Source organism: Arachis ipaensis, chromosome B5 (assembly GCF_059453495.1).
Source record: "Arachis ipaensis isolate K30076 ecotype BB chromosome B5, ASM5945349v1, whole genome shotgun sequence".
Lineage (NCBI taxonomy): Eukaryota > Viridiplantae > Streptophyta > Magnoliopsida > Fabales > Fabaceae > Arachis > Arachis ipaensis.
The window spans coordinates 65,500,056-65,788,413 of record NC_142440.1 but is presented as its reverse complement, the minus strand read 5'-3'; the positions used below and the strand labels follow the sequence as shown (position 1 = coordinate 65,788,413).

The 288,358-nt window shown below is 39.4% G+C and overlaps 1 protein-coding gene, 5 non-coding genes and 1 pseudogene across 6 annotated transcripts; 1 reads left to right on the top strand and 6 right to left on the bottom strand.

The window, feature by feature from the left end:
* The first annotated feature begins 131,580 nt into the window (after positions 1–131,580).
* Positions 131,581–131,687, top strand: LOC148564488 (small nucleolar RNA R71). The gene has a single exon (XR_015885619.1). It is a non-coding gene; the product is annotated as a small nucleolar RNA R71 (small nucleolar RNA).
* A 14,413-nt stretch (positions 131,688–146,100) lies between these two features.
* On the bottom strand, positions 146,101–146,208 carry LOC148564487 (small nucleolar RNA R71). The gene has a single exon (XR_015884723.1). It is a non-coding gene; the product is annotated as a small nucleolar RNA R71 (small nucleolar RNA).
* Positions 146,209–155,706: 9,498 nt separating this feature from the next.
* Positions 155,707–155,814, bottom strand: LOC148564486 (small nucleolar RNA R71). Its single transcript, XR_015884722.1, has one exon. It is a non-coding gene; the product is annotated as a small nucleolar RNA R71 (small nucleolar RNA).
* A 6,812-nt stretch (positions 155,815–162,626) lies between these two features.
* LOC107640610 (uncharacterized) lies at positions 162,627–163,427 on the bottom strand. Its single transcript, XM_016344119.1, has one exon. It carries the CDS (start codon positions 163,425–163,427, stop codon positions 162,627–162,629), a length of 801 nt encoding a protein of 266 aa, XP_016199605.1.
* A 1,549-nt stretch (positions 163,428–164,976) lies between these two features.
* Positions 164,977–275,050, bottom strand: LOC148564483 (uncharacterized; annotated as a pseudogene).
* Positions 221,386–221,492, bottom strand: LOC148564485 (small nucleolar RNA R71). Its single transcript, XR_015885136.1, has one exon. It is a non-coding gene; the product is annotated as a small nucleolar RNA R71 (small nucleolar RNA).
* LOC148564484 (small nucleolar RNA R71) lies at positions 247,266–247,372 on the bottom strand. The gene has a single exon (XR_015884052.1). It is a non-coding gene; the product is annotated as a small nucleolar RNA R71 (small nucleolar RNA).
* Positions 275,051–288,358: the final 13,308 nt, after the last annotated feature.

Below are 288,358 nucleotides of genomic sequence, written 5' to 3'. Positions count from 1 at the left end.
TCAGAATAAAATATTGACTCAGCAAGTCAATATGATCTCTCAGAGTCTGCATGGAATGCAAGCTGCATCCAACAGTACTCAAGAGGCTTCTTCTGAAGAAGAAGCTTATGATCCTGAGAACCCTGCAATAGCAGAGGTAAATTACTTAGGTGAACCTTATGGAAACACCTATAACTCAACATGGAGAAATCATCCAAATTTCTCATGGAAGGATCAAAAGCCTCAACAAGGCTTTAATAATGGTGGAAGAAACAGGTTTAGCAATAGCAAGCCTTTTCCATCATCAACTCAGCAACAGACAGAGAACTCTGAACAAAATGCTTCTAATTTAGCAAATCTAGTCTCTGATCTATCTAAGGCCACTGTAAGTTTCATGAATGAAACAAGGTCTTCCATTAGAAATCTGGAAGCACAAGTGGGCCAGCTGAGTAAAAGGATCACTGAAATCCCTCCTAGTACTCTCCCAAGCAATACAGAAGAGAATCCAAAAGGAGAGTGCAAGGCCATTGACATAAGCGCCATGGCCGAACCTGTGAGGAGAGGAGAGGACGTGAATCCCAAGGAGGAAGACCTCCTGGGACGTCCAGTGGTCAATAAGGAGCTTCCCTCTGAGGAACCAAAGGACTCTGGGGCCCATCTAGAGACCATAGAGATTCCATTGACCCTCCTTATGCCCTTCATGAGCTCTGATGAGTATTCCTCTTCTGAAGAGAATGAGGATGTCACTGAAGAGCAAACTGCCAAGTTTCTTGGTGCAATCATGAAGCTGAATGCCAAATTGTTTGGCATTGATACTTGGGAAGTTGAACCTCCCTTGTTCGTCAATGAACTAAGTGATCTGGATCAACTGACATTGCCTCAGAAGAGACAGGATCCTGGAAAGTTCATAATACCCTGTACCATAGGCACCATGATCTTTAAGGCTCTGTGTGACCTTGGTTCAGGAATAAACCTCATGCCCCTCTCTGTAATAGAGAAACTGGGAATCTATGGGGTGCAAGCTGCTAAAATCTCATTAGAGATGGCAGACAGCTCAAGAAGACAGGCTTATGGACAAGTAGAAGATGTATTAGTAAAGGTTGAGGGCCTTTACATACCTACTGATTTCATAGTCCTGGATACTGGAAAGGAAGAGGATGAATCCATCATCCTAGGAAGACCTTTCCTGGCCACAGCAAGAGCTGTGATTGATGTTGACAGAGGTGAAATAGTCCTTCAATGGAATGAGAACTCCCTTGTATTCAAAACTCAAGGATCTCCCTCTGCAACCATGGAGAGGAAGCTTGAAAAGCTTCTCTCAAAGCAGAGTCAACCAGAGCCCCCACAGTCAAACTCTAAGTTTGGTGTTGGGAGGCCACAACCAAACTCTAAGTTTGGTGTTGAACTCCCATATCCAAACTCTAAGTTTGGTGTTGGAGAGTCTCAACAAAGCTCTGCACATCTGTGAGGCTCCATGAGAGCCCACTGTCAAGCTATTGACATTAAAGAAGCGCTTGTTGGGAGGCAACCCAATGTTTATCTAATTCTTATTTTTATTATTTTTCATGTTTTCTTAGGTTCATGATCATGTGGAGTCACAAAATAAATAGAAAAATTGAAAACGGAATCAAAAACAGCAGAAGAAAAATCACACCCTGGAGGAGCATCTGTCTGGCGTTCAGCGCCAGAACAGAGCATGGTTCTGGTGCTGAACGCCCAAAATGGGCAGCTTCTGGGCGCTGAACGCCAGAACAGGCATGGTTCTGGCGTTCAACGCCAGAAATGGCACACAAATGGGCGTTGAACGCCCAAAATGGCCACCAACCTGGCGCTGAACGCCCAGAGTTGGGTACAAAGGCATTTTTACATGCCTAATGGGTGCAGGGATGTAAATCCTTGAAAACCTCAGGATCTGTGGACCCCACAGGATCCCCACTTACCTCCACTCACTTCTTCTCACCACTCTCTTTCACACAACCCCATAAACACTCTTACCCAAAAACCCTTCACCAATCACCTCAAACTCTCTTCCCCATCACCTCTTCACCACTCACATCCATCCACTCTTCCCCATAAACCTACCTCATAAACTCCACCTACCTTCAAAATTCAAAACCAATTTCCCACCCAAACCCACCCATATGGCCGAACCTTAACCCCCCCTCCCTTCCCTATATAAAGACCTCCATTCTTCTTCAAATTCACACAACACACCCCTCTACACTTCTCTTGGCCGAAACCACATCTCCCTCTCCCTCTCCATATTTCTTCTTCTTCTTCTTCTATTCTTTTGTTTATTGCTCGAGGGCGAGCAATATTCTAAGTTTGGTGTGGTAAAAGCATTGCTTTTTTGTTTTTCCATTACCATTGATGGCACCCAAGACCGGAGAATCCTCTAGAAGAGGGAAAGGGAAGACAAGAGCTTCCACATCCGAGTCATGGGAGATGGAAAGGTTCATCTCCAAAGCCCATCAAGACCACTTCTATGATGTTGTGGCCAAGAAGAAGGTGATCCCTGAGGTCCCTTTTAAACTCAAAAGAAATGAGTATCCGGAGATCCGACATGAAATTCAAAGAAGAGGTTAGGAAGTTCTAACAAATCCCATCCAACAAGTCGGCATCCTAATGGTTCAAGAGTTCTATGCCAATGCATGGATCACCAAGAACCATGATCAAAGTAAGAACCCGGATCCAAAGAACTATGTTACAATGGTTCGGGGGAAATACTTAGATTTTAGTCCGGAAAATGTGAGGTTGGCGTTCAACTTGCCATACATGGAAGAGAACGCACGCCCCTACACAAGGAGAGTCAACCTTGATCAAAGGTTGGACCAAGTCCTTATGGACATATCTGTAGAAGGAGCTCAATGGAAGATTGACTCCAAAGGCATGCCGGTTCAACTAAGAAGATTGGACCTCAAGCCTATAGCTAGAGGATGGTTGGAGTTTATTCAATGCTCAATCATTCCCACTAGCAACCGGTCTGAAGTTACCATAGACTGGGCCATCATGATCCATAGCATCATGATTGGAGAAGAGGTGGAAGTTCATGAGATTATACCTCAAGAACTCTACAAGGTGGCTGACAAGTCCTCCACCATGGCAAGGTTAGCCTTTCCTCACCTCATTTGCCACCTATGCAATTCAGCTGGAATTGACATACAGGGAGATATCCTCATTAAAGAGGAATAGCCCATCACTAAGAAAAAGATGGAGCAAGCAAGAGAGCCCACTCATGGATCTCAAGAGGCGTATGAAGCTCATCACCATGAGATTCCGGAAATGCCTCAAATGCACTTTCCTCCACAAAACTATTGGGAGCACATCAACACCTCCCTAGAAGAATTGAGTTCCAATATGGGACAACTAAGGGTGGAACATCAAGAGCACTCCATCATGCTTCATGAAATAAGAGAAGATCAAAAAGCAATGAGGGAGGAGCAACAAAGACAAGGAAGAGACATAGAAGAGCTCAAGGACATCATTGGTTCCTCAAGAAGGAAACGCCACCATCACTAAGGTGGATTCATTCCTTGTTTTTGCTTTTTCTGTTTTTCGTTTTCTATGTTATGTGCTTATCTATGTTTGTGCCTTCATTACATGATCATTAGTAGTTAGTAACTTTGTCTTAAAGATATGAATGTCCTATGAATCCATCACCTCTCTTAAATGAAAAAATGTTTTAATTCAAAAGAACAAGAAGTACATGAGTTTCGAATTTATCCTTGAACTTAGTTTAATTATATTGATGTGGTGACAAAGCTTCTTGTTTTCTGAATGTATGCTTGAACAGTGCATATGTCTTTTGAAGTTGTTGTTTAAGAATGTTAAATATGTTGGCTCTTGAAAGAATGATGACTAGGAGACATGTTATTTGATAATCTGAAAAATCATAAAAATGATTCTTGAAGCAAGAAAAAGCAGCAAAGAACAAAGCTTGCAGAAAAAAAAAAAATAGGCGAAAAAAAAATAGAAAGAAAAAGAAAAAGCAAGCAGAAAAAGCCAATAACCCTTAAAACCAAAAGGCAAGGGCAAATAAAAAGGATCCCAAGGCTTTGAGCATCAGTGGATAGGAGGGCCTAAAGGAATAAAATCCTGGTCTAAGCGGCTAAACCAAGCTGTCCCTAACCATGTGCTTGTGGCGTGTAGGTATCAAGTGAAAACTTGAGACTGAGCGGTTAAAGTCAAGGTCCAAAGCAAAAAAAAAAAAAAAGAGTGTGCTTAAGAACCCTGGACACCTCTAATTGGGGACTTTAGCAAAGCTGAGTCACAATCTGAAAAGGTTCACCCAATTATGTGTCTGTGGCATTTATGTATCCGGTGGTAATACTGGAAGACAACGTGCTTAGGGCCACGGCCAAGACTCATAAAGAAGCTGTATTCAAGAATCATCATACTGAACTAGGAGAGTCAATAACACTATTCGAAATCTGAAGTTCCTATAGATGCCAATCATTCTGAACCTCAATGGATAAAGTGAGATGCCAAAACTATTCAAGAGGCAAAAAGCTATAAGTCCCGCTCATTTGATTGGAGCTATGTTTCATTGATAGTTTGGAATTTATAGTATATTCTCTTCTTTTTATCCTATTTGATTTTCAGTTGCTTGGGGACAAGCAACAATTTAAGTTTGGTGTTGTGATGAGCGGATAATTTATACGCTTTTTGGCATTGTTTTTAGTATGTTTTTAGTAGGATCTAGTTACTTTTAGGGATGTTTTCATTAGTTTTTATGTTAAATTCACATTTCTGGACTCTACTATGAGTTTGTGTGTTTTTCTGTGATTTCAGGTATTTTCTGGCTGAAATTCAGGGACTTGAGCAAAAATCAGATTCAGAGGTTGAAAAAGGACTGCTGATGCTGTTGGATTCTGACCTCTCTGAACTCAAAGTGAATTTTCTGGAGCTACAGAACTCGAAATGGCGCGCTTCCAATTGCGTTGGAAAGTAGACATCCAGGGCTTTCCAGCAATATATAATAGTCTATACTTTGGCCAAAAATAGATGACGTAAACTGGCGTTCAACGCCAGCCTTCTGCCCAAATCTGGCGTCCAGCGCCAGAAAAGGATCCAAAACCAGAGTTGAACGCCCAAACTGGCACAGAAACTGGCGTTCAACTCCACAAATGGCCTCTGCACGTGGAACACTTAAGCTCAGCCCAAACACACACCAAGTGGGCCCCGGAAGTGGATTTATACATCAAATACTTACTCATGTAAACCCTAGTAGCTAGTTTATTATAAATAGGACCTCTTACTATTGTATTAGGCATCTTTGGTCTCAGTTTTAATCCATTGTTCATCTTAAGAGACTATTGATCTCGTTTAGGGGGCTGGCCATCTCGGCCATGCCTGGACCGTCACTTATGTATTTTCATACGGTAGAGTTTCTACACTCCATATATTAAGGTGTGGAGCTCTGCTGTCCCTCAAAGATTAATGCAAAGTACTACTGTTTTTTATTCAATTCTTCTTATTTCTCTTCTAAGATATCCATTCGCACCCAAGAACGTGATGAAGGCGATGATTATGTGTGACGCTCATCATCCTTCTCCCTTATGAACGCGTGCCTGACAAACACTTCTGTTCTACATGAAATAAGCTAGAATGAGTATCTCTTAGATCTCCTAACCAGAATCTTCGTGGCGTAAGCTAGAATGATGGCGGCATTCAAGAGAATCCGGAAGGTCTAAACCTTGTCTGTGGTATTCTGAGTAGGATTCAATGATTGAATGACTGTGACGAGCTTCAAACTCGCGAGTGCTGGGCGTTAGTGACAGACGCAAAAGGAGGGTGAATCCTATTCCAGCATGATCGGGAACCGACAGATGAATAGCCGTGCCGTGACAGGGTGCGTGAGCATATTATTCACTGAGAGGAGGGGATGTAGCCACTGACAACGGTGATGCCCTTGCATAAAGCTAGCCATGGAAAGGAGTAAGACTGATTGGATGAAGATAGCAGGAAAGCAGAGGTTCAGAGGAACGAAAAGCATCTCCATTCGCTTATCTGAAATTCTTACCAATGATTTACATAAGTATTTCTATCCCTATTTTATTATATTAAATTCGAAAACACCATTATCACTTTATATCTGCCTGACTGAGATTTACAAGGTGACCATAGCTTGCTTCATACCAACAATCTCCGTGGGATTCGACCCTTACTCACGTGAGGTATTACTTGGACGACCCAGTGCACTTGCTGGTTAGTTGTATCGAAGTTGTGACAATTATGTATTGAGATCAGAGCACCAAGCTTTGGAGCCATTACCAGGGATTGTTTGAGCCTGGACATCACAATTTCGTGCACCAGTATGGATGAATATATCCCAGTTGAACGCCCAATCACCAAAAAGGTGATGGATGGAACTCAAGTTCAAGACAACCCCATCAAGAGGAGAGCGCTTGAGCTCCTCCTAGAAATTTCTCAATTTGAATTCTCGGCCCGCTTAGAAGCTTTTGTCACCAAGCTGCAAGAAGCTACGGATCAACTCGAAGAAGAGCAACAAAATCAAAACAGCATGCTTTGCAAACTGCTCAAGGAACAGGAGAAGCAGGGGCATGATCTACAGGAGCTGAAGTGCCAGAAGCTGTCCCCTGAAGCGCCAGATGTCCCACAGATAGAATGAGCCAACACCCTTCAAAGCTAAAGGTTGTTTAGTCCTAACTCTGTGATAACTTTTATTGAACCTATTGCAAGAGATATATGACGCATTAGTATTAGAGTAGTTTATTTTTATGTCTTTAATTATTATTCCATAAGTATTAGTAGTATTTAAATTTCCATTTTAATTCTCCGTTATTTTAATTAATAAAATCCGAATTGCATGGGTAGTATTTTATTTTTATTTTCCAAATTGGCTATAATTTATTCCTCTTATCATCATTAAACATGAATAAAATAGTAGACTTTTAGGAATAAGGGTGCAACCATTTTGAGTATCTATAACAATATATAATGGCAAAACCTGTTTTGGTGTCCAAAACTTTTTTTCCATTTCTATCCTTCTTAATAACCTACCCCACGTCAGTTATTCGGCATTACAAAATCTTCATTCACGTTTTCTCTTATTTTATAAATCCCCGTAACTTCTATAATAATTATCTATTTCTTCCCTTATTCTCTCTCACTTCACGTTGCTGTTACTAGAAAAACTTCTTTCATTTATCATCCATCTTTTCATGCATCTTTCTCACTTCATCTAATATAATTTATTTTTTGTCGTTAAATAAAAATGTGAAACTATGTTTATATGTTTTGTTTGATTAATTACCGTTGAGAGGATACCAATGGAAGTGGTCAACCGACTTGGCAAGACTATGCCTGTCGACGAAGACAAAACATGAGCGAAGAACAGAGGCAGCAATACCTCGCCAGAAGGCGTGCCAGTTAAGTTATACATCACATTAATAAATTTATGTAGTTAGTATATCATTTAATATGAATTATCTTTTACAATATATTTTCATGCTAATAACAAATTTTTTAAATATGCAGATACTAATAATAACAGTGTAGTTGGTCCAAGTAATAGACCGAATGATCTAAATATAGGTAAAAATTCTGTATATTTATTTAATTAATAATAATTTATTTTTTCTTAAGTTTTGATTCGATAAACCTTCCATAATTGTCCTAAATAATATTGTATAGATATTATTATAATATCTTATTGTACTTTAAATTAAATATCTATAACAATATATAAAGGGAACAAGGGAGTTTAGTGTCCAATTTTCACTTTTCTATCTTAATCTTATTGATAAATAGTTTTAATATAATTTTCGTCTTAAAATTTGGTCAAAAATGTAATTATTAGTTAATTTTTCATTATTCTTTGTACAGTTACTTTTTTATTCTACACATAACTTCTACCCACGTTGTCTTTTTCTTTGTTCTATGGAGTACATGTAGTAATCTCTCCCTATCTTTATTTCACTTAATTAAAAAAAATAATAATAAATATGTGTATGGAGAATAATAAAAAATAATAAAAATAAAAATAAAATTTTTTTAAAAAATAATGAAAAAAAAAAGATAATTTAACATATTGAATATAAAATAAAAAAAAGCAATTAAAATTATGCGAGAAAAGGAGTTCTTTAAATTTAAATTTTTATATCTGTTTCAAATTAAATAAGATTGAAAAAATAAATAAATTTATAAATATTTATAAATCTTTATCTTAATTGTTACATATAAAAATAACATAATAATTTTAGTATCATACTTAAATTAATTTAAATTTTATTATTCTATACATTAAAAAATAAATAACTTATAAAATTTTTATTTTTATTTTTATTTTTATTTATTAATAATTTATTATTCATTAAAATTTTTATTTTTTATCTCAAATTTATAATTTAAAAAACATAAAAATTAATTTCCTAAAAATATTTTTAAAAAATAAAAATATAAAAATTACAATTTTGTTTTGAAATTAAATAAAATTTTAAGAAAATCTTAATAATTTTATTAGTTAGAGACATAGAAGTTAACATATTATATCTATAGAAATATTAAGAATTATTACAAATAAGTGTTAAGAATAGGAAAGATATTCACCAATAATATAATATTTTTATATTCAATTATATATGTTAATAGCAGCTAAAGTAGTAGTATCCATATAATATTACTCTTTTAAGAAGGTATAAAATATTTGATATTATTTTTTTATAATTGTTGGTAAATTTTATAATTTGATTAACAAAAAATCTGAATACTTGATATCTTAAATTTTGTATGAAAATAATCCAAATATGACTTAACAAGTAAGTCTGAAAAATAACAAGGATCTATATAATAGGTATACATCTAGATATCTAAATCCAAGAAGAAGAAGAAAAAATCCCTTTAGCAAATTTTTAATAACTCAAAAGTTAACACAATGGTAGTTATGGATCAAAGTGATAAACAAAAATGAGAGTTGGAATAATAGTATGGGGATAATTAATTACGATTGGGATGAATAAAAGAAGAAGAAAAAAAAAATAAAACAAGGCAGCATCTATAATCTATAACAATATATAATGCCAAAACATGGAGGTTTGGTGTCCAATTTTCTATTTCCTATTTTAACCCTACTAACATAATTGAAAAATATTATACAGTTACTTATTTCACTAACAGTTATCATGTAACTTCTATTCAATTCTTTACTCCCACAATCTCTCTTTTTTTTATTTTTTTTATTTTATTCTGATTCTTCTTTATCTTATAAACTCTTCTCTGTACCGCACAATTATTTAAAGGAGTTTTTTTGACATCTTAAACTAGGTAAAGATGATGTCAAAAGATTTATTTTCGTGGCCATATATGAAATGAAAAAAAAAATTAGAAGCCAACAAGTGTTTAACCAATAGTGATAAATAGTTTTTTTTGTATAGATCTTATTATATTCGGAAGTATTCATTTAAATTATGTTTTGTTTAATTTTATATTGGTCTTTGTTTGTATAGTGTTGTTTTAAGTATATCTGTGAGTACTGTACTCTGATGGTCTGTCCAGTAGTTTAGCCTCATTCTAATTATTCTATTAGAATTTTTTTTATAATCATAAAAAATATATCTTTTTTATTTTTTTTTATAATTTCATCTATTTTACTGGTTCTTTTTTTACCTCCTAATACACGTTGTTATATTTTTCTTGCTGCCATTATTTTTTTACCTTCAACGCTATCGATTTCATCACATCCATCGTTACAAATTTTATTTAATTTTATTGCAGTTACTACGTTCACGTATAACTTCTACCTATATTTTTTTTTCTCTTTAATTTACTTATCCAATTAATATTTTCATGGTTCTTTTATTTTTTTTTAATTTGTTTCCAATATTTTACGTACAAAAGATAATGTTCTATCTTTTTCTTTTACCAAGGAAGAACTAATTTTTTTCATATTATATGTATTTTTTTTAAATATGTCTGTACTTATCAATGACGAATTGAAAAAGTCTAATATTTTGTTAAATTCATTTTTTTTTCTTTTTAAATTTACTTCATATGTGATAATATTATTTTTTTAATTTTAAATTATTAATTATACAGAGTATTATATTTAAAATTTGAGTACATGAATATTTATTTTTAAATTAAACTAAAATAAATGAATTATATTATAAAAATATAATTTATTTTGACTTCTATAATATCATTTGTTTGGTATATGGCACTGGTTATTTGATTAACATATAAAAGATGTAACATATAAATAGTGATAATTAATTACGGTGGGTGAAGAGAAGGTGGAAAGAGAAAAAAAAAACGAGAAAGAACAAAGTAATATAATAACAGTTATTAGACAATGATAGGTATGTGTATAGAGAATAATAATAATAAGAGAAAGAATAATGTTTGATATAGTAAGGGGATATAATAAAAATTATAAATTAATAATTTAGAAAAATAATGAAATTAAAAAAATTTTAAAAATTAAATATAAAATTAAATGCTTTATGTCTTACTTTTTTTAGCGAAACTTCAACAACTCATAAAAGTTAACGGAATAGATGGTTATAAATCAAAGTGATAGACAAGATTAAAATTTGCGATAATAATACTTGGTGATAATTAATTACAGACGTTCGGGTGAAGAGAAGATGGAAGGAAAAAGAAAAAATGAGAAAGGAGAACAAGGTAATATATAATAATAATAACGGTGATGAGACAATGACATACATGTATGTGTATAGAAAATAATAACAAGAGAAAGAATAGTGTTTGATATAGTAAGAGATATAATAAAAATATAAATTAATAATTTTAAAAAATAATAAAATTAAAGATAATTAAAAAAATTAAATATAAAATTATAAAATAAAATATTTTTAACCATTGAAATTATGCATGAAGATAGAGAGTGTTTTGAATATAAATTTTTATCTCGGCTTCAAATTAAATACGAATTAAAAATAAATAATTAAACTTAATAACGTTTATAAATAGTTAATTTGTAAATAATATTCCTAAATTTTTATTTTGATTTTATTACACATCATTTTTAATTGAATAATCTTGAAGGGTTTATATATTTATTTTTATGGTCAATAAATCTGACAGTTTTTTAAGACTAAAAAAGTTATTAATAAGAAGATGTACATGAATTAAGAAGGATTTTGTTCAGATACACAATTTTTATAATTTTCTATTTTATTTATTAATTATTCTTATATTTTGATATTTAAAACGAAAAAAATAAGCATTCTTATTTATTTTATTTTTTCACTATTTATAAAAAAATAAAGAACTCTTTGTATTTAGATTTATATTTTGGCTTAATACTTAAAAAAGATGAAGACAAATATGAATATCCATGATATTTAAATAAAAATTATCTTTTATAAATAACTAACATGTATTTTGATTTATATATATTTTTTTGAATCAGAATAATGTTATCATCATTATTTTTTGAATGATATTTTAGTTTATAATAATTTTAATTTTAATAAAATATAATATAAATAAAGTCACATCAATATTAAAATTAAAAAAATACTTATCTAATAAATTTGAAAAATGAATAATATATTAACAAAAAGATAATATTAATTTCTTAAAAACAATATAAAAGCGGCTGAACAGGCACGTTAGTGCCTGTTGAGCCGCTAGTATTAATAAAAAAAATTCAAATTATTTATATGTGGTGGCATTACTTTAGCTCTCTGAATGAATGCATGAACAGAGCATGTTTTGATACTAAAGATGTAAGTAAGTATTGGCTCTTGAAGGAATGACGAAAAAGAGACATGTTATTGAGAATCTAAAAAATCATAAAATTGATTATTGAAGCAAGAAAAAGCAGTGAAAAAGAAAGCTTATTAAAAAAAAAAAGCCAGTAACCCTTTAAACTAAAAGGCAAGGGTAAAGAGGATCCAAGGCTTTGAGCATCAGTGGATAGGAGGGCCCAAAAGGAATAAAATCCTGGCCTAAGCGGCTAAATCAAGCTGTCCCTAACTATGTGCTTGTGTCATGAAGGTCCAAGTGAAAAGCTTGGGACTGAGTGGTTAAAGTCATGATCCAAAGCAAAAGAGTGTGATTAAGAACTCTGGGCACCTCTAACTGGGGACTCTAGCAAAGCTTAGTCACAATCTGAAAAGGTTTACATACCCAGTTATGTGTCCGTGGCATTTATGTATCCGGTGGTAATACTGGAAAACAAAATGCTTAGGGTCACGGCCAAAACTCATAAAGTAGCTGTATTCAAGAATCAACAAAACTAAAACTAGGAGAGTCAATAACACTATCTGAATTCTGAATTCCTAAAGAATCCAATCATTCTGAGCATTAGAGGATAATTAAGATGCCAAGACTGTTCAGAAGCAAAAGCTATAAGCCCCGCTCATTTAATTTGAATTGTGAGCTTTATTGTAGACTCTGAGATGTTATTGCATCATTATCTTCTTTTTATCCTATTTTATTTATCTAGTTGCTTGGAGACAAGTAACAGTTTAAGTTTGGTGTTGTGATGAGCGGATATTTTATACGTTTTTTGGTGGTGTTTTCATGTAGTTTTTAGCATGTTTTATTCACTTTTTATTATATTTTTATTAGTTTTTATGAAAAAATTATAATCTTGGGTTCTACTATGAGTTTGTGTATTTTTCTATAATTTCAGATATTTTCTGGCTAAAATTGAAGGATCTGAGCAAAAGTCTGATTCAGAGGCTGAGAAAGGACTGCAGATGCTGTTGGATTCTGACCTCCCTGCATTCAAACACGTTTTTCTGGAGCTACAAAAATGCAATCGGCGCGTTATCAATTGGGCTAGAAAGCTAACATCTTGGGCTTTCCAGTAATGTATAATAGTCTATCCTTTGCCCGAGATTTGATAGCCCAAACTGGCGTTAAACGCCAGCCAGAAACCCTTTTCTGGCGTAAAACGCCAGAATTGGCCCACTTCTTGGCGTTAAACGCCCATTTTGACACCCAGGGTGGCGTTTAACTCCAATTTGAGGCACATGCATGTGGAAGCTTGAAAGCTCAGCCCAAACACTCACAAAGTGGGCCCCAGAAGTGGATTTCTGCACTATCTATACCTAGCTACTCATTTTCTGAAAACCTAAGTTACTAGACTAGTATAAGAACTACTTTTAGAGATTTATTTTGGCGACTTATGACATTTTACATCTTATATTGTATCTTCTATGGCATGAGTCTCTAAACCCCATAGGTGGGGGTGAGGAGCTCTGCTGTTTTTCAAAGGATTAATGCAATTACTATTGTTTTTTATTCAATCACGCTTGCTTCTGTTCTAAGATACTCACTCGTACTTCAATATGAAGAATGTGATGATCCGTGACACTCATCATCATTCTCAAATTTATGAACGTGTGCTTGACAACTGATAAATCCTGATTTCATGGTTTATCTTGTGCTTATTTTAGGGGATTTATTCACCTTTTCCCACATTTAATCAATGAAATAGCATGTTTTTGTAATTTTGCCTTAATTTATGGTTAAATGTAAAAACATGCTTTTTAGGCCCTTAAATTCGTGATTTTAATTCACCTTAATTCCATTCGATGCCTTGATGTGTTTGTTGATTGAATTCAGGTTCATAAGGAAGTATTGGATGGAAGAAATGAGAAGAAAAGCATACAAAGAGGAGAATGCATGAGGAAACAAAGATTGGGAATGCATCAATGGGCGCGCACGCGTACAAGGCGCGCACGCGCAGAAGTGGTTTCGCATAGAGACGCGCACACGTACATGACGCGTCCGCGCAGATGAAGAATTTGCCAATCGACGCGCATGCGCACATGGAACGTACGCGCTGATACTCTCACGTTACCCATTAAAGGCAAAATGCTGGGGGCAATTTCTGAGCTGCCCAGGCCCAAATCCAACTTGTTTCTGAGTGTATTTCATACAGAATTGAAGTCCAAGCAAGGGGGAGTAATTAGTTGTAGGATTAGCATCATGTAGTGTAGTTTCTAGAGAGAGAAGCTCCCTCTTCTCTCTAGAATTAGGGTAGATTAGGTCAATTTCATCTTAGATCTAGTTCCATTTTCATGTTCTCATCTTGTTTTCTCTATAATTTCATGTTCCTATTCTTGATTCCTCTTAGTTTCCATGTTAATTCCCCTTTTTATTACCTTTTGTGATGATGACTCTTGTTGGATGTGGATCTTTTCTTTAATGCAAGTTGATATTTAGGTTTCCTTTTCTTGATGAATTGAGTTGTGATCTTACTTTCCTTGCAATTGGTAGTTGATAGATTTTATTATTCTTGCAATTTATGATGTTTACTTTTATTGCATTCTACATGTTTGATGAAATGTTTTCCTTAGTTTTTGAGTAGTCTCCTTGCTCTTGGCCTAGGCTAAAAGAATTGGGTGACCTTGAGTCATTGGGTCTCAATGATTTGATGATTTGAGAGTCCTTGGTGATCCATTTGATACTCATTGATACCAACCCACTACTAATCTAATTAGTAGATAGGTTGGGACTTATGGGATGATGTGATCAAAGCCATTTGACGTACTTCAAGTCTAGGAGTAGATATCACGTACTTAAGACTTTCGGAGGTAGACTTAATGCGGTTGGTTCCTCATAATTATCAATGTATGGTTTGTTGACAAGGATGGTGATCTTAATTCCTATGCTTAGCCAAGAGTTGTTTACCATTTCTTTATTAGCCCTTGTCACTTTACCTTCTTGCCATTTACTTTTCTTGCCCCTCTTATAAGTCAAAACCCCCCTTTGCCCCCTTTATAGCCAATAATTGACCACTTCATTGTAATCCTAGGGAGACGACCCAGAGTCTAAATACTTCGGTAAATTTTTATTTGGGGTTTGTTCTTTGTGAGAAAACCAAACTTTTGATTGGGAGGATTGTTTGTTGGTGTAGAACTATAACTGCAACGAGAATTCATTCATTTGAGGAAATTCTATACCATCAAGGAATTCGCTTAATCAAAATGGCACCGCTGCCGGGGATCACAATGGTGCTATGTTATTGGCTATTGTATATATTCTGAATAGCTTGATTTTTGGTTTGCTTGTTGGTTTTTGCTAGTTGTAGGACTTAGTTTTCTTTATTTGTTGTTAGCTTTTGTTTTTATTTTCTCTTATCACTATGAATTCTCATTCTTTTGGCTATGAGTGTAGTTCAAACTATGTTGTAGGAAATGAAAGCTCAAATGAGGATGTGCATCAAGGATTTGGAAATCAAGGATGTGAGGAACCCCAAGCTCAAGAACAACCTTCTTGGAAACAACTTCCTCCGAACTCATATGGGTATAATCCTGATCCTAATGCATACCAATCCAATATGTGTGATGACCCTTATTGTGATTGTCAACCCAAACCACCACATGCATATGAACCTCCTCCGCAACATAATTTTGAACCACCCTACTCACAAGCCTACACCACCATTTACCTCCATATGACCATAATCCATACCCACCATATCAACCACCATATGAATCACATCTAGAGCCAACACCATCCCAATTGTAACGACCCAACTTCCAATACGTCATGATCGTACCAAAAGTAAGGCGTTACTGACCTGTTTTCCTTATTAACTATTTACTATTAAGCCTTTGGTTCGATATCGCGATTCAATTTTAGTAAAAATACCAGAAATTTTTGTTTTTATTAATTAAAATCATATAGCAAACATCACCAAGTAATAATAATCACATAATTATTAATAATAGTAATATTATACAAAAGAATTTAAATAAAATTCAGGTACAACTCCTATCCCTCTGCATAAAATAAAACCTTAAGCAGTAAGGGCGAGGGAATTCTATGAAAGAAACTCAAGTCATAAACTTAACTCGTAAGTAAATTCTAAAATCGCCTGCAGCTTCAAACTGAATCTTCAAACCTGTGTCACTGAAAGGGTGGAAGATTTTGGGGTGAGAACAAACCACACGTTCTCATTAGGGAATGGGAATGACGTAAAAGTAATGATTAACATGCAAATAATTAACTTTGCTTAATAAACATTCTTTGTCAACCCATTGAAATACTTTTTAATCTTACTTTAGATAAATAGTTACTTTCTTTAGATTCCTAAACCCAAAACAGATCTCAATCTCAAAATTTGACATATTAAATATCTTTCAGCCACATAATTGAATCTCAGTCACAATTGATTCTCAGTCACAACAAACAGTTATTAATCAGTTCTATATATTCACAGACTACTAGCACAAGTAAGAAACTCAATTCAACAGACAAACAAATCACAATAAAACAAACAACACAATCGCAGAGAAGTAATACAAGCAAACACAACCAAAAGTAAATGCACAACCAATATGATGCATGTCTGTCCTAAGCAGGCCATGAGCTCACGTGTCGGTTTACACCCTACAGCCTGACATTACCTAGGAACAAGTCCCAGATATGGCTTCCCTTTGTGTCCTTAGTGCATATGTGTCGGTGGTAAGAATACCACTCCTTCGTGACTACCGGCAGTCGGCGCAAAGCCCGACCCCATAATATACGCACAAGGGGAAACAGTGATCCTCCGTTCGTGGGCGTCCCCGAGATCATTTCACAAACAAAACAGAGATCTTCAGTTCGTGGGTTATACCCGAGATCAATACACAATAACATTGCGATCTTCAGTTCGTGGGTTATACCCGAGATCAACATACAACAATTCATGGGTTATTCACGTAATCAATGATTATCAGTCCGTGGGTTTTTCCCACATATAAAACAAATAACAATCTATAGGTTTTCCCCGAGATCAATGATCATTCAGTTCGTGGGTACTTCCCGAATTTTACCAATTATCAATTCATGGGTTTTCCCCGTAGTTAAACAACTAACAGTTCGTGGGGTTTTTCCGTATTTTATCACTTTTCATTTTCCTTTCTAAAACTCAACAATCCATATATCAGTTCCCCATTCTCTTTTCCCTTTGAATCCTTAGCATATTTTCTTAAACCTTTCTTAACTTTCTCAAGCATTTGTTCGCAAAAATCTCAATCATCAATTCAGTTCATAATCTCTGCTTTAGCAACCTTGAGTCAAGCCAACTTTAAAACTATTTTTCAGTTTAGTCCTCTATCAAAAGACTCAAGAAAATCATTTATTTTAATTTCATTAAACACCTTTCAAAACATAACCTCTCATTAGAAGTAATCAAATAAAACTTAAATAATCATTTTTCAAATCCAAATCTTCTAAAATAACTTCTCAAATAAAACCTCAAATTTTATAAAATTTCGCCAGCACCTCCCCTAAAACTCGAACTTAGCCACCCTTACGGGTTCCCTCTTTCTCAACAAGTCTCCCCCTTTCCTCAACAACTACCAAATAAGAGGTTCTCAAATCAGTCAAAAAATTCACAATTTACAATAGCCAACAGTTCGGTCATAACCCACAATTCCCATATAACCCATCAATTCAACTTTCACCTCATCAATTCGTAACTAACTTTCACTTATCATAGGATTCTTTCAAAATTAAACTCAATAAACTAGTATTCCAAGAAACTTGGTATTGAGGTAATTTGGTCACAATAAAAACTTGTACCATCTCTCTTAAAATTCTGTTATTGTTTCCTAAGAAAATGCAGAAAAACAGCAGCAAGTAGTAAGTTTGATAAATTCCTTAAAGATCCAGTTTTCACCCAATGCCTTTCAATATTCACGACCTCAAACAAGACTCTTTTAGCTTTTTATTGAATCAAATTCCAGATTAATACCATGTCATATGAAAAAGTTATGAAGTGAGAAACACAGCCAGGCCTTTTAGAATTCGGTTTCCAAAATCCAGTGAGTTATCCATACTCTTTTCAACATATCTACTTGGTTAAATAGGATATTGACATGAAATTTACAATGAAGATTGTGGACACAGGAAGCTTGAAAATGCCGGTGGTTTCAGCTCAAATACTTACCAGAATTGAAAGTTAAGTGAGTTGGAAGTTGGTGCTTCTGCAGTAAAGAAACAGAATTTTCTACAGAAACCATCAATCTTCAAAAATTCATTTCTCCCAAAATACTCATCAATAAATTCTAAATTTTTTATGAGATGCTCAAAACACAGTAAAGTTTCATGCAAAAATAGTTTCATTCAAGTATATGACCTGGGATGCTACCAGAAATTGATTCTTTCTATTGTCATGTATGCAGAAATTCTGCCTTAAGCATTTTCAACAACCTTACTTATCAAAAACCACATTTGAACTTATAACCCTTCCAAAATCACACGTTTAACCTCTTTCCACTTATTCAAAATTGTCTTCATTGCCAACACAGCCCAAGAACCCAGAATCAATAATTCACACGATGTCAAGTACTTAAGCATCATCAAACCTTTTCTTTTCTACACTATACCAAGCATAATTTTCCATATACACTCATCATCATTCAAACACACAATAACTCATCAATTCACACCAGCAAGCTCAGCAAGAAAAGTAACACCATTTATTCTATCCCTTACAACATTCAATACGCACAATCATCAAATCAATCACCAACTACAGTTATAATTCAACTCAATTCTATCCATATCAGAGAAAACAATATCAATTACAACTTCAAACACTCACAACAAAGCCCAAAGACATTCACAGCCTTAACCTGAATTCAATAATCCAATTGAAGTACTAAAACATCATCAAACTTACTCCAAATTTCACAACCTCAAACCAAGCTTATTTCTATCAATTAGTCTCTCATAACAACAAAACTAATTATATTCACAGCAATAATCAAAACTCAATTCATGAGTTATCCATACCACAGCTTTTCAATAATTAACTCGGCATATTGCAATTTAATAAACTATACTAAATTAATCATTATTCACAACAGCATCTAAATTCAATCACAGCTCAGAATAATCACAACAACTAACTAATTTCAAATGCATTTCAAATCATTCATATCAATTAAGAAATTCTTAACCATTTGCACTTATCCAAATAACTTTGTAGGCATTCTAAATTAAAAACGTTAAATCCCCTACCTCAAAGTCGAAACTCGCGGAAATCACTAAACCCAGCAGCTCCATTGGCAGTTCTAACATCCGTTCTGCTCTTTTAGCAGCTACCATGATGATTCTGGACAGCTCCAGTGATGGTGAAAGGTCTCAGCTTCAGCCAAACAGCAGCAGCAGTAGCCTCACTTCTTCTGGGGCAGCAACAACAATGACAATCGCGCCTATCCCAATCATCTCTATAGCGGTGACATCAGTGGTTCCGGATAAGGACGATAATACAAAACAGAGACATTAACATATACTATTGTAATCAAAACAAAATATGGTAGAGAAATAGATTCGGGAAACAGAGCATGAGCAAGAGTGTTACAGTTTCAAGAATGGAATTGGGAACACAAGGGAAGCTGCTGTCGGGCAATAGTAGTGGGGCTTCCCTTCAGGCTTGATGGTAACTGAACTGTGACGGCGAGGTTTCCTTCGACGGCAATGGTGACAATGGCGTGCGGCATTGGCGTCGATGATTCCAGTGCAGCGACGGAAATGAAGCTTCTTCTTGGTCAGTGGCTCACAGCTCGCAGTTCCCTCTCAACGTCTCTCTCTCATCTCTGTTCCACAGCAGCGACCTCAACTGGCGCCGGTGGCGGACTTCACCCACGGCGATGGGGATGGCTCGGACAACAGCGACGGCACACGACGGCGCGCAACAACAACAGCAAATCCCTCTCTGCGCGACGTTGAATCTATGCCTCCCCCTTTCTTCGACTCGGACCTGACGACGGACTCCAAGGCGGTGGCAAGAAGCGCGACGGCGTTTGGTCTCCATAGTGACGGCGATGAGACGCCGGTGATGGCGAGCTAGACAGCGGCTGGGTGCGACGATGGAGTCTCCTTCAACGGCAAGCACGGGCTTTCTCTCTCTCCAGCGGTAGTGGCTCCGACCACACCAGCGGCGGCGACGCAGGGGTTAACGACGACGGCTCCATGGAACGGTGGTGATGGCACAGGCAAGATGCGACGGTGGCGGCAAACTGGACGGCGTAGAGTGCGGCTCCCCCTTCTCCGATTCCAAGCCCTTTGTTCTCCCTTTCCATTTTTCTGAGTTCCTTTCTTTTGTTTGTGTTAGTGTTTAGGATGGAAGGGGGTGGGGTTCGGCGGCTGAAGGGAGAAGAAAATGGGTAGGTTAGGATTTCTGATTAGGAACTTAGGGTTTCCAGTTTGGAAAATTAGGGTTTCTGACTTTGATTTGGGAATTAGGGTTAGAAATCAGGGATTTTATAAAGTAATATGGATATATATGAATAGATATTTTGATAAAATTGGAGGATAGGATAATTTTAAAATCAAATGTACTCTATTAAAAATATTTAGAAACATTATTTATCAACATATTGCTAAGTTCAATCAATTATTTCTAATTTAAATTATAAAATGAACAAGTTAATTACATTTTGTAAAGTACAATTTAAATTCAAATATCAATTTTCTAGATTAAATCATACAAATCTCTATTATTTTTCTATCTTCGAAACTTTAATTTCAATTTATAAAATAATTAATTATAATAAAAATTGTACATAAATATTAATTGACTTAAACTTAAAGTATTTATAAATATCAATCTAATCATTTATAATAAAATAATTTTTAGGAGTTCAAATTAATAACATAATTCATTCAAAATAGAATTTATTTAAATTAAATTATACAATTCTTCTATTTTTTTTTCAATTATCAAAATTATAATTTCAATTATACCAAATATCTAATAAAAATTATATAAAAATTCTAATTAATTTAAACTTCAATTATCATGAAATTCTATTTAATTACTTTTAGTAAAATAATTTTCTTAAAATAAAGTTATCAACAAATATAATAAATCACAAATAACTAATTATTTGAATTTCAAAAACTAGGGTTGTTACACCAATACCAATGCTTCCAAGAACCACAAATTCCACACACACCACCTCAAGAATTCCACCAATATGAACCACCTTCCAATTACAACAATCTTCCCTCAACCAATGAACCCTCTCCTCCACCACCACCTCCCGATGAAGCCTTCATGTTAGAACTGAGAGACCTTGAATCTCGTATCTTAAGGTGATAAGAGGAGGATGAAACTAAGTTTAAGGAGCTAAGAGCAAGGATGGCTGGCATAGTAGATGCCGTGAGTCACCTAACATCCCACCTAAGCTCATACATCATAAGTACTCCAATTGGTGAACATAGAGAAACGATCAAGGAGCCTAGTGAGGGAGTGAACTTGAAGCTCCATGTTGAGGAAGAAGAGTTGAAGCAAGAAGTGCAACAAGAGGAGAAGGTTGAGATTAGCGAACAAAAGGAAGTAGTGGGTGGATGTTTAGGATATGTTGAGGACGTAAAGGAATATCAAGTTGAAGAGCCCTCTTCTAAGAAGTTTGGAGGGGATATTAAAGAGAAAAGTAATATTGCAGAAGTAGACAAAGAGTCGAAGGAAATTGATCAAGAAGTGGGTTTCATCACTAGTGATTTTTTGTCCACATTGATCAATCCCCTTGACGATCTTGTTGAACCTTATCCTAGTAGGCTAGGAAGTAATGTTGAAGAGGATGCGCAACCTCCGAGGCAATTGGTGAATGAAGAAGTGGAAGTGTCCCAAGCAACAAGCTCTTCTATCTATGATGATTCCGAATCAACATGTGATCCTTTTGAACTTGAAGAGTCCTTCCCCAATATGCTTAGACTTGATGAGGGGGTAGATTTCACTAGACCTCCTATCTATGATGAGAGTGATGGGGAAGAGATAGAAGAAATTGGTGAAGAAGAATGTGAACTTGAGGAAACTTAGCTAGAGGAAGAACTTGAAAAACCTTGCCAAGTGGTGGAAGCCTCTAGAAGAGGATGGATGGGAGTAGAGCGTGCTTTATCAAGATCTTTGGGAACTCCTCCACCTAGGTTGCCATCCAGTCCTTTGCTTGAGTGGGTAAAACTTCTAACTCTTAGTTTTATTATCCCACTTGAGTATGGTTTGCTTGAGACGGATGGCCAACTTAGGGCGCTTTGCGGAATTAAGCGAAAGAGGAGGATGTTTAGTGGTTGGCGTTGTAGGTCTAGGCTCATTATGGTTGGAAGCTCAAAACTGAAGAGCATGGATTGGTGTGATGCTCAATTAAATGGGTCTAGGAAGATAGTTTGGTGCTTTTATGAGAATTCAACTTTCTTGTCACCCGGACGGAATCAAGGCGATCAATTAGAAGACGGGTGCGAAGATAAGATATGGGATCCTGGATCACACTACGGAAGTTAATTTTGGGAGCTCATATCTTGGAGAGAACCTCACCAATGCTTGGTGAAGATGGTTGGAACTTCTGACAACCGATTGAAGGACAAGCACTCTTGGAGGTTCAAGGATGGATACAAGCGTAAGCCACCTTGACAAGGAGCCTCCCAAATGTCCAACTTAAGGACTTAAACTAAAAGTGTTTGGTGGGAGACACCCCACCATGGTAAACTCTTTCCATTCTCTTGTAGATATAATGAATGAATGAATTGGGTTCCATTGTATATAATTTCTTTACTTCTTAGTATATTTTGCTTTGCTTGCTAAGGTGTTTATACATTCTATGCTTTAATTAGGGATAATTCTTTGAATTTGAGTTTTTGCTTGGATTGCAAGTTTTCTCAATTTGTTTGAAGAATGCCCAATATTTCAAAATGTGTTTAATTTTGCATGTTAGCTAGTTCTAGAGTCTTAGGGAAGGATGGGAAGCGTAAGCGCACAGTGCGCGCGCGCGTCGATGCGTTTTTACATCACCCAGGCCAAAGGACCCGAGAGTTGTGCCAACTCTGGGCCCCTTTTGTGCCTCTGGCCCAGCGCACTGTACGCGTCCGCGCCGATTTCCAATTTTCCCATCTACGCGCAAGCACAGATGGCGCTTCCACGCCCCCCTCCTTATTCCCTCACCCAGGTGGACGCGCATGGTGCGCGCGCGCGTGGATTCAAATTCCCACTTACCCCAGGGACGCGAAGCCCTAGCGCATTCGCGCAGCCATCCACTCTCCTTCTCAAACGTCTCTCCCTCTTCTTTTCTCCCTAACCAGCGCTGCAACCACCTCCGGCGACACCATCGCCACCGCCAGCGCCCTCATCTCTCTTCTTTCCTCTCTTTCTCACTCTCACTGCTCCGCCCCTGCCCTGTCTTCCCTCGCCCCCTCTTTCTCACAGCGCCTCAGCGTCGCCACAAGCACCGCCGCAACCTCCATTGTTGCCAGCGCACATTCCACTGTATCACCAGGTCGCCGCTCCTACTCTGGCCGGTTCACTCTCCTTCCTCCACCCTCTTTTCCCTTTGTCTGCTCTGTTCAGTTTTTGTTTCCCAGGTCTCTGCTTTCCCCTGTTCTATTTCCTTTACTGTTGTATTAATTCTATAATTAGCTTAGTTAATTAGAAATGCATGTTAGTTTAATTAGGTGGTTAGAGAATCTGGGCTGAGTAGTGGATTTAGGCTTGTTTGAATTTATGCCACTGTTTGGAATTGTTCTGTTTCATTGATTTGCTCTGTGCTCATTTGATTTGTTGATGCTTCTTCCTGGTTATTTGCTTTTGCTGGTTGCTGAATTCCTATTTTACTTTGTTCATGAGGCTGTTCTGGTGCTGTGCTGAAAGCCAGTATTTTGTGCATTGTTTAAAGAAAGAATACTGTTTGTAGCTGGCTGGTTTGTATGAATTGCTTTCTAATGTTTGCTGCTGAAAGATTGGCTATTTGTCAATTCATATGAACTCACATATGGTTTTTGTGCTTTTGATTTTTAATGAATTCATATGAAATTGATTTGACTGTTTGAATTTAGGAAATAGCCAATTTACTGCTGAAATGATGCTGGATTTTTCCTAACCACATCTCATGAGTGATATTGCTTTATTTGGTGCAGCAAGCTTCTATTTGACAAAATTTTGCGTCAATAGGATCTTGTTTGCTAAATGGTTTTGGAAACTTCTCAAGGACATGTTTACAAGTTTTGATCATGCTTATATTTGACATGCTTATAGATTTGATAAACCCCGATTTCATGGTTTATCTTGTGCTTATTTTAGGGGATTTTTTCACCTTTTCCCACATTTATTCAATGAAATAGCATGGTTTTGTCATTCTCCCTTAATTTATGCTTAAATGTAAAAACATGCTTTTTAGGCCCTTAAATTCGTGATTTTAATTCACCTTAATTCCATTCGATGCCTTGATGTGTTTGTTGAGTGAATTCAGGTTCATAAGGCAAGTATTGGATGGAAGAAATGAGGAGAAAAGCATACAAAGAGGAGAATGCATGAAGAAACAAAGATTGGGAATGCATCAATGGGCACGCACGCGTACAAGGCGCGCACGCGCAGAAGTGGTTTCACATAGAGACGCGCACGCGTACATGACGCGTCCGCGCAGATGAAGAATTTGCCAATCGACGCGCATGCACACATGGCGCGTACGCACCGATACTCTCACGTGACCCACTTAAAGGCAAAATACTGGGGGCGATTTCTGAGCTGCCCAGGCCCAAATCCAACTTGTTTCTGAGTGTATTTTATGCAGAATTGAAGTCCAAGCAAGGGGGAGCAATTAGTTGTAGGATTAGCATCATGTAGTGTAGTTTCTAGAGAGAGAAGCTCCCTCTTCTCTCTAGAATTAGGGTAGATTAGGTCAATTTCATCTTAGATCTAGTTCCAATTTCATGTTTTCATCTTGTTTTCTCTATAATTTCATGTTCCTATTCTTGATTCCTCTTAGTTTCCATGTTAATTCCCCTTTTTGTTACCTTTTGTGATGATGACTCTTGTTGGATGTGGATCTTTTCTTTAATGCAAGTTGATGTTGAGGTTTCCTTTTCTTGATGAATTGAGTTGTGATCTTACTTTCTTTGCAATTGGTAGTTGATAGATTTTATTATTCTTGCAATTTATGATGTTTACTTTTATTGCATTCTACATGTTTGATGAATTTTTTTCTTAGTTTTTGAGTAGTCTCCTTGCTCTTGGCCTAGGCTAAAAGAATTGGGTGACCTTAAGTCATTGGGTCTCAATGATATGGTGATTTGAGAGCCCTTGGTGATCCATTTGATACTCATTGATACCAACCCACTACTAATCTAATTAGTAGATAGGTTAGGACTTATGGATTGATGTGATCAAAGCCATTTGACATAATTCAAGTCTAGGAGTAGATATCACGTACTTAAGACTTTCGGAGGTAGACTTAATGCGCTTGGTTCCTCATAATTATCAATGTATGGTTTGTTGACAAGGATGGTGATCTTAATTCCTATGCTTAGCCAAGAGTTGTTTACCATTTCATTATTAGCCCTTGTCACTTTACCTTCTTGCCATTTACTTTTCTTGCCCCTCTTATAAATCAAAACCCCTCTTTGCCCCTTTATAGCCAATAATTGACCACTTCATTGTAATCCTAGGGAGACGTGATTTAAGAAAATTGTCGTGTTGGTATAGAATTTCACACAAAATGAATTCTCATTGCAAGTATAGTTCTACACCAACAAACAATCCTCCCAATAAAAAATTTGAGTCGTCACAAGTAACAAACCCCTAAATTTATAAACTGAAGTATTTGGACTCCGGGTCTTCTCCCTAGGAAACAATGTAGTGCTCAATTATTGGCTATGGAGGGGTAAAGGGGGGTTTTGGTTCATGAGATGGCAAGAAAGTAAATTAAGTAAGTAAGTAAAGAAAGCAAGATAAAGAACTCTTGGCTAAGACTTAGGTAATTGAGATCACGATCCTTGTCAACAAACCAAATATTGATAATTATGAGAGGCCAACCTATTAATTCTACTTCCCAAAAGCTTTAAGTACGTAACATTTACTCCTAAGCTTGAAGTACGTCAAATAGGTTTGATCACATCAACCCTTAAGTCCTAACCTACCAACTAACTAACTTAGTAGTGGGTTAGCGTCAATGGGTATCAAATTGATCACCATGGGTTCTCAAATCACCAAACCCATCATACCCAATAACTCAAGTTTACCCAATTCCCTTGGCTTAGACCAAGAGTTGACAAAACTACTCAAAAACTAAGGAGAACATTTCATCAAACACATGGAGTGCAATAAAAGTAAACATCATAAATTGCAAGAATAATAAAATCTAACAACTACTAAGTGCAAGAAAAGTAAGATCATAACTCAATTCAACAATTAAAGAAACATCAACATCAAAATTGCATTAAATATAAACCAAATCTAACATGAGTTCATCATCACAAAAGAGAGCAAAATGAGAAATTACCATAAAAAATAAGGGGATCAAGATGTAGAAATGAGAAATTATAAAAGAAACAAGATGAGATCAAGTGATTAAACATGAATCTAAGATAATCTAACCTAATCCTAACCTAATTCTAGAGAGAAGAGGGAGCTTCTCTCTCTAGAAAACTAACTAAAGTCTCATGTTGGCTAAACTAATTGCTCCCCCTTTGCTTGGACTTCAATTCTGCATGAAATACACTCAGAAACAAGTTGGATTTGGGCCTGGGCAACTCAGAAATCGCCCTCAGCGTTTTGCCTTTAAGTGGGCCATGTGAGAGTACCGGCACGTGCGCGCCATGTGCTCGGGCGCGTCGATTGACAAATTCTCCATCCGCGCAGACGCGGCGTGTACGCGTGCGCATCTATAGGCGAGACCACTTTTGCGCGTGCGCACCTTGTGCGCGTGCACGTCCTTTGATGCATTCCCAATCTTTGTTTCTTTATGCATTCTCCCCTTTGTATGCTTTTCTACTTATTTCTTCCATCCAATACTTGCCTTATAAACCTGAAATCACTCAACACACACATCAAGGCATCGAATGGAATTAAAGTGGATCAAAATTACCAATTTAAGACCTAAAAAGCATGTTTTTATACTTAAGCAAAATTCAAGGGAGAATTACAAAACCATGCTATTTCATTGAATAAATGTGGAAAAAGGTGGTAAAATTCCCCAAAATAAGCACAAGATAAATCACGAAATCGGGGTTTATCAAATCTCCCCACACTTAAACTAAGCATGTCCTCATGCTAAAATCAAGAAGAAGCAAAGGGTTTTAACATTTATTCAATGCAACTAACTAAATGCAATCTATCTATATGTAATCTGTTTACATGATGCAATGGCTTAGTCAAAATAAATCAATTTTCAAGAATACACATGTAAGCGCAAGGGCTAAGGTATTAGCAATCAAAGCAAACCACAATTGGATTGAATCATTGAAAGAGTTCACAAACTTGCAAGAAAGGATGATCATGGGTGGAAACATGTAATTGAGCGATTGAAACCTCACCGGATGTGTATCCGCTCTAGGCACTCAAGTGTATGGGGTTGATTCACTCAATTCTCCTTTAATCATGCTTTCCAAGATTTGTTTTTCATCTAATAGTCAACAATTACTTTATACATGCATACAAATATCAAGAGAACTTTCCATAGGTTGTAATGGGGTTAGGGTCAAGGTAGGATGCATATGGTCAAGGGGGCTTGAGATTTGAATCTTTGATTAACTTAAACTTCTCACCTAACCTATGACAACCATTACAATTCTAAACAAACCTAACTACCCATTCTTCACTTTTCACACATTCATGCATTTCCTTTTTAATCACCACCCAGATGTATTGACTTTTATTAAACTTCAAACTTTGGGACATTTTGTTCCCTTCTTGTTACATTGTAAATTTTGAAATTTTTTTTTTGAGCTGAAATATATACAAGAGCATCAATGCATATGGTTTACAGATGATTAATACATGAGTATGTATACAATTCCTAAAAAAATTTTTTTCAACAAAAACATATACACTTTTATCTCTACCCAATGTTCCCAACTTTTCCATTTTCTAATGATGAACACTCTCACTAGCCTAAGCTAATTAAAGATCCAAACAAGGGAAATTTATTGTTTTTCATTTAAGTTTGTAATGTGCTACAATTATGAACAAATGGGTTAAGCATAGGCTCAAGATTGGTTAACAATGGAAGATAAAAGGTAGGTTATTTGGGTAAGTGAGCTAATTGAACAATGGCCTCAATCATATAAATGCATGTATACACAAAATAATGGACATAAAGAATCAAACAAATCAAAAGTTACACTCATAGGAAGAGAATAATGCACACAAGAATGAAAGTAAGTGGTCATAGGATGTAACCACATAATTAGGCTCAAATCTCACATGCTTGTGTTCTTTGCTCAAAACATGATCCATAAGTGTATAATTCAAGCAAGTTCTAAAAAAATTTTTTTTTTCAACCAATTGGGTGGTACCCTAAAAATGAATTTCTTGGAAATTTTCATCATATTGACTAAGCTTATTCCAATGCAATGTTACGATTTATAAAATTTTAAAAATTTTCCTAGTTTACCCCTTTTTCAATCAAAACACAATTCTTATATAAAAAGGGTTAACTAGATTTTTTTTACAATCCAGAATATTTTTCCTAATCACAATAAAAAAAAAAGATGCAAAATATATATATACTAAAAGTTTGCAACTACTAAAATGAAGGTATCCACAATAGCAAATATGTACAGTAATCCTACAAAATGATATGAAAGATAAAGTGCAAAATAAAATAAAGTAGCAGTGAACAGGAATAGATGTCTGAAAGTTCACCACATAAATATAAACACCGGTCACGAGCGGTGACCTCCCCACACTTTAGAATCAAACATCGTCTTTGATGCTATTGCTAAAGCTCGGGATGGGGTCAACAATCGCGCCGGGCTATGGCTCAGGCTGTAGCTGTGAGACTAGGACTGGCTGTGGCTCTGGCTGTGGCTGTGGATCCTCAGGGGGCTGCTGGACCTCGGTAGTGGCCTATGTCTCTAGAGGTGCATTCTGATGAGTCGGGTCCTCAGCCAACTCCTCCTCCTGATCCTGCTCATCGGAAACGGGAGAGTCTGGGAGTGGCAGTAACTCGATGCCCTGCGATACAAATACCTAGTCGATGCGGTCGAGATGTCGCATGACACGACGCTCGAAGCGCTCCATGAAGTGAAGCAGGTGCTGCACCAACAGATAAGTCGGCTTAGGTGCTGGTGGTGGTGGTGGTAAGGATGTTGTGGTTGTTGAGGAGGAGGCGGGTCCTCCTGTCGTGGAGGATGAGGGTCTAGCTGCCTCAACCACCGCTCTCGCTCGAGAATGGTGGCTGGTTGGGGGCTTCTCGTGCATCCATCCACCCCGTGGAATGGTAACCTCCTTGTCGCCGTCCTCTAGGGGTGGTGGTGTCACATCGTCGTCCTCCTACGGGACATCAGCCAGCTCAACCAAACTAGTGACCAGTGTAGGAAATGGTAGCAAGCCGCGAATATGAGCTCTCCACATGCTATGCCTGATCAGCCAGGGGAAATACACCTCTTTCCCCACCATGACACACCCAATCAGAACTAGCATCTCCATTGGAATCTCTGAGAAGTGAGTGGTAGGCAAGGCATAGTGGGCAAATATCTGCTGCCAGGTCCTAGCCTCCTTAGCCAGATATATGGATAGCATCCCCTTGGGCTTCTTGTTGTTCGAATCCATCACCCAGGGGGCGTCCGGTGTGGCAATCATGCGCTTAAGCGCCTCATAGTCAAAAGTCATGGAGAGGAGAGCTACCACTGCCTGCTGGTAGGCACAAGTGTCAGGAGTACCAACTCTGCAAAGTAGTGCATCCCCTATGGCAGCCTCAGTGACCATAATCTCTCTACCCCTTAAGTGCACTGAATCCAAGCCTGCTCGGAAGAAGTTATAATAAAACTCCTTAACCCATGAGATGTTAATCCTTCCCAAGTTCCTATCAACAAAATCTAATCCCAACTCTGAGATGCGGGTGTTTATGGCACGCCTCACTTCATTGGGAAGGTTCAGCTTCTTCTCAATGTTCAGATTTTTCTTCTTATAACTGGAGAAGCGTAGCTCGCTGTAGAGGTTTGGGAATTTGATCGGGTCAGTGGATAGCAGCAGCTGATTTTCCTTATCCTCTTCGTTTAGCGGATTCTTAGCATAGTTAGCATATGGTGAGGGGGTAGAGGTCTTAGAGTGCTTTTTCTTTTTGGAGGTAGTGGCTATGGCCTTTTCTTTGTCTGACATCCTGAAAAATAGAGATGATATAATATAAGCAAATAGCCAAACAGATACAAAGCACTTAAAGCAAAGCATATTCATGAAGTGAATAAAGTAAAGGGATTTCTTGGAATGCAAGCAACATAATTCAGAATTCAAACCAAACTTCAAACCAAGAATTCAAACCACTTTTTCACATTACTCGTTTATTAAGCCTAGGAAACACCATATCCAAAATAATGATCAAAAGAGTTAGGTTGAAAACCAAAAGAAGTTAGTTGGTTAAACAGATTAAAGTTAGAAATCAGTTTGAAAATTAGTGATATGGTGGTTACTAGCTCTATTCAAAAGGGAATGCACAAAATAGGAATGTAAGCATGTTCACAATCATGAAATGCATCAAGTCATTGATGATGAAATATGGCATAGCTAAAAAGCAACTAATATGAAACAGACCATCAATCAATGCAAGGATTGCTAGAGTTATATGAATTGGTATTGGTGAAAGCAAAACCTTGAGAAACAAGTAATTTAAGCACATTTAACACCAATTCCAGCAATGCATGCAAGTCATAAAGATTGAGGTGAGATTTGAAAAATTAATGCACCATGTGACCAAGGGCATAGAGGAATTGAATCACAATGGCCACATAGGTAGAAGAAACCATCAATCTTGTAAAAGCAAGCAAGTTGGGCTTAACTCTAAATGAAAACCAAGTTTATGGTCAATCTGAGAATTTACTCATTCATGCAATGCATATAGCAAATTAGCACTGCAAGCAAGTAAAGAGTATTAGAAGCATAACCAAAAACCTATAAACATGCCCACGAGGATTTTCCAAAACCATTTAGGTAACAAAATTCTATTTGACACAGAAATCATCAACTAGAGCTTCTTACACCAATTAAAGCATTGTTAATTCGTGAAACATGGTTAGGAAAAATCTGGCAGCATTTCAGCAGTAAATTGGCTATTTTCCAAGTTCAAACAGTCAAATTAGATTCCATATGAGTTCATCAATACTCAAAAACACAAAGCCATATATATTAATTCACATGCATGTAACAAATAGCCAATAATTCAGCAGCAAAGTAAATTAAACAGCATAAAGAACAGCAACAGTTCCTTTCATCAATCAAACACAAGCAAGCAGCATCAACAAATTAAATGAACACATAATAATTCAAGAAAACAGAGCAATTTCACACAGCAGCAAAAATTCAGATAAACCTAAATCTACTACTCAGCCCAGATTCACTAACCACCAAAGTAAACTAAACTAACTAACTAAGCTAACTAATTAATAAAATCATCATAAAGAAGTAACGGGAAGCAGAACAGGGGAGGTTAGAAACCTGGGAGACAGAGACTGAATGGGGCAAACGAAGGGAAGGGAGAGCGGAGGGATGAACCGGCCAGAGCAGAATGGTGGTCTGGTGGCACGGGGGAGCTTGTGCCGGCGACAATGGAGTCACAGCTGTGCTCATGGTGGAGCAGTGGCTGGCTGCAAGAGAGAACAGAGAAGAGAGGGTTGAATGAGAGAGAGGGAGTGAGGAAGAGAGGGCTGGGGCGCGTGCGGTGACGGCGGCGGTGGTGTGCCGGAGTGCTCGCTGGAGTGTTGGTTGTGGAGGGAGAAGGGAAAAGAGACGTTGGGTGAGGGAGGGAGAGGGAGAAGAGACGTTAGGTGAGGGATGAAGGGAATTTGCGCGACTGTGCTAGGGCTTCGCGTCCCTGAGGTAAGTAAAAATTTGAATCCACATGTGCGCACACCTCTAAAGAGTGTGCTTAAGAGCTCTGGACACCTCTAAATGGGGACTCTAGCAAAGCTGAGTCACAATCTGAAAAGGTTCATCCAGTTATGTGTCTGTGGCATTTATATATCTGGTGGTAATACTGGAAAACAAAATACTTAGGGTCACGGCCAAGACTCATAAAGTAGCTGTGTTCAAGAATCAACATACTGAACTAGGAGAATCAATAACACTATCTGAATTATGAGTTCCTATAGATGCCAATCATTCTGAACTTCAAGGGATAAAGTGAGATGCAAAAACTGTTCAGAGGCAAAAAGCCACTAGTCCCGCTCATCTAATTGGAGCTAAGTTTCATTAATATTTTAGAATTTATAGTATATTCTCTTATTTTTATCCTATTTGATTTTCAGTTGCTTGAGGACAAGCAATAATTTAACTTTGGTGTTGTGATGAGCGGATAATTTATACACTTTTTGGCATTGTTTTTAGTATGTTTTTAGTATATTTTAGTTAGTTTTTATTATGTTTTTATTAGTTTTTAAATAAAAATCACATTTCTAGAATTTACTATGAGTTTGTGTGTTTTTCTGTGATTTCAGGTATTTTCTGGCTGAAATTGATGGACTTGAGCAAAAATCTTATTCAGAGGCTGAAAAATGACTGCAGATGTTGTTGGATTCTGACCTCCCTGCACTCGAAGTGGATTTTCTGGAGCTACAGAAACCCAATTGGTGCGGTCTTAATTGCGGTGGAAAGTAGACATCCTGGGCTTTCTAGCAATATATAATAGTCTATACTTTTCTCGAGATTTGATGGCCTAAACCGGCGTTCCAAGTCAGCATAGAAATTCTGGCGTCAAAACGCCAGAACTGGCATAAAAGCTGGAGTTAAACGCCCAAACTGGCACAAAAGCTGGCGTTTAACTCCAAGAGAAGTCTCTACACATAAAAGCTTCAATGCTCAGCCCAAGCACACACCAAGTGGGCCCAGAAGTGGATTTCTACATTAATTACTTATTTCTGTAACCCTAGGCTACTAGTTATCTATAAATAGGACCTTTTACTATTGTATTTTCATCTTTGGACGTTTAGTCCTTAGACCTTTGAGGCTGGCCATTCGGCCATGCTTAGACTATTTTCACTTTTGTATTTTCAACGGTGGAGTTTCAACACACCATAGATTAAGGTGTGGAGCTCTGCTGTTCCTCATGAATTAATGCAAAGTACTATTGTTTTTCTATTCAATTCACGCCTACTTCTTCTCTAAGATATACACTCGTTCTTCAACCTGAAGAAGGTGATGATCCGTGACACTCATCATCATTCTTACCTATGAACGCGTGCCTGATAATCACTTCCGTTCTACTTGCAATAGCTTGAATGTGTATCTCTTGGGTTTCTAATCTAAGATTAGAACCTTCGTGGTATAGGCTAGAATCAATTGGCGGCCATTCCTGAGATCCGGAAAGTCTAAACCTTGTCTGTGGTATTCCGAGTAGGATCAGGGAAGGGATGACTGTGACGAGCTTCAAACTCGCGAGTGTTGGGCGTAGTGACAGACGCAAAAGGATCAATGGATCCTATTCCAACATGATCGAGAACCAACAGCTGATTAGCTGTGAGGTGACAGCGCATTTGGAACATTTTCACTAAGAGGACGGGAGGTAGCCATTGACAACGGTGAAACCCAACATACAGCTTGCTATGGAAAGGAGTATGAATGATTGGAAGAAGGCAATAGGAAAGCAGAGGTTCAGAAGGAACAAAGTATCTCTATCCTATTTTATGTTTTATTCATATTTTTATTATCAATTCTCCATAACCATTTGAATCCGCCTGACTAATATTTACAAGATGACCATAGCTTTCTTCAAGCCGACAATCTCCATAGGATCGACCCTTACTCACGTAACGTTTATTACTTGGACAACCCAGTGCACTTGCTGGTTAGTTGTGCGGAGTTGTGACAAAAAATTGAGATTACAATTGTGCGTACCAAGATGTTGGCGCCATTGATGATCACAATTTCGTGCACCAAGTTTTTGGCGCCGTTGCCGGGGATTGTTCAAGTTTGGACAACTGACGGTTCATCTTGTTGCTTAGATTAGGTAATTTTATTTTATGTTTAAGCTTTTTACTTTTTATTTTCGAAAAAAATTTTTCAAAAATACAAAAAAACTTTCTATTCTGTTCTTCAGAGTTTTTAAGAATGAATTCTAGAGTTTTATGATGATTTGTTGAACTCTGGCTGCCTGAGAAGCCATGTCTAAAATTTTGGACCGAGGTTTCAACTTATCATCACAAAGAGCTTGTTGATTTCTATCAATCTTGCTGTTAAAAGTAATGATCTGCTAAAGCTTGGCTGGCCGTTGGCCATGTCTAGTGTTTTAAGAAAGGATCAAATTTTAATTATAGAATCATATCTTTTAATTTCCTGTTTGTCAAGTAATCAACTTTAATTTTAAAAAAAAAATTTCTCTTTTTAATTTGATTCTCAATCATATCTTCTCAATCATATCTTTTCAATCACATCTTTTTCAAAATTAATTTTCAATCATATCTTTTTTATTTCTAATTTCAAAATCTTTTCCAAAAATCACTTAATTTCTTTTCCAATCTTAGTTTTCGAAAATCATTTACCAAATTTTCAAAATTTCTTTTAATTATTTCAAAATCTTTTTACTTTAATTTCGAAAATTCTTCCCCTCTTCTCAAATCCTTCTATTTAAAGGACTAACACTTCTCCATTATCAGCAATTCGAACTCTGTCCCTCTTGATAAGTTCGAATTCTCTCTTCTCTACCTCATCCTTCTATTTTTATTTTCCTCTGACACCTCAAGGAATCTCTATACTGTGACATAGAGGATTCCATATTTTCTTCTCTTCTTTTTTCATATGAGCAGGAGCAAGGAAAAGGGCATTCTTCTTGAAGCTGATCCTGAACCTGAAAGGACCTTGAAGAGAAAGCTAAAAGAAGCTAAAGTACAACTCTCTATAGAGGACCTAACAGAAACTTTCAAACAAGAAGAAGACATGGCAGCCGCAAACAACAACAATACCAAGAATGCAAGGAAGGTGCTTGGTGACTTTACTGCACCTACTCCCGACTTCTATGGGAGAAGCATCTCAATCCCTACCATTGGAGCAAACAACTTTGAGCTTAAGCCTCAATTAGTTTCTCTGATGCAACAGAATTGCAAGTTTCATGGACTTCCATTGGAAGATCCTCATCAGTTCTTAGCTGAATTCTTGAAAATCTGTGACACTGTCAAGACCAATGGGGTTGATCTCGAGGTCTATAAGCTTATGCTCTTTCCCTTTTGCTGTAAGAGATAAAGCTAGGATATGGTTGGATTCACAACCTAAAGAAAGCTTGAACTCTTGTGAAAAGCTAGTCAATGCCTTCTTGGCAGAGTTCTTTCCACCTCAAAAATTGAGCAAGCTTAGAGTGGAAGTCCAAACCTTCAGACAGAAGGAAGGTGAATCCCTCTATGAAGCTTGGGAAAGATACAAGCAATTGATCAGAAGGTGTGATAAACCCATATTTCATGAGTTATTTTGTGCTTAGTTTGAGTGATTTATTCAATCCTTCACCCACTTATTCATATTAATTGCATGGTTTTACTTTCCCTTCCTTATTACGTGATGTATGTGAAAAACATGTTTCCTAAGCTTTAAAATCAATTATTTTAATTACCTTTACTTCCATTCGATGCCGTGATTAGTGTGTTGAGTAGTTTCAGATTTTCTAACGCAGAATGGCTTAAAGGATTTAAAAGGAAACGTACAAAAATGGAAGGAAAAGTGCGAAACGGAGTTTTGAAGAAACTGGTATCCACGTGATCGCATGGACGACGCGATCGCGTGCCAGAAGCGAAGAAGCAGCGATGCGGCCGCATGACTGACGCGACCGCGCGCCTTATGTAGAACGCATACGATGCGGACGCGTGACTGACGCGACCGCGTGGCAAGGAAATGCTCCGAATGACGGGACCACGTGACCCACGCGGACGCGTGACAGAGGCTACGTATCAAAATTTACAGAATACACGCCCAGCGATTTCTGAAGCCCTTTTGGCCCAGATCCAAGTACAGAACACACAGACTAGAGGCAATAAAGTGGGGGAATGCATCCATTCAAAGAGAGCTCGCATTTTTTTTACTATTTTCCATGATTTAGATTTAGTTTGAGAGGGAGATCCTCTCCTCTCTCTCTTAGGATTAGGATTTAGGACTTCTCTTAGTTTTTAAGAGTGACTCTCGATCCAGGTTTTATGTTTCTTTGTTTTAAGCTTTCCTTTTCACTTTTATTTATTTATTCCTGCACTTGAGTTGATCAATTACCTTTCTAATTGAATTTATGAATTATTCCATGTTACAGATTATTATTTGAATTAATGATTATTTGAGGTATTTCAGTTATTGATTGCTTTCTCTTTAATTTGCGTTACCATTGCTTTCCATCTAAGGACATTTTTATTCCAGCAATTTTACTTTTTCCCCTTTTGATCTTGGTTAAGAAATCAGTAACTCAACATTATCAAACTCAACATAATTGATAATCGCTATCTTGCTAATTGAACTGGACTTCAATAATCCCAACTTTTTCTTAGGAATTAAATAGGATTCGAAGGTCAAACTAATTAGTCCCTTGACTTTCCTTTGCTTTAGTAAAGGTTGACTAAGTGGAATTTAGATTCAACTTTCATTATTGTTGAGAGAGATAATTAAGTTGGACTTTCAAATTCTCTTACCTTGCCAAAAGTTGCTTTACAGTATTTATTTATTTTAATTGCCATTTACTTTACTTGTTATTCAAATCACTTGCTTCTCACCTTCTAAACCCCGATTACAACCTTTATAGCCAATAATAAGAACATACTTCCTTGCAGTTCCTTGAGAAGACGACCCAAGGTTTGAATACTCAGTTAACAATTTTTAAGAGGTTTGTTACTTGTGACAACCAAAACGTTTGTACGAAAGGGATTTCTGTTGGTTTAGAGACTATATCTACAACGCGACTGTTTTTATGAACTTCTTTACTGGCAAAAATCCCCAACGTCAAAATGGCGCTATTTCCCGGGGATCTGCTAACGTGTGCCTTATTATTGGTTATTGTAAATATTTTTCTTTTGCTTGTTTATTTATTTTTGTTTTTCCCTTTTTATCTCTATTTGCTACCATGAACTCTCACCCCTCTCGCTTTGAGTTTGGTTCTAACTTTGTTGAAGGAAATAGAAGTTACAGCAGGAATATGCATCAAGGTCAGACCAATCAAGGATGGATGGAGCCAATACGATCTAATCAAACCTTTAGGCAGCAACACCCTCCGAGATATCCTGGACAAAGACCGTTCTACCGTGCATACCCAGCTGAAAGATATGGTGGACAGCCTTGTAACTACCAACAAGCCCCACCCCATGCATACAAACCATCCTTTCAACATGACCTCAAACCACCACACTCACAAGCTTCTCTTCACCATTCGCCACCATATGATCCTTCCTTACCCCAGTACCAATCCAATCACTCCCAATCACCACCATTTTCCTATGTATCATACCCAAGTCCGCCAACCCGAGAAGCAGAGGTTCACCTAAAGAAAACAGTAAATAAATTTCAAACAACCATTCGACAACTGGAGCAAGTAGTAATTCAATGGGTTTCTAGGTGCTCAAATACACAAGGATCAACCACAGCCCCTTGTGAATAGTCTAACGAAGAGTGTAGCATGAGGGAGATACCAGAAACTCCAGTGGACGAGACAGAGAATGAATTCGTACTAGAACAGATAGAAGAAGCTGTCATTGTTCAAGAAGAAGAGTTGGTTGAAGATCTAGGAGATGCTAAACCTCTATGGGAATCCAGAACTGAAGAGAACTCTGTCAAAGACACTACAGTTGATGCTAAGGAGGATATTGTACAAACTCCAAGGCAAGTTGTTTATGAAGAATCAGACGGAATAACCCAGGACACAAATTCCCTTGATGATGATAGTCACAAGTCAAATTCTCTTAGTAATGAATTTGCATCTGCAAGTGAATTCTCTGAGATCGAAGAATCTTCCCCAAGTGAATATGAAGACAATGCGGAGGTAGATTTCTCTCAACCTCCAATCTATGACTCAAGTGATGAGGAAGACATAGAAGACTTTGACCAGGACACAGATATAATTGTAGAACCTTGCAAGGAAGTGGAGGAATTCACAGATGAGCACAAGGGAGTAGAACTTACAAAACCACCAGAAACACCGATCCCAAGGCCATTACCACCTAATACAAGCTTCAAGTGGGTACAATCCTTAACCTATAACTTTACTTATTCACTTGAATATGGTTTGCTTGAAACAGATGGCCAGCTTAGAGCTCTTTGCGGCTTTAAGAGTAAGAGGGAAATGGCTCGTAATCAGAGTTGGTGCAAAAGGTTCAATAAGGTTCCACGCTTCACCTCGAAGTACACGGATTGGTATCATGCTCAATTGCATGGATCACGGAAAACGTTTGGTTACCATGGTGAGATTCTACTCTTTAAACCGCCCGGATGGAAACATATAGATCAAGACGGAGGCGGATTTAATAGCAAGGCTTGGGATACTGGATTCTATTCTGACATTCGTCACCCCGGGAGCCTGAAAATCTGTTTGAAGCTGCTCAGAAGCTTTACAAGCCTAGTTTGGGACACTGGAGGCTATTGGCATTCCAAGCACTGGTGGAGATTTTTGGATGAATTTAAACATAAGCCGCCATAGCAGGAAGCTCCTCCAATGTCCAACTTAAGGACTTTAACTAAAAGTGCTAGGTGGAAGACAACCCACCATGGTATGGTCGCTTCTTTTTCAATTTAATCCTTGTTAATTGCTTTCATTTTTTTTAAACCTGGAATCATGCATAGTATTCATATTAATCATTGCATTCTGCATTTATCTTACATACAAAAAAAAGGGGATGCACGACGCGACCGCATGCCCCATGCGATCGCGTCATATGGAGAAAACACTATCCATGCGACTGCGTCATCCACGCGGCCGCGTGACCTGGAGATCGGCGTAAATATCCAACGTCCAGAAAGTTAGGCTGGAATCGTGCGGCCCTTGTGCGTTTTGCACAAATTGGCCCACGCGATCGCATGCCCCATGCAATCGCGTCACTTGCACAATACCAATCCCACGCGACCGCGTGAGCGACGCGATCGCGTCGCATGGATTGTACATCAGCCCAGAAGGAGACAGAGAGTTGCGCTAAAACGGTGCTGGAGTCGTGCGTTTAGCACAATTTCCAGCGACGCGATCGCGCGAGCCACGCGATCGCGTCACCCCCTCTCCTACCCCTCTCACGCGATCGCGCGACCTACGCGATCGTGTCACCCCCATTTTCACCCCCCACCACGCGACCGCGTGCCCCACGCGGCCGCGTGGATTCCAATTTAAACCCCCCCAGATCACGCGAACCCTATTCTCGCGCCACCACCCCCCTGAACCCCAACCCCTTCTTTTCCCCTCCTCCAAACCCCAGCCACCACTGCACCACCACCCAACCACCATCTCCGACCCCCGTCGACGCCGTCAATCGCCCAGACACCGCCGCCGTACCACCCCCACCCCTTCTCTCTTCCTCTTTCTCCTTCTTCCTCTTTCTCCCTCTTCCTCCGCCACTGCCCACCTCACACCGCCGCACCCAACCCAGTCGCGCCCCCTCCGCCACCCACACGCAACCCCCCTTCCTTCCTCTATCAATTACCCTAAACCCTATCCCTATTACCCCCTTCTCCACTGCCCCCTCAGCCGCCACCGCGCCGCCGTACCCCTCCACCGCGCCGGACGCCGTCGCAGCCACCACCCAGCCGCTTTCTTACCCCGTTCTACTCCTCACGCCTACCAGGTTCCGATGAACGCCGCCTTTCTGTCCTTCGCAGTTATTTTACAATTTTTTTCTATTTCTGTTCATAATTAGGATAGATAAATATGCATGCTGTAGTGGATTTTTAGATTGTTAGGTAGCTTAGGCTGTGGTTAGTGGATCTAGGTCTGTTTACTTGCACTATTCATGCTTCTATTTTATCAAAACTGCAATTTTGCTGTTCCTGTGACCTTGTTCATATGCTGTGATTTCCTGCATTTGCTGCTTGTTACTCTGAATTTTCCTGTTTCTATTAATTATAGGTAACTGCAGAAAGTTTTTTTAATTCATATGAACTGCCTTGTTTGCTGTTTATTTTCCGGAACAATCCATCTTTAGCCGGAATGCTGCCCAAATTTTTTGTGAATTATTTTCATTCATGTTTTGGTTTGGCAATCTAAACTCTGTTGTCCTCTGCTTTACCCAAACCACTTCATGAATGCTATGGCAGACTTTTTTATCCTCTTTGATTTCCTGGTTTATAAACTGCATCTGTGATATTCTGATTGCAATTCTTGCTTTCTTTATATCTATTAGAATCAACATCACCCTGTTTTCCTTGTTCAGTTATGAGTTATTTCTAGTCATAATTATGAATCCTTGTTACATGGACTATTTTCTTTATGCCACTTACTTTAACCCGCATTTTACTGACTCACTAATTTTAATTTACTAACTTCTTTTTCAAATTCTAACCATACTAACCTTTTAGAATCTCTTTTCTGATTTTTCACTTTCCTCTAACTTTCTAACCATGGCATAATGACAATTTTTTCTATTTAACTTGGATTCTGATACATTTTGGATTGTAAATTCTTCCTTTCAAACTTTTAAACTACTATACAATCCTTAATATACCATTACTTAACTCATTTACCTATTTCCCATTCTCCTTTGCCACTTTGAGTTTTCTTTGTTTAAATTGCCTATTTGCTTCCCTATTTTTATCCATATCCTGGTTTCCCATTTTTCAGGATGTCTGCCTCGCAGAGGAAAGGAAAAGGCAAGGCTACTGGCAAGCGCAAGAGAGGAGATTCCTCCCAGTCCATCATTGACCTAATGCATGATTCCTCATGGCGCGAGAAGAACTTTACACAGCAGGAAAAAGCTGACCAGCTGCTTCCTGCAAATGATCCAATAAAATTTGCAAACCGGTACTGTGAGCTGAAGTATACGGCATTTGAAAACTCCAGGAATCTATACCTAGAGAGAACTCTGAGGATTCCAGAAGCATTCCAGCAGTACACCACTGAGCAAATCAAGCAAAGAGGCTAGTTCTTTCTGGAGAGAGCACTGACAGAGGTCAATGCATCTTGGGTCCGGGAATTCTACTACAACTACTACATCACCACCCTCGATGCAGTAAACCTGAGAGGAAAACAAATTCTAGTCACTGAGGAGGCCTTAGAGGACATTCTCCGGCTCCCAGCCAAGTCCGATCAGCCTGATGGTTATCAAAAGGCTGAGGAGGACATGCGCCTGATGCAGTTTGATAGGGATACTGTGAAGGTACGGATATCTCTTGACCCGACTGTTCCTTGGGAGATGGGTCAGGACACCACCATGCCTAGAAGGATCAAGAGGGCGTACTTAAATGATGAGGCTCGGTTATGGCACCAGATCTTGAGCAATTATGTGATGCCGAGTACTCATGAGACGGAGATCCCAGCTGCTATGATCGCCCTCCTATGGTGTGTGATGGAGGGTAAGGACCTTTATCTGCCACGCTTTATCCGGCATTGTATGGCCAGGGTCCACGTTTGAGGCACCCTCCCTTTTCCATACCTGGTTACACAGCTAGGCCGTCGAGCTGACGTGCCATGGGAGGATGCCGATGAGAGACCACCAGCGACGGAATGCAGGAAGATCATTCCTCACAGTAGGAACTTCCTAGCTTTGGGCTACAGACCACCACCCTTCACTGCTACTGATGAGACAGCCCCACTGTCTGCTGGACCCTCTTCATCCACGGCTGCCTATGCTACCCCTGCTGCCACCACTGCACCTCCACCTGCCTCTGAGCCCATCTACCGCCTCGTGCACTGCCTATTCCGACAGCTTGATCAGATGGAGCGCCGTAACCAGCGCCGGTATGAGAGATTGGAGCGTCGCAGCCAGCGACGCTATTCACATCTGAAGCTGATGATCCGATAAGGTGGTGACATCCCCTCCGAGCCCAACACACCATCAGAGCCTTCGGAGGAGGAGGAGGATGAGCCCCAGGAGGAGACCCATCAGCAGGCAGACACCGAGCAGGCTGCCCCACATCAGGAGGTTACGCATCAGATCAAGGCTGCAGATCCGGAGATCCCGATCCAGTCAGCACCGCCTCTACAACAGCCAGACCCTCAGCCCACCACCACCACAGAGCCTCCAGCTACCATCTCTACAAGTGATGACACCCCTTCACACCCGGCTTGACTGAGCATCAGAGACGATGCTTCATTTTAAGTGTGGGGAGGTCGCCATCTCTGGCGTTTTATTTTGGTGAACCACTACATCTCTTTTTTCTTTTACTTTGGATATTTTTCTGTATTTTTCATTTTACTGTTATTTTCTGAGTACTTATACATTGCTGCTTTTATGTATTTTTACTCTATTTCCGCATTTTGCATTTTTAGTTCATATTTTTAGTTATTTAGTTTAGTTTGCAATTCTGACTTATTAGTGGATTAATTAGTATAGTTTACCCTTTTTAGCATAAGATAGCATAGTTAAATTGAAAAATATAAAAGGGAAGTAAGCTAGGAAATTGAACATAACAGATTTAAATCCATAAACCTTGTATATACAGCATTACATCATATAGTTAAGTTGACAACATTTCATCAAGAAGGAACATCAAAACTTTAAAGGCTACCCTAAATAATTTTTTTATGAGAATAATGGGAAATTTTAACTAAACCTGCATAACATATATGAATGATATATGATGCTTGAGTTAGAGAACACACAGCCTGTGAGTCTTGAGCATAATTGTGTGGTTGCATTCAAACCATAATTTCATTTTTGTGTGTTTCACTTCTTTTTATTCTGATGTTCTTTACTTTGCTTTAATCTATATGTCCAATTATAGAATATAGAATATAGGATATAGATAAATACCAAAAGAATGATTGAGGCCATCAATTGATTTTAGCTCACTTACCCCAAAATAACCTACCTTTCACATCACCCTTGTTAGCCCCCTTGAGCCTTTAAAATCCCTTTTATTTTATTTAGCCACACTACTAGCCTTAAGCTGAAAAACAAAATAAAATCCCAAGTTGAATCCTTGGTTAGCTTAAGATAGAAAATTATGAATAGATTTAAATGTGGGAAACTTATTGGGAACATGGATGATAGAAACAAAAGGTAGAAAAGTTGAAAGAAATAAAATAACTCAAAAAAAAATTTGGGAAGCATGCTCATGAGAAATCAAAGTGATTCAATGACCATGTGCATTAAAAAAAAAGTTATTTTTCAGCATTTAATAAAAGGGGATACAAAAGAATTCCCCAATGCAAAATAAAAGCAATACACATGGGATAAAAATATAATTAAAACATGAGCATGTAACAAAAAGTGGGATAATATGGGAAAATTGGTAAAGAAGCTTATTCTACTAAATATGTATGTTAGGTGAGATCTTAGTCTAATTAAGGATTCACTTATTAGCTCACTTAGCCTTATACATATATCCTTACCTTTACCTTGGCCCCATTACAACCTTAATTAAAGACCTCATAATTTTTGGTATGACTGTACTCTATAATTGTTGATTGGTTAGATGAAGAACAAAGTTATAGAAAGTAGGAATAAAAAGAAAAGTAGAGAGAATAAACCCAATAAACACTGAGTGGCTAGAGGGTAAACACAAAATCCAGTGAGGGTTCAATAACTCATCAACATATATCTGTGCTTAATTTACCAATTGTTTTGCAAGTTTATATTTTTATTTCCCATCTCATTTGCTAAAATGCTTTATTATTTAAGGGTTGGCTATATATATATATATATATATATATATATATATATATATATATATATATATATATATATATATATATATATATATATATATATATATGACTCCTTGAGAATGTAAATTAATTTGACCACATGTAAGCTTTATATATGAGTGGAGAAATTGGAATTGCATGACTCATTTAGGTAGATGCATTTAGAATAGATTGTATTGCATAACATTCCACCACTTTAACCTTACCTTATTCTCTACCTTGGATTTAGCATGAGGACATGCTATTGTTTAAGTGTGGGGAGGTTGATAAACCCATATTTCAAGAGTTATTTTGTGCTTGGTTTGAGTGATTTATTCAATCCTTCACCCACTTATTCATATTAATTGCATGGTTTTACTTTCCCTTCCTTATTACGTGATGTATGTGAAAAACATGTTTCCTAAGCTTTAAAATCAATTATTTTAATTACCTTTACTTCCATTCGATGCCGTGATTAGTGTGTTGAGTAGTTTCAGATTTTCTAAGGCAGAATGGCTTAAAGGATGGAAAAGGAAACGTACAAAAATGGAAGGAAAAGTGCGAAAAGGAGTTTTGAAGAAACTGGTATCCACGTGATCGCATGGACGACGCGATCGCGTGCCAGAAGCGAAGAAGCAGCGATGCGGCCGCATGACTGACGCGACCACGCGCCTTAAGTAGAACGCATACGACGCGGACGCGTGACTGACGCGACTGCGTGGCAAGGAGATGCTCCGAATGACGCGACCGCGTGACCCACGTGGACGCGTGACAGAGGCCACGTATCAGAATTTATAGAATACGCCCCCAGCAATTTCTGAAGCCCTTTTGGCCCAGATCCAAGTACAGAACACACAGACTAGAGGCTATAAAGTGGGGGAATGCATCCATTCAAAGAGAGCTCGCATTTTTTTTACTATTTTCCATGATTTAGATTTAGTTTGAGAGGGAGATCCTCTCCTCTCTCTCTTAGGATTATGATTTAGGACTTCTCTTAGTTTTTAAGAGTGACTCTCGATCCAGGTTTTATGTTTCTTTATTTTAAGCTTCCCTTTTCACTTTTATTTATTTATTCCAGCACTTGAGTTGATCAATTACCTTTCTAATTGAATTTATGAATTATTCCATGTTACAGATTATTATTTGAATTAATGATTATTTGAGGTATTTAAGTTATTAATTGCTTTCTCTTTAATTTGCGTTACCATTGCTTTCCATCTAAGGACATTTTTATTCCAGCAATTTTACTTTTTCCCCTTTTGATCTTGGTTAAGAAATCAGTAACTCAACATTATCAAACTCAACATAATTGATAATCGCTATCTTGCTAATTGAACTGGACTTCAATAATCCCAACTTTTTCTTAGGAATTAAATAGGATTCGAAGGTCAAACTAATTAGTTCCTTGACTTTCCTTTGCTTTAGTAAAGGTTGACTAAGTGGAATTTAGATTCAACTTTCATTATTGTTGAGAGAGATAATTAAGTTGGACTTCCAATTTCTCTTACCTTGCCAAAAGTTGCTTTATAGTATTTATTTATTTTAATTGCCATTTACTTTACTTGTTATTCAAATCACTTACTTCTCACCTTCTAAACCCCGATTACAACCTTTATAGCCAATAATAAGAAAATACTTCTTTGTAGTTCCTTGAGAAGACGACCCGAGGTTTGAATACTCGGTTAACAATTTTTAAGGGGTTTGTTACTTGTGACAACCAAAACGTTTGTACGAAAGGGATTTCTGTTGGTTTAGAGACTATATCTACAACGCGACTGTTTTTATGAACTTCTTTACTGGCAAAAATCCCCAACGTCAAGGTGTCCTTCTGGCATGCTTTCAGAATGGAGCATCATAGGTATCTTCTATGATGGTCTGTCTGAACTGTCCAAGATGTCATTGGATAGCTCTGCTGGAGGATATCTTCATCTGAAGAAGATGCCTGCAGAAGCTCAGAAACTCATTAAAATGGTTGCAAATAACCAATTCATGTACACCTCTGAAAGGAATCCTGTGAATATGGGACAAGTTAGAAGAAAGGAGTTCTTGAGATTGATACTCTGAATGCCATATTGGCTCAGAACAAAATATTGACTTAGCAAGTAAATATGATTTCTCAGAGTCTGTCTGGAATGCAAGCAGCAACAGTCAGTACCAAAGAAGCTTCATCTGAGGAAGAAGCTTATGATCCTGAGAACCCAGCAATGGAAGAGGTGAATTACATGGGAGAATCCTATGGAAACACTGATAAACGAAATTTATCATGCCGATATCGAATTCAATAATGGATATAATCGTGAGTATAGTCAAATCGACATTCAAACTTCGCATCAAACAATCCTACAATCTATAACCGAGAGTACTAGTCCCCCGAGTCGTCCTACCTTGGAATTGCTAGAGCATGCATCTTATCGATTAAGAAGCCTTGTTGTGGTTCTTTTGAAGGTTTAGCAAAATAAATGGCAAACAAGCAATCAATTTTTAGAAGACTTGGCCTAGGGTCGGCATTAGAAATTCTATCCTTATAGTCCCGTCAATGATGACAACAATTAGGCCTTGCTTCATTTAGTTAACCCCTAGGTATAGAGGAAAGTCAAATGAGAGTAACTAACTTAAGTCACAAGTCCTAGTTTTCACCTTAGGGAAATCTAGCTTTAGTGCACTCCAAGTCAATTAGCAATTTCTAATTCCAAATCAACAATTGACATAAACTATTCAACTCTTTCTAATGACTCAAACCCTATGCCAAGTAAGAAACTTTTACTCCATAACTAATGTTGGCATTTTATCAAACAATTGATGAGCAAGGAAAAAAAAGCATAGTAAAAAAATGAGAAGGATGTAGAATTGAAAGTGCTTCAACACAAGGAACTAACAACAATTAACAAAGAACAACAATGGAAATGAGCTTCTCAAGAAATTGAAAAAAATCCAAAACTACAAAGTTGAATCTAGGATCTATGAGGATTGAGCAATTACAAGCACTAATTGAGATTGGAGAAGAAGATCTATAACATGAACAAATAAATTGAGAATTGCAATGGATCTCACCAAAGTGTGATTGGAAATTCAGAAAATGGATGAAAATGAACCCTAATGAGAGCTTGGAATCTTCCTCTCTCTCTCTACCCAAGAGTGTAACTAACAATAGCCAAAAAAATCTAGAACCATCTAAAAATGAGCCAAAAGTCCTTAACCCTTCAACCCTTGGTCTTCTTAAGCTTTTCCCGCCAAGGCACTTCCCCCAAGATGAGATCTCCAACTGTCTCCACGCCCAGGTCACGTGACTTCTAAAAAAAATCATGTTCGAGCATTGGCGCGCACGCGCAAAGCACGCGTGCGCGCCACTGGGGCATCTTGCAATGTGAGCGGAGGCGCAGCGTACGCGTGCGCTCCCATGGGGGTTATGGCCTAGCCGCTACACAAGCCGGCTCGTGGCTTGGCTTCTGGCTTTGACTTCTAGCTGCACAATCCACGCGGGCGCGCCAAGTACGCACACGCGCCCTTGGTGAAGTTTCCAAAGCTCAATTTCTCATGCTCCTTTCCTTCGCGCCCATTCTCCTTCTCTCTTCCGGTTCATCCCTGCCCTATATTCTGAAACCACTTAACACACAGGTCACGGCATCGAACGGCATCAAGAGAAGATTAGAAATGTATCTAATTTAGTGCAAAATAAGCATGTTTTCATCCATGAGGCAAAAGTTAGGAAAGGAACACAAAGTCTTGTATTTTCATATGAAAAGCGTGTGGAATCATTGATAAAACCCCTGAAATCGATACAAGATAAACCCTCAAAATGGGGTTTATCAACCTCCCCACACTTAGATTCTAGCATGTCCTCATGCTTAGAGAAACGCAAAAGACCGAAGGATCATGGAGGTATAAGACTCATGAGGTGCAACCTAATTACGTGAATGCAACTACGACTAGTGCTACCATCTACTTGGTTAGGAACAAATCAACCTTCCTAAGATATATGCAAGCATATAGGGCACGATGGCGGTCAATATATGGGATTCACCAATTTTTTCGAGCATCAAGTGCAATATATGCAACTTGGCATGAAGCATGCTCGTGAGAGCCGGGAATCATGAATTAGAGCCTTCGAACCCTCACCGGAAGTGTTTACACTCTATTCGCTCGAGTGTCTAGGGTTGATTCTCTCAATTTTCTCCTAATCATGCTTTCCAAGATTTGTTCCTCATCTAATCAATCAACATATATTTCCTGCATGCATACATCTATCATGAGGTCTTTCTTTGGTTGTAATGGGGCTAGGGTTAAGGTAGGATGCATATATGGTTAAGTGAGCTTGAAATTTGAATCTTTGATAAGCTTTAAACTTTCTACCTAACCTATGACATCCTATACAATTGAGTTCTAATCTAACTACCCATTCTTCACTTTTTCACATACTCATGTATTTTCTTTTTTTTCATTTCACAACACTTATGCATTGATCTTATTAAGCTGCACCTTGCTTTAGGGCATTTTGTCCCCTTTTTATTCCTTTCTTCTCTCTTTTTTTTTCTTTCTTATTTCTATTTTTTCTTTCTTTTCATATTATTTTTTTCTATTTTCTTTTTCATTTGTTTTTCTCATTTTATCAATGCATAAGGTTTTACATCTGGCCAATACATGAGTATGTACCCAATTCCCAATATTTTCAATAACAATACAAAACTGCCCCTTTTATTCCCCCAATGTCCCAAGGTTCCCACGCTTGAATGATACTCACACACACACTAGCCTAAGCTAATCAAAGATCCAAATGAGGACAATTATGGTTTTCCGCTTTAGGCTTGTAATGTGCTAATTTAAAGAACAAGTGGGTTAAGCGTAGGCTCAATTCTTGGCTAACAAGTGAATATAGAGGGTAAGGCTATTTGGTAGGTGGGCTAACGAAGTGATGGCCTCAATCATATAAATGCATGAATACAAGGAATAATGGACATATAGACTCAAAAAAAGCAAGGATTACACTCATAGAGAGAAAACAATTGCACACAAGAAAGAGAATAAGTGACTATAAGATGTAGCCACAAAACAAGGCTCAAAGCTCACTAGCTTGTGTTCTTAACTCAAAATTCATGTTCCAAAATACAGTTCTTCAAGCAAGTTTGGCATCAAGATATTCAAAATTGGCAATGTCAAGGTTGCCCCAAAGTATTAGTTTCCTAAGAGAGAGTTTCATTGTTCCAACCAAGTAAACTTATCATGCAAATGATATCAAAGAAAACCTAATCATGCAACCTATCCTACTACAAAGGAGTTCAGAAAACAAAAATTTATTTGGGTGTTACCTACGGAGATCGGTCGGCCGACCTCCCCACACTTAAAACTTAGCACGGTCTTCCGTGCTAGAGGTGATGCGCAATGGTGGCAATGGCCGAGTCCCGAGTGTCCTTCATCTCCGTTATCATCAGTACTTCCGCTTAAAGTTGCGGTGGATGTGGAGATATCTGGTTCCTCCATGGGTGGGGTGACAATGCTTAGAAGTTTCTTCACGTGAGCATATCGGCGTTGGTTACGCCTTTCATAACGGTCCAACTTCTTGTGAAGGTCTTCAAGGCGTTGGGTGGCTGATTTTTGTGGCATGGATGATGTAGTGGTGTTGCGAGTTGGTGTGGGCAGTCCAATGTCCTTGGTGACTTCCGGAGGCTTGAGGCACCTCTTGGTTGGAATAACATCGCCCTCGACCGGGATTGAGGTCCTCCTATCCTTAGTCTCTCGGTGGACGCCGGCTGCCGCCACTAATTCGGTCACCATAGCGGGGAATGGTAGATTTCCCTTGGCATGAATGCGCCCCATGGATTGGCGAATGGCATGCGAAATGTCGACCGATTTCTCGGTTAAGATGCACCATACCAATAAGGCAAGCTCGGCGGTAATGGATGACCCATGGGTACTTGGGAGCACGTAGTGAGCTAGAATTTGGGCCCATGCCGTGGCTTCTTGAGTGAGGAAGTGTGCATCTAAACCTTTTGGTCTTTGCTTTATGGTCCCCCGAATCCAACATGCTTTGGGTGAGGCAATTACGCTGAGGACTGCGTTCCAATCGAACTCACAGTTGTCGCATGCTGTCAAGACTTCTTGATAGGCGTCATATCCATCCGCTAACGGCCCAATCCCAAGGACTCCTCGGATGGCTTCCACTGTGATTGACACTTGCTTCCGGCGCACAAAGATTGATGTGAGAAGGGGTGAGTGGTAGTTGGTGTAGAATTCCACTACCCATGATAAATTGACCTCCTTGGGTTGCCTCAAGAGGAACCTCCATTGCCTCCGGTCAATGTGTGGCATCACTATCGGAGTGAGGTGGGCCGGGAGGACTAGAAGAGGCTCTGGGTGATAATTCCTTTCAATCATCCTTGAGTAAACAAGTTCGCAGTAGCGGTTAAGGAACTTGTTTGGATCCTTCGGAGGGTTGTCCTTCTCTAGAACATCAACGGGGCCCTTAGCCTTCTTTAGGAGTGGCTTGGCCGTTAGTTCCTGGCATGCTGTATTGGATGCTGGCTTCTTCGGGGCTTTCCCGTTGCTCTTTTTGATGACCATCCTATGAGAGTAAAGAAAGGAGATAACATCAAACCCAAAGAAGCATAATTGAATATGATTATGCAAATGAGAAATTGTGCCGTAAGAATATGGGTATCCTTATTACATGACAGCTGCAACATGTAACGAAGATAACATGTGATGGGCAAGGCAAATCATTGGCATGTGGTATAGGGGTAGTGTAGGCATGCAAGGAAAAGGCATGAGAAGCATACACCCTCAAATACCAAAAGTGGGAAGCAATTTATGAAATGGTGAGTGGGTAGATTGTAGAATGTGAAGGTGCACCCAAAAGTGACTAGTTAAGAAGCAAGAGTCACAATGAGTTCAAAAAGTATCATGTATGCATTTCTTCAAACACTTGGGGTGCATCCTTTTGTAGTATGTAAATAGATGGGGGGAAATGTAACATTCCACAAACCAACATTAATCACTACAATGCACAGTGGTTATAAGAAAATCATGCAACACATCTCATCCATCAATGCAAGAGAAGTTATGACCCAAGTGCCTATGAAGAGTTAAATGGAAAAGGAGCTAAAAACACACCCCAAGGAAGTGAGGGGCTCAAAAGTGGGGGGGAAAAAGAAAGAGACTACCTAAAAGAGAATGAAATTAACTGACTAAGAAGCAAAAGAGAGAAGTAGAGCAAGAGGGGAGCCTAGTATAGTACCTTGAGAGAGATGGAAAAGGGTATGGGGGAGGAAGTTGTGGGTTGGAATGATGGAGAATGGAGGGGCCAATGTAGGGGCCACCAGAGGTGGGTGGTCGCCGGAGGTGATGGTAGGGGGTGGTTGTTTGAGAGGAGAAATAGTAGTAGGTAAATGGGTAGTAGAGGAGGTATGAAGAAAAAGGGAGAAGAAGAATGAAGGGAGCAAGTGTGCTCCCTATTATGTTTACGTCGGTCACCCACGCGTGCGCGCACGGGGCGCGCAAGCGCAAGGAAGCGGGGTGGAGTGATGGCGCGCACGCGCACGGTGCGCGCACGCGGCAATGTGATTATGCCCCAGGCTTGAGATGGGCTTGGGGTTGGCTTAACTCTCTGGAATATGTACCAGGATTGCACAGGAGCAAGGGACGCGTGCGCGGCATGGGCGCGTGCGCGTGCCTCGCGTTGCGGGGATGTGGGCGCGTTGGCGCCTAGTGCGCGCACGCGGCAGAGGTGGTGGGCTGGTGGCTTAGTGCAAGCGCGAGAGTGGCCTAACTATCTGGAATATGTACCAGGAGTGCACAGGGGCGATCGGCGCGCGCGCGCGAGGTGTGCTAGCGCGTCGATCTGAGGATTTGTCAAGGAGTGCGTACGCGCCCTGTGCGCGCACGCGTGAGCGGCCTGTGCCTCAGGCATGGTGCGGGCGTGAGAGTGGCCTAACTCTCTGGAATATGTATGGAGGGGTACTTCTTGCAATCCACGCGTCCGCGCACATCGCGCGTCCGCGTGGATGGTCGGAAATGCTTCATGGGCGCGTGCGCGTTAGGTGCGCGCACGCGCGGAAGGGTGCCTTTTTCAAAGTTGCAAGTTCTCGCACCACTTTCAGCATTCCAACCCTCCAAACAACCACTTTAGGTACTATAGAAGGATGTTTTGACATGATAAAGTACCAAATGAACTCAACAAATGAAACAAAATTTGAAACGAAATCTAGCTACAACTTCATCGATCACCTAGCTACCAAACATGAAGTCAAGTAGTAAGCAAGTATCAATCAAAGAAGAATTCAATGGCTATGTACAAATGGTAGATCTTACCATGGTGGGGTGTCTCCCACCTAGCACTTTTGTTTACCGTCCTTAAGTTGGACGTCCACTAGCTCAAAGCTTTTGTTCAAGAGATGCATCCCTCAAGAAGAACACTTCAAATTCCTTGGAGTTCTTTCTTTGCTCACCATGGTACAATTTGAGACAGTGCCCATTCACCTTGAAAATGTCCGGACTTGATGAGTGGCGCAAGTGATAGACCCCGTAAGGTTCTACTTTCTCTACTTGGTAAGGTCCATCCCATCTTGATCTAAGCTTTTCGGGTAGTAATCTCAACCTTGAGTTGTAAAGGAGCACTAGGTCACCGGGTCTAAATTCCCTTCTCCTAATGTTCTTGTCATGAATGGCTTTCATCTTTTCCTTGTAGAGTCTAGAATTGTCATAGGCTTCTAATCTCAAGCACTCCAGTTCCGCCAATTGAAGCTTTCTCTCTACTCCGGCTCCACCCAAACTCATATTGCATTCCTTTATGGCCCAATAAGCTTTGTGTTCGATTTCTACCAGGAGATGGCATGCTTTACCATATACATGTCTAAAAGGGCTTATGCCAATGGGTGTTTTGTAAGCCGTTCGATATGCCCAAAGTGCATCGGAGAGTTTAGCGCTCCAATCTTTCCTATTCAGCTTCACAATCCTTTCCAACACATGTTTAATTTCCCGGTTAGACACCTCGGCTTGGCCGTTTGTCTGAGGGTGGTAGGCCGTGGCGACTGTGTATGATTGATGAGTATTTTGGAGGAAAAGTGAATTTCTCCCAAAACACACAAATCTAACCGGCAAGTGTACCGGGTCGCATCAAGTAATAAAAACTCACGGGAGTGAGGTCGATCCCACAGGGATTGAAGGATTGAGCAATTTTAGTTTAGTGGTTGATTTAGTCAAGCGAATTGAGTGTTGGTTGGGTGATTTGTGATTTGCAGAATGTAAATTGCATGAAAGTAAAGAGAGCAGGAAATTAAATTGCCGAATCTTAAGGAACAAGAAATTAAATGGCAGAAACTTAGAGTGCAAGAAATGTAAATTACAGAATCTTAAAGTGCAAGGAATGTAAATTGCTTGACATGTAAAGGGGATTGGGACGTGGGTTTGCAAAAATTAAACAAGGAAAAGTTAAATTGCATCAAACAGAAGAGTAAAAGGGAATTGGGATTGGATCGGATCTTATAGCAGAAAAGTAAATAAACATGGAAAGCAAGAAACAGAATGTAAATTGGAGATTTGGATCTCAGGACCCAGAGACTAGAAAACTAAGTCTAGATCTCAATGCCTTCCTAGATCCAATAAGAGCAATTGCAAGGGAATTGTAAATTGCAAAGAGAATAGATGAAGAGCAATTAACCGGAAATGAAATTCAATTAACAGTAAAGAAACAGAGAGATCCAAGATTGAGATTGAAACAGAATTTCTTCAATTCTCCAATCCAAGATCCAAGACAAGTGTAAATGAAATTGAAAGCAATGAAAACAAAGAAATTAAAGTTCACTCAATAACAAAAGCTCTCCGAAAACTATTATGAAAATTCCAAAAAGAAAGCTCTCCGAAGAACTTGAATTCTATCCTATTTATACACTTTCTTCAAATGATCTTCAAGCCTTGAGTTGGGCCTTTGCTCTTGGTGGAATTGGGTTGAAAGAGGCCTTGGTTGATTGCTCTTGAAGTTTGGAGAAGAACCGAAGTGAACCAATTGAACCGGTTTTGAGGTTAGCAAAAGTTGGACCAAAAGTTTGAGCCAAAGTTAGGGGTCTAACTTTGGCTCCAACTTTTCATATCAGCTAGCACATTTTGCTGATATCAACGTTGGTGCCAACGTTAGGGGTCTAACTTTGACCCTAACGTTGGCCTTGCCTAGTGTGCTTGTGGCGCCAACGTTAGCCACCAAGTTAGGGGGCTAACGTTGGCGCAAACTTTTGCTCCTTCCCCATTGAATTTTCATGTGCCAACGTTAGCCTCCAAGTTAGGGGTCTAACGTTGGCGCAAACGTTGGTGCCCAGGGGAGAAATTCATGTGCCAACGTTAGCCTCAAAGTTAGGGGGCTAACGTTGGCGCAAACTTTTGGTGCCCAGGGGAGAAATTCATGTGCCAACGTTAGCCTCAAAGTTAGGGGGCTAACGTTGGCGCAAACTTTTGGAGCCCAGGGGAGAATTTTCAAGTTCCAACGTTAGCCTCCAAGTTAGGGGGCTAACGTTGGGGCTAACTTTTCAACCAAAAGTTTGTGCAAAAGTTTGATACTAACTTTAGGTCCAGCTTCTTGCTTCCTGGTTCAATTTCACTTATTCCATTGTCCTCTCTTCACTCCTAGCCATTCCTTCTTGCTTCAACCTTTTTCCAAGCTTTCTTCACCTATCATTAATCAACCAAACTCATCAAAGCTATGCTCAAAATCATGAGATATTCATTCTTTCATAATATGCAACAAATATAGCATAAAACCTCATGAAATGGCATGAATTCATATATGGTTGGTTCAATCAAGGGAAACATGAAAATCTACTCAATTAGCTTGCTTGTAGCTCAAGAAAGTGCATAATTCTAATGAAAACAAAAGAAAAAGACTAGTTAAAATAGGCTAGGATGACTTGTCATCAATGATGCCATACTTTCTCATGAGGCCGTCCATTTTTTTGTTGCAAAAATGGGATCCTTGATCACTTATGATTGCTCTTGGGGAGCCAAAACGACAAATGATATCATTCCTCACAAAAGAATAAACAACATGGGCATCATCCGTCCGGGTGGGGATTGCCTCCACCCATTTTGACACATAATCGACGGCTAACAAGATGTAGAGAAAGCCATTGGAATTTGGAAATGGTCCCATGAAGTCGATTCTCCATACATCAAAGATTTCACAAAAAAGTATATTTTGTTGGGGGATTTCGTCCTTCTTAGAAATATTTCCAAACCGAATGCATTGGGGACAAGATTTGCAATAGAGGGAAGAATCTTTGAGAAGGATTGGCCACCAAAATCCACAATCAAGGACCTTTCTTGCCATTTTTTGGGGGCCGTAGTGGCCACCTCCTTCGGAAGAATGGCAAGCGTCCAAGATTGCTTGGAATTCGGTTTGAGGTATGCACCGTCGCACTATTTGGTCCGCTCCACACCTCCACAAATAGGGATCGTCCCAAACATAGTATTTGGATTCGCTTTTCAGCTTATCCTTTTGATGTTTGTTGAGATTGGGAGGGAAGGTGCGTGAAACCAAGTAGTTTGCTATTGGGGCATACCAAGGAACTACTTCCGAGATTGCGTGCAAACTATCTAGAGGAAAGGAGTCATTGATAGGAGTGGTGTCGTCGTTTGTGTGTTCGAGGCGACTTAGATGGTCCGCCACTAAGTTTTGGGAACCACTCCTATCCTTGATCTCCAAGTCAAATTCTTGTAACAAAAGCACCCAACGAATTAATCTCGGTTTTGATTCCTTTTTGGCCAACAAATACTTTAGTGCCGCGTGATCCGAGAACACTACTACCTTGGAACCAAGAAGATAGGCTCAGAACTTGTCCAAAGCAAAAACAATAGCTAGGAGTTCTTTCTCGGTAGTAATGTAGTTGGATTGGGCTCCGTCTAGTGTCTTTGAAGCATAAGCTATGACATAGGGAATCTTACCCTCGCATTGTGCTAACGCGGCTCCTATCGTATAATTCGAAGCATCACACATGATTTCAAATGGTTGAGCCCAATTCGGTCCTCGCACAATAGGAGCTTGTGTCAATGCCACTTTAAGTTTGTCATATGGTTCCATACATTCCTTGCTTAGCTCAAATTCAGTGTCCTTTTGCAGTAGTCGAGAGAGAGGTAGGGCTACCTTGCTAAAGTCTTTGATGAATCTCCGGTAGAATCCTGCATGTCCAAGAAAAGAGCGGACTTCCCTCTCGGAGGAGGGGTAAGGCAAACTAGATATGACATTTATTTTGGCTGGATCTACGGAGATGCCTTCTTTTGAAACTATGTGCCCCAAAACAATGCCTTGTTTGACCATGAAATGACACTTTTCAAAATTTAAGACAAGGTTTGTTTTGGTGCATCTCTCTAAGACTTTTTCAAGGTTACCTAAGCAATAATCAAATGAATCACCGTACACGCTAAAGTCGTCCATGAAGACTTCCATACATTGCTCTAGAAAGTCCGCAAATAGGCTCATCATGCATCTTTGAAATGTTGCCGGTGCGTTGCATAGGCCAAATGGCATATGTTTGTAAGCATACGTTCCAAAGGGGCAAGTAAATGTTGTTTTTTCTTGGTCCTCTAGAGCAATGTGTATTTGGAAGTATCCGGAGTAACCATCAAGAAAGCAATAATATGATTTACCGGCTAGTCGATCAAGCATTTGATCGATGAACGGTAGTGGGAAGTGGTCTTTTCTTGTGGCCGCATTCAACCTTCGGTAGTCTATGCATACTCTCCAAGAATTTTGCACTCTTGTTGCTATAAGTTCACCGCTTTCATTTTTGATTGTGGTCACTCCGGATTTCTTTGGCACCACTTGGACCGGGCTTACCCACTCGCTATCCGAGATAGGATAGATGATGTCCGCTTCAAGTAGCCGAGTGACCTCTTTTTTCACCACCTCAAGAATGGTTGGATTAAGTCTCCTTTGAGGTTGTCGGACCGGTCTTGCTCCTTTTTCAAGGAATATGCAGTGCTCGCATACTTGGGGGCTTATTCCCACTAGATCCGCCAAACTCCACCCGATTGCCCTTTTATTTTTTCTCAATACCTCTAGCAACTTTTCTTCTTGTTGAGGAGTTAGCTCTTGTGCGATTATCACGAGGAGCCTTTGGGCTTCATCAAGATATGAGTACCTTAGGTGGGGAGGTAGTGGCTTTAATTCCATCTTTTTGTCATGATTTGATGTTTGGGTTTCCGGATGGTTTGTATGGTGTGTGGTGTTTAATTTGCTTGGATCTTCATTTGCCTCTTCAATCATGTACTTCTCATCTAACTTTGCAAGGTGCACTTCAGCGACAATGTTGTCAATTGGGTCACACCGGAATAGAGAGTGATTTTCCGGTGGATGCTTTATTGCTTCTTCTAGGCTAAAACTCACGACTCTCCCATCTATCTCAAATGAGTATGTTCCCGAGTAAGCATCTAGCTTAAATCTAGAAGTTCTCAAAAATGGTCTTCCAAGTAGGATGGATGATGCTCTCTAGGTTTCACTTGATGGCATTTCAAGGACATAGAAGTCAATCGGAAATACCAACCCTTTGATATTCACCAATACATCTTCCGCAACAGCCGTCACGGTTATTATGCTTTTATCCGCTAGGGCAAATCTCGCCGTCGACCTTTTTAGTGGTGGTAACTTTAATACCCGGTAGACGGAGAGAGGCATGATGCTAACACATGCTCCGAGGTCACACATACAATCTACGAATTGAACTCCATTGACGGTGCAAGTGACCATACAAGGGCCCGGATCATCACACTTCTCGGGCAATGCTCCTATTAAAGCGGAAATAGAACTCCCCAATGGGATGGTTTCCAATTCAAGAATTCTATCCTTGTTCATGCATAGATTTTTAAGGAATTTTGCATATCTAGGAACTTGATGGATAGCATCAAAGAGGGGGATGGTTACCTCAACTTTCTTGAACATTTCTACCATTTTGGGGTCGAGTTCTATGCGCTTCCTAGCTTTCTTTGCAAGTGTTGGAAATGGGAGTGGTTGAGCAATTTCTTCTTCCAAGATTCTCTTGGTCTTGGGGGTCTCTTTTGTTGATTGAGTTTCATCCTCAACTATGACTTGTGGTGTCTCCTTTTCCACTACCTCTTCTATATCTATTCTCTCCTCCTCCTGAGTGATTGTGATGGAATTTGAATCCTTTGCTTCCTTCTCTTTTAATTGTGTTCCGGATCTCAGGGTGATGGCATTGATGCCCCCTTAGGATTGGGTTGAGGTTGAGAGGGAATGACGCTTTGGATTGGGGGTTGAAGAGTGGGATTTGATGATGTGTCCATTCGTGCAAGAAGAGCTTGTAGTGTAGAGGTGAGGCCGGTGAGACTGGAAGCAAGTGTGTTTTGTAGTTCCTTTTGGCCTTGGATGATGGTCCGGAGTGTTTCATCTTGGTTGGAGGGGGCGGTTGGATATGTGAGTTGAGGAGCTTGTGATTGGTTGGGTGGTGGTCTTTGATGTGGTGGTTGATATGTTTGGTAGTTTCTTTGTTGGTTTTGTTGATTGTATGGTGGGTTGTTTTGGTTGTATGGTGGCCGGTTTTGTGAATTGTTGTTCCATCTTTGACCTCCTCCATTGTTGTTGTTGTCCCTATTTCCTTGTTGATGATTGTCTCTCCAATTTTGATTGTGGTACCCACTCCCTTGATTGTAGCTTCCTCCTTGATTTGGGCGGTCATAGAAATTGTGGGTAGCCGCCAAAGTGTTGTCCTCTTGAAGGCTTGGGCACTCATCCGTGTAGTGGGAATAGCAAGAACAAATGCCACACACTTTTTGAGGGACCAATTGTTGATTGTGTTGTTGAGGGGGTGGAGAGTGTTGTTGATATGGTTGAGGTTGAGGTTGAGGTTGAGGTTGTTGTGGTTGTTGTTGGCTCAATTGGAGTTGCCTCAAGACGGATGTCATTTCACTCAAGGATTTGGTTAGAGCGGTGGTTTCACTACTAGTGGATACCTCATTCACGGTTCTTGGGCGGTTGACTCTTCGTCTCATATGTTGATTGGATTCGGCTAAGTCAATGATAAGTTGCCATGCCTCCTCCGCTGTTTTATATTTAGACAAAGAAGCATTGCTAGAGGTGTCCAAGAGGGTTCTATCTTGTTCTCGCATCCCTTGACATATGTATCCAAGCAATACTTGAGTGTCAAGCATGTAATTAGGTCATGTGTCTAATAGCTTACGAAACCGTTCCCAATACTCGTACAGTGGTTCCGTTTCACCTTGTACAATACAAGACATTTCCTTCCTTAGCCTATCCATCTTCTCCGGGGGCAAGAATTTATCCAAGAATCCTCGTCTAAGCAAGTCCCAATCGGAGGTGACTTCACTAGATAAAGTGTAGAACTATTCTTTAGCCTTGTCCTCAAGAGAGAAAGGGAAAGCAAACAACCATATAGCAACCTCATCAGATCCTTCCCGTTTTGTTGTTGAGCATATACGATGAAATTCCTTGAGATGTCGAATAGGGTCTTGTGCGGGAAGCCCATGAAATTTGGGTAGGAGGTTGATCAAAGCGGTCTTGAGTTCAAAGTTTGCATTCAAATTGGGGTGAGTTACATGAAGGGGTTGAAGGATGTAATTCGGTGCACCCGCTTCCTTGATAGTAACTCTCCTCGGAGCATCCATGGCGTTAGTACCTAAAACAAGAAAAGAATTGTTAGTGATTTTGATGGGAGAATGATTATTGCCTTCGTTGAGTGACGGTTCAATGTTCACTTTTAGTGAGGTGGTTGAGGTGGTGAAAACCTCTTCACTTTGTCCAAACCTTAACCGCTTCCGAGCTTGTCTAATATGAAACAAAGTTCGTTCTGTTTCCGGATCAAAGGGGACTAAGCTCGGATTCGGTTGTGAACGTGTCATGCAATGAAGGGGAAGTGAAATTCATGGTAACGATGAGGGGTTAGTCACTTGGACAAAGAATCACAAAAAAATGCAACTATATGCATGCACACATAACTACTCTAAGTAAAAACATGGCACACTAAGCAATATCCCCGGCAACGGCGCCATTTTGATAAACGAAATTTATCATGCCGATATAGAATTCAATAATGGATATAATCGTGAGTATAGTCTAATCGACATTCAAACTTCGCATCAAACAATCCTACAATCTATAACCGAGAGTACTAGTCCCCCGAGTCGTCCTCCCTTGGAATTGCTAGAGCATGCATCTTATCGATTAGGAAGCCTTGTTGTGGTTCTTTTGAAGGTTTAGCAAAATAAATGGCAAACATGCAATCAATTTTTAGAAGACTTGGCCTAGGGTTGGCATTAGAAATTCTATCCTTATAGTCCCGTCAATGATGACAACAATTAGGCCTTGCTTCATTTAGTTAACCCCTAGGTATAGAGGAAAGTCAAATGAGAGTAACTAACTTGAGTCACAAGTCCTAGTTTTCACCTTAGGGAAATCTAGCTTTAGTGCACTCCAAGTCAATTAGCAATTTCTAATTCCAAATCAACAATTGACATAAACTATTCAACTCTTTCTAATGACTCAAACCCTATGCCAAGTAAGAAACTTTTACTCCATAACTAATGTTGGCATTTTATCAAACAATTGATGAGCAAGGAAAAAAAAGCATAGTAAAAAAATGAGAAGGAAGTAGAATTGAAAGTGCTTCAACACAAGGAACTAACAACAATTAACAAAGAACAATAATGGAAATGAGCTTCTCAAGAAATTGAAAAAAATCCAAAACTACAAAGTTGAATCTAGGATCTTTGAGGATTGAGCAATTACAAGCACTAATTGAGATTGGAGAAGAAGATCTATAACATGAACAAATGAATTGAGAATTGCAATGGATCTCACCAAAGTGTGATTGGAAATTCAGAAAATGGATGAAGATGAACCCTAATGAGAGCTTAGAATCTCCCTCTCTCTCTCTACCCAAGAGTGTAACAAACAATAGCCAAAAAAATCTAGAACCATCTAAAAATGAGCCAAAAGTCCTTAACCCTTCAACCCTTGGTCTTCTTAAGCTCTTCTCGCCAAGGCACTTCCCCCAAGATGAGATCTCCAACTGTCTCCACGCCCAGGTCACGTGACTTCTAAAAAAAATCATGTTCGAGCATCGGCGCGCACGCGCAAAGCACGCGTGCGCGCCACTGGGGCATCTTGCAATGTGAGCGGAGGCGCAGCGTACGCGTGCGCGCCCATGGGGGTTATGGCCTTGCCGCTAGACAAGCCGGCTCGTGGCTTGGCTTCTGGCTTTGACTTCTAGCTGCGCAATCCACGCGGGCGTGCCAAGTACGCGCACGCGCCCTTGCTGAAGTTTCCAAAGCTCAATTTCTCATGCTCCTTTCCTTCGCGCCCATTCTCCTTCTCTCTTCCGGTTCATCCCTGCCCTATATTCTGAAACCACTTAACACACAGGTCACGGCATCGAACGACATCAAGAGAAGATTAGAAATGTATCTAATTTAGTGCAAAATAAGCATGTTTTCATCCATGAGGCAAAAGTTAGGAAAGGAACACAAAGTCTTATATTTTCATATGAAAAGCGTGTGGAATCATTGATAAAACCCCTGAAATCGATACAAGATAAACCCTCAAAATGGGGTTTATCAAACACCTATAATCCTTCATGGAGAAATCATCCAAACCTCTCATGGAAGGATCAACAGAGGCCTCAACAAGGCTTCAACAACAATAATGGTTGAAAAAATAGGTTTAGCAATGGCAAACCTTTTCCATCATCTTCTCAGCAACAAACAGAGAATTCTAAGCAGAACCACTCTGAATTAGCAACTGTAGTCTCTGATTTAATTAAAATCACTCAAAGTTTCATGACTGAAACAAGGTCTTCCATTAGAAATTTAGAGGCACAATTGGGTCAGCTGAGTAAGAAAGTTACTGAACTCCCTCCTAGTACTCTTCCAAGCAATACAGAAGAGAATCCAAAAGGAGAGTGCAAGGCCATCAACATAACCCACACGAGCGAACCTGGAAAGGAGGAAGAGGCAGTGATCTCCACTGAGGAAGAGCTCAATGGACGTCTATTGGCCCCCATGGGAATCTGAGGCTCACACTGAGACCATAGAGATTCCATTGAATTTACTTTTTCCATTCATGAGTTCTGATGAGTATTCTTCCTCTGAAGAGGATGAAGATGTTACTGAAGAACAAGTTGCTAAGTACCTTGGAGCAATCATGAAGCTAAATGCCAAGCTATTTGGTAATGAGACTTGGGAGGATGAATCCCCCTTGCTCACTAAAGAACTGGATGATTTTACTAGGCAGAAATTACCTCTGAAGAGACAAGATCCTGGAAAGTTCTCAATACCTTGTACCATAGGCACCATAACCTTTGAGAAGGCTCTGTGTGACCTAGGGTCAAGCATAAACCTCATGCCTCTCTCTTTAATGGAGAAGCTAGGGATCTTTGAGGTACAAGCTGCAAGAATCTCACTAGAGATGGCAGACAATTCAAGGAAACAAGCTTATGGACTTGTAGAGGATGTCTTGGTAAAGGTTGAAGACCACTACATCCCTGCTGATTTCATAATCCTAGATACTAGGAAGTGTATGGATGAATCCATCATCCTTGGCAAACCCTTCCTAGCCACAGCAAAAGCTGTGATTGATGTTGACAGAGGAGAATTGGGCCTTCAAGTGAATGAGGACTCCCTTGTGTTTAAAGCTCAAGGATCTCCCTCTGTAACCTTGGAGAAGAAGCATGAAAAGCTTCTCTCAATACAGAGTCAAACAAAACCCACACATTCAAACTCCAAGTTTGGTGTTGGGAGGCCACAACCAAACTCTAAGTTTGGTGTTAAAAGGCCATCATCATGCTCTGAGTATCTGTGAGGCTCTATGAGAGCCCACTGTCAAGCTATTGACATTAAAGAAGCGCTTGTTTGGAGGCAACCCAATTTTATTTACTCATATCTATTTATTTTCCATTGTTATTTTATGTGAAGTTACAAAAACAATTAAAAAACATAATGGTGTTTAAAAAACATAAAGCGCTTGATGATCATGTGAAGTCACAAAAACAATTAAAAAAAGCAAAAATAAACTGAAAAACATAATGAAAAATAGCACACCCTGGAGGAGAAGCCTACTGGTGTTTAAATGCCAGTAAGGGCACCAGACTGGCGTTTAACGCCAGAAAAGGGCAAGAAGCTAGCGTTAAACGCCAGAAATGGGCAGCAACCTGGCGTTTAACGCCAGGATTGGTAGCAAAGGGCATTTTGCAAGCCTAATTGGTGCAGGGATGAGAAATCCTTGACACCTCAGGATCTGTGGACCCCACAGGATCCTAACCAACCTCAACTCACTCTCTCCCTTCTTCACACCTTTTCATTATACTCTTCCCCAAATACCCTTCACCAATCACCTCAATACCTCTTCCCCAAAAACCCCTCACCTATCAAATCCTACCCTCTTCTCCATAAACCCTTCACTAATCCACATCCATCCATCATAAATCCCACCTACCTCACCATTCAAATTCAAACCATTTTCCCTCCCAAACCTACCCCTACATGGCCGAACCTTACCCTCTCCCCACTCCTATATAAACCCATCTTCACCCCTTTATTTTTACACATCTTAAACACTACTTCTCCCCCTTGGCCGAAACACTAACCCCCTCCATCTCCTCTATTTTTTCTTCCTCTACTCTCTTCCTTCTTCTTTTCCTCTATTTTTAATTGTTGGGAGGCCACAACCAAACTCTAAGTTTGGTGTTAAAAGGCCATCATCATGCTCTGAGTATCTGTGAGGCTCTATGAGAGCCCACTGTCAAGCTATTGACATTAAAGAAGCGCTTGTTGGGAGGCAACCCAATTTTATTTACTCATATCTATTTATTTTCCATTGTTATTTTATGTGAAGTTACAAAAACAATTAAAAAAACATAATGGTGTTTAAAAAACATTAAGCACTTGATGATCATGTGAAGTCACAAAAACAATTAAAAAAAGCAAAAATAAACTGAAAAACATAATGAAAAATAGCACACCCTGGAAGAGAAGCCTACTGGTGTTTAAATGCCAGTAAGGGCACCAGACTGGCGTTTAACGCCAGAAAAGGGCAAGAAGCTAGCGTTAAACTCCAGAAATGGGCAGCAACCTGGCGTTTAACGCCAGGATTGGTAGCAAAGGGCATTTTGCAAGCCTAATTGGTGCAGGGATGAGAAATCCTTGACACCTCAGGATCTGTGGACCCCACAGGATCCTAACCAACCTCAACTCACTCTCTCCCTTCTTCACACCTTTTCATTATACTCTTCCCCAAATACCCTTCACCAATCACCTCAATATCTCTTCCCCAAAAACCCCTCACCTATCAAATCCTACCCTCTTCTCCATAAACCCTTCACTAATCCACATCCATCCATCATAAACCCCACCTACCTCACCATTCAAATTCAAACCATTTTCCCTCCCAAACCTACCCCTACATGGCCGAACCTTACCCTCTCCCCACTCCTATATAAACCCATCTTCACCCCTTTATTTTTACACATCTTAAACACTACTTCTCCCCCTTGGCCGAAACACTAACCCCCTCCATTTCCTCTATTTTTTCTTCCTCTACTCTCTTCCTTCTTCTTTTCCTCTATTTTTAATTATTGGGAGGCCACAACCAAACTCTAAGTTTGGTGTTAAAAGGCCATCATCATGCTCTGAGTATCTGTGAGGCTCTATGAGAGCCCACTGTCAAGCTATTGACATTAAAGAAGCGCTTGTTGGGAGGCAACCCAATTTTATTTACTCATATCTATTTATTTTCCATTGTTATTTTATGTGAAGTTACAAAAACAATTAAAAAAACATAATGGTGTTTAAAAAACATAAAGCGCTTGATGATCATGTGAAGTCACAAAAACAATTAAAAAAAGCAAAAATAAACTGAAAAACATAATGAAAAATAGCACACCCTGGAGGAGAAGCCTACTGGTGTTTAAATGCCAGTAAGGGCACCAGACTGGCGTTTAACGCCAGAAAAGGGCAAGAAGCTAGCGTTAAACGCCAGAAATGGGCAGCAACCTGGCGTTTAACGCCAGGATTGGTAGCAAAGGGCATTTTGCAAGCCTAATTGGTGCAGGGATGAGAAATCCTTGACACCTCAGGATCTGTGGACCCCACAGGATCCTAACCAACCTCAACTCACTCTCTCCCTTCTTCACACCTTTTCATTATACTCTTCCCCAAATACCCTTCACCAATCACCTCAATACCTCTTCCCCAAAAACCCCTCACCTATCAAATCCTACCCTCTTCTCCATAAACCCTTCACTAATCCACATCCATCCATCATAAACCCCACCTACCTCACCATTCAAATTCAAACCATTTTCCCTCCCAAACCTACCCCTACATGGCCGAACCTTACCCTCTCCCCACTCCTATATAAACCCATCTTCACCCCTTTATTTTTACACATCTTAAACACTACTTCTCCCCCTTGGCCGAAACACTAACCCCCTCCATTTCCTATATTTTTTCTTCCTCTACTCTCTTCCTTCTTCTTTTCCTCTATTTTTAATTGTTGGGAGGCCACAACCAAACTCTAAGTTTGGTGTTAAAAGGCCATCATCATGCTCTGAGTATCTGTGAGGCTCTATGAGAGCCCACTGTCAAGCTATTGACATTAAAGAAGCGCTTGTTGGGAGGCAACCCAATTTTATTTACTCATATCTATTTATTTTCCATTGTTATTTTATGTGAAGTTACAAAAACAATTAAAAAAACATAATGGTGTTTAAAAAACATTAAGCACTTGATGATCATGTGAAGTCACAAAAACAATTAAAAAAAGCAAAAATAAACTGAAAAACATAATGAAAAATAGCACACCCTGGAAGAGAAGCCTACTGGTGTTTAAATGCCAGTAAGGGCACCAGACTGGCGTTTAACGCCAGAAAAGGGCAAGAAGCTAGCGTTAAACTCCAGAAATGGGCAGCAACCTGGCGTTTAACGCCAGGATTGGTAGCAAAGGGCATTTTGCAAGCCTAATTGGTGCAGGGATGAGAAATCCTTGACACCTCAGGATCTGTGGACCCCACAGGATCCTAACCAACCTCAACTCACTCTCTCCCTTCTTCACACCTTTTCATTATACTCTTCCCCAAATACCCTTCACCAATCACCTCAATACCTCTTCCCCAAAAACCCCTCACCTATCAAATCCTACCCTCTTCTCCATAAACCCTTCACTAATCCACATCCATCCATCATAAACCCCACCTACCTCACCATTCAAATTCAAACCATTTTCCCTCCCAAACCTACCCCTACATGGCCGAACCTTACCCTCTCCCCACTCCTATATAAACCCATCTTCACCCCTTTATTTTTACACATCTTAAACACTACTTCTCCCCCTTGGCCGAAACACTAACCCCCTCCATTTCCTCTATTTTTTCTTCCTCTACTCTCTTCCTTCTTCTTTTCCTCTATTTTTAATTGTTGGGAGGCCACAACCAAACTCTAAGTTTGGTGTTAAAAGGCCATCATCATGCTCTGAGTATCTGTGAGGCTCTATGAGAGCCCACTGTCAAGCTATTGACATTAAAGAAGCGCTTGTTGGGAGGCAACCCAATTTTATTTACTCATATCTATTTATTTTCCATTGTTATTTTATGTGAAGTTACAAAAACAATTAAAAAAACATAATGGTGTTTAAAAAACATAAAGCGCTTGATGATCATGTGAAGTCACAAAAACAATTAAAAAAAGCAAAAATAAACTGAAAAACATAATGAAAAATAGCACACCCTGGAGGAGAAGCCTACTGGTGTTTAAATGCCAGTAAGGGCACCAGACTGGCGTTTAACGCCAGAAAAGGGCAAGAAGCTAGCGTTAAACGCCAGAAATGGGCAGCAACCTGGCGTTTAACGCCAGGATCGGTAGCAAAGGGCATTTTGCAAGCCTAATTGGTGCAGGGATGAGAAATCCTTGACACCTCAGGATCTGTGGACCCCACAGGATCCTAACCAACCTCAACTCACTCTCTCCCTTCTTCACACCTTTTCATTATACTCTTCCCCAAATACCCTTCACCAATCACCTCAATACCTCTTCCCCAAAAACCCCTCACCTATCAAATCCTACCCTCTTCTCCATAAACCCTTCACTAATCCACATCCATCCATCATAAACCCCACCTACCTCACCATTCAAATTCAAACCATTTTCCCTCCCAAACCTACCCCTACATGGCCGAACCTTACCCTCTCCCCACTCCTATATAAACCCATCTTCACCCCTTTATTTTTACACATCTTAAACACTACTTCTCCCCCTTGGCCGAAACACTAACCCCCTCCATCTCCTCTATTTTTTCTTCCTCTACTCTCTTCCTTCTTCTTTTGCTCGAGGATGAGTAAACCTTCTATGTTTGGTGTGGTGAAAGCGTTGCTTTTTGTTTTTCCATAACCATTTATGGCACCTAAGGCCGGAGAAACCTCTAGAAAGAGGAAAGGAATGGCAAAAGCTTCCACCTCCGAGTCATGGGAGATGGAGAGATTCATCTCAAGGGATGCATTTTTCTCCACAAAATTATTTGGAGCAAATTAGCACCTCCTTAGGAGAATTAAGTTCCAATATGGGACAGCTATGGGTGGAACACCAGGAGCATTCTATCTTCCTTCATGAAATTAGAGAAGATCAAAGAATCATGAAAGAGGAGTAACAAAGGCAAGGAAGAGACATTGAGGAGCTCAAGCACTCCATAAGATCTTCAAGAGGAAGAACTAGCCGCCATCACTAAGGTGGACCCGTTCTTTAATTTTCTTGTTCTTTATTTTCTGTTTTTCGAATTTTTATGCTTTATGTTTATCTATGTTTGTATCTTTATTACATGATCACTAGTGTCTTAGTGTCTATGTCTTAAAGCTATGAATGTCCTATGAATCCATTACCTTTCTTAAAAGAAAAATGTTTTAATCATAAAAGAACAAGAAGTACATGATTTCGAATTCATCCTTGAAACTAGTTTAATTATTTTGATGTGGTGACAATACTTTTTGTTTTCTGAATGAATGTTTGAATAGTGCATATTTTTGAATTTGTTGTTTATGAATGTTAAAATTGTTGGCTCTTGAAAGAATAATGAAAAAGGAGAAATGTTATTGATAATCTGAAAAATAATAAAATTGATTCTTGAAGCAAGAAAAAGCAGTGAGAAGCTTGCAGAAAAAAATGGCAAAAAAAATAAAAGAAACAAAGAAAAAAAAGCAAGCAGAAAAAGCCAATAGCCCTATAAACCAAAAGGCAAGGGTAAAATAAAAAGGATCCAAGGTTTTGAGCATCAGTGGATAGGAGGGCCTAAAGGAATAAAATCCTGGCCTAAGCGGCTAAACCAAGCTGTCCCTAACCATGTGATTGTGGCGTGAAGGTGTCAAGTAAAAACTTGAGACTGAGCGGTTAAAGTCGTGGTCCAAAGCAAAAAGATTATGCTTGAGAGCTCTGGACACCTCTAAATGGGGACTCTAGCAAAGCTGAGTCACAATCTGAAAAAGGTTCACCCAGTTATGTGTCTGTGGCATTTACGTATCCGGTGGTAATACTAAAAAACAAAATGCTTAGGGTCATGGCCAAGACACATAAAGTAGCTGTGTTCAAGAATCAACATACTAAACTAGGAGAATCAATAACACTATCTGAATTCTGAGTTCCTATAGATGCCAATCATTCTGAACTTCAAGGGATAAAGTGAGTTGCCAAAACTTTTCAGAGGCAAAAAGCCACTAGTCCCGCTCATCTAATTGGAGCTAAGTTTCATTGATATTTTGGAATTTATAGTATATTCTCTTCTTTTTATCCTATTTGATTTTTAGTTGCTTGGGGACAAGCAAAAATTTAAGTTTGGTGTTGCGATGAGCGGATAATTTATACGTTTTTTGGCATTGTTTTTAGTATGTTTTTAGTATATTTTAGTTAGTTTTTATCATGTTTTTATTAGTTTTTAAATAAAAATCACATTTCTGGACTTTACTATGAGTTTGTGTGTTTTTGGCACTGCAGATGTTGTTAGATTCTGACCTCTCTGCACTCGAAGTGGATTTTCTAGAGCTATAGAAGCTCGATTGGCACGCTCTTAATTGAGTTGAAAAGTAGACATCCTGGGCTTTCCAGCAATATATAATAGTTCATACTTTGCTCGAGATTTGATGGCCCAAACCGGCGTTCCAAATCAGCATAGAAATTCTGGCGTCAAAACGCCAGAACTGGCATAAAAGCTGGAGTTAAACGCCCAAACTGGCACAAAAGCTGGCGTTTAACTCCAAGAAAAGTCTCTACACATGAAAACTTCAATGCTCAGCCCAAGCACACACCAAGTGGGCCCGAAAGTGGATTTCTGCATTAATTACTTATTTCTGTAACCCTAGGCTACTAGTTATCTATAAATAGGACCTTTTACTATTGTATTTTCATCTTTGGACGTTTAGTCCTTAGACCTTTGAGGCTGGCCATTCGGCCATGCTTAGACTATTTTCACTTTTGTATTTTCAACGGTGGAGTTTCTACACACCATAGATTAAGGTGTGGAGCTCTGCTGTTCCTCATGAATTAATGCAAAGTACTATTGTTTTTCTATTCAATTCACGCCTACTTCTTCTCTAAGATATACACTCGTTCTTCAACCTGAAGAAGGTGATGATCCGTGACACTCATCATCATTCTTACCTATGAACGCGTGCCTGACAACCACTTCCGTTCTACTTGCAATAGCTTGAATGTGTGTCTCTTGGGTTTCTAATCTAAGATTAGAACCTTCGTGGTATAGGCTAGAATCAATTGGCGGCCATTCCTGAGATCCGGAAAGTCTAAACCTTGTCTGTGGTATTCTGAGTAGGATCAGGGAAGGGATGACTGTGACGAGCTTCAAACTCGCGAGTGTTGGGCGTAGTGACAGACGCAAAAGGATCAATGGATCCTATTCCAACATGATCGAGAACCAACAGCTGATTAGCCGTGAGGTGACAGCGCATTTGGAACATTTTCACTGAGAGGACGGGAGGTAGCCATTGACAACGGTGAAACCCAACATACATCTTGCCATGGAAAGGAGTATGAATGATTGGAAGAAGGCATTAGGAAAGCAGAGGTTCAGAAGGAACAAAGCATCTTCATACGCTTATCTGAAATTCTCACCAATGAATTACATAAGTATCTCTATCCTATTTTATGTTTTATTCATATTTTTATTATCAATTCTCCATAACCATTTGAATCTGCCTGACTGATATTTACAAGATGACCATAGCTTTCTTCAAGCCGACAATCTCCATAGGATCGACCCTTACTCACGTAAGGTTTATTACTTGGACGACCCAGTGCACTTGCTGGTTAGTTGTGCGGAGTTGTGACAAAGAATTGAGATTACAATTGTGTGTACCAAGATGTTGGCGCCATTGATGATCACAATTTCGTGCACCACCTCCCCATCACTCTCATCATAGATAGGAGGTCTAGTGAAGTCTACCTCATCATCAAGTCTAAGAATTTTGGGGAAGGACTCTTCAAACTCGAAAGGATCATATGTTGATGCGGAATCATCATAGATGGGAGGGCTTGTTGCTTGGAACACTTCTTCCAGTTCTTCACTTACAATGGGTTTTGGAGGTGGTGCATCTTCCTCAACCTCGCATTCTAGTCCACCGGGAGAAGGCTTAACAAGGTTGTCAAGGGGATTGATCAATGTGGGCAAAAAATTACTGGTGATGGAGTCCACTTCTTGATCAATTTCCTTCAACTCTCTGTCTACTTTTGCAACTTTACTCTCCTCTTTAACATTTCTTCCATGCTCCATGGAGAACAGTTCTTCAACTCGGGATTCCTTAATGTGTTCAACATACCCTAAACATCCATCCACTACTTTCCTTTGTTCGCTAATCTCCATCTTCTCCTCTTGTTGCACTTCTTGCTTCAACTCTTCTTCCTCACTGTGAAGCTTCAAGTTCATTCCTCCACTAAGCTCCTTGATTATTTCTCCGTATTCAACAATGGGGGTACTTAAGGTGCATGACCTTAGGTGGAATGTCAGGTGATTCACGGCTTCTACCATGCTAGCTGTCCTTGCTCTTAGCTCTTTAAATTTAGTTTCATCCTCCTCTTGTCACCTTAAGATACGAGATTCAAGATCTCTCAATTCTAATATGAAAGCTTCATCGGGAGGTAGTGGTGGAAAGTTTGGTTCATTGTTTGAGGGAAGATTTTTGATGTTGAAAGGTGGTTCATATTGGTGGAATTCTTGAGGTGATATATGTGGAATTTGTGGTTCTTGGGAGTATTGGTGTTTGAATAGTGGTTGTTCTAGATATGGTTCATATGGTGGTTGATATGGTGTGTATGAGTTGTGGTCGTATGGAGTTGAATGGTGGTGTGAGGCTTGTGAGTATGGTGTATGGCTATATTGAAGAATGGGATTACAAGCATATAATGATTGTGGTTGACAACCATAATGAGGATCATCACACACTTTGGATTGATACACATTAGGATCAGGATTATACCCATAAGAGTTCGTAGGAGGTTGTTGCCATGAAGGTTGTTCATAAGCTTGAGGTTCCTCCCATTCTTGATTTCCAAATCCTTGATGTATATCCTCATTGGAGTTTTCATTTTCTACAACATAGTTTGAACTACACTCATAGCCAAAAGGATGAGAATTCATAGTGAAAGAGAAAATAAAAACAAATATTAATAAGAAACAAAGAAGATAAAATCCTAAACTAGCAAAAACTAGCAAACAAACTGAAATTCAAGGTATTCACAATATATACAATAGCCAATAACATAGCACCATTATATCCCCGGCAACGGCGCCATTTTGATTTAAGAAAATTGTCGTGTCGGTATAGAATTTCACACAAAATGAATTCTTGTTGCAAGTATAGTTCTACACCAACAAACAATCCTCCCAATCAAAAATTTGAGTTGTCACAAGTAACAAACCCCCTAAATTTATAAACCAAAGTATTTGGACTCCGGGTCGTCTTCCTAGAAAATAATGTAGTGCTCAATTATTGGCTATGGAGGGGTAAAGGGGGGTTTTGGTTCATGAGATGGCAAGAAAGTAAATTAAGTACGTAAGTAAAGAAAGCAAGATAAGGAACTCTTGGCTAAGACTTAGGTAATTGAGATCACCATCCTTGTCAACAAACCAAATATTGATAATTATGAGAGGCCAACTTATTAAGTCTACTTCCCAAAAGCTTTAAGTACGTAACATTTACTCCTAAGCTTGAAGTACGTCAAATAGGTTTGATCACATCAACCTTAAGTCCTAACCTACCTACTAATTAACTTAGTAGTGGGTTAGCATCAATGGGTATCAAATTGATCACCATGGGTTCTCAAATCACCAAACCCATCATACCCAATAACTCAAGTTTACCCAATTCCCTTGGCTTAGACCAAGAGTTGACAAAACTACTCAAAAACTAAGGAGAATATTTCATTAAACACATAGAGTGCAATAAAAGTAAACATCATAAATTGCAAAAATAATAAAATCTAACAACTAATAAGTGCAAGAAAAGTAAGATCACAACTCAATTCAACAATTAAAGAAACATCAACATCAAAATTGCATTAAATGTAAACCAAATCCAACATGAGTTCATCATCACAAAAGAGAGCAAAATGAGAAATTACCACACAAATAAGGGGATCAAGATGTAGAAATGAAAAATTATAAAAGAAACAAGATGAGATCAAGTGATTAAACATGAATCTAAGATAATCTAACCTAATCCTAACCTAATTCTAGAGAGAAGAGGGAGCTTCTCTATCTAGAAAACTAACTAAAGGCTCATGTTGGCTAAACTAATTGCTCCTCCTTTGCTTGGACTTCAATTCTACATGAAATACACTCAGAAACAAGTTGGATTTGGGCATGGACAACTCAGAAATCGCCCCCAATGTTTTGCCTTTAAGTGGGCCATATGAGAGTACCGGCGCGTGCGCGCCATGTGCACGTGCGCATCGATTGGCAAATTCTCCATCCTTTGATGCATTTCCAATCTTTGTTTCTTTATGCATTCTCCCCTTTGTATGCTTTTCTACTTATTTCTTCCATCCAATACTTGCCTTATAAACCTGAAATCACTCAACACACACATCAAGGCATCGAATAGAATTAAAGTGGATCAAAATTACCAATTTAAGGCCTAAAAAGCATGTTTTTACACTTAAGCAAAATTCAAGGGAGAATTACAAAACCATGCTATTTCATTGAATAAATGTGGAAAAAAGTGGTAAAATCCCCCAAAATAAGCACAAGATAAATCACAAAATTGGGGTTTATCAAGATGACCCAAAGCCTAAATACTTCGGTAAATTTTCATTTTAGGTTTGTTCTTTGTGACAAAACCAAACTTTTGATTGGGAGGATTGTTTGTTGGTGTAGAACTATAACTGCAACGAGAATTCATTCATTTGAGGAAATTCTATACCATCAAGGAATTCGCTTAATCAACAACCACTTCCGTTCTATCCGAGCTCAACGTAGTCATTGGGTGACAGCTTGAGTGCATATCTCTTGGGTTTCTAATCCACAAGTTTGACATGCATCTCCTGACAACAGAGCATTCAAACTCGTGAGATCAGAACCTTCGTGGTAGAGGTTAGAACTAATTGGCAGCATTCCTGAGATCCGGAAAGTCTAAACCTTATCTGTGGTATTCCGAGTAGGATCTGGGACGGGATGACTGTGACGAGCTTCAAAATCACGAATGTTGGGTGCAGTGACAGTGTCCAAAAGGATAGAGAGATCCTATTCCGACACAAGTGAGAACCGACAGATGATTAGCTGTGCGGTAGCTGTGCCTGGTATTTTTCATCCGAGACAAGAGATCCGACAGTTGATTAGCCGTACAGAAACCGTACCTGGTCCATTTTCACTGAGAGGACGGATGGTAGCCATTGACAACGGTGATCCACCATTATACAGCTTGCCATGGAAGGAAGCCATGCGTGTTTGGAGAAGAAGACAATAGGAAAGCAGATATTCAGACGACAGAGCATCTCCGAAACCTCAACATGTTCCTCATTACTGAATCACAAGTATCATTCATTTCATGTTATTTACTTTTCATGAACAAAATCATCTTTATCACTAATCTCCTGACTAAGAGTTACAGGATAACCATAGCTTGCTTCAAGCCGGCAATCTCCGTGGGATCGACCCTTACTCGCGTAAGGAATTATTACTTGGACGACCCAGTGCACTTGCTGGTTAGTTGTACCGGAGTTGTGAAAAGTTTTATCACAATTTCATGCACCAGTAGCCATGAATTCTAGTGTCTTCCTTTGAGTTTCACGTTGCTCATGAAGTAATGAAGCGAGAAAATCATCTATTGGGGCTTGGGGTGGATGGGAAGGTTCATTGGTTGGAAAAAAGGGCTCATAATAGGAAGGTGGTTCATCTTGATAAGGATATAGAGATGGTGTATATGGAGGTGATGGTTCTTGGGAGTAATTATGTTGGAATTGGGGAGGTTCTATAAATGGTTCATATGGCTCAAAAGGTGGTTGGTATGATGGATATGGGTTAGGGTCATATGGAAGTGTTTGATTGTAGAGAGCTTGTGAGTATGGTGGTTCAAAACTATATTGAAGAGGGGGTTCATAAGCATATGGTGGTGGTTGTTGGTATTCACAAGAAGGTCCATGAAGAACGGATGATTGACGGTTTAGAATTCAGAATAAATTCTCGTTGCAAGTATAGTTTCTAAACCAAGCAATCAACCTTTCTTACAAAAGTTTTGGTTGTCACAAGTAACAAACCCCTTTAAAATTTATAACCGAAGTATTCAAACCTCGGGTGGTCTTCTCAAGGAATTGCAGGGACGTATGTTCTTATTATTAGTTATGAGTTTTGTAAATTGGGGGTTTTTGAAATAAGGAGAAAATAATTTAAATGACAAGAAAAATAAATTAATAATAATAAAATCTCTTGGCAAGGTATAAGAATTTGGAAGTCCTGTCCTAGTTATCCTTATCAGATGTGATGAGAATTGGGTTTTAATCCCACTTATTTAAGTCAAGTGGACTAATTAGCTTGATCCTCAAGTCCTAGTCAATCCTTGTGGGAAGACTAGCTTTAGAGCGATCTAGATCAATTAGTAATCTGCCAATTTCAACCACTGCTGAGTTTAACAACTCAAGTATTACCAATTACTTAACCAAAGCCAAAAGAAAGAAAATATCTAAATTAAATTAAAAGCATTCATAAATAGAATAAAACAATCATAAACTGAAATACCTCAAATAATATTAATTAAGAAAATCATAACATGAATGTAGTATAAGCCAAATTGAAAAGATAAATAATAATTAAAGTAATAAATAAAAATAGAAAATAAATTAAAGGAATATTAAACCTGTACTTGAAGAGAAGTAATCCTAAAATTAAGAGAAATCCTAATCCTAAATCCTAAGAGAGAGGAGAGAACCTCTCTCTCTAAAAACTACATCTAAAAACCTGAAATTGTGAATTATGAGAGCATGTTCATGAATGGATGCATTTCCCCACTTTATAGCCTCTAATCTGTGTGTTCTGGGCTGAAAACTGGGTCAAAAACAGCCCAAAAATTGCCCCCAGCGATTTCTAGTACGTTTAGGTCGCCGGAAAGTGACGCGGAAGCGTCGTTTACGCGTTAGCGTGGATTGGAGTTTTGCCAAGTCACTCATCCGCGTGATCCACGCGTTCACGTTGCCTGGCTTTGGGGAAGCTATGGCAAATTATATATCGTTGCGAAGCCCCGAACGTTAGCTTTCCAACGCAACTATAACCGCATCATTTGGACCTTTATAGCTCAAGTTATGGTTGTTTGAGTGCCAGGAGGTCAGGCTGGACAGCTTTAGCAGTTCCTTCAGTTTCCTGTATTCCTTCCACTTTTGCATGCTTCCTTTCCATCCTCTAAGCCATTCCTGCCCTGTAATCTCTGAAAACAATTAACACACATATCAAAGCAGCGAATGGTGATAAGAGGGAATTAATTTTTGGTAATTAAAAGGCTCGGGAAGCAAGTTTCCAATTATAGAATAAAATTAGGAAGGAAAATATAAAACCATGCAAATAGTATGAATAAGTGGGTAAAGAGTTGATAAAAACCACTCAAATTAGCACAAGATAAACTATAAAATAGTGGTTTATCAACCTCTCTACACTTAAACACTAGCATGTCCTCATGCTAAGCTCAAGAGAAGCTATAAAGGAGTGAAGAGGAATGGTAGAATGTATGAAATGCAACCTATCTATATGAATGCAACTACATGCAAAATGTTTCTACCTACTTGGTTTAAAAGTAAATAAATTCTTCAAGAATAAATATGAACTGGATTTCAGTAATTCAAATCATAAAAATGAAGTACAAATAGGCTTGTAGAAGAAAATAGCTCATGAAAGCCGGGAACAAAGAATCGAGCATCGAACCCTCACTGGGAGTGTATGCACTCTAATCACTTAAGTGTTTTAGGTTCGATTCTCTCAATTCTCTACTAACCTTGCTTTCTAAGGATTGCTCTTCTTCTAACAATCAACATAAATTTAATGCACAAAATACACATATCAAGAGGTCTTTTAAGGGTTGTAATGGGGTCAGGGTCAAGGTAGGATTGTATTTGGCCAAGTGGACTAAAATCTGAATCCTTAATTAATTTAAACTTTCCACCTAACTTTAGACAATCCATGTAATTATAATACCATATCTAACTATCCATTAACCATGTTTTCCACATATTCATGCATTCTAATTTCAAGTACAGTACATATGCATTGCTTTCACCACTTACTTTGGGGCATTTTGTCCCCTTTTAGCTTAATTGCTCTTTTTTCTTTTCTTTTTCTCACTTTTTTTTATTTTATATATATTTTCTCAATGCATATGATTAAATTATTGGATGCATGAATCATGTCCTAAACATTTTTTTTTACATTTTCAGAAAATTCTAACATACTCAATTCTCAAACCAAATGTTTCCAAATTCAACTTTCCCCATACTTAATTCATGAGCACTCTCACTAGTCTAAGCTAACCAAGGATTCAAATTAAGGACATTATTATTTTCCGCTTAGAGTTAATGATGTGCTAAAGTAAAGAACAAAGGGGTATAATAGGCTCAACATTGGTTTGCAAAGAATAATGAAAGGGTAAGGCCATATGGGTATGTAAGCTCAGTGAAACAAAGGCCTCAATCATATAAGTGCATGCATACATTAAACAATGGAAATATAGAATCAAGCAAGACAAAGATCACAATTTTAGAGAGAAAAATACACATCAAAAATAAATTATTGGTTGATAAGATGCAACCAATCAAGTAGCTCAATATCTCACAGGTTTTGTGTGTTCGAACTCTAAAACCATGTTCCAAAAGAAAATTTCTTCAAACAAGTTTAACAAAAAGTTTTAATTTAAATTAGTGAAATACTCTAAAAAGTTTCTTGAAAAAGAAAATATTACTTTAACCAAGTGGTGGTAAAATATGCACAAAATCAAACATGCAAATGCAACAACTAATAAGGAAGATAAACCATTGGTGTTGAGATAGAAGAGTAACTAACCCATGGAGATCGGTATCGACCTCCCCACACTTAAAGATTGCACCGTCCTCGGTGCATGCTAAGATGCACAAGTGGACGGGCTGCTCCAACTGATGTCTTTCTCTATAGATTGTGCAGATTGACTTGCCTGTCTCCCCAGTTAGAAGCTTTCCCTTTTTCTTCCTCGGTGGCCTTCCTGAAAGAAGAGAAAAAGAAGGAAAGTAACCCAGAAATAAAGATAAGAACATAAATAAAATATGGGTGTTAATGCCAAATAATAAAGGTTTCAATTACATGGTAGCTACATGATGAGCGGATATTTTATACGCTTTTTGGGGTTAATTTCATGTAGTTTTTAGGATGTTTTAGTTAAGTTTTTAGTATATTTTCATTAGTTTCTAGGAAAAATTCATATTTCTGGACTTTACTATGAGTTTGTGTGCTTTTCTATAATTTCAGGTATTTTCTGGCTGAAATTGAGGGAGCTGAGCAAAAATCTGATTCGGGCTGAAAAAGGATTGTTGATGCTGTTGGATTCTGACCTCTCTGCACTCGGAATGGATTTTCTAGAGCTACAAGAGTCCAATTGGCGCGCTTCCAATTGCGTTGGAAAGTAGATATCCAGCGCTTTCCAGCAATATATAATAGTCTATACTTTGCTCAAGGATAGACGACGTAAACTGGCATTCAACGCCAGTTCCATGTTGCAGTCTGGCGTCCAGCGCCAGAAACAGGTTACTAGTTGGAGTTCAACGCCAGAAACAGGTTATAACCTGGCGTTGAATGCCCAAAACAGCCTAGGCACGTGAGAAGCTTTAGTCTCAGCCCCAGCACACACCAAGTGGGCCCCAGAAGTGGATTTCTGCACTATCTATCATAGTTTACTCATTTTCTGTAAACCTAGGTTACTAGTTTAGTATTTAAACAACTTTTAGAGATTTATTTTGGATCTCATGACATTTTAGATCTAAACTTTGTAATCTTTGACGACATGAGTCTCTAAACTCCATTGTTGGGGGTGAGGAGCTCTGCTGTGTTTCGATGAATTAATGCAACTATTTCTGTTTTCCATTCAAACATGCGTGTTCCTATCTAAGATATTCATTCGCGCTTAATTATAGAGAAGGTGATGATCCGTGACACTCATCACCATTCTCAACCTATGAACGTATACCTGACAACCACTTCCGTTCTACATTAGATTGAATGAGTATCTCTTAGATTCCTCAATCAGAATCTCCGTGGTATAAGCTAGAATCTATTGGCGGCATCCTTGAGAATCCGGAAAGTCTAAACCTTGTGCCAAACTTTAAGTTTGGTGTTTTCTTGTTAATCTTTCTATAATTTTCGAAAATTTTAGTTTGGTTTGCTAAAAATTTTAATTTTGGTGTTCTACCTTCATGTTCTTGTGGTTCTTGTGATTCTTCAAAGTGTTCTTAAGTTTTCCTTGTGTCTTGATCTTAAAATTTTTAAGTTTGGTGTTTCTTGGTGTTTTTCCTCCAAAATTTTCGAAAACAAGGAGCATTAGATCAAAAAAATTTTAAGTCTTGTGCTATTTTATTGTTTTTCTCTTTCCATATTAAATTCAAAAACATATCTTTTCTAACTATTTTTAAGCTAATATTTCGAAAATCCTCATAAAATATTTTCAATTTTTTTTATTATAGTTTTTATTTTATTTTATTTTATTATTTCGAATTTTTTTATATAATAAAATAAATAAAATAAAGCCACATCATCTCCCTTTCTTCATCATGGATCTAAGTGGAAATGAACAGTCCAGAAGGACTCTAGGATCATATGCTAACCCCACTACTACTTCATATGAGAGTAGTATCTGTATACCCTCCATCGGAGTCAGTAGCTTTGAGTTGAATCCTCAGCTCATTATCATGGTGCAGCAAAGTTGCCAGTATTCCGGTCTTCCACAGGAAGAACCTACAGAGTTTTTGGCACAGTTTTTACAAATTGCTGACATAGTACATGATAAGGAAGTAGATCAGGATGTCTACAGATTATTACTGTTTTCATTTGCTGTAAAAGATCAAGCTAAGAGGTGGTTAAATAACCAACCTAAGGCTAGCATAAGGACATGGAAACAGCTGTCAAAAAAATTTCTGAATCAATACTTTCCTCCAAAACGGATGGCACAGCTAAGGCTGGACATCCAAGGCTTTAAACAAGGAGATAATGAATCTCTTTATGATGCCTGGGAGAGATACAGAGAGATGCTAAGAAAATGCCCCTCTGAAATGTTTTCAGAGTGGGTTCAGCTAGACATCTTCTATTATGGGCTTACAGAAAGAGCTTAGATCTCTCTGGATTACTCAGCTGGTGGATCTATCCACATGAGAAAGAAAATTGAAGAAGCTCAAGAGCTCATTGCTACAGTTTCCAGAAATCAGCATCTGTACCTAAGCAGTGAACCTTCCATGAAAGAAGAGGCTAGAACAGTAACTGCTGAACTCAGTCCTGTAGAACAAGCTACTGAATTCAATCAGCAATTGGATTTTCTAACAAAACAGTTAGTCGAATTCAAGGAGAGACTACAAGAGACAAGAATGGCTAATATAAATATGGAAGTATAATTAAAGCAAACAAAGCAGCAGCTGTCAAAACAAATAACAGAAGAATGCCAAGCAGTTCAATTAAGAAGTGGAAAAACATTAAATACCCCACCTCAAGGCAGCAGGAAGCCAAGAAATGAGCAAACTACCCAAATTCCATCTGAGGACAGTAAGAGCCCGGGGAAAAATATTTCTGGCGCTAAAACGCCAGAAATTGGGTGGAAGGCTGGCGCTGAACGCCCAAACCATGCTCAAGACTGGCGTTCAACACCAGAAACAAGCAAGGAACTGGCGTTGAACGTCCAAAGGAAGCACAGTTCTGGCGTTCAAACGCCAGGAACAGATGAAGAGTTGGCGTCTAACGTCACTCCAGCTTCCAACCCTGGCACTCAATTGCCAGTGAGGGATCATACACACACAAGTGCTGATGACAACCCCTCTAAAAGGGCTTCTTCAACCACTTCTATAGGAAATAAACCTGCAGCAACCAAAGTTGAGGAATATAAAGCCAAGATACCTTATCCTCAAAAACTCCGCCAAGAGGAGCAGGATAAGCAATTTGCTCGCTTTGCAGATTATCTCAGGACTCTTGAAATAAGGATTCCGTTTGCAGAAGCACTTGAGCAAATACCTTCTTATGCCAAGTTCATGAAAGAGATCTTATCTTAAGTCATAAGAAGGATTGGAGAGAAACTGAAAAAGTTCTCCTCACTGAAGAATGCAGTGCAGTCATTCTGAAAAGCTTCCCTGAAAAGCTTAAAGATCCCGGAAGCTTTCTGATACCATGCATATTAGAGGGTAATTGTACCAAGACAGCCTTATGTGATCTTGGGGCAAGCATCAACCTAATACCTGCATCCACTATCAGAAAGCTTGGTTTAACTGAAGAAGTTAAACCAACCCGGATATGTCTCCAACTTGCTGATGGCTCCATTAAAAACCCATCAGGCGTGATTGAGGACATGATTATCAGGGTTAGGCCATTCGCCTTTCCCACTGACTTCGTAGTGCTGGAGATGGAAGAGCACAAGAGTGCTACTCTCATTCTAGGAAGACCTTTCCTAGCAACTGGACGAACTCTCATTGATGTTCAAAAGGGGGAAGTCACCCTGAGAGTCAATGAGGATGAGTTTAAGTTGAATGCGGTCAATGCCATGCAGCATCCATACACACCAAAAGACTGTATGAAAGTTGATCTTATTGACTCTTTGGTGGAGGAGATCAACATGGCTGAGAGTCTCGAATCAGAGCTGGAAAACATCTTTAAAGATGTTCCGCCTGATCTAGAGGATTCAGAGGAATTGAAAGAGTCTCTGAAATTTCCTCAGGAAGAGGAAAAACCTCCTAAACCTGAGCTCAAACCATTACCACCATCCCTGAAATATGCATTTCTGGGAGAAGGTGATACTTTTCCAGTGATCATAAGCTCTGCTTTAAATCCACAGGAAGAGGAAGCACTAATTCAAGTGCTAAGGACACACAAGACAGCTCTTGGGTGGTCCATAAATGACCATAAAGGCATAAGCCCAGCTAGATGCATGCACAAGATCTTATTGGAGGACAATGCTAAGTCAGTGGTTCAACCACAGAGGCGACTAAACCCTACAATGAAGGAAGTGGTGCAGAAAGAGGTCACCAAATTACTGGAGGCTGGAATTATTTATCCTATTTCTGATAGCCCCTGGGTGAGCCCTGTTCAAGTTGTCCCCAAAAAGGGAGGCATGACAGTGGTTCATAATGAGAAAAATGAACTGGTTCCTACAAGAACAGTTACAGGGTGGCGCATGTGTATTGACTACAGAAGGCTCAATACAGCCACCAGGAAGGATCATTTTCCTTTACCATTCATAGACCAGATGCTAGAGAGACTAGCAGGTCATGATCATTACTGCTTTTTGGACGGCTATTCAGGCTACAACCAAATTGCAGTAGATCCCCAGGATCAAGAGAAAACAGCATTCACATGTCCATCTGGAGTATTTGCTTACAGAAGGATGCCATTTGGGCTGTGTAATGCAGCTGCAACCTTTCAGAGATGCATGCTCTCTATTTTCTCTGATATGGTGGAAAAATTTCTGGAAGTCTTCATGGATGACTTCTCAGTATATGAAGACTCATTCAGCTCCTGTCTTGATCACCTGACACTGGTTTTGAAAAGATGCCAAGAGACCAACCTGGTTTTAAACTGGGAAAAATGTCACTTTATGGTGACTGAAGGGATTGTCCTTGGGCATAAAATTTCAAACAAGGGAATAGAGGTGGATCAAGCTAAAATAGAGGTAATTGAAAAATTACCACCACCTGCCAATGTTAAGGCAATCAGAAGCTTTCTGGGGCATGCAGGATTCTATAGGAGGTTTATAAAGGATTTTTCAAAAATTGCAAAACCTCTAAGCAACCTGCTAGCTGCTGACACGCCATTTTTGTTTGACACAGAATGACTGCAGGCGTTTGAAACTCTGAAAGCTAAGCTGGTCACAGCACTAGTTATCTCTGCACCAGACTGGATATTACCATTCGAATTAATGTGTGATGCCAGTGATCACGCCATTGGTGCAGTACTGGGGCAGAGGCATGACAAACTTATGCATGTCATTTATTATGCTAGCCGTGTTTTAAATGATGCCCAGAAAAATTACACAACCACAGAAAAGAAATTGCTTGCAGTGGTCTATGCCATTGACAAGTTTAGATCATACTAAGTAGGATTAAAAGTGATTGTGTACACTGACCATGCTGCTCTTAAATATCTACTTACAAAGCAGGATTCAAAACCCAGGCTTATAAGATGGGTATTGCTTCTGCAAGAGTTTGATATAGAAATAAGAGACAGAAAAGGGACAGAAAACCAAGTGGCTGATCATCTATCCCGAATAGAGCCAGTAGAAGGGGCACCCTCTCCCTCTATTGAGATCTCTGAAACCTTTCCGGATGAGCATTTGTTCACCATTCAGGAAACACCATGGTTTGCAGACATTGTAAACTATAAAGCTGCAAGGTTCATACCCAAGGCGTACAGCAGGCAACAAAAGAAAAAATTAATTTCTGATGCAAAGTACTACTTGTGGGATGAACCCTATCTCTTTAAGAGATGTGTAGACGGAATAATTCGTAGGTGTGTGACTAGAGAAGAAGCACAGAGCATCTTATGGCATTGCCATGGGTCACAATATGGAGGTCATTTCAGAGGTGAGCGAACAGCCACCAAGGTCCTCCAATGTGGTTTCTACTAGCCTACACTCTACAGAGACTCCCGAGAGTTTGTACGTAACTGTGACAGTTGCCAGAGAGCTGGTAATTTGCCTCATAGTTACGCCATGCCTCAACAAGGAATCTTGGAGATTGAGTTGTTTGATGTATGGGAAATTGATTTCATGGGGCCTTTCCCACCATCATACTCAAACACTTATATTCTGGTGGCAGTTGACTATGTATCAAAATGGGTAGAGGCCATTGCCACACCCACCAATGATACTAAAACAATGCTGAAGTTCCTCCAGAAACATATATTCAGCAGGTTTGGTGTCCCTAGGGTACTAATCAGTGATGGGGGCACTCACTTCTGCAACAAACAGCTTTACTCTGCCATGGTCCGGTATAGGATTCGCCACAAGGTGGCGACTCTATATCATCCACAGACAAATGGGCAAGCTGAAGTTTCTAACAGAGAACTGAAAAGAATCCTAGAACGGACTGTAACTACCCGTAGAAAGGATTGGGCACGAAGCTTGGATGATGCTCTGTGGGCTTACAGAACAGCATTCAAGACTCTTATAGGGACCTCTCCGTACCAACTTGTGTATGGTAAGGCTTGTCACCTGCTCGTGGAACTTGAACATAAGGCCTACTGGGCAACCAGATTCCTAAACTTTGATGCCAAATTAGCTGGAGAAAAAAGATTGCTCCAGCTGAATGAGCTAGAGGAATTCAGATTCACTGCTTTCGAAAATGCCAAGCTTTATAAAGAGAAATCTAAAAGGTGGCATGACAGAAAGCTGTCATCTAGAATCTTTGAACCAGGACAAAAGGTTCTGTTGTTTAACTCTAGGCTCAGGCTATTCCCAGGGAAACAAAAATCCCGGTGGAGGGGACCATATATGATTACTAGTGTATCACCATATGGTTATGTGGAGCTTCAAGACATTGATTCTGATAAGAAGTTCATTGTTAATCGACAGAGAATCAAGCATTATCTTGAAGGAAATGTTGAGCAAGAGTGCTCAAGGTTGAAGCTAGATTAAAAGCTTAGCAAGGTCCAGCTAAAGACAATAAAGAAGCGCTTGCTGGGAGGCAACCCAGCCATTGGGAAGACTTTTTCTGTTATTTTGCCCTATTCTTGATTTTATTTGTTTATATAAAGTTCATTGCTACTAAGGTAAAGAGTCAATTGTATAAGTTCACAGGGTTATAGAAGGATTTAGCACACAAAACAGAGAAAGAGAGCTCACTGGCAAGAAAACGCCAGTAAAAGTCTGTTTTGGGCGTTCAACGCCCAAAAGAAGCATCCACTGGGCGTTGAACGCCAGTAAGGATAGCTATCTGGGTGTTAAACGCCAGAAAGAAGCATCTTCTGGGCGTTGAACGCCAGAAAGAAGCTTTTTTTGGGCATTTAACGCCAGATTTACAGAGTCCTGGGCGTTCAGAAAAAAACGTCCAGTGATAAAGGAGTTCTTGGCGTTCAACGCCAGAAAGAAGCAACAGCTGGGCGTTGAACGCCCAGGAGAAGCAGCAATTGGGCGTTAAACGCCCAAAACATGCAGTGTTTGGGCGTTTAACGCCAGGATGGTGGGGAGGAGGTAAATTCGTTTGTACTTCATATTTTTCATTTTAATTTTAATTTTCATGTTTCAATTCATGATTTCTTGCATAAACATGTTACAAACCCTGATTTCTAAAATCCCTAATTTCTAAAAACCCTACTTTAAAAATATCAAATGTATCTTAATCCACAAACACAAATTCTTTTTCAATCCAATCCAACTCTTTTTCAAAATTTCCAAAACAAATCTATCTCTTTTCCTTCTAAAATCCTTTCAACTCATCAATATCTTTTTCAAAATCCAAATCTATCTTTTTCAAATATCTTTCATATCTTTTCAATTTTAAATCACATCTTTTCATATCATACTTATTTTTTTTAAATAAATCATATCTTCTATCTTATCTTTTTTTTAAATTTTCGAAAACCCACCCCCTCCCTTTTAAATCCACATTCGGCCTCCCTCCTCTCATCCACCATTCGACACTAGCTCTCCTTCTGTCCCTCTCCTTTCTTTTCTTTTGCTTGAGGACAAGCAAACCTCTAAGTTTGGTATGTTTATCCGTGATCACTAAATTATACCCACTAAGATCATGGCTCCTAAAGGAAAACAAACCACTCCAAGAGGCAAGAAAGAGAGTATTCCAAAACCACTTTGGAATCAAGAAAAGTTCTTAACCAAAGAACATTCAGACCATTACTACAAAATAATGGGTCTAAGATCAGTGATCCCGGAAGTCAAGTTTGATCTGAAGGAAGATGAATATCCGGAGATCCAAGAGTAGATTCGAAACAGGAACTGGAAAGTCCTAGCTAATTCTGAAACAAAAGTGGGAAGGAATATGGTTCATGAGTTCTACGCTAATCTGTGGCAAACAGACAGGCAGAGAATATCTGGAACTGCCCTCTATGACTATCGAACTATGGTCAGAGGAAAGATTGTTCACATCCACCCTGACAAAATCAGGGAGATCTTTAAGCTACCTCAGCTGAAAGATGACCCAGACTCCTTCAATAGGAGAATGATGAGAATAAACAAGGGCCTGGATAAGATTCTAGAGGATATATGCATCCCTGGAGCTAGGTGGACCACCAGCAGCAAGGGTGTCCCAAATCAACTCAAGAGAGAAGATCTCAAACCAGTCGCCAGAGGATGGCTGGAATTCATTGGGCGTTCTATATTGCCCACTAGCAACCGTTCTGAAGTCACCGTCAAAGGAGCAGTGACGATCCATTGCATTATGTTGGGAAAAGAAGTGGAAGTTTATTAACTGATTCCATCTGAATTTTACATACTTGCAAACAAGAACTCCGAAGATGCCAGGTTGGCTTATCCAAGCCTAATCTCTATGCTTTGCAAAGATGCTGGAGTAAGGATGGGAATAACGGAGTACATCTCAGTAGAGCAACCAATCACTAAAACCACAATGGAAAAACAACAAATGCAGGATGACCCCATCAAGAGGAGGGCGCAAGAATTCCTCCCGGAAGTCCCTCAATTTGAATATTAGGAACAGCTTGAAGCATCTGTCACCAAGTTGCAAGAATCTATGGACCAAATAAAGGAAGAACAGCAAAATCAAAACAGTATGCTCTGTAAACTGCTCAGGGAACAAGAAGAGCAAGGGCGTAACTTAAAGGAACTGAAGCGTCAGAAGTTATCTCTTGAAGGACCAAGCACTCCACAGACTAGAGGAACATCCACATCCCAAACTCAAGGTTGTTGAGCTCTAATCTTAACATTAACTCTGTGATAATTGTTCTTATTTGAGTTTTACCTTAGAAGTTATAGTAGTAATTAGTAGTTATTTTATCTCCAATTAAGCTATAATTTATTTTTTTCATCATCATTAAACATGAATAAAATAGAAGATTTTCTTTAGAATAAGGAGGCAATATTTTTCGAATTGTTAATAAAACAAATTCTAATTGTTTACATGTGGTGGCAATGCTTTCTGCCTTCTGAATGAATGCCTGAACAGAGCATATGTCTTTGGAATTTGATGTTCTTGAATTTTAAATATGTTGGCTCTTGAAAGGATAACGAACATGAGACATGTTATTGATAATCTGAAAAATCATAAAAATGATTCTTGAAGCAAGAAAAAGCAGTGAATACAAAGCTTGCCAAAAAAAAAAGCAAGCAGAAAAAGCCAATAGCCCTTAAAACCAAAAGGCAAGGGTAGTAAAAAGGATCCAAGGCTTTGAGCATCAGTAGATAGGAGGGCCTAAGGGAATCAAATCCTGGTCTAAGCGGCTAAACCAAGCTGTCCCTAACCATGTGCTTGTGGCGTGAAGGTGTCAAGTGAAAACTTGAGACTGAGCGGTTAAAGTCAAGGTCCAAAGCAAAAAGAAGAGTGTGCCTAAGAACCCTTGACACCTCTAATTGGGGACTTTAGCAAAGCTGAGTCACAATCTGAAAAGGTTCACCCAATTATGTGTCTGTGGCATTTATGTATCCGGTGGTAATACTGGAAAACAAAGTGCTTAGGGCCACGGCCAAGACTCATAAAAGTAGCTGTGTTCAAGAATCAACATACTGAACTAGGAGAATCAATAACACTATCTGAATTCTAAGTTCCTATAGATGCCAATCATTCTAAGCTTCAATGGATAAAGCGAGATGCCAAAACTGTTCGGAAAAAACTCTGAGATATTATTTCTTCGTGACTTATTTGTATTCTATTTTATTTGTCTAGTTTCTTGGGGACAAGCAACAATTTAAGTTTGGTGTTTTGATGAGCGGATATTTTATACGCTTTTTAGGGTTAATTTCATGTAGTTTTTAGGATGTTTTAGTTAAGTTTTTAGTATATTTTCATTAGTTTCTAGGAAAATTCATATTTCTGGACTTTACTATGAGTTTGTGTGCTTTTCTGTAATTTTAGGTATTTTCTGGCTGAAATTGAGGGAGCTGAGCAAAAATCTAATTCGGGCGGAAAAAGGATTGCTGATGCTGTTGGATTCTGACCTCTCTACACTCGGAATGAATTTTTTGGAGCTACAGAAGTTCAATTGGCGCGCTTCCAATTGCGTTGGACAGTAGACATCCAGGGTTTCCAGCAATATATAATAGTCCATACTTTGCTCAAGGATAAACGACGTAAACTGGCGTTCAACACCAGATCCATGTTGTAGTCTGGCGTCCAGCGCCAGAAATAGGTTACTAGTTGGAGTTCAATGCCAGAAATAGGTTACAACCTGGTGTTGAACGCCCAAAACAGCCCAGGCACGTGAGAAGCTTTAGTCTCAGCCCCAGCACATACCATGTGGGCCCCAGAAGTGGATTTCTGCACTATCTATTATAGTTTACTCATTTTCTGTAAATCTAGGTTACTAGTTTAGTATTTAAACAACTTTTAAAGATTTATTTTGGATCTCATGACATTTTAGATCTGTAAATCTTTGACGGCATGAATCTCTAAACTCCATTGTTGGGGGTGAGGAGCTCTGCTGTGTTTCGATGAATTAATGCAACTATTTCTGTTTTCCATTCAAACATGCGTGTTCCTATCTAAGATATTCATTCGCGCTTAATTATAGAAAAGGTGATGATCCTTGACACTCATCACCATTCTCAACCTATAAACGTGTGCCTGACAACCACTTCCGTTCTACATTAGATTGAATGAGTATCTCTTAGATTCCTCAATCAGAATCTCCGTGGTATAAGCTAGAATCTATTGGCGGCATCCTTGAGAATCCGGAAAGTCTAAACCTTGTTTGTGGTATTCTGAGTAGGATTCTGGGATTGGATCACTATGACGAGCTTCAAACTCGCGAGTGCTTGGCATAGTGACAGACGCAAAAGGATAGTAAATCCTATTCCGGTATGACCGAGAACCTACAGATGATTAGCCGTGTGGTGACAGCGCACCTGGACCATTTTCACTGAGAGGAAGGATGGTAGCCATTGACAACGGTGATCCAACAATACACAGCTTGCCATAGGAGGGACGTGCGTGCGTGAAGAAGAAGACAGGGAGAAAGCAGAGATTCAAAAGACAAAGCATCTCCAAAACTCCAACATATTCTCTATTACTGCATAACAAGTATTTATTTCATGCTCTTTTATTCCTCGCAATTCAATTTGATAAGTGAATTGTTTTCCTGACTAAGAGCTACAAGGTAACCACAGATTGCTTCAAGCCAACAATCTCTGTGGGATTCGACCCTTACTCACGTAAGGTATTACTTGGACGACCCAGTGCACTTGCTGGTTAATGGTACGAGTTGTGAAAAGTGTGATTCACAATTCGTGCACCACTACAACATGCAAGTGAGAAAATAGTAGAAGCAAATGGCATACCAGTGGTGCAAAAGTTGCAACAAATGAGGGAGAAGTGTGGGTAATGAAAGACAATATTAATTCATGTCAATGCCAAAGTAATGCCAGTATTATAAAAATTAGCATTGAAATATAATTGATAATACCCAATCAGAATAAAACAAGTCATGAAGCACCAGAATAATTCAAGAAAAGATGTAACAGTTGAATAAGAAAATTTAATACCAATGGAAAAATGAATTTAGAAAAGAAAAATAAAAATATGCACTAAAGTAAAATGCAATGAATGAAAGTATGCAAATAAATTAAATAAAATAAGATGAAAGTGAAAAAGGATGAGAAGTTAAAAAGATGAAGAAAAAGAAAGTAAGAAAGGAGAGAGAAAGAAGAAAAGATAGAAGAAATTACGGTTAGAAAAGAAAAGATAAGATAATTGGCGCTGATCTGGATGAGTTGTGCGGCGCAGGTGACGCAGACGCGTGAGTGACGCGGTCGCGTGGTGCGCGATAAGGTCAGGTGACACGGACGCGTGGGTCACGCGATCGCGTGGCCTGATTTGTGTGATTGGCGCGAGTGCAGCCTTGCGTTCGCGCAACTCTCTATTCGAAACTCTTTTCGCCAAATTTTTGGGTGACGCGGTCGCGTGGTTGACGCGATCGCGTGGATGGCCATACTTTGAAAAACGATGCGGACGCGTGGGGCACGCGTTTGCGTGCTGGGGCTTGTGCTTCTAGCGTGGTTCCAGCCCCATTCCAGCCTAACTTGCTGCCAAACACCCTTTTTACGTCGATTTTCAGGGCACCCGTTCGCGTGGGTGACGCGGACGCGTGGAAGGCATTTTTTCGCAAATGACGCGGACGCGTCAGCAACGCGGTCACGTGGATCAATTTGTGCCAAAGGCACTCCTCTAGCCACGCTCTCGCGTGACTTTCTGTTCAATTTTCTTTTCTTCCCAATGCATTGGTGACGCGGACGCGTCAGCGATGCTTCCGCGTCGCGTGCGTGCTTTTTTTTTATGCAGGATGCAAAATGCAATGATAATATGGATGCTATGAATAATTCCAGGTTCAATGAAAATAGAATAAAATAAAACTCAAAAATAAACAAAATGAAATAAAATCAAAATTGAAGAAAAATGAACGATCATACCATGGTGGGTTGTCTCCCACCTAGCACTTTTAGTTAAAGTCCTTAAGTTGGACACTTGGTGAGCTCTCTATTATGGTGGCTTGTGCTTGAACTCATCCAGGAATCTCCACCAATGTTTGTAATTCCAATGGCCTTCGGGATCCCAAATCTTGTTTCTACACCCGTCTTCAAATTGATTATCATGATTCCATTCGGGTGGTTCAGCTTTAGAATTCTCAGTGAATCGTCCAAACAACTTCCTATACCCATTCAATTGAGCTCTACACCAACCTTTGCATTTAAACTTAAAGATTCCAACCATAATGAACCTTGCAGGACAAAATTTACCACTGACCATCTTCCTCTTACTCTTAATGCCACAAAGAGCTCTAAGCTGACAATCCGTCTCTAGTAGCCCATATTCAAGTGGGAAAGTAAAGGTTAAGGATGAGAATTTTACCCACTTGAATGTTGTGTTCGACGGTAATGGCCTTGGAAGAGGTGTTTCTAATGAACTTGCAAGCTCCACTCCCTTGTGCTCTTCTTTGACAACTTCCACCTCCTTGTAAGTTTCTTCAATATCAACCTCTTCCTCTTGGTAGTTTTCTTCCAATTCAATCTCTTCTTCATTGCTCACCAAGGGCATGGGAGGTTGTGCTTCTTCTTCTGTAATCTCCATCTCTTGACCAACCTCTTCCAAGTCTTCAGCTATGATATGCCTTGGAGGTTATACACCCTCCTCAGTATCAATTTCAATCGCCTTGGAAGGAGGTTCTATAACCTGACTCTCCCATGGAGGTTCAGCATCTCCTAAATCTTCAACCACTTTTTCTTCTTTAATAATTACTGCTTTGCCCAGTAGTTTTAATATAAAATCATACTCATCCTTGATGATTTTCTTTCCATGACAATTCCTTTCAACTATTCTTTCATCTTCAAGGGTCTTTACTACCTTCACCTTTAGGGCCTCCTCTAGCTCCTTATGAAGTATGGATTCGCGAAGATGATCCCTTCTCTCTTGTTCCATGTCAATAGCATCATTGGGATCATGTTGCTCTTGGATTGATGGATGTGGGTGCTCTTCCATGGATGGTGGTGATGGGATGGAGAGATCATTCTGTGGTTGAAAAAGAAGTGCACTAGAGCTTGAGGGTTGATTGTTGAAGGTATTTGGTGGTCCGATTTGGGCGACAAGAGCTTGTATAGTAGAGTTTAGATCGGTAAGTACTTTCTCCATGGAGGTTTGGGGTGGATAGGATGGTTCATTTGGCTTATAGGGTGGTTGGTATGGTGGATACGGGTTAGGGTCATATGGAGGTGAATGGTTGTAGGTGGCTTGTGAGTATGGTGGTTCAAAGCTGTGTTGAGGAGATGGTTTATAGGTGTATGATGGGGCTTGTCGGTAATTACAAAGGGGTCCACCATAACTATTGTCTTGACATGCATTAGTAAATGGTCGTTGTCCATGGTAGTTTGGAAGGTGTTGTTGCCTAAAGGGTTGATCAGATCTTCGTGGCTCCATCCATCTCTGATTGTTCTGACCTTGATGCATGTTCCTGTTATAGCTTCCATTCCTTACAACAGCATTAGAACCAGCTCAAAGCGATGGAGGTGAGAATTCATAATAACAAATAAAAATTAAAAACGAAAATAAAAATAATTTTAAATTAAAAGGTTATTGAAATTTAAATTTTGAATTTGAAAATTAAATTTTGAAATTTGAATTTTGGAATTTGAAATTTGAATTTTAAATTTTTGAAATTTGAAATTTAAATTTTGAAATTTGAATTTTTGAAGTTGAAATTTGAATTTTGAATTTTGAATTTTAAATTTTTTGAAATTTGAATTTTGTAAAAGTCAACAATATAAGATAAAGTTTTGAAAAAGATTTAACTTTTGAAAAGGTTTGATTTTTTAAAATTTTAAATTTAAATTTTGAAATTTGAATTTTAGAATTTAAATATTGAAATTTGAAATTTGATTTTGAAATAAGATAAGATAAGATTTTGAAAAAGATATGATTTTTGAAAAAGTTTTGAATTTTGAAATTTAAAACTAAGATAAAAAAAATTTTAAAATAAAAATCTGAAAAAAAAATTTTTTTATATATAAAAACAAATAAGCAAGCAAAAAGCAAATATTTACAATAACCAATAATAAGGCACACGTTTGCAATTCCCCGGCAACGGCGCCATTTTGAAGAACGGATGATTGACGGTTTAGAATTTAGAATAAATTCTCGTTGCAAGTATAGTTTCTAAACCAAGCAATCAACCTTTCTTACAAAAGTTTTGGTTGTCACAAGTAACAAACCCCTTTAAAATTTATAACCGAAGTATTTAAACCTCGGTTCGTCTTCTCAAGGAATTGCAGGGAGGTATGTTCTTATTATTGGTTATGAGTTTTGTAAATTGGGGGTTTTTGAAATAAGGAGCAAGTAATTTAAATGACAAGAAAAATAAATTAATAATAATAAAATCTCTTGGCAAGGTATAAGAATTTGGAAGTCCTGTCCTAGTTATCCTTATCAGATGTGATGAGAATTGGGTTTTAATCCCACTTAGTTAAGTCAAGTGGACTAATTAGCTTGATCCTCAAGTCCTAGTCAATCCATGTGGGAAGACTAGCTTTAGAGCGATCTAGATCAATTAGTAATCTGCCAATTTCAACCACTGCTGAGTTTGACAACTCAAGTGTTACCAATTACTTAACCAAATCCAAAAGGAAGAAAATATCTAAATTAAATTAAAAGCATTCATAAATAGAATAAAACAATCATAAACTGAAATACCTCAAATAATATTAATTAAGAAAATCATAACATGAATGTAGCATAAGCCAAATTGAAAAGATAAATAATAATTAAAGTAATAAATAAAAATGGAAAATAAATTAAAGGAATATTAAACCTGTACTTGAAGAGAAGTAATCCTAAAATTAAGAGAAATCCTAATCCTAAATCCTAAGAGAAAGGAGAGAGCCTCTCTCTCTAAAAACTACATCTAAAAACCTGAAATTGTGAATTACGAGAGCATGTTCATGAATGGATGTATTCACCCACTTTATAGCCTCTAATCTGTGTGTTTTGGGCTGAAAACTGGGTCAAAAACAGCCCAGAAATTGCCCCCAGTGATTTCTGGTACGTTCAGGTGGCGGGAAAGTGACGCGGAAGCGTCGTCCACGCGTTAGCGTGGATTGGGGTTTCGCCAGGTCACGCGTCCGTGTGATCCACGCGTTCGTGTCACCTGGATTCAAGGCAGCTATGGCAAATTATATATCGTTGCAAAGCCCCGGACGTTAGCTTTCCAATGCAACTAGAACCGCATCATTTGGACCTCTGTAGCTCAAGTTATGGTCGTTTGAGTGCCAAGAGATCAGGCTGGACAGCTTTAGCAGTTCCTTCAGTTTCCTGTATTCCTTCTAATTTTGCATGCTTCCTTTCCATCCTCTAAGCCATTCCTGCCCTGTAATCTCTGAAAATACTTAACACACATATCAAAGCATCGAATGGTGATAAGAGGGAATTAATTTTTGGTAATTAAAAGGCTCGGGAAGCAAGTTTCCAATTATAGAATAAAATTAGGAAGGAAAATATAAAACCATGCAAATAGTATGAATAAGTGGGTAAAAAGTTGATAAAAACCACTCAAATTAGCACAAGATAAACCATAAAATAGTGGTTAATCAGTCCACCATATCCATTATCTTGGTATGCATCATGGAATGGCTCTTGCTCGTAGTACATTGGAGAGGGTTGTTGCCATGGAGGTTGTCCATAAGCTTGAGGCTCTTCCCGCCTTTGATTGTTCCATCCTTGATGCATGTTCTCATTGTAGCTTCCATTCCCTACAACATAATTTGAACCAAACTCATAGCCAAAGGGGTGAGAATTCATAGTAGCAAGAGAAAATAAAAACAAAATCTAACAAGAAATAATGAAAATAAACTCCTAAAACTAGCAACAACTAACAAAGAAACAAAAAGGCAAACATATTCACAATATTCACAATAACCAATAACAAGGCACACATTTGCAATGCCCCAGCAATGGTGCCAAAAACTTGACAGAGAAAAAATTGTCGGTGAAGAATTTCTCAAAAAATTCTCGTTACAAGTATAGTTCTAAACTGACAAGCAATCATCGGTCAACGTTTAAATTGTTTGTTACTTAAGCGAACCCAATAAAAATAAGCCGAAGTATTCAAACCTCGGGTCGTTGGTGCACGAAATTGTGATCTCAACTGTGCCAACAACTTGGTACACCCGATCATAATCTAAATTCTTTTTCATAATTCCGCACAACTAACCAGCAAGTGCATTGGGTCGTCCAAGTAATAGTCGATCCCACGGAGATTGTCGGCTTGAAGCAGTCTATGGTCATCCTTGTAAATCTCAGTCAGGCAGATTCAAATGATTATGAAGTTTTGATGATTAAAAGATAAATAGAACATAAAATAAAATAGAGATACTTATGTAATTCATTGATGAGAATTTCAGATAAGCGTATGGAGATGCTTTGTTCCTTCTGAATTTCTGCTTTCCTACTGCCTCCATTCAATCATTCATACTCCTTTTCTATGGCAAGTTGTATGTTGGGTATCACCGTTGTCAATGGATACCTCCCATCCTCTCAGTGAAAATGGTCCTCTATGGTTTCTGTACGGCTAATCAACTGTCGGATTTCTCGTCTCGGATGAAAAATACCAGGCACAGCTACCGCATGGCTAATCAGCTATTGGTTCTCGATTGTGTCGGAATAAGATTCAATGATCCTTTTGCGCACTGTCGCTGCGCCCCACAGTCGCGAGTTTGAAGCTCGTCACAGTCATACCTTCCCAGATCCTACTCAGAATACCACAAACAAGGTTTAGACTTTCCGGATCTCAGGAATGCTGCCAATTGATTCAAGCCTATACCACGAAGATTCTAATCTCAGATTCAGATGCTCTGTTGTCAGGAGAGACGATGTGAATCGTTGAAGAGAGATCCAAGAGACACTCATTCAAGCTTGTTTTCATGTAGAACGGAAGTGGTTGTCAGGCACGCGTTCATAAGTGAGAATGGTGATGAGCGTCACATAATCATCACATTCATCATGTTCTTGTATGCGAATGAATATCTTAGAATAAGAATAAGCTTGAGTTGAAGAGAAAAATAATAGTACTTTGCATTAATTCATCAGGAACAGCAGAGCTCCACACCTTAATCTATGGGGTGTAGAAACTCCACCGTTGAAAATACATAAGTGAATATAGTCTAGGCATGGCCGAATGGCCAGCCCCCAAACGTGTACAATATGATCCCAAGATCACTGGTCTAAAAGACTCTTTAAAATAAATCACTAAAAGTCATTTTTATACTAAACTAGTAACTAGGGTTTACAGAAAATGGGTAAATGATGCAGAAATCCACTTCCGGGCCCACTTGGGGTGTGCTTGGGCTGAGCATTGAAGCTTTCATGTGTAGAGATTCTTGTTGGAGTTAAACACCAGGTTGCAGCCTGTTTGTGGCGTTTAACTCTGGTTTGTAACCTGTTTCTGGCGTTTAACTTCAGAATATGGCAGGAAGTTGGCGTTTGAATGCCAGTTTGCGCCATTAAAACTTAGGCAAAGTATGGACTATTATATATTGCTGGAAAGCTCTGGATGTCTACTTTCCAACGCAGTTAAGAGCGCGCCAATTGGATTTCTGTAGCTCCAGAAAATCCATTTGGAGTGCAGGGAGGTCAGAATCCAACAGCATCTGTAGTCCTTTTTCAGCCTCTGAATCAGATTTTTGCTCAGGTCCCTCAATTTCAGCCAGAAAATACCTGAAATCATAGAAAAACACACAAACTCAGTAAAGTCCAGAAATGTGATTTTTTCTTGAAAACTAATAAAAATATATTAAAAAGTAGCTAGATCCTACTAAAAACTACCTAAAAATAATGCCAAAAAGCGTATAAATTATCCGCTCATCAGTCGTTCCTCAAGAAATGGCAGAGAAGTGTATTTATTATTGGTTATAGAAAAGTATATTTTTGGGGTTTTATAATAAGAAACAAAAAAGTAAAATGGCAAGAAAATAAACTAATAGCTAAGAAAGCTCTTAGCAAGGAAAGGGAATTGGAAGTCCTATCCTCATTATCATTGGCAATGGTGATGGTAAATGTAAATTGCCTTCACTTAGTTAACCTCTAACCAATGAAGGAATGTCAAGTGCATCTAATCAACTTGAGTTCACAAATCCTTAACTCATAGTGAGAGACTAGATTTAGTGAAGTTCAAGCTAACCGGCAATCTTCAATTACCAATCAACAAGAGACTTTGACAATTCAAGAGTCTCTAAATCATCAACCCAAGCTAAGAACACAAAAATCTAATTTAAAATCCAACTAAATATTTTATCAAACACTTGAAAGGCACAAAAAAAGAAATATAGAAAATTGACAAGACATAGGAAATTCGAAGACTAACCAAAGCAAGGAAATCACAATAACAAAGCAATTGAACAATAAGAAACATAAAACATAAATTACATTAATGAAAATTGAGAGTAACACATGAACTCATAAACTAAATTAGCAAAATAAAGGAATCAATAAGAGAAGTAGATAGCTAAAGTGCTAGAACAAATAAAAGTAAGAGAAAACTAAATTAAAATAAGATTGAAACCTAAATCTAAATAGAAATTGGAAGAAGAAACCCGAACTCTAGAATTCTATATCTAAAACCTAAAAATTGTGAATGAATGAAAAGTAAATGAATTCCCCATCAATTATCCTTCCAGCTCCACTCTGAAGCCTCTAGTTTGCATTTTCGGGCCTGAAACTGGGTCAAAAGCAGCCCAGAAATCGCCTCCAGCGTTTTCTCGTAACTGAGGCACGTGACGCTTGTCACGCGTACGCGTCAGCCACGCGTATGCATCACTGGACTTTGAACTTTCCACGCGTACGCGTCATCCACGCGTGCGCGTCATTTGTCTGCTGCACCAGCCACGCGTACGCGTCGTCCATGCATGCGCGTCGGCTCCAGCTTCTCAAATCCTCAATTTGTTGTGTTCCTTCTACTTTGGCATGCTTCCTTTCCATCCTCTAAGCCATTCCTGCCCTATAAAACTTGAAAACACTTAACACACATATCACGGCATCGAATGGTAATAAGAGAAGATTACAACTTAGCAATTTTAAGGCCAAAGAAGCATGTTTTCAATCATAACTCAAAATTAGGAAGGAAACTTAAAAACATGCAATTTATATGGATAAGTATGAGAATAGTTGATAAAATCCACTCAATTCAATACAAAATAAACTATAAATAGTAGTTTATCAGATACTAAATGTTGCTTCTTTATTATTTCCATTATCATCAATCTTCTAATAATATGATTCATATTATCTATTATCTTAGGCTTGAAGTTGGTAAAAAAGACTTAGGATCTACCTGGTTGGTAAAAGAAAAGATGTCTTTAAAGTAATCCTCTGGCACTCCTGCAATTTCTGAGTGAGTACTAGTCATTTTGTAGTTTTCCCCACCAATCTCCAAATCTTATTACTCCTTGTTCTAGATTTGAATTTTTTATGGAAGAAGGTTGTATTTTATTTGGCTTCCTTCCTTCAACCAATTAAATTTTAGATTTATCCTTCCTTAAGAATAGCTTTGTACAATTTGTGCTCAAGTTCAGTTATCTTAGGACCACCCATACTATCTGCTGCTCGTTTTTCCTCCAATAAGCTTTTGTATTTCCACCTTAGAGTTAGAGTTATTGTTTGATGGTGGATTTTACAATCCACAAGACACCAGCAAGTGCACCGAGTCGTATCAAGTAATAACTCACGGTGAGATGAGTGTCGATCCTATGAGAATTAACAGATTAAGCAAGCAAAATCAACCAATTAATCTAGTCAGACTAGCAAATTAGGGTTTTGAAATGCTTTAAGCATAAATAGCAAATAAACAAAACTAAAACAAAAGCAACAATGATTATAAAAAGGATATGAATTGAGAAAATCAAGGTTTTAGAGATGTTAATTCTTCCGAATTATTACTTTTCACATTTCACCTTGATCATGCAAAGATACAATCATGGCAAATCATTAGTAATCAAACCCCAATTTCTTGGTGATTTAATATCTATTTAGCCTAATTAATCGCTAATCCCTTAGTCAATTATTTAAGAAAAGAGTTAAGAAATGTCTACTGATTTATAAAGCTACACAAGTCATAAGAATCTCTCTAGTTGATTTTATGCCACTTATCAATCCAGCTTCAAAACTTAAGAATTATGAGAATTGGTTTTCAAGCTAAATTCAATTAATAAACTTTTCCAAGATATTAAAAGGATTCAAATCAGAAAAGAATTGTTTCCTAACACATTCAAACCCTTTAAGATGAAGAATGAAAACCTTTTCTTGAAAAGATATCAATGCATAAATCAAAGATAGAAAATTTATTGTATTAATCCATAGATATAATAGAGCTTCTAACCTTAACTGAGAAGAATTAGAAACTCATTTTCATCCTTGAAATCCATAACAAAAAGCTGCCAAGTGTCGAAGAAGAGCAGAGATCCGAAGATCCCCAGAGGGAGAGAAGACGCCGGAAGAGAGCCTCCCTTTACATTAAATTCTAACCCTAATTTAAAATTCAAATTTAAATTAAAACATAATCAAAACTAAAACAGAATCAAATCTATCTAATTAATGATTTCCTCTAGCATGACTTCCAATCTTTATCTCCTTGCAATCTCCAATTAATGTTGTCATCAATGGGCTTGTGATTGATCTTCCAAAAAGTTGAGAAATTAGAGGAAATCTGGCCTTGATTGAAGTCTTGTGAGAAGCAACAAAGCCCACATAGTGCATGGCTTATATTAAGTTGTACATGAAGCAAACTTTGATCCTGGGACACCATTCGATGGGCTCACATACAACGTGAATTAGACTACGTTGTACGTGAGCCAATTTTCTTTAATTTGGCCTTGTAATAGTGCTCTAGCGTTGTACGTGGTGAATTCCACGTACTACGCGAAAATCAACTCGTGCGTACACGTGATTGCTGCGTTATACGTGAAATCTCCAACGTACTACGTGAAAGTGATGGTCATGTGTACGCGCGCTTCATGAGTATGCGTGACATTCGAAATGCCTCCAACGTAGTACGTGAAAGCCTTCATGTTGCACACCCTTCATCTTCTCCTTCCAGTAAGCTTTTTGTCCTTCACAGAAAGCATTATGTTTGTTACTGTTTATCACAAAGGGCTTTCTGTGTCTTGCTCTCCTTCCTCCTTTCTGTTTTGTTTCTTCCTGTTTTATTTCTAAAATTTTCTGTAATCAACAAAATTCAACTAATCAAAGTAATATCTATTCTAACATTAAATTCATTGATTATACACAAAAATTCTTAATAAATCAATTAAAATTAAAAAGGAAAAATACTAAAGATGCGCATGCATCATTGTTCCATTTCTAATGAACCAATCGGTATATACAAAACTTTAGTTTCTGTGCCGATATGTACATAGGAGATCCCTCAAATTTAGAATTTCAAACCTCACTAATAGTAGCACAAACAACATCATCATTACACCATCTTGATTGGAATTTGAACTTTTCTTTACAACGTTCATATTGAGGATTTGTGTCTAGTAGCAATGGAGAATGATCTAAACATGTTTCAAAAAATCTGAGTACAATTGAATGAGGGTAGAGCTACATCCATTGTTCATCCGCCAAAACTCAGTCAAATCTTTCCTATATCGACTCCCCTTCTTTCCTCTTGTTACTCCAAGTAAATAGTTTACCAACTATTTTTAGATCAAGCAATGTGTTAATGTATTATATCCAATAAAATATTTAAAGGCAATAATAGATGATAGAGTTTTGTTATTACCTCGAGATTTTTCATTTTTGTCAACAATGGCATTAAAATCTACAAAAGCAGCTGATTTACCTTCATATTGGTTCAAGATAGTAGTAATATCCTAAAATTAAGTCAATTTCAGCAACTCATTGCTATGTAAGTAAACTTCTATGAGGTATGAGCTGCCATTCAACATTGGACACCATAACTTTAATCATGGTAGCAATGAAGAAGTCAGAACTACAAGTAATTCGAACCACACTATCATCTTTTCATCCTAGAGCTAGTCCACCTGCACTACCCACTGGGTCTATAAGATGCCAATTGAAAAATCTACACAACCATAACCTCATTTTCACCATTTAAGATTGGTTATTTGTTTTACAGAGAAAAACCATTTCGAGAGAGTGAAATTTAGACATCCCTTTCACATTGTGGATTGTCAGGATCTTTCTAAACCCTTACAATTTCACATGATGAGCTTCATATCAACTGGAGTGCTATTGAACAGCTGGCACCTTCCATCTTCTGATTAGTAATTTGCAACTCATCCACACAAATCTTTTTTGTCAAGTAGTAACTTTCTCCCCCCATGTATCCTCTTTTAGTTCTAACCACCTTATTCTGCATTCCTGCATTATGTCTAGCAAGATTTTTCAATTTCAGTTTTTTACCACTCTTGATCTCGACCATAATGAAATTTACATACCTTGGATTGAGAAACTGATGAGCGGATATTTTATACGCTTTTTGGGGATAATTTCATATAGTTTAGAGTATGTTTTAGTTAGTTTTTAGTCTATTTCTAGTAGTTTTTAGGAAAAATTCATATTTCTGGACTTTACTATGAGTTGTGTGTTTTTCTGTAATTTCAGGTATTTTTCTGGCTGAAATTGAAGGAGCTGAGCAAAAATCTGATTCAGGCTGAAAAAGGACTGCTGATGCTGTTGGATTCTGACCTCCCTGCACTCAAAGTGGATTTTCTGGAGCTACAGAACTCGAAATGGCATGCTTCCAATTGCGTTGGAAAGTAGTCATCCAGGGCTTTCCAGAAATATATAATAGTCCATACTTTGCACAAGGATAGATGACGTAAACTGGCGTTCAACGCCAGTTCTCTGCCCAATTCTGGCGTCCAGCGCCAGAAAAGGATCAAAAACTGGAGTTGAACGCCCAAACTGGCATAAAAACTGGCGTTCAACTCCACAAATGGCCTCTGCACGTGACTCACTTAAATCTCAGCCCCAGCACACACCAAGTGGGCCCCAGAAGTGGATATCTGCATCATCCATCATAGTCCACTCATATTTTGTAACCCTAGGCTACTAGTTTAGTATTTAAACAACTTTTAGAGACTTATTTGGTATCTCATGACATTTCAGATCTAAACTTTGTATTCTCTGACGGCATGAGTCTCTAAACCCCATTGTTGGGGGTGAGGAGCTCTGCTGTGTCTCGATGAATTAATGCAAGTATTTCTGTTTTCCATTCAAACACGCTTGTTCCTATCTAAGATGTTCATTCGCGCTTAACTGTGATGGAGGTGATGAGCTGTGACACTCATCACCTTCCTCAAATCATGAACGTGTGCCTGACAACCACCTCCGTTCTATATACGATTGAATGAGTATCTCTTAGATTCCTTAATCAGAATCTCCGTGGTATAAGCTAGAACTGATGGCGGCATTCATGAGAATCCGGAAAGTCTAAACCTTGTCTGTGGTATTCCGAGTAGGATTCAAGGATTGAATGACTGTGACGAGCTTCAAACTCCTGAAGACTGGGCGTTAGTGACAGACGCAAAAGGATAGTAAATCCTATTCCAACCGGATCGAGAACCAACCGGTGATTAGCCGTGCTGTGACAGAGCGCGTGAGCGTAGTTTTCACTGGAAGGATGGAAGGTAGCCATTGACAACGGTGATCCACCAACACACAGCTTGCCATAGGAGGACGTGCGTGCGTGAATCAGAAGACAGAGGAAAGCAGAGATTCAGAAGATAAAGCATCTCCAAAACTCCAACATATTCTCCATTACTGCACAACAAGTAACCTTTAATTCGCAATTCAACTAATAAACATAATTGACTTCCTGACTAAGATTTACAAGATAACCATAGATTGCTTCAAACCAACAATCTCCGTGGGATTCGACCCTTACTCACGTAAGGTATTACTTGGACGACCCAGTGCACTTGCTGGTTAGTGGTACGCGTTGTGAAAAGTGTGATTCACAATTCGTGCACCAAGTTTTTGGCGCCGTTGCCGAGGATTGTTCGTGTTTGAACAACTGACGGATTATTTTGTTGCTTAGATTAGGAAAAATCTTTCTTTTTCTTTTGGTTTAGAGTCTTTTATTATTTATCCCTTGTTAAAATACTTTAAACTTATAGCTCAATTATTTAGAACGTGGTGTTTATGTTCATGATAATTGGCTATCATATTTTTAAAACCTTTTTCAAAAATAATTTTTCTATTAAATCCTGTGCCAAACTTTAAGTTTGGTGTTCTCAAAAATAATCTTTCTTAAAATTTTCGAAAGGTCCAAAACTCATTTGGCTAGAGCGTTAATCTGTGTTCTTGGTAATTGGGTTAGAGTCTTTTATACTCTTTTCAAAACCTTCTTTTTCATAAATAATATTTTCTCTATTAAAATTGTGTGCCAAACTTTAAGTTTGGTGTTTTCTTGTTGAATTCCCTTTGGTTTTCGAAAATTTTTGGTTTGGTTTTCAAAAAATTTTAAGTTTGGTGTTCTTTCTTCATGTTCTTGTGTTCTTGTGAGTCTTCAAAGTGTTCTTGAGTTTCCCTTCTGTCTTGATCTTAAAATTTTTAAGTTTGGTGTTCCTTGGTGTTTTCCCTCCAAAATTTTCAAAAACAAGGAGCATTAGATCTAAAAATTTTAAATCTTGTACTATCTTATTGTTTTTCTCTCTCCTCACTAAATTCAAAAATATCTTTTCAAAATATCTCTTCTAACTTCCTAACTTCTTATCTTTTCAAAATTTGTTTCAACTAACTAACTAACTTTTTGTTTGTTTCTTAACTTTTTCAAAACTACCTAACTAACTCTCTCTCTCTCTAATTTTCGAAAATATCTTCCCTCTTTTTCAAAAATTTCTGTTTTTTTTTAACTAATTATTTTTAATTTTTTTACGAAAAAAAAAATTTAATTTCAAAATTCAAATTCTTTTTAGTTATTTTATTTTATTTAAGTGTTTACTTCTTATAAAATAAAATAAATAAAAAGATAAATCAGTCCAAGTTATATCCATACATCCATCATGGACATAAGTGGAAATGAACAGTCCAGGAGGACTCTGGGGTCATATTCTAACCCCTCTACTGCTTCATATGGGAGTAGCATATGCATACCCTCCATTGGAGTTAGTAGCTTTGAGTTGAATCCTCAGCTCATTATCATGGTGCAGCAAAGTTGCCAGTATTCCGGTCTTCCACAGGAAGAACCTACAGAGTTTCTGGCACAATTTTTACAAATTGCTGACACAGTACATGATAAGGAAATAGATCAGGATGTCTACAGACTATTACTGTTTCCATTTGCTGTAAAAGATCAAGCTAAGAGGTGGTTAAATAACCAACCTAAGGCCAGCATAAGAACATGGAAACAGCTGACAGAAAAATTCCTGAATCAGTATTTTCCTCCAAAAAGGATGACACAGCTAAGGCTGGACATCCAAGGCTTTAAACAAGGAGATAATGAATCTCTTTATGATGCCTGGGAGAGATACAGAGAGATGCTACGAAAATGCCCCTCTGAAATGTTTTCAGAGTGGGTTCAGTTAGACATCTTCTACTATGGGCTTGCAGAAGGAGCTCAGATGTCTCTAGATTACTCAGCTGGTGGATCTATCCATATGAGAAAGACAATTGAAGAGGCTCAAGAGCTCATTGATACAGTTGCCAGGAATCAGCATCTGTATCTAAGCAGCAACCCTTCCATGAATGAAGAGGTTAAAATAGTAACTGCTGAATTCAGTACTGTAAAACAAGCTGCTGAATTCAATCAGCAATTGGATTTTCTAACAAAGCAGCTAGCTGAATTCAAGGACAGGCTACAGGAGACAAGGATAGCTAATATACATATGGACGAACAGTTTAAGCAAACAAAGCAGCAGCTATCAAGACAAATAGCAGAAGAATGCCAAGCAGTTCAATTAAGAAGTGGGAAAACATTAAATACCCCACCTCAAGGCATCAAAAATTCAAGAAATGAGCAACCCACCAAAGATTCACCTGAGGACAGTAAGAGCCCAGGGAAAAATAATTCTGGCACTAAAACGCCAGAAAATGGGTGGAAGGCTGGCGCTGAACGCCCAGACCATGCCCAAAACTGGCGTTCAGCGCCAGAAACAAGGCAGGATTGGCGTTCAACGCCAGAAATGGGGCAGAATCCAGCGTTGAACGCCCAAAATGGGCATATTTCTGGCGTTCAGGCGCCAGGAACAGACAGTGAGTTGGCGTCTAACGTCACTCCAGCTTATGACTCTGGTACTCAATTGCAAGTGAGGGATCAGACACACACAAGTGCTGATAACAACCCCTCTAAAAAGGCTTCTTTAACCACTAAGGTTGAGGAATATAAAGCCAAGATACCTTATCCTCAAAAACTCCGGAAAGAGGAGCAGGATAAGCAATTTGCTCGCTTTGCAAATTATCTAAGTACTCTTGAAATAAAGATTCCATTTGCAGAGGCACTTGAGCAAATACCTTCTTATGCCAAGTTCATGAAAGAGATCTTGAGTCATAAAAAGGAGTGGAGAGAAACAGAAAGAGTTCTCCTCACTAAAGAATGCAGTGCAATCATTCTGAAAAGCTTTCCTGAAAAGCTTAAAGACCCTGGGAGTTTTCTGATACCATGCATATTAGAAGGTGACTGCACCAAGACAGCTTTATGCGATCTTGGGGCAAGCATCAACCTAATACCTGCATCCACTATCAGAAAGCTTGGCTTAACTGAAGAAGTTAAACCAACCCGGATATGTCTCCAACTTGCTGATGGTTCCACTAAATACCCATCAGGCGTGATTGAGGACATGATTGTCAGAGTTGGGCCATTCGCCTTTCCCACTGACTTTGTTGTGCTGGAAATGGAGGAGCACAAGAGTGCCACTCTCATTCTAGGAAGACCCTTCCTAGCAACTGGACGATCCCTCATTGACGTCCAACAGGGGGAAATAACCCTGAGAGTCAACGATGACGAGTTCAAGTTGAACGCTGTCAAAGCCATGCAGCATCCAGACACATCAACAGACTGCATGAAAGTTGACCTTATTGACTCTTTGGTAGAAGAGATCAACATGGCTGAGAGTCTCGAATCAGAGTTGCAAAACATCTTTAAAGATGTTCAGCCTGATTTGGAGGATTCAGGGGACATGAAAGAGCCTCTGAACTTTCTTCTGAAAGAGGAAAAACCTCCTAAACCAGAGCTCAAGCCACTGCCACCATCCTTGAAATATGCATTTCTAGGAGAAGGTGACACTTTTCCAGTGATCATAAGCTCTGCTTTAAATTCACAGGAAGAGGAAGCACTTATTCAAGTGCTAAGGACACACAAGACAGCTCTTGGGTGGTCCATAGGTGACCTTAAGGGCATAAGCCTAGCTAGATGCATGCACAAAATCCTATTGGAGGATAATGCCAAACCAGTGGTTCAACCACAGAGGCGGCTAAATCCAGCCATGAAGGAAGTGGTGCAGAAAGAGGTCACCAAATTACTAGAGGCTGGGATTATTTATCCCATTTCTGATAGCCCTGGGTGAGCCCTGTTCAAGTCGTCCCAAAAAAGGGAGGCATGACAGTGATTCATAATGAAAAAAATGAACTGGTTCCTACAAGAACAGTTACAGGGTGGCGCATGTGTATTGACTACAGAAGGCTCAATACAGCCACCAGAAAGGATCATTTTCCTTTACCATTCATAGACCAGATGCTAGAGAGACTAGCAGGTCATGATTATTACTGCTTTTTGGATGGCTACTCAGGCTATAACCAGATTGCAGTAGATCCCCATGATCAAGAGAAAACAGCATTCACATGCCCATCTGGAGTGTTTGCTTATAGAAGGATGCCATTTGGGCTATGTAATGCGCCTGCAACCTTCCAGAGATGCATGCTCTCTATTTTCTCTGACATGGTGGAAAAATTTCTGGAAGTCTTCATGGATGACTTCTCAGTATATGGAGACTCATTCAGCTCCTGTCTTGATCACCTGAAACTTGTTCTGAAAAGATGCCAAGAAACCAACCTAGTTTTAAACTGGGAAAAGTGTCACTTCATGGTGACTGAAGGAATTGTTCTTGGGCATAAAATCTCAAACAAGGGAATAGAGGTGGATCAAGCAAAAATAGAGGTAATTGAAAAATTACTACCACCTGCCAATGTTAAGGCAATCAGAAGCTTTCTGGGGCATGCAGGATTCTATAGGAGGTTTATAAAGGATTTTTCAAAAATCGCAAAACCTCTAAGCAACCTGCTAGCTGCTGACACGCCATTTGTGTTTGACACAGAGTGCCTGCAGGCGTTTGAAACGCTAAAAGCTAAGCTGGTCACAGCACCAGTCATTTCTGCACCAGACTGGACATTACCATTTGAGCTAATGTGTGATGCCAGTGATCATGCCATTGGTGCAGTATTGGGACAGAGGCATGACAAGCTTCTGCATGTCATTTATTATGCCAGTCGCGTTTTAAATGATGCCCAGAAAAATTACACAACCACAGAAAAGGAATTACTTGCAGTGGTTTACGCCATTGACAAGTTCAGATCCTACTTAGTAGGATCAAAGGTGATTGTGTACACTGACCATGCTGCTCTTAAGTATCTACTCACAAAGCAGGATTCAAAACCCAGGCTCATCAGATGGGTATTGCTTTTGCAAGAGTTTGATATAGAAATAAGAGACAGAAAAGGGACAGAGAACCAAGTAGCTGATCATCTGTCCCGGATAGAGCCAGTGGAAGGGACGTCCCTCCCCTTCCTTGAGATCTCTGAGACGTTCCCTGATGAGCATCTATTTTCCATCCAGGAAGCACCATGGTTTGCCGATATTGCAAACTATAAAGCTGCAAGGTTCATACCCAAGGAGTACAATAGAATACAAAAAAAGAAACTAATTACTGATGCAAAGTACTACTTGTGGGATGAGCCCTATCTCTTTAAGAGATGTGCAGACGGAATTATCCGTAGGTGTGTCCCCAGAGAGGAAGCACAGAGAATCCTATGGCATTGCCATGGATCTCAATATGGAGGCCATTTCGGAGGTGAGCGAACAGCCACCAAGGTCCTCCAATGTGGCTTCTATTGGCCCACACTCTATAAAGATTTCCGAACTCTATAAAGATTCCCGAGAGTTTGTACGTAATTGTGACAACTGCCAAAGAGCTGGTAATCTGCCTCATGGTTACGCCATGCCTCAACAAGGAATCTTGGAAATAGAGTTGTTTGATGTATGGGGAATTGACTTCATGGGACCTTTCCCACCATCATACTCAAACACTTACATTCTGGTGGCAGTTGACTATGTATCAAAATGGGTTGAGGCTATCGCCACACCCACCAATGATACTAAAACAGTACTGAAGTTCCTCCAGAAACATATCTTTAGCAGGTTTGGTGTCCCTAGAGTGTTAATCAGTGATGGGGGCACTCACTTCTGCAATAAACAGCTTTACTCTGCCATGGTTCGGTATGGAATTCGCCACAAAGTGGCCACTCCATATCATCCACAAACCAACGGGCAAGCTGAAGTCTCTAACAGAGAATTAAAGAGAATCCTGGAACGGACAGTAAATACCCGTAGAAAGGATTGGGCAAGGAGCTTGGATGATGCTCTGTGGGCTTACAGAACAGCATTCAAGACCCCTATAGGGACCTCTCCATACCAACTCGTGTATGGTAAGGCATGCCACTTGCCCGTGGAACTGGAACATAAGGCCTACTGGGCAACCAGATTCCAAAACTTAGATGCCAAATTAGCAGGAGAAAAACGATTGCTCCAGCTAAATGAGCTAGAGGAATTCAGATTCACAGCTTTCGAAAATGCCAAGCTTTATAAAGAAAAATAAAAAAAATGGCATGACAGAAAGCTGTCATCTAGAATCTTTGAACCAGGACAGAAGGTCCTGTTGTTTAACTCTAGACTCAGGCTATTCCCCGGGAAACTGAAATCCCGGTGGAGGGGACCATACGTGATTACAAGTGTGTCACCATATGGTTACGTGGAGCTTCAAGATATTGATTCTGATAAGAAGTTCATTGTCAATGGACAAAGAATCAAGCATTATCTTGAAGGCAACATTGAGCAAGAATGCTCAAGGCTGAAGCTAGATTAAAAGCTCAGCAAGGTCCAGCTAAAGACAATAAAGAAGCGCTTTCTGGGAGGCAACCCAGCCATGGGGCATTAATCCTCTAAGCATTTTGCCCTATTTTTCTTTTTTTATTTGTTTATATAAAGTTTACTGACACTAAGGTAAAGGATCAATTGCATAAGTTTACAGGGTTACAGAAGGAATTTGCACACAAAACAGAGATTGGAAGCTCAATGGCAAGAAAACGCCAGTAAAGGGGCATTTTGGGCGTTCAGCGCCCAAAATGGGCATCCACTGGGCGCTGAACGCCAGTAATGGCAGCAATTGGGCGTTCAACGCCAGAAATGGCCACCCACTGGGCGTTGAACGCCAGGAATGACAGCAACTGGGCGCTGAACGCCCAGGAGATCAGCATTTGGGCGCTGAACGCCCAAAACAGGCAGTGTTTGGGCGTTCAAACGCCAGGAGGAAAGGGAGGAGCCAAATCCAGTAATCCCACACGTATTTCCATTTTAATTTCAAATTTTATGCTTCAATGCATGATTTTTACATGAACATATCAAGAACCCTGGTTTCTAAAATCCCTAATTTCTAAAAATCCATCTTTCCAAATTCAATCCAACTCTTTTCAAATCTTTTCCAAAAACAAATCTATCTTTTTCACTCTAAAATCTTTTCAATATCTTTTTCATATTATCTTTTTCAAAAATCCAGATTTATCTTTTTCAAAAATCTATCCTATCTTTTCAAAATCAAATTATATCTTCTATCTTATCTTTTTCAACTAAATCTTTTTATCTTATCTCTTCCAATTTTTCGAAAATCCACCACCCGAACCCTTTAAATTTGGGTTCAGCCTCCCCCCTCCTCCATCAACAAGTGCACCTCGATCTCCTTCTATCCCTCTCCTTTCTTTTCTTTTGCTTGAGGACAAGCAAACCTCTAAGTTTGGTGTGTTTATCCGAGATCACTACTAAGATCATGGCTCCCAAAGGAAAACAATCCACTCCAAGAGGCAAGAAAGAGAGCGTTCCAAAATCACTTTGGAATCAAGGGAAGTTCTTATCTAAAGAACATTCAGACCATTATCTTAAAGTAATGGGTCTGAGATCAGTGATCCCGGAAGTGAGATTCGATCTGAAAGAAGATGAATATCTGGAGATCCAGGAGCAAATTCGAATCAGGAACTGGGAAGTCCTAGCTAATCCTGAAATGAAAGTAGGAAGGAACATGGTCCAGGAGTTCTATGCTAACATGTGGCAGACTGACAAGCAAAGACTATCTGGAACTGCTTGCTACGAATTTCGGACCATGGTCAGGGGAAAGATTGTTCATACCACCCCTGACAAGATCAGAGAGATATTAAAGCTACCTCAGTTAAAGGATGATCCAGACTCCTTCAACAGGAGGATGATGAGAGCAGACATTGGCCTGGATAAGATTCTAGAGGACATATGTATCCCTGGAGCCAGGTGGACCACCAACACCAAGGGCGTCCCAAATCAGCTCAAGAGAGAGGATCTCAAACCAGTTGCCAGAGGATGGCTGGACTTCATTGGGCGTTCTCTGTTGCCCACTAGCAACCGTTCTGAAGTCACAGTTAAAAGAGCAGTGATGATTCATTGCATCATGACTGGGAAGGAAGTGGAGGTTCATCAGCTGATTTCCACTGAACTCTACAAGATAGCTAATAAAAATTCAAGAGAGGCCAGGTTGGCTTATCCAAGCGTGATTTCTCTGCTCTGCAAGGACGCTGGAGTCAAGATGGGAATAACTGAATATATCCTAATTGAAAAGTCAATCACCAAAGCATCAATGGAGAGGCAACAAGCACAGGAGGATCTTATCAAGAAGAGAGCACAGGAATTCCTCCCAGAGATTCCTCAAGCGGAATATTGGGAATATCTTGAGACGTCTGTCACCAAGATACAGGAAGCTATGGAGCAAATAATAAAACAACAGAAGGAACACAATCAAATGCTGACCCATATGTTTAAAGAACAAGAGGAGCAGGGACGTGACTTAAGGGAACTGAAGCGCCAAAAGTCTTCTGTAATAGCAAGCCTCCCAAGGATCAGAGGAACCCCCATACCCCCAGAATAAAGGTTGTTAATTTCCAATTTCTGCCTTAACTCTGTGACAGTGTCCTTATAAAAAGTCTACCTTAGAAGTCATATAATAGTAATTAGTATCTATTTGATTTTATCTCCAATTAAGCTATAGTTTATTTTTCTCATCATCATTAAACATGAATAAAATAGTAGATCTTTTGAATAAGAGGCAATAAAATTTCGAGTTTTAATAAGAGAAATTCTAATTAGCTAAATGTGGTGGCAATGCTTTCTGTCTTCTGAATGAATGCTTGAACAGTGCATATATCTTTTGAATTTGTTGTTTAAGACTGTTAAATATGTTGGCTCTTGAAAGAATGATGAACATGAGACATGTTATTGATAATCTGAAAAATCATAAAAATGATTCTTGAAGCAAGAAAAAGCAGCAAAGAACAAAGCTTGTAGAAAAAAAAAAGAAAAAGAAAGAAAAAAGAGAAAGCAAGCAGAAAAAGCCAAAGCTCTTAAAACCAAAAGGCAAGGGCAATTAAAAGGGATCCCAAGGCTTTGAGCATCAGTGGATAGGAGGGCCTAAAGGAATAAAATCCTGGTCTAAGCGGCTAAACCAAGCTGTCCCTAACCATGTGCTTGTGGCGTGAAGGTGTCAAGTGAAAACTTGAGACTGAGCGGTTAAAGTCAAGTTCCAAAGCAAAAAGAAGAGTGTGCTTAAGAACTCTGGACACCTCTAATTGGGGACTCTAGCAAAGCTGAGTCACAATCTGAAAAGGTTCACCCAATTATGTGTCTGTGGCATTTATGTATCCGGTGGTGATACTGGAAAACAAAGTGCTTAGGGCCACGGCCAAGACTCATAAAGAAGCTGTGTTCAAGAATCATCACACTGAACTAAGAGAATCAATAACATTATCTGAATTCTAAGTTCCTATAGATGCCAATCACTCTGAGCTTCAATGGATAAAGTGAGATGCCAAAACTGTTCAGAAGCAAAAAGCTACTAGTCCCGCTCATCTAAGTAGAATCTGAGCTTCATTCAAAAACTCTGAGATATTATTGCCTCTCAACCTATTAGTCTTCTATTTTATTTGTCTAGTTGCTTGAGGACAAGCAACAGTTTAAGTTTGGTGTTGTGATGAGCGGATATTTTATACGCTTTTTGGGGATAATTTCATATAGTTTAGAGTATGTTTTAGTTAGTTTTTAGTCTATTTCTAGTAGTTTTTAGGAAAAATTCATATTTCTGGACTTTACTATGAGTTGTGTGTTTTTCTGTAATTTCAGGTATTTTTCTGGCTGAAATTGAAGGAGCTGAGCAAAAATCTGATTCAGGCTGAAAAAGGACTGCTGATGCTGTTGGATTCTGACCTCCCTGCACTCAAAGTGGATTTTCTGGAGCTACAGAACTCGAAATGGCATGCTTCCAATTGCGTTGGAAAGTAGTCATCCAGGGCTTTCCAGAAATATATAATAGTCCATACTTTGCACAAGGATAGATGACGTAAACTGGCGTTCAACGCCAGTTCTCTGCCCAATTCTGGCGTCCAGCGCCAGAAAAGGATCAAAAACTGGAGTTGAACGCCCAAACTGGCATAAAAACTGGCGTTCAACTCCACAAATGGCCTCTGCACGTGACTCACTTAAATCTCAGCCCCAGCACACACCAAGTGGGCCCCAGAAGTGGATATCTGCATCATCCATCATAGTCCACTCATATTTTGTAACCCTAGGCTACTAGTTTAGTATTTAAACAACTTTTAGAGACTTATTTGGTATCTCATGATATTTCAGATCTAAACTTTGTATTCTCTGACGGCATGAGTCTCTAAATCCCATTGTTGGGGGTGAGGAGCTCTGCTGTGTCTCGATGAATTAATGCAAGTATTTCTGTTTTCCATTCAAACACGCTTGTTCCTATCTAAGATGTTCATTCGCGCTTAACTGTGATGGAGGTGATGAGCTGTGACACTCATCACCTTCCTCAAATCATGAACGTGTGCCTGACAACCACCTCCGTTCTATATACGATTGAATGAGTATCTCTTAGATTCCTTAATCAGAATCTCCGTGGTATAAGCTAGAACTGATGGCGGCATTCATGAGAATCCGGAAAGTCTAAACCTTGTCTGTGGTATTCCGAGTAGGATTCAAGGATTGAATGACTGTGACGAGCTTCAAACTCCTGAAGGCTGGGCGTTAGTGACAGACGCAAAAGGATAGTAAATCCTATTCCAACCGGATCGAGAACCAACCGGTGATTAGCCGTGCTGTGACAGAGCGCGTGAGCGTAGTTTTCACCGGAAGGATGGAAGGTAGCCATTGACAACGGTGATCCACCAACACACAGCTTGCCATAGGAGGACGTGCGTGCGTGAATCAGAAGACAGAGGAAAGCAGAGATTCAGAAGATAAAGCATCTCCAAAACTCCAACATATTCTCCATTACTGCACAACAAGTAACCTTTAATTTATGCTCTCTTGGTTATTCGCAATTCAACTAATAAACATAATTGACTTCCTGACTAAGATTTACAAGATAACCATAGATTGCTTCAAACCAACAATCTCCGTGGGATTCGACCCTTACTCACGTAAGGTATTACTTGGACGACCCAGTGCACTTGCTGGTTAGTGGTACGTGTTGTGAAAAGTGTGATTCACAATTCGTGCACCAAAAACCTATAGTGAATTGGTAATATTTCCCAAGATGATGGATGTTCATGTTGATGTTGTATCTGACCTCCCAAATCAATAACATTATTATCCATTCTATCAATCTCAGCCAGTTCGGTCCCCTCCATCCCTGAATCTCCAATCATCCCCTAATTTTGCTTATCCTTTTTTGTACAAAGACACTCAAATTATTGAAACTCTCAAGTGACCAACCCAAAGTTGGCGTTCTTCCTGGCTGATTGGGTTTAGAAAATTAGAAGTGATTATTCATATCTTCAACATTATCTCCCTCTTTAATTCTTCTACCAACTTGGTCTGCCTTTACCAAATATCCAATCCTATCTTATTTGATATTTATAGCAGTAGCGTCAGTTGTGAATTTGTTGCAGTGTTTATGATCATCGCCAATATGAGCATAATAAGTGCAAAATATTCCAGTTTTCTCATACCTCAGCCCAATCTCCATAGTTTTATTATTTGAACCACTCAATTGAATACTATCTCTAACCTTTTTATCACCATCAATTAGTTTTTTAGCCTTTATTTATAATGTGAGTCTATCTATCCCTAACTTGAAAAAAAAATTATGTTTGTGATTTCACCAAACCACTCCCCAATCTTCTGACCAACTTCCAAAGTTTTGAACTATTCTAGTAGACCCTAAGATTGAGTCTAAATAGGAAAGTCTTGATCCCATCATTATTCTGCGCATCTGAGTTCTCCAAGTTTTTAAAATGGAGAACGAAGTCCTTGAACAATTAGGTGATCCTTTTTCGTCTTGATAACATCAATTTCATTGTCAAAAAATAATTAAAATCAATTATCTCCTTTCTCAATCCTATGAAATCCATTTGTTCTTCCCCAAATCATTCTTAGTACATTGTCAATACTACCAATAGAAAAGACTTTACTTGTAAATCGTTTAACCAACGAGGCTCTTAGAGCAAGCGGCTAAACTCTCAAAAATATCTTTCTCTACCAAGATAATCACTTTCTTCTCATCTACCTTACTCCCCGGATCATTAGGATTAGAGTCTTTGCCCCCTGTGTTCATTGTAAATTATGGGATGAGAAGATTTGTGTTGAAATTACAATGTAAAATAAAATTGTGAATGAATGGAAAGAATAGTAATAGTAAAAAAAATTGAAAGGTGATTGTTAATGATGAAAGGAGAAAAAACTAGATTAAATATAAGAAACAAAATTTAGAACAACAATAAAAATAAGATGATAAAAATAAAATAAAAACATGACTGTGAATGGAATGGAAGAAGCATACAAGATTAGATGGAAGGAACATAACTAAGAATAATGAAAAAAGTAGATGATGATAAAAGAAAAGAAAACGTGGTTGTGAGTGAATAAAAGAAAAGAACGTGATTAGATGGAATTAGTAGAAATGAGGATCAATTTGATTGATTAGCAAAGGAAAATTTAGAATGTTGAGGGAGACATACTTAGGCGGAACACTTCAAAACCCTAGTATGCTCACTTGGAAACCCTAGGCACGACATTATTTTCTTCAACCCAATATTTTTTATGTCTAATATTTCACATGATTTAAATCGAAATAAATTTTATATAAAATTTCTTGCTTTGATAGGAGATATATAATTCATAGTTTCCGGTAGCTTTGTATTCATTACTCATTAATTAGTTTAAAGGCATCATTCAACGTTGCGTCTTCTCTTCAATTTATACACCTATTCGTATGACTCTTATGTAATATATATTTGGTGAAAACTCAGGTATACTCGACTTTACGTGAAGTTGATAGTCGGGAGCCGTTAGATAAAAATTTAGTCAAATCAATCAAATCATCTAACAGCTCTCAATTATCAACTTCACGTAAAGTCGATTACACCTGAGTTTCTACCTATATATTTTTATTAGCATATAATATAATACGAACAATGGCAGCTCAGTGGCAAAGTGTGGTGCAGCCAAGGTTCAAGCCAAATCTGGGCCATTTTTGTTAATTATTTCACAAGGCAGTCTCCTACTATGGTTCAACGTTCTGCTAGTGTATCGTGGAGGTGTGCGGGACCACTAGTTCACCGGTCGGACCGATCAATACAGGCCAATTTTGACAATAGTGCCTATTAGTTATTTTTTTAAACAAAATGATCTAATATATAAGCTATGAAAGTTAGTGATCATTTTGTTACTCCATTATTAGTTTAAGAGTAACATACGTCAAAATTGATTTAAAAAAAACTAAAATATTATTTTTGTCTCAAATATTTGCATGCTTTAAAGTTGTCCTTAACATTTTAAATATCATATTTAAGTGTTTAACATTTTATTAAATGTGTTACAATATTATTTACCGTCAATTCTGTTAATAATTTTGTAAAAAAAATACACACAAAGACGTTATAATCCACTAATTGTTACCATCACTATTTTAGAATTTTAACGCTAATTATAATTATAATATTCTGATTCGTAGATAAAATAATACTTTAAATAAAATACTGTCATTTTTAACCCCGATTCTTTTTGGGTACATACAATGATGATTTTAATTATTTTGCAGTTGCACCATTTTACAAAAGCTTATCCTTTTTAGTTTTGGCATTTTTATTTAAATAAAGAATTCATTATTTACAGATTTAAATTAGAATACAAAAATTTCTCAGTTTGTGTATTCAGGGATATTTTCGCAGTCACAAAAAAGTTATTTTTACATTTTCAGACATATAGTTTGCAAAAACAAAAAAAAGATTTATACAATTTTTGGACTTTGAGACTGCGAAAATATGACAAAATAATCACTTATTTTTTGTCATGGAACCAGCAAAAACTAGCCTCAAAATTCAAACGTAACATCCCATTCTATCTTATTTTCCTGCCTATGAAAGCAAAAATGGTTTATTTTTTCTGGTTTATTTTCGCTGGTACAGTCACTAAAAGCCTTACACATCTTATTTTCTCAGTTTTTGTGAAAATGAGATTAAGTGCAAAAATTAATAAATTTTTCTATCTTAATTTAAATTTTAAATAATAACTTTTTATTTAAATAAAAAACCTTTTATTTTTTTTATATTTTAGAAATAATTATTTCAAAATAACAAAAAAAATACATTACGGAAACAAAAAGTTGGCACGCTAGAAAATTATATAAGTAAATAGAATTATCTTCATAAACTAAACACTTTAAAAAATACAAATAATACCACATTCATTCTACAAAAAGAAAAATTACATGATTAGAGAAGTGAGTAAGAACTTGTTTTAATGAGTTTCTACAAAAAAAAAATTATTTTTTATTTTGATTTTTTTAATATTTTTATTTTTACTATTAAATTTTTATTTTTTTTAACAAATTAATGACATCCAAACAAAATCTAAATAATATTGTGGTTTGTGACTTTTTGAGTAACTAAAAGACACCTCGTTCTTGTTTGTTTTTTTCAATTGCAAACCTTTAATTTTGGAATTAAATTAAATTAAACACTTCATATATGGAAACCATAATAAAAATATAAACATATTATGTGGACATAAAAAATTAGACACCATGTATTTAACTATGAATAGAAATATTGATTGTAATGTATTTGGCGATGTTGTTGAGTTGCTATTAATTGGATAAACCACTAAAAACGTTTTCAAATAATCAAATTGTTGATAAAAAAAACTTTTTAAATTTATTAATAATAAAAATATTTTTAAAATATGATAAATATTTGTAATATTCTCAAAAAATTCAAATTAAATATATGAGGGATTTGTCAAACACAAAAATCATTTATGCTATTTATAAAAAAAATATTTTTTTATGTTAGTTTTATATTATTTAAAAATATTTTATGTCTATCTTTGTCATTAATAAATTTAAAGAATATTTTTATCTACAACTTAAGGGTTTGAAATTTTTTTTATAAATTACTCTCTAATAAATTAATAATTCGTGCACATGTTAATCCAAAATAGTCAAAATTAATTCACAAATATTGTTGACACAAAAATTCACAAAATTAACTATAAAGTACGGACACTTTACAGATACGATTGATGTGCGAAAAACTTGTCTCTCAACAAATTTTCTTCGGCAAGTGTACCGAATTTGTCATCAAGTAAAAACTCACAATAGAGTGAGGTCGAATCCCATAGAGATTGATTGATCAAGCAACTTTAATTAGAGGAATGTTCTAGTTGAGCGAACCAGAATTTGATTTGAGATTTGCAGAAAATTAAATGGCTGGAAAGTAAATAGCAGAAACAGTAAATGCTAGAAGTAAGAGCTGAATGTAAATGGCGGAAAGTAAATTGCAGAATCTTAAACGGGAATGGGGTAATTGCTCATAAAAGTAAATGGCAGAAATTAAAGAGAATGGGTAAGATCAGAAATGGGGAGTTCATTGGGCTCAGGAGATGTTGCATTCTCCGGATCAAGTTCATTTTCATCTCTTCCTCAATCAATGCATTCATTGATCTCCTTGGCAATCTTAAGTGATCGAATTCCAATTTCTTGGTAATTCAATCTTTCAAATCTTGATCAATAGCCAATTCCTTGGTCAATTGCTCATGAGAAGAGATGAAGTATGGTCACTGATTATACCAAATGCATTTTCCAAATCAAGTGTTGGTAGGATTATAGTCACATATCCATCCAAACCCAATTTGGTCCAGCATGAGAAAGCATTTCTAGCATGATCTCTTCATTCCTCTTTCAAGGTTCAGAAGAGATCCAAGTATAAATAGCTTCTTTTCCAAGATAACTACCCAATTGGATGAAGATCGAAAGTTTTCTAGTAAAATCAAGAGAAAAGATAGAAGAAGGAAAATGAAAACTAATATTGATCCATCAAATTACAACAGAGCTCCCTAACCCAATGAAAGGGGTTTAGTTGTTCATAGCTCTGGAAAATAAAAACAAAGATGGAGAATACATGATGAAAGTAAAACTAGAAGTGCAGAGAAAGTAAAATACAGAGAGTAGTTCTATGCCAAAGGCTCCCTAAAGTTTCCAACTCCCCAAACTAATTCAAAGCTACTCCAATATATACTACTCTTCTCATCTTCTAGTTGGCTCTTCAAGTCTTGGGTATGGGCCTCTGAATCTTGAGTTTAAAGCAGTTATCCTTTTCATTGGGCTTAGCTTTGCTTGCAGAGAGAAAAGGTGAAGTATGCAGGGACTTTGACTCAGGACGTTAGTGGTGTCAACGTTAAGTGAAAGTGTGGGTTCGAGAACGTTAGTGACAATCACCTTTTTCACTAACGTTCCTAACCCAAATATGATCACGTTGACTTCAACGTTAGTGACACTAACATGACCACTAACGTTGCCTCTTAGTCCTTCGCACACGTTATTGGGACTTACCTTTCCCAATAACGTGGAGAGTCCTCCCTTGTCCCTACGTTAGAGTCCACATTAACTAGGTTAACGTGGCTTCTAACGTAGTAATGCCAATCCTTCGAGAACGTTAGTGACACTTACCTTTGTCACTAACGTTCCAATGTGCCCTTATTTCTCACGTTAGAGTCTACGTTAACTAAGTTAACGTGGCTTCTAACGTAGTCATGCTAGCCATCTCCAACGTTAGTGACAAAGGTGAGTGTTACTAATGTTGGCTCATCATCTCTTTATCCACGTTAGCTTCCACGTTAACTAAGTTAACGTGGGAGTTAACGTTGCTCATGGTGGCTCTTGGTGGTGCACCCCAACGTTAGTGACAAAGGTAAGTGTCACTAACGTTTAGGGGTGTGCATGGTTCAGTTTTTCCATAAACTGAACTGAAACTGCACTAAACCATTTTAAATGGTTTAGAAACTGAACCAAACTACTTTGTCATATAAGAAACTGGTTTTAAACCAGTTTATAATACAGTGCACCAGTTTAAACCAGTTCATAAAAATAAAACTGGTTTTAATTAAAAAAACCAGTTTAAACTGGTTTATGCCTAAAACTAGTTTTCACACCCTCTCTCTCCCTCTCTTCCTTTCCTCTCTCTTTCTCTCTCTCTCTCTCTCTCTTTCCTCTCTCTCTCTCCCCTTTTCTCTCCCTTCCCCTCTCTCTCTCTCCTACCCTCCTCTCTCTCTCTCTCCCCCTTTTCCCATTCTCTCTCTCTCCTCTCTCTCTCCTACCCCCCTCTCTCTCTCCCTCCTCCTTCTCTCCTCTTCCCCTCTCTCTCTCTCCCTTTCTTTCTCCCCTTCCTCTCTCTCTCTCTCTCCTTCCTCTCTCTCCCCTTTTCTTTCCCTTCCCCTCTCTCTCTCCTACCCTCCCCTCTCTCTCTCTCCCCCTTCCCCTCTCTCTCTCTCTCCACCCACTCTCTCTCCCTCTCTCCCTCTCTCTCCCCCCTTTCCCACTCTCTCTCCCTTCTCCTCTCTCCCTCTCCTCCTTCCTTTCTCTCTCTCTCCCCCTTCCTCTCTCTATCCTCCTCTCTCTCTCCCCTCCTCTCTCTCTCTCTCCCCTTTCTCTCTCTCTCTCTCTCCCTTTCACTTTCTCTCTCCTCTCTTTCTCTTTCTTTCTTTCTCTCCCTTCTACTTTCTCTCTCCCCTCTCTCTAAATCAAAAGTTGAAAGAATCATAAAATATTCACATACTAATAAACTAAAGCATGGTCTTACTTTTTGTTCAATGACAACATTCAAAATATGATATAATATGATACTAACCTAAATGAAGTTAAAATAAACTAATTCAAATCTAACAGACTAACACAATATTGGCCCATTACAATATTCTAATCATCTTCAAGAGAAACAAGCGTGCCAACATTTGTTGAAGAATTTCTCCCTACATAAAAAAAATATCTCATTAATTATAGAAAACTAACAATTAGTAACAAACAAGCAATAAGAAAAAAATATATATTACCTTGTTCAGCTTTTTCAATCTCTTCAAAATTTTCAATTAGTCCAAATGGGTCATCTATTACCCAATCTTGAGTGCATAAAAGAGCTTCCACCATATATGGTGTCAAGGAGCTCCGATAAGGGTCAATAATCCTTCCTCCTGTACTAAACGCACTCTCAGAAGCAACTGTAAAAACCGGCATGGCTAAAACTTCTCGAGCCATACGTGCAAGAATAGGAAATCGGGTTGAATTTTCCTTCCACCAACCCAAAATATCCAACTCTGCCGACTTGTTTATAGGCTCACAATCTTCTTTCAGATATCTGTCAAGTTCAGATTTAGCATCTGAATCACGTCCAGTTGACTGCAAATAAATATTCAGGATATCATCTTCATCATCTTCATTGATCATTGCATCTTGATTGCTTTGAGATTCATCTTCTTTGCCTTGGTAGTGATTATAAAGGGAATTCAAGCAAATAGACAATTTTGACTTGAGTTCTCCTCCCTTTTCAACACCAAATGACTCATCCAAGATCCAATTTACAAAATCCAACTTGTGACATGGATCAAGCACAATTGCAATCAACAACAACATGTTAATGACATTTGGAGTTCCCCAATACTTGTCATATTTCCTTTGCATCTTGGACGCCATTAACCTTATGCTCAAATCAGTATTTTCACAATGCAACTTGATTTTTCTTCCGATGCTAAACACTTCTTTCATGTATTTATTACTAGTGACATACAAACTCCCAGAAATGCGCAATGTAGCATCATAGAATATTTTCAAGAATGGTAAAATTGACTCCGCATAAGTCCAATCATCATCTGTAGGCACACCATAAGATTTTCTCAGCTCATTATTATATTTATCATCTTGCAACTCAAGCAAATCAAACGCTGCTCGAAGCTTCAATGCTGCCTCCAACATTAAATATGTCGAATTCCACCGAGTTTCAACATCCAAAGAAACAAGCCCTTTATAATTGATGCTCTCCCGCTCAATGCACGCTTTGAAGCTTTCACATCTCATAGGAGATGATTTGACATATTTTACTGCATTGCGAATTCTTGTAATTGAATCATCAATCTCTTTCAAGCCATCTTTCACTATCAAATTTAGGATATGAGCACAACAACGCATATGAAGATAGTCCTCCTTTAAAACAAGACTATTCTGCATTTAATCTCTTTTTCAAGTATAAAATTGCACCATCATTAGAAGTTGCGTTATCAACCGTTACAGTAAAAACTTGATGCAATTTCCAAGCATCCAAACAACCTTCAATAGCTCTACCAAGTACTTCTCCTGAATGACCCTCAACCCGGCAAAAATTCAATATCCTCTTTTGCAACTTCCAATCATTGTCAATAAAGTGTGCCGTTAGAGACGTATAAGTCAAATTTTGACTCGATGTCGTCCAAGTGTCAGTTGTAAGGCACACTTTTTGACAATGATGAGAGAGATAACTTTGTAACTTCATTTTCTCTGTTTCATAAAAAGAAAGTATATCACGGGCCAATGTAGTACGCGAAGGGATTTTAAACTTAGGTTGCAAGCTATGCAATAGCGTTCGAAACACATTTCTTTCTACAAATCGGAAAGCTAGCTCTTCAGTCACAAACATCTCAGTGAGGATACTTCGAGATACTGCTTGGTCAAACTTTGTAACACTTGGTGAGGATATAGGTCCACTTGTTCCCCCTTCTATCCTTTGTCTCTTGCTCTGTTCATTGTTCGAGTCAAAACATCGCTTCCAATGTTGCCGCATAGCACTTGTTCCCCCCGCATATTTTATTTGACCGTTGCAGTTTTTACATCTCGCATACTTCTCTATCCCTTTGATTGGAATGAAATGTTCCCATATCTCTGATCGATTCTTACACCCAGAAGATCCACTAGGTTGAGGAGGTAATGAGGGATGAGCAGGAAGAACAGCAGGATTTGAATGCTCCTCTCTCTCAGACATTTTTAATATGAGCAACAAACCTAATTGTAAATTAAAAGTGTTATCTATATATAATAACCAATAATAGGAAAGAGATATATATGTAATGAGGGGAGAAGAGATTTAATTATATCTATGCAGAAAACCCATCTCACTTTGGGTGTTTGGCTTTGTGTTTCAATTGTATAAACTAAGTTCTGCTTATGAGCTGACTAAATTTGAGGATCCAAACAACATTTATAAATTATAAACAATCATGTAAGTGGATATCGAAAATTATATATCAAATTAATTACCAATGTACAATATACATTAAAATATAAAATACAAACTAAAAATAGGTTAAATAATATATATTATATAAATATATAATAACTAATTTTTTGTGTGTCTAACTATTTTCGTTATTCAATTTAGAACAAATAAAACCTCATTTATTGGAGATATGGCAACAACAGAAACCAAAGAAAACCATATTCACCTGATTTGAACATGAACTCTTTCTAATAAAAAATGAGGTTATTTAATTTTTTACTCATGAAATTAAATTCTTTATAAAGTTTCAAATTAACTCATACATTCAATTTACTAAATGCACTAACTTAAGATTGTATGCTTTCACAGATTTTAATTGGGAAGAAGACTTAGAAGATAGAAAATCTGTTACTGCTATTGTGTGTATTTGGAGAGTAATTTAGTGTCTTGAAAAAGTAACAAACAAGATAAAGTGAGCAGGAGCAGTACCAAAGCTGTTAGCATTAACTTGAGTTAGTTAGAATTAGTTTTACCAGCTGTGATTAGTGTATGTTTAAGCTAATCTCAGTTGACATCTCTTATATATACGACCAACTCAGTGTAATCAATATACAGTAAATTCAATCATAATTCAATCAATATACATCATATTTTATAGGAGAGCAAGATTTTGTTGCCCCGTCGGAACCAAACAGCATCCAAAAATGACACATGTGACCAATGCAAACAACTTAACAACACTTTAAAAAGGAAAATAAATAAATAAAATGACACAAACTATGAAGTAATAAATATATCATTACATGCTAACACTAACAGAGTTACTTAGACCAAGTTTGGAACTTACTTTTTCTTCAGCAATGCTCTCTTTAGAAATCTGAGAAACGCCTCCAAAAAATGAAAGCCGCAGGAACCAGTTTGCAAGTCAACAATGCAAGGGCATTTTAGAGCTCTCTGAGCTTTCACCTCATCTAGTCTACAACAACATCAACAATAAGCAAACGTAAGAGTACTGGAAAGCAAACAGAAGAAATAGCACAGTTAAGACTAACAGTGAACTGGAATGAAACTATATAGACTAGAATTATAAAACAAAGTTTATAAGATTTGACAGAAAGCTTTTCTACAAATTGCATACCAACACATTAATTGGGCATTAGTTAGAAATACTAGTATCTAGTTAATTTGGGTACAATATATTATTCAATAACCTACGAGAAATTTGTGGCACAAATTGCAGTAGATTCTTCGTGTAGTTTTTAAGATATATATAACTGGGAGAAAAACCCTTCATTATGTAGGCCTATACACTATATATATATATAACAAGTTAAAACTGACCCAAATTTTCTGCAGACACCCCGCCTTCAAAATCTTTCTGAAAGTGTCCCAGAACATCTTGGATTTTTTCATCCTTATCAAATGAAATCCAAAAGTAAATTATCAAGGAAAATAACAAGAATAGATGATTAAAAATTGAAGACGGTCTCAAATTATATTAATGAAGTTGAATACATGTAATGTAGGCATGTTAATATAGAAACATATGCCAATACATTTGGATGTGTCAGATAGCCATCTTACAGTCGGCTAGTTTACAAATTAAGGAATAGAATTTCCATCTTAAGTTATATCACTTTATGGACCTGATATAATGTATGCATTTCATGCTATCTCATAATTAATAAGCAGACTACACACATAATAACTCCAATATTTGTATGTGCACAGTGGAAATTGTATTTAAGTTTATGTAAAGGGAAAGGAAATTCCAAAACTGTGAATTTTTAGCATTTTAACTGAAGCAAAAAGCACATCAATAATGGAAAACTTTCTACTTCAAAAAAGGTAAACCATGAAAAACCAGAGAAATAGAAAGGGAGGAAAGGAGAGATTGAGAAATCTTTTACACAACCAAGCTAGTTCAAACTGCATTCCCATCAACATCTGATCAAACGGGTTGACCAGAGATTTCTTCAACAATCCAAAACTTTCTCTAACATCCATAATGTAAAAAACACCAAATCCATTCAACTCACACTAACAAAAACACAATTCAGCACAGCAAATCACAAAAAGTACATAAACCATACCAACCAAATTTCAGGTTTTGGATCTAGCAGGCTAAAACAAGTAAACATCAACAATTCAAAGCTTCCGAATCAGAAAAGAGAAATGGGTAACTGTAAAAATGGCTTACTAATTGACTATGTAAAAAAGTATTGTCTCCTCTGCTTCCAATCATAGTAAAACATAAGAGAAAAGAGATTACCTACTGTGTTAGATTGCAGCAGCATGGGTTGGTAGCGACGGTGATGATGGCAGTGGTGGGTTGGTAGCGGCGGCAGCAAGGGAGAGACGAGAGAGAAATGGTAGCGACGGCAGCAACCAGCAAGGGAGAGATGATACTGTGTTAGACGACGGTGAACGACAGTGAGCGACGGCGGCGAATAGTTTGACGGCGGTGAATAGTTCGACGACGGCGGCTCTGACGGTGGCAGCGGTGGGTTGGTTGCGACGGCAGAAGGGGAGAGACGAGAGAGGATGTTGAAACGCGATTAGGGTTTTTGCGTTTTCAGTTTTCACATTTTCAATTTTTGAGTTTGGAAGATTGAATTGAAGTTACTGATGTGAATAAACCAGTTTTGATTTGGTTTAAAACTAAACTGAACCATAAAAACTGGTTTTTAATAAACTGGTTTTTATAAAAAACTATGGTTTCAGTTCAGTTCAGTTAAACCAGTTTTTTTGCACACCCCTATTAACGTTGGCTATCAATTGCTCTCTCCACGTTAGCCTCCACGTTAACTAAGTTAACGTGGCTTATGGAAGCTTGGCCAACGTTAGTGACAAAGGTGAATGTCACTAACGTTGGCTTCTCTTTTGCTTCTTAACGTTAGAGTCCATGTTAACTAAGTTAACGTGGCAACTAACGTGGCCAATTATGAGCTTGGTCCAACGTTAGTGACAAAAGAGAGTGTCACTAACGTTGGCCTTGTTGTCTTCTTCCACGTTAGAGTTCACGTTAACTTAGTTAATGTGACTCTTAACGTGGGCTTATGATGGCTTTGAGGGCGTTATTGGCGATTACCTTTCTCATTAACTTTGCAAATTAGCACCCATTCCATGTTAGAGGTCACGTTAGTGGGACTAACGTGACTGCTAACGTGGTTCTTCTTTGCTTCCTTTGTCCTGAAATCAAGCAACAAAGTGCATCAAAGTTCTAGTCCAAGTCATGAGTCATGCATCATCAAATTTGTCATATAATTCATGCAAAATTCTCATGAAATCATGTAAAGTGCACAATGTATGCTTGAATCAAGATGTAATTGAATATCTACCCAAAACTAGCTTATTTTCTAAGAAAATGCATGAAACTACCTTAAAAACAGTAAAGAAAAGGTCAGTAAAACTGGCCAAAATGCCCTGGTATCACAACACCAAACTTAAAGCTTCCTTGTCCCTAAGCAAGTACTGAAACAAGAGAATGATGAATGGAATGCCAAGAGAAATGAGTCATTCTTGTGGAAGTCATGTTCCTGGTTTTATGGTGGTTTCATGCATAGCAACTTAGGTATATTCCTTCACTGGCTTTCAGACCTTTATCATGTTCTAGAATACTCACTTGATTGCATCCCATGAGACTTTTATCCATTGATCCTTTTGTTGTCATTTCAGGGCTTATTTGTGTTCTTAGGCTAAGTGCTCTGTAAGGGGGCAACTCTTTAGAATAAGCTTTCAGCCAACACTCCCGAACCAGTTGGTTCAAGGTGCTAGGTGTTGAAGCACCCCTAAGGACCTACTTTCTCAAGTCTCTCCCCCATACATACACACCACGGGCACATGGTTTGTTTATTTTCTTTCCTTGAGGTCTTGGTGTCTAGCACCTCTTTGGGTTACTAAATGTTATGTAGCAAAGATTGCTCTTGATAGTGGACTTTCAGCTGATAATCCCGGGTTAGTTAACCCAAGTTACCAGGTGATAAAGCACCCCTGAGAGCTTAGTAATCCAAGCAGATCCTTGGTACAGGAACACTACAGACACATCCCTCAAGACTCAAACCCTTGGTGCCTAGCCTCTTTTCTTGCTATTTTTTTCTTTTATTCTTCAACTTTGATTGTTCTTTCCCTTTTTCTTATTAGGATCTTGTTGTTTAGCTAGTCTCATGGGGTGTGTTCAAAGCATATGATTTAGGACAGATAGTTGTCTTCCCACCTTGTTGGTGAACCAACTTAGCTAACTTATGACTACACCACAAACTTAGGAACTTGCTCCATAGTATGAACTCCACTCTGGTCTTTTATAAAACACTCATTCTCTTTTCATTTGATTCAAAAGGACAAGCATACAAGTAAGCATAGTAAGGATGCAGTGACATCTAGACAGCACACATATGACAAGAGCAAATAAGCAACATTAAACTCTAATTATCTAAATTAATGAGCAACTATAAAACCAAGTTCCTTTGGACTTCCAAGTTTTAGCATTTTAAGTATATGGAATTAAGTAACAACACAACCTTCGGGTGATGTTTTCTTGCTATCTCCTTGTTGTTCTCCTCCCTAGTTTTTGCTCCTTCACTTCCTTGGATGATGGTGCACCCTTTCGTCAGAAGGTTCCTGCAAAGTTATTGGAAGTTGCTTGTTTCCAAAGCACTTGAGACATAGTTAGCTTGCATGTATGCCTGCGAATTTTCTGAACTTAATTTGGTGTGTGAACACCAAACTTAGTTCTTTTGCCTAGTGCAACAGATTGCTTACTTGCAGAGAGCCTCATATGTTGTTATTAACAAAACAACCATTATCTTCAGACTAAACTACTGCTAAGTGGTTCCCCTGATTGTTTGGAGCTAGCAATCTGTCATTGGAGTGTAGTATGATTATAACTCATATCTTTGATGGAACACCAAACTTAAAGCTACACTTTCACTCTTGGATTTGTTTTGGTGTGGAACACCAAACTTAGCTCCTAGCAATACAGGGGAAACAACTTGTGATTTTTATTGAAATGACGATGAAAAAGAAACTACCTCAGGTTGGGTTGCCTCCCAACAAAACGCTCTTTTAGCGTCGCTAGCTCGACGATTCCTCCATTACTTGAGATGATACTTCACTTTGGGGTTTTTCCCCATGTTGCCCAGGTAGTGTTTGAGCCTTTGTCCATTCACAGTGAAAGTCCTCTCCGAGCTTTTATCCATGATTTCTATGTGCCCATATGGCGAGACCTTTGTGACAAGGAAGGGTCCTGACCACCTTGACTTGAGTTTGCCAGGGAACAGTCTCAATTTGGAGTTGTAAAGGAGTACTTGCTGCCCCTTTTTGAAACTCCTTGGTGCCATATGCAAGTCATGTCTTCTCTTCGCCTTTTCTTTATAAATCTTGGCATTTTCATAGGCTTGCGACCTGAATTCCTCCATCTCTTGCAGCTGCAAGATTCTCTTTGCACCAGCAGCAATGCTGCCAAAATTTAGTATCTTGATAGCCCAGAGAGCTTTCTGTTCCAGCTCTAGTGGTAAATGACAAGCTTTCCCATACACCAGTTGATATGGGGACATTCCAAGTGGTGTTTTGAATGCTGTTCTGTATGCCCAAAGAGCATCATCCAGCTTCTTCGACCAATCCTTTCTTGATGCACCCACAGTCTTTTCCAAAATCCTTTTTAGCTCTCTGTTTGATATCTCAGTTTGCCTACTTGTTTGGGGGTGGTAAGGCGTGGCCACCTTGTGTTTTACCCCATATCGTAGGAGAAGAGCTTCTAGTAGTCTGTTACAAAAATGGCTCTCCCCCATCACTGATGAGTGCTCGTGGGACTCCAAACCGGCTAAAGATATTCTTCCTGAGGAAGTTCATGACCACCTTGTTATCATTCGTTAGGGTTACAATAGCCTCTACCCACTTGGAAACGTAATCCACTGCTATCAAGATGTACTTGTTTGAATATGAGGTTGGGAATGGTCCCATGAAATTGATTCCCCACACATCAAATAGTTCCAGTTCCAAGATGAAATTTTGTGGCATCTCATTTCTTTTGGGCAAGTTTCCAGATCTTTGGCATTCATTGCAGCTCTTTACTAGTTCTTTGGCATCCTTGAAAAGGGTGGGCCAAAAGAATCCGCTTTGTAATACTTTTGCTGCAATTCTGTCCCCTCCGAAATGTCCTCCATAGCAAGAGCCGTGGCAATTCCATAGGACCTCTCGTCCTTCCTCTTCCGAAACACATCTTCTAAGGATTCCATCTAAACACTTCTTGAAGAGATATGGCTCATCCCAGACAAAGTACTTTGCATCATTTATGAGCTTCCTTTTTTGATGTTTATTGATCCCTGGAGGTAGAGCCCCAGTTGCCTTGAAGTTGTCAATGTCTGCAAACCATGGTGCTTTATGAACTGTCATCAACTGCTCATCAGGGAAAAGCTCGTTCACACTTGTATCATGTGTTCCACCTTCCTCATGAGAGATTCTAGATAGGTGATCCGCTACCTTGTTCTCCACTCCTTTCTTGTCTCTGATTTCAATATTGAATTCCTGCAACAATAAGATCCATCTTATTAATCTTGGTTTTGATTCTTGTTTGGCAAACAAATATTTAAGTGCTGTGTGATTTGTGAAAACAATCACTTTAGCACCAATGAGGTATGACCTGAACTTGTCAAATGCAAAAACTATGGCTAGCAACTCCTTTTCAATAGTGGTATAATTTCTTTGAGCATCATTGAGGACTTTGCTAGCATAGTATATCACATGGACTAAGTTATCTTTCCTCTGCCCTAACACTGCCCCAACTGCAAAATCAGATGCATCACACATCAATTCAAAGGGTAAGTTCCAATCAAGTGGGGAAATGATAGGGGCAGATGACAATCTTTCTTTCAACTGCTCGAATGCTAACATACATGTTTCATCGAAGATAAATGGTGTATCTGATATAAGGAGATTGCTCAAGGGCTTAGCTATTTTTGAAAAATCTTTAATAAACCTTCTGTAAAAGCCAGCATGCCCTAAAAAACTTCTAATTGCCTTAACATCACTGGGTGGAGGAAGTTTTTCAATAAGTTCCACTTTAGCTCTGTCCACTTTAATGCCTTGGTTAGAAACCTTATGGCCAAGGACTATTCCTCCTGTCACCATAAAGTGACATTTCTCCCAGTTCAAGACCAGATTAGTCTCTTGGCACCTTTTCAATACTAAGGCCAGGTGACTCAGGCAGCTAGTAAAGGAATCTCCGAATACCGAGAAATCATCCATAAAAACTTCAATGAATTTCTCTATCATATCTGAGAAGATAGAAAGCATGCAGCGTTGGAAAGTCGCAGGTGCATTACATAGCCCAAATGACATGCGCCTGTAGGCAAACACTCCATATGGAAAAGTAAATAAAGTTTTCTCTTGGTCTCTGGGATCAACCACTATTTGGTTATATCCTGAATAACCATCGAGGAAACAGTAATATGCGTGTCCTGCGAGTCTTTCCAACATCTGATCCATAAATGGGAGGGGGAAATGGTCCTTTCGTGTAGCCTCATTGAGTTTCCGATAGTCTATGCACATTCGCCATCCTGTGACGGTCCTTGTAGGAATTAGTTCGTTCTTCTCATTGGGAACTACAGTGATTCCTCCCTTTTTGGGCACGACATGCACGGGGCTGACCCAGGGGCTGTCTGAGATCGGGTAGATTACCTCTCCCTGCCATAACTTTATAACTTCTTTCTGTACCACTTCTTTCATGATTGGGTTCAGCCTCCTTTGGGATTGAATGGATGCTTTGGCATCATCTTCTAGTAGTATCTTATGCATGCATATGGCTGAACTTATTCCTTTCAGGTCAGCAAGAGTCCATCCAATGGCATCCTTGTGCTTTCGCAATACTTTGAGTAGTTCATCCTCTTGATCTTGGCTGAGGCACGAGCTTATGATCACTGGGTAACTTTCATTTTCTCCTAAGTATGCATATTTGAGAGTGGGTGGCAGTGCTTTGAGTTCAAGTTTGGGTGCTTCTGACTTTTCGTTCTCTTCTTTTGATGCCCTTTGTATATGAATCTCTGCTGTTGCAACCTCTTCACTAAACGTTGACTCCTCTTCTGTTAACCCTTCAAGTTCTTCTTCTTCAAAACTCTCCTGCACTGCATCTTCAAGTGAGTCCAACCTCATACATTCTCCCAATTGTTCTGGTGGGTAACTCATGGCTTTGAACACATTAAATGTCATCTTTTCATTGTGTAATCTTAGGGTGAGGTCCCCCTTTTGTACATCAATGACAGCTCCAGCAGTGGCCAAGAACGGCCTTCTCAGGATGATGGAAGCCTTGGTTTCCTCCTGCATGTCCAGCACTACAAAGTCTGCTGGGAAGATGAAATCTCCCACTTTCACCAGCAAGTCTTCTACTACGCCATGAGGGAACTTGAACGATCTGTCTGCCAATTGTAGGGCCATCTTTGTTGATTTAGCCTCTTCAATCTTCATTTTTCTCATCATGGCTAACGACATCAAATTTATGCTGGCTCCTAAGTCACATAGAGCCTTTTCCACTGTGATTTCCCCTATGATACAAGGGATCTGAAAGCTCCCCGGATCCTTTAATTTCTGGGGTAGTTTATGCTGAATGATAGCACTACATTCTTCGGTTAGTATCACAGTCTTGCTGTTCTTCCAGCTTCTCTTCTTAGTCATTAGCTCCTTTAAAAACTTGGCGTAGAGGGGCATTTGCTCTATTGCTTCAGCAAAAGGTATGTTGATTTGTAGTTTCTTGAAGATTTCCAAAAATCTCAAGAACTGGCTGTCATCCCCCTTCTTCTTCAATTGCTGAGGGTATGGGACTCTTGGGACGTCTGGCTTCAGCACTCCTTCCCCTTTTTGCAAACTCGAAGTGGAAGCTTGAGCTCCATCGTGCTTTTCTCCCTTTTCATTTGAGCCCTCTTCTTGTGGTTTCTGGGAGAATTCCTTCAGTTCCTTCCCATTCCTAAGGGTGATAGCTTGACACTCCTCCCTTTTGTGTGAGTCAGTATCACTGCGAAGGTTGTGGCTGGCAATCTGCTTGAATAGGTAGCCAATTTGTGTCTCAAGTTTATTGATGGCAGCATCTTGATTCTGCATATTGGACTGCACTTCCTCTCGGAATGCTTTACTGTCTTGGATCTCTTGGCATATGCCTTCAAGCAGGTTCTCAATCTTTGAGAGTCTGTCATCAGATGATGGTAGGTTGGGATTGGAGGTAGAAGGATGAGGAGTGTTATTCTGGTTTTGATATAGATGTGGAGAGGTGTTGTTATGGTGGTGTTGATATGTTCTCTGTGTTAATTATTGGTGAGCTGCATTGTTGTTGGGGTTGTGACGTCTCTGATCTTGGCTTTGATCTTGTTGATTCCCCCACCCAAAGTTTGGGTGATTCCTCCAACCAGGGTTGTAGGTCTTGGAGTATGGGTCATGATTTTGTCTAGGTGAATTCCCAATGTAGTTGGCTTGCTCCTGCTCACTCTCTGCCTCTGCATTCACTTCCTCTTGGGTTGTTGATGAGGTGGTGATTGCTGCTACTTGGTTCCTCTCTATCTTCTTGGTGAGGTCAGCCAACTGCTTAGTAATGATCTTGTTTTGGGCCAGCAGAGCATCTACATTATTTACCTCCATCACTCTTCTAGTGTTCCCTCTTTCGGAGGCATAGAAGTAGTCATTCTCTGCTACAGTTTCAATGACATTTATGGCCTCCTCAATGGTCTTCTTCTTGTTCAGAGATCCCCCGGATGAGTGGTCTACTGCTTTCTTTGATTCATAAGAAAGACCTTCATAGAAAATGTGTAGCTGCACCCATTCATTGAACATATCTGGCGGACACCTCCTTGTTAGGTCCTTAAACCTCTCCCATGCTTCATATAGAATCTCACCATCCTACTGCTTGAATGTTTGTACCTCAGCTCTCATCCTGTTAATCCATTGAGGAGGATAGAATCTTCCCAAGAATTTGTTCACCACATCTTCCCAGGTTGCTAAACTCTCCTTTGGGAAGGACTCCAACCATTTAGAAGCCTTGTCCTTTAGTGAGAAAGGGAACAGAAGTAGTCTATAGGTGTCAAGATGAACACCATTAGACTTCACAGTATCACATATCCTCAGGAAGGTGGTTAGATGTTGATTGGGGTCTTCTTGGATACTCCCTCCGAATGAACAGTTGTTCTGAACAAGGGTGATGAGCTGTGGCTTTAGTTCAAAGTTGTTGGCATGTATGGTTGGCCTTTGGATGCTACTTCCACAATTTCCTGGGTTTGTGTTGATGTAAGAACCCAGAACTCTTCTCTCCTGCCCAGCATGATTTGCTAAACCTTCTCTGCCATGGTTGTGAGCCTCTTCTTCATGATGGTTCTCCATATTCTCCTCCATGTTTGGTTCAAAGTACTCTTCCTCTTCCTCAGCACCAACTACTCTCTTTCCTCTTGCTTCCCTCATTAATCTAAGGAAGGTCCTCTTAGGTTCAGAATCAAAAGAAGTTGAAGCCCCGCTTCTTCTCCCTGTCATACAACCAACAAGGTACAAGCAAAGAAATAGATCCAGAGACTATTCTAAAAAAAATGCTGTTAGTGTTAGTGATGCAATATATCAAACAGTTAGTGGGTGAGTGAAACAGAGTGTAAACAACTGAAATAAAGGGGTTAAAGGGATGGGAATACAAAACAACTGAAACCGAAAGTAAAGTGTTCAAACAGAAATTTAAATCAACAGAATAAAAAATGCTCAATCTAGTGATCATCCAACTTAATCATTGTTGATACAAAATCAATCCCCGGCAACGGCGCCATAAACTTGATGCGCGGAAAACTTGTCTCTCAACAAATTTTCTTCGGCAAGTGTACCGAATTTGTCGTCAAGTAAAAACTCACAATAGAGTGAGGTCGAATCCCACAGAGATTGATTGATCAAGCAACTTTAATTAGAGGAATGTTCTAGTTGAGCGAACCAGAATTTGATTTGAGATTTGCAGAAAATTAAATGGCGGGAAAGTAAATAGCAGAAACAGTAAATGCTAGAAGTAAGAGCTGAATGTAAATGGCGAAAAGTAAATTGCAGAATCTTAAGCGGGAATGGGGTAATTGCTCATAAAAGTAAATGGCAGAAATTAAAGAGAATGGGTAAGATCAGAAATGGGGAGTTCATTGGGCTCAAGAGATGTTGCATTCTCCGGATCAAGTTCATTTTCATCTCTTCCTCAATCAATGCATTCATTGATCTCCTTGGCAATCTTAAGTGATCAAATTCCAATTTCTTGGTAATTCAATCTCTCAAATCTTGGTCAATAGCCAATTCCTTGGTCAATTGCTCATGAGAAGAGATGAAGTATGGTCACTGATTATACCACATGCATTTCCCAAATCAAGTGTTGGTAGGATTATAGTCACATATCCATCCAAACTCAATTTGGTCCAACATGAGAAAGCATTTCTAGCATGATCTCTTCATTCCTCGTTCAAGGTTCAGAAGAGATCCAAGTATGAATAGATTCTTTTCCAAGATAACTACCCAATTGGATGAAGATCGAAAGCTTTCTAGTAAAATCAAGAGAAAAGATAGAAGAAGGAAAATGAAAACTAATATTGATCCATCAAATTACAACAGAGCTCCCTAACCCAATGAAAGGAGCTTAGTTGTTCATAGCTCTGAAAAATGAAAACAAAGATGGAGAATACATGATGAAAGTAAAACTAGAAGTGCAGAGAAAGTAAAATACAGAGAGTAGTTCTATGCCAAAGGCTCCCTAAAGTTTCCAACTCCCCAAACTAATTCAAAGCTACTCCTATATATACTACTCTTCTCATCTTCTAGTTGGCTCTTCAAGTCTTTGGTATGGGCCTCTGAATCTTGAGTTTGAAGCAGTTATCCTTTTCATTGGGTTTAGCTTTGCTTGCAGAGAGAAAAGGTGAAGTATGCAGGGACTTTGACTCAGGACATTAGTGGTGTCAACGTTAAGTGAAAGTGTAGGTTCGAGAACATTAGTGACAATCACCTTTTTCACTAACGTTCCTAACCCAAATATGATCACGTTGACTTCAACGTTAGTGGCACCAATGTGACCACTAACGTTGCCTCTTAGTCCTTCGCACACGTTATTGGGACTTACCTTTCCCAATAACGTGGAGAGTCCTCCCTTGTCCCTATGTTAGAGTCCACGTTAACTAGGTTAACGTGGCTTCTAACGTAGTAATGCCAATCCTTCGAGAACGTTAGTGACACTTACCTTTGCCACTAACGTTCCAATGTGCCCCTATTTCTCATGTTAGAGTCCACTTTAACTAAGTTAATGTGGCTTCTAACGTAGTCATGCTAGCCATCTCCAATGTTAGTGACAAAGGTGAGTGTTACTAACGTTGGCTCATCATCTCTTTATCCACGTTAGCTTCCATGTTAACTAAGTTAACGTGGGAGTTAACATTGCTCATGGTGGCTCTTAGTGGTGCACCCCAACGTTAGTGACAAAGGTAAATGTCACTAACATTGGCTATTAATTGCTCTCTCCACGTTAGCTTCCACGTTAACTAAGTTAACGTGGGAGTTAACGTGGCTTATGGAGGCTTGGCCAACGTTAGTGACAAAGCTGAATGACACTAATGTTGGCTTCTCTTTTGCTTCTTAACGTTAGAGTCCACATTAACTAAGTTAACGTGGCAACTAACGTGGCCAATTATGAGCTTGGTCCAACGTTAGTGACAAAGGAGAGTGTCACTAACGTTGGCCTTGTTGTCTTCTTCCACGTTAAAGTTCACGTTAACTTAGTTAACGTGACTCTTAATGTGGGCTTATGATGGCTTCGAGGGCGTTATTGGCGATTACCTTTCTCATTAACTTTGCAAGTTAGCACCCATTCCACGTTAGAGGTCACGTTAGTGGGACTAACGTGACTGCTAACGTGGTTCTTCTTTGCTTCCTTTGTCCTGAAATCAAGCAACAAAGTGCATCAAAGTTCTAGTCCAAGTCATGAGTCATGCATCATCCAATTTGTCATATAATTCATGCAAAATTCTCATGAAATCATGTAAAGTGCACAATGTATGCTTGAATCAAGATGTAAGTGAATATCTACCCAAAACTAGCTTATTTTCTAAGAAAATGCATGAATCTACCTTAAAAACAGTAAAAAAAAGGTCAGTAAAACTGGCCAAAATGCCCTGGCATCAACGATGCATAAAGACACTCATTTAACATGCGTGTCTATCGTGTTCATAAGTATCCTATCCAAAAAATCAAAATAATTTGGCAAGCACAACCCATAAAAGAGCAAACACGACCCATTTGTTAAAAAGTTTAATTTTCTTTCCTTAATTTTACAAAAGCAAAATTCCTTTTATCCTTTGCACCCAGACCTAGCCCCTTTGACTCTCTAGTTTCTACCCGTTACATATACAATTACTCACTTCCAAACTCTTTGTAATGATATGATTTTTAGCACATCATGACCAATGTTAGTCTTCATATGTTACCATTAAGTTGACTTTAGGGACTTTAAACAATATATTAAGCATAATAATGTGAGCCTGTAGCGTGTGTTGAAAATCGTGACTTAGTCAAATTTTAAGATACGCAATTAAACATACACACACATCACAGTGCCTAAGGGCACAAGTAGTTTTATACAAGACCATTAGTCAGAGAATGCATCAGACCTCTGATTTAAATACTAATCGTGTGTATATATATATATATACTCTTGAAATTTGTTACCAGGTTTGTGCTTACAAAAGCCACCATAAATTGAAACCTGTCTACTTGTTTATATACAAAAGTCCTAACCCTCAAAGTCTATACATGAGAGGAAAAAAGAAACTAGACTCTTAATATCAAGATAACTGAAAAATTCTTCACAGATGGTGTGAGTCATTCGATCATGATCGTCGGGCTACTGTCCAGGAGCTCCTATTCTCTCCGCCTCAATTTACTCTGATGAACTAGAGGTCAGGTCCTCAATCATCTGGTCTATCCATGATGGTATCTCTACCCACGGGTTTACAAACGGCTCTGCCATGGGCGCACCTAATATCACTGGGTCTTGTGCAGATCGAACCATAGAGGATACTCAGGCTGGGAGAACACATGAGACTCTAGCTCGGCTTCCATCGAGTATAGTGACTGTGGAGGAAAGGGGTAGTGCATATGTCATGACCCGAATCAAGCCATGACTAGCGCTCGAGGAACAAGTCCCTCAGCAAGCCAACCAACCAAATTTATAGTTGAATATTATCGTCCTGTATCAATAATAAACAGTTATTTCTAATAACAACAGCAGCATATTCTAAATATATTCACAAACCAAACATATCAAAAGTCGCATCATATATACTAAGTTGATAACTAAATCATATAGTTGAATCCGTAGCTCTTACATAACCAAATTATAATTAGTATCTAAACAGTTTGAGACTAAAAATAACATAACCCACACGAGGACCCTACTTATTGTAAACCCCGGGTAATTAGTAAATATTTAACTAATAAATTAATTTTTATTTAAAGAAAATAGAAAATTAAATTTGATAAGTTAGTAAGGTAGAAATAATTAAAATATGAATTTTGACACTAATTTTAAAGATTTTGACCTAAAATTGGGCCAAACAGATCGAACCAAACGAATCGGGTCCATAATGGGCCTAAGGCCCAATCCAACTCCCCATATATGAAGAGCTTCAGATCTTCCTTTCCCTCCCTCCATGAAAAACATTGCTGCTTGCATGAGGAGAAGGAAAGAAGCTCCAAACCCTAACTTCCCCTTTCAACCTCACATAACTTTCAATCCGGAACTCCGATTGATAAGCCATCAACAGCCACGCATTCGTCTTGAAATTGTCTACAAAACCCACTAAAAAAATTTGGTATGAATCTAACAATTTCTCACTTATCCACTCTTCTCCTAATTTCAAAAATTTGAGGTTTTGATTATGAGAGATTATGTGAGTTTGGTGTTTAGGTTCAAATTAGCCTTGTGGACTTGCTGGGTCTTGTCCCAAATTTTCATCGGTAAGGTGAGGAACCACTAACTCTTGTGAACCATTAATAATTATGAACCCTAATGAGCGGATATTTTATATACTTTTTGGCATAATTTTCATATAGTTTTCATTATGTTTTGTCTATGTTTTATTCCATTCTCATAGGTTTTAGTGTAAAATTCATATTTTTGGATTCTACTTTGAGTTTATGTGTTTTATGATGATTTCAGATATTTTCTGGCTAAAATTGAGGAGCATTGGAAAAAGTCTGATTCAGAGGCAGAGAAAGGACTGCAGATGCTGTCAGGATCTGACCTCCGTGCATTTGAAGGAGCTTTTCTGGAGCTACAGAAGTCCAAATGGCGCACTCTCAACAGCTATAGAAAGCTAACATCTAGGGCATTCTAGAAATATATAATAGTGCATACTTTGTGATGAGGGAAAAATGATTCCATACAAACTCACCGGCAAGTGTACCGGGTCGCATCAAGTAGTAATAACTCACAAGAGTGAGGTCGATCCCACAGGGATTGATGGATTGAGCAATTTTAGTTAGGTGATGAATTTAGTTAAGCGAATATTTGATGATTTGAGTGATTTTGATTTAACAGAAGCTAAATTGCAGGAAAATAAAGGTGCAGAAGGTAAATTAGGCAGAAAAGTAAAGTGCAGAAGAGATAAATTACAGAAACTTAAAGTGCAAGAAAGTAAAAGAGCTGAAACTTATATTGCAAGAAAAGTAAATTGCAGAAACTTAAAGTGCAAGAAATATAAATTGCTGAATCTAAATTGCTGAGAAATGTAAATTTGCTTGAAGAATAAAAGTATTTGGGTGTTGGGATTCAGAATTGAACAATAAAATGCAAGCTAAAGTAAATCAGAGAGCTAGGAGATGAAGAGATTCAACTCAGTAGCCAAACAGGAATGGAAAATTGCTTGAAAAGACAAACAGCATGAAAGCTTAACTCAATTATGAAATTCTTAAAGAGAAATTGAAGATCGAAGTAGAGCAATGAGATTAGAAAGTAGATCTAGATCTCAATTACTCGCTTGATCAAACAGAAAGAAATTGCAGAAGAAAATGAAATTGAAAACAGCAAAAGAAACTTAGATCCAAAAATTCTCCAAATCCCAAAACTATATGAAAGAAAAGCAAAGATGATTTTCAGATCAGGAATTAATGGAGCTCTTCAATCTCAATTCAAAAACCCAAAACAGAAAAGTAGAAGTTGCAGAAGAAATAAAATGAAGAAAGAAAACTAGATCCAATTCCCAAATCCCAAATTCAAAACAAATGAAAATTAAAAGTGAAAACTAAAAAATGAGCTAAAGGTTTTTTTACAAATCAAACTTGATCCTATTTATACACTTTCTATTTTGGTCTTCAAAGTTTGGAGTGGGCCTTTTGATTTTTGGATTTGATGAAAGATGGATCCGGTTGGCTTCGGTTCAAGTTGGGTTGGAGGCATGGGTCAGCTCCCAGGGAAGCGCTCAGTTCACTTAAGTGAACTTGGTGTTCACTCCTTGTGTGCCTCGACCATGTCATGGCATGCACCTAGCACTCACATGTTAAACGCTACGTTGCCTTGTTTGAGCGCTGCTTCCTTAATTGAGAGCTCCCCCTTCGAGCCTTGGTGTGTGCCTCCCGAAAACGTTTACAAAAGCTAACGCTACGTTCTCTTTGCTGAACGTGGCTCCTTCCTTGCCTTGGCCCTTCTCACTAGCGTTCACTTTGTGAACATTCCGCTCACTCTTTGAGCGCTACATTCCCTTTCTTCCTTAAGCGTGCCTTGCTTCCTTGGTTGAGAGGCACGAAAACTTGCATAATAGTGAACGTAGTGTTCACTCCTTAGAACGCTACTCCTTCCTTGGTGCATTGGCCTTTGCTCCTTTGGCTTGAAAGGCACGAGAAAGGGAAGGATAGTGAACGTAGCGTTCACTTCTCAGAACGCTACCCCCTGGCCTTTGCTTAGTGCGCGAGTTTGGTTCCTCTCTTGGGCGCTCCGTTTGCAAATTCAAATGCTGGCCCTTGCTCCCTTTTTTTATCGCAACGCTTTACTATCATGGGCCACACTTTTCAAAGCGTGGCCTAAGGTCCAAAGCGTGCTCCAAAACTCTTCTTTCCTTTTTTCATCATTTCTTCACCTACAAGCAACCAAACAACTAATCAAAGTCCCACAAAAATCACTAGATCTTTGCATCATTTATAAAATCAATTAATTCTAGCTTAAAACCTATGATTTTATGTAAAATAGATAATGTTTGATTGATTCAATAAAATCATGAAAATCCACTCCAATTACTTACTTATTATGTAAGAAAGTGCATAAAACCTAATGAAACTAATGAAAAATGCTTGTAGAACTAGCATAAGATGACTTGTCAACACAACAGCAAACTTAAATCTTGCTTGTCCCCAAGCAAGCACTAAACATGAGAAGAAATGAAATGAAACAGAGAAGCATACATGTCCTTATTTAGCAGATAATAGAATTTGAACCATGGGATTTTATGCAGACAAAAATGCAGCTCAATTATTCTTTGCTGATAGATAAAAAATGCTTCTTTGAGGATTCACTAGAGTTGCTGTCATAATGCCTTGCTTTTTGATTGATCCCTTTTTGGTTTGTCCTTCTTTCTTTTGCTTAGAAAGCTTATTTCTCAATGATAACTCAATGTCAAGTGTTGCAGCAGCCTTGTGGCTCAATTTTGCTCAACACTTCTTCACTACAGACACTTAGCTCACAAATTCTCTTAGGAATATTGATGCCCAACATCTCTTTGGATAACTAAATGCATTGTAGCTAGGTTGCTCATAATGATGGACTTTCAGTTGGTAATCCCAGATTAGTTAATCCAAGTTACCAAGTTTTAAAAGACTCCTCAGAACCTAATTGTCCAAGCATATCCTAGTACAAAAAGTACCACAGACATATGTCCTAAAGTCCAAGCTATTGGTGTCTAGCCTTATTGTTTGTTTCTTTGCCAAATCTTGGCTTTTCTTTTCTTTTTCTTTCTTACTTTGCTTCATTTTCCAAGGAATTTCATTAATGAAAGGTTTTATGACAGCAATCTAGTTCACACTACAAAGAACACTCTATTATGCAGCTTTTATTATTGAGCTTATCATCTTAATCAAGCAATTACCACCACAAATTTTATTCTAATTCCTACAACATTGGACAATCACTTTCTATTTCAAACATTTTCTCTTATTGATGCAAAAAGGGAAACAAAACATGAGTTTAAGATAGATGAGTGATAACAAGCATAATGCAAATCCTAACAAGAAAACTACTCAAGATATGAAAGTGCAGAATATGAAATATTTGGAGGCATATCATGTTTTAGATATGCATCATCCTTATTTGATTAAAACTATAAAAAGAACTCCACTACCTCTAGTTGTCGCGCTCTTTCCCCTTGCTGCTTTCTCCTTTCTTCTTCTTCTTCTTTCTTTTTTGGGGTTCTTCAACAGGGCACCTACGATCCCAAATTTGGTCTACCTGATCCCAGAGCCCAGCATCTTTCAATCCTTGTTGCATGTGTATTGTCTGTTTATTGGCTAGTGCTCTCTGATGATCTATCAACTCTTGGCATTGCTCAAATGGCTTAATCTGTTGGTTCAATGCTGGCATGCTATGGACTACATAGTCCAACTTTGCTTGAGTTGCTATATCATACTCCATTCTGTCCACATATCTATGCTCTCCAATTGTATGATATATATTCTTCCATTGGTAGAGATTTTGGGTGTACTCCCCATACTTGGCCTATCGTAGGAACAATCCATTAATTGATTCTTGAACGTTTGCTGATTGTTCCTTTTGCCCCTCAAGAATTCTTGCTTGAAACTCTCTCTGTTGATCCAACATTTGGAGATGAAAATTTTTTTGCTTCTCCATCATTTGCTGCTGCCAATGCTGTTGTTGCTCACGATCCTTCAAATATTGCTCTTGTTGCCTCAAGTATTGCTCCTGTTGTTGCTCCTGTACTCTCATGTATTGTTGAGACATTTCTTCAATGGCTCTTTGCATTTAGCTTAGATCCATTGCACCAGGAGCTTTTTCCTCCTCTACTTGTGGTCTCCTCCTTCTTCCTTGAGCTCTCCTCTCTTGCTAATTGTCAGTGTCGTCAGTGACCCCTTCCATGCTTTGCTTAGTGATCCCTCTGCTTCCTTTTACCTTCTCAGTATTTTCATCCTCAAAGAGTACTCTTGCTCTTTTGCACAGCCTCAAAATAGTGCTTGGGTGACCAAGCCTACTTGATTTACCAGTATCCTCAGCTATCTCTTGAATGCTATCTGCTATGAGCTGAGGTTCATTGATTTCTCCTTCCCCTAAGTATGCAATATGTCAGAATTGCACTCATTATTGTGACCTCAGATGTTTTTGCAGTGTGGAGTATGGATCTTCTCACTATCTCATACCACCCTTTGGCTTCAAGTATGAGATCCATTCTCTTCAAGTGGCTTGGATTTCCTTTTCAGTCCCTTTCCCAGTCTTTGCCTTCAAAACATAAGCTATTTAGTATCTCATCAGGATCACTTTCACCTTGTATTCTGTCCTCAAAGCTGAGTTCTCCATAGGTTATCACTCTTATTTGTAAGACTCTCATGATGGATGATGGGCTGAAATCTACCTCAACCCCCCTAACATAACTCTTATATAGAGGGCTGTCCTTGCTTGACCTCACAGTATTTGTATAAAATTCCCTTATCATGACTGCATTGATGTCTGTGAGAGGTTTACACAAAAGCTCCTATCTCCTCTCTGCTTCTATTCTTCTCATGATGGTATATTCTCCATCTTTCAGTCTGAACCCCGTCTCTTGAATGAATTTTTTTGATTCCATTAGCCCATAATACCTTGATTCATGGAATTGAGACTTAAATTTCTTGGTATCATAGGTTGGTGGTTCGGCTACTACTGGTTCCTTTCTCTTTCCTTCTTTTGGAACTTGACGAAGCCATGAGTTAGGAAGGAATGAAAGAAGAAGAAAAGATAGGTCTTGGTTAGAGCACAATTTTGATGGAAGGAATGGGAGGTAAGGTGTTGTGTGATGCCTTTGGATGAGAGAATGGGGATGTACCGTGTTTGGGAGGAATGTTTGAGTGAAACAAAGGTAAATAAGCGAGGAGGTCTTATATAGAGAAAGCAAGGATATGTGAACTCAGGAAGTATCATTGTCAATTTATAGCCAAGGCATGAAGCATAGCAAAGAGTGGGAGGATCCGATTGAGTTGTAAGGAAAGGTGGGGATTGAGCAATTCATTGTTAAAGATCCATGAAATGGACGGCCTGCATGTGAAGATGAGTGAAGACAAGGATTGCTCCTCCATTGGTTGCATGTGGTTTGGCCTCCTAAGTGTTGATTCCATGCAGCATTGTGCTTCCCAAAAATACACATGTGACTTGCCTTTTTTCCTTGGAAAGACCGTCCGTGCATGCTTTCTTTTGTCTCCTTCTCAATCTTCTTTACTTCTATCCACGTGAACCAAACAATTTAGTGAGCTTAAACTTTTAAATGTCATACGGTGGTTGTGTACTATGTATATAGAAAGAAAATGTTGCTATGTGTTCCTTATTATTGAATTACCAACCATGCCCCTTAGAAATTGAACAAAATTTTGGTGGACAACAAACTTGTTTTCTTCTAAGTGATTTATATAAAATCCAATGAATATCCATCACAATTAGTATATTTATTATAAGGAACATTTTATTTGCTACCATGCTACCATAAACTCATAAAATGATGCAATGTATGGTTTATTTATTCATTAATTTTGAGCCTTTGAGTAAAAATTGACTTTCTTGAAATTCATAGCATATACAGACACCAAACTTAAGGTTTGGCTATATACTTAAACAGAAATAATGAGTATATATCTTAGAATGGTTCTATGATCACTCATGGTTGAAAAGCTATTTTAAAGTGCCTTTAGGCACACCAAACTTAGGAGTCAAACATATGCTCTAAAATGATATGTGCAATTATTAAATCCACTCATGAGAGCTCAAATTCATGCTAGAAAAACCAGTAATTATTGAAATTAAAATAACAGCAAGAACATTAAATCATGGGCTGCCTCCCATGGAGCTCTCTTTTATTGTCACTAGCTTGACATTGGTCCGTTATTAGGGTGGTTGATGATTGTGGTGCCTCAATTTGTCTCCTCTCACTGTGAGCCTTCTTCCTGTACGTTGATGGTCAATCTCTACATGCTCCAGTGATAGTATCTTGTTGATGGTGCAGTAATCATCAGTTTGTGGATCTGTGATGAGCATATAATTTATACGCTTTTTGGCATTGTTTTTAGGTAGTTTTTAGTATGTTTTAGTTAATTTTTAGTATATTTTTATTAGTTTTTAAATAAAAATCACATTTCTAGACTTTACTATAAGGTTTTGTGTTTTTCTGTGATTTTAGGTATTTTCTGGCTGAAATTGAGTGACCTGAGCAAAAATCTGATTCAGAGGCTGAAAAAGGACTGCAGATGCTGTTGGATTCTGACGTCCCTGCACTCGAAATGGATTTTCTGGAGCTACAAAAACCCAATTGGCGCGCTATCAATTGCATTGGAAAGTAGACATTCTGGGCTTTCCAGCAATATATAATAGTCCATACGCTTATCTGAAATTCTCACCAATGAATTACATAAGTATCTCTATCTTATTTTCTATTTTAATTACATTTTAATTATCAAAACCTCATAGCCATTTGAATCCGCCTGATTAAGATTTACAAGGATGACCGTAGCTTGCTTCAAGCCGACAATCTCCGTGGGATCGACCCTTACTCACGTAAGGTTTATTACTTGGACGACCCATTGTACTTGCTGGTTAGTTGTGCGGAGTTGTGAAAAGGAGTTGAGATTACAATCGTGCGTACCAAGTTTTTGGCGCCGTTGAGATCACAATTTCGTGCACCAAGTTTTTCGCGCCGTTTTCGGGGATTGTTTGAGTTTGGACAACTGATGGTTCATCTTGTTGCTCAGATTAGGTAATTTTATTTTGTTTTTATTTTGGAAAAATAAATAAATAAATAAATTATTCTATGTCTTCAGAATTCTTAAGAATGAATTCTAGAGTTTCATGATGATTTGTTGAAGTCTGGCTGGCTGTGAAGCCATGTCTAATCTTTTGGACCAAGGTTTGAACTTATCATCACAAGAGCTTATTGATTTCTATCAATCTTGCTGTTGAATGTAATGATCTGCTAAAGCTTGGCTGGCCATTGGCCTTGTCTAGTGTTTTGGACCGAAGCTTTCACTGAAAGCTTGGCTGGCTAGTAAACCATGTCTGATTCCTGGACCGGAGCTTTAGACTAACATTGCATGATTCCTGGAATTCTTATTAAAAATTTTGAAATCTTTATTTTCTTTTCCAAAATAATTTTTGAAAAATCCAAAAAAATTTATAAAGTCATGAAAATAAAAAATAATTTGATGTTTCTTATTTGAGTCTAGTGTCAATTTTTAAGTTTGGTGTCAATTGCATCTTTTTAATTTCCTAAAAATTTTCGAAAATTCATGCATGTGTCCTTCATAATCTCCAAGTTGTTCTTGATGATTCTCTTTGTTTGATCTTTGCATTTTCATGTTTTGTGTCTTTTCTTGTTTTTCATATGCATTTTCAATTTGTTAGTGTCTAAACATTGAAAATTTCTAAGTTTGGTGTCTTACATGTGTGTCTTTTCTTAAAAATTTTCAAAAATAAGTTCTTGGTGTTCATCTTGACATTCAAAGTGTTCCTGGTGTTCATCTTAACATTCAAAGTGTTCTTGCATGCATCATGTGTTTTGATCTTGAATTTTCATGTTTTGAGTCATTTTGATGTTTTTCTCTCTCCTTATTAAAAATTCAAAAAATCAAAAAAATATATTTCCCTTATTCTTCTCATAAATTTCGAAAATTTAGATTGACTTAGTCAAAAATTTTTAAAAATCTAGTTGTTTCTTATGAGTCAAGTCATATTTTCAATTTAAAAATCCTATCTTTTCAAAACCTTTTCAAAAATCAAATCTTTTTCATTTTTCTTTCATTTTTTTCAAAAATTTCAAAATGATTTTCAAAATCTTTTTCTTATTTTTATTTCATATTTTCCAAAATCTTTACTAACAATTAATGTGATTGATTCAAAATTTTAAGTTATTACTTGCCTAGTAAGAAATGTTCAATCTTTAAATTTTAGAATCATATCTTTGTGTTTATTGTTTGTCAAGTAATTAACTTTAATTTCAAAAGTAAAATCTTTTTAAATTTCTTTTTTCAAATCTTTTTCAAAATAAATCTCAATCATATCTTTTTCAAATCTTAATTTCAAATTCTTTTCTAACTTCTTATCTTTTCAAAATTGATTTTCAAATCTTTTTCAATTAACTACTTGACTTTTTGTTTGATTTTAAAAGTTTTCTATTTCAATCATATCTTTTTCAAAACCACCTAACTACTTTTTCTTCCTGATTTTCGAAAATCACTAACACTTTTTATCAAAAATGTTTTTAATTAAGTAATTTATTTAGTTTTCAAATTTTATTTTATTTCTTTTTTTAATTTTTGAATTATAACTGATTTTTAAATAAAAACAAAAATATTTTCCTTTTCTTTTTAATTATTTTCGAAAACTCTCCCTCTCATCTCTCTCTATTTATTTATTTATCTACTAACACTCCTCTTCTACTCATAATTCGAACCCCCTCTTTTTCTCTGTGTTCAAAATTTTCTCTTCCCCTTCTTCTATTCTTCTCTTCTTCTACTCACATAAAAGAATCTCTATAGTGTGACATAGAGGATTCCTCTTCTTTTCTGTTCTCTTCTTTTTCATATGAGCAGGAACAGAGATAAAGACATCCTCATTGAAGCTGATCCTGAACCTGAAAGGACTCCTAAGAGGAAACTAAGAGAAGCTTAAGCACAACCCTCTGGAGAGGACCTGACAGAAATTTTCGAAAAAGAAGGAGACATGGCCGAACTCAATAACAATGGTAGAGATGCAAGGAAGATGCTTGGTGACTTTATTGCACCCTCTTCTAACTTCTATGGAAGAAGCATCTCAATTCCTGCCATTGGAGCAAACAACTTTGAGCTTAAGCCTCAATTAGTTTCTCTAATGCAACAGAATTGCAAGTTTCATGGACTTCCATTGGAAGATCCCCATCAGTTCTTAGCTGAATTCTTGCAAGTCTGTGACACTGTCAAGACCAATGGAGTTGCTCCCGAGGTCTACAGGCTTATGCTTTTCCCTTTTGCTGTAAGAGACAGAGCTAGAACATGGTTAGATTCACAACCTAAGGAAAGCCTGAACTCTTGGGAAAAGCTGGTCAGTGCTTTCCTGGCCAAGTTCTTTCCACCTCAAAAGATGAGCAAGCTTATAGTGGAAATCCAAACCTTCAGACAGAAGGAAGGTGAGTTCCTCTATGAAGCTTGGGAAAGATATAAGCAATTGATCAAAAGGTGTCCTTCTAACATGCTTCCAGAATGGAGCATCATATGTATATTCTATGATGGTCTGTCTGAGTTGTCAAAAATGTCGTTGGACCATTCTGCAGGAGGATCTCTTCATCTGAAAACCCCTGCAGAAGCTCAGGAACTCATTGAAATGGTTGCAAATAACCAGTTCATGTACACCTCTGAGAGGAGTCCTGTGAACAATGGGACGCCTCAGAAGAAGGGAGTTCTTGAAATTGATACTTTGAATGCCATATTGGCTCAGAAAAAAATATTGAGTCAGCAAGTCAATATGATTTCTTAGAGTCTGAATGGATTGCAAGCTACATCCAACAGTACTAAAGAAGCATCTTCTGAAGAAGAAGCTTATGATCCTGAGAACCCTGCAATGGCAGAGATGAATTACATGGGAGAACCCTATCGAAACATTGATGAGATATTTTGGTGAGAAACGAATTTCTACCAAAACACCCAAAACTAACCGGCAAGTGTACCGGGTCGTATCAAGTAATAAAAACTCACGGAAGTGAGGTCGATCCCACAGGGATTGAAGGATTGAGCAATTTTAGTTTAGTGGTTGATTTAGTCAAGCGAATCAAGTGTTGGTTGGGTGATTTGTGATTTGCAGAATGTAAATTGCATGAAATTAAAGAGAGCGGGAAAGTAAATTGCTGAAACTTAAAGGACAAGAAATTAAATGACAGAAACTTAAAGTGCAAGAAATGTAAATTGCAGAATCTTAAAGTGCAAGAAATGTAAATTGCTTGAAAAGTAAAGGGGATTGGGATGAGGATTTGCAGAATTTAAACAAGGGAAAACTAAATTGCATCAAACAGAAGAGGAAAAGGGAGTTGGGATTGAACCGGATCTTATAACAGCAAAGTAAATGAACAATGAAAGCATTAAACAGAGAATTGAAATGAGAATTTAGATCTCAGGACCCAGAGACTAGAAAACCAAGTCTAGATCTCAATGCCTTCCTAGATCCCACAAGAACAATAGCAAGGAAATTGTAAATTGCAAAGAAAAGAGATGAAGATCAAGTAACAGAAACAGAAATGCTAATTCAATTAACAGTAAAGGAAACAGAGAGATCCAAGATTGAGATTGAAACAGAATTTCTTCAATTCTCCAATCCAAGATCCAAGACAAAAGTCAAATGAAATTGAAAGCAATTGAAAACAAGAAATTAAAGTTCACTCAGTGACAAAAGCTTCCCAAAAACTCTTATGAAAATTCTAAAAGGAAAGCTCTCAAAGAAAACTCTCCCGAAAAAGCTCTCCAAACAAATTGAATTCTATCCTATTTATACACTTTCCAAAATGATCTTCAAGCCTTGAGTTGGGCCTTTGTTCTTGGTGGAATTGGGTTGAAAGAGGCCTTGGTTGATTGCTCTTGAAGATTGAAGAAGAACCGAAGTGAACCAATTGAACCGGAAATGGAGTTAGCCAACGTTGGTCTTCAACGTTAGGGTCAAAGTTAGGGGTCTAACTTTGACCCTAACTTTTCATATCAGCAAACCACATTCTTCTGGTTTAGACGTTGGCGCCAACGTTAGGGGTCTAACTTTGACCCTAACGTTGGCCTTGCTTGGTGTGATTGGTGCCAACGTTAGCCTCCACGTTAGGGGGCTAACGTTGGCGCAAACGTTGCCTACTCCCCCATTGTGATTTAAGTGCCAACGTTAGCCTCCAAGTTAGGGGGCTAACGTTGGCGCAAACGTTGGTAGCCCAGGGAGAAACTCTCAAGTTCCAACGTTAGCCTCCAAGTTAGGGGGCTAACGTTGGAGCTAACGTTGGCTACTTCCAAAGAGTGATTCATATGCCCAACGTTAGCCTCCAAGTTAGGGGGCTAACGTTGGGGCTAACTTCATGCAACCCGGTTCAATTTTCACTTATTCCATTGTCCTCTCTTCACTCCTAGCCATTCCTCTTTGCTTCAACCTTTCTCCAAGCCTTCTTCACCTATCATTGATCAACCAAACTAATCAAAGTTTTGCTCAAAATCATGAGGTATTCAATCTTCCACAATATGCAACAAATATAGTTCAAAACCTCATGAAATGGCATGAATTCACATATGGTTGGTTCAATCAAGGGAAACATGAAAATCTACTCAATTAGCTTGCTTGTAGCTTAAGAAAGTGCATAATTCTAATGAAAACAAAAGAAAAAGACTAGCTAAAATGGGCTAGGATGACTTGTCATCACAACACCAAACTTAAAGCTTGCTTGTCCCCAAGCAAGAAATGAATTTATTAAGAAGAAAGAATGAAATGGAAGAGGAAGTTCATGCTAGCAAAGTGTTATTGATAGTTCATGGGGTTTTATGTGGATATGCAAATGCTCACTTCTTATTGACTCCTAGGCCTAGAAAGTTTCCTTCAAGTTTCAAGTGACATACTGCTATGACCTCTCATTATTCCTTTATCCTTGGCTATTACTTTATTCAAAAGCTTTATTTGAGTGTCATGTGTAGCAAGTTCATTTTCTTTTTATACTTGACACATTATTCACCATAGACACTTGGCTCACATTCCTTCTTAAAACATTGATGCCCAGCACCTCTTTGGGCTACTAAATGCTTTGTAGTTAGGTTGCTCTTGATAGTGGATTTTCAGCTGATGATCCCGGGTTAGTTAACCCAAGTCACCAAGTGTTGAGGCACTCCTAAGAGCTTACTAATCCAAGCAGATCCTAGTACAAAAACATCACAGGCATATATTTCAGAGTTCAAGCTATTGGTGTCCAGCTTTATTTCTTTTTGTTTTTCTTTTGTTTTGCCACCTTTTAGCTTTCTTTGTTCTTTCTTTCTTTTTTTTTGTTTTTCTTTCTAACCAAGGAATTCTATTCAATTGAGATTCATAGACAATAGGCCACTCTCTACTTAGAAGGAGATATCTTAGCTCTTTATTCACTAAAGTGAGTTATAATGCAATCACACACACCACCACTTACTTTTATTCCACTTCTAACTAACAGAGACCATTTCACTTCACATTCAAACCGTTCTTTTATTAAATTTAAAGATGCAGGGGACAACACATACTTCTTGTTAAGTGAAAATGAACACACAAGCCAACACATGAACTAGCTTACTTATTTTGAAATAACCAACACAATGCAAAGACTTTTAAATGACTACAAAAAAAAAAAAAAAAAAATTTCAAAAACAGATTGGAACAGATAGAATGCATGTTGTGATGATCAAGGAGCAAATCCACCTTTTATTTGTCATGCCTTTTCTTTCTCCTTTCATATACTTGGCTGCTAGTGTTCCCACCATCTTTGTTTGGTGGTTCTTGATCTTGCCAAAAGCCAGCCTTGTTCATAGCCTCCTCCACTCTATCTTCAAGTCTCATAGCCCTGTTCACTTCCATCTCACTTCTCATTTTGAAAAATTCATCAAAAGTTGGGAATGCCGGATCCATGTGATGCAAATGTTCTCCAATATAGTTTAGTTTGATTTGGCTATTGACATTGTAATCGGCTTGCACTTCATACCTTGCTTCTTGGAGTGTTGTGAACTCCTTGAAGGCCTTCAAACTTTCAGCTTGCATTTGTTCCAACTTCCCAAAAGATTCATGAGATTGAAAGGCATGTTCTTCTTGCATCGCAAGAAATCTTGACTCGAATTCATTTTGTTTGTTGATTATTCTCAGCTCTCTTTCTTCTTGTGCTTGTTGGTTTTGCATGTACAGAGAATGATATTCCTCTTGCCTTGCTTGGATTCTTGTGTATTGCTGAGATAACCTCCCTATTGCTTCTTGCATTTGAGTCATGTCCATATTGCCTTGTGAGAAAAAGTGTGGCTGTTCCTCCTCCTCTTGTGGCTCTTCTTCCATGTGGGGCTCATCTTCTTCCATTTGCTCTTCTCTTTCCCTTCCTCCATGTGGCCTTCGGCCTTGGTGTGCTTCAAGGGGCATCGTCATTCGTTCAATAGTTATGGGCATGCCTTGGCTTAGCCACATTGGATTCTCCTCTTCCAATGGAACTTTGGCCTTTGCACACAACTTCCAAATGGTGCTTGGATAGTACAACCAAGATCCGGCCGAATTTTTTTCAGCTATCTTTAGGATGTCTCTTGCAAGGATCTCATGAACTCTTATCTCTCCACCCACCATGATACAATGCAGCATTAAGGCTCTCTCCCTGTTAACTTCTGAGGTGTTCACTGTCCCCAGAATTGACCTTTTCATCAACTCATACCATCCTTTTGCCTCCGGAATGAGGTTACATCTCTTCAAGAACTTGTATCTGTTCTTGTCATCTCCCTCCCATCTTGAGTTCTCAAAACAAATGTCTCTTGCAATCTCTTCATAATTTTGATCCTCAGTCAATCTTTGTTGGTATCCCGGTTCATCAAAGCGCACTGACTTTAGTTTCAAAACTTTCTTGATTGCATCTGGGCCAAAGTCTACTTCCACCCCACGCACATAGCTCTTGTACGTTGGGGGTTCACGCATGTCAATCCTTGGGGCATTTGCATAAAACTCTCTTATAATATTGGCATTAATTCGAGAGATTGGTGATGTAAGTTCCTCCCATTTCCTCTTCCGGATCTTGTTCTTTATTTCTTGACACCCATCATCCGGCAACATGAATGGAATCTCAGGATAAATTTTTTTCTCGTTCATCCATTGAATTTGCATTTGATGAGACCAAGACTTGAACTTCCATTGGTCATACTCATGTGTTTCTTCCTCTACTATTGGATCTTTTCCTTTTCGTCGTTTGGTTCTTGAGGAGGATGCCATAATCACTTGGTTGGTTGAGAGGGAATGTGGAGAGTGTTGGAGAATTTGATGTGTGGTTGGAGGAAAAAAGAGGTTCGGACTGAACTTGCTAGGGAATTATGAAGAGAAGATTGAGTGTTTGGAGTTTAAAGTAAAAGAAAAGGTTGCACAAGACTTGTAATGTTGAGGAGTGATTCGGTCATGTGCATGGCTTGAAGGTGGTATGCTTTTATATGAGAAATAGAGGGCTAGGATGCAATTAAGCACCATGGGGATCAAGGGTGTGCATGTATGGATGAATGAAGACAAAATTTGCTCCTTCCCTAGCCTTTGCCGTGATCATTTTCAATGAGGGGCAGATTTCTTCCTTGAAGCATGTGATATGATTTTGTCCTTATGCTAAGCTTTCTTTTGTCTTGTCCTTCTTTTCATTGAAGATTCTTTGACCTCCTAGTCATCACAACAAGACACATGCATTAGTCTTATCCCACCGTAGCAATATTATTCTTTTTAGTTAAAAATATGTGAACTATCAATTCTTATCTCATGTGAGCCGTGACACTTCCTTTGGGGGACACCAAACTTGATGTTTGGTAATATATAAGGAAAATGAGTTTCTTCCTCCAATTAGTGAAGTTTAAATGTTCATAAGAATTGTTTTCATCATACTTTTCTTTTTCTCTTTTTTTTTTTTTTTTTTTTTTTTTTTTTTTTCATGAAGGATTAATTGTATCCTTGAATTGGTGCATCAAGGTTTGATGAACACCAAACTTGCTTCTTGTCAAAGGGTTCATCACAATTAATACCTTCATTAAAAGAAAATTCTATTTATAAGGTTTTGAAAAAAATGACAAATGTATGATTATTGATGCATGAATTTCAGATTCTCATGAAGCTATGTGGACACCAAACTTAGTGTTCGGCCATATGCTCTATCAAAACATTTTAAGCATGTAAAACAAAATTCTTTATGATATTGGTTAAGTGTGCTTAAAGATATATCAACTTAGCATATGTTTCAAAATAGTGCATGCAATAAGTGGACATGTTCATGAAAAGAGAAAAGAATTCATGCATCAGGTGACCATAGTTTATTGAATGTAAAATGACAAGAATCTTAAAGCATGGGTTGCCTCCCATGGAGCGCTCTTTTATTGTCACTAGCTTGACATTGAAGCTTTCTTTTATGGTGGTTGATGACTGTAGTGCCTCAACTTGTCCCCTCTGATCGTGAGCTTCTTCTTTGTTCCTTGGTGCTCTATCTCAGCATGTTCTAGTGATAATATTTTGCTCACAGTGTAGTAATCGTTAGTCTGTTGGTCTGTTCCCAGTTGTTGATAGACTAACTGCACTTTGTCACCTTTGAAGAGCCCTTCTGTTGGGATTTTTTTGTTCTTCCACCCCTTTTTGATTCTGTTTTTGTTTTTCTTCCTTCCTTTTGTTAATTCTTCTTCTTTGAAAACAGGCTCCCTTTTGAAATTCCTTTTCTTAGTTGCCAATACTACAATGTTCCCTTGAGCTTCTTCATTACTTTGCACAGTCTCTTTCTCTTTTTGGCCTGCTGTATCGTCTATCTCTTGCTTGGGAGGGCAGTTGTTGTTTGTCTTGTTGATTTCCTCCCTCCACTGCAGATTCTCCTTGTCTGTTTCTGTACCATCCTTCTTTTCATTACTGTTCGGTGTTTCTGGTAGTACACTCAGAGTGATACTTTCATTATGCATCCTGAGGGTTAATTCTCCTTGCTCTATGTCTATGATGGCCCTAGCAGTGGCTAAAAACGGTCTTCCCAGTATAATGGAATCGCCCTCATCCTGATTCGAATCCAGGATCACAAAATCTGCTGGGAAGATGAATCTGTCTACTTTGACTAGAAGGTTCTCAATTATACCACTGGGGCATATCACTGATTTGTCCACCAATTCTAGAGACATCTGTACCGGTTTTACCTCTTTTATGCCTAACTTTTTCACTAGAGAAGCAGGCATCAGATTGATACTAGCTCCCAAGTCACACATCGCCTTCTTGATAGTCATACTGCCAATGGCGCAGGGTAGAAAGAAACTCCCAGGGTCCTCAAGTTTGGGAGGAAGTCCCTTCTGGATTAGTGCTCTGCATTCCTCAGTGAGCAGTACAGTTTCATTAACTTGCCAACTCCTCTTCTTGTTGATAAGTTCCTTCAAGAACTTTGCGTACAGGGGCATTTGCTCAAGTGCTTCAGTTAAGGGAATATTGATTTCTAACTTCTTGAAGATTTCAAGAAATTTTGGGAAGTGTTGGTCCTTAGTTTCCTTGTTAAACCTTTGAGGATATGGCAAGGGAGGAGTGAAGTTATTTCCCTGCCTTTGGTCCTCAGTTGGCTCTTCAATTACTTCCTTTCCCTTTCTTGATTTTTGTGGCTGATCTTCTTTTTCTTGAGCTTGATCCTGAGTTGGCTTGCTTGCTGCCTCCTTCTTGTCATTGACTTTCTCTTCTTCAGCTTGTTTCTTGTCACTTTCCTTTGGCTTCTTGGTTGCTTCTTCATTTTTCACCAAGACTTTTCCACTCCTCAATTGTATTGCCTTGCATTCTTCCTTAGGATTTGGGATTGTGTCACTTGGCAGTGAGCTTGAAGATTTCTCAACAGAAATCTGTTTGGAGATTTGCCCAATTTGCCTCTCTAGGCTCTTCATGGAGGCTTCATGGTTCTTGGTTGTCATTTCTTGGTGTTTCCACATTTTGTCTATCAAGGTTTCCAAGTTGGTGAGTCTGTGAGATTCAGGTGATGCTTGTGGTGGGTTGTGAAATGTGGATGGTGGATGGTAGACATTTTGGTTGGTGGGTTGGTTATTAGATTGGTAATGGTTGGGGTTGGAGTAGTTGTTTTGAGGTTTTCTGTAGGGGTTTTGGTTGGTTTGCTGCTGGTTGTGGTTTTGGTTGTTTCTTAAAGTGTTTTGGTTTGAGTTTCTCTGCCATGGTTGTTGATTTTGGTTGTGATTGTCTCCCCACCTAAGGTTTGGGTGGTTCTTCCAAGAAGGGTTGTAAGTGTCACCATATACTTCATTTGGCCCAGAATTTTGGTTGTGCATGTACTGGACTTGTTCTTGTTGTTGCTCCTCTTGAGTCTCTTCACTCTGACCCCATGTGGTTGATGGCTGGCTAGTGTTGACTGCTGCAACTTGGAGACTGTCAATCCTCTTAGCCATTTGCTCAAATTGTTGTTGAAATTGCTGCTGCATCATCTTGTTTTGAGCTAGGATTGAATCCACTCCGTCTAGTTCCATTACTCCTCTTCTTTGTGATGGTTGGCGGCTTCTTTGATGAGCAAAGAAATATTGATTGTTGGCCACCATGTCCACAAGATTCTGAGCTTCCTCAGCAGTTTTCATTAGTTGTAGTGAACCTCCAGCAGAATGATCTAATGCCTCCTGAGATTTCAATGTCAGGCCTTCATAGAAATTTTGCAGCACATCCCATTCATTGAACATCTCTGGAGGGCACTTTCTGATTAAGGCTTTGTACCTCTCCCATGCTTCATACAAGGATTCAGCATCTAATTGTGTGAATGTCTGCACCTCAGTTTTCAGCCTGATGACTCTCTGGGGTGGATAGAATTTGGCTAGAAATTTAGCCACCAAGTCATCCCAACTAGTGATACTTGCTTGGGGAAAAGTTTCAAGCCATTGTGCAGCCTTATCCCTTAATGAGAACGGGAACAGCAGAAGCTTGTAAGTCTCAGGATTCACACCATTGGATTTGACAGTGTCACAGATCCTCAAGAAGGTAGATAGATGTTGATTTGGATCCTCCAATGGTCCTCCTCCAAATGAGCAGTTATTCTGGACCAATGTGATGAGTTGTGGCTTCAGTTCAAAGTTATTTGCATTGACATTAGGGGTGAGAATGCTGCTTCCACAATGTCTAGCATTTGCAAAAGTATAGGAAGCCAATACTCTCCTCTGTTGTGGTGGATTATTAACTCCTTCTCCTGGATTAGATGTATCTCCTTCCATCTCGTGGTATTCTTCCTCAGATTCTTCTTCTCCAACAATACTTTTCCCTCTTTCGGCTCTTCTTAACCTCCTGAGAGTTCTTTCGTCTTGTTCATGAAAATTGGGTATGGCTCTTTGTGTACCTGACATACAAGCAGAACATAAGAGCACACAAACCAGTGATACTTCAATCTACTGCTAGAATGAAGTTTTAGTTAGCTTAAGCAAAAATTCAAACAGTTAGTGGGTTAATCAAAAGTTAAAGAAAAATAAAGAAAAAGTGCTTGATCTAGATTACCACCTCACTTAATCATTGTCAATCTAATCAATCCCCGGCAACGGCGCCAAAAACTTGATGAGATATTTTGGTGAGAAACGAATTTCTACCAAAACACCCAAAACTAACCGGCAAGTGTACCGGGTCGAACTCAATAACAATGGTAGAGATGCAAGGAAGATGCTTGGTGACTTTATTGCACCCTCTTCTAACTTCTATGGAAGAAGCATCTCAATTCCTGCCATTGGAGCAAACAACTTTGAGCTTAAGCCTCAATTAGTTTCTCTAATGCAACAGAATTGCAAGTTTCATGGACTTCCATTGGAAGATCCCCATCAGTTCTTAGCTGAATTCTTGCAAGTCTGTGACACTGTCAAGACCAATGGAGTTGCTCCCGAGGTCTACAGGCTTATGCTTTTCCCTTTTGCTGTAAGAGACAGAGCTAGAACATGGTTAGATTCACAACCTAAGGAAAGCCTGAACTCTTGGGAAAAGCTGGTCAGTGCTTTCCTGGCCAAGTTCTTTCCACCTCAAAAGATGAGCAAGCTTATAGTGGAAATCCAAACCTTCAGACAGAAGGAAGGTGAGTTCCTCTATGAAGCTTGGGAAAGATATAAGCAATTGATCAAAAGGTGTCCTTCTAACATGCTTCCAGAATGGAGCATCATATGTATATTCTATGATGGTCTGTCTGAGTTGTCAAAAATGTCGTTGGACCATTCTGCAGGAGGATCTCTTCATCTGAAAACCCCTGCAGAAGCTCAGGAACTCATTGAAATGGTTGCAAATAACCAGTTCATGTACACCTCTGAGAGGAGTCCTGTGAACAATGGGACGCCTCAGAAGAAGGGAGTTCTTGAAATTGATACTTTGAATGCCATATTGGCTCAGAAAAAAATATTGAGTCAGCAAGTCAATATGATTTCTTAGAGTCTGAATGGATTGCAAGCTACATCCAACAGTACTAAAGAAGCATCTTCTGAAGAAGAAGCTTATGATCCTGAGAACCCTGCAATGGCAGAGATGAATTACATGGGAGAACCCTATCGAAACATTGATGAGATATTTTGGTGAGAAACGAATTTCTACCAAAACACCCAAAACTAACCGGCAAGTGTACCGGGTCGTATCAAGTAATAAAAACTCACGGAAGTGAGGTCGATCCCACAGGGATTGAAGGATTGAGCAATTTTAGTTTAGTGGTTGATTTAGTCAAGCGAATCAAGTGTTGGTTGGGTGATTTGTGATTTGCAGAATGTAAATTGCATGAAATTAAAGAGAGCGGGAAAGTAAATTGCTGAAACTTAAAGGACAAGAAATTAAATGACAGAAACTTAAAGTGCAAGAAATGTAAATTGCAGAATCTTAAAGTGCAAGAAATGTAAATTGCTTGAAAAGTAAAGGGGATTGGGATGAGGATTTGCAGAATTTAAACAAGGGAAAACTAAATTGCATCAAACAGAAGAGGAAAAGGGAGTTGGGATTGAACCGGATCTTATAACAGCAAAGTAAATGAACAATGAAAGCATTAAACAGAGAATTGAAATGAGAATTTAGATCTCAGGACCCAGAGACTAGAAAACCAAGTCTAGATCTCAATGCCTTCCTAGATCCCACAAGAACAATAGCAAGGAAATTGTAAATTGCAAAGAAAAGAGATGAAGATCAAGTAACAGAAACAGAAATGCTAATTCAATTAACAGTAAAGGAAACAGAGAGATCCAAGATTGAGATTGAAACAGAATTTCTTCAATTCTCCAATCCAAGATCCAAGACAAAAGTCAAATGAAATTGAAAGCAATTGAAAACAAGAAATTAAAGTTCACTCAGTGACAAAAGCTTCCCAAAAACTCTTATGAAAATTCTAAAAGGAAAGCTCTCAAAGAAAACTCTCCCGAAAAAGCTCTCCAAACAAATTGAATTCTATCCTATTTATACACTTTCCAAAATGATCTTCAAGCCTTGAGTTGGGCCTTTGTTCTTGGTGGAATTGGGTTGAAAGAGGCCTTGGTTGATTGCTCTTGAAGATTGAAGAAGAACCGAAGTGAACCAATTGAACCGGAAATGGAGTTAGCCAACGTTGGTCTTCAACGTTAGGGTCAAAGTTAGGGGTCTAACTTTGACCCTAACTTTTCATATCAGCAAACCACATTCTTCTGGTTTAGACGTTGGCGCCAACGTTAGGGGTCTAACTTTGACCCTAACGTTGGCCTTGCTTGGTGTGATTGGTGCCAACGTTAGCCTCCACGTTAGGGGGCTAACGTTGGCGCAAACGTTGCCTACTCCCCCATTGTGATTTAAGTGCCAACGTTAGCCTCCAAGTTAGGGGGCTAACGTTGGCGCAAACGTTGGTAGCCCAGGGAGAAACTCTCAAGTTCCAACGTTAGCCTCCAAGTTAGGGGGCTAACGTTGGAGCTAACGTTGGCTACTTCCAAAGAGTGATTCATATGCCCAACGTTAGCCTCCAAGTTAGGGGGCTAACGTTGGGGCTAACTTCATGCAACCCGGTTCAATTTTCACTTATTCCATTGTCCTCTCTTCACTCCTAGCCATTCCTCTTTGCTTCAACCTTTCTCCAAGCCTTCTTCACCTATCATTGATCAACCAAACTAATCAAAGTTTTGCTCAAAATCATGAGGTATTCAATCTTCCACAATATGCAACAAATATAGTTCAAAACCTCATGAAATGGCATGAATTCACATATGGTTGGTTCAATCAAGGGAAACATGAAAATCTACTCAATTAGCTTGCTTGTAGCTTAAGAAAGTGCATAATTCTAATGAAAACAAAAGAAAAAGACTAGCTAAAATGGGCTAGGATGACTTGTCATCAAACATCTATAATCCTTCATGGAGAAATCATCCAAATTTCTCATGGAAGGACCAACAGAAGCCTCAATAAGGCTTCAACAATAATAGTGGAAGAAATAGGTTTAGTAATAGCAAGCCTTTTCCATCATCTTCTCAGCAACAGACAGAGAATTCGGAACAGAGCCATTCTAGCCTGGCAACCATAGTCTCTGATCTATCTAAGACCACACTAAGTTTCATGAATGAAACAAGGTCATATATTAGAAATTTAGAGGCACAGGTGGGTCAGCTGAGTAAGAAGATTACTGAAACTCCTCCCAGTACTCTCCCAAGCAATACAGAAGAAAATCCCAAGAGAGAGTGCAAGGCCATAACCATGGCCAACATGGCCGAACTTGGAGAGAGTGAGAAGGACGTGAGTCCCAGTGAGAAAAGCCTCATGGGACATCCTCTGGACAGAAAGGAGTTTCCCTTTGAGGAACCAAAGGAATCTGAGGCTCATACAAAGACCATAGAGATTCCATTGAACTTTCTTCTGTCATTCATGAGCTCTGATGAATATTCTTCCTCTGAAGAGGATGAAGACATCACTGAAGAGCAAGTTGCTAAGTATCTATGAGCAATCATGAAGCTGAATGCCAAGTTATTTGGTAATGAGACTTGGGAGGATGAACTCCCCTTGTTCACCAATGAACTGAATGCATTAATGAGGCAGACATTACCTCAGAAGAAATCGCATCCCGAAAAAATTTTCATACCTTGTACCATAGGCACCATGACCTTTGAGAAGGCTCTGTGTGACCTGGGGTCAGGGATAAACCTCATGCCACTCTTTGTAATGGAGAAACTGGGAATTTTGAGGTAAAAGCTACAAGAATCTCACTAGAGATGGCAGATAAATCAATGAAATAGGCTTATGGACTAGTAGAGGACGTGCTAGTGAAGGTTAAAGGCCTTTACATCCCTGCTGATTTCATAATCATAGACACTGGGAAGGATGATGATGAATCCATCATCCTTGGCAGACCCTTCCTAGCCACAGCAAAAGCTATGATTGATGTTGACAGAGGAGAGTTGGTCCTTCAGTTGAATGAGGACTACCTTGTATTCAAGACTCAAGGTTCTCCTTCTGTAACCATGGAGAGGAAGCATAAAAAGCTTCTCTCAATACGGAGTCAAACAAAACCCCCACATTCAAACTCTAAGTTTGGTGTTGAGAGGCACCAACCCTGCTCTGATTATCTGTGAGGCTCCATGAGAGCTCACTGTCAAGCTATTGACATTAAAGAAGCACTTATTGGGAGGCAACCCAATGTTATTTAATTATATCTATTTATTTTCCATTGTCATTTAATGTTTTCTTTAGGTTGACGATCATGTGAAGTCACAAAAACAACTGCAAAATCAAAAATAGAATGAAAAATAGCATTAAAAAATAGCTCACCCTGGAGGAAGAGCTTACTGGCATTTAAACGCTAGTAAGAGTAGCAGAATGGATGTTAAATGCCCAGTCTGGCACCATTCTGGGCGTTTAACGCCAGAAATAGGCACCAGACTGGCGTTTAACAACAGAACAGGGCACCAAGTTGGCACTAAATGCCAAGAAGGGGAGAAAAGCTAGCGTTAAATGCCAGAAACAAGCAGCAACCTGGCGTTTAACGCCAGAATTGCACTCTAACGGCATTTTGCACGCCTAAATGGAGCAGGGATGCTAAATCCTTGACCCCTCAGGATCTGTGGACCCCACAGGATCCCCACCAACCTCAACTCACTCTCTCTTCTTTACACCGTTTCATAACACTCTTCCCCAAATACCCTTCACCAATCACCTCCATATCTCTTCCCAAATACCCTTTACCAATCACCTCATTCACTTTTCCCCAAAATACCACCTACCTTCAAGTTCAAACCTCTTTTTCTCTCCCAAACCCAACCCCTAATACATGAACCTAACTCTCCCCCCACTTCTATATATACCCCTCATCACTCCTTCAATTTCACACATCACAAACACCTTATACCCCCTTGGCCGAATTCACCCTCTCCTTCCATCTCCTCCATTTTCTTCTTCTTCTCCTTCATTCTTTCTTTTTTGCTCGAGGACGAGCAAACTTTTTAAGTTTGGTGTGGTAAAAGCATTGCTTTTTGTTTTTCCATAACCATTTATGGCACCTAAGGCCAGAGAAACCTCTAGAAAGAAGAAAGCGAAGGCAAAAGCTTCCACCTCCGAGTCATGGGAGATGGAGAGATTCATCTCAAAGGTTCATTAAGACCACTTCTATGAAGTTGTTGCCAAGAAGAAGGTGATCCCTGAGGTCCCTTTCATGCTCAAAAGGAGTGAGTATCCGGAGATCCGACATGAGATTAGAAAAAGAGGATGGAACCATGAGGGAGGAACAACAAAGGCAAGGAAGAGACATAGAGGAGCTCAAGAGCACCATTGGTTCTTCAAGAGGAAGAAGATGCCACCATCACTAAGGTGGACCCGTTCTTTAATTTCCTTGTTCTTTATTTTTCTGTTTTTCGTTCTCTATGCTTTATGTTTGTTTATGTTTTTGTCTTTATTTACATGATCATTCGTGTCTAGTGTTTATGCCTTAAAGCTATGAATGTCCTATGAATCCATCACCTTTCTTAAATGAAAAATGTTCTTAATTGTAAAAGAAAAAGAAGTACATGGATTTTGAATTTTAAAATAGTTTAATTATTTTGATGTGGTGGCAATAATTTTTGTTTTCTGAATGAATGCTTGAACAGTGCATATTTTTGATATTGTTGTTTATGAATGTTAAAATTGTTGGCTCTTGAAAGAATAATGAAAAAGGAGAAATGTTATTGATAATCTAAAAAATCATAAAATTGATTCTTGAAGCAAGAAAAAGTAGTGAAAGACAAAGGCTTGCGAAAAAAAAGGGGGCGAAAAAAATAACAAAGGAAAAATAAAGAAAAAGAAAAAGCAAGCAGAAAAAGCCAAAAGCTCTTTAAACCAAAAGGCAAGAGCAAAAAGCCAATAACCCTTTAAACCAAAAGGAAAGGGTAAAAAGGATCCAAGGTATTGAGCATTAATGGATAGGAGGGCCCAAAGGAATAAAATCCTGGCCTAAGCGGCTAAACCAAGCTGTCCCTAACCATGTGCTTGTGGCATGAAGGTGTCAAGTGAAAAGCTTGAGACTGAGCAGTTAAAGTCGTGGTCCAAAGCAAAAACGAGTGTGCTTAAGAGCTCTGGACACCTCTAATTGGGGACTCTAGCAAAGCTGAGTCACAATCTGAAAAGGTTCACCCAGTTATGTGTCTGTGGCATTTAGGTATCCGGTGGTAATCCTGGAAAACAAAATGCTTAGGGCCACGGCCAAGACTCATAAAGTAGCTGTGTTCAAGAATCAACATACTGAACTAGGAGAATCAATAACACTATCTGAATTCTGAGTTCCTATAGATGCTAATCATTCTGAACTTTAAAGGATAAAGTGAGATGCCAAAACTGTTCAGAAGCAAAAAGCTAAGAGCCCCGCTCATCTAATTAAGACTGATCTTCATAGATGTCTTTGGAATTCATTGTATATTCTCTTCTTTTTATCCTACTTTGTTTTTAGTTTTTTGGGGACAAGCAACAATTTAACTTTGGTGTTGTGATGAGCGGATAATTTGTACGCTTTTTGGCATTGTTTTTAGGTAGTTTTTAGTATGTTTTAGTTACTTTTTAGTATATTTTTATTAGTTTTTAAATACAAATCACATTTCTGGACTTTACTATGAGTTTGTGTATTTTTCTGTGATTTCAGGTATTTTCTAGCTGAAATTGAGTGACCTGAGCAAAAATCTGATTCAGAGGCTGAAAAAGAACTATAGATGCTGTTGGATTCTGACCTCCCTGCACTTGAAATGGATTTTCTGGAGCTACAAAAACCCAATTGGCACGCTCTCAATTGCGTTGGAAAGTAGACATCCTGAGCTTTCCAGCAACATATAATAGTTCATACGCTTATCTGAAATTCTCACCAATGAATTACATAAGTATCTCTATCTTATTTTCTATTTTAATTACATTTTAGTTATCAAAACCTCATAGCCATTTGAATCCGCCTGACTGAGATTTACAAGGATGACCATAGCTTGCTTCAAGCCCACAATCTCCGTGGGATCGACCCTTACTCATGTAAGGTTTATTACTTGGACGACCCGGTGCACTTGCTTGTTAGTTGTGCAGAGTTGTGAAAAGGAGTTGAGATTACAATCGTACGTACCAAGTTTTTGGCGCCATTGAGATCACAATTTCGTACACCAGTCTGTCACTAACTGCTGGTATATCAATCTCACTCTGTCCCCTTTTGAGAATCCTTAAGTTGGTATCTTCTTGTTCTTCCACCCTCTTGGAACCCTTTTCCTACTCTTCTTTCCTTTCTTCATTTGTCCTTCTTTCTTTGCATCATGTTTTATGTCAGGGACCTCCTTCTCAAAAATCAAGTTCTCAACCCCTTCCTGCCTTCTCTTCTTAGCCTTTACCTATTCCTTACCCTCTTTCCCTTCTCCACTGTCCATCTCTTGCTTTACAGGTGAGATGATGAATGTTTTAGTGGGTTTTTCTTTCCATTGCAACTCTTCTTCTTCAACCTTCATGCAGCTCTTCTCTTTAACAGTGTGCTGTACTTCCTAGAAGACATTCAGAGTGATCTTCTCATCATTTACCCTCAAAGTCATTTCTCCTTGTTCTACATCGATGATGGCCTTTGCTGTGGCCAGGAAAGGTCTTTCCAGTATAATAGAATCATTCCCTTCTTCTTCTTCTAAGTCCAGGATTACAAAGTCTGCTGGAAATATGAATTTTCCTGCTCTAACCAAGAGATTTTCAATCACCCTTTTGGGAATTACCAGAGATCTATCCACTAGCTCCAATGACATCTGTGTAGACTTCACTATTTCTATAGATAGCCTTCTCATCATGGACAGAGGCATGAGGTTAATACTAGATCCTAAATCACACGGTGCCTTGTCAATGATTATGTCACCAATGGTACAAGGTAAGAAGAAGCTCCCAGGGTCTTTGAGTTTTGGTGGGATGCTTTCTTGGATCGTTGCACTACATTCCTGGGTTAAGATCACTGTCTCTTTCTCATTCCAGCTCTTTTTCTTGTTGATGAGCTCTTTGAGAAATTTTGCATATAGAGGCATTTGTTCTAGAGCTTCAGGAAGTGGAATATTGATCTCCAACTTCTTAAACAATTCTAAGAACTTAGGGAACTGTTGGTCTTTGATCTCCTTCTGCAATCTCTGAGGGTATGGCAAAGGAGGAGTGTAAGTCTTCACCATTGTCCTCTGTTCTTGTGATTGTTCCTCCATGACTTCCTCTCCTTTCTTTGAAGCTTGAGGTTCGTCTTTCTCCTTAAACTTCTCTTGGTCTTGCTTGTCTTTGAGTGTCACTTCTTCCTTGCTGCTGGCCTTATGATTCTCCATAGGCTTCTTGTTTGTTTCTTTGTCATTTACCAAATTTCTTCCACTCCTTAATTGGATGGCTTTGCATTCTTCCTTGAGGTTAGGAATGGTGTCACTTGGTAGTGTATTAGGTGCTCTTTCAGTCACTGCTTTCTTGGATAATTGACCAATTTGCCTCTCTAGATTCTGCAGTGAAGCTTCATGGTTCTTGTTGGCCAATTCTTGATGTTTCATCATCTTCTCCATCAATATCTCCAAGTTGGAGATCCTTTGAGACTCTTGGGGTGGTTGTGGTTGATTATGGGATTTTGAGGTTGAATAATAAGTGTTTTGGTTAGTGGATGGGTTGTTAGGTGGATAGTAGTTGGATTGGGGTTGATTATTTTGTGGTTTTCTGTATGGATTTTGGTTAGTATTTTGATGGTTTTGATGGTTTGTGTTTCTGAAGTTGTTTTAGTTTGAATTTCTCTACCAAGGTTGCTGGTTTTGGTTCTCTCCCCATTTCAGATTTGGGTGGTTTCTCCAGGATGAGTTGTAAGTATCTCCATGGAAGTCATTTGATCCAGAACTTTGATTATGCATGTACTGTACTTGCTCAGGCTGCTGCTCCTCATAACTTTCCTCCTGCTATCTCTACACCACTGATGGTTGGTTATTTGCGCTCACTGCTGCAAGTTGCAATCCATCCATCCTCTTTGACATTGTTTCAATTTGTTGTTGGAGCTGCTGGTGCATGAGTTTGTCCTGAGCCAATATGGTATCAACTCCTTCAAGCTCAAATACACCCTTCTTTGGAGCTGCTTGCCTTTCAGAGGAGTAGAAATACTCATTGTTGGCCACGATGTCTATGAGATCATGTGCCTCTTGAGCAGTTTTCATCATTTGCAAAGATCCTCCTGATGAATGATCCAAAGCTTTCCTTGAAGGTAAAGACAAGCCTTCATAGAAATTTTGCAACTCCACCCATTCACTGAACATTCCCTCTGGACACCTTCTAATTAGAGCTTTATATCTCTCCCAAGTTTCATACGATGGCTCTCCTTCCTGCTGTCTGAAGGTTTGCACATCAGTTTTTAGCTTGATGACTCTTTGAGGTAGATAGAATTTGGCTAAGAATTTGCTAACCAAATCATCCCAGCTGGTAATGCTCTCCTTAGGGAAGGTTCCTAACTAATGTGTGGCTTTTTCTTTCAGTGAAAATGGGAATAAAAAAAGCTTATAGATGTCAAGATTGACTCCATTGGTTTTGACAGTGTCACAGATTCTCAAAAATACAGAGAGGTGTTGGTTTGGATTTTCAGCAGCACTTCCTCCATATTGACAATTGTTTTGAACCAGGGTAATCAATTGAGGCTTGAGTTCAAAGTTATTGGCATTAACATTGGGGTTAGGATGCTACTCCCACAATTCTTTGGGTTGGGGATAGTGTAGGAGGCTAAGACTCTTCTTTGTGGTTGACCATTGTTGTTGGCCACACCATCAGTATGATCTGGAATGTTATCATCCATTACTTGATCTTCCTCCTCTAATTCCTCTTCACCAATAACTCCTTTTCCTCTTGCTTCTCTTCTCAATCTTCGGAGGGTTCTCTCGTCAAGGTTAAAAGATGTGGATTCACCTCTTCTTCCTCCTGACATAAACACAAAACCAGAAACCAAAATGAAACACTCTACTGCTAGAGTGGGGTGAGTGTTAGCTTAAGCAAAAATTCAAACAGTTAGTGTGCTTAGTAAAAATAAAAAGAAAATGCTTAATCTAGATTATCACCCTACTTAATCATTGTCAATCTAAATCAATCCCCGGCAACGGCGCCAAAAACTTGATGAGGGAAAAATGATTCCACATAAACTCACCGGCAAGTGTACCGGGTTGCATCAAGTAGTAATAACTCTCAAGAGTGAGGTTGATCCCACAGGGATTGATGGATTGAGCAATTTTAGTTAGGTGATGAATTTAGTTAAGCGAATATTTGATGATTTGAGTGATTTTGATTTAACAGAAGCTAAATTGCAGGAAAATAAAGGTGCAGAAGGTAAATTAGGCAGAAAAGTAAAGTGCAGAAGAGATAAATTGCAGAAACTTAAAGTGCAAGAAATTAAAAGAGCTGAAACTTAGATTGCAAGAAAAGTAAATTGCAGAAACTTAAAGTGCAAGAAATGTAAATTGCTGTATCTAAATTGCTGAGAAATATAAATTTGCTTGAAGAATAAAAGGATTTGGGTGTTGGGATTCAGAATTGAACAATAAAATGCAAGCTAAAGTAAATCAAAGAGCTAGGAGATGAAGAGATTCAACTCAGTAGCCAAACAGGAATGGAAAATTGCTTGAAAACACAAACAGCATGAAAACTTAACTCAATTATGAAATTCTCAAAGAGAAATTGAGGATCAAAGTAGAGCAATGAGATTAGAAAGTAGATCTATATCTCAATTACTCCCTTGATCAAGCAGAAAGAAATTGCAGAAGAAAATGAAATTAAAAATAGCAAAAGAAACTTAGATCCAAATTCTCCAAATCCCAAAACTATATGGAAGAAAAGCAAAGATGATTCTCAGATCAGGAATCAATGGAGCTCTTCAATCTCAATTCAAAAACCCAAAACAGAAAAGTAGAAGTTGCAGAAGAAATAAAATGCAGAAAGAAAACTAGATCCAATTCCCAAATCCCAAATTCAAAACAAATGAAAATTAAAAGTGAAAACTAAAAAATGAGCTAAAGGTTTTTTTACAAATCGAACTTGATCCTATTTATACACTGTCTATTTTGGTCTTCAAAGTTTGGAGTGGGCCTTTTGATTTTTGGATTTGATGAAAGATGGGTCCGGTTGGCTTCGGTTCAAGTTGGGTTGGAGGCATGGGTCAGTTCCCAGGGAAGCGCTCAGTTCACTTAAGTGAACTTGGCGTCACTCCTTGTGTGCCTCATCCGTGTCATGGCATGCATCTAGCGCTCACATGTTGAACGCTACGTTGCCTTGTTTGAGCGGTGCTTCCTTAATTGAGAGCTCCCCCTTCGAGCCTTGGTGTGTGCCTCCCGAAAATGTTTACAAAAGCAAACTCTGCATTCTCTTTGCTGAACGTGGCTCCTTCCTTGCCTTGGCCCTTCTCACTAGCGTTAACTTTGTGAACGTTCCGCTCACTCTTTGAGCGCTACATTCCCTTGCTTCCTTAAGCGTGCCTTGCTTCCTTGGTTGAGAGGCACGAAAACGTGCATAATAATGAACGTAGCGTTCACTCCTTAGAACACTACTCCTTCCTTGGTGCATTGGCCTTTGCTCCTTTGGCTTGAAAGGAACGAGAAAGGGAAGGATAGTGAACGTAGCGTTCACTTCTTAGACGCTACTCCCCTAGCCTTTACTTGGTGCGCGAGTTTGGTTCCTCTCTTGGGTGCTCCGTTTGCAAATTCAAACGCTGGCCCTTGCTCTCTTTTTTTATCGCAACGCTTTACTATCATGGGCCACGCTTTTCAAAGCGTGGCCTAAGGTCCAAAGCGTGCTCCAAAACTTTTCTTTCCTTTTTTTCATCATTTCTTCACCTACAAGCAACCAAACAACTAATCAAAGTCCCACCAAAATAACTAGATCTTTGCATCATTTATAAAATCAATTAATTCTAGCTTAAAACCTATGATTTTGTGTATAATAGATAATGTTTGATTGATTCAAGAAAATCATGAATCAACTCTAATTACTTACTTATTGTGTAAGAAAGTGCATAAAACCTAATGAAACTAATGAAAAAGGCTTGTAGAACTAGCATAAGATGACTTGTCATCACTTTGCTCTCGAAATAAAGGTCCAAAATTGGCATTCAATGCCAGTACTCTACCCTCTTCCTGGCGTTGGACGCCCAAAAGGGAGCAGCTGGCGTCCAACGCCCAAACAGGAGTCCAAGGCTGGCGTTCGACGCCCAAGAAGTGTCCTAGGACATGGAGACACCCTTAGCTCAGCCCAACACTCACCAAGTGGGCCCGAAAAGTGGATTTTTACACTACAAGACTAGTCTATCTTTTTTCTGTAATCCTTAGTTATTAGATTAGTATATATAGGAGAAGATCACCCATATTTAGAAGATTCTACCTCATCTTCTTCCTCCATTTTTACATTTGAACACTATTCTATGTACAATATGAGTCACTAACCTCCTAGGTTAACGCTAGGAGCGCTGCTAATTCTTTTGGATTAATAATATCACTATTCTATTTCTATCTATGCTTGATTCCATTCTAAGATGTATCTTTGTTCTTCATCCTAATGAATTGGGAGTGTAACTTGACCGTCATCCCTATTCACATGGGTTCTTGGGAGTCCTTAAAGGGATAGTATTGAACTACAAGCTTGATTATATATCTCTTAGACAGCTAATCCACGACTTCGTTGGGTACTTGGAGACATCAGTGCAGCTGAGGTATGGGGCGATTACGGCCTGTGTAGTATATGCTAGAACCAAGACGCAGTATTCTCTGATCCGAAAGATTCGACCTTGTCTATGGCGCTTTGAGTAGGATCACCAACGGGACTGGAGTGCAGAAGCTTCACCCCCGTTCAGATTGGATGATCGCTGACCCGGCGTTTGATCTGAAGCAGAGGAGATTAATGACCGCTGACCTGGCGTTAATCATTTATAACCTGCCATGGAATGAATCAATTAGAAGTTGGAGTAGATGGTGAGAAAAATTGATCTAGAAGGAAGAAGCATCTCTGAAGCCTCAACCGTTCTCTCATCACTGATCTCACACCTACCTAGTAACATTTTATTTATTTATTTTGTTTTATGTGTTTTTTGTGACAACTATATTTTCTATCCACCTGACTAAGATCTACAAGATAGCCATTGCTTGTTCAAACTAACAATCTCCATGGGATCGACTCTCACTCACCCGAGGTATTACTTGGACAACACAGTGCACTTGTCGGTCTATCTATGCAAATATTGAGGAGTCAGTTTTGTACACCAAGTTTTTGGTGTCGTTGCCGAGGATTGTTTGGATTTGACAAACTATTGGATTATCTTGTTGCTTAGATTAGGTTCTTTTTACTATTTTGTTTCCTGCCTTTTGTTTTCTTTTTCAAAAATCCATCTTTTCTTTGTCTTTTGTTTGAGTCTACTGTTAGTTCTTAAGTGTGGTGTCCCTTGTGTGTTCTTTATTTTCTTTAAATTTTCGAATTTGTCCTTGAGTGTTCTTCTTGGTATTCAAGTTGTTCTTGTTCCTTTTCTTGTTTTGATCTTAAAATTTTTATAGTTTGGTGTTCTTTAGTGTTTTTCTTTTTAATTTTCAATAATTAGTGTCCTTTGATCTAAAAATTTTAAGTTTGATGTCTTTTAGTTGTTTTTCTCTTTCTTCATTAATTCGAAAAAACCAAAAATATTTCTTTTATTTTTATTCAAAATTTTCGAAAATCTTGCTTTCTTTTTCATCTTGATTTAAAAATTTTAAGTTTAGTATTTTCTTGTTAGTAAAGTATGAATTTTAAATTTTGAATTTTATCTTTTCATATCTTCTTTTTCTTTCTTATCTTTCTTTTAAAATTTTAAAATTAAAAACTTTTTCAAACCTTTATCTCATCTTTGGTTTATTTTTCTTTAAGTTTGAAATCATTATCTTATCTTATCTTAATTCTAAATTTCAAATTCAAACCTTTTTAAAATTTTCACCATATCTTATCTTTTTAACTTATTTTCAAAATCTTTATCTTATCTTGCTTCATTTTCAAAATTTAAAATTAAATCTTTTTCAAATCTTTTCAATTCTTATCTTATCTTGTTGACTTTTCCTTTCCAATTTTTAAATTTAAAAAATTTCAAATTCAAATCTTTTTCAAATCTCCTATCTTATCTTATTTTCAAATCTTTCTTAATTAGTTACTTGTTTTCCCTTTCCTTCTTTTTTAAAACTTCCTAACTAATTCCTCTCTCTTTTAATTTCGAAAACTACTTACCTCTTTCTCTCTCTTCTTTTTCGAAAACCACCTTTTAATTTTTAAATCTTTTTGGTTAATTAGCTTTTAATTCCCTTATTGTTTTTTGAATTTAATAAATAAATAAAATAAAAACAAAAATATTTTTCAAATTCCACTTTCTATTCTTAATTTTTGAATTCTTCTACCCTATTTATTCGCATTCTTCTTCTCATTGTTTTACCCTCATTCTTCTTTCTTCTTCATATTTTAGGGAATTCTCCATACTTTGACATAGAGCTCCCATTCTTTTTCTTTCTTGTTTTCTTTTTCTTGTTTATGAGCAAGAATAGAGATAAAGAACCTCTCTTTGATCTTGATCCTGAACTTGAGAGGACCCTAAGGAGGTGTTTACAACAAGTTAAAGCACAACACTCCGGAAGAGACCTCACAGAACTTTTCAAACAAGAAATTGAAAATACAAACATGGCAGCTGGTGCACGAATTGTGAATCACACTTTTCACAACTCGTACCACTAACCAGCAAGTGCACTGGGTCGTCCAAGTAATACCTTACGTGAGTAAGGGTCGAATCCCACGGAGATTGTTGGTTTGAAGCAATCTATGGTTATCTTGTAAATCTTAGTCAGGAAGTCAATTATGTTTATCAATTGAATTGTGAGTAACCAGTAGAGCATAAATTAAAAATTACTTGTTGTGCAGTAATGGAGAATATGTTGGAGTTTTGGAGATGCTTTGTCTTCTAAATCTCTGCTTTCCTCTGTCTTCTTGTTCACGCACGCACGTCCCCCTATGGCAAGCTGTGTGTTGGTGGATCACCGTTGTCAATGGCTACCTTCCGTCCTCCCAGTGAAAACTACACTCACGCGCTCTGTCACAGCACGGCTAATCACCGGTTGGTTCTCGATCCGGTTGGAATAGGATTTACTATCCTTTTGCGTCTGTCGCTAACGCCCAGCCTTCAAGAGTCTGAAGCTCGTCACAGTCATTCAATCCTTGAATCCTACTCGGAATACCACAGACAAGGTTTAGACTTTCCGGATTCTCATGAATGCTGCCATCAGTTCTAGCTTATACCACGGAGATTCTGATTAAGAGATCTCAGAGATACTCATTCAATAGGATATAGAACGGAGGAGGTTGTCAGGCACACGTTCATGGTTGAGGAAGGTGATGAATGTCACTGATCATCACCTTCATCACAGTTAAGCGCGAATGAACATCTTAGATAGGAACAAGCGTGTTTGAATGGAAAACAGAAATACTTGCATTAATTCATCGAGACACAGCAGAGCTCCTCACCCCCAACAATGGGGTTTAGAGACTCATGCCGTCAGAGAATACAAAGTCTAGATCTGAAATGTCATGAGATACAAAATAAGTCTCTAAAAGTTGTTTAAATACTAAACTAGTAGCCTAGGGTTACAAAATATGAGTGGACTATGATGGATGATGCAGAGATCCACTTCTGGGGCCCACTTGGTGTGCTGGGGCCCACTTGGTGTGTGCTGGGGCTGAGACTTTAAGCAATTCACGTGCGGAGGCCATTTGTGGAGTTGAACGCCAGTTTTTATGCCAGTTTGGGCGTTCAACTCCAGTTTTTGATCCTTTTCTGGCGCTGGACGCCAGAATTGGGCAGAGAACTGGCGTTGAACGCCAGTTTACGTCGTCTATCCTTGTGCAAAGTATAGACTATTATATATTGCTGGAAAGATCTGGATGTCTAATTTCCAACGCAATTGGAAGCATGCCATTTCGAGTTCTGTAGCTCCAGAAAATCCAATTTGAGTGCAGGGAGGTCAGAATCCAACAGCATTAGCAGTCCTTTTTCAGCCTGAATCAGATTTTTGCTCAGCTCCTTCAATTTCAGCCAGAAAAATACCTGAAATTACAGAAAAACACACAACTCATAGTAAAGTCCAGAAATATGAATTTTTCCTAAAAACTACTAGAAATAGACTAAAAACTAACTAAAACATACTCTAAACTATATGAAATTATCCCCAAAAAGCGTATAAAATATCCGCTCATCACAACACCAAACATAAACTGTTGCTTGTCCTCAAGCAACTAGACAAATAAAATAGAAGACTAATAGGTTGAGAAGCAATAATATCTCAGAGTTTTTGAATGAAGCTCAGATCCTAATTAGATGAGCGGGACTAGTAGCTTTTTGCTTCTGAACAGTTTTGGCATCTCACTTTATCCATTGAAGCTCAGAGTGATTGGCATCTATAGGAACTCAGAATTCAGATAGTGTTATTGATTCTCTTAGTTCAGTGTGATGATTCTTGAACACAGCTTCTTTACGAGTCTTGGCCGTGGCCCTAAGCACTTTGTTTTCCAGAATTACTACCGGATACATAAATGCCACAGACACATAACTGGGTGAACCTTTTCAGATTGTGACTCAGCTTTGCTAAAGTCTCCAATTAGAGGTGTCCAGAGTTCTTAAGCACACTCTTCTTTTTGCTTTGGACCTTGACTTTAACCGCTCAGTCTCAAGTTTTCACTTGACACCTGCACGCCACAAACACATGGTTAGGGACAGCTTGGTTTAGCCGCTTAGACCAGGATTTTAGTCCTTTAGGTCCTCCTATCCACTGATGCTCAAAGCCTTGGGATCCTTTTTATTTTCCCTTGCCTTTTGGTTTTAAGGGTTATTGGCTTTTTCTGCTTGCTCTCTCTTTTTTTTTTTTTTTCTGCAAGCTTTGTTCTTTGCTGCTTTTTCTTGCTTCAAGAATCATTTTTATGATTTTTCAGATTATCAATAACATGTCTCATGTTCATCATTCTTTCAAGAGCCAACATATTTAACAGTCTTAAACAACAAATTCAAAAGACATATGCACTGTTCAAGCATTCATTCAGAAGACAGAAAGCATTGCCACCACATTTAACCAATTAGAATTTGTTTTATTTAAACTCGAAATTTTATTGCTTCTTATTCAAAAGATCTACTACTTTATTCATGTTTAATGATGATGAGAAAAATAAACTATAGCTTAATTGGAGATAGAATCAAAATAGATACTAATTACTACTATATGACTTCTAAGGTACTTTTTATAAGGACACTGTCACAGAGTTAAGGCAGAAATTGGAAATTAACAACCTTTATTCTGGGGGTATGGGGGTTCCTCTGATCCTTGGGAGGCTTGGTATCACAGAAGACTTTTGGCGCTTCAGTTCCCTTAAGTCACGTCCCTGCTCCTCTTGTTCTTTAAGCATATGGGTCAGCATTTGACTGTGTTCCTTCTGTTGTTTTATTATTTGCTCCATAGCTTCCTGTATCTTGGTGACAGACGTCTCAAGATGTTCCCAATATTCTGCTGGAGAAATCTCTGGGAGGAATTCCTGTGCTCTCTTCTTGATATGATCCTCCTGTGCTTGTTGTCTCTCCATTGATGCTTTGGTGATTGACTTTTCAATTAGGATATATTCAGTTATTCCCATCTTGACTCCAGCGTCCTTGCAGAGCAGAGAAATCACACTTGGATAAGCCAACCTGGCCTCTCTTGAATTTTTGTTAGCAATCTTATAGAGCTCTGTTGAAATCAGCTGATGAACCTCCACCTCCTTTCCCATCATGATGCAATGAATCATCACTGCTCTTTTAACTGTGACTTCAGAACGGTTGCTGGTGGGCAACAGAGAACGCCCAATGAAGTCCAGCCATCCTCTGGCAACTGGTTTGAGATCCTCCCTCTTGAGTTGATTTGGGACGCCCTTTGTGTTAGTGGTCCACCTGGCTCCAGGGATACAGATGTCCTCTAGAATCTTATCCAGGCCAATGTCTGCTCTCATCATCCTCCTGTTGAAGGAGTCTGGATCATCCTTTAGCTGAGGTAGCTTTAGTATCTCTCTGATCTTGTCAGGGGTGGTATGAACAATTTTTCCCCTGACCATGGTCCGAAACTCGTAGCAGGCAGTTCCAGATAGTCTTTGCTTGTCAGTCTGCCACATATTAGCGTAAAACTCCTGGACCATGTTCCTTCCTACTTTCGTTTCAGGATTAGCTAGGACTTCCCAGTTCCTGATTCGAATTTGCTCCTGGATCTCCGGATATTCGTCTTCTTTCAGATCGAATCTAACTTCCGGGATCACTGATCTCAGACCCATTACTTTAAGATAATGGTCTGAATGTTCTTTAGATAAGAACTTCCCTTGATTCCAAAGTGGTTTTGGAACGCTCTCTTTCTTGCCTCTTGGAGTGTATTGTTTCCCTTTGAGAGCCATAATCTTAGTAGTGATCTCGGATAAACACACCAAACTTAGAGGTTTGCTTGTCCTCAAGCAAAAGAAAAGAAAGGAGAGGGATAGAAGGAGATTGAGTAGCACTTGATGATGAAGGAGGGGGGAGGCCGAACCCAATTTAAAGGGGTGGGGGGTGGGTTTTCGAAAAATTGGAGGAGATAAGATAAAAAGATTGAGTTGAAAAAGATAAGATAGAAGATAGAGTTTAATTTTGAAAAGATATGATAGATTTTTGAAAAAGATAACTCTGAATTTTGAAAAAGATAATATGGATATTTGAAAAAGATATGGATTAGTTGAAAAGATTTTTGAGTGAAAAAGATAGATTTGTTTTCAGAAAAGATTTTGAAAAGAGTTGGATTGAATTTGGAAAGATGGATTTTTAGAAATTAGGGATTTTAGAAACCAGGGTTCTTGATATGTTCATGTAAAAATCATGCATTGAAGCATAAAATTTGAAATTAAAATGGAAATACGTGTGGGATTACTGGATTTGGCTCCTCCCTGTCCTCCTGGCGTTTGAACGCCCAAACACTGCCTGTTTTGGGCGTTCAGCGCCCAAATGCTGATCTCCTGGGCGTTCAGCGCCCAGTTGCTGCCATTCCTGGCGTTCAACGCCCAGTGGATGCCCATTTTGGGCGCTGAACGCCCAAAATGCCCCTTTACTGGCGTTTTCTTGCCATTGAGCTCTTTTACTCTGTTTTGTGTGCCGAGGTCTTCTGTAAATGATTATTTACCTTGTTGTCAATGAACTCTATATAAAAAAATAAAGATAGAAATAGGGCAAAATGCTTAGAGGATTGTTGCCCCATGGCTGGGTTGCCTCCCAGCAAGCGCTTCTTTATTGTCTTTAGCTGGACCTTGCTGAGCTTTTAATCTAGCTTCAGCCTTGAGCATTCTTGCTCAGTGTTGCCTTCAAGATAATGCTTGATTCTCTGTCCATTGACAATGAACTTCTTATCAGAATCAATATCTTGAAGCTCCACATAACCATATGGTGACACACTTGTAATCACGTATGGTCCCCTCCACCGGGATTTCAGTTTCCCGGGGAATAGCCTGAGTCTAGAGTTAAACGACAGGACTTTTTGTCCTGGTTCAAAGATTCTAGATGACAGCTTTCTGTCATGCCATTTTTTTGATTTTTCTTTATAAAGCTTGGCATTTTCGAAAGCTGTGAATCTGAATTCCTCTAGCTCATTTAGCTGGAGCAATCATTTTTCTCCTGCTAATTTGGCATCTAAGTTTAGGAATCTGGTTGCCCAGTAGGCCTTATGTTCCAGTTCCACGGGCAAGTGGCATGCCTTACCATACACGAGTTGGTATGGAGAGGTCCCTATAGGGGTCTTGAATGCTGTTCTGTAAGCCCACAGAGCATCATCCAAGCTCCTTGCCCAATCCTTTCTACGGGTATTTACTGTCCGTTCCAGGATTCTCTTTAATTCTCTGTTAGAGACTTCAGCTTGCCCGTTGGTTTGTGGATGATATGGAGTGGCCACTTTGTGGCGAATTCCATACCGAACCATGGCAGAGTAAAGCTGTTTATTGCAGAAGTGAGTGCCCCCATCGCTGATTAACACTCTAGGGACACCAAACCTGCTAAAGAGATATTTCTGGAGGAATTTCAGCACTGTTTTAGTATCATTGGAGGGTGTGGCGATAGCCTCAACCCATTTTGATACATAGTCGACTGCCACCAGAATATAAGTGTTTGAGTATGATGGTGGGAAAGGTCCCATGAAGTCAATTCCCCATACATCAAACAACTCTATTTCCAGGATCCCTTGTTGAGGCATGGCGTAACCATGAGGCAGGTTACCAGCTCTTTGGCAACTGTCACAATTACGTACAAACTCTCGGGAATCTTTATAGAGTGTGGGCCAATAGAAGCCACATTGGAGGACCTTGGTGGCTGTTCGCTCACCTCCGAAATGGCCTCCATATTGAGATCCGTGGCAATGCCATAGGATTCTCTGTGCTTCCTCTCTGGGGACACACCTACGGATAATTCCGTCTGCACATCTCTTAAAGAGATAGGGTTCATCCCACAAGTAGTACTTCGCATCAGTAACTAATTTCTTCTTTTGTATTCTATTGTACTCCTTGGGTATGAACCTTGCAGCTTTATAGTTTGCAATATCGGCAAACCATGGTGCTTCCTGAATGGCAAATAGATGCTCATCAGGGAACGTCTCAGAGATCTCAAGAAAGGGGAGGGACGTCCCTTCCACTGGCTCTATCCGGGACAGATGATCAGCCACTTGGTTCTCTGTCCCTTTTCTGTCTCTTATTTCTATATCAGACTCTTGCAGAAGCAATACCCATCTGATGAGCCTGGGTTTTGAATCCTGCTTTGTGAGTAGATATTTAAGAGCAGCATGGTCAGTATACACAATCACTTTTGATCCTACTAAGTATGATCTGAACTTGTCAATGGCGTAGACCACTGCAAGTAGTTCTTTTTCTGTGGTTGTGTAATTTTTCTGGGCATCATTTAGAACGCGACTGGCATAATAAATGACATGCAGAAGCTTGTCATGCCTCTGTCCCAATACTGCACCAATGGCATGATCACTGGCATCACACATTAACTCAAATGGCAATGTCCAGTCTGGTGCAGAAATGACTGGTGCTGTGACCAGCTTAGCTTTCAGCATTTCAAACGCCTGCAGGCATGCTGTGTCAAACACAAATGGCGTGTCAGCAGCTAGCAGATTGCTTAGAGGTTTTGCGATTTTTGAAAAATCCTTTATAAACCTCCTATAGAATCCTGCATGCCCCAGAAAACTTCTGATTGCCTTAACATTGGCAGGTGGTGGTAATTTTTCAATTACCTCTATTTTTGCTTGATCCACCTCTATTCCCTTGTTTGAGATTTTATGCCCAAGAACAATTCCTTCAGTCACCATGAAGTGTCACTTTTCCCAGTTTAAAACTAGGTTGGTTTCTTGGCATCTTTTCAGAACAAGTTTTAGGTGATCAAGACAGGAGCTGAATGAGTCTCCATATACTGAGAAGTCATCCATGAAGACTTCCAGAAATTTTTCCACCATATCAGAGAAAATAGAGAGCATGCATCTCTGGAAGGTTGCAGGTGCATTGCATAGCCCAAAGGGCATCCTTCTATAAGCAAACACTCCAGATGGACATGTGAATGCTGTTTTCTCTTGATCCTGGGGATCTACTGCAATCTGGTTATAGCCTGAGTAGCCATCCAAAAAGCAGTAATAATCATGACCTGCTAGTCTCTCTAGCATCTGGTCTATGAATGGTAAAGGAAAATGATCCTTTCTGGTGGCTGTATTGAGCCTTCTGTAGTCAATACACATGCGCCACCCTGTAACTGTTCTTGTAGGAACCAGTTCATTTTTTTCATTATGAATCACTGTCATGCCTCCCTTTTTTGGGACGACTTGAACAGGGCTCACCCAGGGGCTATCAGAAATGGGATAAATAATCCCAGCCTCTAGTAATTTGGTGACCTCTTTCTGCACCACTTCTTTCATGGCTGGATTTAGCCGCCTCTGTGGTTGAACCACTGGTTTGGCATTATCCTCCAGTAGGATTTTGTGCATGCATCTAGCTGGGCTTATGCCCTTAAGGTCACCTATGGACCACCCAAGAGCTGTCTTGTGTGTCCTTAGCACTTGAATAAGTGCTTCCTCTTCCTGTGAATTTAAAGCAGAGCTTATGATCACTGGAAAGGTGTCACCTTCTCCTAGAAATGCATATTTCAAGGATGGTGGCCGTGGCTTGAGCTCTGGTTTAGGAGGTTTTTCCTCTTTCAGAAGAAAGTTCAGAGGCTCTTTCATGTCCCCTGAATCCTCCAAATCAGGCTGAACATCTTTAAAGATGTCTTCCAACTCTGATTCGAGACTCTCAGCCATGTTGATCTCTTCTACAAAAGGGTCAATAAGGTCAACTTTCATGCAGTCTGTTGATGTGTCTGGATGCTGCATGGCTTTGACAGCGTTCAACTTAAACTCGTCATCGTTGACTCTCAGGGTTATTTCCCCCTGTTGGACGTCAATGAGGGATCGTCCAGTTGCTAGGAAGGGTCTTCCTAGAATGAGAGTGGCACTCTTGTGCTCCTCCATTTCCAGCACAACAAAGTCAGTGGGAAAGGCGAATGGCCCAACTCTGACAATCATGTCCTCAATCACGCCTGATGGGTATTTAGTGGAACCATCAGCAAGTTGGAGACATATCCGGGTTGGTTTAACTTCTTCAGTTAAGCCAAGCTTCCTGATAGTGGATGCAGGTATTAGGTTGATGCTTGCCCCAAGATCGATAAAGCTGTCTTGGTGCAATCACCTTCTAATATGCATGGTATCAGAAAACTCCCAGGGTCTTTAAGCTTTTCAGGAAAGCTTTTCAGAATGACTGCACTGCATTCTTCAGTGAGGAGAACTCTTTCTGTTTCTCTCCACTCCTTTTTATGACTCAAGATCTCTTTCATGAACTTGGCATAAGAAGGTATTTGCTCAAGTGCCTCTGCAAATGGAATCTTTATTTCAAGAGTCCTTAGATAATCTGCAAAGCGAGCAAATTGCTTATCCTGCTCCTCTTTCCGGAGTTTTTGAGGATAAGGTATCTTGGCTTTATATTCCTCAACCTTAGTGGTTAAAGAAGCCTTTTTAGAGGGGTTGTTGTCAGCACTTGTGTGTGTCTGATCCCTCACTGGCAATTGAATGCCAGAGTCAGAAGCTGGAGTGACGTTAGACGCCAGCTCACTGTCTGTTCCTGGCGCCTGAACGCCAGAAATGTGCCCCTGTTGGGCGTTCAGCGCTGGATTCTGCCCCATTTGGGCGTTCAACGCCAGATTCTTGCCCATTTCTGGCGTTGAACGCCAATCCTGCCTTGTTTCTGGCGCTGAACGCCAGTTTTGGGCATGGTCTGGGCGTTCAGCGCCAGCCTTCCACCCATTTTCTGGCGTTTTAGTGCCAGAATTATTTTTCCCTGGGCTCTTACTGTCCTCAGGGGAATCTTTGGTGGGTTGCTCATTTCTTGAATTTTTGATGCCTTGAGGTGGGGTATTTAATGTTTTCCCACTTCTTAATTGAACTGCTTGGCATTCTTCTGCTATTTGCTTTGATAGCTGCTGCTTTGTTTGCTTAAACTGTTCTTCCATATGTATATTAGCTATCCTTGTCTCCTGTAACCTGTCTTTGAATTCAGCTAGCTGCTTTGTTAGAAAATCTAATTGCTGATTGAATTCAGCAGCTTGTTTTACAGTACTGAATTCAGCAGTTACTGTTTTAACCTCTTCATTCATGGAAGGGTTGCTGCTTAGATACAGATGCTGATTCCTGGCAACTGTATCAATGAGCTCTTGAGCTTCTTCAATTGTCTTTCTCATATGGATAGATCCACCGGCTGAGTAATCTAAAGACATCTGAGCTCCTTCTGCAAGCCCATAGTAGAAGATGTCTAACTGAACCCACTCTGAAAACATTTCAGAGGGGCATTTTCGTAGCATCTCTCTGTATCTCTCCCAGGCATCATAAAGAGATTCATTATCTCCTTGTTTAAAGCCTTGGATGTCCAGCCTTAGCTGTGTCATCCTTTTTGGAGGGAAATATTGATTCAGGAATTTTTCTGTCAGCTGTTTCCATGTTCTTATGCTGGCCTTGGTTGGTTATTTAACCACCTCTTAGCTTGATCTTTTACAGCAAATGGAAACAGTAATAGTCTATAGACATCCTGATCTATTTCCTTATCATGTACTGTGTCAGCAATTTGTAAAAATTGTGCCAGAAACTCTGTAGGTTCTTCCTGTGGAAGACCGGAATACTGGCAACTTTGCTGCACCATGATAATGAGCTGAGGATTCAACTCAAAGCTACTAACTCCAATGGAGGGTATGCATATGCTACTCCCATACGAAGCAGTAGAGGGGTTAGAATATGACCCCAAAGTCCTCCTGGACTGTCCATCTCCACTTATGTCCATGATGGATATATGGATATAACTTGGACTGATTTATCTTTTTATTTATTTTATTTTATAAGAAGTAAATACTTAAGTAAAATAAAATAACTAAAAAGAATTTGAATTTTGAAATAAATTTTTTTTTTCGTAAAAAAAATTAAAAATAATTAGTTAAAAAAAAAGGAAATTTTTGAAAAAGAGGGAAGATATTTTCGAAAATTAGAGAGAGAGAGTTAGTTAGGTAGTTTTGAAAAAGTTAAGAAACAAACAAAAAGTTAGTTAGTTAGTTGAAACAAATTTTGAAAAGATAAGAAGTTAGGAAGTTAGAAGAGATATTTTGAAAAGATATTTTTGAATTTAGTGAGGAGAGAGAAAAACAATAAGATAGTACAAGATTTAAAATTTTTAGATCTAATGCTCCTTGTTTTTGAAAATTTTGGAGGGAAAACACCAAGGAACACCAAACTTAAAAATTTTAAGATCAAGACACAAGGAAACTCAAGAACACTTTGAAGACTCACAAGAACACAAGAACATGAAGGAAGAACACCAAACTTAAAATTTTTAGAAAACCAAACCAAAATTTTCGAAAATCAAAGGGAAATCAACAAGAAAACACCAAACTTAAAGTTTGGCACAAGATTTAATAGAAAAAAAATATTTTTGAAAAAGAAGGTTTTGAAAAGAGTATAAAAGATTCTAACCCAATTACCAAGAACACAGATTAACGCTCTAGCCAAATGAGTTATGGGACCTTCAAAAATTTTAAGAAAGATTATTTTTGAAAACACCAAACTTAAAGTTTGGCACAGGATTTAATAGAAAAATTATTTTTGAAAAAGGTTTTTAAAAAATATGATAGCCAATTATCATGAACATAAACACCACGTTCTAAATAACTGAGCTATAAGTTTAAAGTATTTTAACAAGGGATAAATAATAAAAGACTCTAAACCAAAAAAAAGAAAGATTTTTCCTAATCTAAGCAACAAAATAATCCGTCAGTTGTTCAAACACGAACAATACCCGGCAACGGCGCCAAAAACTTGGTGCACGAATTGTGAATCACACTTTTCACAACTCGTACCACTAACCAGCAAGTGCACTGGGTCGTCCAAGTAATACCTTACGTGAGTAAGGGTCGAATCCCACGGAGATTGTTGGTTTGAAGCAATCTATGGTTATCTTGTAAATCTTAGTCAGGAAGTCAATTATGTTTATCAATTGAATTGTGAGTAACCAGTAGAGCATAAATTAAAAATTACTTGTTGTGCAGTAATAGAGAATATGTTGGAGTTTTGGAGATGCTTTGTCTTCTGAATCTCTGCTTTCCTCTATCTTCTTGTTCACGCACGCACGTCCCCCTATGGCAAGCTGTGTGTTGGTGGATCACCATTGTCAATGGCTACCTTCCGTCCTCCCAGTGAAAACTACGCTCACGCGCTCTGTCACAGCACGGCTAATCACCGGTTGGTTCTCGATCCGCTTGGAATAGGATTTACTATCCTTTTGCGTCTGTTACTAACGCCCAGCCTTCAAGAGTCTGAAGCTCGTCACAGTCATTCAATCCTTGAATCCTACTCGGAATACCACAGACAAGGTTTAGACTTTCCGGATTCTCATGAATGCTGCCATCAGTTCTAGCTTATACCACGAAGATTCTGATTAAGAGATCTAAGAGATACTCATTCAATCGGATATAGAACGGAGGTGGTTGTCAGGCACACGTTCATGGTTGAGGAAGGTGATGAATGTCACTGATCATCACCTTCATCACAGTTAAGCGCGAATGAACATCTTAGATAGGAACAAGCGTGTTTGAATGGAAAACAGAAATACTTGCATTAATTCATCGAGACACAGCAGAGCTCCTCACCCCCAACAATGGGGTTTAGAGACTCATGCCGTCAGAGAATACAAAGTCTAGATCTGAAATGTCATGAGATACAAAATAAGTCTCTAAAAGTTGTTTAAATACTAAACTAGTAGCCTAGGGTTACAAAATATGAGTGGACTATGATGGATGATGCAGAGATCCACTTCTGGGGCCCACTTGGTGTGCTGGGGCCCACTTGGTGTGTGCTGGGGCTGAGACTTTAAGCAATTCATGTGCGGAGGCCATTTGTAGAGTTGAACGCCAGTTTTTATGCCAGTTTGGGCGTTCAACTCCAGTTTTTGATCCTTTTCTGGCGCTGGACGCCAGAATTGGGCAGAGAACTGGAGTTGAACGCCAGTTTACGTCGTCTATCCTTGTGCAAAGTATGTACTATTATATATTGCTGGAAAGCCCTGGATGTCTACTTTCCAACGCAATTGGAATCATGCCATTTCGAGTTCTGTAGCTCCAGAAAATCCAATTTGAGTGCAGGGAGGTCAGAATCCAACAGCATTAGCAGTCCTTTTTCAGCCTGAATCAGATTTTTGCTCAGCTCCTTCAATTTCAGCCAGAAAAATACCTGAAATTACAGAAAAACACACAACTCATAGTAAAGTCCAGAAATATGAATTTTTCCTAAAAACTACTAGAAATAGACTAAAAACAAACTAAAACATACTCTAAACTATATGAAATTATCCCCAAAAAGCGTATAAAATATCCGCTCATCAGCAGCCGATTAGAATAATAGATGACATGCAAGGAAGGTTCTTGGTGACTTCATTGCACTCACTTCTGACTTCTATGGAAGAAGTATCTCCATACCTGGCATTAGAGCAAATAACTTTGAGCTTAAGCCTCAGTTAGTCTCTCTAATGCAACAAAATTGAAAATTCCATGGACTTTCACTGGAAGATCCCCATCAATTCCTATCTGAATTATTGCAAGTTTGTAATATTGTTAAGACCAATGGAGTGGATCCTGAGGTCTACAGGCTTATGCTTTTCCCTTTTGCTGTTAGAGACAAAGCTAGGATGTGGTTGGATTCTCAACCTAAGGAAAGCCTAGACTCTTGGGAAAAGTTGGTCAATGCTTTCTTGGCCAAGTTCTTTCCACCTCAAAAGATGAGCAAGCTCAGGGTGGAAGTTCAAACCTTCAGACAAAAAGAGGGTGAATCCCTCTATGAAGCTTGGAAAAGATACAAGCAACTGATCAGGAGATGTCTTCCTGACATGCTCTCAGAATGGACTATCCTATGTATTTTCTATGATGGTCTATCTGAAATATCCAAGATGTCCTTGGACCACTCTGCTGGTGGATCACTCCACTTGAAGAAAATGCCTGAAGAGGCACAGGAACTCATTGAAATCATTGCAGACAACCAATTCATGTACACTTCTGAGAGAAACCCTACGAACAATAGGGTAGCTCAGAGGAAAGAAGTCTTGAAGGTTGACACTCTGAATGCCATATTGGCTCGGAATAAGATCTTGACTCAACAGGTCAATATCATCTCTCAGCATTTGACTGAATGCAAGCTGCAGCTGGCAGCACTCAAGACACCTCTTATGACAGAGATGCCTATGATCCAGATCAACCTATGATGGAAGAGGTGAATTACATGGGAGAACCCTTTGGAAACACCTACAACTCCTCATGGAGAAATCATCTTAACCTTTGATGGAGAGATCAATAGAAGCGTCAGCAAGGCTTCAACAATAATCAAGGTGGGAGAAACCAGAATAGATTTAATAATAAACCATTCTCGTCTTCACAGGAACATATAGAGACTTCTAAATAGAGCCTTTCTGACTTAGCAACCATAGTCTCTGAACTCTCTAAAACCACTGACAGTTTCATAACAGAAATTAGGTCCTCCATCCGAAATCTGGAGGTACAAGTTGGTCACCTAAGAAAGAAAATCCCTGAGACCCCTCCTAACACTCTTCCTAGTAACACTAAAGTGAACCCAAGAGAAGAGTGCAAGGCCATCACTGTTGAAGTGGAGGCCAAATTTGAAGGGGATAATCTGGCATTGAATGCCAGTGAGAAAGTCCTTACTGGATGTTCAACGCCCAAAGAAGCACCATCACTGGCTTTGAACACCAGTAAGAAAGGCCTTACTGGGCGTTCAACGCGTAAAGAGGTACAAAAGCTGGCGTTGAACACTAGTAATAGGGCAGCTGGGCACTCAATACCCACTCAAGATTTCCCTATTGAAGTACTGAAGGTAACTAAGGCTCATGAGGAGACTATAGAAGTTCCCTTGAATGCCTTGTTGCAAATTATGGAGTGTTCATTATAGAGCCGAGCGGATATTTTATACGCTTTTTGGCATCATTTTCATATAGTTTTCATTATGTTTTGTCTAAGTTTTATTCCATTTTATAGGTTTTAGTGACAAATTAACATTTTTGGATTCTACTTTGATTTTGTGTGTTTTATGATGATTTCAGGTATTTTCTGGTTGAAATTGAGGAGCTTTGGAAAAATTCTGATTCAGAGGCAGAGAAAGGACTATAGATGCTATCAGGATCTGACCTCCATGCATTCAAAGGAACTTTTCTGGAGCTACAGAAGTCCAAATGGTGCGTGATGGGTGGAAAAATGCCGGTTAAGAATTTATAAAAATTATATTTTTTAAACTGCGTTGTGAGTACAGTCTTAACCGACGAAATTTCCACTATCAATTTAAAAGATGTCACAATTAAGATTAAATAAATAGGAGTAGAATTCCCAGGTCATTTTCCCAAAGAGTTGACACAAGGTACAATTTATTGGTCAGAAATTTTCTGAGAAATTTTAGAATTGGAAGCAGAAAAGTAAATGGTGATCAAAATAAAGTAACAAATAATGACAAGAGGTATTAGATATTTGAAATAAATGGCCTTGGCTAGGAGAAGATTAATTGTAGTTTCTATCCTTGTTGATTTTCTTAAGTATAATAGTAAAAGGTTGTTGCTTCCACTTAGTTATCCTCTAACTAATAAAGGAAAGTCAAGCAGGGAACACTAACTCTGATTCACAAATACAAATTACTTCACAGGGAAGGATTAGAGCTAGTGAAAATTGAGTTAGCCAGCAATTTTCAATTACAAATTAATACTTGAGTATTCCAACTCAAAGGTTTCCTATTAATCAACTCCAAAGCCAAGTTGGGAGCTCTACTCCATTAACATGAATGCCATTTTCACAAACATGTAAAGGGAGTAGATAGGAGACATGGTAATTAAAATTAAATTAATAAAAGCAAATTTAGAGTTGATAACTAATTAAAGGAAATCAAACAAGTAATGGAATTAATCATAAAAATAGTTCATTGCATCAATAAATTCAAAATTAACAATATCCAAATATGACCACGAACAATTAATGGAAAACAAAAGAGTAGAGTGATAGAAAGGCAAACTATAACGATGAAGACTTCACTCGAAGGTTGATGAGTGAATTCGTTGTACGATTTAGAATTTCACAAATGAAATCTTGTTGCAAGTATAGTTCTAAACCAACAGAGAATCCTCACATGCAAATAAATTGGTTGTCACAAGTACAAACCCCAAATAAGAATTAACCGAAGTATTTAGACTCTGGGTTATCTCAGAAGAGATTGCAATGAAGTGGTCAATTATTGGCTATGAAGGGGCAAAGGGGTTTTAATTTATAAAGGGAGCAAGAAAGAGGTAAATCAAACAACTAATTAAAGAAAGTAAGATAAAGAACTCTTGGCTAGATATGGAAAATTGAGATCACCATCCTTGTCAACAAATCAATTATTGATAATTATGAGGAACCGAGCTCATTAGATCTACTCACTAAAGCCTTAAGTACGTAATGTCTACTCCTAGGCTTGGAGTACGTCAAATGGCTTGATCAATATCAATCCATAAGTCCCAACCTAGCTACTAATTAACTTAGTAGTAGGATAGAGTTAATGGTTATTGAATTGATCCCCAAGGGTTCTAGAATACCAATTCAATGAAGCCCAAGGACTCAAGATCTCTCAATTCCCTTAGCCTAGGCCAAGGGTCAAGAGAACTACTCACAAACTATAGGTAGCATTCTATCAAACACCTAATGTGCAATAAAAATAAACATCCCAAAACACTAAAATTAAGGAAACCCATAACTAACATAAGCAAAAACTCAACAATAACAATGAAGATAAACAATAAAGAGACATGGAAATATAAAATTGCATTAAAAAGAAATTAGATCCAACAATGTTCATCAACATACAAGAGAGCAAAATGAGAAAGTAACATTACAACTAAGAAAGTCAAGATGTAGAAATGAGAAATTGTAAAAGAAACAAGATGAAATCAAGTAATTAATTCAAGATCCAAGACAAATTAACCTAATCCTAACCTAATTCTAGAGAGAAGAGGGAGCTTCTCTCTTTAGAAAACTAACTAAAGGCTCATGTTGACTAACTAATTGCTCCCCATTTGCTTGGACTTCAATTCTGCATGAAATACACTCAGAAACAAGTTGGATTTGGGCCTGGGCAGCTCAGAAATCGCCCCCAGTGTTTTGCCTTTAAATGGGTCACGTGCGAGTATCGGCGCGTACGTGCCATGTGCGCGTGCGCGTCGATTGGCTCTTTCTTCATCTGCGCGTACGCGTCATGTACGCGTGCGCGTCTCTATGCGAAGTCACTTCTACGCAATTACGCCTTGTACGCTTGCACGCCCATCGATGCATTTCCAATCCTTGTTTCCTCATGCATTCTCCACTTTGTATTCTTTTTTCCTCATTTCTTCCATCCAATACTTGCCTTATGAACCTGAAATCACTCAACAAACACATCAAGGCATCGAATGGAATTAAAGTGAGTTAAAATCACCAATTTAAGGGCTTAAAAAGTATGTTTTTACACTTAAGCATAATAGAAGGGAGAATTACAGAACCATGCTATTTCATTGAATAAATGTGGGAAAAGGTGATAAAATTCCCTAAAATAAGCACAAGATAAACCACAAAATTGGGGTTTATCAAATCTCCCCACACTTAAACTAAGCATGTCCTCATGCTAAAATCAAGAAAGAAGCAAAGGGGTATCAACATTTATTCAATGCAAACTAACTAAATGCAATCTATCTACATGAATGCATCCACTTGGTCAAAATAAATCAATTTCTGGGAATACATATACAAACACAAGGGCTAAGGCAATAGCAATCAACTCAACCCACAATTGAATTAAATCATTGAAAGATGTTACAAACTTGCAAGAAAAGATAACTATGAGTGGAAACATGTAATTGAGCAATCGAACCCTCACCGGATGTGTATCCGCTCTAGGCACTCAAGTGTATGGGGGTTGATTCACTCAAGTCTTCTCTAATCATGCTCTCTAAGGTTTGTTTTTCATCTAACAATCAACAATTACTTTATGCATGCATACAAATATCATGAGGACTTTCCCATGGGTTGTAATAGGGCTAGGGTCAAGGTATGGTTCATATGGTCAAGTGAGCTTGAGATTTGAATCTTTGATTAACTTAAACTTTCCACCTAACCTATGATAACCTATACAATTCTAAACAATCCTAGCTATCCATTCTTCACTTTTCCACACACTCATGCATTCTCTTTTGATCACCATACATATGCTTTGATTATTATTGAACTTCACCTTGGGGCGTTTTTGTCCCCTTTTTATTGCACTTCTTTTTCTTTCTTTCTTTTTTTTTTTGGAACTAAAATATGTACAAGAGCATCAATGCATATGGTTGACACATGATTAATATGTGAGTGTGTACCCAATTCCCAAGATTTCCAACACAACTATAAAAACACACTTTTATCTCTACCCAATGTACCCAACTTTCCCATAATATAGTAATGAACACTCTCACTAGCCTAAGCTAATCAAAGATCCAAATAGGGGACATTTATTATTTTTCACTTAGGCTTGTAATGTGTTACACTTATGAAAAAATGGGTTAAGCATCGGCTCAAATTGGCTAACAATGGAAGATAAAAGGTAGGCTATCTGGGTAAGTGAGCTATTTGAACAATGGCCTCAATCATATAAATGCATGCGTACACAAAGTAATGGATATAAAGAATCAAACAAATCAAAGATTACACTCATAGGGAGAGAATAATGCACACAAGAATGAAAATAAGTGGTTATATGATGTAACCACACAATTAAGACTCAAAATTCGCATGCTTGTGTTCTTTGCTCAAAACATGATCCACAAAGTGTGTAATTCAAGCAAGTCCTAAAAAAATTTTTCAACCAATTGGGGTGGTGCCCTAGAAATGGATTTCTTGGAAATTTTCATCATATTGACTAAGCTTATTCTAATGCAAGGTTGTGATTTAGAAAACTAACTAAAAATTTTTTTTTCTTAGTTTACCCCTCTTCCAATCAAAGCAAATTTCATACGCAAAGGGGATCAACTAGGTTTCAACAATTCACAATATTTTTCCAATTCACAACCAAAAGGGCTAAAACAACTATATAATAAAAATCCAACCAAAATATGGAATGTATACAATCTAAGGTGTAAAATGTAACAACTACGATAAAGTAATCCCAAGATAACAAATATATACAATAGTCTCAAAGTGATCTCAAAGATAAAGTGCAAAATGAAATAAAGTAGCAGAAACTAGAAGATAAATGTCCGAAAGTTCACCACACAAATGCTATCCACCGGTCACGAACGGTGACCTCCCCACACTTTAGGATGAAGCATCGTCCTCGATGCTACTACTGAAGCACGGGCTGGGGGTCAACAGTCGCGCCGGCCTATGGGTCAGGCTCAGGCTGTGGCTGTGGCTCTGGCTCTGGCTGTGGAACTGGCTGTGAGTCCTCAGGGGGATGCTGAACCTCTGTGGTCGCCTGTGTCTCTGGAGGTACCTCCTGCTGAGTCGACTCCTTGACATGCTCCTCCTCGTGATCCTGCTCATCGGAGGCGGGAGAGTCTGGGAGCGGAGATAGCTCAATGCCCTGCGAGACAAACACCTGGTCTATGCGATCAAGACGTCGCATGATACGACGCTCGCTGCACTCCATGAAGCGAAACAGGCGCTGTACTAATAGGTATGTCGGCTCAGGTGCTGGCGGTGGTGGCAAAGGTGCTGCGGCTGCTAAAGCAGAGGAAGGTCCTGCTGCTGCTGCGGAAGATGAAGGCTAAGCTGCCTCCACCACTGCTCTAGCTTGAGAACGGCGTCTGGGTGGAGGCTTCTCGTGCACCCACCCACCCCACAGAATAGTAGCCTCATTGTCGTCGTCATCTGGGGGTGGTAGTGTCATGTCATCGTCCATCCAAGGGACATCGGCTAGCTCAATCATGCTGGTGACCGATGTAGGAAATGGTAATAGGCCACGGATGTGCGCTCGCCACATGCTCTGCCTGATCAACCGGGGGAAGTCTACCTTTTTCTCTTCCATGACACAGTGGTGCACAAAATTGTGATCATCAATGGCGCTAAAAAACTTGGTACGCACAATTGTAATCTCAACTCTTTATCACAACTCCGCACAACTAACCAGCAAGTGCACTGGGTCGTCCAAGTAATAAACCTTACGTGAGTAAGGGTCGATCCCACAGAGATTGTCGGCTTCAAGCAAGCTATGGTCATCTTGTAAATCTCAGTCAAGCAGATTCAAATGGTTATGGAGAATTGATAATTAAAAGATGAATAAAACATAAAATAGGATAGAGATACTTATGTAATTCATTGGTGAGAATTTCAGATAAGCGTATGAAGATGCTTTGTTCCTCCTAAACTTCTGCTTTCCTATTGCCTTCTTCCAATCATTCATACTCCTTTCCATGGCAAGCTTATGTTGGGTTTCACTGTTGTCAATGGCTACCTCCCGTCCTCTCAGTGAAAATGGTCCAAATGTGCTGTCACCGCACGGTTAATTAGCTGTTGGTTCTCGATCATGTTGGAATAGGATCCATTGATCCTTTTGCGTCTGTCACTACGCCCAACACTCACGAGTTTGAAGCTCGTCACAGTCATTCCTTCCCAGATCCTACTCGGAATACCACAGACAAGGTTTAGACTTTCTAGATCTCAAGAATGCTGCCAATTGATTCTAGCCTATACCATGAAGACTCTGATCTCATGGAATGGAAGGCTCGGTTGTCAGGCGAGGCAACCATGCGTCATGAACCAGGAGGCTAAGAGATACGCACTCAGGCTATTGCAAGTAGAATGGAAGTGGTTGTCAGGCACACGTTCATAGGTGAGAATGATGATGAGTGTCATGGATCATCACCTTCTTCAGGTTGAAGAACGAGTGTATATCTTAGAGAAGAAATAGGCTTGAGTTGAATAGAAAAACAATAGTACTTTGTATTAATTCATGAAGAACAGCAGAGCTCTACACCTTAATCTATGGTGTGTAGAAACTCCACCGTTGAAAATACAAAAGTGATAATGGTGGTCATTGGCTTCGGCCCTAGAGAGGGAACCAGAAGAACAAAGATGATCCCAAGATGAAAATACAATAGCAAAAGGTCCTATTTATAGAGAACTAGTAGCCTAGGGTTTACAGAAATAAGTAATTAATGCAGAAATATTCTTCCGGGCCCACTTAGTGTGTGCTTGGGCTGAGCATTAAAGCTTTCACATGTAGAGACTTTTCTTGGAGTTAAATGCCAGCTTTTGTGCTAGTTTGGGGGTTTAACTCTAGCTTTTATGCCAGTTCTGGCGTTTTGACGCCAGAATTTATATGCTGACTTGGAACGCCGGTTTGGGCATCAAATCTCGAGCAAAGTATGGACTATTATATATTGCTAGAAAGCCCAGGATGTCTACTTTCCAACGCAATTGAGAGCGCGCCAATTGGGCTTCTATAGCTCCAGAAAATCCACTTCGAGTACAGAGAGGTCAGAATCCAACAGCATCTGTAGTCCTTTTTCAGCCTCTGAATCGGATTTTTGCTCAGGTCCCTCAATTTCAGCCAGAAAATACCTGAAATCACAGAAAAACACACAAACTCATAGTAAAGTCCAGAAATGTGATTTTTATTTAAAAACTAATAAAAATATAATAAAAACTAACTAAAACATACTAAAAATATACTAAAAATAATGCCAAAAAGCGTATAAATTATCCGCTCATCACACAGCCAATCAGAACTAGCATATCCATCAGAATCTCAGAAAAATGAGTGGTGGGCAGGACATAATGGGCGAATATCTGCTGCCAAGTCCTAGCCTCTCTCGATAGATAAGTGAATAGCATCCTCTTGGGCTTCTTGTTGCCAGAATCCATCACCCAAGGCGCATCCGGTGTGGCAGTCACGTGCTTCAGTGCCTCATAATCAAAGATCATGCAGTGGATAGCTATCTTTGCCTGCTGATAGGCGCATGTGTCACCAGTACGAGGTCGACAAAGCAATGCCTACCCAATAGCTGCCTCAGTAATCAAGATCTCCTACCCCATAGGTGGACTGAATCAAGAGTTGCGCGAAAGAAGTTAACTCCTTCACCCACGAAGTTTTTATCCTGCCCAAATCCCTATCAACAAAGTCCAAGCCCAATTCCAAAATACGAGTATTAATGGCGCGTCTCACGTCATTGGGAAGGACTAATTTCTTCTCAATATTCAGATTCATCTTCCGATATTTAGGGAAGTGAAGCTCACAGTAGAGGTTGGAAAATTTGGTTAGGTCAGTGGATGGTAGCAGTTGATTCTCTTTATCAACATCATTCAGCGAATTCATAGCATAGTTGGCATAAGGGGAAGGGGTAGAGGCTTTGGAGCGCTTCCTCTTCTTTGAGGTAGTAGCTATGGCTTTTCCTTTATCCAATATCCTGAAAATAGATGTGATATGATATAAGCAACTAGCCAAGTAGATGTATAGCACTCAAGGTAAGACATATTCATGAAGTGAGTAAAGAAAAGAGAATTCTTGGAATGCAAGTAACAAAATTCAGAATTCAAACCAAGTCACAAACCAAGAATTCAAACCACAATTGCACAATACTTTATGTATTAATCTCAAGAAACATCATACCCAAAAAAATGATCAAAAGGGTTAAGTTGAAAACCAAAAGAGAAGTTAGTTGGTTAATCAAGTTAGACGTTAGAAGAATGGTTCAAAACTTAGTGATATGACGGCTACTGGCTCAATAAAAAGAAGTGCGCAAAGTATGGAGAATAAGTATACTCATATCCATGAAAAAGATGTATCATTGATGATGAAATATGAAAATTTTTGCACAGAAGCATATAAATGGGAAGTAAATCATCAATCAATGTCATGGTCATGCAGTTTTGCAACAATTGGAGTTGAAAGAGTAAAATATGCATTAGTGTAACCGAATGCAAGTTAAAAACCATTTTGAATTAAAAAGGGTTGCGTTACTGAATGCACCAAACATTGCAAGTGAATGAACCATGTTCAAAGAGTTCAAGTTAAGGTCAATCGGTAAGCTCAGTTTGAGTCAAAAGTCATTTGACTTAACTTGAATCATGAAAGCACATGAAGGTTCAAATTGGTGAGTCAGGCAAGGTATTATTTGTCACAGAAATCCGACAAACAACGCCTTGAACTCACTATGTCCATGCATATCACGGAAAACACAAATCAGCATGGAAATGCCAACCATAGTAACCTAAGAATTGAGCTTGTTGAAGTTAGCTAAAACTCAATTTGAAAAGTGTCAAGTTTAAGTCTTAGGTTGCAAGTTAAGAACAAAATAATTTTCTAAAAATTTGGGCAGCATTCCGGCAGTAAAACGGATATTCCCGGATAGCAAACAATAGCAAAATTCACATATGAATCCAAGAATGCAACAAAATATAGTAAGAGCATGGATTACATATTTTTCAGGCAACAGTAAAGCAAAGCAGATAAAACAGAAATCAGTACAGCACACTATCTATCATTCAGCAAAGCATTTAATACGCAGAAAATAAACAAGAACGGAGCACTTATCAGTCCTAGAATCCTCTAACCACATCCTAACTACCTAACCGCAATTATTTCTATCTAGCCTAGCATGCAGAATTAAGCAATAACTAACTGAAAGTTAACAAATAGAATTATTTGAAGGAAAAGCATAAACAGGGGTGTAGCAGGGGAACCTGAGAAGTACAGCAGAAGAAGAAATGGGGAAAGGAAGAAATGGAAAGAGGGAGCAGCAAGGTAATGCTGCCAGCAACGGTGCACGGCAGCGTAGGTGGTCGTAGTGGCGCAGAGCAGTAAAACGGCGAGGAGGGGAAGATGGGGAAATAGGGTTTCTGAACAAGGGTTGAGTATGGCCCTTGGGTGGAGGAAGAAGAAGAAAGGTTGGTGGTGGTTGCGGGGTGCTCGCCAGCGACAACGGACGTCGCGGTGGTAGCGGCAGCGGAGTTGTGAGGGTGAGGGAGGGAGGAAGAGGGGAAAAAATGAGGATTGGGGATGAGAAGAGGAGTGAGGGTGATGGCGTCGCCGGAGGTGCTCGGTGCTGGTTGCAGAGAGGATAAAGGATGGTGGTTATGGAGGGAGAAAGGAGAGGGAGAGACGTTAGGGGAAAGGATGAGGGTACGTGAATGCTAGGGCTTTCGCGTCCCTGGGGTAAATGAAATTTTGAATCCACATGTGCACGCACAGTGCGCGCACCGTGTGCGTCCGCATGGGTGGGAGAATAAGGAAGTGGTGCGGGAGCGTCACATGCGCCTGCGCATGGATGGGAGATGTGGAATTGGCGCGGACGCGTACGGTGCACGTCCGCGCAGGTGAGTTGGGCCAGAGGCACAAAAGTGGCCTAGAGTTGGCATAACTCTCAGGTCTTTGGCCTGGGTGATGCAAAAATGCATCGACACGCGCACGCACAGTGCGCGTCTGCGTGGATGAGTTGGGCGATGATGGGACGCAGAGGCGCCAGGTGCGCCTACCCGCAGGTAGGAAAACGCAAAGGGGCACGGACGCGTCATGTACACATCTGCGTGGCTTAAGGCTCAGAGTTGGCCTAAAAGTGGCACAACTGTCTGGTCCTTGGCCCGGAAATTGTGAAATGCACAGCCGATGCGTGCGCACACTGTGCGCTTACGCGTGGCTTCTTTCTCTCTTTTTTTTTTGTAAGAAACACCAAGAAGAGCTCATAATCCTCCCAACCTCCTCTAGGACTCTAAAACCAGGTAAAATGCAAAATCAAACACATTTTTGAATTTTTGGAATTTTTCAAACAATTTGAGGAAACTTGCAATCCAAGCAAAAACTCAAATTCAAAGAATCATCCATAATTAAGGCATAGAGTGTATAAAAAACTTATCAAGCAAGGCAAAATATACTAAGGGGGGTAAGGAAGCTATATACAATGGAACCTAATTCATTCATTCATTCTATCTACAAGAGAATGGAAAGCGTTTACCATAGTGGGGTGTCTCCCACCAAGCACTTTTAGTTTAAGTCCTTAAGTTGGATATTTGGAAGGCTCCTTGTCAAGGTGGTTTACCCTTGTATTCATCCTTGAACCTCCAAGAGTGCTTGTCCTTCAATCGGTCGTCAGAAGTTCCAACCATCTTCACCAAGCTTGGGTGAGGCTCTCTCCAAGATATGAGCTCCCAAAATTGGTTTTCATGGTATGATCCAGGGTCCCATATCTTATCTTCGCACCCATCTTCTAGTTGACCGCCTTGATTCTGTCCGGGTGACAAGAAAGCTAAATTCTCATGAAGGTACCAAACTACCCTCTTAGACCCATTTGATTGAGCACTACACCAATCCATGCTCTTCAATTTTGAGCTTCCAACTATAATAAGTCTAGATTTACAACGCCAACCACTAAACATCATCCTCTTTTGATTAATTCCACAAAGCGCCCTAAGTTTTCCATCCGTCTCAAGCAAACCAAATTCAAGTGGGATAATAAAGCTAAGAGTTAGAAGTTTTACCCACTCAAATGAAGGATTAGATGACAACCTAGGTGGAGGAGGTCCCAATGATCTTGACAAAGCACGCTCCACTCCTGTCCATCCTCTTCTAGAGGCTTCCACCATTTGGCAAGGTTTTTCAAGTTCCTCCTCTTGCCAAGCTTCCTCAAGTTCACATTCTTCTTCACCAATTTTTTCTATCTCTTCCCCATCACTCTCATCATATATATGAGGTTTAGTGAAGTCTACCTCATCATCAATTCCGAGCATTTTGGGGAAGGACTCTTCAAACTCGAAAGGGTCATATGTTGATGCGGAATCATCATATATAAGGGGGTTTGTTGCTTGGGGCACTTCTTCCAATTCTTCATTCACAATATGCCTTGGAGGTTGCACATCCTCCTCAACATTGCTTCCTAGTCCACTAGAAGAAGGCTCAACAAGATCATCAAGGGGATTGATCAATGTGGACAAAAAATCACTAATGATGGAATCCACTTCTTAATCAATTTCCCTCAACTCTCTATCCACTTCCGCAACATCACTCTCCACTTTAACATCACTTCCAAACTCCATGGAAGAGGGCTCTTCAACTTGAGATTCCTTTATGTGCTCAACATATCCTAAACATCCACCCACTACTTCCTTTTGTTCACTAATCTCTACCTCCTCCTCTTGTTGCACTTCTTGCTTTAACTTCTCTTCCTCACCATGGAGCTTCAAGTTCACTCCCTCACTAGGCTCCTTGATTGTTTCTCCACATTCAACAATGGGGATACTTAGGATGCATGAGCTTAGGTGGGATGTTAGGCGACTCACGGCTTCTACCATGCTAGCCATCCTTATTCTTAACTCCTTAAACTTATTTTCATCCTCCTTTTGTTCTTATTCCAATTCTTGAATGCTGCCATCAATCTAGCTTATACCACGAAGATTCTGATTAAGAGATCCAAGAGATATTCATTCATTCTACGGTGAACGGAAGTGGTTGTTAGGCACGCGTTCGTGGGGGAATGATGATGATTGTCACGTTCATCACATTCATGTTGAAGTGCGAATGGATATCTTATATAGGAACACGCATGGTTCAATGGAAAACAGAAATACTTGCATTAATTCATCGAGACACAGCAGAGCTCCTCACCCCCAACAATGGAGTTTAGAGACTCATGCCGTCAAAGAGTACAAAGTTTTGATCTAAAATGTCATGAGATACAAAATAAATCTCTAAAAGTTGTTTAAATACTAAACTAGTAACCTAGGTTTACAGAAAATGAGTAAACTATGATAGATAGTGCAGAAATCCACTTCTGGGGCCCACTTGGTGTGTGCTGGGGCTGAGACTAAAGCTTCTCACGTGCCTGGGCTATTTTGGGCGTTCAACGCTAGGCTATAACCTGTTTCTGGCGTTGAACTCCAACTTGTAACGTGTTTCTGGTGCTGGACGCCAGACTGCAACATGGAACTGGCGTTGAACGCCAGTATACGTCGTCTATCCTTGAGCAAAGTATGGACTATTATATATTGCTGGAAAGCCCTAGATGTCTACTTTCCAAGGCAATTGGAAATGCGTCAATTGGACTCCTGTAGCTCCAGAAATTCCATTCTGAGTGCAGAGAGGTCAGGATCCAATAGCATCAGCAGTCCTTTTTCAGCCTAAATCAGATTTTTGCTCAGCTCCCTCAATTTCAGCCAGAAAATACCTAAAATTACAAAAAAACACACAAACTCATAGTAAAGTCCAGAAATATGAATTTTGCCTAGAAACTAATGAAAATAAACTAAAAACTAACTAAAACATACTAAAAACTATATGAAATTAACCCCAAAAAGCGTATAAAATATCCGCTCATCACAACACCAAACTTAAACTGTTGCTTGTCCTCAAGCAACTAGATAAATAAAATAGAATACAAATGAGTCAAGAAACAATAATATCTCAGAGTTTTTGAGTGAAGCTCAGATTCTAATTAAATGAGCGGGGCTAGTAGCTTTTTGCTTCCGAACAGTTTTGGCATCTCACTTTATCCATTGAAGCTCAGAATGATTGGCATCTATAGGAACTTAAAATTCAGATAGTGTTATTGATTCTCCTAGTTCAGTATGTTGATTCTTGAACACAGCTACTTTTATGAGTCTTGGCCGTGACCCTAAGCACTTTGTTTTCCAGTATTACCACCGGATACATAAATGCCACAGACACATAATTGGGTGAACCTTTTCAGATTGTGACTCAGCTTTGCTAAAGCCCCCAATTAGAGGTGTCCAGGGTTCTTAAGCACACTCTTCTCTTTGCTTTCAGATTACCAATAATATGTCTCATGTTTATCATTCTTTTAAGAGCCAACATATTTAACATTCAAGAACATCAAATTCCAAAGACATATGCACTGTTCAAGCATTCATTCAGAAGGCAGAAAGCATTGCCACCACATGTAAACAATTAGAATTTGTTTTATTAAAAACTTGAAAATTATTGCCTCCTTATTCTAAAGAAAATCTTCTATTTTATTCATGTTTAATGATGATGAGAAAAATAAATTATAGCTTAATTGGGGATAAAATCAAAATATAAATACTAATTACCACTATATGACTCCTAAGCTAAAACTCAAATAATAATAATAATAAAAAAGTTATCACAGGGTTAAGGTTAAGATCAGAACTCAACAACCTTGACTTTGGGAAGCGGATGCCTCTTTAATCTGTGGAGTGCTTGGCCCTTCAAGAGATAGTTTCTGACGCTTTAGTTCTCTTAATTCACGCCCTTGCACCTCTTGTTCTCTGAGTAGTTTGCAAAGCATGCTGTTTTAATTTTGCTGTTCTTCCTTCAATTGGTCCATGGTTTCTTGCAACTTAGTGACAGATGCCTCAAGATGCTCCCAGTATTCAAATTGAGGGAGTTCTGGTAGGAATTCTTGCGCCCTCCTCTTGATGGGGTCATCCTGCATTTGTTGTTTTTCCATTGTGATTTTAGTGATTGGTTGCTCCACTGAGATATACTCTGTTATTCCCATCTTTACTCCAGCATCTTTGCAGAGCATAGAGATTAGGCTTAGATAAGCCAACCTGGCATCCTTGGAGTTCAGATGGGATCAGTTGTTGAACTTCTACTTCTTTTCCCAACATAATGCAATGGATTATCACTGCTCTTCTAATATTGACTTCAGAACGGTTGCTGGTGGGCAATATAGAATGCCCAATGAAGTCTAGCCATCCTCTGGCGACTGGTTTGAGATCTTCTCTCTTGAGTTGATTTGGGGCACCCTTCGTGCTGGTGGTCCACATGGCTCCAGGGATGCATATATCCTCTAGAATCTTATCCAGGACCTTGTTTGTTCTTATCATTCTCCTATTGAAGGAGTCTGGGTCATCTTTCAGCTGAGGTAGCTTAAAGATCTCCCTGATTTTGTCAGGGTGGATGTGAACAATCTTTCCTCTGACCACAGTCCTATAGTCATAGAGGGCAGCTCCAGATATTCTCTGCCTGTCTGTTTGCCACAGATTAGCATAGAATTCCTAAAGCATATTCCTTCTCACTTTTGTTCCAGGATTAGCTAGGACTTCCCAGTTCCTATTTCGAATCTGCTCTTGGATCTCTAGATATTCATCTTCTTTCAGATCGAACTTGACTTCCGAGATCACAGATCTTAGACCCATTATTTTGTAGTAATGGTCTGAATGTTCTTTGGTTAAGAACCTCCCTTGATTCCAAAGTGGTTTTGGAACACTCTCTTTTTTGCCTCTTGGAGTGGGTTGTTTTCCTTTAGGAGCCATGATCTTAGTGGGTATGGTTTAGTGATCACGGATAAACACACCAAACTTAGAGGATTGCTTGTCCTCAAGCAAAAGAAAAGAAAGGAGAGGGATAGAAGGAGAGCTAGTGTTGAATGGTGGATGAGAGGAAGGAGGCCGAATGGGTTTTTAAAAGGGATGGGGGTGGGTTTTCGAAAATAGGGAGAAAGATAAGATAGAAGATATGATTTAGAAAGAAATAAGTATGATAAGAAAAGATATAATTTAAAATTGAAGAGATTTGAAAGATATTTGGAAAAGATAAATTTTGATTTTTGAAAAAGATAATATGGAGATTTTTAAAAAAAGATATTGATTAGTTGAAAAGATTTTTGAATGAAAAGAGATAGATTTGTTTTGAAAATTTTGAAAAAGAGTTGAATTGGATTGAAAAAAGGATTTGTGCTTATGGATTAAGATACATTTGATATTTTTAAAGTAGGGTTTTTAGAAATTAGAGATTTTAGAAATCAGGGTTTGTAACATGTTTATGCAAGAAATCATGAATTGAAACATGAAAATTAAAATTGAAATGAAAAATTTGAAGTAAAAACGAATTTACCTCCTCCCCACCATCCTGGTGTTTGAACGCCCAAACACTGCATGTTTTGGACGTTCAACGCCCAACTGCTGCTTCTCCTGGGCCTTCAACGCCCAGCTGTTGCTTCTTTCTGGCGTTGAACGCCAGGAACTCCTTTGTCACTGGGCGTTTTTCTGAACGCCCAGGACACTGTAAATCTGGCGTTAAACGCCCAGAAGGAGCTTCTTTCTGGCATTTAACGCCCAGATGGCTATCCTTACTGGCGTTCAACGCCCAGTGGATGCTTCTTTTGGGCGTTGAATGCCCAAAACAGACTTTTACTGGCGTTTTCTTGCCAGTGAGCTCTTTTTCTCTGTTTTGTGTGCAGAATCCTTTTGTAACCCTGTAAACTTATACAATTGACTCTTTACCTTAGTGTCAATGAACTTTATATAAACAAATAAAATCAAGAATAGGGCAAAATGCTTAGAGGAAGTGATGCCCCATGGCTGGGTTGCCTCCCAGCAAGCGCTTCTTTATTGTCTTTAGCTGGACATTGCTGAGTTTTTAATCTAGCCTCAGCCTTGAGCACTCTTGCTCAACATTGCCTTCAAGATAGTGCTTGATTCTCTGTCCATTAACAATGAACTTCTTATCAGAATCAATATCTTGAAGCTCCACATAACCATATGGTGATACACTTGTAATCACATATGGTCCTCTCCACCGGGACTTCAGTTTCTCGGGAAATAGCCTGAGCCTAGAGTTAAACAACAGAACCTTTTGTCCTGGGTCAAAGATTCTAGATGACAGCTTTCTGTCATGCCACCTTTTTTATTTCTCTTTGTAAAGCTTGGCATTTTCGAAAGCAGTGAATCTGAATTCCTCTAGCTCATTCAGCTGGAGCAATCTTTTCTCTCCAGCTAATTTGGCATCAAAGTTAAGGAATCTGGTTGCCCAGTAGGCCTTATGTTCTAGTTCCACGGGCAGGTGACAAGCCTTACCATACACAAGTTGGTAAGGAGAGGTCCCTATGGGAGTCTTGAATGCTGTTCTGTAAGCCCACAGAGCATCATCCAAGCTTCGTGCCCAATCCTTTCTATGGGTACTTACAGTCTGTTCCAGAATTCTTTTTAATTCTCTGTTAGAGATTTCAGCTTGCCCATTTGTCTGTGGATGATATGGAGTTGCCACTTAATGGCGAATCCCATACCAGACCATGGCAGAGTAAAGCTGTTTGTTGCAGAAGTGAGTGCCTCCATCACTGATTAGTACCCTAGGGACACCAAACCTGCTGAATATATGTTTCTGGAGGAACTTCAGTACTGTTTTAGTATCATTGGTAGGTGTGGCAATGGCCTCTACCCACTTTGATACATAGTCAACCGCCACAAGAATATAAGTGTTTGAGTATGATGGTGGGAAAGGCCCCATGAAATCAATTTCCCATACATCAAACAACTCAATCTCCAAGATTCCTTGTTGAGGCATGCCATAACAGAGAGGTAAATTACCAGCTCTCTGGCAACTGTCACAGTTACGTTCAAACTCTCGGGAATCTCTATCAAGTGTAAGCCAGTAGAAACCACATTGGAGGACCTTGGTGGCTGTTCACTCACCTCCGAAATGACCTCCATATTGTGACCCATGGCAATGCCATAAGATCCTTTGTGCTTCTTCCTTAGGCACACACCTACGGATTATGCCGTCTGCACATCTCTTAAAGAGATAGGGTTCATCCCACAAGTAGTACTTTGCATCAGTAATTAATTTTTTCTTTTGTTGCCTGCTGTACCCTTTGGGAATGAACCTTGCAGCTTTGTAGTTTGCAATGTTTGCAAACCATGGTAATTCCTGAATGGCGAACAAATGCTCATCCGGAAAGGTTTCAGAGATCTCAATAGAGGGGGAGGACGCCCTTTCCACTGGTTCTATTCGGGACAGATGGTCAGCCACTTGGTTCTCTGTCCCTTTTCTGTCTCTTATTTCTATATCAAACTCTTGCAGAAGCAACACCCATCTTATGAGTCTGGGTTTTGAATCCTGCTTTGTGAGTAGATATTTAAGAGCAGCATGATCTGTGTACACAATCACCTTTGATCCTACTAAGTATGATCTAAACTTGTTAATGGCATAAACCACTGTAAGCAATTCTTTTTCTGTAGTTGTGTAATTTTTCTGGGCATCATTCAAAACACGGCTAGCATAATAAATGACATGCAGAAGCTTGTCATGCCTCTGCCCCAGTACTGCACCAATGGCGTGATCACTGGCATCACACATTAATTCGAATGGTAATGTCTAGTCTGGTGCAAAGATAACTGGTGCTGTGACCAGTTTAACTTTCAGAGTTTCAAACGCTTGCAGGCACTCTGTGTCAAACACAAATGGCGTGTCAGCAGCTAGCAGGTTGCTTAGAGGTTTTGTAATTTTTGAAAAATCCTTTATAAACCTCTTATAGAATCCTGCATGCCCCAGAAAGCTTCTGATTGCTTTAACATTGGCAGGTGATGGTAATTTTTCAATTACCTCTATTTTAGCTTGATCCACCTCTATTCCCTTGTTTGAAATTTTATGCCCAAGGACAATCCCTTCAGTCACCATAAAGTGACATTTTTCCCAGTTTAAAACCAGGTTGGTCTCTTGGCATCTTTTCAAAACCAGTGTCAGGTGATCAAGACAGGAGCTGAATGAGTCTCCATATACTGAGAAGTCATCCATGAAGACTTTCAGAAATTTTTCTACCAAATCAGAGAAAATAGAGAGCATGCATCTCTGAAAGGTTGCAGGCGCATTACACAGCCCAAAAGGCATCCTTCTGTAAGCAAATACTCCAGATGGACATGTGAATGCTGTTTTCTCTTGATCCTAGGAATCTACTGCAATTTGGTTGTAGCCTGAATAGCCATCCAAAAAGCAGTAATAATTATGACCTGCTAGTCTTTCTAGCATCTGGTCTATGAATGGTAAAGGAAAATGATCCTTTCTGGTGGCTGTATTGAGCCTTCTGTAATCAGTACACATGCGCCACCCTGTAACTGTTCTTGTAGGAACCAGTTCATTTTTTTCATTATGAACCACTGTCATGCCTCCATTTTTAGGGACAACTTGAACAGGACTCACCCAGGGGCTATCTAAAATAGGATAAATAATCCCAGCCTCCAGTAATTTAGTGACCTCTTTCTGCACCACTTCCTTCATGGTTGGATTTAGCCACCTCTGTGGTTGAACCACTGGCTTAGCATTGTCCTCCAATAAGATCTTGTGCATGCATCTAGCTGGGCTTATGCCCTTAAGGTCACTTATGGACCACCCAAGAGCTGTCTTGTGTGTCCTTAGCACTTGAATTAGTGCTTCCTCTTCCTGTGGATTTAAAGCAGAGCTTATGATCACTGGAAAGGTATCACCTTCTCCCAGAAATGCATATTTCAGGGATGGTGGTAATGGTTTGAGCTCGGGTTTAGGAGGTTTTTCCTCTCCCTGAGGAAATTTCAGAGGCTCTTTCAATTCCTCTGAATCCTCTAGGTCAGGCGGAACATCTTTAAAGATGTTTTCCAGCTCTGATTCGAGACTCTCAGCCATGTTGATCACCTCCACCAGAGAGTCAATGAGATCAACTTTCATGCAGTCTTTTGGTGTGTCTGGATGCTGTATGGAATTGACAGCATTCAACTTAAACTCATTCTCATTGACTCTCAGGGTTATTTCCCCCTGTTGGACGTCAATGAGAGTTCGTCCAGTTGCTAGGAAAGGTCTTCCTAGAATAAGAGTAGCACTCTTATGCTCCTCCATTTCCAGCACAACAAAGTCAGTGGGAAAGGCGAATGGCCCAACCCTAACAATCATGTCCTCAATCACGCCTGATGGGTATTTAATGCAGCCATCAGCAATTTGGAGACATATCTGAGTTGGTTTAACTTCTTCAGTTAAACCAAGCTTTCTGATGGTGGATGCAGGTATTAGGTTGATGCTTGACCCAAGATCACATAGGGCTGTCTTGGTGCAATTACCCTCCAGTATGCATGGTATCAGAAAGCTTCCGGGATCTTTAAGCTTTTCAGGAAAGCTTTTGAGAATGACTACACTGCATTCTTCAGTGAGGAGAACTCTTTCAGTTTCTCTCCAATCCTTCTTATGACTCAAGATCTCTTTCATGAACTTGGCATAAGAAGGTATTTGCTCAAGTGCCTCTGCAAACGGAATCTTTATTTCAAGAGTCCTGAGATAATCTGCAAAGCGAGCAAATCCCTTATCCTGCTCCTCCTGGTGGAGTTTTTGAGGATAAGGTATCTTGGCTTTATATTCCTCAACTTTGGTTGCTGCAGGTTTATTTCCTACAGAAGTGGTTGAAGAAGCCTTTTTAGAGGGGTTGTCATCAGTACTTGTGTGTGTCTGATCCCTCACTGGCATTTGAATGCCAGGGTTGGAAGCTGGAGTGACGTTAGATGCCAACTCCTCAGCTGTTCCTGGCGTCTGAACGCCAGAACTGTGCTTCCTTTGGGCGTTCAATGCAGTTCCTTGCTTGTTTCTGGCGTTGAACGCCAGTCCTGAGCATGGTCTGGGCGTTCAGCGCCAGCCTTCCACCCAATTTCTGGCGTTTTAATGCCAGAATTATTTTTTCCTGGGCTCTTACTGTCCTCAGATGGATTTTGGGTGGTTTGCTCATTTCTTGGCTTCCTGCTGCCTTGAGGTGGGGTATTTAATGTTTTTCCACTTCTTAATTGAACTGCTTGGCATTCTTCTGTTATTTCTTTTGACAGCTGCTGTTTTGTTTGCTTCAATTGTTCTTCCATATTTATATTATCCATCCTTGTCTCTTCTAGTCTATCTTTGAATTCGGCTAACTGTTGTGTTAGAAAGTCCAATTGCTGATTGAATTCAGCAGCTTGTTCTACAGGACTGAGTTCAGCAGTTACTGTTTTAGCCTCTTCTTTCATGGAGGGGTCACTGCTTATGTACAGATGCTGATTTCTGGCAACTGTATCAATGAGATCTTGAGCTTCTTCAATTGTCTTTCTCATGGGGATAGATCCACCAGCTGAGTAATCTAGAGACATCTAAGCTCTTTCTGCAAGCCCATAATAGAAGATGTCTAACTGAACCCACTCTGAAAACATTTCAGAGGGGCATTTTCTTAGCATCTCTCTGTATCTCTCCCAGGCATCATAAAGAGATTCATTATCTCATTGTTTAAAGCCTTGGATGTCCAGCCTTACCTGTGTAATCCATTTTGGAGGAAAGTATTGATTCAGGAATTTCTCTATCAGCTGTTTCCATGTCTTTATGCTAGTCTTAGGTTGGTTATTTAACCATCTCTTGGCTTGGTCTTTTTCAGCAAATGGAAACAGTAATAATCTGTAGACATTCTAATCTATTTCCTTATCATGTACTGTGTCAGCAATTTGTAAAAATTGTGCCAGAAACTCTGTAGGTTCTTCCTGTGGAAGACCAGAATACTGGCAGCTTTGCTGCACCAAGATAATGAGCTGAGGATTCAACTCAAAGCTACTGACTCCAATGGAGGGAATGCAGATACTACTCCCATATGAAGCAGTAGAGGGGTTAGCATATGACCCCAGAGTCCTTCTAGACTATTCATTTCCACTTAGATCCATGATGGAGAAAGGGAGATGATGTAAAATAAAAAAAATATTTTTTTTATTTTATTTATTTATCTATTTATTTATTTATTTCGAAAATAAAATTAATTAAAATAAAATAAATAAAAATGGGTGAAGATTTTCAAAAAAATGAGGAGAGAGAAAGTGGTTAGGAAGTTTTGAAAAGGATATGATGATTTTTGAAAAAGGTTTTAAATTTTGAAATAAAAAATCTGAATTTTAAAGGTAAATTTCGAAAATTTGCTTTAAAATAGAGAGAAAAGATATTTTTGAATTTAAAGAGGAGAGAGAAAAACAATAAGATAGCACAAGATTTAAAATTTTTAGATCTAATGCTCCTTATTTTCGAAAATTTTGGAGGGAAAATACCAAGGAACACCAAACTTAAAAATTTTAAGATCAAGACACAAGGAAGACTCAATAACACTTTGAAGACTCACAAGAACACAAGAACATGAAGAAAGAACACCAAACTTAAAATTTTTAGAAAACCAAAATAAGATTTTCGAAAACCAGAGAAAAATCAACAAGAAAACACCAAACTTAAAGTTTGGCACAAGATTTAATGTAAAAATTATTTTTGAAAAAAATAATTTTAAAAAGAAGGTTCCCAATTACCAAGAACACAAACCAACGCTCTAGCCAATTGGGCAGTAAATGTAACACTTGTTTTGAAAAAGTATTTTTAATAATTAAGAATAAAAATTTTTTTTTTGAAAAATTAAAAGAAAGGATTTTAAAAAGAAAATTTTAACCAAAAACAATATTAGAGGACTCTAAACCAAAAAGAAAAATTTTTTCTAATCTAAGCAACAAGATTCACCGTCAGTTGTTCAAACTCAAACAATCCCCAGCAACGGCGCCAAAAACTTGGTACACAAAATTGTAATGTCAATGTTCACATTACTCTCTTACAACTTCGCACAACTAACCAGCAAGTGCACTGGGTCGTCCAAGTAATACCTTACGTGAGTAAGGGTCGAATCCCACGGAGATTGTTTGTTTGAAGCAAGCTATGGTTATCTTATTATTCTTAGTCAGGATGCCAACAACAGTGTTTTTCAAGTTCAATTGTAAAAAGTGAGAGGGCATAAATATAAATACTTATTGTGCAATGATGGAGAATATGTTGGAGTTTTAGAGATGCTTTGTCTTCTGAAATTCTGCTTTCCTCTGTTTCCTGATTCACTCACGCACGTCCTCCTATGGCAAGCTGTGTGTTGGTGGATCACCGTTGTCAATGGCTACCATCCATCCTTCCAGTGAAAAGGGTCCAAGTGCGCTGTCACCGCACGGCTAACCATCTGCAGGTTCTCAATCGTACCGGAATGGGATTTACCATCCTTTTGCGTCTGTCACTACACCCAGCACTCGTGAGTTTGAAGCTCGTCACAGTCATTCAATCCTTGAATCCTACTCGGAATACCACAGACAAGGTTTAGACTTTCCGGATTCTCTTGAATGCTGCCATCAATCTAGCTTATACCACGAAGATTCTGATTAAGAGATCCAAGAGATATTCATTCATTCTACGGTGAACGGAAGTGGTTGTCAGGCACGCGTTCGTGGGGGAATGATGATGATTGTCACGTTCATCACATTCATGTTGAAGTGAGACTGGATATCTTAGATAGGAACACGCATGGTTGAATAGAAAACAGAAATACTTGCATTAATTCATCGAGACACAGCAGAGCTCCTCACCCCCAACAATGGAGTTTAGAGACTCATGCCGTCAAAGAGTACAAAGTTTTGATCTAAAATTTCATGAGATACGAAATAAATCTCTAAAAGTTGTTTAAATACTAAACTACCTAGGTTTACAGAAAATAAGTAAACTATGATAGATAGTGCAGAAATCCACTTCTGGGGCCCACTTGGTATGTGTTGGGGCTGAGACTAAAGCTTCTCACGTGCCTGGGCTGTTTTGGGCATTCAACGCCAGGCTATAACCTGTTTCTGGCGTTGAACTCCAACTTGTAACGTGTTTCTGGCGCTGGACGCCAGACTGCAACATGGAACTGGCGTTGAACGCCAGTTTACGTCGTCTATCCTTGAGCAAAGTATGGACTATTATATATTGCTGGAAAGCCCGGGATGTCTACTTTCCAACGCAATTGGAAGCGCGTCAATTGGACTTCTGTAGCTCCAGAAATTCTATTCCGAGTGCAGAGAGGTCAGGATCCAACAGCATCAGCAGTCCTTTTTCAGCCTGAATCAGATTTTTGCTCTGCTCCCTCAATTTTAGCCAGAAAATACCTGAAATTACAGAAAAATACACAAACTCATAGTAAAGTCTAGAAATATGAATTTTGCCTAGAAACTAATGAAAATAAACTAAAAACAAACTAAAACATACTAAAAACTATATGAAATTAACCCCAAAAAGCGTATAAAATATCCGCTCATCAGGTTGATACGGTGGTTGGTATGGTGGATGCGGGTTGGGATCATATGGAGGTGGATGCTGGTATGGGGCTTGTGAGTATGGTGGAGGGTTATGTTGAGGAGGGGGTTCATATGCATGTGGTGGTTATGGTTGACAATCACAATAGGGGTCATTACACACATTGGATTGGTATGCATTAGGATTAGGGTTGTACCCATAAGAGTTCGGAGGAGGTTATTGCCAAGAAGGTTGTCCATAAGCTTGGGGCTCCTCCCATCTTTGATTTCCAAATCCTTGATGCACATCCTCATTGAAGCTTTCATTTCCTACAACATAGTTTGAACCACACTTATAGCCAAAGTAATGAGAATTCATGGTGAAAGAGTGATAAACCCCAATTTTGTGGTTTATATTTTTGTCAATATTTTTCACATTTATTCACAAGAAATGCATGGTTTTGTGTTCTCTTCCTAATATTGCTTCATGATGAAAAACATGCTTATTTTACCTTAAAATTGCTATATTTTGATTCTCTTCTATTACCATTTGATGCCGTGACGTGTTTGTTGAGTGATTTCAGAATTTATAGGGCAAGGATGGCCTGGAAGAGAGAAAGAAAGCATGCACAAGAAGAATGAACATGAAGATTTAGATTTTGGGAATTCCAGCAAGGACGCACACGTGCACCTCGCGCGCACGCGTGGATAAGGGCAGCTGGAAGTGGCACTCAAGGATGGACGCATCTGCGCGGATCAGAGAAATCACACCGACGCACGTGCGCACATAGCGCGCACGCGTAGATCACAAAAGCAATTAGCGCGCACGCGCAGAAAGCTGCACGTGACGTCATTAAAGGAAATCATGTCTGGCGATTTCTGAGGCTCATCAGGCCCAAATTCAAGCTGTTTCTGCATGGAAAAGACCCAAGGATGCTAGGGGGAAAGGGGGGATCAATCATTTTACACTTAGACACAATTTTTAGATAGTTTTTGGTTCTTTGTTCTTCTAGAGAGAGAAACCGTTATTCCTCTCTAGATCTAGCTTTAATTTGATCTTCCCTTGTTGAATTCTGAATTGGATCTTGTTAATTACTAGTTTTAATTGTTTAATTTGAATTCTTTAGTATAATTTTGTTTAGATCTTGTGTTAGTTTTATGTTTCCTTGTTGTTTATCATTTTATACTCATTTCATGAATCTTGTAGATCTTGATTTGTTATTGTTGCATTGATGATTTCCATGATTAATTATGTTGTTTGAGTGATTGTATGTTGATAATTGTTAGTGGGTACTTGTTAGTTCCAATTTAATTACAATTTGAATAGGTCTTTTATTAATGCTTACCATGTGTTTGATGAAATGTTTCCTTTGATTATGGAGTAGTTCTCCTTACTCTTGGCCTAGGCTAAGGGAATTGGGTAAACTTGAATCATTGGGTCTAATGGATTTGATGATTTGGGCACCCTTAGTGGTCAATTTGATAGCCATTGACACTAGCCTACTACTAGGTTAATTAGTAGTGAGGTTGGACGTTATGGGTTGATGTTGACTAAACCATTTAACATACTTCAAATATAGAAGTAAACTTAATGAGTTTGGTTCCTCATAATTGTCAAGATATGGTTATTAGACAAGGATAGTGACCCCAATTCCCATGTCTAGCCAAGAGTTGCTTTTATTATTTATATTTGAAAACCCAAAATTCTTACTTGCTTTGTCTTAGTTATAGTTGACTGTTTAGTTTTAGAATAGAATTATATTGAATGTTATCTTGTTAGTTAGAATTACTCACATCTTGCTTTAGTTGTTTGAATTAGTTTCTTGCATTCCAAGATTACTTGCTTGTTAAGATTCCTAGTTTAATTTCTTGCTCATGACTTGCAACCCCGGATTTCTAACCAATGTCGAAGCACATGTTCGCACTTCGGTTACTTTTATTGGGGTTGAACTTGTGACAACCAATTTCCTTCTAAATTTGATACTCGAGGATTGTTGTTGGGAAGAACTATACTTGTAACGGGATTTTATTGAGAAATTCTATACCAACATAGTCTTCGGGGCCATCAAATTTTTGGCGCCGTTGCCGGGGAATGGTTGCAACATATGCCTAGACATTGGTTATGTGAATATATGGATATTGTAGATAGCTTACTTGCTTTAAATACTTAGCTATAGTTTAGATTTCTTTTGCATTTATGCTATGACTCCCAAGTTTGATTACTCGGTCTCAACCGAATTCTAGCTTAGCCGAGTTTGACCCTGAGATTGAAAGAACCTTGTTACACACTTGGCAAGCTAGACGGCGGTTGGATTATACGGCTAGTACTTTGGCCTCTTTTGAGGAACATAACGAATCACTAGACGGTACCGAGAGTGACTTGGAGTCTGCTACTTCCTATCCTTCTGTTGGCACTACTAATACATCTTTGCATCCTACAGGTGAGCCATACATGGCGGAGCCACGACGGATCACTTTGCATGAGCAAGGAGCTCCGGATATCATACTTCAACCTTTGCAAGAAAGGTATCCCAACCTTGATCCAAACTTTGAGTTGAAGAGTAGCTTGATAAATCTACTTCCTAAGTATCATGGGTTGCCGGGTCAAGACCCCATCCGACATCTAAGAGATTTTCAAGTTGCTTGTTCTACGGCTCGAAGGCATGGAGCCGATGAGTTGGCTATTATGGTTTTTGCCTTCCCTTTCTCTCTTGAAGGGCAAGCAAAGACGTGGTTTTATTCGCAATCGGATGATATTGTGACCAATTGAGATTTCTTGAGAAGATAGTTTTTAGATAAATTCTTCCCACCGGAGAAGACTAACTACATCCGGAAGGAGATTTCGGGTATAATACAAAGAGACCAAGAGAGTTTGTATGAGTATTGGACTCAGTTCAAGAGGGTATTGGAATCTTGTCTACACCATGGATTGAACACTCACTTGCTCATTAGTTACTTCACCGGAGGTCTTTGTGCGGAAGATAGAAGATTGCTCACCGCTTCTAGTGGCGGTTTCCTTTCAAAAAACAAGACGGAGGGAGAAGCTTGGAAATTGATAAATGATGTTGCCGAGGCTACACAACATGTAAGGGTGAGAAGTAATCCTCTCAAGGGTGTGGTAGAACCATCCCCTTCCGAAGCAAGCTTGACCAAGGCGCTTGGGGACATGACCACTATCCTCACGCAAATACAAAAAGATCAAAAGGAATATTACTCCATCCAAGCCATCCAAGCCCCACCTCAAGTTGCTCAACTTGAAGGCCCTCCTAGAATTTGTGGTTTGTGCTCTAATGGAGCATGCCCTTGTCGTAGCCAATGTGAATTACAACAATCGTCTGCCCTATCCCTCTCAAGGCCAAAACAACTACTCTCATGGTAGTAATCAAAATCAAAGGTGAAGGGATAATGCACAAGGGAGCAATCAAAACCCAAGATGGAACAACTCTTCTTCTCATTACAACAACAACAATCACCAAGCCAACCAAAATCACCACAACCAAAACCAAAACAACTACACCAAATACCAAGCACCACACCATAGACAACAATCCAACCAATCCTCTTCATCTTCCAACAATCAATTTGATGAGCTTAGAACCACTATGGAGAAACGGGACGAGGGCTATAAGGCTCAATTCGATACCATGGGCGCTTAATTGGCCAATCTCACCGATATGATCTCAAAGATGGCCATGTCCTCCAATAATACCAACCAATCCTCAAGCTCTTCTAGCCTTCCCTTCCAACCCCAACCAAATCCCTAGGGCGGTCTCAACGCCATCACTCTACTGTCGGGGACTACATTGGAGGAGATACCTCCTAGGGTCATGAAAGACATTCATGAGGAAGTGGTGGTCATTGAAGCTCCACGTGAAGAGGAGGAGGTAGACAAAAGGCAAGATGAAGAAGGTGTAAGCCTTAAGGAACCCAAGAGGAAAGCTATAGTGAATGAGTCCATTCCTATCCCATTCCCTTCATTGGTGAAGAAAGCAAAGAAGACCCCGAAATTTGATTTGAACATGCTTCAAGTGTTCAAGAAAGTTGAGGTAACCATACTACTTCTTGATGCTATCCAACAAATTCCAAAGTATGCAAAATTTTTGAAAGACTTGTGTACACACAAGGATAGGATAGGAGAGTTGGAGATATTATCCTTGGGTAGTTTAATTTCTTCGTTGATGGAATCTATTCCAAAGAAATATGGTGACTCTGGACCTTGTTTGGTGTCTTGTTGTATTGGTGGGCGCACTTTTCATGACTGTATGTGTGATCTAGGAGCTTGCGTAAGCATTATAACACTTTCTATCTTTATGCGGTTGAATTTAGCTCCATTAAAGAAGTCGGCGGCAAAGTTTGCATTAGCCGATAAGAGTGTGATCACTGTGATGGGAATAGCAGAAGATGTACTTGTGGCAATCAAGGACTTTGTCTTTCCGGTTAACTTTTACATCCTTGAAATGCCTCCAACAGAAAATATAAGCTCATCTTCCGTTCTACAGTAGACCCTTCCTTAAGACCTCTAAATTCAAGTTAGATGCCTTTACCGGCACATATTCTTTTGAGGTTGGAGACAAGACTATCAAGTTCAATTTGAAAGAAGCCATGAAGCATCCTCCCGAAGAACATTTCGTTATCAGATGTTATGTAATTGATGAAGTGGTAGCGGAAGTGCAAGAAGAAGACGACAACAAGTTGTGCTACCCTATTGATGAGGAGACGGATGTCCAAGAGGATGAACATGAGAGAGTTGTTGAGAATGAACTCTGTGAGCTTGATGAAAAGGAACCTCAGCTGGAGGCAAAGAGTGAACTGAAGCCTCTTCCATCTCATTTGAAGCATGCTTTCTTAGAGAACAACCAAAAATTTCCGGTCATTATTGCTAGTGAGCATTCGAGTGAAGAAGAAGAAAAGCTCCTAGATGTTCTCAGAAAGTACAAGAAGGCAATTGGTTGGAGCCTGGCCGATATTGTGGGGATTGACCCCCGCAAGTGCATGCATCGGATATTTCTCCAAGAGGGAGCTCGGCCGGTTAGGCAACTGCAAAGAAGGCTCAACCCAACCATCCTTGATGTGGTAAAGAAAGAGGTCACTAGATTACTTGATGCGGGTATCATATACCCAATTTCTGACAGTGAGTGGGTGAGCCCGGTCTAGGTTGTTCCCAAGAAATTGGGCATCACTGCGGTTAAAAAGGATGATGGTGAAGTGGTCACCAAGAGAGTACATAATGCGTGGCGCGTGTGCATCGACTATAGAAGATTGAACGCCGCTACAAGAAAGGACCACTACCCTTTGCCCTTTATCGATCAGATGTTGGACCGTTTGGCGGGTAAATCCCATTATTGCTTTCTTGATGGATTCACTGGTTATTTCCAGATTTACATTGCTCCTGAAGATCAGGAAAAGACCACATTCACTTGTCCTTTTGGCACCTTTGCCTATAAAAGGATGCCATTCGGACTATGCAATGCACTTGCTACTTTTCAGCGGTGTATGACAAGTGTCTTTTCCGATCTAATGGAGAATTGTCTGGAAGTCTTTATGGATGACTTCAGTGTTTATGGAACTTCATTTGATTGTTGCTTAGAGAACTTGGCCAAGGTTTTAGCTAGATGTGTTGACACTAACCTTGTCTTAAACTTTGAAAAATGCCACTTTATGGTAAGGCAAGGTATAGTGTTAGGGCATGTAGTATCTAGTGAAGGCATTTCTGTAGACCCGACCAAGGTCGATGTTATCACCATTTTACCTCACCCCTCATCTGTGAGGGAGGTTCGCTCGTTTTTAGGACATGCAGGATTTTACAGGCGCTTTATTAAGGATTTCAGCAAGATTGCTTTGCCATTGTCGCGCCTCCTCCAAAAAGATGTAGACTTTGAGTTTGACAGTGCATGTGTGAATACGTTTGAAGAGTTAAGGAGAGTTTTGACCACAGCACCGATTGTGCGAGGACCCAACTGGACACTACCATTCGAGATAATGTGCGATGCGTCAAACCATGCTGTAGGTGCCGCACTTGCACAACGCGATGGTAAACTCCCTTATGTCATTGCTTACTCTTCTAAAACATTAGATTCAGCACAATCCAATTATACCACTACAGAAAAGGAAATTCTTGCTATTGTTCATTCTTTAGATAAATTCATATCTTATTTGCTAGGGTCCAAGATAGTGGTATACACGGATCATGCAGCTTTGAAGTACTTGTTAACAAAGAATGAGTAAAAACCTAGACTCATACGTTGGATCTTGCTTTTGCAAGAATTCGACATTGAGATTAGGGATCGGAGTGGGTCTCAAAATTTAGTTGCGGATGATTTAAGCCGCCTTGAGAATTTAAAATTTGACCCATTTTCGATCAATGACTCATTCCCATTGGATAGTTTGCATGCTTTGTCGGATAGCTTTCCTTGGTTTGCCCCAATGGCGAACTACTTGGTTGCGAAAATCTTCCCTCCCAACTTCTCTAAAAACCAAAGGGACAAGTTGACGAGTGATTCCAAATATTACATTTGGGATGACCCTCACTTGTGGAAGAGAGGCGCAGACCAAGTATTTCGAAGATGTGTGCCGGAATCCGAAATTCAACCTATTCTTGGAGCTTGCCATTCGTTTGAATGTGGTGGCCACTTTGGCCCACAAAGGATAGCTAAAAAGGTGTTGGATTATGAATTCTGGTGGCCAACCTTATTCAAGGATGCTAACTGGTTATGTGTGTCTTGCCATCAGTGTCAGAAGTCGGGAAACACATCCCAAAGGGATGAGATGCCTCAACAACCTATGTTGTTCTGTGAGATATTTGATGTATGGGGCATTGACTTTATAGGACCGTTTCCCAACTCATGTGGGTATCTATATATTCTGTTAGCGGTTGAATACGTGTCAAAGTGGGTAGAAGCAATACCCACCCGCCTTGACGATGCCAACACCATTGTTTCTTTTATTAGAAATCACATTGTATGCCATTATGGGTCACCACGAGCAATCGTGAGCGACCAAGGATCCCACTTTTGTAACAGAAAAGTAGAGGCACTGCTCAAGCGCTATGGGGTATTGCATAAGGTTGCCACTGCTTATCATCCGCAAACCAATGGACAAGCGGAAGTGTCCAACCAGGAGATCAAGAGAATCTTGGAGAAAGTGGTCAATCCACAAAGGAAGGATTGGAGCTTCCGGCTAGGAGATGCACTGTGGGCGTATAGGACCGCCTACAAGACTCCGTTAGGGATGAGTCCCTTCCGGATCATTTATGGTAAGGCATGCCACCTTCCGGTGGAAACTAAGCATAGAGCCTATTGGGCGGTAAAGCAGTGCAACATGGATCCAACCAAGGCGGGTGTGGCCAGGAAATTACAGCTAGAGGAGCTCGAGTGTTTGAGGAATGAAGCATATGAGAATGCCAGGATTTACAAGGAAAAGACTAAGGCATTTCATGATCATCACATCCGGATGAAAGATTTTCAAGAAGGTGATGAGGTTCTCCTCTACAACTCGAGGCTTAGATTCATGCCTGGAAAGCTCCGTTCTAGATGGGAAGGACCCTTCAAGGTGAAGGAGATAAAGCCCTATGGAGTGGTGGAATTGTTTGATCCTAAAAGTGAAGCAACTTTCAAGGTGAATGGACATAAAGTGAAGAAGTACCATGGCTACAAGATTCCAAAAGAGCTAGAGGTGTTCCTGCTAACGGATGCACCTAAAGGAGGAGAAACTTAAGCGACTGAGCGTCCAACTTAAGGACGTTAAAGAAAAGTGCTTGGTGGGAGGCACCCCACCGTGGTAAGATCTTCCTTATGTATACATTCTTGCTTTTAGCTCTAGATTTTTTTTTGTGAATTTTGTGACTTCTTGATGTTGTTGATTGCATAGGATTGCTAGTTTTGTTGATCTTGTTAGATAATTAGGATGTTCATATAGATTTCATCATTTTGGCATGGATAAATTGTTGAAGTAAAGAGAATGTTATGTTTTGAATAGTGCATGAATTTATGGGTGTTTTCTTGACTCCTAGCTTGAACACCTGCCAAAGATGTATTAGAATAGCTTTTTCCTATGTTGTATAAAAAAAAAGAAGCAAGGAAAACGGGCATCTGCGCACAAGTGCCCTGTGCGCGCGCACGCCGGTGGTGTATTTCATACTCCTGGGCCAAAAACCTGAGAGTCATGCCCACTTTGTGCCCATTCCGTGCTAGACACCCATGCGCCAGCATACGTGCCGCCTGCGCGTCCCTTGCAATTTGCCATCGATGCGCAAGCGCATTGTGTGCTTATGCGCCGATGGCGCTATATGGACACCCTGGTACAAAACTAGAGAGTTGTGCCATACTTGTGCCTAACCTGTGCCCGCACCGACGCGTCCGCGCACTGCGTGCATCCCCATGGGTCGCCAATTCACTCAGGCACGCGTCCGCGCACTGTGCACATCCGCGCGCCTGCGCTGCATGCCAACTCTATTACATATAACCCGAGAGTTATGCCCATTTCGTGCTAACTCTGTGCCAGGAGTCTAACCGACTTCGCGCGTACGCACCCTTGACGCGTGCGCGTCCATCGCCCAACCCTCACCAACGCGCCAGCGCACTGTGCGCGCGTGCGTCGGTCACGTGAACTAGTTTTTAAGCTAGCGCGCCCTGTTATGTCTCTCTTTCTCATTTCCTTTCTTTTTTCCCTCTCCTTCTTCTTTCTCCATCACCCCTCTTCTCTTCCTTTTCTTCTTCCATACTTCACCACCATCTCCGGCCACTCACCGGCGACCACCACCACTTCCGGTGGCAATACATCTCTTCCCTTTCTTTCTCATCTTCAAAAAGGGAAACTCACCCTTGTTCTTTTCCATTCTCAAGGTTCTACTTCTTCTATATCTCTTTTCTTACTCTCTTTGCATAATCTTCTTTCTTTTACCTAGATGTTTCTTGTTAATCTCTTTATTTTCTCTTTTAGTTGGTTGATTATACTACTTGCTTTTTGCTTGTTTACTTTTTCTTTTTCTTGTTTTTCCATGGATGTTGAACTTGAACTTCAATTTGTTTGATGGATCTTCTTGTTATTTCTCACTATCTTTGTAAGTAGGTGATGTTATATGATGATTGATATTTTATTTTGGTCCCCTAATAGATTGAGTTCTCATAATTGCTCACTACTTGTTAATTGCACACCAAGTGTTCGGGGAAATGCACAAATGCCATTTTGGTTTATTTTAGTCATATACTTTCAAATTGGTGCACTCTCCTCATTCACTTACTCTCTTCTACGTGTGTTGAGTTCATTTTTCTTTATGCATGCTAATTAGATACTCATTGAATATGACTTGCTCTTTGTGATGGATGCTTGAGCTTATACTTCTCATGCCATTTTGCATGCTTTACTCACTCTTGCATCCCAAGGCAAGTGTTGTGACCCATGCCTTTATAATTGTTTTGTTGAACAACTCCTTTTGGGCACTATTCCTCACTTGAATGTTTTTGTCAAGATGACTTTTGGATTTAATATTTTCCTTCTTCCCCTTCCTTTTTCAGGATGGCCACCAAGAAAGGCAAGGAGAAAGCTCCAAGAAGACCGGCCACAAAAAGGGCACCCCAAAAGTCAAACTCTATGGCGCACTCTTCAATAGGAGCCAAACCCCTATCTAAGAAGGCGAAGGCACCCGCTCCTATTGATGAAAAGGAGAAGAGCAAACCGGTAAAGGATTCTTCAAGGTTCCCCAACCGCTTCTGTGAACTTGTGTTCCCCTCCATGGTTGTGAGGAACTATCATCCTGAGCATCTACTCACTTCGCTGGACAAGGTTGCTCCTTGTATTCTACCCCGCATTGAATGGCGAGGATGGGAGTTTCTTTTGAGGAATCCACAAGAGATCAACCTCTCTTGGGTGGTAGAATTCTATACTAGCTACCATCTTCCCTCTCATCAATTGGTATACGTGCGCTGGAAGCAAGTCTCAGTTTCAGAAGAGGCTATTCAGCAAATGCTTAATGTCCTACCGGTACCAAGTGACATGGATGGCTACCAAGAAGTCTTACGTCAGCGAGAAGAGTTTGGGTTCGATTGGGACTCGATCCTCCGAGTTATTGCTGAGCCAGAGACATTTTGGACCCACGGTCGACTCCGGATGCGGCCCAAGTGCATTGATGCACGCTCCCTCACTGTAGAAGCTAGAGCTTGGGCCCAGATCCTATCCCACTATGTGCTACGTAGCACCCACAAGTCGTCCTTCACGGCAGATCTTGCCTTGACTGTTTGGTGTGTTCTCACGGAGAGACCGGTGAACATTCCGCTTCTTGTCAAGCACGCGATGGGTCAAGTGCACGCCCAGGGCAATTTGCCATTTCCAGCATTGGTATCTGATTTAGTTGCTGCTGCGGGTGTTCCTTGGGAAGCCACGGACACGAAGGCGATAATTCCGGCTAAGGGCGATGTTGTCCCTAGCAGAAAATACTTACAGCTTCCCATGAGCAACCCTAGCCTTGACATGGCCCCTCCACTCATTTTTCCTTCTACCTCATCATCACCACCGCCACAAAGATCCACCCATCAAAGGATAGAAGATCTACACTGGAAGATTGATAGATATGAGCAGCGCAACCAACGCCGATACACTTATATCAAGAAGCTTCTGCGTTGTGTTACCCCTAGCATGGAGGAACCCGAAATATTCACATCCACTATAAACCCAAGTGATGGGAGCTCTGATGAAGGGGATAGTGACGGTTCCGGTCCCAACTGCCCTTTGCGCATTGTTAGTAACACGGAGGACCGTGCTAAATTCTAAGTGTGGGGAGGTCGTTCGACCGATCTCCATGGGTAACAATCTTCTCCTTTCGACACCCATGGATTTATCTTTTGCTTAGTAGATTAGTACATTGCATACGTAGTTAGTCTTGCTTGTAAATATTCCTTGCATGATAGCTAGTCTTTATAGAGTTACTTGGTCAGAATAATGACTTCTTCCCCAAGAAACTGTGATTCCGGGGTACCCTACCAATTTTGAAAAATTTTTGTGGTAAACTTACTTTAAGAATGTATTTTGGAACATAGTGATTGAGCTAAGAACACAAGCATGTGAGTTTTGAGCCTATTGCGTGGTTGTATCTTCTAACCACTATTTTCCCGTTCTTGTGTCCATTATTCTCTCTCTATGATTGTAATCCTTGCTTTGTCTGATTCTATATGTCCATTACTTGTCTATGAATGTATTTACATGATTGAGGCCATCATTTCAATAGTCACTTTTCCCAATTGGCCTTGACCCTTTTATCTGCCATTGCTAACTAATTTTGAGCCCATGATAAACCCTTTTTGTTCTTAATTAGAGCACATCAACAACCCTAAGTGAAACAAAATGAATGTCCCTAAATTTGGATCCTTGATTAGCTTGGGTAAGTGAGGGTGTGTATCATTCAATTGGGATGGTATACTTGGGAACTTGGGTAGATATAGAGGTGTGTATTTGTAGTTGTAATTGAAAATTACGGGATTCGGGAACATACTCATGTATTGAATGATTGAACTATATGCATTGAAACTTGTGTACACGAAACCCCAGGAAAAAAGGGACCAAAAAAAAGGAGAAAGCAATGAAAGGGGACAAAAATGCCCCAAGACAAAGTAATAGTGACAATGCATATGGGATGTGAATTGAAAAGAATGCATGAGTATGCGAAAAAGTGAAACTCATGGGTAGTGATGCCAGGGCATTTCGGCCAGTTTCACTAATCTTTTCTTTACTGTTTTAGGGTAGTTTCATGCATTTTCTTAGGAAATAAGCAAGTTTTGGGTAGAAATTTCACTTACATCTTGATTCAAGCAAACATTGTGAATTTTATATGATTTCATGAGAATTATGCATGAATTTAATGACAAATTGGATGATGCATGACTCATAACTTAGATTAGAGCTTTGATGCACTTTATTTGCTTGATTTCAGGACAAAGGAAGCAAGGAAAAGCCACCTTAGTAGCCACGTTAGTCTAACTAACGTGACCACTAACGTGGAATAGGAGCTAGCTTGCAACGTTAATGAGAAAAGTGATCGCCAATAAAGTCTTCGAAGCCATCATAGCCCACGTTAATTACCACGTTAACTACATTAACGTGGTAGTTAATGTGGAGGAAAAGGAAGCTCCAAGCGTTAGTGGTAAAAGTGAGTGCCACTAACTCTCCAAAAGGGCAATTGGCCACGTTAAGAGTCACGTTAACTCAGTTAACGTGAACTCTAACGTGGAAGAAGAAGATAATGCCAACGTTAGTGACACTCACCTTTGTCACTAACGTTGGACAAAGCCCATATTGGCTACGTTAAGAGCCACGTTAACTTAGTTAACGTGAACTCTAACGTGGAAGGAGCAAGGAATCGCCAACGTTAGTGACACTCACCTTTGTTACTAACGTTGGACTAAGCCACTATGAGCCACGTTAGTTACCACGTTAATTACATTAACGTGGAAGCTAACGTGGAGGAAAGGGATGATGAACCAACGTTAGTGACACTCACCTTTCTCACTAAGATTGGATATGGCAATCAACACCACGTTAGTGGTCACGTTAATGTAATTAACGTGAGGCACTAATATGGGAAAGGGGCGTTTTGGAGCGTTAGCGATAAAGGTAGGTGTCACTAACACTCTCGAAGATTTGGCAAGCCTACGTTAAAGGTCACGTTAACTATACTAACGTGAACTCTAACGTAGGGAGAAAGGGGTACTCTCAACGTTATTGGGAAAGGTAAACTGCAGTAACGTTTGCAAAGGGCCAAGAGGCAACGTTAGTGGTCACGTTAGTGCCACTAACGTTGAAGTTAACGTGGACTATTTTGGGTTAGGAACGTTAGTGAAAAAGGTGATTGTCACTAACGTTCTCGACCCTACATTTTCACTTAACGTTAACACCACTAACGCCCTAAGCTAAAGTCCATGCCTACTGCATACTTTTTCTGCAAGTGAAGCTGAGCCCACTAAAGATGATAACTGCTTCAACTCAAGATCCAAAGGCCCATATCCAAGACTTGAAGAGCCAACTAGAAGATCAGAGGGGTAGTATAAATAGGAGTAGTTTTGAACTAGAGAGGAGCTTTTGGATTCAAAATGTACTCTCCATCTTTGCTTTCCATTCCCAGAGCCATGAATAACTAAACCCCTTTCATTGGGTTAGGGAGCTCTGTTGTAATTTGATGGATCAATAATAGTTTTCATTATTCTTCTTCTTTCTTTTCTCTTGATTTTACTAGAAAGCTTTCAATCTTCATCCAATTGGGTAGTTGTCTTGGAAAAGAAGCTATTCATACTTGGATCTCTTCGGAACCTTTGAAGAGGAATGAAGGGATCATGCTAGAAATGCTTTCTCATGTTGGACCAAATTGGGGGTTGGGAGGATATGGTGACATATAATTCTCCCAATACTTTGATTTGAAAATACATGTGATATAATCAGTGACCATACTTCATCTCTTCTCATGAGCAATTAGACCAAGGAATTGGCTATTGATGAAGATTTGAGAGATTGAATTACCAAGGAATTGGAATTCAATCATTTAAGATTGCCAAGGAGATCAATGAATGCATTGATTGAGGAAGAGATGAAAATGAACTTGATCCGGAGAATGCAACATTTCCTAAGCCCATTGAATCCCCCATTTCTTATCTTACCCATTCTCTTTACTTTCTGCCATTTACTTTCATGCTAAATTTCCCATTCTTCATTTAAGATTCTGCAATTTACTTTCCGTCATTTATATTCAGCTCTTTATTTCCAGCATTTACATTTTCTGCCATTTACTTTCTCGCCATTTAATTTTCTGAAATTCTCAAATCAAATTCTGCTTAGCTCAACTAGAACATTCCTCCAATTAAAGTTGCTTGACTAATCAATCCCTGTGGGATTCGACCTCACTCTATTATGAGTTTTTACTTGACGACAATTTGGTATACTTGCCGAGGGAAATCTATTGAGAGACAAGTTTCCGTGCATCAAGTTTATGGCGCCGTTGCCGGGGATTGATTTTGCATCAACAATGATTAAATTGGTGGATAACTAGATTGAGCATGTTTTTTTCTTTTGTTTGATTTAATTTCATTTGAGTAATTTACTTTCAGTCTTAGTTATTTTCTTCCCTTTACCCCTTACCCGTTTGTGGTGTTACCTGCATTTTTTTTTATTTAGTTAACTGACCCATTAACTGTTTGATATATTGTATCACTCACACTAACAGCATTTCTGCAGAGAATATTGTCTGCATCTATCTTTCTTGCTTGTGACTTGTGGGTTGTATGACAGGTAGAAGAAGCAGGTCTTCAACTTCCTTTGATTCTGAACCTGAGAGGACCTTCCTTAGATTGAGGAGGGAAGCAAGAGGAAAGAGAGTCATTAGTGCTGAGAAAGAGGAGGAGTATTTTGAACCAGACATGGATAAGAATATGAAAAACCATCATGAGGAAGAGGCTCACAACCATGGCAGAGAAGGCCCAGTGCATCATGCTGCGCAAGAGAGAAGAATTCTGGGATCTTACATCAATCCAAACCCAGGAAACTGTGGAAGTAGCATCCAAAAGCCAACCATACATGCCAACAACTTTGAACTAAAGCCACAGCTCATCACCCTTGTTCAGAACATCTGTTCATTCAGAGGAAGTGTTCAAGAAGATCCCAATCAAAATTTAACCACCTTCCTGAGGATATGTGATACTGTGAAGTCTAATGGTGTTCATCCTGACACCTACAGACTGCTTCTATTCCCCTACTCACTCAAGGACAAGGCATCTAAATGGCTGGAATCCTTCTCGAAGGAGAGCTTAACAACCTGGGAAGATGTGGTGAACAAGTTCTTAGCAAGATTCTATCCTCCTCAAAGAATCAACAGGATGAGAGCTGAAGTTCAAACTTTCAGGCAACAGGATGGTGAGACCCTCTACGATGCATGGAAGAGATTTAAAGACTTGACAAGAAGGTGCCCGCTAGATATGTTCAATGAATGGGTGTAGTTACACATTTTCTATGAAGGTCTTTCTTATGAATCAAAGAAGGCAGTAGACCACTCATCCGGGAGATCTCTGAACAAGAAGAAGACCATTGAAGAAGCCATAGATGTCATTGAGACTGTAGCTGAGAATGACTACTTCTATGCTTCTGAAAGAGGCAACACTAGAGGAGTGATAGAGCTGAACAACGTGGATGCACTGCTAGCTCAAAACAAGATAATCACCAAGCAGCTGGCTGACCTTACCAAGAAGATGGAGAGGAATCAAGTAGCAGTAATCACCACCTCAACAGCAGCTCAAGAAGGAGTGAATGAAGAAGCAGAGGGTGATCAGGAACAAGCCAACTACATTGGAAATCTACCTAGGCAGAACCATGACCCATACTCCAAAACCTATAATCCTGGTTGGAGGAACCACCCAAACTTTGGGTGGGGAAATCAACAAGACCAAGGCCAAGATCAGAGAGGCCACAACCCCAACAACAATGCAGCTCACCAATATTCCACACAGAGATCATATCAGCACTCACCTAACAACACACCTCAACACTCATATCAAAACCCAAATGGTCATTCTTATCCATCCAACCCCAACCCACCATCATCCGAAGACAGACTCTCAAGGATTGAGACTCTACTTGAAGTCATATGTAAGGAAGTCCAGGACAGTAAAGTATTCCGAGAGGAAGTGCGGTCCAATATGCAGAATCAAGATGCTGCCATCAAGAAACTTGAGACACAAATTGGCTACCTATTCAAGCAAATTCCCAGTCATAACCTGTGTAGCAACTCTGATCCAAACCCAAGAGAGGAATATCAGGCTATGAAAGAACTGAAGATTGATGGTTTAGAAGTTATAGTAAACTCTCGTTGCAAGTATAGTTACTAAACCAAGCAATCAACCTTTCTTACAAACGTTTTAGTTGTCACAAGTAACAAACCCCTTTAAAATTGATAACCGAGTATTTAAACCTCGGGTCGTCTTCTCAAGGAACTGCAGGGAAGTATGTTCTTATTATTGGTTATGAAGATTGTAAATTGGGGTTTTGAAGGTAGGGAGCAAGTAATTTAAATTACAATTAAAATAGGTAAAAGACTGTAAAATAAATAAATAACTGTAAAAACATACTTTAGGCAAGGTGTGAGAAATTGGAAGTCCTATCCTAGTTATCCTTATCAATGATAATGAAAATTGAACCTTAATTCCACTTAGTTAACCTTTGCTAGAGCAAGGGAAGGTCAAGTGACTAATTAGTTAGATCCTCAAATCCTAGTTAATCCCTAAGGAAAGATTGGGATTATTGAAGTTCAATTCAATTAGCAAAGATAACGATTATCAATCATATTGAGTTTGATAACTCCTGAGTTACTGATTTCTTAACCAAGACAAAAAGGGAAAAAGTAAAGCTACCGGAATAAAAATGTCTTCAGATTAATAAACTGAAATACCTCAAATAACATTAATTCAAAAGAGTAATCTTTAACATAGAAGAATTCATAAATTAAATTAAGAAAATAATAAAAGAAAAATTGAACCAGATAAAAAGAAACAATCCTGAAAGTAAGAGAAATCCTAATCTTAAATCCTAAGAGAGAGGAGAGAACCTGTCTCTCTAAGAACTACATCTACTCCAAAAATTATGAATATGAAAAGCATGATTATGAATGGATGCATTCCCCCACTTTATAGCCTCTAATCTGTGTGTTCTGGGCTGAAAACTGGGTCAAAAACAGCCCAGAAATCGTCGGAGAGGAAATCTGCCACGCTGGTATTTCGTCACTGCGATGCGTCCGCATGGAGCACGCGGTTGCGTCGCCTAGCGTCGAGGCAACTCTGGCATATTATATATTAAATCGAAGCCCCGGATGTTAGCTTTCCAACGCAACTAAAACCGCATCATTTGGATCTCTGTAGCTCAAGTTATGACTGTTTGAATGCGAAGAGGTCAGGCTGACAGCTTAGCAATTTCTCCAACTTCTTGTATTCCTTCCACTTTTGCATGCTTCCTTTCCATCCTCTAAGCCATTCCTGTCCTGTAATCTCTGAAATCACTTAACACACATATCAAGGCATCTAATGGTAATAAGAGAGGATTTAAACATAGGGAACTTAAGGCCAAAGAAGCATATTTTCAATCAAAGCACATAATTAGGAAGGCAAATGTAAAACCATGCAAATAGTATGAATAAGTGGGTAAAGAGTTGATAAAAACTACTCAATTGAGCACAAGATAAACCATGAAATAGTGGTTTATCAGGCTATCACCCTCAGAAGTGGGAAGGAATTGAAGGAAATTCCCAAGAATTCACAAGAGAAGAACTCAAATGAAAAGGAAAAGGAGCGAGATGAAGTCCAAATTCCCATTCCCAGTTCACAGCAAAAAGGAGAAATACTGAAGCCAGGCGTCCCAAAAGCTCCATACCCTCAGCAATTAAAGAAGAAGGGGGATGACAACCAGTTCTTAAGATTTTTGGAAATCTTCAAGAAACTACAAATCAACATACCCTTTATTAAAGCAATAGAGCAAATGCCGCTCTATGCCAAGTTTTTAAAGGAATTAATGACTAAGAAGAGAAGCTGGAAGAGCAATGAAACCGTGATACTAACCGAAGAATGTAGTGCCATTATTCAGCACAAACTACCCTAGAAATTGAAGGACCCTGGGAGTTTCCAGATCCCTTGCATTATAGGGAAAATCACAGTGGAAAAGGCTCTGTGTGACTTAGGAGCAAGCATAAATCTGATGTCAGTAGCTATGATGAGAAAAATGAGGATTGAGGAGGCTAAGCCAACAAAAATGGCCCTACAACTGGCAGACCGATCATTCAAGTTTCCTCATGGCATAGTAGAAGATTTGCTGGTAAAGGTAGGAGATTTCATCTTCCCAGCAGACTTTGTAGTGCTGGACATGCAGGAGGAAGCCAAAGCCTCCATCATCCTGGGTAGACCGTTCTTGGCCACTGTTGGAGCTGTCATTGACGTTCAAAAAGGTGAACTCACCCTGAGATTACATAATGAAAAGATGACATTCAATGTGTTCAAGGCCATGAGTTACCCACCAGAACCATTGGGAGAATGTATGAGGTTGGATTCACTGGAAGAGGCAGTACAGGAGATTTTTGAAGAAGAAGAACTTGAAGGGTTAATAGAGGAGGAATCAACATCTAGCGAAGAGGCTGCAACAGCAGAGATTCATATACAGGGTGCACCAAAGAAAGATAATGAAAAGATAGAAGCACCCAAAGTTGAACTCAAAGCTCTGCCACCCACTCTCAAATATGCATACTTAGGAATGAGTGAAAGTTACCCAGTGATCATAAACTCATCCCTCAGCTGAGATCAAGAGGATGAATTACTCCAAGTATTGCGAAAGCATAAGGATGCCATTGGATGGACCCTCGCTGACCTGAAAGGAATTAGTTCGGCCATATGCATGCATAAGATACTGTTGGAAGATGATGCCAAACCATCCATTCAACCCCAAAAGAGGCTGAATCCAGTCATGAAGGAAGTGGTACAGAAGGAAGTTATGAAGTTATGGCAGGGAGGGGTAATCTACCCGATCTCCGACAGCCCATGGGTCAGCCCCGTGCAAGTTGTCCCAAAAATGGAGGAATCACTGTAGTCCCCAATGAGAAGAATGAACTAATCCCTACAAGGACCGTCATAGGATGGCGGATGTACATAGACTACAGAAAACTCAATGAAGCTACAAGAAAAGATCATTTCCCCTTTCTTTTCATGGATCAGATGCTGGAAAGACTTGCAGGACACGCATATTACTATTTTCTCGATGGTTATTCAGGATATAACCAATTAGTGGTTGATCCGAGAGACCAAGAGAAAACCTCATTCACTTGCCCATATGGAGTATTTGCCTACAGGCGCATGCCATTTGGGCTATGTAATGCACCTGCAACTTTCTAACGCTGCATGCTCTCCATTTTCTCAGATATGATAGAAAAATTCATTGAAGTATTTATGGATGACTTTTTGGTATTCGGAGATTCCTTCACTAATTGCCTAAATCACTTGGCCCTGGTATTAATAAGATGTCAAGAGACTAACTTGGTCTTGAACTGGGATAAATGTCACTTTATGGTGATAGGGGGAATAGTTCTTGGCCATAAGGTTTCTAACCAAGGCATTGAGGTAGATAGAGCTAAGGTGGAACTCATTGAAAAATTACCCCCACCAAGTGATGTCTAGGCAATTAGGAGCTTTTTAGGGCATGCCGGCTTTTACAGAAGGTTTATTAAAGATTTTTCAAAGATAGCCAAGCCCTTAAGCAATCTCCTTGTATCTGATGCACCATTTGTCTTTGATGAAAAATGCATGCTAGCATTCGAAAACTTGAAAAAGAGGCTGTCCTCTGCCTCTATCATTTTCCAACCTGATTGGAACTTACCATTTGAACTGATGTGTGATGCATCTGATTTTGCAGTAGGGGCAGTGTTAGGGCAAAGGAAAGATAACTTAGTCCATGTGATATACTATGCCAGCAAAGTCCTCAATGACACTCAAAGAAATTACACCACCACTGAAAATGAGTTACTGGCAATAGTGTTTGCATTTGACAAGTTTAGATCATACCTCATTGGTGCCAAAGTGATTGTTTTCACAGACCACACAGCACTTAAATACTTGTTTGCCAAGCAGGAGTCAAAACCAAGACTGATAAGGTGGATCTTATTGTTGCAGGAATTCAATATTGAGATTAGAGACAAGAAAGGAGTGGAGAACAAGGTAGCCGATCACCTATCCAGGATCCCTCATGACAAAGGTGGAACACATGATACAAGTGTAAATGAATGTTTCCCAGATGAGTAGTTAATGACGGTTCACAAAGCACCCAGGTTTGCAAACATTTCCAATTTCAAGGCAACTGGGGCTTTACCTCCAGAGATCAACAAACATCAAAAGAGAAAGCTCATCAATGATGCAAAGTATTTTGTTTGGGATGAACCATATATCTTCAAGAAGTGTTCAGATGGAATCCTGAGAAGATGTGTTTCAGAAGAAGAGGGATGAGAGGTCTTGTGGAACTGCCATGGCTCGTGCTATGGAGGCCATTTTGGAGGGGATAGAACTGCAGCCAAGGTATTACAAAGCGGATTCTTTTGGCCCACCCTTTTCAAGGATGCCAAAGAACTAGTAAAGAACTGCAATGAATGTCAAAGAGCTGGAAACTTACCCAAAAGAAATGAGATGCCACAGAATTTCATCTTAGAACTGGAATAGTTTGATGTGTGGGGAATCGATTTCATGGTACCATTCCCAACCTCATATGCAAACAAGTACATCTTGGTAGCAGTGGATTACGTTTTCAAGTGGGTAGAGGCTATTGCAACCCCAACGAATGACAACAAGGTAGTCATGAACTTCCTCAAAAAGAACATCTTTAGCCGGTTCGGAGTCCCCCGAACACTCATCAGTGATGGAGGGAGCCATTTTTGTAACAGACCACTAGAAGCGCTCCTCCTACGATACGGGGTGAAACACAAGATTGCCACACGTTACCACCCCCAAACAAGTGGGGAAACTGGGATATCTAACAGAGAGCTAAAAAGGATTTTGGAAAAGACTGTAGGAGCATCAAGAAAGGATTGGTCGAAGAAGCTGGATGATGCTCTTTGGGCATACAGAATGGCATTCAAAACACCAATCGGGATGTCCCCATATCAACTGGTGTATGGAAAAGCTTGTCATTTACAATTGGAGCTGGAACACAAAGCCCTCTGGGCTCTCAAGCTACTAAATTTTGATATCGTTGCTGCTGGTGAAAAGAGGGTCTTGCAGCTGTAGGAAATGGAGGAGTTCAGATCTCAAGCCTATGAAAAAGCCAAGATTTATAAAGAAAAGGCAAAGAGAAGGCACGACCTCCATCTGGCACCCAGGAGCTTCGAAAAAGGACAGCAAGTGCTCCTCTACAATTCCAAATTAAGACTTTTCCCTGGGAAACTCAAATCAAGGTGGTCAGGACCCTTTCTTGTCACAAAGGTCTCGCCGGATGGACACATAGAAATCATGGAGGAAAGTTCAAAGAGGACGTTCACTGTGAACGGACAAAGGCTCAAGCACTACATGGGCAACATGGGGGAAAGCCCCAAAATGAAATATCGTCTCAACTGATGGAGAAATCGTCGAGCTAGCGACGCTAAAAGAGCGCTTCGTTGGGAGGCAACCCAACCTAAGGTAGTTTCCTTTTCATGATCATCTCAATAAAGGATATAAGCAGTTTCCCTCGTATTGTGAGGAGCCAAGTTTGGTGTTGCACACCAAACCAATCCAAGAGTGAATGTGTAATTCTAAGTTTGGTTTTCCACCAAAGATTTCAGTTAGAATCACATTAAACCTCTTCAATGGCAAGTTGCTAGCCCCAACCAATCAGGGAAACCGCTTAACAATAGTTTAGTTTCTCTTTCATAGTTGTTTATTCAATAAAAGCACATGAGGTTCTACATTAGGCAATGAACTAAGTTTGGTGTTCACACACCAAATTAAGTCCAGAAATTTACAAGCATGCATGCAAGCTAACTATTCCTCAAGTGTTTGGGGAACAAGCAACTTCCAATAACTTTGCAGGAATTCAATTAACCTTCTAGAAAAATAGTGCACCACCATCCAAGGAGGCGAAGAAGGACACAGAAGCTATGGATGATGACAACAAAGAGATAACCAGAAGGCACCACCAAAAGGTTGTATTGCTACTTGATCCCATATGCTTGGAGATGTTAAAAAAAAGTTGGAAGTCTGAATGTGCCCCTGATTAATAGTTACTCTTTAGCTTAAATCCCTAGAATTTAATATTTGCTTTCATTTCCTTTGTCATATGTGTGCTGGTCCGAGTAACCTGTCTTCATTTTCACCTTGCTCACTTGTATGCTTGTCCCTTAAGTCAAATAAAAAAAAGAGATGTTATGAAAGACCAGAGTGATGATCAATTGTGGAGTAGGTTCTTAAGCTTGTGGTGTAGTAATCACTTAGCTAAGTTGGTTCACCAACAAGGTAGGAAGGCAACTATCTGTCCTGAAGTCATATGCTTGAAACACACCCCATGAGACTAGCTAAATAACAAGATCCTAATAAGAAAAAGGAAAAGAACAATAAGAGTTGAAAAAGAAAGAAAAGTAATAAGAAATAAGGCTAGGCACCAAGGGCTTGAATCTTGAGGGATGTGTCTGTGGTGCTCTTGTACCAAAGATCTGCTTGGATGAATAAGTTCTTAGGAGTGCTTCATCACTTGGTAACTTGGGTTAACTAACCCGGGATTATCAACTGAAAATCCACTATCAAGAGCAACCTTGCTACAGAACATTTAGTAACACAAAGAGGTGCTAGACACCAAGGCCTCAAGGAAAGAAAATAACAAACCATGTGGCTGTGGTGTGCATGTATGGGGGAGAGAGACTCGAGGGAGTAAGTCCTTAGGGGTGTTTCAACACCTAGCACCTTGACCCAACTGGTTCGGGAGTGTTGGCTGAAAGCTTATGTTAAAGAATCGCCCCCTCACAGAGCACTTAGCCTAAGGATGCAATAAACCTTGAAAAGACAAAGGGATCAATAAATAAAAGTCTCAAAGGGTGCAATCAAGTGAGTATTCCAGGGCATGATAAAGGTCTGAAAGCCAGTAAAGGATTGAACCTAGGTTGCTATGCATGAAACCCCATAAAACAAAGGACATGACTTCCACAATAATGATTCATTCCTCTTGTCATTTCATTCATCATTCTCATGTTTCAGTACTTGCTTAGGGACAAGCAAGCTTTAAATTTGGTGTTGTGATGCCAGGGCCTTTCGGCCAGTTTCACTGACCTTTTCTTTACTGTTTTAGGATAGTTTCATGCATTTTCTTAGGAAATAAGCAAGTTTTGGGTAGAATTTCACTTACATCTTGATTCAAGCAAACATTGTGAATTTTATATGATTTCATGAGAATTATGCATGAATTTAATGACAAATTGGATGATGCATGACTCATAACTTGGATTAGAGCTTTGATGCACTTTATTTGCTTGATTTTAGGACAAAGGAAGCAAGGAAAAGCCACGTTAGTAGCCACGTTAGTCTAACTAACGTGACCACTAACGTGGAATGGGAGCTAGCTTGCAACGTTAATGAGAAAAGTGATCGCCAATAAAGTCTTCGAAGCCATCATAGCCCACGTTAATTACCACGTTAACTACATTAACGTGGTAGTTAACTTAACGTGGTAGTTAACGTGGAGGAAAAGGAAGCTCCAAGCGTTAGTGGTAAAAGTGAGTGCCACTAATGCTCCAAAAGGGCAATTGGCCACGTTAAGAGTCACGTTAACTCAGTTAACGTGAACTCTAACGTGGAAGAGGAAGATAATGCCAACGTTAGTGACACTCACCTTTGTCACTAATGTTGGACTAAGCCCATATTGGCTATGTTAAGAGCCACGTTAACTTAGTTAACATGAACTCTAACGTGGAAGGAGCAAGGAATCGCCAACGTTTGTGACACTCACCTTTGTAACTAACGTTGGACTAAGCCACTATAAGCCACGTTAGTTACCATGTTAATTACATTAACGTGGAAGCTAACGTGGAGGAAAGGGATGATGAGCCAACATTAGTGACACTCACTGGTACACGAAATTGTAATGTCAATGTTCACATTACTCTCTTACAACTTCGCAAAACTAACCAGCAAGTGCACTGGGTCGTCCAAGTAATACCTTACGTGAGTAAGGGTCGAATCCCACGGAGATTGTTGGTTTGAAGCAAGCTATGGTTATCTTATTATTCTTAGTCAGGATGCCAACAACAGTGTTTTTCAAGTTCAATTGTAAAAAATGAGAGGGCATAAATATAAATACTTATTGTGCAATGATGGAGAATATGTTGGAGTTTTGGAGATGCTTTGTCTTCTGAAATTTTGCTTTCTTCTGTTCTCTGATTCACGCACGCAAGTCCTCCTTGGCAAGCTGTGTGTTGGTGGATCACCGTTGTCAATGGCTACCATCCATCCTTCCAGTGAAAAGGGTCCAGGTGCGCTGTCACCACACGGCTAATCATTTGCAGGTTCTCAATCGTACCGGAATAAGATTTACTATCGTTTTGCGTCTGTCACTACGCCCAGCACTCGCGAGTTTGAAGCTCGTCACAGTCATTCAATCCCTGAATCCTACTCGGAATACCACAGACAAGGTTTAGACTTTCCGGATTCTCTTGAATGCTGCCATCAATCTAGCTTATACCACGAAGATTCTGATTATGAGATCCAAGAGATATTCATTCATTCTAAGGTGAACGAGAGTGGTTGTCAGGCACGCGTTCGTGGGGGAATAATGATGATTGTCACGTTCATCACATTCATGTTGAAGTGCGAATGGATATCTTAGATAGGAACACGCATGTTTGAATAGAAAACAGAAACACTTGCATTAATTCATCGAGACACAGCAGAGCTCCTCACCCCCAACAATGGAGTTTAGAAACTCATGCTGTCAAAGAGTACAAAATTCAGATCTAAAAATGTCATGAGATACAAAATAAATCTCTAAAAGTTGTTTAAATACTAAACTAGTAACCTAGGTTTACAGAAAATGAGTAAACTATGATAGATAGTGCAGAAATCTACTTCTGGGGCCCACTTGGTGTGTGCTGGGGCTGAGACTAAAGCTTCTCACGTGCCTGGGCTGTTCTGGGCGTTCAACGCCAGGCTGTAACCTGTTTCTGGCATTGAACTCCAACTTGTAACGTGTTTCTGGCGCTGGATGCCAGACTACAACATGGAACTGGCGTTGAACGCCAGTTTACGTCATTTATCCTTGAGCAAAGTATGGACTATTATATATTGATGGAAAGCCCTATATGTCTACTTTCCAAAGCAATTAGAAGCGCATCAATTGGACTCCTGTAGCTCCAAAAATTCCATTCCCAGTGCAAAGAGGTCAGGATCCAACAGCATCAGCAGTCCTTTTTCAGCTTGAATCAGATTTTTGCTCAGCTCCCTCAATTTCAGCCAGAAATTACCTGAAATTATAGAAAAACACACAAAATCATAGTAAAGTCCAGAAATATGAATTTTGCCTAGAAACTAATGAAAATAAACTAAAAACTAACTAAAACATACTAAAAACTATATGAAATTAACCCCAAAAAGCATATAAAATATCCGCTCATCATAACACCAAACTTAAACTGTTGGTTGTCCTCAAGCAACTAGATAAATAATATAGAACACATATAAGTCAAGAAACAATAATATCTCAAAGTTTTTGAGTAAAGCTCAGATTCTAATTAAATGAGCGGGGCTAGTAGCTTTTTGCTTCCGAACAGTTTTGGCATCTCACTTTATCCATTGAAGCTCAGAATGATTGGCATCTATAGGAACCTAAAATTCAGATAGTGTTATTGATTCTCCTAGTTCAGTATGTTGATTCTTGAACACAGCTACTTTTATGAGTCTTGGTCGTGGCCCTAAGCACTTTGTTTTCCAGTATTACCACCGGATACATAAATGCCACAGACACATAATTGGGTGAACCTTTTCAGATTGTGACTCAGCTTTGCTAAAGCCCCCAATTAGAGGTGTCCAGGGTTCTTAAGCACACTTTTCTCTTTGCTTTGGACCTTGACTTTAACCGCTCAGTCTCAAGTTTCCACTTGACACCTTCACGCCACAAGCACATGGTTAGGGACAGCTTGGTTTAGCCGCTTAGACCAGGATTTGATTTCCTTAGGCCCTCCTATCCACTGATGCTCAAAGCCTTGGATCCTTTTTATTACCCTTGCCTTTTGGTTTTAAGGGTTATTGGCTCTTTCTGCTTGTTTTTTTTTTTTTTTTTTGCAACCTTTGTATTCACTGCTTTTTCTTGCTTCAAGAATCATTTTTTTTATTTTTCAGATTACCAATAACATGTCTCATGTTTATCATTCTTTCAAGAGCCAACATATTTAACATTCAAGAACATCAAATTCCAAAGACATATGCACTGTTCAAGCATTCATTCAGAAGGCAGAAAGCATTGCCACCACATGTAAACAATTAGAATTTGTTTTATTAAAAACTCGAAAATTATTGCCTCCTTGTTCTAAAGAAAATCTTCCATTTTATCCATGTTTAATGATGATGAGAAAAATAAATTATAGCTTAATTGGGGATAAAATCAAAATATAAATACTAATTACCATTATATGACTCCTAAGATGAAACTCAAATAATAGAAAAAAGGTTATCACAGGGTTAAGGTTAAGATCAGAACTCAACAACCTTGACTTTGGGAAGCGGATGCCTCTTTAGTCTGTGGGGTGCTTGGCCCTTCAAGAGATAGTTTCTGACGCTTTAGTTCTCTTAATTCACGCCCTTGCACCTCTTGTTCTCTGAGCAGTTTGCAAAGCATGCTGTTTTGATTTTGCTGTTCTTCCTTCAATTGGTCCATGGTTTCTTGCAACTTAGTGACAGATGCCTCAAGATGCTCCCAGTATTCAAATTGAGGGAGTCCTGGTAGGAATTCTTGCGCCCTCCTCTTGATGGGGTCATCATGCATTTGTTGTTTTTCCATTGTGATTTTAGTGATTGGTTGCTCCACTGAGATATACTCTGTTATTCCCATCTTTACTCCAGCATCTTTGCAGAGCATAGAGATTAGGCTTGGATAAGCCAACCTGGCATCCTTGGAGTTCTTGTTGGTAAGTATGTAGAATTCAGATGGGATCAGTTGTTCAACTTCTACTTCTTTTCCCAACATAATGCAATGGATTATCACTGCTCTTCTAATATTGACTTCAGAACGGTTGCTGGTGGGCAATATAGAACGCCCAATGAAGTCTAGCCATCCTCTGGCGACTGGTTTGAGATCTTCTCTCTTGAGTTGATTTGGGGCACCCTTCGTGCTGGTGGTCCACCTGGCTCCAGGGATGCATATATCCTCTAGAATCTTATCCAGGACCTTGTTTGTTCTCATCATTCTCCTATTGAAGGAGTCTGGGTCATCTTTCAGCTGAGGTAGCTTAAAGATCTCCCTGATTTTGTCAGGGTGGATGTGAACAATCTTTCCTCTGACCACAGTCCTATAGTCATAAAGGGCAGCTCCAGATATTCTCTGCCTGTCTGTTTGCCACAGATTAGCATAGAATTCTTGAACCATATTCCTTCCCACTTTCGTTTCAGGATTAGCTAGGACTTCCCAGTTCCTGTTTCGAATCTGCTCTTGGATCTCCAGATATTCATCTTCTTTCAGATCGAACTTGACTTCCGGGATTACAGATCTTAGAGCCATTATTTTGTAGTAATGGTCTGAATGTTCTTTGGTTAAGAACCTTCCTTGATTCCAAAGTTGTTTTGGAACACTCTCTTTCTTGCCTCTTGGAGTGGGTTGTTTTCCTTTAGGAGCCATGATCTTAGTGGGAATGGTTTAGTGATCACGGATAAAAACACCAAACTTAGAGGATTGCTTGTCCTCAAGCAAAAGAAAAGAAAGGAGAGGGATAGAAGGAGAGCTAGTGTTGAATGGTGGATGAGAGGAAGGAAGCCGAATGTGTTTTTAAAAGGGAGGGGGTGGGTTTTCGAAAAAAGGGAGAAAGATAAGATAGAAGATATGATTTAAAAAGAGATAAGTATGATAAGAAAAGATATAATTTAAAATTGAAAAGATATGAAAGCTATTTGAAGAAGATAAATTTGGATTTTTAAAAAAGATAATATGGAGATTTGAAAAAGATATTGATTAGTTGAAAAGATTTTTGAATGAAAAGAGATAGATTTGTTTTGAAAATTTGAAAAAGAGTTGAATTGGATTGAAAAAAAAGGATTTGTGCATATGGATTAAGATACATTTGATATTTTTTTAAAGTAGGGTTTTTAGAAATTAGGGATTTTAGAAATCAGGGTTTGTAACATGTTTATGCAAGAAATCATGAATTGAAACATGGAAATTAAGATTAAAATAAAAAATATAAAGATAAAACGAATTTACCTCCTCCCCACCATCCTGGCATTTGAACGCCAAAACGCTGCATGTTTTGGGCGTTCAACGCCCAACTGCTGCTTCTCCTGGGCGTTCAACGCCCAGCTGTTGCTTCTTTATGGCGTTGAACGCCAGGAACTCCTTTGTCACTGGGCATTTTTCTGAACGCCCAAGACGCTGTAAATCTGGTGTTAAACGCCCAGAAGGAGCTTCTTTCTGGCGTTCAACGCCCAGAAGATGCTTCTTTCTGGCGTTTAACGCCCAGATGGCTATCCTTACTAGCGTTCAACGCCCAGTGGATGCTTCTTTTGGGTGTTGAACGCCCAAAACAGACTTTTACTGGCGTTTTCTTGCCAGTGAGCTCTTTTTCTCTATTTTGTGTGCAGAATCCTTCTGTAACCCTGTAAACTTATACAATTGACTCTATACCTTAGTATCAATGAACTTTATATAAACAAATAAAATCAAGAATAGGGCAAAATGCTTAGAGGAAGTGATGCCCCATGGCTGAGTTGCCTCCCAGCAAGCGCTTCTTTATTGTCTTTAGCTGGACCTTGCTGAGTTTTTACTCTAGCCTCAGCCTTGAGCACTCTTGCTCAACATTGCCTTCAAGATAGTGCTTGATTCTTTGTCCATTAACAATGAACTTCTTATAAGAATCAATATCTTGAAGCTCCACATAACCATATGGTGATACACTTGTAATCACATATGGTGCCCTCCACCGGGACTTCAGTTTTCTGGGGAATAGCCTGAGCCTAGAGTTAAACAACAGAACCTTTTGTCCTGGTTCAAAGATTCTAGATGACAGCTTTCTGTCATGCCACCTTTTTTATTTTTCTTTATAAAGCTTGGTATTTTCGAAAGTAGTGAATATGAATTCCTCTAGCTCATTCAGCTGGAGCAATCTTTTTTCTCCAGCTAATTTGGCATCAAAGTTTAGGAATCTGGTTGCCCAGTAGGCTTTATGTTCCAGTTCCACGGGTAGTGGCATGCCTTACCATACACAAGTTGGTATGGAGAGGTCCCTATAGGAGTCTTGAATGCTGTTCTGTAAGCCCACAGAGTATCATCCAAGCTTCGTGCCCAATCCTTTCTACGGGTACTCACAGTCCGTTCTAGGATTCTTTTTAGTTCTCTGTTAGAAACTTCAGCTTGTCCATTTGTCTGCGGATGATATGGAGTTGCCACCTTATGGCGAATCCCATACCGGACCATGGCAGAGTAAAGCTGTTTGTTGCAGAAGTGAGTGCCCCCATCACTGATTAGTACCCTAGGGACACCAAATCTGCTGAATATATGTTTCTGGAGGAACTTTAGTACTGTTTTAGTATCATTGGTGGGTGTGGCAATGGCCTCTACCCATTTTGATACATAGTCAACTGCCACCAGAATATAAGTGTTTGAGTGTGATGGTGGCAAAGGCCCCATGAAATCAATTCCCCATACATCAAACAACTCAATCTCCAAGATTCCTTGTTGAGGCATGGCGTAACTGAGAGGTAAATTACCAGCTCTCTGGCAACTGTCATAGTTACGTACAAACTCTCGGGAATCTCTATAGAGTGTAGGCCAGTAGAAACCACATTGGAGGACCTTGGTAGCTGTTCGCTCACCTCCGAAATGACCTCCATATTGTGATCCATGGTAATGCCATAGCTTCCTTAGGCACACACCTACGGATTATTCCGTCTGCACATCTCTTAAAGAGATAGGGTTCATCCCACAAGTAGTACTTTGCATCAGTAATTAATTTTTTCTTTTGTTGCCTGCTGTACTCCTTGGGAATGAACCTTGCAGCTTTGTAGTTTGCAATGTCTGCAAACCATTGTAATTCCTGAATGGCAAACAAATGCTCATCCGGAAAGGTTTCAGAGATCTCAATAGAGGGGGAGGACGCCCCTTCCACTGGTTCTATCCGGGGCAGATGGTCAGCCACTTGGTTTTCTTTCCCTTTTCTGTCTCTTATTTCTATATCAAACTCTTGCAAAAGTAACACCCATCTTATGAGTCTGGGTTTTGAATCCTGCTTTGTGAGTAGATATTTAAGAGCAGCATGATCTGTGTACACAATCACCTTTGATCTTACTAAGTATGATCTAAACTTGTCAATGGCATAAACCACTGCAAGCAATTCTTTTTCTATGGTTGTGTAATTTTTCTGGGCATCATTCAGAACACGGCTAGCGTAATAAATGACATGCAGAAGCTTGTCATGCCTCTACCCCAGCACTGCACCAATGGCGTGATCACTGGCATCACACATTAATTCGAATGGTAATGTCCAGTCTGGTGCAGAGATAACTGGTGTTGTGACCAGTTTAGCTTTCAGAGTTTCAAACTCCTGCAGGCACTCTGTGTCAAACACAAATGGCGTGTCGGCAGCTAGCAGGTTGCTTAGAGGTTTTGTAATTTCTGAGAAATCCTTTATAAACCTCCTATAGAATCCTGCATGCCCCAGAAAGCTTCTGATTGCCTTAACATTGGCAGGTGGTGGTAATTTTTCAATTACCTCTATTTTAGCTTGATCCACCTCTATTCCCTTGTTTGAAATTTTATGCCCAAGGACAATCCCTTCAGTCACCATAAAGTGACATTTTTCCCAGCTTAAAACCAGGTTGGTCTCTTGGCATCTTTTCAAAACCAGTGTCAGGTGATCAAGACAGGAGCTGAATGAGTCTCCATATACTGAGAAGTCATCCATGAAGACTTCCAGAAATTTTTCCACCATATCAGAGAAAATAGAGAGCATGCATCTCTGAAAGGTTGCAGGCGTATTACACAGCCCAAAAGACATCCTTCTGTAAGCAAATACTCCAGATGGACATGTGAATGCTGTTTTCTCTTGATCCTGGGAATCTACTGCAATTTGGTTGTAGCCTGAATAGCCATCCAAAAAGCAGTAGTAATTATGACCTGCTAGTCTTTTTAGCATCTGGTCTATGAATGGTAAAGGAAAATGATCCTTTCTGATGGCTGTATTGAGCCTTCTGTAATCAATACGCATGCGCCACCCTGTAACTGTTCTTGTAGGAACCAGTTCATTTTTTTCATTATGAATCACTGTCATGCCTCCCTTTTTAGGGACAACTTGAACAGGACTCACCCAGGGGCTATCAGAAATAGGATAAATAATCCCAGCCTCCAGTAATTTAGTGACCTCTTTCTGCACCACTTCCTTCATGGCTGGATTTAGCTGCCTCTGTGGTTGAACCACTGGCTTAGCATCATCCTCCAATAGGATTTTGTGCATGCATCTAGCTGGGCTTATGCCCCTAAGGTCACTTATGGACCACCCAAGAGCTGCCTTGTGTGTGATGCTGCATAAACTTGTTATGCTACGATTTAGGAAATTGCACGATCGGCAAAATTCCTTCCGGCAAGTGCACCGGTTATCGTCAAGTAAAAACTCACAATAGAGTGAGGTCGAATCCCACAAGGATTGGTTGAGTGAGCAATTCAGATTAGAAGTGTGTTCTAGTTGAGCGGAATCAAGATTTAGATGAGAATTGCGGAATGTAAAATTGGCGGGAAAAGTAAATGACAAGAAATTGAAATGGCGGAATCTTAAATTGCATGAATTAAAGAGCAGAATGTAAATTGCTGAAATTAAAAGGGAATGGGGGTGATTGCAAGAATTGAGTTGCAGAATGTAAAGAGAAATTGGAAATCAGAAATGGGGAATTCATTGGGTGTTAGGAGATATTGAGATCTCCGAATCAAAACATGTATATCTCTTCCTCAACCAATGCGTTCATTAAATTTTGCTTGGCAATCTTATATGATTGGATCCCAATCCCTTGGCTCACCAATTCTCTCTAAAAACAAACAAATTCCCAATCCCTTGGTTTAAATGTTCATAAGAAGAGATGATGCTCGATCACTGATTATACCACACAGTTTCATCAACCACAATTTGGTAGGATTACATGTCACAATATCCATCCAAACCCCAATCCAATTCACTGTGAGAAAGCTTCTCTAGCATGAATCCTCCATTCCTTTCCCAAGGTTCCGAAGGATTCCAATTATGGGTAGTTTCTTTCCCAAGACAACTACCCAATGGAATTAGAACGAGAAGCTTTCTAACAAAATTCAAGAGAAAAGATTGAAGAAGAAGATAAACTATTATTGATTCATTGAATTACAATAGAGCTCCCTAACCCAATGAAAGGGGTTTAGTGAGTCATAGCTCTGAATTCAACTACAAAGATATGAAAACTAGCTAAAAAAATGAAAAGGTAAAAGTTTTCCCCCTCAGGGGCTGGATTCCCCTTCAATCCCCCCCGTCTTGAGTCGTCACTTTGTTCTCTTGTCAACCTTGCCAATTTGATGCCAAATATAGACTATTATACCTCGTTGGAAAGCTATGGATGTCAGCTTTCTAACGCAACTGGAAGCACCTCATTTGGATCTCTATAGCTCAAGTTATGCTTGATTGAAGGTGACAAGGTTGCTGGTTGGTTTGACAGCGTTTAAGCCAACGTTTAAGTCACTTAAACGTGCTCGAAAATGCCAATTTTGGGAGCTCAGTTGCATTGTCCACCCCATACTTCTATATATCGTTGGAAAGCTCTGGATGTCTACTTTCCAATGCAACTGGAAGCGCATCATTTGGAGCTCTACAACTCGAGTTATACTCCATGGAAGGTGAAGAGGTCAGCTGGCCTGATTGCATGTTGGTACTATGCTCTTCTATGCACATTACGGGGCTGTTTTCTCCCTCAATTTTTAGTATCCACCATGCATGCCATATATGCTTGGAAAGCTCTAGATGTCTTCTTTCCAATGCATTTTGAATCACCTCATTTGGAGTTTTGTAGCTCAAGTTATTTATGTTTGAAGAAGGCATGGTCAAGCTGTTCCATATAACACGTTTAAGCTTCAGTTTAAGGTTAAACTGAAGCTTAAACGTGGAAATGGAAAAGGTAGCCCTGGAGGTCGAACACGTTTAAGCTCCAGTTTAAGGTTAAACTGGAGCTTAAACGTGGAAGCTTAGAAAGGTAGCCCTGGAGGTGTCGAACACGTTTAAGCTCCAGTTTAAGGTTAAACTGGAGCTTAAACGTGGAAATGGAGAAAGCAACCCTGGAGGAGAAACTTGGTCGAACACGTTTAAGCTCCAGTTTAAGGTCAAACTGGAGCTTAAACGTGGAAATGGCTCCCTGGTGCACTTCCCATTTCTGGCGTTTAACCTCCAGTTTAAGGTTAAACTGGAGGTTAAACGTGGACATGCTTCCTGATTGGCATTCTCATTCTGGCGTTTAACCTCCAGTTTAAGGTTAAACTGGAGGTTAAACTTCAATTCCAGCATTATATGGCTTGGTAGTTTAAGTTCCAGTTTAAGCTTAAACTGGAACTTAAACTCCACATGTGATATTCAAGCTTCCTTTATTGATTTTGTTGCTTCCTTGCCTAGCCTCTTCTTCCCTGAAATCATCCAAACAATTGCATCAAAGTCTTGCAAAAATTCATGAGAATTCTTCCATTCATAGCTTTCAAGGAATATAACTAAAAACTCATGGAATTTGCATCAAAATCTTCATGTTGAATGATTTAAGACAAGCATGACTATTTGGCCCAAAATGATTACTTAAGGCTCAAGAAAATGCATAAAACAACTAAAAATAAAAGAAAAAGGCTAGTGAAACTAGCCTAAGATGCCTTGGCATCAGAACCACTGGCTTAGCATCATCCTCCAATAGGATTTTGTGCATGCATCTAGCTGGGCTTATGCCCCTAAGGTCACTTATGGACCACCCAAGAGCTGCCTTGTGTGTCCTTAGCACTTGGATTAGTGCTTCCTCTTCCTGTGGATTTAAAGCAGAGCTTATGATCACTGGAAAAGTATCACCTTCTCCCAGAAATGCATGTTTCAGGGATGGTGGTAATGGTTTGAGCTCGGGTTTAGGAGGTTTTTCCTCTCCCTGAGGAAATTTCAGAGGCTCTTTCAATTCCTCTGAATCTTCTAGATCAGGCGGAACATCTTTAAAGATGTCTTCCAGCTCTGATTCGAGACTCTCAGCCATGTTGTTCTCCTCCACCAGAGAGTCAATAAGATCAACTTTCATGCAGTCTTTTGGTGTGTCTGGATGCTGCATGGCATTGACAGCATTCAATTTAAACTCATCCTCATTGACTCTCAGGGTGACTTCCCCCTTTTGGACATCAATGAGAGTTCGTCCAGTTGCTAGGAAAGGTCTTCCTAGAATGAGAGTAGCACTCTTGTGCTCCTCCATTTCCAGCACAACAAAGTCGGTGGGAAAGGCGAATGGCCCAACCCTGACAATCATGTCCTCAATCACGCCTGATGGGTATTTAATGGAGCCATCAGCAAGTTGGAGACATATCCGGGTTGGTTTAACTTCTTCAGTTAAACCAAGCGTTCTGATGGTGGATGCAGGTATCAGGTTGATGCTTGCCCCAAGATCGCATAAAGCTGTCTTGGTGCAATTTCCCTCTAATGTGCATGGTATCAGAAAGCTTCCGGGATCTTTAAGCTTTTCAGGAAAGCTTTTCAGAATGACTGCACTGCATTCTTCAGTGAGGAGAACTCTTTCAGTTTCTCTCCAATCCTTCTTATGACTCAAGATCTCTTTCATGAACTTGGCGTAAGAAGGTATTTGCTCAAGTGCTTCTGCAAACGGAATCTTTATTTCAAGAGTCCTGAGATAATCTACAAAGCGAGAAAATTGCTTATCCTGCTCCTCTTGGCGGAGTTTTTGAGGATAAGGTATCTTGGCTTTATATTCCTCAACCTTGGTTGCTGTAGATTTAATTCCTACAGAAGTGGTTGAAGAAGCCTTTTTAGATGGGTTGTCATCAGTACTTGTGTGTGTCTGATCCCTCTCTGGCAATTGAGTGCCAGAGTTAGAAGCTGGAGTGACGTTAGACGCCAACTCCTTATCTGCTCTTGGCATCTGAACACCAGAACTGTGCTTCTTTTGGGCATTCAACACCAGTTCCTTGCTTGTTTCTGGCGTTGAACGCCAGTCCTGAGCATGGTCTGGGCGTTCAGCGCCAGCCTTCCACCCAATCTCTGGCGTTTTAACGCTAGAATTATTTTTTTCTGGGCTCTTACTATCCTCATATAGATTTTGGGTGGTTTGCTCATTTCTTGGCTTCCTGCTGCCTTGAGATGGGGTATTTAATATTTTCCCACTTCTTAATTGAACTGCTTGGCATTTTTCTGTTATTTGTTTTGACAGCTGCTGTTTTGTTTGCTTCAATTGTTCTTCCATATTTATATTAGCAATCCTTGTCTCTTGTAGTCTATCTTTGAATTCGGCTAACTGCTGTGTTAGAAAGTCCAATTGCTGATTGAATTCAGTAACTTGTTCAGCAGGACTGGGTTCAGTAGTTACTGTTTTAGCCTCTTCTTTCATAGAAGGGTCACTGCTTAGGTACAGATGATGATTTCTGGAAATTGTATCAATGAGCTCTTGAGCTTCTTCAATTGTTTTTCTCATGTGGATAGATCCACCAGCTGAGTAATCTAGAGAGATCTGAGCTCTTTCTGTAAGTCCATAATAGAAGATGTCTAACTAAACCCACTCTGAAAATATTTCAGAGGGGCATTTTCTTAGCATCTCTCTGTATCTCTCCCAGGCATCATAAAGAGATTCATTATCTCCTTGTCTAAAGCCTTGGATGTCCAGCCTTAGCTGTGTCATCCGTTTTGGAGAAAAGTATTGATTCAGGAATTTTTCTATCAGTTGTTTCCATGTCTTTATGCTAGCCTTACGTTGGTTATTTAACCACCTCTTAGCTTGGTCTTTTACAGCAAATGGGAACAGTAATAATCTGTAGACATCCTGATCTACTTCCTTATCATGTACTGTGTCAGCAATTTGTAAAAACTGTGCCAGAAACTCTGTAGGTTCTTCCTGTGGGAGACCGGAATACTGGCAGCTTTGCTGCACCATGATAATGAGCTGAGGATTCAACTCAAAGCTACTGACTCCAATGGAGGGTATGCAGATACTACTCCCATATGAAGCAGTAGAGGGGTTAGCATATGACCCCAGAGTCCTTCTGGACAGTTCATTTTCGCTTAGATCCATGATGGAGAAAGGGAGATGATGTAAAATAGAAAAGAAATATTTTTATTTATTTAATTATTTATTTATTTCAAAAACAAAATAAATTAAAATAAAATAAATAAAAATGGGTGAAGATTTTCGAAAAAATGAGGAGAGAGAAAGTAGTTAGGAAGTTTTGAAACAGATATGAATTTTTTTTTTTGAAAAAGGTTTTAAATTTTGAAATAAAAATCTGAATTTTAAAGGTAAATTTCGAAAATTTGCTTTAAAATAGAGAGAAAAAAATATTTTTGAATTTAAAGAGGAGAGAGAAAAATAATAAGATAGCACAAGATTTAAAAATTTTTAGATCTAATGCTCCTTGTTTTCGAAAATTTTGGAGGAAAAACACCAAGGAAAACCAAACTTAAAAATTTTAAGATCAAGACACAAGGAAAACTTAAGAACACTTTGAAGACTCACAAGAACACAAGAACATGAAGAAAGAACACCAAACTTAAAATTTTTGGAAAACCAAAATAAGATTTTTGAAAACCAAAGAAAAATCAACAAGAAAACACCAAACTTAAAGTTTGGCACAAGATTTAATGTAAAAATGATTTTTGAAAAAGAATTTTAAAAAAATGGTACCCAATTACCAAGAACACAGACCAACGCTCTAGCCAATTGGGCAGTAAATGTAACACTTGTTTTGAAAAAGTATTTTTAATAACTAAGAAAAAATATTATTATTATTTTATTTTTGAAAAGAATATAAAAGACTCTGACCCAAAAGACAAAATTTTCCTAATCTAAGCAACAGGATTCACCGTCGGTTGTTCAAACTAAAATAAATTCCCGGCAACGGCGCTAAAAACTTGGTACACGAAATTGTAATGTCAATGTTCACATTACTCTCTTACAACTTCGCACAACTAACCAGCAAGTGCACTGGGTCGTCCAAGTAATACGTTACGTGAGTAAGGGTCGAATCCCACGGAGATTGTTGGTTTGAAGCAAGTTATGGTTATCTTATTATTCTTAGTCAGGATGCCAACAATAGTGTTTTTCAAGTTCAATTGTAAAAAATGAGAGGGCATAAATATAAATACTTATTGTGCAATGATGGAGAATATGTTGGAGTTTTGGAGATGCTTTGTCTTCTGAAATTCTGCTTTCCTCTGTTTTCTGATTCACGCACGCAAGTCCTCCTATGGCAAGTTGTGTGTTGGTGGATCACCGTTGTCAATGGCTACCATCCATCCTTCCAGTGAAAAGGGTCCAGGTGCGCTGTCACCACACGGTTAATCATCTTTAGGTTCTCAATCGTACCGGAATAAGGTTTACTATCCTTTTAAGTCTGTCACTACGCCCAGCACTCGCGAGTTTGAAGCTCGTTACAGTCATTCAATCCCTGAATCCTACTCGGAATACCACAGACAAGGTTTAGAATTTTCGGTTTCTCTTGAATGCTGCCATCAATCTAGCTTATACCACGAAGATTCTGATTAAGAGATCCAAGAGATATTCATTCATTCTACGGTGAACGGGAGTGGTTGTCAGGCACGCGTTCGTGGGGGAATAATGATGATTGTCACGTTCATCACGTTCATGTTGAAGTGCGAATGGATATCTTAGATAGGAACACGCATGTTTGAATAGAAAACAGAAACACTTGCATTAATTCATCGAGACACAGCAGAGCTCCTCACCCCCAACAATGGAGTTTAGAAACTCATGCTGTCAAAGAGTACAAAATTCAGATCTAAAAATGTCATGAGATACAAAATAAATCTCTAAAAGTTGTTTAAATACTAAACTAGTAACCTAGGTTTACAGAAAATTAGTAAACTATGATAAATAGTGCAGAAATCTACTTCTGGGGCCCACTTGGTGTGTGATGGGGATGAGACTAAAGCTTCTCACATGCCTGGGCTGTTCTGGGCGTTCAACGCCAGGCTGTAACCTGTTTCTGGCGTTGAACTCCAACTTGTAACGTGTTTTTGGCGCTGGACGCCAGACTGCAACATGGAACTGGCGTTGAATGCCGGTTTACGTCGTCTATCCTGGATGTCTACTTTCCAACTCAATTGGAAGCGCGTCAATTGGACTCCTGTAGCTCCAGAAATTCCATTCCGAGTGCAGAGAGGTCAGGATCCAACAGCATCAGCAGTCCTTTTTCAGCCTGAATCAGATTTTTGCTCAGCTCCCTCAATTTCAGCCAGAAATTACCTGAAATTATAGAAAAACACACAAACTCATAGTAAAGTCCAGAAATATTAATTTTGCCTAGAAACTAACGAAAATAAACTAAAAACTAACTAAAACATACTAAAAACTATATGAAATTAACCCCAAAAAGCGTATAAAATATTCGCTCATCATTCACCTTTGTCACTAGCGTTGGAGATGGAAATCAACACAATGTTAGTGGTCACGTTAATGTAATTAACGTGAGGCATTAACATGGGAAAGGGGCATTTTGGAGCGTTAGTGAAAAAGGTATGTGTCACTAACGCTCTCGAAGATTTGGCAAGCCTACGTTAAAGGTCACGTTAACTATACTAACGTGAACTCTAACGTAGGGAGAAAGGGGTACTCTCAACGTTATTGGGAAAGGTAAACCCCTGTAACGTTTGCGAAGGGCCAAGAGGCAACGTTATTGGTCACGTTAGTGCCACTAACGTTGAAGTTAACGTGGACCATTTTGGGTTAGGAACATTAGTGAAAAAGGTGATTGTCACTAACGTTCTCGACCCCACATTTTTACTTAACATTAACACCACTAACGCCTTAAGCTAAAGTCCATGCCTACTGCACACTTTCTCTGCAAGTGAAGCTGAGCCCACTAAAGATGATAACTGCTTCAACTCAAGATCCAAAGGCCCATATCTAAGACTTGAAGAGCCAACTAGAAGATCAGAGGAGTAGTATAAATTGGAGTAGTTTTGAACTAGAGAGGAGCTTTTGGATTGAGAGAACTACTCTCTGTATAATTTTACTTTCTCTGCGACTTCTAGTTTTACTTTTAGAATGCATTCTCCATCTTTGTTTTCCATTCCCAGAGCCATGAACAACTAAACCCCTTTTATTGGGTTAGGGAGCTCTGTTGTAATTTGATGGATCCATAATAGTTTTCATTATTCTTCTTCTTTCTTTTCTCTTGATTTTACTAGAATGCTTTCAATCTTCATCCAGTTGGGTAGTTGTCTTGGAAAAGAAGCTATTCATACTTGGATCTCTTCGGAACCTTGGAAGAGGAATGAAGGGATCATGCTAGAAATGCTTTCTCATTTTGGACCAAATTGGGGGTTGGGCGGATATAGTGACATATAATTCTCCCAATACTTTGATTTGGAAATACATGTGGTACAATCAGTGACCATACTTCATCTCTTCTCATGAGCAATTAGACCAAGGAATTGGCTATTGATCCAGATTTGAGAGATTGAATTACCAAGGAATTGGATTTCAATCACTTAAGATTGCCAAGGAGATCAATGAATGCATTGATTGAGGAAGAGATGAAAATGAAGTTGATCCGGAGAATGTAACATCTCCTAAGCCCAATGAATCCCACATTTCTGATCTTACCCATTCTCTTTACTTTCTGCCATTTACTTTCATGCTAAATTCCTCATTCCCCATTTAAGATTCTGCAATTTACTTTCCGTCATTTACATTCAGCTCTTTATTTCCAGCATTTACATTTTCTGCCATTTACTTTCCCGCCATTTAATTTCCTGAAATTCTGAAATCAAATTCTGCTTAGCTCAACTAGAACATTCCTCTAATTAAAGTTGCTTGACCAATCAATCCCTGTGGGATTCGACCTCACTCTATTGTGAGTTTTTACTTGACGACAATTCGGTATACTTGCCGAGGGAAATCTGTTGAGAGACAAGTTTCCGTGCATCAAGTTTATGGCGCCGTTGCCGGGGATTGATTTTGCATCAACAATGATTAAATTGTTGGATAACTAGATTGAGCATTTTTTTTCTTTTGTTTCATTTAATTTCATTTGAGTAATTTACTTTCAGTCTTAGTTATTTCCTTCCCTTTACCCCTTACCCGTTTGTGGTGTTATCTGCATTTTTTTTTACTATTTAGTTCACTGACCCACTAACTGTTTGATATATTTTATCACTCACACTAACATCATTTCTGCAGAGAATACTGTCTGCATCTATCTTTCTTACTTGTGACTTGTGGGTTGTATGACAGGTAGAAGAAGCAGGGCTTCAACTTCCTTTGATTCTGAACCTGAGAGGACCTTCCTTAGATTGAGGAGGGAAGCAAGAGAAAAGAAAGTCGTTAGTGCTGAGGAAGAGGAAGAGTACTTTGAACCAGACATGGATGAGAATATAGAGAACCATCATGAAGAAGAGGCTCACAACCATGGCAGAGAAGGTCCAGTGCATCATGCTGGACAAGAAAGAAGAGTTCTAGGCTCTTATATCAATCCAAACCCAGGAAACTGTGGAAGTAGCATCCAAAAGCCAATCATACATGCCAACAACTTCGAACTAAAGCCACAGCTCATCACCCTTGTTCAGAACAACTGTTCATTCGGAGGGAGCGTCCAAGAAGACTCCAATCAACATCTAACCACATTCCTGAGGATATGTGATACTGTGAAGTCTAATGGTGTTCATCCAGACACCTATAGACTGTTTTTGTTTCCCTTCTCACTCAAGGACAAAGCATCTAAATGGCTGGAATCCTTCCCAAAGGAGAGTTTAACAACCTGAGAAGATGTGGTGAACAAATTCTTGGCGAGATTCTATCCTCCTCAAAGAATCAATAGGTTGAGAGCTAAGGTACAAACATTCAGGCAGCAAGATGGTGAGACTCTATATGAAGCATGGGAGAGGTTTAAGGACTTGACAAGAAGGTGCCCACCAGATATGTTCAATGAATGGGTGTAGTTACACATTTTCTATGAAGGTATTTCCTATGAATCAAAGAAGGCAGTAGACCACTCAACTGGGAGATCTCTAAACAAGAAGAAGACCATTGAAGAAGCCATAGATGTCATTGAAACTGTAGCTGAGAATGACTACTTCTATGCTTCTGAAAGAGGCAACACTAGAGGAGTGATGGAGCTAAACAACGTGGATGCACTGCTGGGCTAGAACAAGCTGATTATCAAGCAGCTGGCTGACCTTACCAAGAAGATGGAGAGGAATCAAATAGCAGTAATCACCACCTCAACAGCAGCTAAAGAAGGAGTGAATGAAGAAGCAGAGGGTGATCAAGAACAAGCCAACTACATTGGAAATCCACCTAGGTAGGCACATGATCCATACTCCAAGACTTACAATCCTGGTTGGAGGAACCACCCAAACTTTGGGTGGGAAAACCAACAAGATCAAGGCCAAGATCAAAGACGTCACAACCCCAACAACAATGCAGCTCACCAACATTCTACCCAGAGATCATATCAGTACCCACCTAACAACACACCTCAACATCCATACCAAATCCAAAATGGCCCTTCTCATCCCTCCAATCTCAACTCACCATCATCAGAAGAAAGACTATCAAGGATTGAGACTCTACTTGAAAGCATATGTAAGGAAATCCAAGATAACAAAGTGTTCAAGGTGGAGGTGCGAGCCAATATCAAGAACCAGGGAGACACCATCAAGAGGCTGGAATTTCAAGTGGAATACCTCTCTGAGAAGATTCCCAAACCTACTGATAGCTTCCCAAGTGACACAGAGAAGAACCCGAGAGGTGAAGCAAAGAAGGTCAGATGGGAAGATTGCAAGATGGTCACTATAAGTGATAAGGGGACTGAGGAAGAGCGGAACAAACCATTAGAAAAACCTGGAGATACATCAGTAGAGAAACAGGAAGAGGATCACCAAGAAACCAAAATTTCACAGAAGGAGCTGCTGAGACTCTATGCACCTTTTCCCCAAAGACTCAAGGGTGGTGTAGAAAAGAGAATATACTCAAGGATTCTTGACATGTTTGTATCTCTCCATATAAACATACCATTCATCAAGGCCCTCCAACAAATGCCCCCATACATTAAGTATATGAAGGAGTTGCTGACCAGGAAAAGCTCACTCAAAGGAGGGCAAACAATAGTGATGAATAAGGAGTGCAGTGCTCTCATTCAACCAGAGATGCCTACAAAAAAGAAGGACCCAGGGAGTTTTCACATCCCCTGTGCCATAGGAGAAACAATGTTTGATAAGGGATTCTGTGATCTGGGAAGAAGTATCAACTTAATGCCTTTATCCCTTATGAAGAAGCTGCAGATCAATGAGCTAATGCCCACAGATGTAGTCATCAGGCTGGCTGACAAAACTCAAAAACAAGCAGTAGGAGTGGTGGAAAATGTGTTAGTGAAGGTTGGGAACTATTTCCTTTCCACAGACTTTGTCATAGTAGAAATGGAAGAGAGTCACCTTCACCCAATCATATTGGGAAGACCATTCCTAGCTACAGCCAGAGCGCTCATAGATGTGGAGCGAGGAGAGCTAATATTGAGGATACATGACGAACAACTCGCATTCAATATCTTCAAACCCTCACAAGAAGCAGATCAGAAAAGCAAGGAACCAAGGGGAGAGCACGACAAAGCACTGGTGGAAGAAACAAGCATTGAAGCATAAGCTGTACACCTGGGAACCCCTTTGGTTGATGAACAAGATAATCGGCAGTTGTCACAGCCCAAGGAAGATCAGGAGGAACCTAAACCACCAGAGTCATATGAGACCAGCAACAAAATTTCCTTGAAAGAAGAAGTCACAAAGAGTGGGGCAACATCAAAAGGAATAAAGAAGAAGGCACCAAGGAGGTGGAGAAACAAGAAGATCCCTATAGAGGATTTCTCTCCAGGGGATAAAGTGATCTCAGCTTACTTCCTAGATATCCACCTCATCTCCCCACCATCCCGTCTCAGCTACCTAAGGTTTTCACCATCAACAAAGTTCTCTCCCTAGAACATGTAGAGATCCTTGATGAAGCCAATGGATATAGGTTTACTACAAGAGGGAAAGATCTGAAGCATTACCAACTACCCTGACAAAGGGCAGAACGTCAAGCTAGTGACGCTAAAGAAGCGCTTCATGGGAGGCAACCCATGTTTTATATGCTTTTAAAGTAATTAATAATGCAAGGTTCAAGAATTCCAAATCAGCTTTGACATATCCTTGAATGAATCCTTTTATGCAACACATATCGGAGAACAAGTTTGGTTTTCAAGGCACAATAAGAGAACATGAATGAAACTCATAGCATGTCACTCTTAGCACCTTGAACAATTCTTTTTACACCATATGACCACAAACTAAGTTTGGTGTCACCAATGTTGCATATATGGGCAAATAATTTGTCAGTTGGTTTGCATTCATGAATAGCACTTAGTTAGTTAAAAACAAAAACAAACAAAAAAATTTTTGTTTTTTTTTTTTTTGAAAAGTAGTTATCCCACTTTTCCAATATTTGCCGCCAACTTTCAATCTTATTAATTTTGTTCTTTTATCCTGAAGGAGAAATGAGAGGAGGATTGGAAAGAATTGATTGGACAATTGAATAAGGAGGATTCGGCCACCACAAAAGGAGAGTACTATACACGTGTTTTCACGGGGGATGCATTGGGAAATGTTGCCATGCAACATTGGAAGAGTGACACGCTTGGAAATCGAACCAACCCCCCTTCATAAAGTTGATGATCCTTGTGCTCATCCTATGCTGAACCCCATCCGTTCATCACACAACCACTCCATCAATCCACACCTTTCATTCACTCACTATCTCCCTATATAAAGTGGTTCTTATTCCATAACCCTTCCACATCCCAAATTCTCATTCTTTGTACTTCTAACTTTCGGAACCCAATACCTCTTACCCCATCAAAAACACTCTCACTCACTCCCTTCACTACACCCTATCTTAACCGGCCGAAGCCCATTATCCACACCCTTTACATCTTCACATATCAAAAATCACTTATGGCATCATCAAGCTCTAAGAGAAGAAAATGGAAGGAGCCTATGGAGCAACGCCCTTTCGATGAGAAGAAATTCAGAACCTTTCACCATGCATTGCAATATGGGTGGATGGTTGATAAGGAGATCATATATGAGCTAGGCTTTCAAGTCAGAAAAATTGAGTGCCCCGAAATCACAGAGAATGTGGAAAAGAGGAGATGGGAGCTCCTTACTGATCCAGTCCTAAAAGTAAATGCAAATATTGTAAGAGAGTTTTATGCAAATGCAGTCTGGTATGATAAGGCAGATGACTCCTATATAAGCTTCGTGAGAGGGGTAACTGTGGACTTCAGCCCCATGAGCATGATGAGGGCGTTAAAGCTACGGGCCATACCATTTGCAGAAGAAAGCTATCACTCCAGAATAGATGGCAGCCCCAATCATGACCAGATTGAGCAAGATATTTGCGTGCAAGGAGCTGATTGGGTACGAGATCCTTAGGGGAAACCCAAGTTCATCAAGAGAGGGGACCTCACCCCTGAAGCAAAGAGGTGGTTTGAAATTGTGAGGAGATCCATCCTTCCTGCCAGGAATAACTCAGAGGTGAATCTTAAGAGAGCAACAATGGTGCAATGTATACTTAAAGGGGGAGAGATCAAGGTCCATGAACTGATAGCCCAAGGTATTAGGAAGATGGCTGAAAAGAGCGATTCTGGAGGAAGGATAGGCTACCCCAGCACTATTTTTCGTCTGTGTGACATGGCTGGGGTGGTGTTCAAGGATGAGGACCCCGAGTGGATAAAAGTGGGTATCCCAATTACTGTTCGACGGATGCATGCTGTTGCATCTCCCTTACCTCAACGAAAGCCAAGAAAGAGGCCAGCCAATCAAGTAGTAGAAAGACAAAACTTAGAGGAGCAAGCCTCTTTAGACATGCACCAACTACAGGAAGCCATTGATGGCTTATCTAAACAATACTTGGAAAATCAAGGGGCACAGAAAGAGTTGCAATTACAATTGGTAAGCCGTCAAGAAGAATTACTTTCTGGATGGATGAATCAACAGGGGAAATGGCAAAAGCAAATCATGGAGTAGCAACTGGAACACGGGAAACATTGGGGTGAATCCTTCCACATGATAGAGCAAATGCAATATCAACAACAAGAAGCCATCCAAAAGCTAATCAACATCCAAGCACATCTAGGTGCACACATACATCAAATGCATCAGAAACAATTGGAACAGGCAGAACTCTTTGACGAATACAGAGCGTTTGCAGAGGGAGTTTACATGAACGAGACTGGACATCATGTAAACACTCAAGCCAGGCTCGGGTACTTAGTTGGACAACTGCCTGTACTGCACCCGGGAATCGCAATATATGAAGAAGTAAAGGATGAATTAGCGCGAGAAGAAAGAGAGAGGGTAGAAAAGAGTCATGAATCAGTAAGGACGGCACTTGAGGAATGGAAGAAAGCCAGACTAGCACAGATACGAGGAAATACAAGTGGACACAAAGAGGACAAACAAGAGGGAGAGCATGAGCACTCCCATGAGTAAAAGGTGGTGGAGTTCCCTCTTTGTTCCATCTTTTTCAAAGCTTTAAATAAGGAAAATCATGTATGAAATAGAACATGTTCCCATGGTAGGTTAGGATTTTAAATTCTGCCTTTAAGTTTTCATTGCTTAGGTCTATGCTTGCTAGTCTAATGTCACTGTTGCATCTTCACCTTGCTTACTTGTATGCTTGTCCATTTTGAATCAAATAAAAAGAGATGTTATGAAAGACCAGAGTGATGATCAATTGTGGAGTAGGTTCTTAAGCTTGTGGTGTAGTAATCACTTAGCTAAGTTGGTTCACCAACAAGGTAGGAAGGCAACTATCTGTCCTGAAGTCATATGCTTTAAACACACCCCATGAGACTAGCTAAATAATAAGATCCTAATAAGAAAAAGGAAAAGAACAATAAGAGTTGAAAAAGAAAGAAAAGTAATAAGAAATAAGGCTAGGCACCAAGGGCTTGAATCTTGAGGGATGTGTCTGTGATGCTCTTGTACCAAGGATCTGCTTGGATGAATAAGTTCTTAGGAGTGCTTCATCACTTGGTAACTTGGGTTAACTAACCCGGGATTATCAACTGAAAATCCACTATCAAGAGCAACCATGCTACAGAACATTTAGTAACCCAAAGAGGTGCTGGACACCAAGGCCTCAAGGAATGAAAATAACAAACCATGTGCCTGTGGTGTGCATGTATGGGGGAGAGAGACTTGAGCGAGTAAGTCCTTAGGGGTGTTTCAACACCTAGCACCTTGAACCAACTGGTTCGGGAGTGTTGGCTGAAAGCTTATTTTAAAGAGTCGCCCCCTCACAGAACACTTAGCCTAAGGATGCGATAAACCTTTAAAAAAACAAAGGGATCAATAAATAAAAGTCTCAAAAGGTGCAATCAAGTGAGTATTCCAGGGCATGATAAAGGTCTGAAAGCCAGTAAAGGAATGAACTTAAGTTGCTATGCATGAAACCCCATAAAACCAAGGACATGACTTCCACAATAATGATTCATTCCTCTTGTCATTTCATTCATCATTCTCATGTTTCAGTACTTGCTAAGGGACAAGCAAGCTTTAAGTTTGGTGTTGTGATGCCAGGGCATTTCGGCCAGTTTCACTGACTTTTTCTTTACTGTTTTAGGGTAGTTTCATGCATTTTCTTAAGAAATAAGCAAGTTTTGGGTAGAATTTCACTTACATCTTGATTCAAGCAAACATTGTGAATTTTATATGATTTCATGAGAATTATGCATGAATTTAATGACAAATTGGATTATGCATGACTCATAACTTGGATTAGAGCTTTGATACACTTTATTTGCTTGATCTTAGGACAAAGGAAGCAAGGAAAAGCCACGTTAGTCTAACTAACGTGACCACTAACGTGGAATGGGAGCTAGCTTGCAACGTTAATGAGAAAAGTGATCGCCAATAACGTCTTCGAAGCCATCATAGCCCACGTTAATTACCACGTTAACTACATTAACGTGCTAGTTAATGTGGAGGAAAAGAAAGCTCCAAGCGTTAGTGGTAAAAGTGAGTGCCACTAACGCTCCAAAAGGGCAATTGGCCACATTAAGAGTCACGTTAACTCAGTTAACGTGAACTCTAACGTGGAAGAGGAAGATAATGCCAACGTTAGTGACACTCACCTCTGTCACTAACGTTGGACTAAGCCCATATTGGCTACGTTAAGAGCCACGTTAACTTAGTTAACGTGAACTCTAACGTGGAAGGAGCAAGGAATTGCCAACGTTAGTGACACTCACCTTTTTCACTAACGTTGGACTAAGCCACTATGAGCCACGTTAGTTACCACGTTAATTACATTAACGTGGAATTAACGTGAGGCACTAACGTGGGAAAGGGGCGTTTTGGAGTGTTAGTGAAAAAGGTAGGTATCACTAATGATCTCGAAGATTTGGCAAGCCTACGTTAAAGGTCACATTAACTATACTAACATGAACTCTAACGTAGGGAGAAAGGGGTACTCTCAACGTTATTGGGAAAGGTAAACCCCAGTAACGTTTGCGAAGGGCCAAGAGGCAACGTTAGTGGTCATGTTAGTGCCACTAACGTTGAATTAACCTGGACCATTTTGGGTTAGGAACGTTAGTGAAAAAGGTGATTGTCACTAAAGTCCATGCCTACTGCACACTTTCTCTGCAAGTGAAGCTGAGCCCACTAAAGATGATAACTGCTTCAACTCAAGATCCAAAGGCCTATATCCAAGACTTGAAGAGCCAACTAGAAGGTCAGAGGAGTAGTATAAATTGGAGTAGTTTTGAACTAGAGAGGAGCTTTTGGATTGAGAGAACTACTCTCTGTATAATTTTACTTTCTCTACGACTTCTAGTTTTACTTTTAGAATGCATTCTCCATCTTTGTTTTCCATTCCCAGAGCCATGAACAACTAAACCCCTTTCATTAGGTTAGGGAGCTCTGTTGTAATTTGATGGATCAATAATAGTTTTCATTATTCTTCTTCTTTCTTTTCTCTTGATTTTACTAGAATGCTTTCAATCTTCATCCAGTTGGGTAGTTGTCTTGGAAAAGAAGCTATTCATACTTGGATCTCTTCGGAACCTTGGAAGAGGAATGAAGGGATCATGCTAGAAATGCTTTCTCATTTTGGACCAAATTGGGGGTTGGGCAGATATAGTGACATATAATTCTCCCAATACTTTGATTTGGAAATACATGTGGTACAATCAGTGACCATACTTCATCTCTTCTCATGAGCAATTAGACCAAGGAATTGGCTATTGATCCAGATTTGAGAGATTGAATTACCAAGGAATTGGAATTCAATCACTTAAGATTGCCAAGGAGTTCAATGAATGCATTGATTGAGGAAGAGATGAAAATGAACTTGATTTGGAGAATGCAACATCTCCTAAGCCCAATGAATCCCCCATTTCTGATCTTACCCATTCTCTTTACTTTCTGCCATTTACTTTCATGCTAAATTCCCCATTCCCCATTTAAGATTCTGTAATTTACTTTCCGTCATTTATATTCAGCTCTTTATTTCCAGCATTTACATTTTCTGCCATTTACTTTCCCGCCATTTAATTTCCTGCAATTCTCAAATCAAATTCTGCTTAGCTCAACTAGAACATTCCTCCAATTAAAGTTGCTTGACCAATCAATCCCTGTGGGATTCGACCTCACTCAATTGTGAGTTTTTACTTGACGATAATTCGGTATACTTGCCAAGGAAAATCTGTTGAGAGACAAGTTTCTGTGCATCAAGTTTATGGCGCCGTTGCCGGGGATTGATTTTGCATCAACAATGATTAAATTGGTGGATAACTAGATTGAGCATTTTTTTCTTTTGTTTGATTTAATTTCATTTGAGTAATTTACTTTCAGTCTTAGTTATTTCCTTCTCTTTACCCCTAACCCGTTTGTGGTGTTATCTGCATTTCTTTTTATTTAGTTCACTGACCCACTAACTGTTTGATATATTGCATTACTCACACTAACAGCATTTCTGCAGAGAATACTGTCTGCATCTATCTTTCTTGCTTGGCCTTATTGGTTGTATGACAGGTAGAAGAAGCGGGGCTTCAACTTCTTTCGATTCTGAACCTGAGAGGACTTTCCTTAGATTAAGGAAGGAAGCAAGAGGAAAGAGAGTTGTTGGTGCTGAGGAAGAGGAAGAGTACTTTGAACAAGACATGGATGAGAATATGGAAAACCATCATGAAGAAGAGGCTCACAACCATGGCAGAGAAGACCCAGTGCATCATGCTGGGCAAGAGAGAAGAGTTCTGGGATCTTACATCAATCTAAACCCAAGAAACTGTGGAAGTAACATCCAAAAGCCAACCATACATGCCAACAACTTTGAACTAAAGCCACAGCTCATCACCCTTGTTCAGAACAACTGTTCATTCGGAGGGAGCGTTCAAGAAGACCCCAATCAACATCTAACCATATTCCTGAGGATATGTGATACTGTGAAGTCTAATGGTGTTCATCCTGACACCTACAGACTGCTTTTGTTTCCCTTCTCATTCAAGGACAAAGCATCTAAATGGCTGGAATCCTTCCCAAAGGAGAGTTTAACAGCCTGAGAAGATGTGGTGAACAAATTCTTGGCAAGATTCTATCCTCCTCAAAGAATCAACAGGTTGAGAGCTGAGGTACAAACATTCAGGCAGCAAGATGGTGAGACTCTATATGAAGCATGAGAGATGTTTAAGGACTTGACAAGAAGGTGCCCGCCAGATATGTTCAATAAATGGATGCAGTTACACATTTTCTATGAAGGTCTTTCCTATGAATCAAAGAAGGCAGTAGACCACTCATCCGGGGGATCTCTGAACAAGAAGAAGACCATTGAAGAAGCCATAGATGTCATTGAAACTGTAGCTGAGAATGACTACTTCTATGCTTCTGAAAGAGGCAACAATAGAAGAGTGATGGAGCTGAACAACACGGATGCACTGCTGGCCCAGAACAAGCTGATTACCAAGCAGCTGGCTAACCTTACCAAGAAGATGGAGAGAAATCAAGTAGCAGTAATCACCACCTCAACAGTAGTTCAAGAAGGAGTGAATGAAGAAGCAGAGGGTGATCAGGAACAAGCCAACTACATTGGAAATCCACCTAGGCAGAACCATGACCCATTCTCCGAAACCTATAATCCTGGTTGGAGGAACCACCCAAACTTTGGGTGGGGAAACCAACAAGATCAAGGCCAAGATCAGAGATGTCACAACCCCAACAACAACGCAGCTCACCAACATTCCACAGAGAGATCATATCAGCACCCACCTAACAACACACCTCAACATCCATACCAAAGCCAAAATGGCCCTTCTCATCCCTCCAATCTTAACTCACCATCATCGGAAGAAAGACTATCAAGGATTGAGACTCTACTTGAAGGCATATGTAAGGAAATCCAAGATAGTAAGGTGTTCCGAGAGGAAGTGTGATCCAACATGCAGAATCAAGATGCTGCCATCAAGAAACTTGAGACACAAATTGGCTACCTATTTCAGCACGCTCCCGGCCATGACCTTTGCAGTAACATTGAACCAAACCCAAGGGAGGAGTGTCATGCTATCACCCTCAGAAGTGGAAAGGATTTGAAGGAGGCTTCCAAGCAACCACAAGAGAAAGATTCAATTGGAAGGAAGGAGGAACAAGATGAAGTTAAAGTCCCCACCTCCAATTCACATCAAAAGGGAGAAGAGTTGAAGCCATATGTTCCGAAAGCCCCATATCCTCAACAATGGAGGAAGAAGGGGGATGACAGCTAGTTCTCCAGATTTTTAGAAATCTTCAAGAAACTACAGATTAACATACCCTTTGCTGAAGTAATAGAGCAAATGCCGCTCTATGCCAAGTTCTTGAAGGAGTTGATGACCAAGAAGAGAAGCTGGAAGAACAACGATACTGTGATACTAACCGAAGAATGTAGTGTCATCATTCAGCATAAATTGCCCCAGAAATTGAAGGATCCTGGGAGCTTTCAGATTCCTTGTATTATAGGAGAAATAACAGTGGAAAAGGCTCTACGTGATTTAGGAGCCAGCATAAATCTGATGTCTGTAGCTATGATGAGAAAAATAAAGATTGAGGAGGCCAAACCAACAAAAATGGCCTTACAATTGGCAGACCGATCATTCAAGTTTTCTCACGGCATAGTGGAAGACTTGCTAGTAAAGGTAGGAGACTTTATCTTCCCAGCAGACTTTGTAGTGTTGGACATGAAGGAAGGTGCTAAGGCTTCTATCATATTAGGGAGACCATTCTTAGCTACTGCCGGAGCTATCATCGATGTCCAAAAGGGTGAACTTACCCTTAGACTACACAATGAAACAATGATGATCAATGTGTTCAAGGCCATGAACTACCCACAAGAACCATTGGGAGAATGTATGAGGTTGGATTCACTGGACGATGCAGTACATGAGATTTTTGAAGAAGAAGAACTTGAAGGGTTAACAGAGGAGGAATCAACATCTAGCAAAGAGGCTGCAACAGCAGAGATTCATATACAGGGTGCACCAAAGGAAGATAATGAAAAGATAGAAGCACCCAAACTTGAACTCAAAGCTCTGCCACCCACTCTCAAATATGCATACTTAGGAGAGAGTGAAAGTTACCCAGTGATCATAAATTCATCCCTCAGCCGAGATCAAGAGGATGAATTACTCCAAGTATTGCAAAAGCATAAGGATGCCATTGGATGGACCCTTGCTGATCTGAAAGGTATCGGTTCGGCCATATGCATGCATAAGATACTGTTGGAAGATGATGCCAAACCATCCATTCAACACCAAAGGAGGCTGAATCCAGTCATGAAGGAAGTGGTACAGATGAAGTTATGGCAGGGAGGGGTAATCTACCCGATCTCTGATAGCCCATGGGTCAGTCCCGTGCAAGTTGTCCCAAAAAAAGGAGGAATCACTGTAGTCCCCAATGAGAAGAACGAACTAATCCCTACAAGGACCATCACAGGATGGCAGATGTGCATAGACTACAGAAAACTCAATGAAGCTACAAGAAAAGATCATTTCCCCCTTTCTTTCATGGATCAGATGCTGGAAAGACTTGCAGGACACGCATATTACTGTTTTCTCGATGGTTATTCAGGATATAACCAAATAGTGGTTGATCCAAGAGACCAAGAGAAAACCTCATTCACTTGCCTATATGGAGTGTTTGCCTACAGGCGCATGCCATTTGGGCTATGTAATGCACCTGCAACTTTCCAACGCTGCATGCTCTCTATTTTCTCAGATATGATAGAAAAATTCTTTGAAGTCTTTATGGATGACTTTTCGGTATTCGGAGATTCCTTCACTAATTGCCTAAATCACTTGGCCCTGGTATTAAAAAGATGTCAAGAGACCAACTTGGTCTTGAACTAGGAAAAATGTCACTTTATGGTGACAGGGGGAATAGTTCTTGGCCATAATGTTTCTAACCAAGGCATTGAGGTAGATAGAGCTAAGGTGGAACTCATTGAAAAATTACCCCCACCAAGTGATGTCAAGGCAATTAGGAGCTTTTTAGGGCATGCCAGCTTTTACAGAAGGTTTATTAAAGATTTTTCAAAGATAGCCAAGCCCTTAAGCAATCTCCTTGTATCTGATGCACCATTTGTCTTTGATGAAAAATGCATGCTAGCATTCGAAAACTTGAAAAAGAGGCTGTCCTCTGCCCCTATCATTTCCCCACCTGATTAGAACTTACCATTTGAACTGATGTGTGATGCATCTGATTTTGCAGTAGGGGCAGTGTTAGGGCAGAGGAAAGATAACTTAGTCCATGTGATATACTATACTAGCAAAGTCCTCAATGACACTTGAAGAAATTACACCACCACTGAAAATGAGTTGCTGGCAATAGTTTTTGCATTTGACAAGTTTAGATCATACCTCATTGGTGCCAAAGTGATTGTTTTCACAGACCACACAGCACTTAAATACTTATTTGCCAAGCAGGAGTCAAAACCAAGACTGATAAGGTGGATCTTATTGTTGCAGGAATTCAATATTGAGATTAGAGACAAGAAAGGAGTGGAGAACAAGGTAGCCAATCACCTATCCAGGATCCCTCATGACAAAGGTGGAACACATGATACAAGTGTAAATGAATGTTTCCCAGATGAGCAGTTAATGACGGTTCACAAAGCACCCTGGTTTGCAAACATTGCCAATTTCAAGGCAACTGGGGCTTTACCTCCAGAGATCAACAAACATCAAAAGAGAAAGCTCATCAATGACGCAAAAGTATTTTGTATGGGATGAACCATATCTCTTCAAGAAGTGTTCAGATGGAATCCTGAGAAGATGCGTTTCGGAAGAAGAGGGACGAGAGGTCTTGTGGAACTGCCACGGCTCGTGCTATGGAGGCCATTTTGGAGGGGATAGAACTGCAGCCAAGGTGTTACAAAGCGGATTCTTTTGGCCCACCCTTTTCAAGGATGCCAAAGAACTAGTAAATAACTGCAATGAATGTCAAAGAGCTAGAAGCTTACCCAAAAGAAATGAGATGCCACAGAATTTCATCTTAGAAATGGAACTATTTGATGTGTGGGAAATTGATTTTATGGGACCATTCCCAACCTCATATGTAAACAACTACATCTTGGTAACAGTGGATTACGTTTTCAAGTGGGTAGAGGCTATTGCAACCCGAACGAATGACAACAAGGTAGTCATGAACTTCCTCAGAAAGAACATCTTTAGCCGGTTCGGAGTCCCCCGAGCACTCATCAGTGATAGAGGGAGCCATTTTTGTAACAGATCACTAGAAGCGTTCCTCCTGCGATATGGGGTGAAACACAAGATTGCCACGCCTTACCACCCCCAAACAAGTGGGCAAACTGAGATATCTAACATAGAGCTAGAAAAGGATTCTGGAAAAGACTGTAGGAGCATCAAGAAAGGATTGGTCGAAGAAGATGGATGATGCTCTTTGGGCATACAGAACGGCATTCAAAACACCAATCGGGATGTTCCCATATCAACTGGTGTATGGAAAAGCTTGTCATTTACCATTGGAGCTGGAACACAAAGCCCTCTGGGATCTCAAGCTACTAAATTTTGATAGCGTTGCTGCTGGTGAAAAGAGGGTCTTGCAGCTGCAGGAAATGGAGGAGTTCAGATCTCAAGCCTATGAAAATGCCAAGATTTATAAAGAAAAGGCAAAGAGAAGGCATGACCTCCATCTGGCACCCACGAGCTTCAAAAAAGGACTGCAAGTGCTCCTCTACAATTCCAAATTAAGAATTTTCCCTGGAAAACTCAAACTAAGGTGGTCAGGACCCTTTCTTGTCACAAAGGTCTCGCCGTATGGACACATAGAAATCATGGAGGAAAGTTCAAAGAAGACGTTCCCCGTGAACGGACAAAGGCTCAAGCACTACATGGGCAACATGGGGGAAAGCCCCAAAATGAAATATCATCTCAACTGATGGAGAAATCGTCGAGCTAGCGACGCTAAAAGAGCGCTTCGTTGGGAGGCAACCCAACCTAAGGTAGTTTCCTTTTCATGATCATCTCAATAAAGGATATAAGCAGTTTCCCTCGTATTGTGAGGAGCCAAGTTTGGTGTTGCACACCAAACCAATCCAAGAGTGAATGTGTAATTCTAAGTTTGGTGTTCCACCAAAGATTTCAGTTAGAATCATATTACACCTCTTCAATGGCAAGTTGCTAGCCCCAACCAATCAGGGAAACCGCTTAACAATAGTTTAGTTTCTATTTCATAGTTGTTTTATCAATAAAAGCACATGAAGTTCTGCATTAGGCAATGAACTAAGTTTGGTGTTCACACACCAAATTAAGTCCAGAAATTTACAAGTATACATGCAAGCTAACTATTCCTCAAGTGCTTAGGGAACAAGCAACTTCCAATAACTTTGCAGGAATTCAATCAACCTTCTATAGAAACAGTGCACCACCATCCAAGGAGGCGAAGAAGGACGCAGAAGCTATGCATGATGACAACAAAGAGATAACCAGAAGGCACCACCAAAGGTTGTATTGCTACTTGATCCCATATGCCTGGAGATGTTAAAAAAAATTGGAAGTCTGAATGTGCCCCTAATTAATGGTTACTCTTTAGCTTAAATCACTAGAATTTAATATTTGCTTTCATTGCCTTTGTCATATATGTGCTGGTCCAAGTAACCTGTCTTCATTTTCACCTTGCTCACTTGTATGCTTGTCCCTTAAGTCAAATAAAAAAGAGATGTTATGAAAGACTAGAGTGATGATCAATTGTGGAGTAGGTTCTTAAGCTTGTGGTGTAGTAATCACTTAGCTAAGTTGGTTCACCAACAAGGTAGGAAGGCAACTATCTGTCCTGAAGTCATATGCTTGAAACACACCCTATGAGACTAGCTAAATAACAAGATCCTAATAAGAAAAAGGAAAAGAACAATAAGAGTTGAAAAAGAAAGAAAAGTAATAAGAAATAAGGCTAGGCACCAAGGGCTTGAATCTTGAGGGATGTGTCTGTGGTGCTGTTGTACCAAGGATCTGCTTGGATGAATAAGTTCTTAGGAGTGCTTCATCACTTGGTAACTTGGGTTAACTAACCCGGGATTATCAACTGAAAATCCACTATCAAGAGCAACCTTGCTACATAACATTTAGTAACCCAAAGAGGTGATGGACACCAAGGCCTCAAGGAAAGAAAATAACAAACTATGTGCCTGTGGTGTGCATGTATGGGGGAGAGAGACTTGAGGGAGTAAGTCCTTAGGGGTGTTTCAACACCTAGCACCTTGAACCAACTGGTTCGGGAGTGTTGGCTGAAAGCTTATGTTAAAGAGTCGCCCCCTCACAGAGCACTTAGCCTAAGGATGCAATAAACCTTGAAAAGACAAAGGGATCAATAAATAAAAGTCTCAAAGGGTGCAATCAAGTGAGTATTCCAGGGCATGATAAAGGTCTGAAAGCTAGTAAAGGAATGTACCTAAGTTGCTTTGCATGAAACCCCATAAAACCAAGGACATGACTTCCACAATAATGATTCATTCCTCTTGTCATTTCATTCATCATTCTCATGTTTCAGTACTTGCTTAGGGACAAGCAAGCTTTAAGTTTGGTGTTGTGATGCCAGGGCATTTTGGCCAGTTTCACTGACCTTTTCTTTACTGTTTTAGGGTAGTTTCATGCATTTTCTTAGGAAATAAGCAATTTTTGGGTAGAATTTCACTTACATCTTGATTCAAGAAAACGTTGTTAATTTTATATGATTTCATGAGAATTATGCATGAATTTAATGACAAATTGGATGATGCATGACTCATAACTTGGATTAGAGCTTTGATGCACTTTATTTGCTTGATTTCAGGACAAAGGAAGCAAGGAAAAGCCACGTTAGTAGCCACGTTAGTCTAACTAACGTGACCACTAACGTGGAATGGGAGCTAGCTTGCAACGTTAATGAGAAAAGTGATCGCCAATAACATCTTCGAAGCCATCATAGCCCACATTAATTACCACGTTAACTATATTAACGTGGTAGTTAACATGGAGGAAAAGGAAGCTCCAAGCGTTAGTGGTAAAAGTGAGTGCCACTAACGCTCCAAAAGGGCAATTGGCTACGTTAAGAGTCACGTTAACTCAGTTAACGTGAACTCTAACGTAGAAGAGGAAGATAATGCCAACATTAGTGACACTCACCTTTATCACAAACGTTGGACTAAGCCCATATTGGCTACGTTAAGAGCCACGTTAACTTAGTTAACGTAAACTCTAACGTGGAAGGAGCAAGGAATCGCCAACGTTAGTTACCACGTTAATTACATTAACATGGAAGCTAACGTGGAGGAAAGGGATGATGAGCCAACGTTAGTGACACTCACCTTTGTCACTAACGTTGGAGATGGCAATCAATACCACGTTAATGGTCACGTTAATGTAATTAACATAAGGCACTAACGTGGGAAAGGGGCATTTTGGAGCGTTAGTGAAAAAGGTAGGTGTCACTAACACTCTCGAAGATTTGGCAAGCCTACGTTAAAGGTCACGTTAACTATACTAACGTGAACTCTAACGTAGGGAGAAATGGGTACTTTCAACGTTATTGGGAAGGATAAACCCCAGTAACGTTTGCGAAGGGCCAAGAGAGAATGTTAGTGGTCACGTTAGTGCCACTAACGTTGAAGTTAACGTGGACCATTTTGGGTTAGGAACGTTAGTGAAAAAGGTGATTGTCACTAACGTTCTCGACCCCACATTTCACTTAACGTTAACACCACTAACGCCCTAAGCTAAAGTCCATGCCTACTGCACACTTTCTCTGCAAGTGAAGCTGAGACCACTAAAGATGATAACTGCTTCAACTCAAGATCCAAAGGCCCATATCCAAGACTTGAAGAGCCAACTAGAAGATCAGAAGAGTAGTATAAATAGGAGTAGTTTTGAACTAGAGAGGAGCTTTTGGGATGGAGAGAACTACTCTCTGTATAATTTAATTTCTCTGCAACTTCTAGTTTTACTTTCAGAATGCATTCTCCATCTTTAATTTCCATTCCCATAGCAATGAACAACTAAACCCCTTTCATTGGGTTAGGGAGCTCTGTTGTAATTTGATGGATCAATAATAGTTTTCATTGTTCTTCTTCTTTCTTTTCTCTTGATTTTACTAAAAAGCTTTCAATCTTCATCCATTGGGTAGTTGTCTTGGAAAAGAAGCTATTCATACTTGGATCTCTTCGGAACCTTAGAAGAGGAATGAAGGGATCATGCAAGAAATGCTTTCTCATGTTGGACCAAATTGGGGGTTAGGAGGATATGGTGACATATAATTCTCCCAATACTTTGATTTGGAAATACATGTGGTATAATCAGTGACCATACTTCATCTCTTCTCATGAGCAATTAGACCAAAGAATTGGCTATTGATCAAGATTTGAGAGATTGAATTACCAAGGAATTGGAATTCAATCACTTAAGATTGTCAAGGAGATCAATGAATGCATTGATTGAGGAAGAGATGAAAATGAACTTGATACGGAAAATGCAACATCTCCTAAGCCCAATAAATCCCCCATTTCTGATCGTACCAATTCTCTTTACTTTATGCCATTTACTTTTATGCTAAATTCCCCATTCCCCATTTAAGATTCTGCAATTTACTTTCCGTCATTTATATTCAGCTCTTTATTTCCAGCATTTACATTTTCTGCCATTTACTTTCCCGCCATTTAATTTCCTACAATTCTCAAATCAGATTCTGCTTAGCTCAACTAGAACATTCCTCCAATTAAAGTTGCTTGACCAATCAATCCCTGTGGGATTCGACCTCACTTTATTGTGAGTTTTTACTTGACGACAATTTAGTATACTTGCCGAGGGAAATCTGTTGAGAGACAAGTTTCCGTGCATTAAGTAGCTAGGTATTGTATTATAGTTGTATAGGTTGTTCTATGTGTCGAGTGAAATCTTAGGTTAATCAAGGACTCAAATTTTAAGCTCACTTGACTATATACATCCTTACCTCCACCCTAGCCCCATTACAACCCATGAATAAGACCTCATGATACTTCTATGCATGCATTAAGTAATTGTTGATTGTTAGATGAAAGACAAATCTTGGAAAGCATGATTTGGAGAGAATTGAGTGACGAACCCTATACACTTGAGCGAATAGAGCAGATACACTTCCGGTGAGGGTTCGATGCTCAACTCCTTGTTTCCGGCTTTCACGAGCGTTTATCTAGCAAGTTATATGTACTTCATGTTGATGTTCAATTTGGTAGGATTCATAAACTACATAGCATTTTCACCCCGTATGCTCATATGTGTTCTTGGAGGATAGATTTACCCTTGACCAAGTAGATAGACAATTTTACATTAGTTGCATGCATTCATTTAAGAAATTTGCACTTCATAAACCCTTTTTTACCATGATCTTTGGTCTTTTTATTTTAAGCATGAGGACATGCTTGGTTTAAGTGTGGGGAAATTTGATAAACCCCAATTTTATGGTTTATATTGTGAAGAATTTAGGGGATTTTGTCAATATTTTTCACACTTATTCACAAGAAATGCATGGTTTTTTGTTCTCTTCCTAATATTGCTTCATGAAGAAAAACATGCTTATTTTGCCTTAAAATTGCTATATTTTGATTCTCTTCTATTACCATTCAATGCCGTGACGTGTTTGTTGAGTGATTTCAGAATTTATAGGGCAAGGATGGCCTAGAAAAGAGAAAGAAAGCATGCACAAGAGGAAGGAACATGAAGATTTGGATTTTGGGAATTCCATCATGGACGCGCACGCGCACCTCACGCGTACGCATGGATAAAGGCAGCTGGAAGTGGTGTGCAAGGATGGACGCATCCGCGCGGATCAGAGAAATCCCACCGACGCGCGCGCGCACATGGTGCACACGCGTGGATCACAAAAGCAATCGGCACGCACGCACGCATGGCGTGCACGCGCGGAAAGCTGCACGTGACCTCATTAAAGGAAATCGTGCCTGGCGATTTTTGAGGCTCATCAGGCCCAAATTCAAGCTGTTTCTGCATGGAAAAGACCCAAGGATGCTAGGGGGAAAGGGAGGATCAATCATTTTACACTTAGACACAATTTTTAGATAGTTTTGGTTCTTTGTTCTTCTAGAGAGAGAAACCCTTGTTCCTCTCTAGATCTAGCTTTAATTTGATCTTCCCTTGTTGAATTCTGAATTGGATCTTATTAATTACTAGTTTTAATTGTTTAATTTGAATTCTCTAGTATAATTTTGTTTAGATCTTGTGTTAGTTTTATTTTTCCTTGTTGTTTGTCATTTTATACTCATTTCATGAATCTTGTAGATCTTGATTTGTTATTATTGCATTGATGATTTCCATGATTAATTGTGTTGTTTGAGTGATTGTATGTTGATAATTGTTAGTGGGTACTTGTTAGTTCCAATTTAATTGCAATTTGAATAGGTCTTTCATTAATGCTTACCATGTGTTTGATGAAATGTTTCCATTGATTATGGAGTAGTTCTCCTTACTCTTGGCCTAGGCTAAGGGAAATGGGTAAACTTGAGTCATTGGGTCTAATGAATTTGATGATTTGGGAACTCTTAGTGGTCAATTTGATAGCCATTGACACTAGTCTACTACTAGGTTAATTAGTAGTGAGGTTGGACCTTATGGGTTGATGTTGACTAAACCATTTAACATACTTCAAGTATAGAAGTAGACTTAATGAGTTTGGTTCCTCATAATTGTCAAGATATGGTTATTAGACAAGGATAGTGACCCCAATTCCCATGTCTAGCCAAGAGTTGCTTTTGTTATTCATATTTGAAAACCCAAAATTCTTACTTGCTTTGTCTTAGTTATAGTTGATTGTTTAGTTTTAGAATAGAATTATATTGAATGTTATCTTGTTAGTTAGAATTACTCAAATCTTGCTTTAGTTGTTTGAATTAGTTTCTTGCATTCCAAGATTACTTGCTTGTTAAGATTTCTAGTTTAATTTCTTGCTCATGACTTGCAACCCCGGATTTCTAACCAATGTCGAAGCACATGTTTGCCTATTCCTTGTGAGACGACCCGAGGTTTAAATACTTCGGTTAATTTTATTGGGGTTGAACTTGTGACAACCAATTTCCTTCTAAATTTGATACCCGAGGATTGTTGTTGGGAAGAGCTATACTTGCAACGGGATTTTGTTGAGAAATTCTATACCAACATAGTCTTCGGGGCCATCAAAGAGAAAATAAAAACAAAAGCTAACAAGAAATAAAGAAAATTAAGCCCTACAACTAGCAAAAACCAACAAGCAAACCAAAAAAAATCAAGCTATTCACAATATATACAATAGCCAATAACATAGCACCATTGCAATCCCCGGCAACGGCGCCATTTTGATGAACGAATTCCTTATACGATTTAGAATTTCACAAATGAAATGTCATTGCAAGTATAGTTCTAAACCAACAGAGAATTCTCACATGCAAAAATATTGGTTGTCACAAGTACAAACCCCAAAAATATTGGTTCTTAACCGAAGTATTTAGACTCCGGGTCATCTAACAAGGGATTGCAATGAAGTGTCAATTATTGGCTATGAAAGGGCAAATGGGTTTTGATTTATAAAGGGAGCAAGAAAGAGGTAAATCAAACAACTAATTAAAGAAAGTAAGATAAAAAACTCTTGGCTAGATATGGGAAATTGAGATCACCATCCTTGTCAACAAATCAATTATTGATAATTATTAGGAACCGAGCTCATTAGGTCTACTGACTAAAGCCTTAAGTACGTAATGTTTACTCCTAGGCTTGGAGTACGTCAAATGGCTTAATCAACATCAATCCATAAGTCCCAACCTAGCTATTAATTAACTTAGTAGTAGGCTAGAGTCAATGGTTATCGAATTAACCCCCAAGGGTTCTAGAATTACCAATTCAATGAAGCCCAAGGACTCAAGATCACTCAATCCCCTTAGCCTAGGCCAAGGGTCAAGAGAACTACTCACAAACTATAAGTAGCATTCTATCAAACACCTAATGTGCAATAAAAATAAACATCCCAAAACACTAAAATTAAGGAAACCCATAACTAACATAAGCAAAAACTCAACAATAACAATGAAGATAAACAATAAAGAGACATGGAAACATAAAATTGCATTAAAAGGAAATTAGATCCAACAATATTCATTAACATACAAGAAAGCAAAATGAGAAATTAACATTACAACTAAGAAAGTCAAGATGTAGAAATGAGAAATTGTAAAAGAAACAAGATGAAATCAAGTAATTAATTCAAGATCCAAGACAAATTAACCTAATCCTAACCTAATTCTAAAGAGAAGAGGGAGCGTCTCTCTCTAGAAAACTAACTAAAGGCTCATGTTGACTAACTAATTGCTCCCCCTTTGCTTGGACTTCAATTCTGCATGAAATATACTCAGAAACAAGTTGGATTTGGGCCCGGGCAGCTCAGAAAATGCCCCAGTGTTTTACCTTTAAATGGGTCCCGTGCGAGTATCGGCGTGTACGCGCCATGTGCGCGTGCGCTTCGATTGGCTATTTCTTCATCCGCGCGTACGTGTCATGTACGCGTGTGCGTCTCTATGCGAAGTCACTTCTGCGCGCGCGCACCTTGTACGCTTGCGCGTGATGTGTGGAAAACGATCCAACACAAAACTCACCGGCAAGTGCACCGGGTCGCATCAAGTAATAATAACTCACGGGAGTGAGGTCGATCCCACAGGGATTGAAGGATTGAGCAATTTTAGCTTAGTGGTTGATTTAGTCAAGCGAATCATGATTTGGTTGAGAGATTTGTGATTAACAGAATTTAAATTGCATGGAAAGTAAAGGGAGAGGGACAATTGGCATGAATTTAAAGAGAACTGAAATGTAAAATTGCTAAATTTTAAAGAGCAAGAAATTAAATGGCAGAAACTTAGAACGCAAGAAAAGTAAATTGCAGAATCTTAAAGTGCAAAAAATGTAAATGGCTTGAATTGTAAAGGAAATTGGGAATGGGAATTTCAGAAATCAAACAAGGAAAAGTAAAATTCAATAAACAGAAAAGTAAAAGATGACTTGAATTGAATCGGATCTAAAACGGAATTGTAAATGGGCTTGAAAAGCATTAAACAGAGAATCGAAAATGGGAAATCCATATCTCAGGACTCAAGAGACTAGATAACCAAGTCTAGATCTCAATGCCCTCCTAGATCCAGCAAGAACAATTGCAAAGGAAATGAAGAAATGTAAATTGCAGAGAAAGTAAAAGAAGAAGCAATTAACAGAAACTGAAATTCAATGATGCGGAAAATTAAACAAGATCTCAAGGTGAGATTGAAACAGAAGTTCTTCAATTCTCCACCCAAGATCCGAAGCAAGAAAAGTAAAAAGTGCTCAAGCAAGAACAAGGAAGAAGAGAGATCAATTCTCCTCCCCAATTCTCTTGAATTCTAAAACAACAATGCCAAAATGTAAAGGTGAGCTCTCTACAAAACTACCCAATCAAAACCGAAAAGGAAAGCTCCCCCAAAACTTAAATCTTAAGCTATTTATACACTTTCTTCAAATGGTCTTCAAGCCTTGAATTGGGCCTTTGCTCTTGATGGAATTGGGTTGATAGAGGCCTTGGTTGATTGCTCTTGGAGTTGGAGAGAGAACCGAAGTGAACCGGGTTGGGAATTATAAAAGCTTGAGTAAAAGTTTGAGTAAAAGTTTGAGGCAAACTTTTACTCAAACTTTTTACATCAGCTGCCCCGTTCTTGCTGCTACCAACGTTTGAGCCAAAGTTTGGGGTCAAACTTTTGCTCAAACGTTGGCCCCCTTATACACACTCATGACGCCAATGTTTGCTAAAAAGTTTGAGGCAAACGTTGGCGCAAACTTTTTGTCTCCAGGGTGTGTTGTTGATGGCGCCAACGTTTGCCAAAAAGTTTGAGGCAAACGTTGGCGCAAACTTTTTCTCTCCAGGGTGTTGATTTATGATGCCAACGTTTGCCAAAAAGTTTGAGGCAAACGTTGGCTCAAGCTTTTCTCCCAAAAGTTTGAGCTAAAGTTTGAGGCAAACTTTTGCTCAAGCTTTTTGTTCCTTGGTGTGTTTTCACTTATCCGAAAGTTTGAGCTAAAGTTTGAGGCAAACTTTTGCTCAAACTTTTTGTTCTCTCTTGCTCCTAGCCATTTCTTCTTGCTTCAACCTTTCTCCAAGCTTTCTTCACCTATCATCAATCAACCAAACACATCAAAGCTATGCTCAAAATCATGAGTTTGTCATTCTTTCATAATATGTGGCAATTATAACATAAATCCTCATGAAATTGCATTAATTCATCTATGGTTGATTAAATCAAAAGAAACATGGAAATCTACCCAATTGGCTTGCTTATGGCTCAAGAAAGTGCATAAATCAATTGAAAACAAAAGAAAAAGGCTAGTGAAACTAGGCTAAGATGACTTGTCATCACAACACCAAACTTAAAGCTTGTTTGTCCCCAAGTAAGAAATGAATTATTGAGAAGAAACAATGAAATGGAAGATGATGTTCATGCTAGCAGAGTATTATTGGTAGTTCATGGGGTTTTATGTGGATATGTAAACACTCACTTCTTATTGACTCTTATGCCTAGAAAGTCTTCTTCAAGCATCAAGCAACACACTGCTATGACCTCTCATTATTCCTTTATCCTTGGCTATTATTTTGTTCATAAGCTTTATTTGAGTGTCATGTGTAACAAGTTCATTGATTTCTTTATACTTGACACATTATTCACTAAAGACACTTGGCTCACATTCCTTCTTAAAACATTGATGCCCAGCACCTCTTTGGGTTACTAAATGCCTTGTAGTTAGGTTGCTCTTGATAGTGGATTTTCAGCTGATGATCCCGGGTTAGTTAACCCAAGTTACCAAGTGTTGATGCACTTCAAAGAGCTTAATAATCCAAGCAGATCCTAGTACAAAGACACCACAGGCATATATTCTAAGGTTCAAGCTATTGGTGTCTAGCTTTGTTTCTTTTTGTTTTTCTTTTGTTCTGTTGCCATTTTTGGCTTTTTCTTTTCTCTTTTTTTTTGTTTTTTTTTCTTTTTAACCAAGGACTTTTATTTGATTGAGATTCATAGACAGTAGGCCACTTTCTACTTAAGAGGAGACATCCTAGTTCTCTTATTCATTAAAAGTGAGCTATTATGCAATCACACATTCATACCACCACTTACTTTTATTGTACTTCTATCTAACAGAGAACTATCTCACTTCACATTCAAACATTTCTTTTATTGAATTAAAGATGCATGGGACAAAGCATGCTTTTTGTTCAGTGAAAGTAAACACACAAGCACACATATAGGCTAGCTTACTTATTTTAAGAGTGATTCTACTTGTACTAGATGAACACTTTAGCAAGACACAAGTCAAAGCATTTTTCAACAGTAAGAGTTAAGTGTAGATACAACCTATTGGTTTGCAGTTCCTTTGTCCTTCTTTCTGTTGTGTCCTTTTGAGTTATGATGCATAGTGTCTTCAAATGGTAGTGAGTTCCCTGCACAATTCTCAAAAGTTGCTTGCTTCTCAAGCCCTTAGGTGACTAGTTAGTATGCATGAATTGAGTGTGGCTTTTGGGTTTGATTTGGTGTGGGAACACCAAACTTAATTCCTTGCCACTTCCTCTGATGCAACAGGTTGACTATATGTAAAATCTTGTTTCCTTACTAAAGGTTATGGAATAAAAACTAGAAATCAGTTAAGTAAGTGAATAACCTGTTTGATTGCTTAGAGCTAGTATTGTGCAGGAGGTGAGAATGTGCTTTTAAATGAGGTTTTGGTGGAACACCAAACTTAGAATCCTTCATTCTCCCTTAAATTGTTTTGGTGTGCAACACCAAACTTAGCTCCTTGCAATGCATACCAATTATTCAACATTTTTATTGAAAAGGCTATGAAAAGAAAACTACCTCAGGTTGGGTTGCCTCCCAACAAGCGCTTCTTTATTGTCATTAGCTTGACATTCTTCAATTCTTTTCAAGAAGGTTGTAGGTTCTGAACCTCTTTTTCCTTATCCCATTGTCCTCCCAAGTACAGCTTTGCTCTGTGACCGTTTGCTGTAAATTGACTCTTTGTTGCTTCATCTAGCAATTCAATACTCCCATAAGGAAAAACCTTTGTCACCAAGTACGGGCCAGTCCACTTAGACTTAAGTTTGCCAGGGAAGATCTTAAGCCTTGAGTTATACAGGAGCACTTGTTATCCTGGCTTGAACTCCTTCTTTGTGATCTTCTTATCATGCCACCTCTTAGCTCTTTCCTTGTATATCTTAGCACTCTCATAGGCTTCTAGCCTGAATTCATCTAACTCATTTAGTTGTAACAACCTTTTCTCTCCTGCAGCTTGGGAATCAAGGTTGAGGAGTTTAGTGGCCCAAAAAGCTCTGTGTTCCAGCTCTATAGGGAGGTGACAGGATTTGCCATATAATAACTGAAAGGGTGACTTGCCAATAGGGATTTTGTAAGCTGTCCTATATGCCCATAAGGCATCTTCTAACTTCCTAGCCCAATCCTTTCTCGTGCTTCCCACTGTTTTTTCTATGATCTTCTTCAGTTCCCTATTTGCGAGTTCAGCCTGGCCATTAGTCTGAGGGTCGTAAGGTGTGGCTACTTTATGGATTACTCCATATTTGTGGAGGAGTTTCTCCATCTGTTTGTTGCAAAAGTGACCACCACCATCACTAACCAGCCCCTTGGGCACTCCATATCTTGTGAAAATGTGTTTTTTTAGGAATTAGAGGACAATCTGTGCATCACAGGTGGTTGTGGCTATGGCTTCCACCCACTTTGATACATACTCTACTGCCACCAGGATATATCTGAAAGAGTAGGAAGGAGGAAAAAGTCCCATGAAATCAATGCCCCATAAGTCAAACACCTCCACTTCCAGGATGAAGTTTTGAGGCATCTCATTTCTCTTTGTCAATCCTCCAGTTCTCTAACATTCATTGCATTGGTGAACAAACTCTCTGGCATCCTTGAAGATGGTTGGCCAATAAAACCCACTCTGTAATACCTTTGCAGCTGTTCTCTCTGGTCCAAAGTGTCCACCATATGCTGAGCCATGGCAATGCCATAGTATGTCCTTCATTTCACTTTTAGGGACACACCTCCTAATCATTCCATCAGAGCATCTCTTGAATAGAAAAGGTTCATCCCACAAGAACTTCCTTGCTTCATTGAGTAATTTCTTCATTTGTTGCTTGGAAAATTCTTGAGGTATCTTCCTTCCTACCTTGTAGTTTGCTATGTCAGCAAACCAAGGTATTTCTTGAATTTGGAAAAGATGTTCATCAGGGAAGTTCTCATTTACTTGATGTAGTTTGTCTTGCTTAGCTTCTTGTGGCACTCTTGATAGATGATCTGCTACTTGATTTTCACTTTCCTTCCTATCCCTCACTTCAATATCAAATTCTTGTAGCAGCAACACCCACCTAATAAGCCTTGGCTTTGAATCCTGTTTAGACATTAAATACTTGAGAGCAGAATGGTCAGTGTATACTATAACTTTTGAACCGATCAAGTATTGTCTAAACTTATCAAATGCATATACAATTGCTAAAAGTTCTTTTTCAGTGGTGGTATAATTTTTCTATGTTTCATTCAACACTTTGCTAGCATAATATATGACATGATGTAATTTGTCCTTCTTTTGCCCCAGTACAGCACCGATAGCAAGGTTGCTTGCATCACACATAAGTTCAAAAGGTAAATTCCAATCAGGGGGTGTGATGATTGGTGCTGTAATGAGCTTTCTCTTGAGAATTTCAAAGGCATGTCTACAGTTATCATCAAAAATGAAGGGAACATCATTCATTAGTAAATTACTCAATGGTTTTGCTATTTTTGAAAAATCCTTGATGAACCTTCTGTAGAAGCCAGCATGCCCAAGAAAACTTCTTACTGCTTTCACATTAACAGGTATAGGGAGTTTTTCAATAACTTCTATTTTAGCTTTATCAACTTCTATACCTCTACATGACACTTTATGCCCAAGAACTATTCCTTCCGGAACCATGAAATGGCATTTTTCCCAATTCAACACCAAATTAGTTTCTTGGCATCTTTTCAAAACAAGAGTTAAGTTATGCAAGCAAGTGTTAAATGAATTGCCAAAAACAGAAAAATCATCCATGAAGACTTCTAAAAATTTTTCCACCATATCAGAAAAAATAGAAAGCATACACTTTTGAAAAGTGGCTGGGGCGTTGCACAGCCCAAAGGGCATCCTTCTATAGGCAAAAACTCCAAATGGGCATGTGAAGGAGGTCTTTTCTTGATCCTTGGGGTCCACCACTATTTGATTGTAACCAGAATACCCATCCAGGAAGCAATAATAAGCATGGCCTGCTAGTCTTTCCAACATTTGATCAATGAATGGCAAAGGAAAATGATCTTTTCTTGTTGCATCATTCAATCTCCTGTAGTTTATGCACATTCTCCACCCAGTCACTGTCCTAGTGGGGATCAACTCATTCTTTTCATTGGTGATGACTGTCATTCCTCCCTTTTTTGGCACAACTTGAACCGGACTCACCCAAGAGCTGTCTGAGATTGGAAAAATTATCCCTGCATTCCATAGCTTCATCACTTCTTTTTGAATCACCTCTTTCATGGTTGGGTTGAGTCTTCTTTGAGGTTGAACCACAAGTTTTGATTCTTCCTCCAATAAAATTTTATGCATGCAAATAGCAGGGCTGATGCCTTTGATGTCCTCAATTGTCCACCCCAAGGCTGTTTTGTGAGTTTTTAATACTTCAATCAACCTTGCTTCCTCATCCATGTTCAAAGAGGAATTTATAATCACTGGTAATGCCTCTGCTTCCCCAAGAAACACGTACTTGAGGTGAGGAGGGAGAGGTTTCAACTCCTGTTTTGGTTTATCCTCTTTCTTGCCTTCAATGAGTATTTCTATCACTTCCTCTCTTTGTTCTTTCTGATGCTCCAAATAGTCGTCTTCAAATATTTCTTCTACTAGCCCTTCTATCATATCCACATTTATGTAATTTTCTTGCTTTGAGGGGTGTTGCATTGATTTGAAGACACTGATTACTATTTGTTCATTATGCACCCTGAAGGTCATTTCTCCCTTCTCCACATCAATAGTGGTTCTTGCTGTGGCTAGAAATGGTCTCCCCAAAATGATTGAGCTGCTTCCTTCCCCTTCGTTGTCTAAGATTACGAAGTCTGCGGGGAAGATAAACTTTCCAACATTCACTAGTAAATTCTCCACAATACCATTGGGTGTCTTGATTGATCTATCGGCCATGACTAATGACATCCTGGTGGGTTTAATTTCTTCTATGGCAAGCTTTTTCATCAATGATAGAGGCATCAAGTTGATGCTGGCACCTAGATCACACAGGGCGTTTTCCAATGTTATCTTGCCTATGGTGCATGAGACTATAAAACTCCCTGGATCTTTGAGCTTTGGTGGAATACCCATCTGGATCACAGCGCTACATTCTTCAGTGAGCATGATAGTTTCCTTTTCTTGCCAACTTCTCTTCTTGTTGATTAGCTCCTTCATAAACTTGGCATATAGGGGCATCTGCTCCAGTGCCTCAGCCAAGGGAATATTTATCTCCAACTTCTTGAAAGTCTCAAGGAACTTGTGAAATTATTGGTCCTTTGCCTCCTTGTTGAATCTCTGGGGATATGGCAGTGGAGGTACAAAGGTCTTCTCTGCTTGTTGCTTTTGATTCTTTGTTGGTTCTTCAATTGCTTCATTCCCCTTTTTTGGAATTTTTTATTGTTCCTCCTTTTCTTGAGTTTGCTTTGAAGCTTGCTCGCTTGCCATTGCATCATCATTATTGGCTTCCTCTGTGTGTGTTGGCTGTTCCTCTTCTAGTGGTCTTTTGCTGCTCTTCAATGTTCTCCCACTCCTTAATTGTATTGCCTTGCATTCTTCCTTAGGATTTGGGATTGTGTCACTCGGTAGTGAGCTTGAAGGTCTCTCAACAGAAATCTGTTTGGAGATTTGCCCAATTTGGCTTTCTAGGCTCTTCATGGAGGCTTCATGGTTCTTGATTGTCATTTCCTGGTGTTTCAACATTTTGTCTATCAAGGTCTCCAAGTTAGTGAGTCTTTGAGATTCAGGTGATGCTTGTGGTGGGTTGTGAGATGTGGATGGTGGATGGTAGGCATTTTGGTTGGTGGGTTGGTTATTAGATTGGTAATGGTTGGGGTTGGGGTAGTTGTTTTGAGGTTTTCTGTAGGTGTTTTGGTTAGTTTGCTGCTGGTTGTGGTTTTGGTTGTTTCTTGAAGTGTTTTGGTTTGAGTTCCTCTGCCATGGTTGTTGGTTTTGGGTGTGATTATCTCCCCATCTGAGGTTTGGGTGGTTCTTCCAGGATGGATTGTATGTATCACCATACACTTCATTTGGTCCTTGGTTGTGCATGTACTGGACTTGTTCTTGCTGCTGCTCCTCTTGAGTTTCTTCATTTTGCCCCCATGTGGATGATGGTTGGCTTGTGTTAACTGCTGCAACTTGGAGGCTATCAATCCTCTTGGCCATTTGCTCAAATTGTTGTTGAATTTGCTGCTGCATCATCTTGTTTTGAGCCAAGATTGAGTCCACCCCTTCTAGCTCCATTACTCCTCTCCTTTGTGATGGTTGACGATTTCTTTGATGAGTAAAGAAATATTGATTGTTGGCCACCATGTCAATAAGATTTTGAGCTTCTTCTGCTGTTTTCATCAGTTGCAATGATCCTCCAGCTGAGTGGTCAAGTGATTCTTGAGCCTTTAGAGTGAGTCCTTCATAGAAGTTCTGTAGCTTGTCCCACTCAGTGAATATTTCTGGTGGACATTTCCTCAGCAGAGCCTTGTATCTCTCCCATGCTTCATACAGATTTTCAGCATCCAATTGTGTGAATGTTTGCACCTCAGTTTTCAGCCTGATGACTCTTTGAGGTGGATAGAATTTGGCTAGAAATTTAGTCACCAAATCATCCCAGCTAGTGATGCTTCCTTGAGGAAAAGTTTCAAGCCATTGTACGGCCTTGTCCCTTAATGAGAACGGGAACAACAGAAGCTTGTAAGTCTCAGGATTCACGCCATTGGACTTGACAGTGTCACAAATCCTTAAGAAGGTAGATAGATGTTGATTTGGATCCTCCAATGGTCCTCCCCCAAACGAGCAATTGTTTTGGACCAATGTAATGAGTTATGGCTTCAATTCAAAGTTATTTGCATTGACATTAGGGGTGAGAATGCTGCTTCCACAATGTCTAGCATTTGCAAAGGTATAGGAGGACAAAACTCTCCTCTGCTGTGGGTTATTGTTAACCCCTCCTTCTGGATTATATGGATCTCCTTCCATCTCGTGATATTCTTCCTCAGATTCTTCCTCTCCAACAATATTTTTCCCTCTTTCAGCTCTTCTCAACCTTCTAAGAGTTCTCTGGTCAGTTTCAGATAAAACAGGAATGGATCTCCCTGTACCTGACATACAAACAAAACACAAGAAACACCACCAGTAACTCTTCAATCTATTGCTAGAATGAAGTTTAGTTTAAGCAAAACTTCAAACAGTTAGCGTGTTAGTCAAAAATTTGAGAAATAGAAAAGAAAAATGCTAGATCTAGATCACCACCTCACTTAATCATTGTCAATCTAATCAATCCCCGGCAACGGCGCCAAAAATATGATGTGTGGAAAATGATCCAACACAAAACTCACCGGCAAGTGCACCGGGTCGCATCAAGTAATAATAACTCACGGGAGTGAGGTCGATCCCACAGGGATTGAAGGATTGAGCAATTTTAGCTTAGTGGTTGATTTAGTCAAGCGAATCATGATTTGGTTGAGAGATTTGTGATTAACAGAATTTAAATTGCATGGAAAGTAAAGGGAGAGGGACAATTGGCATGAATTTAAAGAGAACTGAAATGTAAAATTGCTAAATTTTAAAGAGCAAGAAATTAAATGGCAGAAACTTAGGATGCAAGAAAAGTAAATTGCAGAATCTTAAAGTGCAAGAAATGTAAATGGCTTGAATTGTAAAGGGAATTGGGAATGGGAATTTCAGAAATCAAACAAGGAAAAGTAAAATTCAATAAACAGAAAAGTAAAAGATGACTTGAATTGAATCGGATCTAAAACGGAATTGTAAATGGGCTTGAAAAGCATTAAACAGAGAATCGAAAATGGGAAATCCATATCTTAGGACTCAAGAGACTAGATAACCAAGTCTAGATCTCAATGCCCTCCTAGATCCAGCAAGAACGATTGCAAACGAAATGAAGAAATGTAAATTGCAGAGAAAGTAAAAGAAGAAGCAATTAACAGAAACTGAAATTCAATGATGCGGAAAATTAAACAAGATCTCAAGGTGAGATTGAAACAGAAGTTCTTCAATTCTCCACCCAAGATCCGAAGCAAGAAAAGTAAAGAGTGCTCAAGCAAGAACAAGGAAGAAGAGAGATCAATTCTCCTCCCCAATTCTCTTGAATTCTAAAACAACAATGCCAAAATGTAAAGGTGAGCTCTCTACAAAACTACCCAATCAAAACCGAAAAGGAAAGCTCCCCCAAAACTTAAATCTTAAGCTATTTATACACTTTCTTCAAATGGTCTTCAAGCCTTGAATTGGGCCTTTGCTCTTGATGGAATTGGGTTGATAGAGGCCTTGGTTGATTGCTCTTGGAGTTGGAGAGAGAACCGAAGTGAACCGGGTTGGGAATTATAAAAGCTTGAGTAAAAGTTTGAGTAAAAGTTTGAGGCAAACTTTTACTCAAACTTTTTACATTAGCTGCCCCGTTCTTGCTGCTACCAACGTTTGAGCCAAAGTTTGGGGTCAAATTTTTGCTCAAACGTTGGCCCCTTATGCACACTCATGACGCCAACGTTTGCCAAAAAGTTTGAGGCAAACGTTGGCGCAAACTTTTTGTCTCCAGGGTGTGTTGTTGATGGCGCCAACGTTTGCCAAAAAGTTTGAGGCAAACGTTGGCGCAAACTTTTTCTCTCCAGGGTGTTGATTTATGATGCCAACGTTTGCCAAAAAGTTTGAGGCAAACGTTGGCTCAAGCTTTTCTCCCAAAAGTTTGAGCTAAAGTTTGAGGCAAACTTTTGCTCAAGCTTTTTGTTCCCTGGTGTGTTTTCACTTATCCGAAAGTTTGAGCTAAAGTTTGAGGCAAACTTTTGCTCAAACTTTTTGTTCTCTCTTGCTCCTAGCCATTTCTTCTTGCTTCAACCATTCTCCAAGCTTTCTTCACCTATCATCAATCAACCAAACACATCAAAGCTATGCTCAAAATCATGAGTTTGTCATTCTTTCATAATATGTGGCAATTATAACATAAATCCTCATGAAATTGCATTAATTTATCTATGGTTGATTAAATCAAAAGAAACATGGAAATCTACCCAATTGGCTTGCTTATGGCTCAAGAAAGTGCATAAATCAATTGAAAACAAAAGAAAAAGGCTAGTGAAACTAGGCTAAGATGACTTGTCATCAGCGCGCCCATCGATGCATTCCCAATCCTTGTTTCCTCATGCGTTATCCACTTTGTATGCTTTTTTCCTCATTTCTTCTATCCAATACTTGCCTTATAAACCTGAAATCACTCAACAAACACATCAAGGCATCGAATGGAATTAAAGTGAGTTAAAATCACCAATTTAAGGGCCTAAAAAGCATGTTTTTACACTTAAGCATAATAGAAGCGAGAATTACAAAACCATGCTATTTCATTGAATAAATATGGGAAAAGGTAATAAAATCCCCTAAAATAAGCACAAGATAAACCACAAAATTAGGGTTTATCAAATCTCCTCACACTTAAACTAAGCATGTCCTCATGCTAAAATCAAGAAAGAAGCAAAGGGGTATCAACATTTATTCAATGCAAACTAACTAAATGCAATCTATCTATACGAAATCTATCTACATGAATGCATCCACTTAGTAAAAATAAATCAATCTCCAAGAATACATATACAAACACAAGGGCTAAGGCAATAGCAATCAACTCAACCCACAATTGAATTGAATCATTGAAAGATGTTACAAACTTGCAAGAAAAGATAATTATGGGTGGAAACATGTAATTGAGCAATCGAACCCTCACCAGATGTGTATCCGCTCTAGGCACTCAAGTGTATAGGGGATTGATTCACTCAAGTCTTCCCTAATCATGCTCTCTAAGGTTTATTTTTTATCTAACAATCAACAATTACTTTATGCATGCATACAAATATCATGAGGACTTTCCCATGGGTTGTAATGGGACTAGGGTCAAGGTATGGTGCATATGGTCAAGTGAGCTTGAGATTTGAATCTTTGATTAACTTAAACTTCCCACCTAACTTATGACAACCTATACAATTCTAAATAATCCTAGCTATCCATTCTTCACTTTTCCACACACTCATGCATTCTCTTTTGATCACCATACATATGATTTGATTATTATTGAACTTCACCTTGGGGCATTTTTGTCCCCTTTTTATTGCACTTCTTTTTCTTTTCTTCTTTTTTTTTGGAACTAAAATATGTACAAGGGCATCAATGCATATGGTTGACACATTATTAATATGTGAGTGTGTACCCAATTCCCAAGATTTCCAATACAACTACAAAAACACACTTTTATCTCTACCCAATGTACCCAACTTTCCCAAAATCTAGTAATGAACACTCTCACTAGCCTAAGCTAATCAAAGATCCAAATAGGGGATATTTATTGTTTTTCACTTAGGCTTGTAATGTGTTACACTTATGAACAAATGGGTTAAGCATCGGCTCAAATTGGCTAACAATGGAAGATAAAAGGTAGGCTATCTGGGTAAGTGAGCTATTTGAACAATGGCCTCAATCATATAAATGCATGTGTACACAAAGTAATGGACATAAAGAATCAAACAAATCAAAGATTACACTCATAGGGAGAGAATAATTCACACAAGAATGAAAATAAGTGGTTATATGATGTAACCACACAATTAAGGTTCAAAACTTGCATGCTTGTGTTCTTTGCTCAAAACATGATCCACAAAGTGTGTAATTCAAGCAAGTCCTAAAAAAATTTTTCAAACCAATTGGGGTGGTTGGTGCGTGGCAGAAGTTAACCAATTTAGAGATTTCAATTGAGAGAACAGCGTTGTACGTATAGCTCTTAACCGGCTAAGATCCGTCTCACCAATTTAAAAAGGGTTGTTACAAAATTTTAGAAATAAAATACTGGGAGTATGACTCCCAGGTCGTCTCCCAACGAGTTACAAGAAAGAGTGCTAATTTATTAATCAGAAAATTCCCAGAATGTTGAGATTGATAATGAGCAATTAAATTAATTGTGAATTAATGCAATAAAAATAAACTAAGAATAATTATTGATACTCTGAATAAAAGGCCTTGACTGGGGGAATAATTAAGTGGAACTTCTATCCTTGTTGGGATCTTCTCAAGTGTGGTGTAAAAAGGTTGTTGTTCTCACTCGATTTTCCCTTACTAAATAAGAAAAGGTATGGTGATTGAACTAACTCTCACCCTCAGATCCTAGCCCTCTCCCTTGGGGAGGTCTAGTGTTAGTAGGTATGGAATTAGCCAACAACATCCAGTTTAACCAAGCACTTGAGCATTCCAACTCAAGTATCACCTCTTAATCAACCCCATGTCAAGTAGAAATTCTACTCCATTGACATGAAATTAATAATCATAAAAATATGAGAAGACATAATTAATTAAAATAAAATAGAGAATTAGAATTAATTAAAATAAAAATAACTTCATATATTAATAAATTCAAAATGTAACATACTTAATTGAATAGAGTCAATGAGTAACTAATTAAAAATAAAGGAATAAGAAAACAAACTAAAGTAATGTCTTCAACGGAGGTAATGAGTTTCAGCATCCAAAAATTCAAGCAAAAGCATAAACTATTAATGTAATGCAACTCTAAAAACTCATATCTAAAACTAAGAGCAATCCTAATGTGTGAATCTCAATGTGTGTGGATGCGTGTTGAGTCTCTGCATGTTCCCTAGGTTTAGTCTGCGTTTCTGGGCCGAAAACTGGGTCAAAAAGCGGCCCGAAATCTCCCCCAGCGTATTCTGTTATTTTTGCAGATCGGGCAGGTCACGCATACGCGATGTCCATGCGTTCGCGTCAGTGAGCGATTTTCCTTGTCACGCATTCGCGTGGTTTACGCGTTTGCGTCATTCGTGTAGACTCCAATCCACGCGTTTACGTCAGGCACGCGTCCGCGTCATTGCGAATTCTTCACTTCGCACGTTTGCGTGGGCCATGCGCTCGCGTCATTGCTCGCTGGTCATCTCCTTAGTTTCTTATGTTCCTTCCATTTTTGCAAGCCTCCTCTCCAATTTCCAAGCCATTCATGCCCTATGAAGCCTAAAACAATTAACACACGGATCACAGCATCGAATGGAATAAAGGAGAATTAAAATACATAATTAAAAGTCTCTAGGAAGCAATTTTTCAACCATGGAGTAATTTTGGGAAGGAATTGTAAATACATGCTTATCATATGAATAAGTGGGTAAAGAATTGATAAAACCACACAATTAAACACAATATAAACCATAAAACAATGGTTTATCAGTGGTGCCCTAGAAATGGATTTTTTGGAAGTTTTCATCATATTGACTAAGCTTATTCTAATGCAAGGTTGTGATTTAGAAAACTAACTAAAAAAAATTTTCTTAGTTTACCCCTTTTCCAATCAAAGCAAATTTCATACGTAAAGGGGGTCAACTAGGTTTCAACAATTCACAATATTTTTCCAATTCACAACCAAAAAGGCTAAAACAACTATATAATAAAAATTCAACCAAAATATGAAATGTATACCATCTAAGGTGCAAAATGTGACAACTACGATAAAGTAATCCCAAGATAACAAATATATACAATAGTCTCAAAGTGATCTCAAAGATAAAGTGCAAAATGAAATAAAGTAGCAGAAACAAGAAGATAAATGTCCGAAAGTTCACCACACAAATGCTATCCACTGATCACGAACGGTGACCTCCCCACACTTTAGGATGAAGCATCGTCCTTGATGCTACTGATGTAGCACGGGCTGGGGGTCAACAGTCGCGCCGGGCTGTGGCTCAGGCTCAAGCTATGGCTGTAGCTCTGGCTCAGGATGTGGTACTGGCTGTGAGTCCTCAGGGGGCTGCTGAACCTCTGTGGTGGCCTGTGTCTCTAGGGGTGCCTCCTGCTGAGTCGGCTCCTCGACATGCTCCTCCTCGTGATCCTGCTCATCGGAGGCGGGAGAGTTTGGGAGCGGAGGTAGCTCAATGCCCTGCGAGACAAACACCTGGTCTATGCGATCGAGACGTCGCATGATACAACCGCTCCATGAAGCGAAACAGGCGCTGTACTAACAGGTATGTCGGCTCAGGTGCTGGCGGTAGTGGCAAAGGTGCTGCGGCTGCTGAAGTAGAGGAGGGTCCTGCTGCTGCTGCGGAAGATGAAGGCTGAGCTGCCTCCACCACTGCTCTAGCTCGATAACGGCGTCTGGGTGGAGGCTTCTCGTGCACCCACCCACCCCACGCAATAGTCGCCTCCTTGTCGTTGTCATCTGGGGGTGGTGGTGTCACGTCATCGTCCATCCAAGGGACATCGGCTAGCTCAATCATGCTGGTGACCAATGTAGGAAATGGTAATAGGCCACGGATGTCGCTCGCCACATGCTCTGCCTGATCAACCGGGGGAAGTCTCCCTCTTTCCCTTCCATGACACAGCCAATCAGAATCATCATATCCATCGGAATCTCGGAAAAATGAGTGGTGGGAAGGACATAATGGGCGAATATCTGCTGCCAAGTCCTAGCCTCTCTCAACAGATAAGTGAATAGCATCTCCTTAGGCTTCTTGTTGCCAGAATCCATCACCCAAGGGGGCATCCGGTGTGGCAATCACACGCTTCAGCGCCTCATAATCAAAGGTCATGCAGTGGATAGCTATCTCTGCCTGCTGATAGGCGCATGTGTCACCAGTACGAGGTCGGCAAAGTAATGCCTCCCCAATAGCTGCCTCAGTAATCAAGATCTCCCTACGCCGTAGGTAGACTGAATCAAGAGTTGTGTGAAAGACGTTGCAGTAGAACTCCTTCACCCACGAAGTGTTTATCCTTCCTAAATCCTTATCAACAAAGTCCAAGCCCAATTCCAGAATACAAGTATTGATGGCGCGTCTCACGTCGTTGGGAAGGACTAATTTCTTCTCAATATTCAAATTTGTCTTCCGATATTTAGGGAAGCGAAGCTCACAGTAGAGGTTGGGAAATTTGGTTGGGTCAGTGGATGGTAGTAGCTGATTCTCTTTATCCACATCATTCAGCGGATTCTTAGCATAGTTGGCATAAGGAGAAGGGGTAGAGGCTTTGGAGCGCTTCCTCTTCTTTGAGGTAGTAGCTATGGCTTTTCTTTTATCCGACATGCTGAAAACAGATGTGATATGATATAAGCAACTAGCCAAGTAGATGTATAGCACTCAAGGTAAGACATATTCATGAAGTGAGTGAAGAAAAGAGAATTCTTGGAATGCAAGTAACAAAATTCAGAATTCAAACCAAGTCACAAACGAAGAATTCAAACCACAATTGTACAATGCTTTGTGTATTAAGCTCAAGAAACGTCATACCCAAAAGAATTTTCAAAAGGGTTAAGTTGAAAACTAAAAGAGAAGTTAGTTGGTTAATCAAGTTAGACGTTAGAAGAATGGTTCAAAAGTTAGTGATATGACGGTTACTGGCTCGGTAAAAAGAAGTGCGCAAAGTATGGAGAATAAGTATACTCATATCCATGAAAAAGATGCATCATTGATGATGAAATATAAAAATTTTTGCACAGAAGCATATAAATGGGAAGTAAATCATTAATCAATGTCATGGTCACGTAGTTTTGCAACAATTGGAGTTGAAAGAGTAAAATATGCATTAGTGTAACTGAATGTAAGTTGAAAACCATTTTGAATTAAAAAGGGTTGCACTAGTGAATGCATCAAACATTGCAAGTGAATGAACCATATTCAAAGAGTTCAAGTTAAGGTCAATCGGTAAGCTCAGTTTGAGTCGAAAGTCATTTGACTTAACTTGAATCGTGAAAGCACATGAAGTTTCAAATTGGTGAGTCAGGCAAGGTATTATTTGTCACAGAAATCCGACAAACAACGCCTTAAACTCACTATGTCCATGCATATCACGGAAAACACAAATCAGCATGGAAATGCCAACCATAGTAACCTAAGGATTGATCTTGTTGAAGTTAGATAACACTCAATTTGAAAAGTGTCAAGTTCAAGTCTTAGGTTGCAAGTTAAGAACAAAACAATTTTCTAGAAATTTGGGCAGCATTCCGGCAGTAAAACGGACATTCTCGGATAGCAAACAAAAGCAAAATTCATATATGAATCCAAGAATGCAACAAAACATGGTAATAGCATGGATTACATATTTTTCAAGCAGCAGTAAAGCAAAGCAGATAAAACAAAAATTAGTACAGCACACTATCCATCATTCAGCAAAGCATTCAATACGCAGAAAATAAATAAGAACGGAGCTCTTATCAGGCCTAGAATCCTTTAGCCACATCCTAACTACCTAACCGCAATTATTTCTATCTAGCCTAGCATGCAGAATTAAGCAATAACTAACTGAAAGTTAACAAACAGAATTATTTGAAGGAAAAGCAAAAACAGGGGTGTAGCAGGGGAACCTGAGAAGTATAGCAGAAGAAGAAATGGGGAAAGAAAGAAATGGAAAGAGGGAGCAGCAAGGTAATGCTGCCAGCTGCGGTACTCACGGTGGCACAGGTGGTCGCAGTGGCGCAGAGCAGTAAAACAGCGAGGAGGGGAAGATGGAGAAACAGGTTTTCTGAACAAGGGTTGAGTATGACCTTTGGGTGGAGGAAGAAAAGGAAAGGTTGGTGGTGGTTGCGGGGTGCTCGCCAGCAACAATGAAGGTCGCGGCGGTAGCGGCAGCGGAGTTGTGAGAGTGAGGGAGGGAGGAAGAGGGGAAAGAACGAGGATTGGGGACAAGAAGAGGAGTGAGGGTGATGGCGGCGGCGATGGCATCGCCGGAGGTGCTCGGTGATGGTTTCAGAGAGGATAAAGGATGGTGGTTATGGAGGGAGAAAGGAGAGGGAGAGACGTTAAGGGAAAGGATGAGGGTACGCGAATGCTAGAGCTTTCGCATCCCTGGGGTAAATGAAATTTTGAATCCATGCGTGCGCGCACTGTGCACGTCTGCGTGGGTGGGTGATGTGCGAAAAACGATCCGACACAAAACTCACCAGCAAGTGCACCGGGTCGCATCAAGTAATAAAACTCACGGGAGTGAGGTCGATCCCACAGGGATTGATGGATCAAGCAACTTTAGTGGGTGATTAGTTTAGTCAAGCTAACATTTGTGTGATAATTGATGCAGCAGAAAGTAAATGACAAGGAAAATTAAAGTGCAGAAAGTAAATTGGACAGTAACTTAAACAGCAAGAAAATAAAATAGCTAAAACTTAAATTGCAAGAAATATAAATTGCATGAAAGTAAAGGGGACTGGGTGCAGGGAAATTAAATGAAAGAAGTAAATCAAAGCTTAGAACAATTGCAAGGAAATTAAAATTGCATGAAAAGTAAATTTAGATCACAGTGGCTCAAATGTAAAATGCAGAGGAACACACGTGCAAGAAAGTAAATAAGATTTGCAGCAGGCTTAATGTAAATTGAATTGAGGAACCGAACAGAAAATGAAATGCAGCTCAATTGCAAAATCTAAATGAGAGGTTGAAGATCTCAGGAAATCAATGAGACTAGAAAACAAGTCTAGATCTCAATTCCTTCCTTGATCCGCTAGCAAACAAGATGCAGGAAAATTAAAGATGAAAGCGATGAAACGAACTTTGAATCAAATCACAATTCACTTGAAAGTTTGCAGAAGAAGAAAACAGAGAGAATTCTCAAGGTGAGATTGAAACAGAATTTCTTCAATTCTCAACCCAAGATTCAAAACAAAAAGAAAAACGAAAGAGAGAGAGTTCTGTATTCCTAATGCTCCCTAGTGGAGCTCGCTCCCCTACAAATATGAAAATGATGCCTTATATAGGCTTTACAAAATAAAAATGAAAATGAAATTGAAATTAAAAACAAATTACAATTAAATGAAATTCCTATTTTATCTATCTCTTGTGCCCTTGAGTGGTGTCAATTGGGCCCTTGCTCTTGATGGAATTGGGTTGATAGAGGCCTTGGTTGATTGCTCTTGGAGTTGGAGAGAAAACCAATATGAACCGGGTTGTGAATCTTAAAAGCTTGAGTAAAAGTTTGAGTAAAAGTTTGAGGCAAACTTTTACTCAAACTTTTTACACTAGCTGCCCCATTCTTGCTGCTACCAACGTTTGAGCCAAAGTTTGGGGTCAAACTTTTGCTCAAACGTTGGCCCCCTAGTGCATATATGTGGCGCTACTTTGTCCTCTTGTCAACGTTGCCAATTTTATGCCCACTATAGACTATTGCATATGGTTGGAAAGCTCTAAATGTCAGCTTTCTAACCCAATTGGAATCACCTCAATTGGACATCTACAACTCAAGTTATGTTCCTTTGAAGAGGACAGGGTCGCTGGCTTTGGTGCCCAACGTTTGAGGTAAAGTTTGCCTCAAACGTGGTCGAAAACGCCAGTTTTGGAGGCTCAAACATATTGTCCACCCCATACTATTATACATTGTTGGAAAGCCCTGGATGTCTACTTTCCAATGCCTTTGGAAGCACATCATTTGGAGCTCTACAGCTCGAGTTATACTCCGTCGAAGGTGTAGAGGTCAGTTGGCCTCACTGCAGGTTGCCACCATGTTCGTTTATGCACATTTCGGGGCAATTTTCTCCCTCAATTTTAGTGTCCACCATGTAGTGCCATATATGCCTGGAAAGCTCTTGATTCCTACTTTCCATTGCTTTTTGAATCACCTCATTTGGAGCTCTGTAGCTCAAGTTATTCTTGTTGGAAGTATACCCCTTGTATGCCTTGTGGCGCCAACGTTTGCCAAAAAGCTTGAGGCAAACGTTGGCGCAAGCTTTTTCTCCCCTGGGTGTGTTGGTGTGGCGCCAACGTTTGCCAAAAAGTTTGAGGCAAACGTTGGCGCAAACTTTTGCTCTCCAGGGTGTTGATTTGTGATGCCAAAAGTTTGCCAAAAAGTTTGAGGCAAACTTTTGGTCAAGCTTTTTGCTCCCTGGTTCGTTTTCACTTCTTCCAAAAGTTTGAGCTAAAGTTTGAGGCAAACTTTTGCTCAAACGTTTTGTTCTCTCTTGCTCCTAGCCATTCCTTCTTGCTTCAACTTTTCTCCAAGCTTTCTTCACCTATCATCAATCAATCAAACACATCAAAGCTATGCTCCAAATCATGAGATTGTGTTTCTTTCATAATATAT

What these genes read in the sequence shown, in the direction of transcription:
- LOC107640610 (XM_016344119.1), bottom strand. Translation starts at nt 163,427, where the DNA reads ATGGAGAATCATAAGGCCAGCAGCAAGGAAGAAGTGACACTCAAAGAC.